This window comes from Pelodiscus sinensis, chromosome 12, assembly GCF_052426305.1.
Source record: "Pelodiscus sinensis isolate ZL-2025 chromosome 12, ASM5242630v1, whole genome shotgun sequence".
Lineage (NCBI taxonomy): Eukaryota > Metazoa > Chordata > Testudines > Trionychidae > Pelodiscus > Pelodiscus sinensis.
In genome coordinates this window covers 24,244,549-24,532,906 of record NC_143063.1, presented here as the reverse complement: position 1 = coordinate 24,532,906, position 288,358 = coordinate 24,244,549, and the positions used below count along the sequence as shown (strand labels likewise).

The following is a 288,358-nucleotide window of genomic DNA, read 5'->3' as shown; positions in this document are numbered from 1 at the left end:
CACAACCCTAGATGCAACAACATCTTCTGTCGACAGAACTCTGTCGACAAAAGGCGTTATGCCTTGTAAAATGAGGTTTACCAGCGTCAGCAAAACTGCTGAGTTCTGTCGACGTTATGTCGACAGAACTCAGCGGTAGTGTAGACGCAGGGATAGTTTTGTCGACAAAAGTCCACTTTTGTCGACAAAATTCTGTAGTCTAGACACACCCTCAGTCTACTTGTAACACTGCTACATTTTTCAGATTTTTTTTAGACCTTTTTAATAGGAGGTGGTAACAACTTACTCAATATACTGATAAGTAGCACATCATCCTTCCAATGAAAGCTAGGAAAAGAATAGCACCAAAACTCCAGAATCAAACTTCTTAGCTGTTTAATGAGAAGAACAAAACTGGTCTGAATTGCTTTTCAATTTTGGCAGAGAAAATCTGAATTTACCCAGAATTTCAGGATATTCAGATTCAGCTGAGTACATTGGTAGGTTGGTCCTGCAAGTATTAATTCAAAGGATAGACCTAGAGTTCTGATCCTAAATGTTGATATGGGCCACTCTCTGTTCTGCACATATATTTAGTGTGCAAGACTCCGAGCAGCTAAATTTTACTAAAATGAGAAATCTAGAATAACATTTTCTTAATATGTTACACACCAAGAAAGTCATTTATGTATGAAAATATATTCAAGTCCTTCAAAGTTTAAAGAAAAGGTTTCAGACATGTAGTTTTTCAAAACTTTATAAGGTAAATACTTACTGAAAAAACTTATTTATGATCTGATAGTTCTTTATTTCAAATCAGAGCTCTTGTTCCCACTGAACTGATATTCTGCAGGCAAATGTGCATTACAAAAATCACACTTTACAAAATAAAGAAATTTTACACCCACATACTACATAAAGTCTGTCTGCCCAGTGTCTAACATTACATTTTATCTTCTAGTTTAAATTTAATAAAGTATTATGGCATGTTTCAACAAAAAAAAATATGGAAAACTTCCCCATCTTTAACTAGCTCACTATCCCACACAGTAAACGTGAAATGCAAATCAGGCATCACATTAATTCAGGGATACATAAAGCTCCTAATAACTAAATCACTAGGAAGAGGCTTCCCTATCTATCCTCATCTAACAGAAAAAGCGTCTTAGAACGCTGTTCAAAAAAGTGCAGCCTCACTTAGGAAAAATAACGGAGATGGGAGGGGAGGAAGTTAAATAAACCAAATACGCTCTGTCTGAATGGATACATAGGTATTTTTCACCACTTTATGGAGAGTGAAAAATCATCCCTTTTAGGCTGCTTATGTTATGTTTTTAGTTCATATGGAGCCAGGGAACATTGCATTGCAGAAACAGTTCTGGTATAAAGCTAGGCCAGACCTTCTGCAAATGTTTCTCCTTTGAATACATTAAGGCCTTAATTTTAATTCTAATTCTTCATACGCCTGATTGCTTAATTTCCACCCCCCTTGCTTTGCCTTCGCATCTGCTTTGACACTTATTTTCTCCACTTACCATCACTTTTCCTAGCCAAGTGGCCCACCTCCTGTTAATGATTTCATCACTCTAATTAATTGCATTTTTAAATTTAGATTACAGCCTAGTTCAAGAAACTTGTCATGCTGTCTTAGTTATCACAGTTGCTTCATAGTCCACTAGTCTACTCTGAAGATGTTCTCCATCTCATTAGCCAAATCATAGCTCACTTGCACTGATAAACAAAAGCAACATGCATCGATTAAATATCTCCTTCTTTAAGGAGACTATGCAGGCTGCTTTTGGCTGATTAAAATGTTTCCCTGCTGTTTGCAGTTCTGGTCTAACTCTTTGGCTTGTCTCTTTAGTGAAGTGATATGCTTCGTTGTAATTAGTTCTCTATTAAAATCTGTTTTTCTGAATGTCAGAAAAGGAATCAGCCATTCTGTTAGCTAATCTAATTCAGTAATAAGCAGAACATTGCCAGAAAATTATGATTTCTGCTAGTTCATATTACATTTGTGCCTCCAAAAATAGTATCATTTCATCTAGATCTGACTTGTGGTATATTTTATCTTCAAGTGTGAAAGTTATTTGACTGATATACCCTCGTTCTTACTAAAGTATTCCCTATGTTTATCTGAATAATAATATATTGACATAAAAGAACAGTCAAAATCTGATCTACCTTCTCCCCCCCTCCCCCCCCCCGCAAAGTTTTATGGGTTTCTTTTCCTAAACAAATGCACCAAATTAATTTTTTTCTCTTAAAGAAAACAGCCTGCACCTTTAAACTCATGAAGCCTTAAAATACAGTAATAAATTACTATGCAAGTGTTAGGCTGGACCAAAAATAAACAGAAGTTAGGAAACATTTCAAATTAATGCATTTCCAATTGATTATTATTTACTAAAGGTGGGTGAAACATGGAAAAAATATTTTGCTATACAAATTTAAACATTTTTAAATGTATGTCCCATAACCTGGTGAAATTGGAACAATTATTACATTCCACACAATAAACGTCCTGTTAATGTTAGGATGATTTAACAGTTTGCAGCAAATTTGAAAACAAGTCAATTTGTAATTGGTGTGCAGTTCAGAGAGTTGTTCTGGTTCCCCGTTGGCTTGGCTTGCGCTTTCAGATATGGTACTGGTTAGCAAAAACCATTTGGACTCACCTTTCTCAGAGACAATGATTGCATTTTGCATGTTCTGTCTGCTGTTGACAACACCGGCAACAAAATCATAGAACAGGAAGGGACCTTGAGAAGTCAAAGTCCAGTCCCCTGCCCTCACGGCAGGACCCAGTACCATCTAGACCATTCCAAATAGATGTCTATATAACCTGCTCTTAACTATCTCCAGCGATGGAGATTCCACAACGTCCCTATGGAAATTAGTCCAGTGTTTAACCTCTCTGACAGTTAGGAAGTTGTTCCTAATGTCCAACCAAATCTCTCTTGCTGCAGTTTAAGCTCATTGAAACTTGTCAAGAGGCCAAGGAGAACAATTTTTCTCCCTCTTCCTTATAACACCCATTTAGATGCCTGAAAACCATCATCACGTTCCCTCTCAGTCTTCTCCTTTCCAAACTAAACAAGCCCAGTTCTTTCAGTCTCGCTCCGTAGGTCATGTTCTCTAGACCTTTAATCATTCTTGTTGCTCTTCTCGGACCTTCTCCAATTTCTCCACATCGTTCTTAAAATGTAGTGCCCAGAACTGGACACAGTACTCCAATTGAGGCCTAATCAGATCAGAGTAGAGCGGAAGAATGACTTATGTCTTGCTCACAGCACTCCTGTTAATGCATCCCAGAAGCATGTTTGCTTTTTTTGCAACAGCGTTCCATTATTGACTCATATTTAGCTTGTGGTCTACTATGACCCCTAGAAGTCCGTTTTGCAGTACTCCTTCCTAGACAGTCACTTCCCATTCTGTATGTGTGAAACTGATTGTTTCTTCCTAAGTGCAGTACTTTGCATTCGTCCTTATTAAACTTCATCCTATTTATCTCAGACCATTTCTCCAGTTTGTCCAGATCATTTTGAATTATGACCCTATCCTCCAAAACAGTTGCAACCCCTCCCAGCTTGATATCATCTGCAAACTTAATAAGTGTATTCTCTATGCCAATATCTAAATTGTTGATGAAAATATTGAACAGAACCAGTCCCAAAACAGACCCCTGCAGAACCCCACTTGTTATGACCTTCCAGCAGGATTGTTAACCGTTAATAACTACTCTCTGAGAATAGTTTTCCAGCCAGTTCTGCACCCACCTTATAGTAGCCCCATCTAAGTTGCATTTGCCTAGTTTATTGATCAGAAGATCATGTGAGACTGTATCAAATGCCTCGCTAAAGTCTAGGTATACCACATCCACTGCTTCTCCTTTATCCACAAGACTTGTTATTCTATCAAAGAAAGCTATCAGATTGGTTTGACATTGTTCTTTACAAATCCATGCTGACTGTTACCTATCACCTTATTATCTTCCAGGTGTTTGCTGATGAATTCCTTAATTACTTGCTCAATTATCTTTCCTGGCACAGAAGTTAAATTGACTGGTCTGTAGTTTCTTGGGTTGTTCTTATTTCCCTTTTTATAGATGGACACTATATTTGCCCTTTTCCAGTCTTCTGGAATCTCTCCTATCTTCCATGATTTTTCAAAGATGATTGCTAAAGGCTCAGATATCATCTATATCAGCTCCTTGAGTATTTTAGCATTCTTGCAGACATCTAACTTCTCTAAGTAATTTTTATTTTATCTTCTAAACCTACCCCATTCCTATTAGTATTCACTATGTTAGACATTCCTTCATCATCAGACTTGTTGGTGAAGACCGAAACAAAAGTCATGGTGGCCTTTATCTTGTGGGCCAGCATGGGACATACACCTCATCACAGGCATCTAAGTCACCTGACCGAAGGAGAGGAGTTTCCAGCTGTGGCTCACAATCAAAGATAGACAACTTTACCAACCCTGGACAGAGGTACCAAGTTCTGAGAGTGGTAGGCTGGAGAAACCCCTCTCCTTGACTAATGTTACTGGCAAGCTTAAGCAGCTCCCTGCCCAGAGTACTGACTTTTATGGACCCTTCTCTCCTACATCCCCAACCCAGGCTTTATGGAGCCCAGTGATTTTGAAGGCATTGAAAAGTCAGGCATTTGACCATGCCCTAGTGTTCTAAGCCCCAGATCCACTAAACTATGGAGAGCCTGTCTGTCAAATGGGGATAATATAATTCCCCTCCTCACTGCAGGGACCTTGTATTTAAGAGCTGGGTAGAGAACAAGACAGACAAGAAAAGAAAGCTAAAGAGATGTTTTGCATGGCACAAGACTGTTCTCTTCCGCCATGCTTCTTTACATGCACACACTTCATATAGCGTTGTGTCCCCTCTTATGGAAGCAATGAAAGGCAGGCGGAGATGGCAGAAGAGGCAAACATTTAGAGTCAGAATCTTCTCCACTCCCACAAGGTCATCTGAAAGTGAAGCGACCCATCGTCATTCCATTCAGTGCAGCAATCTGATTAGTAATTTTAACTGCAAACCCCTGCATATCACATACCCACACTCCTGATAACAGCTGCTTCCACCAGATTTCAATTAAATATCAGTCCCCTTGCAGCCATGACTGTTGAGCAGCTGGCAAGAATTGACAGAACAGAGAAATCCAAAAAAGCTGCACAGAAAGACAGAGTAAAGAGAAGGGAAATGAAAGAACTGGAGAAGAGTGCCGAAAGAAGTGAAAAAAAGAAATAAGAAAAGACAAGGGGGCAGCATAACCTATAGCTAGAGCTGTCTAGTCTCTTTTCAACAAAAAATGCTGTTTCATCAAAGCATTGATGTTTCGCAGACAGGTAATGATTTTGATGATGCTTTTGTCTGAAAGATGTAGATTTAGAGTTTTCTTGGGGGAAGGGTGAGACAGAGAGCGAGAAAGAGAGAACACCTAAATCAGAAACCGGAACTGTTGAATCCTAAAACAGCTGTTTTGAAATAAATTTTTTGGTTTTAAAACCAGGTGGTTTTGCTCAAATAAGGAACAAACAAATTTTGAAGCTTCAAAAGTTGTCATGAAACAAAATTGTCATCCTTTAGACAGCACTACTTAGAACAAGAGATTGGCAGAATTAGCAATAGAATCCAGCTAGTGATTCACCACGTAACCTGGTGACTCGACCTCTCGGTGCTGCTCTATATGAAAACTGAGGTAATAGGTTGTGATGTGGTGGGATTTTTGTCCCCTCTTGTAGCCACCATGTTCGTATTCACCAGTTGCTTTGCTGTGCTGTGTACGATTCCAACTGTCCTGTGCTGCTCTGCAGGGCGTAGGATGGGATCTCTGGGTGAGGACTCCTGAGGAGAAGCATCTAGAGAATGGCCCAGGCCAGCTTGATACCTGAGCTAGGCGAAGGATTCGGTCAGGTGGCACTTTGCCCAGGAAGCTGAACAAAGGAGAAGCCTGGAGGGCTGGGAGTGTGAGTTTTAGTTTTTGGCTGGCTGAGGGAGAAAGGAACCCAGCTGGCCTGGGGGACCAGGGTAGGGGCCTAGAGCTGTGGCTCTGGGCCCCCCTATGCCCAAGTTGGATTGTACTGACTTCTCTGGGTTCCTGTAACAGCAAATCTGGGCTACGCTGTGTCCCTGTGAACCAATAGACCTTCTGTTCTACCTGCTGGCTGAGAGTCACACGCGGCTGCAGGTGGGGGTGCAGGGCCTGGACACTCCCCTACACTCCGAGACCGGTGCACATCTTTGTGAGGTGCTTTGAGATCCATGGATGAACAGGGTGGGGAGTAGATTTTTCCAGCTGGCGAGTGCAGGGGCGGACTGGCCCGGTGGGCTGTGGACAGGCTGGCTGAAGCTCGCACTACGAGCAGCGCGGCCCCATCCGATCCGCAGCCGGCGGAGGAGCACAGTGCCGCTGGGAAGGGAGAAGTGTGGAGATTCTTCCCACCAGGCTGCCTGAGTGCAGTTCCGGCTCAAGGAGGCGGGGTGGGGCGCCAGGACACTGGCGTGACCTGGCCCCGCTGATTTTAAAGGGCTGTGGCAGCTTGGCTCTGGCCGTGTGTCCCTGGGCGCTGGCTGCGGTGCGCAGCACAGCCAGGGCCCGCCGCAGCGGCTCCAGTCCTGCCATGGCCCCAGTCCTCCTTTGTCTCCGCGCTGCCCATTCCCCACGCCTCTCCTGCACCCTGGACGCCCTGCTCTCCCTCTTCCCTGCGACCCTTTGGCTCTGTACTGCCCTTACACCCTGCACCCTGCTCCCCCCGATCTCTGCCCCCGGAGCTCTGTGCTGCCCATTCCTTGCACTGTCCCTAGACCCTGATCACTCTGCCCCGCCCGTTCCCCGCTTCCCATTCCCCGTGCCTCCACCACACCCTGCTACCCCTGATCCCTGCATCCCTCTGGGTCTGTGCCTCCAGTTCCCTGCGCCACCCCCGTATTCCCTCACTGTTCCCTGCACCCCTCCGGCTCTGTGCTGTCCCTGCACCCTGCTCCCCCTGTGGGTCAGGAGTGAAGGGTGCTTGCCCAGAGGGAGGGGCTGGACAGGGCAGGGAAAAGGCTGCTGTGACCCAGCAGCAAGTGAAAGGGGGAAGTTCACTTGAAGCGCCTTTGCCTTTATGGGAAAAAAGTGAAAATGCTATTTGTTATTTATAGGGCTAAAATGCCAGGACAAAAAAGAAAAACAAAAAAAAACATTGCAAAATGCAAACATGTGTAAAAGACAACAACGGGGGGGGGGGGAATGTTTTGCTTGGGGCAGCAAAAAACCTAGAGCTGGCCCCTGGGGAGGGGAAGGGGCTGGGAAAAAATATGGGGAAGGGGCTTGTGCTGAGGGGAGGAGTTCAGGAGAAGAAGAAGAAGAAGAAAGGGGAAGGCACCAAGGGACAGGGGTAAAGGAGAGAAATGCCAGGGGGCCAAGTGCAGACAATGAGGAAAAGGGCAGGAGGGAAGGTGTCAGTGGGAGGGGGGATAGGGTGATGTTGGGAGAGGAGAGGGTAAGGACACTGGGGGCTAGAGGGGGTGGGGAGGTGCTGGGAGAAGGCTTGAAAGAAGGGTTGGGCATGAGGAAGGCGGGAATGGAGCAAGGCATCTGTGAGGGCACAGGGGCATGAGGGTGGTTAGGGGGTGGGTATCAGGGAAAAAGAGAGCAAAGGGGCAGGGGCAGTGAGGGAAGGGGGAGGCACCAGGAGGGTGCAGGTACCAAGGGATTCTGGGGGTGAAGCAGAAGGGCAGCACCTGCAGGGGAGGGACCAGCACCAGAGAAGAGAGGCAGGGCAGGTGTGTAGAGGGAGGTGTTAGGAGTGGGGATGAGGAGGGGCAGCTCACACAATCAGAGTGGGGCTACTGGAGGAGCGGGCACAGGGTGGAGAGAAGGGCTGGCGGAGGGGGGCAGGTCTCAGGAAGGCTGAGGGCAGAAAGAAGGGCAGGAGTCAGGACAGCAGAGGGTGAAGGTTGGGGGGCAGCAGGCATCAGGAGAGCTGATGGAGCAAGGGGAGGAGACATGGCAGCAGAGAAAAAAGGTAGCGGTTTATACCTATGTGATATTTATTAATAACTTATTAGCAATTACTGTTTTTATTCTTATCAGGAATTTATGCCATTAAAAACACTTTGTGGGGGAGGGTGGTAAGTCCCTTTTTTTGTCTCGCGAGTAGGGTTTTCCATAATCTGTCGACCCCTGGTTATATTCATGTAGACAGTTTGTCTCCTCTGACCTTAATGGGACAAACCACTCCCAATAGTATCTGAGGTTTTCAGAACAGTAAGCATCCTCCAGCCTATAAGTATGCCAGGAATTCAGGTGAACCACAAAGATGAATTATGTCTCTTCTATCCCTGTCTACCACAAAATATGCATTGCTGAGTACAAATATAGGAGGGCAAACTAACTAGGGATAGGACCAAATTGAAAGCAGATCTGAGCTCTATTGAATTCAGAGGAAGACCAAATCCAAATGTCATGCGTGGGCTCCTCTCACGTAGGACTGGCTTACTCTGCTGCAATGACACAAAAGCCAGGATAAGGCAGGTAAAGCAGTACAGAGCCAGGAAATCTGTCAGGTATTTGTATTAGAATTCAGTTTTACTTGGAGAGGGGATCCTAGATTGGGGTGGGTAAAAGGGCCTCTGGGGGCCGGATGTGGCCCACCAAGCAGGTTGATCTGGCTCGGAGGCCCTGCTACCTCCTCCCCCCCCCCCCCCCGTCCCCTCCGTCCCCAGGCCAATTAGGGGCTGGAGGTGGCAGGAAGCGCACAAAGTTTCCTCCATCCTGCAAGGAGCGCGCTGTGCTTAGAAGCGCCACATGCTCTTGGCAGGGTGGTAGGAGACTTCGCATGCTCCCCCTCCAGTGCGGCCCGGGACCACTTCAAAAATGTCTGAAGTGGCCCCCGACTAAAAGTTATTGCCCACCTCTATACTAGATCATGCTCTACCATCATATAGTTATTTCATTGAATTATTTACCAGGAAACATACTTCACTGTGAGCATCTCTAATCTGGAAATTCTATAATAATCACATACAGAACCGGCGCTAGGTTTTTTGCCACCCCAAGCAAAACATTTTTTTGCTGCCCCCTCCGCCCTTTTTTTGTTGGCTTTTACACGTTTGTACTTTGCAATGTTTTTTGTTTTGACTGTTTGAAATTTAAAAAAAAATGAAAACAGAAAATTTGTTTTATTTCACTAACTACAATTTCCTATTAGTGTACTCATTTAATTTTAACAAAAAGCACAATTACAAACAATTTGGGTTCAACTATACACTGTAATGAAAAACATTGGTGCGTCCAGTTTCTCATAAATTAAAAGAATTTATATGAACTGAATTTTTCTGGTTTTTATACTTGTATAACCTTTTAATAATTCAGTAAAATCTTGCAACAGTACTTTCAATTGAAATTAATGCGAGTCCTGACAAATGATTTTGAGACATGGTGGACCTCAAATAATTTTTTAGTAATTTTAGTTTTGAGAAACTGTGTTCACCAGAAGCCACTGATACTAGTAATGTTAAAATAACACGTAATGCTATAGCAGTGTTTGAAGTCAAAAAATCATTTCTTGCTATAAATTATAATACTTTTAGAGAAGACGTTTTAGGACTTATTAGCTCAGATAAAGTTATTAATTCATCATAAAAATATAATTTTAATTATTTTTTTTCCGTAAAGGCAAAGGCACTTCTAGTAAACTCTCCTTCCCCTTTCACTCGCTGCTGGGTCACAACAGCCTTTTCCCTGCCCTGTCCAGCCCTTCTCTTTGGACAAGCACCCCTCACTCCAGACCTACAGACAGCCCAGCCCTGCCCTCATCCCAGCGGCCGGTGCCCCTCACTCCCTGACCCACAGCCCTGCCAGTGTCCCTCACTCCCGACCCACATCCCTGGGGGCCAGTACCTGGAGGCCAACCCCTCCTGACAAATTCCCTCTGGGTCTCCCTTGAAGAGCTTGGTGGCCTGCTTGGCCTTGTGCTGGAGGTTGCTGATGCAGACTGGGAAGTAGCCGGCCTCCCAGAGGCGGCTCAGGCTGGGCCCGGGCTGGCCCCGGATCAGCAGCAGGTGCTGGCATGTCTGGGGCAGGAACTGGGGCAAGCAGGGGGCATTATTCCTCAGCCCCAGGCCCGGCTGCTCCACCAGTACCTGCAGTTTCTCCAGTGCCTGCAGGGCCTCGTCCAGCGTGGTCCGCATGGCCGTGCCCAGGGGCCCCGGCGGGTGCCCAGCCCCCTTGCAGCTGCCATGGCCCTGGCTGGAGGGGAGACTGTGCTTCCTGCACTGGGTCCATCCCCCTGCAGGCAGGGCTGACCCAAAGTAGGCAGCGGAGCTGAGCAGCAGCAGGAGGCAGAGGGCAGCCAGCAGTCTCTGGGCACGCATGGTGCCAGCACTGCGCAGCGCATAGTGGCATCTCCCATGGCCTTTTAAAATTAGCGGGGCGGGGCCAGGCATTGCTGGGGGCAGCCGCTTACCTGGAAATGCCACCCCTGGAAATGTGCTACCCCAAGCACGTGCTTGATTTGCTGGTGCCTAGAGCCAGCCCTGATCACATGTGGTTAGTGACATAAATAAGTGGTGTCACTTTTGCACAGAAAGCAGATGAGATAGTCTCTGGATTCTCACAGAAGCATATTAGTATGGGATACAACCACTCCCCTCAGTTCAGAATCAACCTTTACATAAACTGCCTCCAACAAAGAATTTAAGTTTGCCAGATGTGGATATAAAATGCAGAACACTGTAGCCAAATACAGCAGTTCAAACAGTGGAGGATTCTGCCTGAAAGTCTGACTGCAAACTATTCAGACTGACAGTCTTTCCAGTCTCAATACATTTTGGTCCTGTGAAGGAAGATACAGCCAACAGTATAATAAACAGCTCCCTAACATGGAAACATTACCCTTACAGATTAATACCTAAGATAAATGCAAGGGGACTGCTCATATCCAGAAATATTCTGAGGGCATGACAGAGCTTAGGGTACCTCTGAAAGGTTTTCTTTGCAATCATGAGCATTACAGAATTGTGCATTTTGTACAACATGAACTTATTGCAGGGGATGGATATGTTCAAGTGCCCCAGACTACACTGTTGTCTATCCTTTGAAGGCTGAAGTGCAGGGGCAGACTGGCCCAGCGGGATACCGGGAATTTCCCAGTGGGCCATCGTGTTCGCCCACCGTTGCCCCTCACTCTGAGCGGCGCTGTGTAGGCACTATGCGGCGCACAGAGCCCGACCCGCCACCTGCCGGACATGACGCAGGGGGTGGGGTTTGAGGGGCATGCAGGGGTGATGTCATGGGGAGGGCTGTTCTCAATCACTTCCCTCAGTCCTTTATTCTCAAGCTGAGGTGTCTGCTGAGAAAAGCCGCTCCGCGTCTCCCTGGTCTGCTGGGGGGAGGGGGCACTAGCTTCGCGTCTCCCTAGTCTGCTGGGGGGAAGCAGCTAGTGCAGGGCTGCCTCACCCCGTTTATAAGTAGGGATCCGATGCAAGTCGGATCCATGTAACCCGGGGACTGCTTGTATTATATAATGTCTGGAATGTGTATTCTCCCACAGAATTTAGTGGCAGTTATCCTTTGATTTACAATAGAAATAAGCTATCATTTTATAGCATGCAGTAACTACAAAAAAAACCCACAGGCATTTATAGGAAACAGTGGGGCATTTTCCATTCAGTTGTCTTGTTGGAACGGTATGAAGGTGCTTTATTTATGGATTTATGAAATCTACTACTTCAAGACAGACCTAACAAGGAAAACAACAGAACACCACAGGTCATTACCTACAGCCCCAGATTAAATCCCTCTAGCATATCATTGACAATCTACAACCTATACTGGAAAACTACCCCTCATTTTCACAGGCCTTGGGAGATAAGCTAGTACTGGCCTACAGACAACCCCCTAACCTGAATCTAATAACTTTCCAGCAGCCACACACCACACCTCAGACACTCACCCACAAACCTATCCCTGCAACAAACCCCACTGCCAATTCTGTTCATAGCTATACAAGTGACACCATCACAGGACCTAACCACATAAGCCACATCAGGGGCTCATACAACTGCACTTCCTCTAATATGATATATGCCATCAAGTGCCAGTAATGCCCCTATGCCATGTATATTGGCCAAAATGGATCGTCTCTGCAACAAAGGATAAATGAACACAAAACGCACATATACTTGTAGGGGAACATTTGAACCTGCCTTGTCACTCAATCATGTATTTAAAAGTAGCCATTCTTCTACAAAGGAATTTCACCAGCTAACTACAGAGAATTAGTGCAGAATTGGTATTCAGCTACAAATTCGATACTTTTCTCCTGGGGCTTGAACAAAGACATTAACTGGATGTCGCATTATAAATCCATTTCTAACAAATGCATTTTTACATCAAAAGCTAAGAAAGGGTCACTTTCAGCTCACTCATCTAGCCTCATTAGCACCAGCCCTACAATTGACAGGTACCTTTTTTTTTTTTTTCTTCCCTCTGTTAAAAATCTTGTTCTGTCATTTCCACTCCAGCTCTTCATCTGTTGAAGTGCATTTTACCCTCCGAAGCTCACAATACTATACATTTTTGTAAGGTGCTACAGGACTACTTTTTGTTCTCAATTTCAGTAACTTTGAATACAGTAAAAAAAGCTGCTGCTGTCAAAGTCATGAAACACAATGATGCATGAACACAAGTTTGTAAACCAACATAAAAATCATAAAACAGCTTTAAAAAAATAATCAGAAAGATTTATACAGCCACTGCTATGGTCTCTCAGAGATCACAGTCTGCCATGTTTTCATGTTAACATCCTCTGTCCATAAGCATGCCATGAATTCAGGTGAACTGTGAAAATGTATTATGTCCTCTATCTCTGCCGACAGTAGAATATGCACTGCTGAGTAAACACATAGGAGGAAGGATTGACTAGAGATAGACTGAAATTGAAAGAGTAGATCTGAACCCCCTCGAACTCTGAAGAAGATCAAATCAAAATTTCATGCTTGAGGTCATCTCAAGATGGGCCTGGCATAGAACAACCAAGTCTAAATGACGTCTGGCTGATCTTGAATATTAATCACATGCAAAGGAGAACAAACTCCAGCCCTGTGGCCTTCACGCACATCCAGAAACAGTAGAGTAAAACCTTCCTTTTAAAATAGCTTGTTTCATTTTCAAATCTGCATCCTGTAATGAACATGTCCTGCTTCCACTTACCAATGAAAAGAGGTAATTGTTCACAGTTACATAACAGACATCAACTGCAAAGCATCAGCTTTGAAATGACAAGAAAGGTTAAACTATTCAAACTAGGTACAAAGCATCATGGAGCTGTGAAGAGATACATTTCAGTCTGTGGAGAAGAGCCTTAAGTTACCAGATAGTCTGTTTAAATCAATAGACTCTAGAAACAAAGAGTTACAAATACTGTAAATATCCAGTTTTTACAGAGCAACATGGGGTGAGTTTATCATCTTTTGAGACCCTTATTAATCTATTAACATAGTCCACATTGAGGGAGACATGGTCTTTGCACAGCTTTCGTCTCCATTTATTATTTTTTAGGGATGTACGAGTTAGCACAATAACCATTCCTGTGTCCATCTCGAGAATAAGACATCCTGCCAGCCATACATAAGCCTGAAAGCACTAATACCGCTCTCCCAAAAATATGCATGTAACACTGACAGGCGGAACAAAACCCAGGACCTGTACAGCTTAGTGCATGAGCCTCTACCACTTTGGCTAAAAGCCACATGTCTCTCGCCTAAGGCTGTAGAGCAAACTCATTCTCTCTAAGTGGTCTATGTTCCAATTACATGGGACAGTATACTACGCAGAGGTGTGTGGGTTACATGTGCACCCAACATTAGAGAACAGTATTTTTTTAAAAACAGCTGCAGAAGGGTGATTTTTGTCAGGACTAGAGAATGTGCTAGTAATACTTGTGACGAAGATGCCTAATGGTATTTTTCAAGCACAAAAACATGGAGCAATATTTGAATAAAAGGGTATGTGGTAAAATACTCTGTTGAAGGGAAGATCTGAGAAAAACTGAGAACTCTCAAATAATCTGACCTCTCAGGGGTTTTTTTTCATTCCTTTCAACTTTTAATTTTCTGTTGGCAAGTTCAAGCCAGTAACAGCTGCTTAGACTTTCCAGTTGTTCACACAGAATTACATGAAGGTTTCACACTGGCTCACAAACGGAAGTCCCTGGACCATGAAACACAGGGTAGTCGTCTGCAGCAGCCAGGTGGTTATTCACATGCTCCTTAATTTTAGCTGCTAAGAAGCTGAAGACAGAAAACAACATTAACAAAGTGTTTAAGCTGGGTGAGCCATACCGCCGTGTACCATTATGAAGGGGAGGGGAGGATCTGTCTCCTCAAGTGGGAGGGGAAAACCCCTGTGCTAGAGAGCTAATTAGCTTGAATGACCAGACCAAATCACTCAATACATTAAAAAAAAAAATCTAGTTCTTTGTCTGAGCCTAAAGTGAGGAAGGCTGCACTCAGTCGCACAATCTTTCAGAAAGTTAATCCAGCACTGTGCACTGAGATGCCCCACAGGTATCAGCATCACTCATATTCAACCCATCCAGATTCAAAGCAAGACGCAGAGCAACCTCACCTCTCAAATCACCATCTGACAGGCTCAAGCCCTACATATTTCTAATGATGGGTGAGCTCTCTAGCCTAAGTGCCTGTAATATAAAACATGCTGAGATTATGATGTTAGGAGGGGAGCTAAAATGATATATATCAATCTAAAGCCATGTATATTAATTTTAATTACATTTCTTTTCTCCATTCCCCCTAGACTTTGTTCACTCAAGGTTTGGAGCAGTGGTTAATTTATGTCACATATTAGCTCTGACACTTATTAAAAAACCCTAAACCATGAGAATTACAAACTTTCTATAGCTCACTTTTATTTTTAATAAAAAAGTAAAACCTTAAGTCAGTCAGCTAGGTAGCATCAAACATGAAATTGTTCACTCAGTTTAATCTAATTCTTTGTCATGAACCGGGTCAGTACAAACATCTTTAAATCACATTTTATCTTCAGCACCAGCTGAAACTTTAGCCTTTTATTATAACATCAGAAATGGGGAAAACAGTTGCCCTTCCTGGGAAGGTTTTTAATAAAAAGAGAACGCTGAAGTCAGAGGAGCATTGCTTCAAGGGCAACTCCCAGCCACTAACTGTTCTCAAAAGGCACTGGAACAAAATATTTTTGTAGAATTTTCTAGGGCCTAATTTTACTCCCTTTTAAATCAGCAGGGGAGCTTCCAGCAGGCTCATTGCAAAGAGGGACAAACAAACCCACAGTGAGCAACAATGGTCCTTACAGTCATCTTCAGAAGAGACCCAATAAGCTCACCTTAAAAACCACTGCCAGGCATGGCCATGCTCACACTTCCTCCCTGCTTCAGTATGGCTTCCGGGCTGACCCCAGGCTTCAGCCATGCTTATGCTTCAGGGTCAGGGAGACTGGGGCCGTGTGCCACCTGCCCTCCCGCTGCTCCAGGGCAGGGGAGAGGTGGGAGTCACTCTGGAGACCTACCCCTGCAGTGGGGGGTGGCTTGTGGGGACAGCAGAATCTAGAGCACTGCCCCTGAGGATGGGGCTTGGCTCTTGAAGGGGGTGTGGCCTCAGGTGGAAGAGGCAGAAGTGAAGCAAACTGAACGTCAAGAATGTTTTCCTCCCACCTTACATAGAATTTCCATAAGGCAGAGTCCTCTGTCTTATTTCCCCGCTTCTCCATGGAACATTTCAACAGTCCAAGATGCAGGTTACTATCAGGTGTCCAGGTCACGTGACTCTGTAGTATCTCAGCATCCACAAGTCAGATACAGCATGGAGCATCCACAAGAAGGCCAAGCCTTTACTTAATCTACTGTCCTCACTAATGGATTCAGCCCTGTCTGTCTTGCCTATTGTTGTACCTGAAGTGTTAGCAGTGCATAGCCTCCAAGGTACAAACGGGATAATTAATAAATCATAACCTTTCCAATAATATCTTACATGAGCTGTCTTTCATGAAGTATCTCTCAGTTATGTCATGTCCATATCACAAGCTTATTTTCATAAACAATATGGAATATAATGTCACAGAAATGGTTAGGACACTTACAAAGAATACCCAAAAAACCATCATAGGGATGTCAACTTAATTCATATTAAAAACAACATTCATAGACTTTAAGGTCAGAAGGGACCATTATGATCATCTAGTCTGACCCCCTGCACAGTGCAGGCCACAGAATCTCACCCACTCCCTCCTAGAATAATCCTCTCACCTATATCTCAGATATTGAAGCCTTCAAATACTTTGAAGACCCCAAGATACAGAGAATCCTCTAGCTGTGACCTATACCCCGTGCTACAGAGGAAGGCGAAAAACCTCCAGGGCCTCTGCCAATCTACCCTGGAGGAAAATTCCTTCCCAACCCCAAATATGGCGATCAGCTAAACCCTGAGCATGTGGACAAGACTCAGCCAGACACCCAGAAAGTTCTCTATAGTAACTCTTATCATCCCTCCATTGACCTATTTACCTCTGATAATGAATGGTCAATTTGGACTCATTTGAATTTTTTTACATAAAATGTTCACTTATGGGTTACTTTTCAAAGGTGTGAGCACTTCTCTGGGGACTGTTCAACGTACCTGGGGGGAAAAAAATCACATCTCTGTAATCACAGAAAGCTCCCAATAAAACTGGGCACATCTCTGAATAGCACAGAAATGAGTTGAGAAACTCCAAGAAAACAGGGGACTATGGATTTGATTTTAAAAAGTGCAGAACACCTGTAATGTCAACACCTGCAATGCCAAGTCCATGGTGCTCTTTTCTGAAAATGGGTCTTGAGTAAAAAGTTGTTACAAAGTCACGAGGAGACCAGAATCTTCACAAGCAACCACTGAGGTAGGGTCTTCTATAGCTGGGGGGTCTATATTAAATGTCAGAGGGCTGATGTACAACACTTTCTAAATACCAGGACCCTTTTAAAGTATCCTAAGTTAAGCACCCAACATCACTAGTCATTTTTTAAAATCTTGCCCATGCTAATAAAAGAGTACAAATATGTGCTAATCAGGCTCTGATAGAAACCCCACATTAACTATGTACAACAATTTTAACTGCTCATTTCAAGCCAAAGTCATAGGAAGGTACTTTATTCATCAATAAAATCAGGGGGATCAGCCTTAAAACAACAATATTTTGTTTGTCTTAAGTTTAGAAACAGGTTTTATTTGTTTGCCTTCCCTTTCATCTTCTCTGCACTTCCCCACCCTCCTCTACTGACCAGTTCCAAAGACACTGCCATTTAAAATTAACTTAGTTTTAAACTTTTCTCCTAAATGTAACTGGACAACTGCCTGTCTTCAATGTCACAATTTTGATTTATGACTGTGTGAAATTGTGTGTTTGTGATGTTAACACTAGGGGTATGTCTAGACTGCATCCCTCTGTCAGCAGAGGGATGCAGATTAGGCAGGTCAACATTGCAAATGAGGCAGGGATTTAAATATCCTGCGCCTAATTTGCATAAAAATGGCCACCGCGTTTTGCCGACTCAGCAGTTGGTCAGCAAAAACCAGCAGTTTAGAGGGGGATCTGTTGAGAAAGGATTTGTCAAAAAAGGCTTTCTGTCAGGAGGCATAAGAGCGGGCGGGGGTCAGAAGACCTGCAATCGCCACAAAATCTTTGAGGTGATGCCCTTATTCTATTAGTGGCAAATCACTATCTGCAATTTGGGGCCTTGAATGCCATAGCCAATGCAATCTGATGAGATCCAAGGGAGAAAATATTGTCTAGTAATTTAGAGCAGAAGAGAGTCAGCATTCTTTAGTTTTAGCCCAGGCTTCACCATGGGTTTGCTCATTCACCTTGGGCAAGTCATGTAACTGTTCCATGCCCTGATCCCCATTTGTGAAATGGAAATAATATTCACCTACCTCTAAGACATCTATAATTGTACTTTGAGATCTTCAGATGAAAGGCAGTATATGAAAGTGCAAATTAACATCACCGTCTGACACCTGCAGATGAAAGTAGCTATAGGCATGCCGCCGCCGCTGCTGCTAAACAGAAATGAGAGCAACACGTAAGAGAAAAGTTTCCTTACTATGCTGTGGATTTCTTTGCCAAAGCCTCTACTCCTGAATGCCCATACAAATTAATACCACCACCTAGGTCTTATTACTGACACCTCTGAAGTACTGTCCTCAAGGTCACAAAGCAACACCGGGGTAAACCCTGGGCTAGGACAAATAATGCTGCTCTTCTCCTAGACAATATTTTTTTCCCATTTAAGAGACATTTGGGACTTGATCCTCAGATGGTATAAGCTGGCAAAGGTCATGAATCTTGCCCATTTTCTCCTGAAATAGGATTTTTGCTGTTATTTAATACTCATTTCCACACTATCAGCTCTCACTTCGGCCGTCAAGACAGTCCATGAATGTTTTATGAAAAAGGAGGTGGGTGTTCAGCTATAGGGTATAACAAAACCAAGATCAATTTCTCTTTGCCTGCCATCTGTTCTTTGTTATAAGAAAAAGCTAAGTGAATTTTTTTAATTGCCTCAACTGTGAAGTGATATATACCCAGTTATTGATTTCTCTTAACTTACCTTGTTAATCATTTACTGGGTTTTAAAACAGACGCTCCAGCACTATTGATTTGCTCCAAAAAGCTGTTCATAAGCCTTAGGCCCACAGCTAGGGTTGTTCCAGACAGAAGATATTTTACATGTCATTTTTATTGGCCTAGATGAAGACAAGTAAATATCAATGGTTAGTTGTGAGCAGCCGTACTAGCGAGGGATCCTTTGGGAAGAAAGGACTTACAAAACACAAGAATATAGATCCAACTGCTGTCAGGCTAGAGAAATTAATATAATTCATCATGTAATAATGGTTGTGGTTCAGGATGTGTGAGCATGAAGAAAAGGTAGATGTGCTACATTTTTTCAGTGTGACCCTTATACCCTCGTGGAAATCCCAGCATGACTACATTCTCTGTTCAATGAAGAGACACTGTGCATACCAAATAACCACAGCAAAAAATATCCTGAAGCCTTGATTCTACAAGCAGCTTGGTGCCCATCCCTTCACCAAGTATAGAGACCCAGACTTAGTGTATCAAGTCAGTGTAATGGACTTCAGCTGGTGCAGGTTCCACACGAAGTAGCTGACAAGCCTGGTGCCTTATATGACAAGCTCTTTAATCAGGGATGGAGACTACCTCTGCTATCTGGAGTACTTAGCCCGGCAGGGCTCTGACAGATGCTACTGTCATACATTTGGATTCCTGACTGGTTTTGCATACTCACTGAGGTAAGAGTCACATATTTGAAGAGAACACCCAGTAACACTGCTTGACTCCAGTCATTCAAGAGATTTTTTTTGTTATTTATGTAGGAGAAAGAGCCTGAAGCACAGGCCTGATGCTTGAGCCAAAGTAAGGCTATGTCTACACTATGAGTTCTCAGCAAAAACAATGCTAATGAGGAACTCATTTGCATGAGTCAATTTTCTGCCAATCCATTTTTGCACAAAAACAAGTAGTCTAGACGTTTTATTTTTGCACTAAAACTGCTTTTTCGGCAAGATCGGTATACAGATCTTACCAAAGGCACCTCCTTTTTGAGGTATTTGCCCCTTCAGAACACAACTGTGACTGAGTGATAACTTCTAAACTGGGAGGCAGAGGATGAAATTAAAAGTGCTTGTTTCATTTTTCTGGGCAAATGAGGCATCCAGTAATATGTCTTAAACACAGTAAAGATAGCAGTTCTTTCCTTGGTTTAGTGTAAGTCCCTGAACTCTCCCAAATAGCTAAATTCCTTGTAATGGTTAGTTACCTGGCTTGGAAGTTATCACCACATCAATTCATATCAGCTCCCTCTAAGGGGAGCCTTTGAGGAACAGTACTCATTGCAGCAGCATCTTTTCTTTCTTGGCTTCAAGTATGGTGAAGCAGAATCAGCCCCTATCCACTGCAGAAAAGAGACAGTTTTGGATACATACATTATATATCCATTAAAGGCATTATAGCCATCGACCCAATATTATAAATTAGGGAAAACCCTGCGTAATGTGGAATTACAGTGTCTATTTGAAACAAAGCAAGTAATCAAAGAGGGGTGGGAGAGAAACAATTGGATTGAGAACAAACTCTGTTGAAACACACGTTAGCCCGGACACACAAATTGAGGCGGCAATTTTTTATTAGCCCTTCCATACTAATAGGATTTCAAAGGGTAAGGGAATGTATGCTGAACATCTGATACAGAGACCGACGAAAAGCAAAAATGCTCATTTACATTTTGCATCTCAAAATAGGATTTCTTTCACTGACAACTGTATTAGGACACTAGGAGATTTACGCAGTATTGCTTGGATCCTTACCTCAAGCTGTTTCTTCATTTAAATAATTGTTGTAGGGTGGGACTGGGGTTTGAGGGTTCAGTATGCAGGCTGCCCCAGAAAGGAAGGACAACCCCAGCCCCCTCAGTATAGCAGTTTGGGGCAAAGCACCTGTTCATGGCTGCTGCAGCTGGGGGGGGGGGTGTATATCCCCCATCTGATGGGGACAGACAGACACAAAGAGTAACTCTGAAATATTTAGTACGTAGCTGTCCCTTTCTCCACCCCTGCCCCCTGCTGGCCAATGGGGTTCTCTCTCCTCCAGTCCCCATCACTGGCCTCTTGCTGCTTCCCTGTACTCACTCAAGTATAACTGACCCCTGCCAGCTGCCTCCCTTTTCATTTTTGAGAAAATCAAATTCCAGACAGGTCCCATTGTCCTAGAAAAATCAATCAAAATCAAACCCAGACCTTACTTTAAGTTATGATAGAGGAAACTGCAGACCAAGTCTGGTGGGCCTACTGCTTACCCTTTCGGAGGAGTTCTTGAACAAATGGACTAATGCATGGACAGACGATGCCCATTTCTCTTATATAGAGTAAGAAACAAAACCAGTAATCATTGCATTAATTTCAAAGTTACCTATTAAAACCAAATTAAAATTATATTTAGCTGTGTTGACAAAAATAATGAGATTCTTAGTATTGCAAAAATTAAAACCTTATTTCAGAAATAGTTAATGCAACAACTATTTACCAAGCCTGCAATTGACGGAGTAGCCCACAAGGATAGGAGACAAATAGAACCACATATTTATTGAGACACCAAAGTTTACATCTAAGTGAAGCACTACAATAGTCCTGCAGGAAAGTTAAGTAGATTCATGCCAAGAAATTTTGCAGACAAAAAATTGTTGAAAGCCAGTATCACCTACAAAGCTGGCTGTGAACTCAAGGCCAGCTAGCAGTATTTTATTAAGTACACTTGACTTTTAGCAGAATCATTTACTTACACCTGCAGTGTTTTATGGGTACCATAAAAAGTGAGGTAGAATTCCAATTTGCACTGTTATAATTTATTACAGACTCTGATTGGATTAACTTTTTAAAAAATGAGTTCTGAAATTCAGCACATTCTTTATACTCTAATAAAATATTTGAATACTAAGCTGCACAACTAATCGTTTATCAAGGGCTGGGTATACAAAGATTATTCTTAAATGTAAATGAGTTTTGTCTCAACTATGTTGCAGAGGTTTTAAGATCCACCTTGTAGTACTGCAGCTGAGCATGAATTTTTGCAGGTCTTTAAGTTTTACCAATTAGTATTCACTCATTTTCACCTTGAAAAATTGAATCTACTGCACCATTTTCACTTATCTACAATCTACTCACTGAAATGAAATCCAATTTCAGTAGAAGGAAGTGACTTACTGACAGGTCCTCCATGCAGTTTCCTATACAGGAACTGCTTATCCTTTGGATGAGCAGTAGGACACTCTCATATGGCCCCCACTACCATCCTAGTGGAGCCTCATAATCCTTAATGTATTGTCACAACACCCCTACGACATAAGGAAATGCAGGCAGGGAACTGAAGCACAGACTTTCTGGAATAGGAATCAGATCTAAGCTCAATTCCCAACCTGGAACAGAACTCACTTGCAATCTTGGACAGTCACTTCATCTGTCTCTGCCTTGGATTCCCAGCTCTGTAGGATACTTCTGCAAGCTTCCCATAGTCTGTGGGTCTTCAGCATATACTTTCATCAGGTCAGAGATAAGAATGTTAAGGACTAGTCGACTCTCTCCCCACTCCCCTCCCCGCCTTTGCTGCCTCTATCAGATAGTATTTGCACCTGCTCAACCCATTTATATTAGGGAGGGAGGGAAGAAGGGGTACTTCAAAGCAGCAGCACCACAGCTGAGCCAGGGATCAGCTGTGCGGCGCTGCCTTTGAAACCCGAAGGCGACATTTCAAAGGGGCAGCTCCATGGAGCTCGGGGTCAGCTGGGAACTCCCCAGCTGATCCCAAGCTCCGCGCAGCATACAGCGCAGCATGGAGCCAGGGGTCAGTGGAGTGACTCAGTCCCCCACTGACCCCGGGTTCCATGAGAGTGCTGTGGCTTTAAAATGCACAAGAGCCCCCGCTGGGACTTCCTGCTGGCCCTGAACTGCACGGTTTCCACATCCCACTGGGGCTCTTGTACATTTTCAAAGGAGGAATGCAGAAGTGCCTATGGACTAGTCAAGTAGTCGATGGAAATTCCATCGACTACTTGACTAATGAATTAACCGCTATTTAACATCCTTAGTCAGAGACTATCCTATCAAATTTAAGTACTGAATCTTGCCCAAGAGAGGTTTGGGGCTCAAGGTAAGGGATATCTACCCTGGCCAGGTAGAAACTTTACTTGCAGCTCTAGAGAACAGTGATTAAGAGTGCTATTGTGTCTCTAGTTTGCATACATATGGCCTAGCCATGCCCTAATACCTATGTACAAAAACCACACAGACTAGTCAAAGCTTGGCTACTGTTTATTGCACAATCAGTTCCCACCTAGAAAGATCAAGGCTTAACAAGCTTCATGTTTAGGCCACAAAAGCTTGTTGAGGTAGTATTTGCACCTGCTCAACCCATTTATATTATTGCCATGAATAGGGGGCAAATGGCAAAATTACTAGAAGTGATCCTTTAGCCAGGCCGAGGCACACAACTCTGTAGAAGGTAGTATATGAAGGCCTTTGGCCTAGATGCTCCATGTGTAAGAAAATGCAGACTCAAGGAAAGATGAAGGTAAACAACTCTGGGGAGATGGCCAAATCAACGACCATCAAGAAGCTAAAGGCTGAAGGCCAAGGCAGAAGTTCCTAGGCTTACTAACCTCTTGATTAGCAAATAAGCTAGTTTTCGAGGGTGCTGTTTCTTTAATTCAGCCCCATTTGAAATCAATGGGAGTTTGAGTTAAGCCAACATTAACCTTTTCAGAAAATCCCTCCATAAAACCTCTGTGCCAAAATCCAGCAAGAGAGCAGCCCTCTGTACCAATCTTGAAACCAAAGAGCGTCAGCAGCATTCCAGCACGCTAAAGCTCAGAAGCGTAAACAAAGGTACTGTGGAGGCAAGTTCTAAACTGAGGTGCAAAAGATATTCAGAGCTGTATAGGGTTACTTATGTTCTTATACCATGTAACCTCTCACTCTTTTCCCACCTTATAGGGAATTTATACAGACAAATTGAGAAGCCAGTGGCAAATGGCACAGCTTGGTGAGTCAACACATCCACAAGCAATTGTGCTGGCCCTAGTGAAAAGTTCTTACTTCCTTCTGTTCCAGCATACCTCTATCCCCCTCTCAGAAAGCAAGCTGTGAATGGAGGACTACCAAAGGTAAAATGAAGAGTATTTCCCATTCCTTGGGCAAATACATGCATGGACTGATAGGACTGAACTCTGGTGAGCAAACCAAGGTCTATACACCATTAAGCTTGTATCCATGGACTATTTAGTGCTTTGAGGCTTAGAAGCACTACACAGATTCCAAAAGAGCAGCCCACCCTTTACAGGTTTGTTTCTGCAATGGGCAAACATGAGAAAGTTCTTCACACTCAAATGGCAGTACTCTGCTTTCCCATTTGCTCTCACTACACATATGGACCTCCATTGGCATCAAGTCTTGCGTCTGGCATACATACAGCAACTAAATAGTGAAGCAAACATATTAAGAGACTATTGTCTTAGCAGCTTACCTCCATAAATTATCCCATTTACAAAAGTAAAAAGAGGTAAGATGTCAGACATAAGATAGCTTTACAGTGAACAACAGAAGAGAAAAATACCCCCTCTAAGCCAGCAAATTTGAAGAGATGGATGAGGGGAAAAACCACAGAACAAAGGCCTTTTTTTGCACCAGTTCTTTAATTGGGATTACAGATCAGAAAATAAACAACACCATGCCTGCTATATGCTTAAACCTCCATGAAACTAAAATCTTAAAACCTCTTAAAACTAAAATCCTCAAACCAAATATATGGCCATCATATATTGTGTTTGTTGACTAGCAAACTTGTGTTTGTTGACTAGCAGAAATGCAAGGATCTGTGCTTAATGAGTGAAAATGGGATCTGTGTGGCATTCAATTCTCAGTGGTAATCAATGAAAATTAAATATTAATTTGTGTGTCTTAAGTGGAAAAGCATGCAAAAGTTGGGATAGGAAAGCAGGGAACAGCAATAAGTTTTCTACAGTTCTATTGACAGTGCAAATTACAGTAAGCTAAACAATGCTGACCAAAATCTATAAATTTTCCTTTTTCCTCAGCACCAATAACTAATTGCATAAAATAGAGGAAGATATTTAATCACCACTTGATTGAGGTTAGGAAGAAGAGTGTTAAAGACACACCCCTATCAATTTTTAAACAAGCTATGCATTTCACTTCTTGTTTTACATTACCTTAAGCTATCTTCTGAAGTTTTTTCAGTCTAACTTTGCAAGTGCTTGATCATCCCAATATCAGCAAACTGTATTACTTTACATCTTACGTGACTTCCAAGTCCTCACCCTACTTGTTAATATTCTTACATACATTACAAATTACAAAAAAAGCAAATCTGTAAGTCTTAAAGAACAAAAGTTTAAAGAATCTTAAGAAGGCGTTATTACAATTACTCCAGAAAGGTACTACAGCAGTTATTGGACTAAATTCTCACTCAGGAAGTCAATGAAAGTTTTTCTCCAAGTTAGGACCAAGTAGTAATTTGAGAGTGGACCCTCAGTCTTCCATGAACTTTGTGCAGTACAGAGGTGACTGCCTAGCAGGATTAGATCGGATACATTTTGCCTTTGATTTATTGATTAAAATTGCCATGTGCTGGAGGAAAAAATTCCAGAGTATGGCCTGATGCCACAAATAACACTTTTTATTATTTAAAAGGCATTGTGTTACACAGAAAAAATATAACAAATACAGTCACGTTACTTTCATTCCTTTTCATTTAGAAATTGTGGCAATTCAGAACACTACTATGTCTGATGAAAAAGCACCCTGATATTTTTAGCACTATGAAGTGCTAGAGTTGCATATGCATTGATTTGAGCAATACCATCTTTTCAGATGTTCAACAGGTTTCCTAATAAGTCTTATAACTAAGACTAGTAACCCCCAATATCTGAATAAATAAGTGATTAATACCCTAATTAAAAAAAAGCTTTTATTAACAAATGAATGAAGTACCAGGCCACTATTACATGGAAATCAGAACCACTTCGGTCCTGGTTAAGAAACAGCATATAGAAGGTTATATTGTTGCAGCTGTTATCCATAGTCCCCCTCTGGTGCCTAGTTTAAATGTTTTACATTTAGTAGTTAGATAAATACTGTTGTAAAATAAGTACATTGCTAATAAAGAGCTTGCAGATCAGCAATGTCCATACAAGGTTTCCATATTGGAGTTCTGTTTTCCACATCTGCTGCAAGGAAGCAACTTCACACACGCAACATGCACACTGTTAAAAAAATATGCTTGAATGTCATCACATTCTAGCAACATAATGAAAGGCAGATAAGTTAGGCCAAAACTGTGAACACAACAGCTTGTGCAAATCATTTTCTCCAATGGCATTTCAATTCAGGACAGTCAATAGAGGAACGTGCCAAAACTTCCTTTCCCATTTCGTTTGAACTGATTGCCCATGATAGAAACAAATATTTCCTGAGACATTATGTTGTCATCAGCCTGTGTGATTCCCAGTTTACTCAGCCTTTTCTTGTGCATCTGGCTCTTCTTTACAGAGGTAGCAGCAAGTTCATTTGCAATTTCATAATTGCCTTCAGTTTGTTCAAAAATCTCAGCTCTCCCATGGAGCTCCAATTCATCTGTTGCACATTCATGTAGCTCTTCAGGTCCCAAGTCTTCTACATTGTCTGTCTCATCACTTGACTGGATAGTCTGTATATTTCCTAAATCCAAAAACAGTGGTGAGGATATTACAGACTGTGTAGATGTCTGAAGGAGCTTAAGTAGTCAAATGTCAGATATGGAACACGTGAAAATTTAGGGTTTCTTATTTATGTTTCAACTATAACAATTCAAAATACGGATGTAAAAACTGGCAAGAATAGTTAACCAGTTAAATGTTCACCACCAGCTGTGGGCAGCAGGAGCGGCCAAGAGCAAGGAAACCTCCGGTTAATCTGTTAACATTTAACATTCCTAGTTCAAGGACATCAGCTCTTACTAAGAAGAGGTAATTCTTCAATGCAAATGTGATGCTACGCCCCACATATTTAATGGAAATATGTTTTTAAATATGAATACGCGTTATGCAAAAAAGGGCAAGTAATCCTTTATGCAAAACAGGGCCTTGTAGCCTCCTGAATATGTATATTCCATTTCTGTGCTTGTATCTTTCTTGGATGTGAAGTTAGAAATATGAAGTATAAACGTGCTTATTGATCTAGATCTTCTAGTGAAAGCCATTAGTGATGTTTAACACACTAAATGGCCCAGGGGTCAAGATAGTTTTGATTTTCCTGTAAGCACAAACTGTGGCTTAGGGATGTTACGTAGCGATTAATTTGCTAGACAAGTAGTCGAAATTCCATCGACTATTCAGCTAGTTGATAAGCATTTCCACATTCTACCTTTGAAATGTACAAGAACCCCAACAGGGGCTCTTGAGCATTTCAAAGTTGAAACACTGCACGGAGCCCAGGGCCAGCTGGAAGTCCCAGCTGATCCCGGGCTCCACCGGGCATTTCAAAGAGGCAGCACCGCATGGAGCCCAGTGTCAGCAGGGGAGTCCCCAGCTGATCCAGGACTCCACACAGCACTACTTCTTTGAAATGTCCCAAGGAGCCCAGGGTCAGCTGGGGAGTCCCCAGCTGACCCCGGGCTCTGTGCAGTGCTGCCACTTTGAAATACCACAAGGAGTCTGATGCCAGGCTCCCCGTGGCATTCAAAGTGGCAGCACTGCACAGAGCAGCAGACCCTGGGCTCTGTGCGGCGCTGCTGCTTTTAAGTAACCCCCCTCTTTCCCGCCTCTATCTGATAGAGGCAGCGGGGGGGGGGGGGGAAGCGACTAGACTACTATAGTTGACTAGTCCTTTACATCCCTACTGTGGCAATTCCTATAAAGACATGTGACCATGCCCTCTAGTCCTATACAGGCAGTCCCCGAGTTACGCGGATCCGACTTATGTCGGATCCGCAGTTATGAACGGGGCTTTTCTCGCCCCGAAGGACGGGAGTGGCGGGACGCCCAGATGCGCCGCGGTCCGCCGCCCCCATCCTCCGGGGCAAGAAAAGCTGCTCCCCGTCTCCCTGGTCTGCAGGGAGACGGGGAGCAAAGCCTCGGAGCACGCCCGCAGTGGGACAGCCGCGGTGCGCCTGGACTGTCCCGCTGCCCGTGTGCTCTGCGGCTTTGCTCTGCGTCTCCCAGGTCAGCAGACCAGGGAGATGGAGCAAAGCCGTGGAGGACTTGGGCGGTCCCGCCACCTCTGTCTCCCTGGTCTGCTGGGGGGGGGTGCAGCTAGTGCCCCCCCCCCAGCAGACCAGGCTTTTCTTGCCTACCCCTGGGGTAGAGCAGCTGGGGGCTGCCGGGTTGGTTCCGCAGCGCCGCTCCGGACCAACCCGGCAGCACCCCAGCTGCTCTGCCCCAGGCGTCCTGATTCAGACACTGCTGGTCAGTTTCAGCAGCAGCTGAATCAGGATGCCTGGGGCAGAGCAGCTGGGGTGCTGCTGGGTTGCTCCAGTAGCGCCGAGGAGCCGCGCTACTGGAGCAACCCAGCAGCACCCCAGCTGCTCTGCCCCAGGTGTCCCCAAGTCAGCCGCTGCTGAAACTGACCAGCGGCTGACTACAGGAAGCCTGAGGCACAGTTGCTCTGCCCCAGGCTTCCTGGACTCAGCGGCTGATCAGTTTCAGCAACAGCTGACTTGGGGGCGCCTGGGTTTCTTAAGCTGAATCTGTATGTAAGTCAGAACTGGCATCCAGATTCAGCCGCGGTTGAAACTGATCAGTTTCAGCAGCGGCTGACACCAGTTCCGACTTACATACAGATTCAACTTAAGAACAAACCTACAGTCCCTATCTTGTACGTAACCCGGGGACTGCCTGTAATCCATCTTGAATTTTCTGTTTTTCCATTGGGGATTCCAACTCTGCGGAAATTTCATAGGGGGAGCAAACAATTATTGCCTTCAACTGGCATCACAAACTGCACCCTCTGAAGAGAACAAAAAACATGAAGACTACACGCTTCTTTCAAAAGAAGCTTTCTCAAAAGAATCTTTTCAAAAAGCTTCTTTCGAAAGAGATTATCTAGACAGTCACAATTTTAGAAAAAGTGATCCACTTTTTTGAAAGAGAGCACCCAGGTAATATGGATGTTCTCTTTCAAAAAAGTCCTGTTTGCGGTCAAGAACGCCTTTTTTCGCAAGAGCTCTTTCGAAAAAAGGTATTCTTCCTTGTAAAATGAGGTTTACCGCTGTCAAAAAATGCCACATTCTTTCAATTTAATTTCAAAAGGCCACTTTTTTGAAAAACCCTGTAGTCTAGACATAGCCCAACAAAGGGAGAAGCTAGTAGACTGTTAGAGAAAAGATCAGCTCTGGTCTGAAAAATTTTACTTAAAATAAAATATAATTCTGCACCCTAGTCCTTGTTACAATTTCTCTTAGTATGTTTTGTTCATTTTAGCTTAGTATATTACTTTGATCTGCTTGTCCTCAATTGCAGACACTTAAATCCTACTTTCTACCCTTAATAAAAATAACTTTTGCTTATTATCAAACCCAGTATAAATAATTGTTACCTGGAAGCGGGGGAAGGGCAAGTAAGATGGATTTATTGGATGGTTTTGGTGCCTATTTGGGGCTCTAGGATGCTATCAAGTCCTCGTAATTGAGCCCTGACAGAACTGAGCTATTATCAGTGTTTGCATTACTTGGCTGGGGGCTGTTCCTCCAACTCTGTCTTTGCTAGGAGAGACCAAAGCTTCTGGCCCAGCAGTACAGGGTGATGGAGCACCCCAGAGAGCAGGTAAGAAGACTCAGTGGTATAATAGGCCATCAAGTGACAGTCTCCAGGGGATCTTGGTGATCCAACCGGTCCCAGCAAGCACAAAGGTGCAGTCAATATAGCACAAAAAAGAATCAGGTGGCAATTGGGACAATCCAGCATTCCCCAAAAAATTAAAAGCAAGAGTAAGTTTTCAAGGTGATTGCCACGAGAAACGATAAAGTGCAATGAATATTTTATGAAAGTTTCAGAGGAAAAATTCACCAGCTTATCACCCTTTCAGATGGCAGTTTTAATGATAGCCCCCTATATTCCAAGCATACAAGCACAATGCTTAAGAAAGAATCCTGAGACTGTTAAATTACATAGTCAAGTATTTGAGAGAGACACAGCTGAGTGGGGATTAGACATTGCAACTTAGAGCTTAGTATCTGTCTCTGAAGCAAGATATGGAAAGTACAGTTGTCAAGTGATATTTATAGTTGGGAACAACTACACTGGGAGAAATAAGCCAGATCCAGCCAGTCTCATTTCTGCTGCATGGTGGAATAGGAGAGAATAGAATTAATATGGGTAGGAAATGGTTGTGGAAAGAACATGCCCGTTTTCTCCCTGACAACATGCTGCTGTGTATGTGTGTGCAGGCGAGGGAGAGCGAGACCAAGACACCAAGTAGTTAGTTCCAGTCCTGCAGGATCCGCATAGTAGGGCAGATGGGTCAGTAGGCAAGAAACAACTGGAAAGCTCCTTTTCCTCACTGATTAGATACACATCATTTAATATAGACTCAGATACACTGACCAGACACTCATTTAGAGGAAAGACAGATGGGAAAAGCCTCAAGGTCAAATACCATGAAAGAGAGGTGAAACCTCCTGTAACTGCAGCAAATATCATATTTTAAATGGTTAAGTAGTCAGCATCTTCTGAAAGACCATCATAACAGCCACCTGATACTTGCTTCCAGTACCCAGAATAAGTTTCCAGAAATGCTTTGATATCATTCGATAAAAAAGTTAAATTGAAGTGCAGCCTGCACAGTCCTTTTCAGTAGCTGTGATCTGGGAAATTTGATTTGATAATTATAGAGGAGTCCTAACTACACTGACTTTTCTCCTTATTAGGAAGTTTAAGGCTCTTTCTGCCTACTTATATAGTGTGCATTTTCTAAATATTTTACAGAAACAGTAGATTCACCATTATTTTTAGGCTCCTATTAAGACAGAATAAAAAATACCTTCTGAAGTTTTGGCAGCAATGTCCTTTACATCAGAGGAAACTGTAGGCTTAACCAGGACAACTCCATATCCTTCATTATTATGGATCACATTGTTCACCATGGTTATTTTGGCCATGTCATAATGGTCATCTAAGAAATCCTATAGCAGAACACAAACTTCAGAAAAAGTGTATGTAGCAAATTCTCAAAAAGATGATAATTTTCAACTCAGATAAAGTGCCTTCTCTAAAAAAAGATAATATAAAAGAATTAGCTCTATTTGTACATTTAAGGAAACATATTTAAATATAATCACCATCTTCCTCATTGCAGCCATGAAAGAGGAGGAATGTTTTGCTGTAGTAAACAAAAGTTTGTCTTTCAAAGAAGTTAAAATAAAGAAGTAGTGACATTATGAGATAACTAAGTAGGTACTGGAAGTAGGTACTGGAACTAGGTACCAATTATAGCAGATGTGGTCTTGATAACTGATTACAACAATTCCATCTGTGACTCACTTTTATGAGGATTCCCTCCTTGCAGTGGTGTATGCCATTGCCCTGCAGGGTACATGTGCTACCGGGATATATTTCAATACCAGCACCCTGTAAATTAAAGAGACAGGAGACAAATGAGTCAGCAAATTCTCAGCATAATCCATTGCCCAAAGTGGGCCCGTCTCTCCAGATAGCGGCTATAAGATAACAGGCTATTTCCTTGTCAGGGAGCAGGTGCTCACAATTCAGTCCCCAATGGTAATGCTGCTATCATCATACCACAAAAGTTCTGCTGCGATTGCATGACGACATGCACAGAGCTTCTTTAATACACCATATGCAGTCCTGGGGAATCCAGCAGAGGTTTTTGTTTGTTGGTTTTGGGGGTTTTTTTTGGTGATGTAACAGTGTTAAATTTTGATCATCTCCTTGTAAGAATCAATAGGTAACATGTCCAAAAAAGGCAATTCAGCCAGAGAGAATATTAGTTTAACAAGAGACAAATACACTTAAAGGGCACAAGATGGGCTCACTAAGAACAGTCTAATCCCAGGAATCCGCTTCAAACACATGGGGTTATTTCATAAGTTAACTGACTTTGATTTTCCACAGTGTCACATGCAGAACAACATGCAGTGTGTCTTCCCCACTTCCCTGGAGAGAGATACCATATAACAGGTTAAGAGAATACTCTGATTTCTTAAAAACTAATTATATTTAGAATCTAATGGAAAACACAGGTGGTTTTCTAAAGGATCAAGGAAGTCACTGTCTTTCCTGACTATGAATCACTATTCGCCCTCAGAGATCGTCACTTTATTAAAGCTGGTGTTTTGTTTCAAAAAAATATTGAAGTTAGTTCAGACCTTGGCACCATACAGATCAGAGTTCTTCATTAATAGTTCAGCTGATGTTCTCACTGTAACCCCCGTAGTTTCACACTGTAGCACACAGTTCTCCAATGTGGTTTTCCCATGGTGAACACCTGCAAACAAAGACACCCAGTGTCAACATTAGAGATCATGCTGAGACAGGACAATAGATGATCTGTAAGAGGCATTCTCCGTTCATCAGGCCAGACAGATACTATAATGAGGACACAGATTAATATCTGACAGAAAAATGTTTTCTTCCAGATTTCAGCGAAGCCCAAAGTAGGCCTCAGGATTCAGCCTTTTTAACAAGTATGCTCTCAAGTATTTTTCTGGATAACAAGCCAACAGATGTTAAATGGAAACACCTACACATTCAGGGACAAACTTCTGCAGTGTAGCCACTTTGCAGCACATCAGCTGCATAATCAGAGTCCAAAACTAGAGAAAATAAAGTGTGATCCTCCAGTTGCAGATATTCAGTGAAAAGGCGTGTGCATGCTCACACACGCATCCTGCTACTTGTTTCCACTGGGGAAGGATGTACAGCCAAAGCAAGTGGGACACAGCTAGGACAATGCACACTCAGTTGTATTATCAGTAGAGCCCTGCACAGAAAGAAATCTCTAGCCAGGGAGCTGATACCCATGGATAGACATTGTGATCCATAGGGCTCTACTTCCAAGAGCCACTCTGGCCAGCAGAGAGTAGTATTACTCCATCATGTCCAGGAGCCAGTGCGCTATGCTGGCACTGCCCTCCAGCATCTCCTCTCTGAGGTTGTACAGCCCTGCTGGCAGAAGGGTAGGGGACTGTGCAGCCACACTGCTGGGAGGAGCTGCTGGAGTGGGGTACTGGCTCCCAAGAGCGATGGGTTAATGCGCCTCTCTGTCAGCTGCAGTGGCTCTTGGGAGTAGAGCCCTGTGGATCTGCAGATCACAGTGTATCTGCGGACAGACATTTCTATCCTTGGAGGGCTCTAGTTTCCAGCCCCATTCCATGGCCAATGCAGCCCAGATAAGAATCTGAGTAGCCATCAGGCAGCTCAGTCAGGAACCTGGGGACCAGGACCAGCCCCCCCACAGAATTGCAGCAAATTTAGAAATATGGGAAACTGAGCTTTAAAGTTAATGCTGATGACAGCGACAGTTGCCTGGCTCACATATGGCTGTGACTGGAACTACAGTTATGTTTGTTATATCTCTTGCCTGCAAGATCAACTGTTCTCCTTACATCTTCAGAAAGACTGACATAAGAAGTGGCTTAAGTATATGCTAGGGATGGCCAAACCATGACTCATGAGCCACATGTTAGAAGTCCAGCTTATGGAGCACCCCACCCCCTTCTCCACCTACCAGCTCAGTGCCTCTGCCTTGCAGCAGGATGGCGGCGTGGGGGCTTCTGCGCAACAGGGAAGGAGAGGTGTCAGGACTTCAACAGAACAGGGCTGAGATGCAAAGACCCATCAGGTGCCTCCCACAGGACTGAAGCCGTGAGCCCTATCAGGTGTGCCTGGCTTGCACTTCTGAAGACAGTCCTATGCAGCTAAGTGGGTCAGTAGGTTTGGCCACCCCTGGGTTATGTGCACCGCTAGACATGCTACGTGACCAAAATTATCAGACAAGCAACAATGTTTTGCTTTTACAACTTAATGAATAATTTTCAGGTTTCATCTTCCAGAAGATTAAAGCAAATTTGAATAGAATTAGAACCAGCTAACCTAAATTTAAATAAAACAATGCAATGAAGTCACAAATGTTTTGGTCTACAGGGACCTTAGAGACCACGAGTTCACTTTCTGCATAATTGTTGTCAAATAATTCCAAGTATATGTGATGGTCATATTAATACAATTAAGTATTGGCACACTGGTACATTTTTGCATTGTCACTTGGGCACATGCTCAATCTATAGGAGGCCCAATATTACTGCTCGCAGCTAACAGAACTAGACATCTGTTGGGAAAAATGGGGTGAAAACAAAGAACTGATCATTTCTTAAGGGTCCCATTTATACAGATCTGACTAGCTCTATAACAAAAGGAGGATTGGCCTCTCTCGTTTCTTTATGTGTTACTATTTCTTAAAATATTACCAGCTGCCACCTAAGCAGAGCTTTGTCAACTAATATTTTCATTCATTTGCACGGGCACAGGGAGACCTGTGTCAAGTTATATACTGGTTTTTCTCAGCAGCTAACCTGGAAAAGAGGACAACTGTCGAGCTTTATTGGCTTCCTCATTAATTGCATGTTTTTTTCAAGAGAAAACAATTCAGAGTGATGTACTTCACAAAATAGCTAGGGTTGCATGTAACAGCAAAACAAGCTTAATAGAAGCTCTCTTGCAATAAAATAATCACTGTTATAGTATATCCAAAACCAAAGCAATTACACACATGAATATTCTCACAATCTTGTGTATGTGTTGTTACCCTGTGGACGTGATCTGGATTATATGCTTTTTTTTTATTTACTAAATCAATTCAGTTACACTGATGCAAAAACCTAATGTAGACACACTTAAACTAAGGCAAACTGTGCTAAACCCAGTTTCTTAATTTCACTTTTTTCTGAATTAAAACTAAATCACTTTAAATTTACCTACAATAGTGGTTTGCACTGGCATAATTAAAAATAAATAGTTATACCAGTGCAAGTTTTCCATCATAATCCAGGCCCTTTATTACAGAAGAACAATTGAAGGACCATTAGTCTGAGATCTCCTCTTCGAGATGTGTTTGGGGTTTTTTTTTGTTGTTGTTGTTTTTTAAACGAGAGCAGTAATTTCCCCATATCAGCCTTGATTCCCTTTCTTTGTGAAGGGGTTTTACCTAAGTTGACAAAATATGAAATACTTACATGAAGGTGTTAAGCATTTTAAAGTGATATTTATTAATCCACCTCTATTTAATGAAGCGATAATTAGCATCTTCCATAAAGGCAGTAGGGCAGGACCTGGTATGCTTATCCTCAGATGAAACTGGGAGCTAATATTTCCTTAGATGATTAAAATAATTGTCTGGAGCAATACTATATTCCAAGGTGTGATGAAAATAACAGCAGGTAACGTAGCATGGGTTTTGCTTATAAAAATGCAGATTCTCAAAGGATTTACAAGATAAGAAAAATCTTATTACTCTGAGCCCAGAGCAAGCACCAATATTCTCTCAGGTAGCAAAGCGATCAGGTTCTTGATTACCGGACAAGGACAACAGGAGAGGCCAAGTGACATGAGGCACAATAGCACTAAGCTGCCAGTCAGGGTAGGGAACAAAATGAAAAGATAAACTACTTAGAATTAGAGAGCTGAGCTGCCAGCAAATAAGGTGGAGCATGGGCCTTCTTAACAGCCATCTAAATGTTGTTTGAAGGAAAGAGACAAAGTAGTATCCTGCTGAGCATGCTTATGGTGGAGTCGCAGTTTGAATGTGCCAGTGGGTGAGAGGGGGCTTAGTGGTGACTAAGTAGAGGAGAGGTTGGGTCAGGAAGAATCAGGTATTTCCAAAGCAGTTCTCTTTGCCAGTAAGGCAAACAGGTTTCATTCTCCAGCCAAACTCAAGCAGGCTATCTAGCAATTCTTAGAGGCAGGGAGACTTCTTAGCAGATAGGATGAGTTAGATTATTAATTTTTAAGAATAAGAAAAAAGCTTGAAAAACAGAAGGCTGAATTCAGACAGTTCAGAGATGGGAGTTATTCAGTTCCAAATTCATTATAATCTAGGTAAAGAAATCTTGAAGGTATGATGTTTAAATCAATAGAATCCTTTTCCTATGAATTTTTTTCAAGATGGGAAAGTAGTAAAAATTGGATGCAAATTTACCAACTAGCAAAGCTTTAACTCCGCCCATAATTATGATATGAAAGCATAACAATGGACACTTTATTACTTACTTAAGATCCCCTCTACTCCATCATGCTGAACCAGTTTCAAACTAGAGATTCTTATATTTGCCCCTGTACAGTCAACGAAGTTGTCTCCTTTGCCCCTCTTTTCTATCACAATATCGTCTGGTAGACCATATCCTGAAAGGAAAAGAGTTTAAATAAAGAAAAAAAACCTTAGTATCTTAGTATAGTTCATAGGTGGACATATCACAGGATATCAAAATTAGAATTAAAAGACTAACTTGAGTTCTGTCTTGCTAGCGGGTTTAAGTTTTCCACACATCACAAGGAAGGTTAAAATCTCCCAAAATGCTGCTTCACTCAAACCACTACTGCCTCGTTACAAATCTGAGGTGGAAGGCCAAACAAAAACAGCAAAGCTCACCCATTGCAATACTGACTTCTGTATTTAAGTGAAGTCAAAACTTGACTATTGCGATTTCCAGGAGATTTCAAGTAAAACAATAACTTTAAAGCTGATGACAATACTAATTCACGAAACCATGCACTGAAATTTAGCACCAAGTAAAGCCTTTATTACTTGTACTGTGAAAAGAAAGCATATTGAAAAAGTTTGCAGTACATTTTAAAGTCAGATAAGAATTAGCTCAGCATCTCTCAGGTGAGATGAGAAATACAGACTCACTTCCCTCACCACTGACATACAGAAAGACTGAATTGGACTGTGCCAGCTGATTCACAGTGCACAGCAAGAATACACAATTGGGGGCAGGGAATCAATATTCTATCCAGCTGAAACATAACACTACAGAGAACAAAGAATTATTGCCCAAATAAAGATTTCATGATTAAATCGCTAGAAGTAGCCTGGAGATTTCTAATGCCCCTAAAACAGTACAGGTGTACACTATGGGGCAACGTCAACCTCAGGTATGCAACTCCAGCTGAGTAAATAGCACAGAATGAGTCAATGTACATATGGTTGAGTTACTGCAGAGGTCCACAGGAGAAGTCTCCCATTGACTTCTGTTGTGCTTCATTTTGGTGGAGTACAGGGGTTGACAAGAAAGTGATACAGGGTCAATTTAGTATGTTGATCACTCTCTCATTGACTCTTGGGGGATCCATCACCTCAGCACCGACCTCCTGGTAAGTTAAACCTGCCCTAAAAGCAAGAGAAGGTTTGGGGAGAAAATGGGGACATGGGGCCTGAAGAGGGAAAACTCTCTCCATTCCTCCTCCTCCTCCTCCTCCTCCTCCATGACAGCTGTACAAAGGGTCTCAAGAATCTCCTCTCTTCATGGGATTTAGGAGATTTTTATATAATATATTACTACTATAATTCTTTCTAACCTTTTAAAAAAGGGGGAGAAGTTCCCAGACACCTTGTTAAGTTGAAATGGCTCTCTCATTAAGGGTTCTAAGAAATTCAGGGTTCAGCTGTGGACATTTTAAGTGTGGAAAAAACCACTGTATAGATCACTCACTCACCATTAATCACTTTTTCCTCTAGGCATTTAAGATGTCTGCACTGTTTAGAAGCAGAAATATGAACACCTTAGTCTTCGCAATGCCTGTTATTTGCTCTCCTTGCCTTTATCTTCTCTTGTTTCTAATCTAGTTATAGACTCTCTTTCCTTACTAAATTTTATTCCCTTTGCTAGCTGTAGCTCATTTTGTGCCTCAAGCCATCATTCTCATTTTATCCATTCAGGCTTGTTCTATTCTTTTGTACTCCTCCTTGGCAATTGATCCGTATTTCCAGTTTTTGTAAGATTGCTTTTTGATTTGCAAATTATTGAGGAGCTCCTAATGGAGCTAATTGGCTGCTTCCCATTCTACTATTCTGTTGATGGCATTCAGTATGCTGTTTGTCTAATCAGGAATCTGTGAAGTATGTCTGCCTGTGGACTGTGTATGATTGTACAACAGCTGGAGTTTATGCAACCATTGTACAATGACAAATTAAACATTTAATATCTCTGATGGAATGAAGATTATGAAAAGGCAAGTTGTCTGGGTTTGGTTTTTTTCCCCTTGTGACTATCATTGCAGCAAAAGCAAACTTGTCTGGGTGCCGGAACTAGGAATGTTACATTTCGATTAAACAGCTAATTGAGTAATCGATGGAATTTCCATCGACTATTTAATTAGTCGATAAGGAAGGTGCTTACTATCCTGCTGCACCTCTCCCATTGAAATGTACAAGAGCCACCTGCGGCTCTTGTATATTTCAAAGGGAGAGAGGCAGCAGGCTCCCTCTGCCTCTCTCCCTTTGAAATGCACAGGAGCCGCCGAAGCCCTTGAACATTTCAAAGGGAGAGCGCCTCTTGAAATGTACAGGAGTAGAGGGCAGGAGTAGACATTTCCAAGGGAGAGAGGCAGTGGGAACCCGCACCAGCGGGGACCAAAGCAGTCCCCGCTGGCACAGGTTCCCCTTTGTGCCTATTCTTTTGAAATGTACAAGAGCTGCAGGCTGCTCTTCTACATTTCAACAGGAGAGGAGCACCAGTGGGGCTGGTGAGAGTGGGACTGTTTTAATCCCTGCTTGTGCCTTTTCCTCACTGTCCTCTGCCTCCACAGAGATGGGGGGAACCAGCTTTTAAGATAACTCCCCCAGCACTGGCTCATGCTCCCCGCACTTGTTGCCCCTCTGATAGACACTGCAAGATGAGGGGAGTGACTAGTCGAGTTCCTACTCAACTACCTGATAAGCATTTGCTTATCGGATTTGACTAGTCGCTTACATCCCTACTGGAAACTTCATTCCAAGTGCTAGGGTTTCTTCAACACTTAGTCTAAACTCAATTCCCTAGTGCTTACTTTACTGATAAATACGCCTTCTTTAAAAAGTTATTTACCCATTAATTGTTCATCCTCACTCATTTTGTTTTGGAATAAATAAAGGGAAGCACTTATACAACTAAGTGAGGTTATTCCTTTGACAAATTTCCTCATCCCCTCATGCCAAGAAAGCTACCAAAACAACATTAACAAGTCAGATTACAGCCAATGAGATTTTATTTGAGGTTCCTGTTCAGGACATTTTCAGCAGCTCTTACTACTAAACTTTCCCCCAACTTAAGCCCATATACAAAGATTGCACATCCTGACAGTTGCTCATTCAAGGAGTAGTGCCTATTAAAGTGAACGCATAGATATGCTTTGTTTCTTAAAGCAGAATGGCTATTTCTTTCCGTATGACTGCCAAAGGTCTGCTTCTTCACCTCTTGTAATACCATTTTCTCAGACAGGACAATATCTGTCAAACACCATCCACAAGAATTTCAGGCCAATACTATTCTCACTGATAAATAAAGCAATTTATTGAGGCCCTTTATCCTGCAGTTGTATTGCATACGGGCATGTATATCTATATAAATCAAACTTACACAAGAGAAAAAGAAAATTATAGTCATAAAACAAGAAAAGATGCAAGAAAATATAGGGAACAGCAGGAAACTAAATTCTGAGCCTTCTTTCCATTAAGAAGTTTTGACAAGATAAAGATAAAAAATGCAACTTAAGCAGTTTAACAGGCCACAATGATGTATGGGTTATTACAAAAGCTGGATTCCTAACATTGTTTGGTAAACGGTTAACAGGTGTGAATGCCTGTATCTAAGACATTATTGAGAGAAATATAAGGATGCAATGTGTCCTCAACAGGCAGGAGCATTTGATTCTAAAGCCATTCCCACAAAGCACAGAATAATTTGAGAAGATACTATAAACACACAGACAAGCCTGAAAAGGGTAGCAATGTTAGTCTGCAAAAACAAGGAGTCCTGTGGCACCTTAAAGACTAGGGCTATGTCTACACTCAGACTCAGACTTTAAGGTCAGAAAGGACCATTATGAACATCTAGTCTGACCCCCTGCACAATGCAGGCCACAGAATCTCACCCACCCCCTCCTAGAATAATCCTCTCACCTATATCTCAGATATTGAAGCCTTCAAATAGTTTGAAGACCCCAAGATGCAGAGAATCCTCTAGCTGTGATCTGTACCCCATGCTACAGAGGAAGGCGAAAAACCTCCAAGGCCTCTGCCAATCTACCCTGGAAGAAAATTCCTTCCCGACCCCAAATATGGCGATCAGCTAAACCCTAAGCATATGGGCAAGACTCACCAGCCAGACACCCAGAAAGTTCTCTATAGTAACTCCTATCACCCCTCCATTGACCTATTTACCACTGATCATGAATGGTCAATTAGTTACCAAGATCATGTTATCTCATCAAACCATCCCGTTCATAAACCCATCTAGTTTAATCTTGAAGCCAGATAGATCTTTTGCCCCCACTACTTCCCTTGGAAGGCCGTTCCAGAACCTCACTCCTCTAATGGTTAGAAACCTTCGTCTAATCTCAAGTCTAAACTTCCTACTAGCCAGCTTATATCCATTTGTTCTTGTGTCCACACTGGTATTAAGCTTAAATAATTCCTCTCCCTCCCTGGTATTTATCCCTCTAATATATTTAAAGAGTGCAATCATGTCCCCTCTCAGCCTTTTGGTTAAGGTAAACAAGCCAAGCTCCTTGGGTCTCCTTTCATAAGACAGGTTTTCCATTCCTCGGATCATCCTAGTGGCCCTTCTTTGTACCTGTTCCAGTTTACATTCATCCTTCTTAAACATGGGAGACCAGAACTGCACACAGTACAGGCAGTCCCCGGGTTACGTACAAGATAGGGACTGTAGGTTTGTTCTTAAGTTGAATCTGTATGTAAGTCGGAACTGGCGTCCAGATTCAGCCGCTGCTGAAACTGACCGCCAGTTCTGACTTACATACAGAATCAACTTAAGAACCCCAAGCGTCCCCGAGTCAGCTGCTGCTGAAACTGATCAGCAGCTGATTCCAGGAAGCCCGGGGCAGAGCAACTCTGCCTCGGGCTTCCTGTAGTCAGCGCTGGTCAGTTTCAGCAGCGGCTAAATCAGGACGCCTGGGGCAGAGCAGCGGGGGTGCTGCTGGGTTGCTCGAGTAGCGCCGCTCCTTGGCACTACTGGACCAACCCAGCAGCACCCCATCTGCTCTGCCCCAGGCGTCCGGAGAAAAACCTAGTCTGCTGGGGGGGGGGGTACTAGCTGCGTCCCCCCACCCCCCCACCCCAGCAGACCAGGAAGACACGGGCGGCGGACCGAGATGCACCGCAGTCCCGCCGCCTGGGTCCTCTGCGGCTTTGCTCCCAGTCTCCCTGGTCTGCTGGAGACCAGCAGACCAGGGAGACCGGGAGCAAAGCCTCTGAAGACGCCGGCAGCGGGACAGCCGCGGGACATCTGGGCTGTCCCGCTGCCGGCTTCCCCCGCGGCTTTGAAAAGCCTCGGGGAAGCCAGCAGCGGAGCAGTCCAGGCGCGCCTGGGCTGCCTCGCTTCCCAAGCCCCCCTGCGGCTTTGCAAAGCGGCGGGGGGGCTCGGGCAGCGGGGCACCCCAGGCGCGCCTGGGCCGCTCTGCTGCCAGCTTCCCCGCAGCTTTGCAAAGCTGCGGGGGGAGGGGGGCGGAGGGCAGCCCAGGCGCGCCTGGGCTGCCCCGCTGCCCGAGCCCCTCCGCAGCTTTGCTCTGTGTCTTCCTGGTCTGCAGACCAGGGAGACGCAGAGAAAGCCCCAGAGTACACGGGCGGCAGGACCGCGAGGTCCCGCAGTCCGTGTACTCTGGGGCAGCCCCGTTCGTAACTGCGGATCCGACATAAGTCGGATCCGCATAAGTCGGGGACTGCCTGTATTCCAAATGGGGTCTCACCAATGCCTTGTATAATGGCACTAACATCTCCTTATCAGTACTAGAAATACCTCGCCTAATACATCCCAAGACCGTATTAGCCTTTTTCACGGCCATGTCACAATGGCGGCTCAGTCATCCTATAATCAGCCAGGACTCCACGGTCCTTCTCCTCCATTACTGATGTGTCCCCAGCTTATAACTAAAATTCTTGTTGTTAATCTCTAAATGCATAACCTTACACTTCTCACTATTAAATTTCATCCTATTTGCTATCACTCCAATTTACAAGGTCATCCAGATCTTCCTGTATGATATCCTGATCCTTTTCTGAATTGGCAATACCTTCCAACTTTGTGTCATCCGCAAATTTTATCAGGACACTTCCACTTTTGGTGCCAAGGTCAGCGATAAAAAGATTAAATAAAATTGGCCCCAAAACTGATCCCTGAGGAACTCCGCTAGTAACCTTCCTCCAACCTGACAGTTCACCTTTCATTATGACCCGCTGTAGTCTCCCCTTTAATCAGTTGCTTATCCACCTCTCAACTTTCATATTAATCCCTATCTTTTCCAATTTAACCAATAATTCCCCATGTGATACTGTATCAAATACCTTAAGTCAAAGTAGATTAGATCCACTGCATTTCCTTTATCTAAAAAAATCTGTTACTTTCTCAAAAAAGGAGATCAGGTTGGTTTGGCACAATCTACCTTTTGTAAAACCATGTTGTAATTTGTTCCAATTGCCATTAGCCTCAATGTCTAACTACTTTCTCCTTCAAAATTTTTTCCAAGATCTTGCATACTACAGATGTCAAACTAACAGGCCTATAGTTACCCGGGTCACTTTTTTTCCCTTTCTTAAAAATAGGAACTATATTAGCAATTCTTCAGTCAAATGGTACAACCCCTGAGTTTAGAGATTCATTAAAAATTTTTGCTAATGGACTTGCAATTTCATGTGCTAGTTCCTTTAATATTCTTGGATGAAGATTATCTGGGCCCCCGATTTACTCCCATTAAGCTGTTCAAGTTAGGCTTTTACCTCGGATATGGTAATATCTACCTCCATATCCTTAGTCCCATTTGTTAGGTTACCATTATCCCTAAGCTCTTCATTAGCCTCATTAAAGACTGAAGCAAAGTATTTGTTTAGATATTGAGCCATTCCTAGATTATCCTTAACCTCCACTCCATCCTTAGTAATTAGCGGTCCTACTTCTTTTTTTGTTTTTTTCCTATTTATATGGCTATAAAACCTTTTACCGTTGGTTTTAATTCCCTTTGCAAGGTCCAACTCTACCTGACTCTTAGCCTCTCTCACTTTGTCCCTACATGCTCTAACCTCAATGAGGTAGCTTTCTTTGCTGATCCCTCCCATCTTCCACTCCTTATATGCTTTCTGCTTTTTCTTAATCACCTCTCTGAGATGCTTGCTCATCCAGCTTGGTCTAACACACCTGCCTATAATTTTTTTCCCTTTTCTTGGGATACAGGCTTCTGACAGCTTCTGCAACTAACTTAAAATCATCCCAGGCCTCCTCCACCTCAAGATCCATAATTTCTTTAGTCCAATCAACTTCCCTAACTAATTTCCTTAATTTATGAAAGTTAGCCCTTTTGAAATCAAAAACCCTAGTCTCAGATTTATTTTTGTTTATCCTTCCATTTAATTTGAACTGAATTAGCTCATGATCACTCGAGCCAAGGTTGTCCCCTACAACCATTTCATCTATGAGGTCCTTGCTATTCACCAAAACCAAATCTAAAATAGCATCCCCCCTTGTTGGTTCAGCAACTACTTGATGAAGGAATTAGTCTTGCACAAGGAAATGTCCACACTGCCATGTGCGCGCTGTGCTTTTGCGCAAGAGCTCCCATGGCAGTGTGGACGCTCTCTTGCGCAAGAAAGCTCCGACGGCCATTTTAGCCATAGGGCTTTCTTGTGCAAGAAATCCCTGCCAAGCGTCCACACTGCCCTCCTGTGCAAGTGTGCCTGCGCAAGAGGGCTTACACCTGCTAAAAAAAGCATGGCTCTTGCGCAAGAATCCCTCTCTTACCACGCCATACTGTAAATTTCCTTGCGCAAGAGCAGGTGGGCAGTGTAGATGCTCTGCGGATTCTTGCGCCAGAACAGCCATACTTGCACAAGAAGCCGTGAGTGTAGACATAGCCTAACAGATTTATTTCACATGGATAACTTCTGATTTCCATTCCTTACATTTGACAAAGTGGTTTTTACCAATGAAGTCTTATCCCCAAATAAATCTGTTAGTCTTCAAAGTGCCACAGGACTCTGTTGTAGAAACGTATATATGTTGCCTATTTGGTTCTGCAAAATAAACACAAAAATCTGAACCCATAATCAGTGACTTCCCTCTGTTCTCTCTATATGGTATAACATCACCATTCACCCTGCTAATTTGTGCATTACACATTAAGCTTCACGCTTCAACAAAAATATTTGAATACAACATGCTACAAGGCCTTGACTTGTCCCCTAACTTCAATAAAGTTACATACAACCTGTGAGGTATAAGCAGTCTTCAGAACACCCTTCTGAAGTAGATTAATAACTCTCATTTTATAAAAGGGGGAAATGAAGCAGAGTGAAATGGCTTGCCACAAAAGGTCACACAACTGGCAGACAAGGAAAGAATTCAGGTCTTCATAGTCAACAGCCTAATTCACAAGACTAAGATGCCACTTACTTGCAAAAGCTATAAATATAAAGTGCAGAGTATTTACTAGCATATGATCAAGTTAAATCTATGTTAAATCACACAAGACAAGTACATTTTGCAGTGTTTTCTCCTGGCAATAAAGGTAAAACTAGTTTCCTTGATTCACAAAATTCAATTCGTGTGCAGTGAGTCTTCCTGCTCACTGTAATTAAACGAGGTTCTACTGACCAGCTAACAAAGGCATAGGTCTAATATATACTCTAAATTGCAGAGCACAGGCTCTACAATATAAATACAGAAATTACCTTAAGTGATCTTTGTGCTAATTGAAGTCAAGCCTTCTTTATATACTTTGACTGCAGTCTGTGCACTAGCAAAACAAGTGGGCAGTGACTAAATGATTTTATCCAAATAAGTAGCATGAGAACACACTACGTTGAGGATAAATGTATTCTTCTGAAGTTCTCAGACTTACTTCATTGGTAGAAGACATACCTCAAGCACAGGCAGTAAGCACATACTTTGAAACATACTCCATGCACTAAAAACAGAGCCTCTGTAGGAACGGCAAAGCACTTAAAAAAAGTTACTAAACTTGTAGCCAAAAGATACCTTTGCACAATTCAGTTTACTATAAGAAACTAGATTACTGACCAGTAACATTAGTTTTAGGCTCTTCCATACCAAAAAGAATCTCCTACCTTATCTTAAGCAAATTGTACCATAAAATCTGTATGGATAGAAATTCCATGAAGTAGAAATCTTATCAAATGCATGACCAGGATAATAGTTATGACTGTGAAATACTCAAGGAGATTTGAGAGAATACAAAGGCAGAAAACACGATAATGGGGGACATCCACTATCCTCATATTGACCTGAGACATCCAGGAAGGGATGCAAAGATAACATTTCTAGACACCATAAATGTTTCTTGGAGCAGGATGTACTGGTACCCACAAAGGGAGGGACCATTCTTGAGCCAATCCTAAGTGGAATGCAGGATTTGTTCAAAAAGTGAATACAGTGCCAACTGTTCAGCCATAGCAACTATAATAGAATTTAATGTATACATGCTTGTGTGGACAGGGAGTAGGAGTTACCCAAGAAAACCACCACTCTAGTGTTTAACTTTGAAAAGGCAACTACACCTAAAAAAAGGGGAGGAGGCACTAGATAAACAGAAATTAAAAGAAACAATCACAAAGGTGAAACGCATATAAATTGCAAGGAGATTATTGAAAATATATTTTAAATAGAGGCTCAATCTAAATGCATGCCTCAAAAAAAATAAAACACAGAAAGAGGGTGAAAAAATGCCACCATGACTAAACAGCAGAGCAAGAGAAGCAGTTAGAGAGAAAAAAAATCCTTTAAAAATTGGAAGTCAAAGCCTAGACAGGAAAAACGGGGCATGGGGGGAAAGCATAAACTCTGGCAAGTAAAAAATAACTCCTAGAAGTTAGGGCCAAACGACAGGAGATGGCTCATTCTAAACTGTCCTGGTCTGTTCATTCCCTCTGAAGCATCAGAATCCTATCAGAAGTTCGAGTATTGAGCTAGATGGACTATTGGTCTGATCCCCATATGGCAGTTCTTATGTACCTTCTAGTTCAATTGAGTCAGTAATGCAGAACATGCCTTCTATAATATAACGGCCAGGACAGATGATGACAGTATCTCCTTCATAACAGGCATTGACAGCTGTCAGTGGATCACTGTGGAACTGTAAAAGATAAACACTTCATCAGCTTCAGAAAACAAAAGAATAGCCTGAGTTCATGCCAACAGTATTTCCTTGTAATTTGAACATTTTGCTACATCGTCGAAATGCTACTGCCTCGGCTTAAAGGAAACCCATTTTAGTGCACCTCTAGAATACAATGAACACTTTGTACTCATACAGTGCTTACCGTGCAAGGATCTCCATGTACTTTTAGAACAGCAAATTAGCCTCAAAACATCCTTGTGAGAAGCATTGTTCCATAAGCAGATGAAAAACTGAGGCAGGGAAAGATTAAATGCCACATTTTAAGAGCCTAAACGCAAACCTCAATTCTGCCCTGTCCCAGGTGATTTACCCTAGCCCACAAAGGAAACACGAGGCAAAGGCAGAAACAGCAAGAGGTCCTGGATGGGAGCGAGTCTAGATGCTCTGACTCTAGGAGCTGATTCCTCCTAAAAAGCATTCAAGGACATTGCAGTAAAAGAGTGGGATCTGCCTGGCAGACATGTTGTGTTAACTAAATTGTTCAGTCTCAAAGGTGGGCAGGCTGGCACCTATCACAAGCATTACATTGGTATTCTACTCTGAATAGAGACTAAAAATGGTGTCATGAGTTCTTTGTTTATTGCCTCAAACTTCCAGGTTAGGCATGCTCAGTTTACAAGAATTAGGATCCTCCTACAACTGGCTAGCACTGCATGCTCAACCCAGGCTCTGAAAATTAAGCATGAGTGGTTGGTTTTTTCTTCCACAATAGCCTAACTTATCCTTCAGAACAGCTCCTAACAGATATCTGGGCAATTAAATGACAAACACACACAAACTGCTGTAACTAGAATTGAGTAAATAATTCTGTTTATTCTTAAGGAACGGAATGCAGATAACTCCTAATTGGCTAAAAGAAATACTTTAAAAGGACTGCATCCCAGTACACTAAAACTCCAAGTTTCATGTCTTACTCAGAATGTGTCCTTATAAAATTGTTATAGGAGTGCAGAACAGATTCCCCATTTCCCATGCACAGAAAGGAAAGAGCTGGTAAAGTAGTATTTAGCAGATACAAGTTAGATGTTTCTTTCACCCTTATTAATCACTATTTTTATTATACTTGTGGGATTAAGATATCCTCATGGTAGGCTCTGTAAATACAGAATATTGTGGGGGAAAAATTAATCTGTTGGGGAAGATAAAAGAAATGGAGGACAGAGAATGAAGACGACTCCTGATATTTTACCTGTATTTCTAGTTCTTCATCACAGGATTCAGGACAAAGCTTGTCCCTGAGCAGAGACTGCAACAGATTTGCCATTATAGTAGAAGACACAACATGAGTGATCTTTGTTCCCAGTGGACGGGAGCCTTTGGCTTGCAGACCAGTGTGCTTCTGGTAACCAAATACATACCTGAAACAAACCACACACCATCAGTTCAAACCTGATGGAGATCATTTCCTATCTGGTTCCCCTCATCACACACATACACAGTACCTCAAGAGAGGATTCTCAATGAGCTTTAGCTTTTGCTTCAGATGCTCTATCTCATCATACAGCTTTAAGCCTTCCACCATAGAAACATTTTCTGCCTCAGAATCAGAGTCGCTGCTTGATAAGCCATTCCTCACGTTTAAGAACTTCCTGTAGAGCACCTCACACTGAGACAGCAGACTGTGGTAATCAGCAATAAGTCCAGATGGGACACGATCTTCAAGTATATCGTAGTGCCTACAATTCAAAGCATTGGAAAGTTAGTGTTCCTCATTTTCCCAAAGCAGAAAGAATGTAATCTAAAACCCATTTCAATCCATGGACATTTTTCCTCTGACTTAAACAGACTGAGTCACAAGTGCTAAACTCACTGCACTATGACACCGCAATTCAAAGGGGCATAGCTTACAAAAACCACATTGGTTTAAATAGGCTCTCTCCCACTATTAGAATGCACACCCAAGATTATTAGAGTTCAAAGAATACAGACAAAAAGGGGAGATCATTTTTTTTTTTTAATACAAAGATGTACTGTTAAATCAAACGAATGAAAACATCAAAAGCAGCTATATTACCAAGAATTATTTTTAATTCACTTTTTAAATATTGATGGGACTTTTTAAGGCACCAAGAAATTGGTGGCAACAGCAGCAATAATGTAGCAAATGCCAGCTCTGAAATAGCAAAAGGAGAACATTGCCTAGAAGAACATTCCTCTCGGAAAGTGAAAGAGGCAACAATTAGAACTGGATGATAGAAGTGAAAAGGAAGATTTACTACAAGATATAATGTACCATCAAGGAGTCTTGCCGGAGAGATGGAAACACTCCTGCAAAGTTGTCCTGCTTAGTTCAGACAGAGTCACATATCTGCCAGCTAGAAGACAACTTGTTGAAAATTTCAGAGCAGTTGTAACAGTGATCACACCAGAAAGATCAGAAAACAATGAAAAAGATACTGAAAGCAAAGTGAGAAGAATCCTTTGTTTTTGGTATAACTGAAGGATATTTACACACTATATAAATAACTCCATGTCCAGTCGCTGAGGAGTCTTACTGGGAAGAAGAAAACATCCAAGAAAACCAAGGATCAAGGCAATTCCTTAGACCAAGTTTCAATCACTCTGAGGTTCATTAAAGGGCAGCACTCTCAAAAAGTGCCATAAAGAACAAAAAAAATGGAAGCACAATAATAAATATCTACTTGGCTGTAACAACCTCATAGCTAAAACAAGCGTGGTGATAGTGTTGTAAATGCAGCATACGTGGCGATAACCTATGAATACGCTTCAGAGCAGGTAAGGAACTAGTTGATTTCTTAATACAGAGAAGTATAATACTCAAAGAAAATAGATAGCGTGTAACTGAGTAGTTGTGTAACTGCATAAACTGTTACACGACTATTTGATAGTCCCTGGAGGCGGGGCTGGCAGCCAGTGCACTCCGGTCCCGCTCCCAGGGAGACCACAGTTACTCCGCACTGCTGCCTCTCAGACACAGCAGCGTGGGGTGACAGGCAGGAGCTGGTCCGTGAGGGGAGATAATTTAAAAACTGGCTCCCGCCTGCCTCCCTGTGCTGCTGCCTCTGATATAGAGCTCAGACCCCCCACAGACAGGGTCTGTTGCCGGAGAGCAGCCTCTGTCTGCATCAGGCCCAGGCTCACTGCAGACAGAGGCTGCTCCGTAGGATGCGGGTGGCGGGGATTAGAAGGGGTGCAGATCCAGTGCTCCCCAGTCACCGGCTCCCACCTCACTCCCTTTGCTGCCTCTGCCTTTGCTGTATCAAAGGCAGCAAGGGGAGAATGCATGTAGTTGACAGGATTAACCGATAAGCCTAGGCTTATCAGTTAATTGTGTAGTCTACACATTGATATCCCTAGAAGAAAACAATGGAAACTGTATCTAAGTTTGATCCTAGTGTCTATTCTCACTTTTAGAACTGATCACTCTGTAGCTATATACAGAAAAACTTCCAAGTTACGAACACCAAAGTTATAAACTGACCATTCAACCACACACCTCATTTAGAACTGAAATTCAGGCAGCAGAGACCAAAAAGGGGGAAAAAGTAAATCCAGTATAGTGCTACTAAAAAAGGGAACGTTAAAAGAGTTGACAAGTTAAAGAAACAGTTTCTCTACTTGTTTCGTTTAAATTAAATTTTAAATGTTAAAAGCAGCATTTGTCTTCCACACAGCTAGTAAAGTTTCAAAGCTATATTAAGTCAGTGTTCACTTGTAAACTTTTGAAAGGACAAAAGTTCTACTTTTGTTTGGACTTATGAACAATTCAGATTTATGAACAATTCAGATTCACTCCCAAGATATTCATAACTCTGAGGTTCTACTTTAAAACTGAATTATTTTACCAAGCTTCAGTAAAATAATTTACATAGACTTATCAGTTTTACAAGACAAGAACTTTTATTTAAAAAAATTAATGGAATCAGAGATAAAGTTTGCAGTACAAGATTTAATCAAAACTCATGGGAGACTCTCTGAAAAAGAATGAAAACATTGCACATCTACATGAATAAAAGGATGTACATTACTACTAAATAGTCAACACATCACATCAGTGCTCACATCAGAGCAGAAGAGCATATAAACTTCTGCATGGCTTAGAGTACATGTTTTGCTTCAAGTACAGAGTTGGGAATGAGAAAAGAAAATATTTACTCTTCATTGCAATACAAACCTGAAACATTATGGTTCCCATTTGAGTCCTCTCTAAAAATGCTTCTAACTCCCTTTTCAGCCCATTAGCTACTTTAAAAAAGGCTGTTTGCATGTGATTACATTCAAGTTTCATTAGATGCAAAGTATTTTTCCCTCCAAGGAAAAAAGCAACTTCTTCCTTCTGCCTCCCCCATCTGTTTGCAATGTAGATACATAAACACATGAGAATGTTTATTTCCACATGTAATATTTTGAGGCCTCAAAACATATCCTCCCAATTTGTGTGAGCTCTATGTGACCCAAGTAGAACATGGAACCGAACTATCATAATGAATTCCATTTCAAAGAATCTCCACTTCAATCACAGTATCAAAACTGGATTGGCATGCAATGTGCATTCCTGAATTCCTATTCTAAATAAATACAAGGCACAAAAAAGGACTGAGGAAAACAGGCATGAGATTTCATGGACTAATGCCGTGTTTCTCAAACTGAGAGTCCCGACCCCCAGGGGGTTGTGAGCAACTTGGGGGGAAGAGGTACAGAATCACAAAGTTTGAGAACCCCTGGACTAATGTATTGTCAAATGAGGGAAAGTCCTAGCAAACTTGCAAAACCACTTTCTAGTGATTCATTTCAGGTATTTAAAAATACGTTTTTAATATTTCCCAAGTGTGCCCTTGTGCACGAAGTTCCAAATGGCTGGATGGTATTAAAAAGCCACATTCAGAAAAATGTAATACAAAATAACCTCACTGGGGAAAAAATACACATGCCTTCTTCAACATCCATTTTTGGTTTTGGTTTTTCAAGTTTTCTTCTATGTTCTGTTCCATTTGGGTTCTTATTCCACACCCGGAGGTATATGGAGCATCACACATTAGTCTTAATTAGGAACACATTTCACACTTAAAATTAAACTAGTCTTCTTACATTTGACAGAGGCTATATTTGGGTTTGGATCGCCATCTAGTGGAATGAAAAGGGTTATGAAAAAGGGCTAAATAAAAAGTATCTATTACCGCAGGATCTATTTCCAAATACAAGATTTCTAGTGCCTGACAGTAATCTGAAGATGCAACAGCTTTGTTTGCTAATAAAAAGATTTTTGTATGATTTTCATTTCATCCATCACTACTCCCATGCTTCCCCTTCCAGCACTTCTTAACTAAGTGTTTATAAAAAGTCACTTACAGTCTCAGTCGAGGTTCAACACATCTGACAAAATAATCAAAGTCATCCTCATCCTCTTCATCCCAACTCCTCCATATGTGCTGGTAGAAAAATCTTTTGAAATAAAACAGTCACTTTCACAAAAGATAGGACCGAAACTAGAAAAGTAATAAATTGCAGAAGACATCTCAAAATATCACAACTTCTAGTCCCCATCTCACTCTCCTCCAAGCTATTCATATACAGACACTAGCCTCATATTCCTTATCTTCTGTAAAAACTGTGAGTAAAGTGTTCAAAAAGGCCATTGACTTAAACTAAACTTAGGCTAAGCATCTAACTCACTTTTTGAAAATGGGACTTATGTTCCTAAATGACTTTAAGCATTTAAGTTTGTAGCATGTGGCTCCAGTTCAAATCCTTCCACTGGCCTCTTCTCATGACACATTAAGCTTAGCTCACTCACCCATCAAATGCTCCTTCTTCTGGGCTATGACTTATCAGACATCTATAGTCATTACAAAAACAGGATACAGGAGCTAAGTCCAGGGTCTTGGCTTCTCACCAGGACATTGTCCAGGAGAGTGGGGTCCCATATCTTAGTTTAGTCTTCAAGTCCAGACCTTGTGGCTATTACTGATTTTTTTTTTAAAACCTTATGAAGTGTGTGTGTGTATATACTGGAAGAAGAGCGCAAAGTAGTACAAAAGAAAGGAAAAAAGATCTTAAAGGAAGAATTAGAAAATAAATAAAGTATGTAGTAGGGATGTTAGCTATCATATAATTTAATAGTTGTGTAACTGCATAAAGTATTATTGGTTACACAACTATTTGATCATCCCCAGGGGCAGGGCCAGAAGCCAATGCACTCCCAGCCCCACTCCGAAGGGGTCTCCTGCTACCTTGCACTGCTATCTCTCTATTTGAGGCAGCAGTACGGGGTGGCAGGTGGGAGTTGGTCAGCAAGGAGAGCCAGTTTAAAAACTGGCTTCCTGTGCAGACCGGCTGCCTGCTGCCATGCACTGCTGCCTCTGATACAGAGGCATCAGCACAGGGTGGCAGCCGCCCCGTCCATAGTGGGTCTGAGCTCCCCAAGAATAGAGGCTGCTCTGTGGGATGCAGAGCACCCTCTGTCTGTGGGGAGGTCGGACCCCCATGAACAGGAGCTACTGCTGCGAAGCAGCCTGTGCCCATAGCAGACTCAGGCTTGCCACTGACAGAGGGGCTTCATGGCAGCCTCCCCCACCCCCCACTGCTGCCTCTGATAGAGGCAGCAGCATGGGGGAAGGTGGCACTGCAGAGCTAGTGCTGGAGGGAACCGGCGTTTAAGCCAGTTCCCCCCAGCACTAGCTACTGCTTCCCCCCTTGCTGCCTCTGAAACAGAGATATGGGTGGGTGGGGAAGAGAGAAATGTGTAATTGACAAGATTAACCAATAAGCCTTGTGTAGTCGAGAACATGTTGACATCCCTAGTGTGTAGTCTCAAATACACATCAAAGCAACAGCAAATAAGGGAGAGGTAGTGCGCACACAACAGGAAAAGAAAAAATGAATCCAGGAAGAGAAAACTAAAAACAATGCAGGAAAAAGATTCACCACAATGAATAATTGGGGGTTATGGAGGAGAAAGTGTAGCCAAGGGTAGAAGTGAGACAATCCAGTAACAGCAAGGAAGAGAGAGAGTTGCATCTTTTAAGCTTAGTAGCAAATTACTTTATAATGGGCTATAATGAAACCAAGCAGTGTTTTTCTTCTGACCAGTCAACTTTGCTCTTGGGCTAGCTGCCGTCAGGTTTACTTCTAAGGCGCGGTCAATGTAACCATAAGAATGGTCAAGAATTCACAGACAGGAGTCTACCAAAAGCGCTCTGACTGGACACTAACAGTAACTGTAAGAAACACATACACATTATAGCAGTTTTATTGTAGCTCAGATATGACACCTAAACAGACTCTTAAAATTAAAGAAAGAATAGCTCAGGAGACAATTAACTTTTTATGAACATTTTCTTACCTGACATGCTCTACGGCCAGGGCTGTCTGGTCAAACTCTCCTGATTCATCAAACACAACCCACAGCTCCTGCAGTGGTAACTGATGCTCCTTCAGCTCCAAGAGCTCTTGCATACACTCCAAGGTAAAGGTGCTAACATCGGAGTCGCACAGGAAAGGTTCACTGAGCCGAACCACAGCTTTCAGAGCAGAGTACTCCACATCCACAACCTGTATTAACACCATAGCTATTAGGGTGGCTTGAGCGCAATGGGAAAGCCAACACAATGCGCATAACACATTTAGTCTTATTATATAAATCAATCAGAAACTTTGTTAACACTCTGTGTGGCATTTTATACCAGTTGTCTGAGCATGTGCAGACATTATAAACCCCAAAACTAACTCTGCACCCAGAAAATACATAGACTTACATAGAGTGCTTTCCATCCTCACAGCACTGTACAAACACGAAGCCTACTAATTTCCCTGGTAGGACAGGAAATTACTGTCTTCTTACAGAGGCCTGGATTAGAGAGCTGGCAACTCCCTTGAAGCTGAGGGTGCTCTGAAAAACATCAGGATCCATGTGCCTTACAGCAGCATACACTGCAATTCAATGTCACAGCCAGAAACAGCAAGAATTCCTGAGCACTAATCCCATACTTCAGCCTTGTAAGCTGCCATGCCCTTTAGCTGGAAAGCACTTCATCAGAAACCAAATGTGGCATGGGGATTCCTAAAGTATGTCAATTTAGGGAGAGGACAACACTGATCAATGCAAGTCTACATTGATGGGAAACACGAACAACTTCCATTCCTCTGTAAAGAGAAGCCACCCATATGTTTGTATACTTCTACTTATTTTAAGTTTGTACTTTACTTGCAGGTGTTTTAAGCATAGCATGGGGATAGCATTTCCCTTATTTAAAGGAGGGTTAAGTTTAAAATCGGGTTCATACAAAGGCAACATGCTGTCTGTAGAAGGGGACCCTTGCTATGCTGGGCCCCAGATCAGAAGCTCCTCACACACCTTAACTCCTTCCCAGAACCGGCACCCCAACCTGCTGCCCCAGCCCTGAACTCCTTCCTGAATCCAAATTCCCTCCCAAAGCAAACATCCAAGCACTTGCCCCAAATCAGAACCACATCCCAGCCACTTGCCCACACAGAGCCTCCTCCTGCACCCCAAAACCCAAAGTCCAAGCCCCACATCCGACACGGCCCAACCAAAACTCTGACGCCCCTGGGGTACCCCAACCCCCTGCACCCACCCGATGAGTGAATGAGAGTGGGACCTCATCTATGCCCTATATTAGGTTGGGATAGCTATGGAACTTAGGGCTATGAAAAATCTGCAACCTAAAGCACCATAGTTGTCAACCTAAGTTTTAAGCATAGACTAGGTCTTACAACACTCCTAGCACTATACCCCAGAATGCTTTCCATCCTCACAGCACTGTACAAACACTAAGCCTACTAATTTCCCTGGTAGGACAGGAAATTAGGTTGGGATAGCTATGGAACTTTAGGGTGTCTTTTTTGCCACGGCATCTCACTGTTGACCTGTTTAACTTGTGATCTGCTGTAACCCCAACGCTGTACTGCATTACTGCTGCCTAGTTACTTTCCATTTTGTAACTGTTCATTTGATTTTTTCCTTAAGTATAGTACTTTGCAATTGTTTTTAATAAAAATCAACTTGCTTTTCAGACCAGTTCTGCAATGTATCATTCTTCTGAATTTTAGTCCTGTCCTCCAAAGTGCTTGCAACTGTCCCAACATTGTCTTATCTACAAATTTTATATGCATAATGTGTACTCTATCATTCAATTCATGAATGGAAACACTGAATAATACAAAACCCAAGACACACCCCTACAAGTCCTCATAGTTTGACAGCCAGCCATTAATAACTACTCTTTTAGTATGTTTACACAGGAAGTAGACTTCTGTGGCTAACACACGCCAGTCAACTTAGGTTCATGGCACTCCGAGACCTTCCCATCTCTCAGTAAATCCTGTTTAGTTAATTAACAGTTAAATGTTGTGTTTAACCATGAACTAATTAAATGGAGGCAAGTGGGGGTGGGGTCCACTCCAGCCAGCAGCAAGGGACTGGAACACACCCCCATGCCACAGGCAGGTCGGAAGTAGTATCTCCCTCCCATTCCCAAACCCAAACCCGGCTGTCACTTTCAGCCCTCCATAAGCCTGCCAACTCCAAGCCCACGAGCCCATTAAGGGTAATGTTTACCAGTTACCCGTTCACATCTCTAATAGGGATGTAAATGACTAATCGAGTCACCACTCAACTAGTCACTTCTCCCTTGCTTGAAGCAGCAAGAGGGGGGAGAGTTGGAACCGGTGCTGAGGGAAGCCAGCTTAAAAGTCCATTGACTACCAATTAGCTTATTAAACGCAATTTAACATCCTTAATCCCTATCTCACAGTGGAAGTCTACACAGCAATGAAACAGCCCTGTATCCCAAGCCCTGTGAGCACCAATTGGCTAATATGGATGAGCAGCAGGTGTCTAGTTCATGTGAAGAGAGTTTCTCTAACCATTGTGCGGTAATTTTATCTAGACCAAATTTCCCTAGCTTGCCTATGAAATTGCCATGGGGAAATGTGTCAAAAACGTTAATAAAAATCAAGATGTATCATTTCTACTGTTTCTGCCCTATTCAGTGCCACTGTCAAAAAATAGAAATTGGATGGGTTTGGCATGATTTGCTCTTGACAAATCCATATTGGCTATTTCTCATCTTCCAGGTTTGAACAAACTAGTTGTATAATAATTTGTTCTAGTATTTTTCTGGGTATCAAGATTATGTGACTGGTCTCCAATTCCCCAGGTTCTACTTTTTCCTATTTTTGAAGACAAGTACTATTTTGACCTTCCACAGACTCCTGGAATGTCAGCCATTGTCCATGAGTCATCCCTCAGATGTCCCACATCTTCCCTGGAGTAGGTTCCTCCTCTGATCTCAAAAGAACCCTCTTAGACCAAAAACTACAAATGTATGTCACCCCATTGGAGTCCTTTAGTCCCCTGCCACTCTGCACTGGCCCCCTCTTCCATGTAACCCAGATGCTGTTAAATAAATACTGGTGCATTCCAAAAGCAACAGTGACAATTTTTGCCAGTTAAAGGAGGCCTCCAAGTCATCTGGGAAGTCTAGCAGTTGCTTGACCCACCTTGGGGGGAACCCAACTGAGGACCACGTCATTAGGCATCTGATCCTAACATCAGGAAAACCCATTCCTGACAGGAAATGTGACGTGCAACATAAGCAAATCCTGATCCACCCAAACCACAACAAAGCCAGTACACAACACCTTGTGCTCTCAAGCCCTGGTTTACGCACCTCGGCATCCTTTCAACAGTTCAAATGCCTGTGTGCTCACAAACGGACATCCTTGAATGACTGATACGATCACTGAAGCCAATCTAGCTCCTTAAAAAAACTTCAATACCATGCATTTGTTTATAACGAGAGAATACCTTAAAAAAATGATTAACTCAATACCATCCTTACTGGTGTAATATAAAAAGTAACCTTCAGACAGAAGATAAAGCAACTTCTAAGGCCAAGGGAACAAGAGAAGAAAAATTCCAGGCTGACACCATATCTAGTTTTAGAAACTTCAAAACATGCCTAGATTTCACCTCCTATTTAAAATCAGGCTTATAGGTTCATCAGTTTTTTTGTTCAACAGAACAAGGAACAAACCTAACCAATGGAACCAGAGTACAAACTTTTCACAAAGACCCAGCCAGCAGAATAAAAATGATATCCCTACTATCATTCGGTGAGAGCAAGAGAGGCCGTCCTAGGAATAATTATTTACTATTTGTACTACAGCAGCCTAGAAGAGCCAGTCAGGGCACCATCGTGCTAGGTAGTGGACACACAACAAAACAGTTCTGGCCCCAATTTACAGTCTGCACAGAACAAGTTACAGTCATGAGGGCTTAGTTAACTGCACCTCAAGTTGCTACATGTCACAAGTTGTTCTCCTACATTCTCCTGTCCAAGCACTCAAGCCACTGCAAGTGGTTAAACAGCTTCTTGCCTAATGCTCTGTCCTCCACACTGACAATTAGATGTGAAAAATATGCTATTTTCTATCAGCTCATAAACTTTAATTAAAAAGAAGTGATTTGCCTGTTAACAGTGGAGTAAATTGATGTTAATTGGAGACAAATGACTAGCAAGTGAATTACATTTACCTCGACCAGCACCTCAAACACATTAGTGCGCCAGATTGCTTGCCATCCAGATGGTTCAAGGACCTTCTCTAAGTACTCAGCTGTGAATTCTTTTACCTCAGAGGGCTTGCAGTCAGCTAAAATTAAATTAAAATCACAATTTGTATTTATGCAATAAAAGGACAAAGGGAATAAAGTTCACATGAGTAATTCAAGGGAAGCTGAACATGATGGGGTTTTAGTGTTCCTTTATTATGTCAGAAGTGGGCTGCAGCTTTGTTCCACTGTCTTTTCATTTGTATTGTTTTAGTGGCTCAGAGTCCCAGTATACACCAGGACCCAGTTGTACTTGTTGCTGAACAAAGAGCAGACAGCCCCTTGCCCCCAAACAGCTTGGCCCAGAGTCCTGGAGAGCTAACAAGGCTGCTCTCAACCCCCAGAAAGCTTTGAAAAAAGAGCAACTGCCTGCCCGATCCCCATGTGTCTCAAATACGCCTGGGGAGGAGGTAGGGATGTGAATGACTAATCGACTATCGGATAAGCAAATACTGATCAGATAGTCAACTAGTCGCTTCCCCTCCCCATCCTTGCTACCTCTATCAGAAAGAGGCAACAGGAGAGGAGAAGGGGGGGAGAGAAGAGATGGGGCTGCTTCAAAGCAGCAGCACAGCAGGGAGCCCAGGGCCAGACCCAGCTGTCCCAACGTTGCACGTGGCATTTCAAAGCAGCAGCACAAATTGCATTGACTATTTGATTAGCCAATTGATCAAAATTTTACATCCCTAGCAGTAGGGACAAAGTCTTATCAAAAATACCCCTCCTCCCCGCTTTTCAATTGTTCAGACTTCAGTCTCTTGCAATATCAAAATCCCTTTAAGCTCTAGTCCTTCAGCTAAAGGAGTTTCCTATTTCATGTACAAGTAAGAGTTTAAGGCTCTTTAGAATCTCAATTCCATCATTAATTGACCTCTCCTGTACTCCTGCCACTAATCTAGTTCCTCTTTAGTTACCATGCTATGAATGGAAAATGGTGCAATTAAAAATGAAATATATACAGCTTAAAACGGAATCACCAGAGAAGTCAATATTACCGAGATCATGACAACAGGGAATTTTAGGAGCAGAAAGGTAACTCACCCAAGATGTAATCCTGATAGGCTTTAAATCGGTCATAAAACAAAAGGTGATTTGTTTGGAAGCTGTCTGGGAATAGTGCGTTCCTGTCTAGCACGTGCCTTCCTAAAATGGACCCTGATTTGTCATGACTCCCATAATCAGTGCATCTGTCATCATCTTCTTGGAACAATTCTGAAAAGAAAAAAGTCAACCTCAATTCAAGTAGTGTTCACTCATTCTGTCCCAGAAATCTACTGCTAAATGTAAAATCCACGTGTGCCTCTTCTATTGGTCCACAGGCTAATTTACTGTTGGAGTGGCATGTAAATAGCTAACTTAGATTTTCCATTTTTCAGAGGTACATACACTTGACAAACAGCATCTCCCTACCTGTTGGATACGACCAAAACCGAATTTTTCAAACAGATTATGGCTTTTTGTTTCATTTGGGTGTATTATACAGAAGTTCAGACAAGCTTGCGCTAATAGAATAGGTTCTCCCCCGCCCCCCCCCCCACTATTTTTTACATTAGAAATATCAGGACCAGCATGATTGCACTGCCGGATGACCTCCTGAGACAAGGTCTACCTCATCTACAATCCAGATCTTAACTGAGACAGAAATGTTCAATTACATACAAGTGTCCATCAGCCCATCTGTCACCCTTCCACCCACAGGTGTTCATTAAGCATTGAATAAGCCTCAGCAAGTCAAGAAATAATCAAATGCAGCTAAAAATGTCTTCCCTCAATAGTTCAGCCTTTAATCTATAGTGCAGGTCCATTTAATCAGTTCACCTGTCACCTCAGGCATCCTACACTAGGGATCAAAATGGTTTCTAACAACCAATTCAATCACAAATAGTTCAGTGTGTTCATGCTAACAATGCTGACTTCTGAACCAATGCAGTTTTGTGCTAGTTCCTCTGCTCAGCTATTTCAACTGCAATGCCCTCCTCAAAGCTACTGGACACCTGAAAAAACTACCATGCTCTGAGGGTGGTCAAGCTGAACCATGCAACCGTGATCCACACTAGGGATGTTAGATAGCATGTAACTGAATAGTCCTGTAAACGCATGACATTTTTGCAGTTACATGACTATTTGATCATTCCTGGAAGCGGGCCCAGCAGCCAGTGCATTCCTGGATCCACTCCCAAGGAGCCCCCTGCCACCGTGCACTACTGCCTATCAGGAGGTCCACGAGGGGAGCCAGTTTGAAAACCAGCTTCCCACACAGATCGCCTCTCACCTGCCACCCCACACTGCTACCCCCTTTACAGAGGCAGCAGCGCAGGGTGGCAGCAGCCCCGTCCGTGGGGGTCTGAGATCCCCATGGACAGAGGCTACTCCACGGCAGTAGTCCCTGTCCACAGGGAGCTTGGACCCCTCCACAGTCAGGGGTTGAGCAGCAGCACAGAGCAAGGGGAGGGCCAGGCAGCACCACAGAGCTGGGGAAACTGGCTTTTAAGCTGGCTCCCCTCAGCACAAGTCCTTGCCTGTGTCCCCCCAACCCCTCTGTAGGAGGCAGCGGAGGGAGGGAAGCAGGGAGAGGCAAGTCAGCTAAGGCAGATACACGTGGGGAGACAGCTTTCAAGCAAGCTCCCAGAAGTATCAGCTCCCACCTGCTTCTGTCACCCTCCAAGCTGCTGCCCCTCTATCAGAGGCAACTGCATGTGGGTGGGGGTGGGGATAGGCACATCCGGTGCTCATGGGTAGATGGCTTTTAAGCCATCTCCTTATGGGTACTGCCTCCCGCTCCCCACCAACTTGATGCCTCTGATTCAAAGGCAGTGGGGGGGGGGAGGGGGAGAGAACACGAGTACATAAGAACGGCCGTACTGGGTCAGACCAAAGGTCCATTTAGCCCAGTAGCCTGTCTGCCAACAGTGGTCAGCACAAGATGCCCCAGAGGGGGTGAACTGAAGACAATAATCAAGCAATTTGTCTCATGCCTTCCATCTCCAGCCTATGACAAACAGAGGCCAGGGACACCATTTATATCCTTTGGCTAATAGCCCTTTATGGACCTAACCTCCATGAAATTATCTAGCTTCTCTTTAAACTCTGTTGTAGTCCTAAATCTTGTAGTCTTCAAGATTAACAAATAAGCCCAGGCTTATCGGTTAATCATGTGGCTGTGTACACTCTGACATCCCTTATCCATGCAAGCATAAACTAAACATGCTCTCATTCTGCAGCAAGCAATGAGATACAGAAGACCAGGCACAAGACAGAGTCAGGACCCCAGATTCCATCCCCAATTTGGCTGCTGACCTGCTATGTGACCATGGACAATCACTTCATCTCTGTGCCTGTTTCTCCTCCCATTCTCTTTCTACATGGCTTGTTTTGACTGTAAGCTTACAGAGGGCAGGCATTGCAGCTTCCCATGTAAGCAGTACAGTGCCTGGCTTAGTGGGGCACCAACCTATTGGAACTTCTAGATGCTAACACACATAACCTAGCTGGATTACTTGGGTGTGGACGCAAGTCTTTTACATGTGTTTTAAGGGGACCAAACATTCATAGTAAATTCCTTGAGTGTAGACAAGAACTGAACTTCGAATGTAAAAAACAAAAAAGTCTAAGATCTTTCAGGCTCTTATAAATCACAAAGCAGAAAGGGCAAGGCCCTTTCTCCTGCAAACATACCTGTTTAAAAAAACCAAATATGTATTTGGCTAAAGCTAAGACTTTGCCACACGTATTTTTAGTAAAAGTCACCAACAGGTTTTAGTAAAACAGAAAAATTCACAAAAGCCATGAACTGTCCCTAACTTTTACTAAAAATACCCCGGACAAAATGGGGATGTGTGGATCCCAACATTACTACATTTGGGGCATCTGCAAAAACTACGAGCTGCTGGGAGCTGCAGGATACCCATCTCACCAGCAGCTCTGGGCATCACCCAGTGCCCTCAGGGGCATGGAGCTTGATTCCCCCATGGTTGTCTGGGATTCCCAGTTGAGGAGCTGCGAGTTCCCCCACCACCTGCAGGGACTTGAAATTCCAAAGGTTGCCGGAGGTACCGCACAGCTTCCTGCTCTCCTGCAGCACCAGATCTCTACAAGCTGAAGTCAAGGAGTCTGCAGGAAGTCACTGGTCACCCAACAAGCTGTGGGCTCTGGTCCCTGGCTTTGGTCATGCAGCACCAACCAGTAGTGGCAGCAGGGGGCAGAGGGAAATGAGACTAGTTGACTAGATTAACAGATAAACCTCGGCTTATTGCTTAATTGTCTAGTCAACAACTTGCTGACATCCCTACCCAACACTGAGTCTAAGTGATAGCTAATTCAGGAAAAAATGCCAGTATGGCCATTGGTAAGAGTTCATGGTTACACTCAGAGGATACCAAAAATGTGCTGGGAGAACCCCTTTCTGGAGAGTCCTTTCCGCACTGATGGCCTCAAGCCTGTTAACAGTCTTACAGATTGCTATCCCCCCTCAACAATCCCACACACACGCCAATGATGTATTAATGCAAGAGCCATATAAACATTAAAACAATTATTTTTTGAAGTTTAAAAGGACATCCCCAAACGAGGAACGCTAACAATCATGTTTTTTTTGTAAATCTGTAACCACTGAATTTTTCAGCGGTTACATATTTACACATAGTGGGGCAGGCAGCAGCTAGTGCTTGCGCGGAGCCTGTCCCCACCCCTTATGCTGCCTCTGCTACAGAGGCAGCAGCACTTTGGGGTGGCAGCTCTGCAAGAGCTGGCTCCCCGCATGTATCGGCTCCCGCCTGCTGTAAAGTGTGGTGCCTATAGTCCCCCAGGCTTATTGGTTCATCATGTAAACAGCTAAATGCTAACAGCCCCAGTCCAAAATGCACAGCTCTACAGTAGGTCTTTGCTAGCCAGGTGCAGCACAGGCCATGCTGGGCTAAATGATCAGCACATGAGCAACTGGAATTACAGGTGCCATTGACACAGCAGGAGGGAACTTTTCAGACCCCTGGGAAAAGTGGAGAGAGAACCCCCCTGCCAAGTCTCTACCCACTGGGACCAAAACCTCAAAGGTCCACTACCACTCTCTGGGTTTGGAGGGGCACAGCGAATGAATTCAGGGGCTCATGTCCTGGGAAGGTGTCTCCAGCTGATGCTCCCTGACACTGAAGAGCTCGATGCTCCTGGTCTCTCCCAGGCACACAAGCCCGCCCAGTAGAAGACCCTACACCTGACCCGCCTTGTCGCGCTAATCCCCTGGGCTCGCAGGCTACTCGGCACTCACCGCCCCGTCAGCAGCGCCCACAGCAACGGGACTGAAAAGCCGGGAGGGGCATAAAAGAAGGGCCGAGCAGGGCAGCGTGGAGGAGCATGAATTCGGGGGCGCCGCGCTTGGGGGGGGGGGGGGCTAGTGGAAGGCTGTTCCCGCGGGGCCGGAGGCGGCGGGACAGGCTGCAGGGGAGGGGCCGGAGGGGCAGACACTGAGGACGGACTGAAGCGCAGGGGCAGCGCAAGGGGGGGGCGAGCGCGGGGAGCCGGGAAATACCTCGATTGGCGCCCTGCAGCCCGACACCGCCAACCGCCGGGCCCCGCTCCGGCCCGGCCTCCTCCCCAGGCACCGGCTCGGGCCCCCGCTGCGCCATGCGAACGCCGGCTCCGCGCCCCCCAGCCGGCCGCGGCTCAGCCCGCCCCGCCCGCTCTCGGGAATTTCAAACTTTGCGGGCCGCGGAGCCGGCCCCCACGCAAGCACGGCGCAGGGCTCTGATTGGGCGCATGGCGCGGCGGGCGTTGTGGGAGCCAATGGGCTGCGGGCAGATAACGCCCCTGTGGAACGTTGACCTCTGGGAGGTGCCGGCCCGGGGGAGGGGCAGGTGGGCTGGGCTGCAGCGGGGGCAGAGAAGCGGCTAAAGCCAGGCGGAGGCGAGAGCTGCATGATGTTGCAGCCGCGCTGTAAGGGCTGGTAGCGCGAGAAGTGCCCGGCCTTACACCCCCCCCAACAAGTCGTGTGAATCAAACTTTCCAATCCGATTTTTACCGAGGATTCCGATATAAACATGCAGCTGATGGAACAGGTTTATTATTACTACAAAACACCTTCATCGTTAGGGCTCCTCGTGTCATTTTTATCCAGGGAAAACTTATCTAAGTTGTTACAACTTTTTAGCCCATCTCTGACTTCCCTGGGTTTCACCATTCTTTCAAATATTTCAGTGCATAGTCATCTTTTTTCCAGTGTTATTTTGCTTTTGTACCCACCAGCCAAAACCATAATTTGATAAACAAAGGGATTAATGCATTTTGTTTTTTGAATCAGCCTAAAAAGAGGGCTTTAGTGGAATTTAACTTGTGCATAAACTTTGAACTGGCCTCCATGCTCAGAAATGAATTTCACCCTAAACTCAGAAGCTCTGTATGGCCGTACTTGCCATGGACTCCATATGGAACGGAGGGGGGGAGGCACTTCAAGATTTTGTACGTGGTCAAGGGCCACGGTTTTCTATGGAGGAAGTGCAGGATCTGGGACAGAGGGAAGGGGACTGGGATGCAGGAGTGGGTGTGAGATCTACGAGGGTGTTTGGGTAGAGGAGGGGGTTGTGACAAGGAGCAGGGGGTTCAGAGGGTTTGGATGGTGACCTGGGGCTGAGGTGTGGGAGGGCATGGGGTGCTGCAGGCAGGATCTGGCTGGGAGACACATACCTAGGCCACTCCTGGCCAGCAGGACTCTCAGACATGCTCCCAGACGGCTCAAAGCAGCTGGTTGCTCCATGTGACTCTCTAGGGTGGGGGAGATCACTTCTTGTGATGTCCCCACCCCCAGCAAAATCTGTCAGCTCCCGTTGGCTGGATGACTCAAAGCTGAGGATGAGGGGGTTGTCAACACTTTATAGGATACAGCTAAAATTCAGAGAGATCTTGAAAAATTGGAAAAGTGGGTTACAGACAACAAAATTAAATTTATCAAAGACAAATGTAAGGTGCTACACTTACGGAAGAAAAACCAAATGCACAAGTACAAACTGAGAAACTGGCTTGACAGCAGCATTGCTAACAAGGATCTGGAAGTTGTGGTGGATCACACCCTGAGCATGAGTCAGTAATGCAATGCTGTTGCAAAAAAAAGCGAACATGATTTTAGATTGCACTAACAGAGGCATTGCATGCAAGTCACAGGAAGTAACAGTACTGCTATACTAGGCACTGGTTAGCCCTTAGCTGGAGTAACATGTCCAGTTTTGGTCGTCACTGGATAAAAAGGATGGAAGAGATCCAGAGGCAGATGACAAAGATAAACAAATGGATGGAATGCAAGCCATGGGAGAAAAGGCTAAAGGAACTGAGTATGTTTGCCTTGGAAAAAAGGAAGCAGCTGCTGTGCTACACAGAGCAGCAAGGGAGACCAGCTAGTGTGAGAAGAGCTGCCTCCCCCCCCCCTCCCCCGCTAGCTGCCAAATCCTAAATGCCAGGAATAGGGACCAAATAAGCCAGGGAGTAGCTGCAGCAGAAGTACAGATCACCTCTCCGTCCACCTTGGCAGAAGGTGGGGCACTTGACTCAGGATTACACACACACACACACACACCACCACCACCACCATGTGTCACCTCAGTCTAAGTCTCTGGCTATACTTGAAACTGTGCAAGCAGTGCAGTTGCACCACTATAGTGTAGATACCATGTACTCCAAGGAATTCTCCTGTCAACACAGGTAATCCAACTAGGTCAAAGGATGTATTCTTCCATGGACTGAGTGATATCTACACATAGGATTAGGTCTCTATAGCTATGTCTCTCAGGGGCATGGATTTTTCTATACTAATGTAAATTTCTAGTGGAGACCAGCCCTGGATATCTGTATGTTTATTGCTACCATATATGTGTTTTCTCAAATTCATTGTTTAATTGATATCACAAAACCTTTTGCAGGTCTTGATCTTGCAAAAACCTGCACACATGCTTAGCTTTACATGTATACATAGTAATCCGGTTGAGTCCAGTAACTGGTCAAGGCCACAATAAAAAAAAAGACCAAAGCTGCAATGCCTATTTATTGTAAATCTCTACAATAATCCTGTAATAAAATACATATTAAATATAAATATTATGAGAAAAAATATATCAGATTTGGATCCTGCAAAGACAAGTGTGTGAATAATCCCAGTTGTAATGTCAATGGGACTAATCAGATGTGAAAAGTCACTCGTATGGACTTACATTTTTATAGCATTGGGGTCTTAGAAATTTAAAATTGACAAGTTTATCGTTAATAATGCTATTGTAGAATAAAGAGGATACTGGAGTACTTTTTAAAAATTAATAATTCTTTATTCAAATACTTTCCAACATGATATCTTTAACAAGTATAATAACACAATACAAATATCAAAATCTAATCAAAAGCAACTGACCTGTTAAAATGATTTTACAAACTCAAGAGATTTGTTTAGGGAAGGAGAGTTTGCTTTAATTTAAATGGCCATAAGGGGGCAACCAAGTATTTCTATTGTAATTCAAAAATGTATTTAGATACTGGTCTGTTTTTTCACATTCACTTTCTGAATGTCAGTTATTTATGCAACAGCACCATAATCTTGTTAATAATGTACATATTCAGAACAGACTGAGGGCCTGATTCATCACTGCATTACATCACTGTTATGCTAAAGCAGATCCACTGAAATCAAGTGTTGAACCAGTGTAAGACTGGAAGAAAACAGTAATGGTTCAAAATCTGAGTCTTTTCTATGGTATATCACCTTTAACCCCATATAGTACATTCTGTGCTTGTTCACCTTGATTTTAACTGTGACATTTTGCTCTCTCATAATCAACTGGAAAATTAAATTTAACATATTTAAGTCCTCAATAAACATGGAAGCCAGGAGTGAAATTCCTTTGGCTCCAAAGTCAATGATGAAACTACTGTTGACTTCATTTGGATCAGGATTTCACTCCAAATTTCAGACACAGGCTCCATAAGAGGGCAGCCTGCACTTGGATGGTCAAATTGACTGAAAAAGTCTATACAAGATGAAACTCTGTAAACCAGGACTATCTGGTCCAGCAACATCTGTAGTCTGGGCAGGACCACGGTTATTTCTGAACCACAGAGTCCGGAGGAGGGCCAGTGACAAGGAACCCTACAGGGCCAGAAGTCCAGCTGAGCCAGCAGTAGGGCAGCGGGAGTGCTAGCAGGCTCTGGAGGGGCAGTAGTCTGCCCTGGCTCCAGCAGGGCAGCAGTCAGCCATGATGTGACTGGGAGCCCTTGTTGTGAGACCACTGTCAGCTGCGGCAGGGCTGATGGAGCTGGGTGCTCGGCCTTGCAGTGGGCTGCTGGTGAGACAGAGGAGCTGGTGGCAAGTGGGGAATCAAAAGGGAGGCTGGAAGCCAGATCAGATGGAGTTGAGCTGGGGGGCCAGAAATGGCTTCCACTGATCTTGCAAAATCCCTGATTTGGGACCAGTCAGGTCCGGAGGGTGCCAGACCAGGGAGGTCCAAACTGAAGTACTGTTTAACCCATCTGGTAGCAGCAGCTCCCTCTAGAGATTGCTCTTCAAAACAGGCACAAGGCTGCACCAGTCAATTTCAAGTTTATTTATATCAGGACCATCTACGGTTAATGTGCCACAATTAGAACAATCTTCCCTTTTGGTCTCAGAATTAGGAAAGAGATGTTGCAAGGTAATTTAAATCATAGAACCTTTTTGAGAGGACAGTGGGGAAGAATTTGCATTTTAGACAGTTTAGCTATCTGTTCAACAAATGCTCTGTGGAAATGAAGTAATGGCAGATAATTTACATGCAACTTGATAAATACTACAGGAAGGAGTAGGTGTGGCAAAAGAAACACAGGGTAAGCTGGCAACATTCCCCAGTCACTGTTCCCTTTACGCTACTGGGTGGCTGGGAAGCTCCAAGACATGGTTAGCAAAATGTATTTCAAATAGCTGCTTAACACAAAGTATTTAAAATTGTTCAACTGCTTTAGTTCTGTACATCTGAAATTCCACTTGGATTTGTGTTCCTTAGGGCTCCATGTTGGAGTGTTCAGAGGTTGTTAATCCTGCTCCATCTCCAAAAAGCTTCAAGGCACTGTTGTGTGCTTTATGATACAAAAAGAGCCCTCAGCTATGACATGTCATGCTCACAATCAACGAACTGACTACATAGATCCTGCCTTGACTAGACAAAAGCCATTGCAAATAGAAAGTTTGCCTTGACCTTGCAACACACATGCAATGTCTTCTCAATACACACTGCCCATCCCCATTTGCCCACTGCCAGTTTTTTCCCCTCATAACCACACTGGGTGCATCTAGACTGGCAAGATTTTGCGCTAAAACTCGCTTGAATTTGTGCAAGAGCACTGACTTTGTAATGTACAAAATTAGTGCTTCTTGCACAAATACTTTCACGCTCCCGCTCGGGAAAAAGCCCTTTTGCGCAAGAATACTTGCTCAAGCGGGCCAGTGTAGACAGGGAAGAACTGTTTTGTGCAAAAAAGCCCCGAAGGCTAAAATGGCAATCAGGGCTTTCTTGCTCAAAATCACATCTAGACTGGCCACGGATGCTTTTGCGCAAAAGCATCCGTGCCAATCTAGATGCACTTTTGCAGAAATACTTTTAACGGAAAAACTTTTCTGTTAAAAGTATTTCCACAAAATCATGCCAGTCTAGACGCAGCTTTTATGTCCTTGCACTATTTTCCTTGTTTTCTGAAAATGCCTACTGGAGTGGAATTCAAAACATATATAGGGCTAAATTCTGCCCTCAAATACACAGGTGATTTATACTGAAATCAATAGCAGCTGTGTGTGACTCTAAGGGCAAAATTTCACCCTTCTGGCAAATATTTCTTCATAATATCAGCCTTCAAAAGAACTGTATTTGCAAATTATGAGTGTCTGAAATTACAATAAATCTTAATTACTATTTAGGAGCTTGTCCATCCATTTATAACACATCATTTCTGAGCATGATGTGAGCTTGGATACAATATTTCCCTTGTTTAAATAGAAAAGTGACAGTTATTCACATAATCTCTTTACTATAAATCAACTGCATTAAAATGTTGTCAGACATTCTTTTCCCGTTTCACAAATAATAATGGCTCTTGTGGGGAAGGAAGCTTTACTGACTGAATGGGGGTTTTGAACTCAATCTCTACAGTACATACTGAGCAAAATTATATTCATGTAGTACAGTGTTTTTCAACCTTTTTTTTTATAAAGTACCCCTTTTTAAAAAACAAAAACAAATTATAAGTACTCCCAGTACCTACAGTTTTCAGACACACTATTTTTTTTCTACCATTGCAACACATTTGTTTCAACAACTTAATCACGCGGGCGATGAAATTTTGGGGTGTAAAAAGTACAAAAATAATAAAGCTCTGTAAAACTTAAAACAAAAAAAATCAGTTTTCTCCAAATTTCAGTTCTGTTAACGTACCCGCCAGATTTCTCTTGAGTACCCCTAATGGTACTCTACCACTAGTTGAGAAACACTGCTGTACACAGAATGAGAGGGGGAGTGAAGTAAGGTACAGAGAGAAAACAAGAAAAGGGGCTTGGAAAATCAAATGAAGGTAAGAGCAAATACACAAATGGAGGAACAAAGATGGAGAAATTCCTACAAAACAGAGATGTGAAGGAGGAAGTTAAGAGATGAAGAAAGTGGAAGAGGGGAATTCAGCTGAGAAGGGTAAAGTTTAATCACAAGAATGAGAAGAGTTAACCAGCATTAGTCTGAAGAAAGAAAAAGTTTAGAAAGAGGAAAGTATACAAGCTTGATCTAGGGATGTGAACGTATAACTATGTAAACAGTTCACGGTTACACGCAGGCTCCCATCCCGCTCCTGGGAAGCTGGTTGCCACGCCACACTGCTGCTTCTGTATCAGAGACAGCAGTGCAGGGGCAGCAGCTGGCTTGGCTCCCAGGGAGCCGGCTGCAGGTCCATGTAACAATTTTTCAGCAGTTACATATTTACACAATTACCCACATTTTAACATCCCTACCATGGTCTAAGAAAAAATAATTCAGAAAATCCCTTTTTTTAAAGGAAGTATAAATGGGAAAACTAGGCTACAGAAAAACACAGGATCTACAGTAGTGGCTCTACATCTTTTCAGACTACCATACCCCTTTCAGGGGCCTGATTTGTCTTACACATCCCTACATTTCACTGCACTTAAAAACTACTTGCTTACAAAATCAGATGTAAAAATTCAAGTGTCACAGCACAGTATTGCTGAAAAATTGCATATTTTCTCATTATCAAATAATTCTAAATAAATAGGAATATATTGTATTTACATTTCAGTGTATTAGTATCTCAAGCAGTATAAACCAATCCTTATCTGTATGAAATTTTAGTTTGTCCTGACTTTGCGCATGTTTTTATGTATCCTGTTGCAAAATTAGGCAAATATCTAGATTTGATATACTTCTGGACAACCTCTGCCTACCCACAGGGATAAACTTACCCCCTAGTTGGGAACCACTGATCTACACAACTGAAGGAAAAGAGGGACCGTATATAAAAGAAAGGGAAGGAAATTAACAAAACACAAAGTATAGATATTATGATTATATTATTTAAGGGCTGTTTAGCAATTTAAAAAATAATTGAGATTGTGCTATTCAAAATTAATTGTGATTAATCATGCTGTTAAACATTAATAAAATGCCATTTATTTAAATCTTTTGAGATGTTTTGGCATGTTAAATATCTTGCAATGTCAACTACAACAATGCCATGTGAACACCTTTTCTCACTTTTACGTGAAATGGTAAACAAGAAGCGGGCCACATTGTCTCCTGCAAATGTAAACAAACTTGTTTGAGCTATTGGCTGAAAAAGTAGTGTTGAGAGGACTTACAGACTCTAATGTTTCACATTGGGGTTTTTTTTAAGTGCAGTTATGTCATTAAAAAAATCTACATTTGTAAGTTGCAGTTTTACCATAAAGAGATTTCAATACAATGTTAGTATGAGAATTGAAAAATACTTTATTTATTGTGTTTATAGTGCAATATTTTAATCAATATAATATAAAGTGAGTACTGTACAGTTTTCAATCTGTATTGTAATCAAAATTAATATATTAGAAAATGTAGAAAAACATCCACAATATTTAATAAGTTCCAATTGGTATTCTATTGTTCAACAATACAGTTATAACTGCAATTAACTGTGATTAATTTTATATCACAATTAATTTGTCATTATTCACATAAGTTAACTGCAGTTAATTGACAGCCCTAATTATTTTACATATTTGCAGTCCAAAATATCCATTATTCATGAGCTCCAATCCTGTAGACTTATTCATGTGCATAACTTTCTTCACTGTGATGTTAATGGGATTTTGACTCCTAAATTATTAGATACTTTTGAAAATTCTACCCTGTAAATAGTTTCGCTGAAATAAATGGAAACTCATACGGCTCTGAATTCTGCATGGGTATGTCTACACTACCACCCTAGTTCAAACTAGGGTGGTTAATGTAGTCATTCGAAGTTGCAAATGAAGCCCGGGATTTAAATATCCCAGGCTTCATTTGCATCTTGCCGGGCGCCACCATTTTTAAATCCCCGTTAGTGCGGACTCCGTGCCCGTGGCTATACGCGGCACGCAGTAGGTAGTTCGAATTAGGCTTTCGAGGTGGAACGAGGTGTACCAATAGTTCGAATTAGAAAGCCTAATTCGAACTACCTACTCCGTGCCGAATGTAGCCGCGGGCATGGAGTCCGCACTAACGGGGATTTAAAAATGGCGGCACCCGACAAGATGCAAATAAAGCCCGGGATATTTAAATCCTGGGCTTCATTTGCCACTTCGAATGCCTACATTAACCACCCTAGTTCGAACTAGGGTGGTAGTGTAGACATACCCCAACATATTAAAGCCTTTGAAAATGCTAACATGCCCAATGCCAAATTCTTCTCATACATCAAAGGGGTGTTTGATCGTGTGGCACAGAATGATGAGCAGTGTTCAGGGTGTCTTCCTCCTCTATCCCAGATTGATTATGCAACAAGTGTGTGAAACAAGATTTTACGTCTTGAGAAGGAATGACCAGACTCCCAAAGACCAAAAACACGGCCCCAGGAATAGATGGCATTCACTATAACTTCTTGTAAAAATGAATCTCCTGTTGCTTGCTATTAACTGCCATTTTCAACAAATACAAATAATTCTGCTGTACATCCAGCTCCTGGAAGAAGTCATAGAATCATAGAAGACCAGGGCTGGAAGAGACCTCAGGAGGTCATCCAGACCAACCTCCTGCTCAAAGCTAAATCATCCCAGCCAGGGCTACGTCAAGGCTGGCCTAAAAAACTTCTAAGGATGGAGATTCCACCACCTCCCTAGGTAACCCATTGCAGTGCTTTACCGCTCTCCTAGTGAGATCGCTTTTCCTAATATCCAACACTTCCCCTACTGCAACTCCAGTTGTGTGTTGGCCTTCCTGATTACACCTCCCTGAATGCTCGAGCAATACTTTTATACTCCTCCTCCCTAGTCATCTGCCCAAGTTTCTACCTCTTGCCTTTTTGTGTTGAAGCTCATCAAAGATTCCACTGTTAAGCCAAGCTGGTTGTCTGCCATATTTGCTATTCTTTTTGCACATTGGAATAGTTTGTTCCTGTGCCCTCAATAAAGCTTCTTTAAAATACAGCTAGTAGTCCTGGACTCCTTTGCCCCTCATTTTAGCCTCCCCAGGGATCCTGCCCATCAGTTCCCCGAGGGAGTCAAAGTCTGCTTTTCTGAAGTCCAGGGACTATATTCTGTTGCTCTCCTTTCTTCCTTTTATCAGGATCCTGAACTCAACCATTTCATGGTCACTACTGCCCAGGTTATCACCTATTTCTACTTTCCCTACCAGTTCCTTCCTGTTTGTGAGCAGCAGGTCAAGGTGAACATGACCCCTGGTTGGTTCCTCCAACATTTGTCTGTGCACTGCTGCATTCCTTTCCCAGCAGATATCAGGGTGATTGAGTCCCCCATGAGAACCAAGGCTTGTGAGCTGGAAACTTCTATTCGTTGTCTGAAGAAAACCTCATCTACTTCATCCCCACCACAAAAGCACTCTTATTGTTCTCACCTCTAATTTTAACCCAAAGACTTAACAGCCTTTTCTCCAGTCTATGGCAGTGCTCATCTACAAGAAAGTTGAGCGAGACAACCCCAGCAACTCATGGTCTGTCTCTCTCTCCACCATGTACAAGCTGTATGCCAGCTGCCTTGCAGCAAGGATCACAGGCTGGTCAGTGAACGGAGGAGCCTTCAGCTCCATCCAGAAGGGTTTCATGTCATGCACTGGCTGCTATAAACACAATCTTGTCCTTCAGATTGCCATCCAAACAGCCAGGCAAGCATGGAAGCAGTGTGCCATAGCATGGGTCAACCTGGCTAATGTTTTTAGATTGATGCCTCACCTGCACATTTTTGCCATCCTGCAAGGATGTTGTAGATGCCTGAAAACTTTCTCCAACTAGTCCAGGAGCCTTCTGGAAGCTGCACTGCCGCCATCTGCTCCATGGAAGGAGAGAAGCCGGAAATTCCTATCCATAGCAGCATGGAGCAAGGCAGCCCTCTCAGCCCCATTTTTCCTATCTTAGCCATGGAGCCCTCATTCAAGCTTTGACCTGTTCAGCAACAGAGTGAATATCCCAGACTATGCAGAAGATCTGGTCCTGAGTGCAGACAGAGTTTCCAGCAAACGCTCAATGTCACCAGCCAGGCTGCCAATTGGATGGGACTCCATTTCAATGCCGTGCATCCGTGCATATCAGTGATGGCAGGAGAGACTCATTCTAGGTGACACCATTTCAGACCTAGGGTGAACCCATGATCTTCCTTGAAGACGAACAAGCTTACCAACATTTCATCATGCCCTTGGGTTTCTGTGTCCAGCAGTCACCCCACGATACCATCGCGTAGACCCTACAAGATGTGACCAGGATCAGCTCTTCCCTACTGGCAGCATGGCAGAAGATCAACACTTTGAACACCAATCTGATCTCCCAACCCCCTCCATATTGCATTAATTCTGAGGGGATCTGCCATGGCAAAGGTATCTCTAAACAAGGGAGACAACATCATCAGGCAGCTGGTGAAGAAGTGGGGGTATGTCTACACTACCACCCTAGTTCAAAGTAGGGTGGTAATGTAGGCAACCGGAGTTGCAAATGAAGCCCGGGATTTGAATTTCCCGGGCTTCATTTGCATATTGCCGGGTGCTGCCATTTTTAAATGTCAGCTAGTGCGGACTCCGTGCCCCGCGGCTACACGCGGCACGGACTAGGTAGTTCGGATTAGGCTTCCTATTCTGAACTACGAGGAGGAAGCCTAATCCAAACTACCTAGTCCGTGCCACGTGTAGCTGTGGGGCACGGAGTCCGAACTAGCGGACATTTAAAAATGGCGGCGCCCGGCAATATGCAAATGAAGCCTGGGAAATTCAAATCCCGGGCTTCATTTGCAACTCCGGTTGCCTACATTACCACCCTAGTTCAAGCTAGGATGGTAGTGTAGACATACCCTGGGATATTTCTTCCCCAGAAGGCCAGCAAGGAGCAGGTAGAACTGGTGTACATCTCACAGAGGTAGGGCAGCAGCCACATCCCTCGGATGGACAATCTGTGCAACATTGCAGTAATCGCTCATCCCTTCTGACATTCCCGGATGCCAGAGGGAAGAACATTGTGGAGTGTTATTCAGGATGTAATAAGAAAGTGAATCGGCAGGGCCCCCTCCAACAAAGATGTAACCAACTACATGAGTGGCTCACTGGAAGGTGAACTAGGAAGAAAAGGGGGATACTTTGCTTTGCCAGCAATGGCCTGCAATGCTATGTAGCAAATGGAGAAGTGTATTAGCTGCACTGGACATGGCACAAAGAACATCAGGATCTGGGAGTTCTGGTGCTACAGTGAAGAATATGTAGCACATGGATGGAAAAAGTTGGAGGGAACACTGTGACCATGAGAAAGTCATTTAACCTCTTTCTGCCTCACTTTCCCCAGCTCTAAAATGGGGATAATAATACCTACCGCACACGTGTCATTAATTTGTTTGCAAAGCACATTAAGGTTTATGGATGAAAGGCTCCATATAACTTCAGAGTATGGTTAATTAATGTGTTAAAGATAACCAACCGTCTTCATTGCTGGCCTTTCATCTGTCTTTTTGCAGCTGTACAAAACGTAAGTCATCATAAGCCCAAGTAAATTGAATTTGGTGAAGAAACACAATTAAACCCTTGTGAGCTTTTATAATTTCATTCTCTGTAAAGGTCAAAGTCAATTATTTTTAATAAAACGTTTTGGAGAGTCACTTCTGAGACGTCTCTAGATCAGTTTCTCCATACCCAAGTGCGTGCGCACACATATGCGTACACCAACAATGGAATCATACTCATGGAGGCTGAGAGAGGCTAAACCTCCCCAAATGTCATGCTGCCATGAGGTGGGGCCGTGGTGGATTTGGGGCCACTGGAAAAACTCCCCCTCCTGCCATGGCCCTGGGGATGGAGGAGCAGTGGAGACACAGAGATTTTCTACTCACAGGACTGCAATTGGGGAGGGAGGAATAGCGAGTGAGGGAAGGGCCACAGGAACAGTAGTGGAATGGAGAATGGAGGAAGGGCTCTGGGCTTGGAGGTCCAATCAGCATCAAGAGTTCCACCACAGTCACCCCCACCCCAAAGGCCTGGGTCACTCACTCATGCAAAGCATTCTTAAGCCTATGGCTAAGCTCAAATCATACAGGTCTCACTCAACCTGTAGGCCTTGCATTTCAGCGATACTGTACTTACATACCTACAAAACTCATCACTCCAAACTATTTATCAGTCCTATGCTTTCATGATTCTATAACTTAAATCTGTTTAGCATACATTGATTACATACAAAATAGCATATACATTTACATAACATCACATGATACAATGATAAATGGATGAAAACAACATGAAATAATTGGCTACATCTCCCACGTCTATACTACACTCTAAATAGCTTCAACAATTCTTACGCCTTTACTCTCTGGGTGTTTATTTCCCACACATCACACATGGAGCTAGTATTACTAAATCTCTATATTCTCGGAAGTAGAAGTTTCATTTTGCAACCTCTGCAGGTTGTCCCCAAGGTGAATGAGCTTGTTACTAGTTCCTGTCTTTGTGCTCACAAAAGTTAATGTTAAGGGTTCTGTTTCTTGTCACTTGTCCATACGTGTTTTGTATTCCAACCTAATAGGCCCTGACCTTTGTCCAGAGAAGACAGTGTTTGAGTGGAAGCAAAATCAGGCTCAATACATGGATTTTTCATTTAATGATTCAGAATGGCTTGGTTCACAATGATTGAAGACATGATTAGCCCAAATCCTCCTCATAGCCATGTTTTATCTCAGGTTAATGAGAACTCTTTAAATCAAGGGGATACTGAGACTCATTAGTGAGGTACATAACTGCATGAAATTCATTCTTGTGCAGGGGACCTGACTGAGGTTGATGCACTTCATAAGTCTTGTTTAGAAACCTGAAGTGGGACTTATGAAGTTAATAGATTTTGTGCATAAGTGTTCTCAAAATACTATCCGTCCCTATCACTAAGACAGGGTATCACTAAGCCTAGGAAGGATTCTTTGGGAACATTCTCTTCTTTAGATGCTCCAAAATCCTGGCCAGAAATCAAGGGAAGGGGGGAATGCATCCATGACATTTACAAATGACAACCTGATTGTCGTCAATGCTATTGTGATAGTATAAACCAGAGCATAATTTTTGGTCCGTCTGTGTTGAGAAAGGCGGTGTAACAAAATGGCAGGCAGATTTTCAAATAGACATTACAATGTACATAGAATTTACCACACAGACAGATAGGAATAAGTAGCTTTGCACAAGCATGAAAGTTCTAAACAGAGTCCCCAACTTTCTAATTAACACCAAGGCTACGTCTAGACTGGCCACAAATTCCGGAAAAGGGATGCAAATCAGGTAAGTCAGCATAGGGAAATCCGCGGGGGATTTAAACATCCCCCGCGGATTTAAATAAACATGTCCGCCGCTTTTTTTCTGGCATCTATTCAGGTAGGAATAAGAGATCCTCCGGAAAAGGGCTTTATTCCGGAGGATCGTGCCAGTCTAGATGCTTTTTTTCCGGCTTTTCCCCAAGCCGGAAAAAAAGCGGCGGACATGTTTATTTAAATCCGCGGGGGATGTTTAAATCCCCCGCGGATTTCTCTATGCTGACTTACCTGATTTGCATCCCTTTTCTGGAATTTGTGGCCAGTCTAGACGTAGCCCAAGGTTTATTAAACAGAGGCAGAACATCATATTGCGTATTGAGTGCGGCATTATTACATTTTGCCGCTTTCCAAATTTCTACTGACATTGATGGGAGCAGCCATTAGTGCACCTGCTGCCACCCAGTCCCTATGGAGCTGCTGACCATCGCTTCCAAAAAAAACCCAAAATGGCTTGGTTCACAATGATTGAAGACAAGGATGAAGTCATGATTACTGCAGATGCAGAACACAGCAATTCATTAGGCATCATTATGTGAGGAAGAAGGCATGCCTGGAGAGAAAGAAAATTGCTTGCACTGATGATTTTGAATGATAATGGCACCTATTCACACACTGTAAACAAAGCAAAATTAAATTTATTAATGATGCAGAAGAATGCAGCTGTTGATGGTGGGGGTATGTTGCTTTATTTCAGTTACAATTTAGGACATGGTGTTTAAAATTTAACCCTCCTATAATAGTGTGATAGCTCAAGTGCTTTAGGTTTGCTTTAGCTCAAGTGCTTTCAAAACTCAACTCTGTTATCTTGAGGACCAAAATGATGGAAATTGCAATCCTGACTCCTAAAACATAGCTACAAACAGCTGTCAGGAAAGGAGATCAGTTATCATGAAGTGATTTCTCACAAACACTTGTCAAAACAGTGTCTGACAGTATATGACAGATTGTAAATGATGGGATGGGTCTGAAGCATCCAAATCCTGCCTCTTAAATTAATAATGGTGTGTAAGAGGTATAATCAGTTCATTTTGGATATTGTGGGCCAGATGGGAGGTCATGCCAGTTTACATCAGCTAAGGCTCTGCCTCTTGCTGAATGTATAGTTTTATGACACTGCTGTGGATGAATTGATTAACAAAATCTACTACAAATCTTTATTTGCTCTATAATCTGGTGATTAATTTTTGCATAATTAAAAAGATGCTTGAAAACACACATACAAGTCAAACTAGAAATAAGATACACATTTTGAACAGTAAGGGCAATTGACCATTACAGCAAACTACCAAAAGAAATGGTGGATTTTTCATCTCTTCAAGTCTTCACGTGAAGATTAAATTGCTACCCAGAAAATATGGTTTAGTGAAACAATTTATTGGGCTCAATAGAGGAGTAACTGAATTACATTCTGTGGTGGCAATATTCAGGAGGTCAGACTAGATGACCTAGGGTACATCTACGCCAGCTGTGGGCAATAAGTGGACCGTAGATTGGATAAAGTTCACCACGGTTAACCTCTGGTGGGCTGCCAGACGCTTTATTTATCTGTGCTTCTGCAGGTACAGCCTCTCGCACCGCTCCCCACAGCTCTCATTGGCGAGGAATGGCAATCTGCAGCCAATAGGAGCTATGAGCAGCCATACCAGTGGATACACAGGTACATAAAATATCTGGTGGCCTGTCAGGGACTAGCCCTGGCGAATCATATTTGGCCCACAGGATGTTTATTATTCATCCCTAATCTACACTCACACAAACAAAAAAAGCAGCAGTGGGTCTCAGAACCTGGGTCACCTGACAGGCCTATGAGACTCTCACTGTGGAACAAAAAATAGTGGCATAGATTTTTTCCACTAGTACAGATGCCCAGACTCTCAGACCTTCCATGGGTGTAAGAGCCTGGCTTCTATCCTGAACCCAAAATGCCTACAATACTGATTTTACTTCAGCCCACTAGCTGAGGCCCATGAATCTGATTCAGTTGATCTGGGCTCTGAGCCTTGCTGCCACAGGATCTTTTTTTTTTCCTTTGGCTGTCCAGGTGTACTTGAAAAATATATGAATCAATACAAAATTCAGATTAAACTTAATAATCTTCTGCATGCAAAATGGCCAAGTCCATTGCAGCCTTCTTAGTTGGTGAAGGCAAGGGTTTCCAGACCTCCTAAAATGTATAGGCCCAAAGTAACAAATATGCCACAGGTCTGGCTTTTCCAGAAATGGAATCTCAGAGCTGTATAAAATGCCCCACATACCACTATTCAGCCAAAGGCTGCTTGAGCATCAGAGGTGGGAATTCACCACAGCTCCCAGCCCTCGCAGTGAGTTCCCTGTGGCACCTGGCCCCCACTTCCTCCCTCCAGGCTGGAACAAGAGACCTGTGAATACATGGAACCATGAATAGCAAATCCGCAAATCAAAAGGATCTCCTGTATTGAGTAAACAACAGTGTCCAGCCTTCTGTTAAAAAATTGCTTAGATAAGACTTAGCCCTACAAACATTTACCATTGGACATTGGGCCTGATCCAACTCCCACTGAAATTAAGTGGAGACTATTAATTTACTTCAGTGGGAGTTGTACCAGGCTCTTAATACTTCCAAGAATAGTTCTGCTGTCTTCAGTGTAGCAACTCACGACACTAAGCACTATATACAAGTGTCTGTAGAATCCAACTCCAACTATATGAGCTCTATTTAAGTGGCTTCAGTTTATTTAAAAATCAAACTATCAATACATATAAAAAGATTCATTTTTTTCTTCCAATTCACATTTGTCAACATCTGCCATAGTGCTTGCAATTCTCATAGGGATCCCACTATATAAACTGTTATCTTCATTTTCATTGTGTAAATTATATTTTATAAAAGCAATGAGACAGTCTAGTCAGTCACTGGAGTTCTAAGACATTCTTGTACTTCTCAAGTAGTAAAAGTCATTCACGTTTTACTTTTAAAGCTTCCTAAGACAAGCTGCTAATACCCAGCAATGTCTGTCATGGTATGACTACATAACTTTCAAAAATGTATTCTAGGCCCTTTATACAGAAATATAAATGTATTTCAGGCCCTGTAACTGAAAAACTCACCATCCAAAAATATGATTTCAGTAATTTCAAAACCATCTTTAATTCTAAAATGAAGTATCATTGTAACATTTCCTTTTTGTTTTTGCACTATATATTAGTACCTATAAGATGATTTTTTTCATCTTAGACAAATACAATTTTCTCTCTCTCTGGATTTAAAAATGTCTATATTCTTCAGATTGTTTATAAGCTTTTATGTAGCACAGCTCATTATTTTGTAGCAATGCAGAACACTATGTGCCTGCTTAGATATTGTTGCTATTTCTGTACGGTCAGGGAGCAGAAAAGCAGAAGTACACATGAATCTCTTATTTCCAGATCATCAGTATTGGCTTCTTGACAAAATAGCCAAAGATTATCCTTCAAGAAAGATCATTACTAATAAATTGTCTCCGCTTTGCTAACTTTATTTCTAAATGCTAAAAAAAACCCACCCTACATTCATCATACGTATAACAATTATAGTTCATCAAAACAGCCATCAACAAAGCAATCATTGCAGCTAGATGTGTATGAAAAATCTTTCCGGCTGCCAAACCAAGGAAAAAATTGGATGATGTCAAATTTGTTCAAAGTCAAACATCTGGCATGTTTTCCTAAAAGGCTGTGCATTTTTCATTATGCTGAGAGTTTGGCTTTTCACAGCTTACAGTCAACAAGCAAATGCAAATCCCAAGCCCTATCTAAGGTACGTTTGTGGTTTCCATCACTATAGTATCTCAGTGCACTGCTCCCAGACTTTAATGTACAGTAGACTTTCAATAATCCGGAACCTTTAGGATCTAGGTGGTGCCGGATTATCGGATATGCCGGACTATCAGGAGGTACTATAAACTGGTTATATATATACTGTATACATTATATACTGTATATAAAGTGTTTTTAACCCTTTTTATTGTACATACTGTATACAGTATACTGTGATGTTTTCGTTTTTTAACCCTTTTTTACCCTTTTCGATCGGTTCAGCTGCTGCCACTGTTGTCTTGTGACTCGTTTTTTGCCGAAGCTCACTCACTAGGCTCTTGCCATTTTGATGCCGGACTATCAGGAGTGCCGTATAATTGGATGCCGGACTATTGGAGTTTTACTATATTTAGCATCACAACAGCCCTGTGAGGTAGGGAAATGCTGTTATCTCCATTATACAGATGGGGACTGAAGCATAAAGAGGTAAGCGACTTGCCCAAGGTCACAGAGTAAATCCACTGCAGAGCAGAGAATCAAACCTACATCTCCAAGTCCAAACTAGTGACCCAAGCACTGGACCAACCTTCCTCAGCAGAGGGTTGCAATTCCCTAAGTGGGGTCAGAAAAAAACAAATGTTTTAAAGCAAAGAGGATTAAGGCTTTATTCTTCAATGTTGCACCATTTTTGGTCATTTACAACCACAAACAGTGAATGCCTGATCAGAGTCTAGGGCAGTCAGAATCTTGCCATTGAGTTCAATGAACTTTGTATCAGGCATGCACAGCATTGTTGGCACATGTGAGGAGTTGCTGATTTGACTGTTAAATGAACTGTAGCCACTCAGAAAAATGCCCTGAATGGCACTGTGCACAGCTCAAAGGGGATACATGCAAATCATATTAGGTATGTTAGACATGGGATAAAAATACCATCAAACATGTTATTAGGCCATTACACAAACCCATAGGACACTTTCACCAGGAATACTGTGTCTGCGCCTGGTCACTCTTTCAATAAAAGATAAAGCAGAAACAGAAGGGGGTTCGGAGATAGGCAGTGACAATAATCTGAGGTCTGGACAGATTTTGTACCACAGCAAATTAAAAATATTGGAACTGTTTAATTTAGACTCCATCTGCATTGCAGGCTCTGAGGATGCTTCCCCACTCCTGTATGCATACTAATACTAGTGAAATGAGAGTAATGCTAGCATAAATCAGAGTAGATGGGCAAGACAGGCAGTGGCAGAATGGCTTAGCTGTGCTGCGTAAGTGCAAATGGGATTCAGAGGGTTTGCACTCAGTGCTGCTAATCTGTGTCACTACTGGTGCTGCCTGTGCCACTGCTGCTACACTACTAACTACTCTCACACTGCTCTTATCAAGCTACTACAGGTTGAACCTCTCTAATCCAGAAATCTCTCATCCAGAAACATCCGTTTTCCGGCATGGTTTTAGTTAGCTGGATGTCCACTTTTTATGAGTGTGGCAAAGTTTTCCGTGGTCCCATAAAGTTTATTTCTAGCCACCAGCCCTAGCTCTCAGTATTCTGTGCTGTTATTTTGCTCTAATTTGCCCCTAAATGTCCTCTAACAGACCCATAAGCAGTGGAAGGGTAATGCTGCTAGACAATATTGACCTCCTATGGCCCGGAAAATTCTCTTGTTCTGAACCAGTCAGGTCCTGAAGGTTCCAGACGAGAGAGGCTCAACCTGTACATGTACACGAGCTGAGACTCACACCCCAGTTCAGTGTAGACAGTCTTAGAGAAGAGCCTACAAAGAGTATTAATTTTATCAATTTTTTCATGCCACAAGATTCACATTTAAAACTGATAAAAGCAAATACATTTTTACACAGTGAAAAATTAATCTATAATAGTTATTATCACCAGGTATCACGGAGGGCAAGAATTTGGTAGGAGTCAAAAAAAGGATTGGGGAGGATCCTGACCCCAGTGAAGTCAATGGCAAAATTCCCTCTGACTTCAGTGAGGTCAGGTTTTCAACCTAGATTTTTTAGGAGGATAGTGAGATCATACAAGGTTTTATTAGATAATTTTTCATCCTATCAAGAGATATAGACTTTCAAGCTTTACATTATAAATCCCCAACCACTAACTAATATGGATTAGAAAGAAACTTCCGCTATGAACAGCTTGTCATCTTGGGCAGTAGTTCTCAACTAGAGATATGTGTGCCCCTGGGTGTACTCATCTAGGTGCACTCATATGTGCCTAGTTTTACAACAGGCTAAATAAAAAGCACTAGCAAAGCCAGTACACACTAACGTTTCACACAGAGAATGGCTTATGTATACTACCCTATATACTATAATGTACGTACAGGTTGGACCTCCCTGGTCTGGCACCCTTTGAACCTGACTATTCCCTGATGAGGGATTTGTTGGACCAGGAGAGGTCATTTCTTAACCCCATGCTGCTGGCCCTTTGCCTAAGAGTGCCAGCATCATGGGACACCCATGCTACTGGTTGGTGCTGTTGGGACCTAACTGCAATCTGTATAATGCCATTGGGGTGGGAGGAGAGACGTTCCCTTTGTCTCTCCATTCTGGCCATGTGCGCTGTTCCAGGTAGCAGGTGCCAGCAATGATTTTTCCAGCTGGAAGCCAACAAGTAGAAAGACTTTCGCTTTACCCGTACTCCAGAGTGCTCGCTTTTTGGACAGGACACGGGACCAGTGCTGTCCTTGCTGCCCAGCCTGAGTATGTCTAGTGCTTGCTGGGAGGAGCATTCAAGTCTAGGCCATCGGGGGGTTACTGAGCCTCTGCTAGCCCCAGATGTGGGGCACCCTCTGGAATAGGGCAAGGCAGCCAGAGGATTTGCAGAGTGGCAGCTATTGCAGCTGCTCCCTGTTCTCACAAAGCACAATGAGAGCTGGCTCACACACAGCCATCACTGGGCTGCACCGGGAGCCAGAAGATTCTGCTTTCTTCGGGTTGCTGGAATTCTCTGCCCTGCAACCCCACCGGGCTTCCCAGCTCCACCAGGCAGCTCAGCTGAGTTGTGTGCCAGCCTTCCTGGCTCCCCCCATCAGCCCAGAGGAGGTATGCACTGGGCTTCCATCTCCCACCCCATTGCCCTGGGCTCCAACCTCCCCTCCCCGCATCATGTCAGGCTCCCCCCATCGGGCCGGGCTTCCAGTTCCCCACCCGCCTCCTGCATCACTCTGGGCTCCCCACTCTTCATATTGCATCGAGACTCTGATCCTGGAACATCCGTGATCCTGCTGGACCATGGATTTTGCTGGACCAGAGAGTCCCAGTTTATAGAAGTGTAAACTGTACAAAATTTATATTCCAATCTTTTGCCATAACATATATGGTAAAATGAGAAAGTTAGCAAATTTTCAGTAATATTGTGCTGTGCCACTTTTGTGTTATGATGCCTGACTTTATAAGCAAATAGTTTTTATGTGAAGTGAAACATGAGTGTACACAAGACAAATCAGACTCCTGAAAGAGGTACAGTAATTGGGAAAGATTGTGAGCCACTAATCTACAAGTCATATTGCACCTTTCTCTGAAGCATCCAGAAGCTGCTATGCCTGTCACAGACAGTATATTGTATTAGGTGGCACACTGATCTAAGCTTATATGTCAGTTCTTATGTTCCTATATATAAGTAGCCTATTGGGTATATCCAAATGGTTCAGATTCCTTACACAAATTTCACTTTCTTGGTCCATCTTTAGCCTTCATTTGTTGTTCTAAATTATATGAAGTGTGATAGATGTTCAAGTAGGAAATACTGTGCAACCAGAAAGACTGACTCCAAGAAGTAATTTCACAAGTAACAAGAGCACAGCAAAGAGGTTGATTGTATTCATTTGGTTTCCAAGGAAGCGTTTCTTCTTATTCTAGGAGATAAAGTTTCTCAGAAAAATAGAAAGGTGAAATGTGTAGGGCATGTTGTTCCTTTCCCTTTACACTGGTGATGCATTTGTGTAACTCTGTTGATTTCAGGAGAGTTTCCCTTGATTCACACTGATTAAATGGAGATTGGAGCCCATCCTTTCTCGGATGTTTCATGCTGACTTTAAAATTAGGTTTTTTTTAGCTGTAAATTGTTTTTATGGTTGTATTACACCTTTAAGTTAGGCTGTGATTCACCACACCAGGAATTTAAAAGGAAAATATCATTTCTTAACGTTTCAACTCATTCTAGGCTTACATAAACTACTTGCACTTGAGGCCAAATTCAGAGATGATTTATAACTTAGGATCCTCATATATTAATTTAGGTTCCCATATAGCTATTTATACCTGCTTTACCAAAGTCAAAGTTAAAATTATGCCAATTTATAGTCCTTTCACCATCTGCAATGGAGGTATAAGTAGCTCTATGGGTTTAAATGAGTGCAGTGGAAATCCAAGTTGCTCTAAGGGAGTCTTACACATCACTTTTGAATTTACTGCTTTATTTCTTGGCGAGGCAACATTTTTCAGACACAAGTTATTGAGCAGAAGATATTTTTTCAAATAAAAAACTATTGTTTTTAAAGTATCAGAGGGGTAGCTGTATTAGTCTGGATCTGCAAAAGCGACAAGGAGTCCTGTAGCACCTTAGGCTGTGTCTAGACTGCATGCCTCTGTCGGCAGAGGCATGTAGATTAGACACATAGGCAAAGGCAAATGAAGCCGTGATTTAAATGATCGCGACTTCATTTACATTTACATGGCTGCCGGCTGAGCTGACAAACAGCTGATCAGCTGTTTGTCGGCTCGCATGCTAGTCTGGACGCTCCCCCTGTCGACATCAAAGCCCTTTGTCGGCAGCCCCGTTATTCCTCGTGGAATGAGGTTTACCAGGGCTGAGACAAAGGGCTTTGATGTCAACAGGGGGAACGTCCAGACTAGCTCGAGAGCCGACAAACAGCTGATCAGCTGTTTGTCGGCTCAGCGCGGCAGCCATGTAAATGTAAATGAAGCCGCGATCATTTAAATCGCTGCTTCATTTGCCTTTGCTGAACAAACAAATCTACATGGCTCCGTCGACGGAGCCATGTAGTCTAGACGTACCCTTATAGACTAACAGATATATTGAAGCATAAGCTTTTGTGGGCAAAGACCCACTTCATCAGTAGAAGAATGTAGTAGAAATTTGCAGAGGCAGGTATAAATATGCAGGCCAGAATAAGGCTAGAGATAATGAGGTTAATTCAGTCAGGGAGGGTGTGGCGCACTTCTAGCAGCTGATCTGGAGGTGTGAACACCAAGAGAGGAGAAACTGCTTTTGTAGTTGGCTAGCCATCCACAGTCTTTATTTAATCCTAAACTGATCGTGTCAAATTTGCAGATGAACTGTAGCTCAGCAGTTTCTCTTTGAAGTCTGGTCTTGAAGTTTTTTTGCTGCAGGATGGCTACCTTTAGATCTGCTATTGTGTGTCTAAGGAGACTGAAGTGTTCTCCTATAGGTTTTTGTATATTGCCATTCTTAATATCTGATTTGTGTCCATTTATTCTTTTACATAGGGACTGTCCAGTTTGGCCGATGTATATAGCTGAGGAGCATTGCTGGCACATGATGGCATATATTACATTGGTACATGTGCAGGTGAATGAACCAGTGATGGTGTGGCTGATCTGCTTAGGTCCTGTGATGGTGTCGCTGGTGTAGATATGTGGGCAGAGTTGGCACCGAGGTTTGTTGCATGGATTGGTTCCTAAAATATCTTCTGTAATTATGGGGGATACAGCGAGTCTCAAAAATAAGCATTTTCCTGTAATTGTACATGAGCCTACTATGTGACTAGTGTATTATGGTCTGTTTATAATGTAAGATCTTTGGGGCAGGGACCTGGCCTCCTACATACCTACATGTAAGCCACCTAGCAGAATATTGGCATTACATAAACAACATAAATTAATAGAAAATTATTTAAATGGGTGTGCTATAGTGTGGTTTCAAGAATATTATGTACAAATGAGCATTCTTTTAAATTATGTAATAAGGACTTTTTTGTGCATATTAAAGAGGCAATGATTGGATACCTAATTGTTAAGTGCCTGATCCTCTTTTCTTGGAGATTTGCCATTGGCTTTAACAAGAACAATATCAGGCACTTATACTACTTGTGTGATGTGGTCAGAGTAATGACCATGAATGAACTTGATTTATTAATATCCTATTAAAAAAAGAGCTCACATTCCTATGAAATTTATTATTTTAATACTTTTTTTCATTCTGTTTAGTAAGAGAGAAATGCCCGTAACAAGTACTTGCTAACCCATTTATATGCATAAAGATAAAACATCTGCTACCCACAGACAGTTAGCTGCCTTGGCATATTTCTACAAAAAGCATTGCCTTTGGTTTTTTAGCTGGTATAGTGAGCAGTGTAAGTACTAGGTTATTCTGTACTCTAACCTGAAATTGTTGCTGAAAGTTCTCACTATATCCAGCTAGATTATGCCTGCTGTGTTTGCTGGTTGTACATGATATGTCATAGCAGCCCATTAAATTGAAGGGTATGTTAATGAACAATTGCAGCACGAGTTGCGATGGAAGGCTAGCAACAAAATAGTTAATTTGGGTCAAGTCGTATCATACTGTAAGCTAACGTATTGTATCACAACATGAGATGTGCTTTTCATCGATTGTGCAATCGGCATACACAGACAAAACTATGAAGTTGGCTCAAAGGAGAATAGGCTTCTATGTTTCCACTTCTCAGCAGTCCAAATGGACAGCAGTAATATCTTTTTTTATTTACATTAGAAGTACTTTACATTTTCATTTTATCTGTGGTTTTCTTGTCTTATGTATCAATGGCAAAGACACCCTACCATGACAAAATATTAATCAAGATTTGTATTACAGCCACTCAGCCAACTGAAACATGAGACTGAGAGCCCACGGTGGTAGGTGAAGTGCGCACATATATTTTAAAAAATCAGTTCATTGTCTTTTAGCCTGTCAGACAAAGGATGAGAAAGAAAACTGTCACAGAGACGTAAAGGTCACACAGCAGTCCAGTGGCAGAACACAGAATAGCACCTGGCTCTCAAGCCATTGCCTTATTTACTGGACCAGGCAGAAAAAGTAACCAAATGTTCCATGCTTATAGTACTGCAGCCTTGAGTCAAAGCTGATTGGTCCATTTATATCTAGGTGCAGTTTATTGTAAAGGGACTGTTTGCATCCTTCACTCACTCTTCAGAGCAGCTGAGTGTTGTGTCTCCATCCTCTCTCCAATCGTCTGAACCCTATTTGTGGGTTGGACCAATTCCCCTCAACACCACTCCATATCCCCTGGCAGGTTTTCTGCAGATGGGGATCCAGGCCCATTAATTAATTAAGTCTCAAAACTTTCAGAAAAGGCATGTAGATAACTATTGTTATCTCCACTGAGGTGAAGTGACAGAGCTACTAGCCAGGTCGGTGGGAGATCCCAGACTCATCCCTCACCTTAATCTATTTCCGCAGACTTTTAGACTGGCATTCAATGGACATATGCTACCAACTGCCAGATGATTACAGGGCATCCCCGCTATAAGTTGCCCTGGTAATTACCTGTTCTGCACTAAAGTTGATGCGTGTAGAAACTGATGCATTATAAGTCCTCCCATTCCCCACTCTTAAATTGTGCCCCAAAAAAACCCAATTTGCACAAATGGAAGTCAGATGTGGGGAAAAAACCTCCCCACTTTAAGTTGTTTCGCTTTAAGTCTAAGTTTTTTTGAACATATCTTGGAGTTATAGTGTAGGGAATAATTCTGGACACTCTGGATGCAGGTGAAAACAAGTCAGAGGATTTATTACACACTCAGCGCATGTGGAGTGACAACCAGGGATTAACCTGGTGAACACTGGTTAAACAAAACATTACAATAGATTATATAGGCGGCAGACGGATGGAGGAGAAGCAATTTGATAGGTTCTAGCCGCAAGACGAAATGAGCACGTAGGCCAATAACCTATGAAAGATTACATAACATCTCCGCCCATCGCCAATTAAACATCTTATCAATAATACAGGTAGTTATTCCTAACAAGCTAAATAAGCCAACATAAACAAGACAGACATTTCGATGGCAACTTTGTCTATTGAAATTATAATGCATCTACTGTGGGATGATACCGCCTCGCGTTGGCGTAGTCCTTGGGTCCCGGGCCCATTATCTAGAACTAAAGGAAGACAGTGAGAACAACTTTAACAAAGTTTGTTTTGGTACCAGCCAGTGTCTTATCGGAGTGAGGCCCTCTTGGAATGTGGTTGCCAAGGCGCCCAGGGTCATGTTAACAGCCTGTGCTGTGTTCTCCTAGGCCTGTCTCAAATTTAGAATTGAATAGGGGTTCTTATCAAAATACCATGGACTGCCTCAGTTTACCCTATGTATAGTGAGGAAGGCCTGCAATTCATATTAGCTTTAGAACAGTCTGTGGTCTTGGTTCTTTTAAGCAGTTACACAGGGAGGCTGTGTCTACACTGGGCCACTTATTCCGGAAAAGCAGCCGCTTTTCCGGAATAACTTGCCAGCTGTCTACACTGGCCGCTTGCTTTTCCGGAAAAGCAATGACGATCTACTGTAAAATTGTCAGTGTTTTTCCAGAAAAACTATGCTGCTCCCGTTCGGGCAAAAGTCCTTTTCCGGAAAAACTGTTCCGGAAAAGGGCCAGTGTAGACAGCTCAGTAGTCTTTTACACAAAAAAGCCCCGATCACGAAAATGACGATCGGGGCTTTTTCCGGAAAAGCACGTCTACATTGGCCACGGACGCTTTTCTGGAAAAAGTGCTTTTCTGGAAAAGCATCCTACCAATGTAGACGCGCTTTTTCCGGAAATACTTATAACGGAAAACTGTTCCATTTTAAGCATTTCTGGAAAAGGGTGCCAGTGTAGACGTAGCCGGAATGAAGAGAGAGAAATAGATGTGTTTGTGCTAGACCTGGTCTACACTAGGGAGTTATTTCAAAATAATCCCCCTTATTTCAAAATAATAAGTGGAGCATCCGCACTATCAAGGCTGTTATTTCGAAATAACAGACTGGTTACTTCAAAATCTGTCCTCCTGCTTTCCTGGGGGACTAAGCTTATTTTGAAATCATTGTTTCAGGAGTTATTTTGAATTTAGTTATTTTGAAATAATTTCCTAGTGTAGACATACCCTTACAGTGCAGAGTCACTGGTGTTCCCAAACTAGCAATTCTCACAGTGGTGTATTGGCCAAGATTCATGGGCTTTCAGATGTGCCAAGCTAGCAAATAGCCAGCATTAATCTCCGGAGAAAATTTCACACAGTAGGCACCACCAGAGGCCAGAAGAATTGTCTCAGTTGTATGTAATTCTTCAGATGGTAAGGAGTGAATGGAGGCGTTAGTATTTAGCTCGTATCCTCTTTTAGGTCCTTATAGCATTATATCCAATTGAACATTTTCCTCTGTAAAAGTTTAGGGACAGATCCTCAGCTGGTGTAACTTAGTGAAGACCTACTGACTTTAATGGAGCTATGCAGCTTTACAAGTCCCTCTGGGTCTGTCCAGTCTTCTGAGTCTAGGCTGGCATGCACACCCTTGCTGCTGCTGCTTCTGCAGCACAATACTGAATATTCTGCAGCTTTTTTTAACCTTTGATTTATCTGTAACAGCTGTTCTGAATTTGTGTACAGTTTGTTTGGTGATGGAGCAGGAGAAGCAGCTGGGAATCCTTTGCCACTGTTCAGTGCCATGACTGTTTTTCTTGAAATTGAGTGCCAGCCCTGCCATTCTGCTCTTCTTCCAAAAATGTAATTTAAGACAGTAATTCAGAGACACTACATAAAGCACCAATGGAAGCAGGAAAGGTCCATTGTGTTCTTTGGGCTTGATAAATCTTTTCATTGTTAGTTACTGCCAAAGCCTCCAAGGAGCATGTGACAGGGCGGTCCACCTCCACTCTCCCGCGGATGCGGACCCACCCCGCACTGAGCCCGCGGTCGCCCTTACGCTCCTCGGGACGGGGAGTAACGGTAGTTCAGAATAGGAACCTAGTCCGAACTACCTAGTTCGAGCCCCGTGTAGCCGCGCTACACGGGGTTCGAAGCAGCGGGGATTTAAAAATGGCGGCTCCCCGCTTATGCTAATGAAGCCCGGGAAATTCAAATCCCGGGCTTCATTAGCAAGTGCGGTATGCATACATTACCCTCCTAGTTCGAACTAGGAGGGTAGTGTAGACATACCCTTGGAGGAGTGTGGCTAAGGAGTCATACATAGCCAGTCCCCACATCCAGTGGTTTTGCAGCTAGATGCCCTTGAAAATGGTTTAAAAATGTGACATATGTTTGATATAAAATTAATATACATTTTGTGATTTTATTTGGAAATAAATAAATAAAAACCAAAACATTACCAAAATATCCCCCTCCACTTCCCCAGAGCCAGGCACTCCCATATCCTCATTCTAACCCAATTCCCTTCTGCTCCCCCGGAGAATCCCCCTCTAACCCAACACCTCCTCCCTCCCCCAGACCCAGGCACTCCCAGCCCCTCCTCCCCATACCTAATGCCTGGGTCCCAGAGCCAGTGTCGCTGTCACCACACATTTCTTCCTCAGGCGCTGGGGAGGCATGAGCACAGCAGCCACCTGTGAGCAGGCACTTGATGCCTGTGCAGAGCAGCCCAGCCAGCTGTGATCTGCACTTAGCCACGTGCTCCGAACGGGCAGCGAGATGCACGTTATTCTTTTATAAAATGTAGTGGCAGGCCACAAAAAATTTCAATTGGGCCACATGCAGCCCGCCAGAAGCCTGTTTGACATGCCTGATGTAGATGGTATCATGAGTTTTTGTAGGCACAACCCACTTCCACCCATGAAAGCTCATGATACCATCTACATAAAGGGTGGGCAATAAGTTTTGCCCAGGAGCCACTTCAAAAAATTTTGAAGTAGCCCTGGGTCACTACGGAAGGGGCAGGGACTAAACAGGAAGGGGTGGGGCTACCCAGACCATGATTGGTTTAGGGAGGGGGAGCCCCTTTGCCGCCTCCTTCCCACTAGGCACCCATGTCTCTGGTAGGGCAGTAGGAGGCTTCATGCGCTCCCTCACCCCCAGGCCAATCAAGGCTTGAGGGCGGGGGAGCGCGGAAAGCCTCCTCCTGCCATGTGAGGAGTACATGGAAGTGCCGTGTGCTGCTTGCTGGGTGGGGGCAGAGCAAAGAAAGTTTCACATGCTCTCCCGTCCCAAGCCCTAATTGGCCTGGGGGCGGGGGAGCAGCAAGGCCTCCGCAGACAGGATCTGACCCACAGAGGCCCTTTTGCCTCTGCCCACTGCCACCGGCTGGAACTACCTCCTCCCCACCTCTCTGCCCCCAGCCCGACCCTCTCCACCTCTGCCCGAGGGTTAGTGCATGCGGGACCCAGCCCCAAACTGGAGGTGGTTGGGTAAGACATGGTACAAGCTCCCCCTCACTCCTCCCAGGGTCGGGCTCAGCTGTGTACCAGGTTCAGGGCCCCACCATTTGGTGGTGGGGGAGCGCCAATTTTGCCTTCGCCCCCGGGTGCATAACACCCTTGCTACGCCTCTGCCTCCTGCCCTCCGTGTTAGTCCCCCTGCATCCAAACTCCTTCCCAGTGCTCCTCCCATACTTCAAATTCCTTGGCCCAAGACCAGAGCTTGCACCCCAACCCCCTTCCTACCTCATCCTGGTGAAAGTGTATGAGGATGGGGGAGGAAAGGGGATGGAGTGAACAGGGTTAGGCCTTGGAGAAAGGGCAGGGCCTCAGAGAAGGATCAGGAAGGAAGTGGGGCAAGGGTATTTGGGTTCGAGGTAGATCTTACATTGCACGTAGATTGAAAACTTGATCTTGGGGTTAAAAAGGCTGGAAATCACTGTTGTAGATACTATTTTCCAAACCATCTTGTTTGTGTGTCAGACACAGTATGAAAAGGTGTCAGCTGAATGGATTCCTGAGGCCATGTTCTCAATTACAGTGAGGGCTTTTATTAATACCTTGATGACTTGTAACAGTAGCACATAGCCTCTTGACCTTGAGACTTGGTATAATATTTTATAGGAGATTCCAATGGGGCTGTGTCGCTCCTGATATCTTGTGCAGAATGCACAGCATGCCTGATCACTTGTGATCGTTTAACACATACCCTGTCTAATTTATTCATTCTGCTGGGTTTACACTCCTTTAAAAAACCTCATTACATTTGATCCACATGCCCTTGTATGTATCCGCTTTCTGACTACAAACATCTGTCTGCAGTGCCATCACTGCAACATAGGTCATCTGGTGACAGTCATTATTGTGTTAGTCCTAGCCTGGTGATGCAATTTGCCATCCAGCCTCATTTTCAAGATCTGGTTCTACAAATTGCTCTGCAGAGTACCAGGGTTTACCCATATGGTGTAATTTGCAGGACTGGAGCCTTTAAATATTTATTGAAAAAGCACTTCTTTGCCAGGATTCTATGTTGTAAATCATTCTCCATTCCTCTGACAGTCCCTTTGTATCGCTACCAGTTTGCCTTTTATATACTGTATGTGATTTTATAGTATAGGCCAGATTTTGAACACAGTTTTTATAAAAAGTAACCTTGATTGGGAGGATTCTGAATTCACACTGATCAGAATTTGGACTCACATGTTTTCCAGAATTTTATTTGCTAATCTTATTTTCATCCATTTAATTAGAGGCAAAGGTGAAAAGTTTTTGTATCTTTTTAAATGATAATGTCACTGCTGTTATACGTGTAGTATAGCTAAAAAGATACCCGCAGGGAGCACTTCTTACTCTACCTTTAGTTAAGGACAGATTCAGATACTGTTATCCCTGTTGGGTAGCCTCTTACTTCACAATTAGCTCCCTTGACTACAGTAGGTTTATTCATGAAATAAGATGCTGTTGGAATTATTAATGTAAGATGTTAATTTAACCCTGCATTCCTTTTTATACAATTGCCTAAAAATCTAAACAAGCAATTTATTACATCCAAACAATGGCAAAAGATTTATAAGTAAGGCCCTACTTAACCTGCAATATTGCAAAACTAGCAGATTCTGCAATATCAAGCTTCTACTGCCAGGTTGCAATGGGAGCTCTGGCAACCTGTGGCTGAGAGAGAGTAGGCACTTCAAAGGTCAGCTGGAAGCAGCCATTGTCAGCCCTGGGCCCTCCCTCTGAGACCCAGGTGGTCAACAGCAGGATATGGCAAATAAAAAGGTCCATTCTTACTTTTCCTACAGTTTTCCATAGCTTCTGGGCAACTCAGCTACAATTTTTGACAATCATTCCAAAATTCAAGTAAGGCCTTAGTTATAGTGATAGAAATGTAGCCGTGTTAGTCTGCTGTAGCTGAAACAAAATACAGGACTATGTAGCACTTTAAAGACTAACAAGATGGTTTATTAGGTGATGAACTTTTGTGGGCCAGACCCACTTCCTCAGATCAAATAGTGGAAGAAAATTGTCACAACCATATATCCTTTGATATATATGGTTGTGACAATTTGGTATATACCATATATATTTGGTATATATGGTTGTGATATATAAGCATATATCCTTTGGTATATATGGTTGTGACAATTTTCTTCCACTATTTGATCTGAGGAAGTGGGTCTGGCCCACAAAAGCTCATCACCTAATAAACCATCTTCTTAAAGTGCTACATAGTCCTATATTTTGTTTCAGCCTTATTTATAAGCATTGATGAAAATACTCAACTGGACTAAACACAGAGTGGTTACACCTATGTTGGCCAGCTCCAACTTGTTTGGGCAGTTATGCCATGAATTCCTCAACAGTCTATACGTTATGCCAGAGGCGGGGAACCTACGGCCTGTGGATCAGATCTAGCCCTTGGCTTAATTTGACTCTGCCCACAGTAAGTCTTGGCACGATGGGCCGGAACCCCATACCTCAGCTCCTCCCCCACCATGGGACTGGAGCATGAGTGCCCACTTACCCCACTGCTGGGGGGGAAGCCCCGAGATGTGACACCTCTTGGAGCACAAGCACTGGCTCCTCCCACTGTGGAGGGGGCACTCCAAGCTTTGGCACCCCCCTGTGTGGCTGAAACACTAGCGCCAGCTCACCCACTGCTGAGGGAAGCTCTGAGCCTTGGTGTCCCCCACGAGTTAGAGGAGTGGGGTGGGTTGTTGGATTTTTGCTTCCCCCCTTGGGAGGATTGAGAACAAGTGAGTAGTGAGGATGTTGAGGTGGAGTTTTTTGGGGAGGGGGTGAGAGGCTTCTCACCTGCTTTCAAGTGAGTAGTGAGGGTTTCATGTTTGTATGGCCCCAGACTGATTTTTCTGTGGGCCAATGGCCTCTGACCAAAAAACGGGTTTCCCACCCCTGCTTTATATCCTTTAACAAACAAGTGGTGGGTTTTTTTAAGCTAAGTTAGCAACAGACACAGAAATGCAGACTTTCTTATTAACTATCCTGGATATTTGGGGCCTCTTTTCCCTATCCGTTACCTTTCAGATTCATCTTTTCCAGTTCAGCCATATTTAAGATTTTCCTATGACTTCTAGCAAAACCAGCACTTCACACATGAGGTGTACAAAGCATTTGTTTCATTTAACTACGCTAACTGAACCCTTTTCTATCATTTAGGCACAATTCAGAATGAGGAAAGGGATCTGAATCTGGCCCTACATTCCAGCTTAGCAAAAATTATAGGATGAGGTAGTGTTTCTGTACCCAAGAAAAAGCAACCACTGCTAGGACTAATACATTGCTTAGACTTGGGGAATCATTTTCAAATTAATACTGAAAGCAAAGAGCTACAAGCAAGTATATTTAAATATAAACATAATGTAGCCATTGCACTCCAGATCACACAAAGGAGGGAAGAAGTAGGGGGTGGGTGGGAAGAGACACTTACATTATAGTTGGGCTCTTTATTTACAAGATTTAGTCATTGCTTTTCTTCCCCTGTATTTTTTAAGCCCATACACTTTTCCGTTAATGATTAATACAGATCAAGGACACAAGACAACACTTCATATAAAAACCAAAGAGCCTGAGCGTACTCCCATTTAAATCAATAAGAATTGTTTCATTAGTTCATGTGGGGGCAGAAAATTACACTTCAAGTGTTAAATTTTATTAGTGCCAAAACAAAATGTAAAAGGCAGGCTGGTGAGGAGGCAGCCTGAAGCAGCTGGAATATGCAGCCTGTGCCAATAAAACAGACAGCAGTATTGTTTGGTTTTAATGGAGCTTTGTCCATGTAATGAGAGCTGAGGCTGCCAGCATTTTACACAGCATGAGCTACACTCTGTCTGTACGGCTGTGAAGCCTGCTGACCACCCAGGAAAGGTATGCCAACTGAGATGAGCTCAAGAAGCAAAAAACAAATGTTACATTTTGAATGGGATAAATATGAAATGAACTAACAGCCACATATCAAATGAGAGAAAACAAAAGAGTATGAGTCCACAGGGACCCAGAGGCATCTTTATTTCTTATTTTCAAGCTGCCTAGAGATTAAGTGAAAAGAGGCACTCACGCTGGTACTACTGCCATTATCCTGCTGAGCTTAAGTGCCAGACAGGCCAAGCCGTGCCACCACCTGTTTCTCTTTATTATGCAAATAATACATCTGCAGGATCATATTCTATGCAGCTAAATAGGAGAATCCTGAGGAAAAATTGCAAACTGGCAACCTGTACAGCCTAGACTTCCACAAATGCTGATCTACTTCACAGGAATGCTGAGAGCTGTTAAATCATAAGGAACAGATTCTGAACCCTTTATTCCTGTTGGGTAACACTGTACTCCCTGACTAGTCCTAGTAAGAGCAGAGGAACTTCTTAAGGAATTAGGTCATATAAAGTCTTAACAGGTATATCAGATTCTGGGCCTGTCTGTAAAGCACTTTAAGAACAATCTGAGCTGCCACTGAAAGTATAACGTAATAAGATTAATGGTCTCAATCTCTCATCTCATAGAATCCAATGTAGTCTTTAAAGATATCAGTAATCAAGAATCAAAATCTTCAGGGTATAGCAGACTGACTAAAAATGAGATAAAGCAGACAAGGTCACTTGAAATCTGTGAGGGTCCTAAAAGGGGCTTTTAAGGAATGACTGGGGAGAAAGAAGGAGAATTAGAACTGTTTTTAACTGTTTCCTCTCGCAACATGACAGAAAGACATTTAACCTGTGTAATGGTCCTCACTTGAGGGTTGCTCCGGAAGTGTGGCCTAATGGTCAGGAGGATTGTTGGTAGAGGGCCCCATGCTTTCCCATTCCACCAAGCTCTGGCCCAGGGCTCTTTGGGGCTACCAGTTGTCTGGCCTACTGAGGTTGCTTAAGGTTGTCCTCCCTGGACCACTTTCTGTTCCCCTAATCCCACCCCATCCCCATCCCCTGGAACATCTCAGTACAAGGCTCTCTCCGGCTGGGGTAGTCCACGCTAAGAAAATATTGGATTACCAATGTCCAGGGGCCATGCAGGAGAGAAGAGGATCCTTCCCTCTGACACAACTACCCCAATGAGGCCCTCTTTGAGGGAAGAGAGAATCTACCACAGAAACAGATTTCACTCTTCCCTCTTCTCTGTTTTTCTGGAGCTGTGGAGTGTAGGTCTGCCACCAGGTGAGTTATTTCCCTGTCTTAATTCCTCTATCACATTGCACATTTGCTGCACGAGTGAAAGGGCTGGACTGGATGGTCCCATAATAATTATGCCTAGTGTAGGGTTTGTACACCCATCACATGGGCTATGTCTAGACTGCAAGCCTCTTTCGAAAGAGAGCGTCTAGACTGCACGTGGAACTTTCGAAAGAGCAAGCCGCTTTTTCGAAAGAAAGCACCCAGTGAGTCTGGATGCTCTCTTTTGAAGAAGCCCTATTTACATTCAAGAACGCCTTCTTTCGAAAGAAGCACTTTCGAAAGAAGGCGTTCTTCCTCGTGAAATGAGGTTTACCGCCGTCGAAAGAAAAGCCGCGTTCTTTCGATTTAATTTCGAAAGAACGCGGCTGCAGTCTAGACGCAGGTGAAGTTTTTTCGGAAAAAGGCTACTTTTCCCAAAAAAAACCCTGAGTCTGGACACAGCCATGGTGCCATTGAACAACAAGCTGCATTTTTCTGACAGAATGTTTGGTAGGATAAAATCCTTTAACCTTTGTGAGTAATAGGGATTGCACATGCATTGCATGGTCAGATATGCAGCTTCTTTATTCCTGTCTACTCACAAGCATAAGAATCTGAACTTCCTTCTCAGGAAGGAATGGTATTCCCTTGGTCACCATCTTGGGTTTGCTCCATATGAGAAATGAGTTCCTTCACCCTAATTTTAAAAAATTATAAGATCAGAGAAAATTAAGGAGACAAAAGCCTGAATGATTCAGGGATAAATAGTATGAGGGTGATCAGAAAAAAACTGGGCTGTAAGTAAGTACAGGTCAAATCTCGCTAGTCCAGCAACTTCCGTAGTCTGGGATGATTTTAGTTAGCTGGATGTCTACTTTCCATGGGTGTGACCAAGTTTCCTGTGGTCCTATAAAGTTTGTTTACAGCCTCTAGTCCTAGCTCTCAGTGTTCTGTGCTCTTATTTACCTCTAATTTACCCCTATCTTCTGAATTCAATAAGCAGCGGAAGTGTTGGTAATGCTGTTAGACATATGCTCTCACGGTCTGGCAAATTCTCTAGTTTGGCTCCAGCCTAAGTATTGGTTGTAGTATTATTGTATCCATGTTGTCTCTCTAATATGATGGCAACAATGTGGGGGAAGTAATATTTTTTGGACCAACTTCTGTTAGTGAAAGAGATATAGAATTCGTTTAAAAATTAATGGAAGTATCAAGCAGAAGCATGTATTTAAATATTTTTCTGAATCAAATCCTAAAAACACTTTGCTGAAAGTGAATGAAAAAAAATCCAGACAGACTTTTCCCCTCGTCATTTGTAGGCACCTGTCCCATGTAGGTGTTGCAGAGGAAACAAGATATAAAAAATACACTGTTTACAGAAGTGAATAAATCAATGTTAAATATATACTTGCCATACTTTAATGGTCCAGTGGATGAACTTATTTTAATTTCCACTGTTCTATTCTGTGTGACAGCCACACACAGAGAGTCTCCTGCTAAGTCACCAACAACTGAAAAAATAATATTAACTGAAGCCTCCTTTATGCACAGCACTCTTTCCAGTTGGTAGAGCTGCAGGGTGAAAATGATGAGTAGAATATGACATTCAGTGTCAGCTTTCTTTCCAGTCCTGCGGGAAAGAGGCACTGATTTCAGAAGCAAAGCTGTAGCCAATCTCTCTTGTAACCAAGAAAGAGCAAGAAAGGTGAAAAAAAGGAAAGAACAAATAAACACACACATGCTAGGAGAAGAGATGAAGAAAATGCTTGTAAAAAAGGAGGGAAGAACAAATGAAGAATGTATAGAGAGCTGGATAAGGTAGGGAGAAAAAGAGATAAAAGAGAGGGGGAAAGATGGAATGTATAGGGCATCAGGGAAAGAGACATAAAAGTTGTCTGTGACACAAAAGTCCCCAGAGATCAAGACTTCATTATTCTATGCACTGTACATATTATTTTAAAAAATATAGTCCTTGCCTCAGAAGAGCTTGCGATCTGAATTGGCGTGACAGATAGAGGGGACGGGGTATAATATATAAGCAGAATCATTTAGACCACTTGTTCTAAACTAAGAGTACACATATCTGGGGGCACACAGGTGTCTCTGGAGGTACACAGATGTCTCTGGGGGGGATACATCATCTCATTTAAATAGTGCCCAGTTTTACAAGTAACATAAGAAGCACTAGCATAATCAGTACAAATTAAAATTTCATACAATGGCTTGTTTAGACTGCTCGATATACTGAAATGGAAGTACAGTATTTGTATTCCAATTGATTTTATAGTTATATGGTAAAATAAGCAACCAATAATGTGCTTTGGCACTTTTATTTTTATGTCTGATTTCGTAACAAACAGTTTAAGTGAGGTGAAACTCGGGATACACAAGACAAAAATCCCACCCCTGAAAGGGGAACAGTTGTCTGGAAAGATTTAGAGAACCTCTGTCAGCTCTGAGGCAGGGACTGTCATTTACTCGATATTTGCACAGCACCTAGTATAAAGGGGGCTGAGCTGGTGTAGCCAGACAGGAACCCCCCTTGTAACATCCATTTTTGCTTGCCTGGAGCATACAGGGCACACAGAGCAGAAGGCCCAGGCTGTGTGACCGTGAATGGCTGTAAACAGAGATATGCCAATTGCTGACCAAGAGGCTGCCAAGGAGTGCCCTTGACTTAACCCATATTGATACGAACACACAGTCGTCCATGGGGGGAGGAATCTCTCGCCTAGTAAAAAAAATGTCTAGTACTCACAATTTAGTTATCTCTCTTGCAAGTGTAAATTAACTTGAAACTTGCTTGTAAGAACTGGTGCCACAAAACGGACCAGTACAATTTGGCCTCTTAGATAAGAAAGAGGATACGGGCCCCCAAGAGTATAAAGATCGGTCCAGCAGCACATTTACTTTGAGCGTCAATCTACCATCTATCTGCTGGTCGGGTTAGGTGTTTGATCTCCCTAGGTTCCAAGGGGACGCCCACCTCGTATTCGTCTTTCCTAGGAATTGAGAGACCGGCCCTGGCCTGACACGCTGGAGTCGAGAGGCACAGAAGGGGGTAAAAATTGTACCTGGATGTGGTCCTTTGTCTTAGTTGTACACATAGACTTAGAGATCTTTAAAGATTAAGCTGTCACTTGGTACCATTATTTCTATTTTCTATCTTTATTTTCTTTGTAACTATTTTTAAAATCTGTATTTGCTAACAGATAAGAAAGAGAGCAATAGCCATTGTAACCATATGCTTTTATAAGTTTTTTTTAATAAACCTGTAACTGTTTAAGCTTTAACCTAACTCCTTCAGTTGCTGTAACAGAACCAAGAACAATTTAAAAGAACTTCAGCTGGTCATAAGGGACAGGTATAGGAAGAGCTTGGGCGTTTGGATTTGTGTCACTCCCAGGTGACAGGTCCGTTGGGGCACCTCTCAGTCTTTCCCAAGCTGCCCGCTGCGAAGGAATCTTGCATTCTAGCAGCTAAAATCTGAGGTGTAATAAGCTCTTCCTATAAAGGGGCATCTGTTGGCCTGCTGGCTACCCTCTGCGATGGGACCCCGGTCCTAGCTGTAAAGACGTGGACGTTAAACCTTTTCTCGGAAACACACACACACACACACACTGCCCTGACCATCGACTGACAGCTGGTTGGCCCCTAGCTTCCATTGAGATATAAATGTTAACTAATAGGAGCGATGGCAAAGGTCACAGTCTAATTGGAGGAAGGTTACATGTGCTTATTTTATTTTTGATTATGTGTCTATTAGAGGGGGGCAGTGGAGGGAACGAGTTAGGGAGCCTGGGCATATGGAAAGGAAGGAAGGGAAAGGCAATATTGAATGGTAAGGTATATATACAATTTAGTTTAGTCTAAGAAATATTTATATAGATTAATGAGAAAAGCAGGAAGAGAAAGTTAAAATGTTCCATCTCACTTCCATTTCTTTTTATTTATTTTGCCTTAATTGCAAAATGTGGATTTCAGTGAAATTAGAATGATATTCTCCTGAGGTCTTATAACATGAAAAGAAATTATGTTCCTGAGCTAAATGTAGAATGTCATCTGAATGAATGAGATGCCAACAAATTCCATTTTATTTTAATGTAAAACATTTGCCCTGTATTGATATCATATTACACTTCCTACTTCCAGTCATTATCAAGCCTGAAAAAAAAAAAAATCAGCATAGCCTTAGCATCCTTGTAGCTTCGGAGACAAACAAACAAACAAACAACTATCCTGACTAAAATCCTGATCCTACAATTAGATCTTCTTTGAAGTCAAGTTAATAGTTCAAAAAGTTTATAATCTATATCAATGGCTCTCAACCTTTCCAGACTACTAAACTTTCTTGAAAGGGGGACGTCTTGTGTACTCCAAGTTTCACCTCATTTAAACTATTTGCTTACAAATTCTGACAAAAATACAAAGTGTCACAGCTCACGTACTGAAAAAGGCACTTACTTTTTCATTTTTACCACAGGATTATAAAATAAATCAGCTGGAATATAAATATTGTACTTACATTTCAGTTAGAGTGACCAGATGTCCCAATAAAAATCAGGACTGTCCTTATATTTAATTCTTTGTCCCACATTCTGACTGATGTACGATTAGGACACCATTTGTCCCAATCATCAGGTGAAGATGCAAGTGGCAGGGAGTTAGGTGACGAGATGAACAGTGGGGAGGGGTGAGGAGATGAGCAGTGGGTGAGGAGGCAGATGAAACAGCAAGGAGGCAAGTGCTATGGCAGGGAGAAGGGCAAATGACGGGTGAGGAAGTGGTGGGAGTGAGGTCTAGTGGACAGCTGGGGTGGGAGATGCAAAGATGAGAGGAGGTGAGTGGCAGTGGGGGATTGCAGATGGCCTCAACAAGCCAGCAGCATGAGCAGGTGAGGAGAGGTGTGGTTGCAAGAGAAGACAAGCTTAGAGGATTGGGAGCCTAGACATGGCCAACAGTGCCCCAATATTTTACAGTTGCGATCTGGTAGCCCTGATTTCAATGTATAGGATGTGGAGCAGTATAAACAAGTCATTGTGTGACGTTAGTTTGTACTGACTTTGCTAGTGCTTTTTATGTAGCCTGTTGAAAACTAGGCACACATCCAGATGAGTTGATGTACCCACTGGAAGGCCTCTGCATACCCCTAGGGATGTGTGTACTCCTGGTTAAGAATTTCTGGACTAAATAAGATTTTACAAACTCAGGCCTCGATTTTGCAACTGGATATGCCTGGGCAGAAGCTGGCACTTCTGCCAACCCCGCTGGTTTCAGTGGAACACTGCATGGACAGAAGTGTCTGCCTACTCAGAACCAATTGCAGGGTGGAGGCCCTCAAACCCACTCTTACTCTGACTGAAGTCACTGTCATGTTTTTTGGGGGGGGGAAAAGGGGGGAGAATTGCATGTTCTGCAATTTGTATAGGCTATGCATGTCAGAAGTAGATGGAATTCACTTAAAGAAGTCACAAAATATCATTGTCTTCACTTGTTAACAGGGGAGCTAAGAACCTCTGTTGGCCCTTTGGCAAGATGGGGGTGGGTCCACACTCCCAGAAGGGGAGGGGGCAGAAGGGGCAAGAACAGGGCAGCCAGCCCTCAGTGCCTCCCAGAGCAAGCTGCACTCCCTAATCCCCTCTGCCAGCTCTCAGCACTGCACAGATCACCATGCGGTGCTCCAGCAGTTAGTTAAGGGGCCCAGGGCTCTGGCCAACAGTAGTGGCCAGGACTCCTAAGTCCCTTTGAATCAAGCCCTGGGGCAACTGTTCCCTTTCCTAGCCCAGCCCCCTTCTCCCTCCCCCATCAGCAGGACTGTTTGTTAGTCCTTAAAGTCATTAACTTTAGCACTACTATCCCATTTGTGTGTGATTCAACTTAAATTCTTACTGAAGGAGTAAGAAACACATTTCCCCTATTGCCATTCAGTTCATTTCAGCACTGAGATTGTCCAGTTGTGGTCTGTGGACCACCAATCATGTCTGTCTTTGCAGAATGCCGAGTGAAATGGTTTGAGAGCAAAGCCAAGTGTTGGTGAGATGCTCTTCACAGGATCTCTCTCTTAGGAAGTGCTCCACAAAAAGAAAAGTTGAGGAGCCCAGGTCTTAGTACTGAATGCAGTGATCTAACTCGCTAACAGAGCTGGGCAAAAACTATTCTTAATCAGAGTCAGAGTGAAGAAGACAGAACTCAGAGAGGATGCCTGTGACTGGCAGGTATTCAGGCACATCTGAAGAGGTAACGGATTTCCGAGATGACTCAGTCATAGGATTAGAGGTATCAGTGACTGAAGACAATTATTAGCTTACTTAGTCCATCTGTCTGCCATTGCAGGACTATTCCTGGCTGATTCCAGACCAATCCAATTTCAAACATCAAGATTACCCACTCACACTCCCGAGGGAGGTTATTTCATATTGTACAATTTAGGACATTTTCCAGATATTTTGTTTAAATTTTCTTTTGCCTAATTTGATTTAATTGCTCCCAGGATTATATGAAACCAAATGGCCTTGGTGAATGATCTCTGCAGGACTGGTTTTTGCATGATAGAACATTTTCCTGCTGTTGAACTACTAGATGGCAGAGATGATTAGTTACCTAGCACCTCTGAAAATCCTTCTTGTGGATTTGGGGGACAGTGAGCCTCCGTCCTAGATTGGCCGGCATGCATCCCTCATCTGGCCTCTCTCAAATATGCAGGAGGAGACAAGGCTAAAATGTATAGTCCTCTGCATCTTTGAGGACTGCAAAAATGAAGACCTAGATTCAAGACCCACCAGTTTGGCATGGAGTTAGTGTGAAACAGGGCTACGTCTAACCTGCACTGTTTTGTACAAGAAATATGCAAATGAGGCGAAGCATGGAATATTGCAACACCTCATTTGCATAATTAATGAGTGGCCGCTTTTTGCACAAGAGGCTTTTGCACAAAAAGGAGCTGTGTAGACCCCTTCTTGTGTAAGAGCCATTCTTTCTGAAAAAGGAGCTATGTAGAAGGCTCCTTTTTGCGCAAAAGCCTCTTGTGCAAAAAGCGGCCACTCATTAATTATGCAAATGAGGCACGGCAATATTCTATGCTTTGCCTCATTTGCATATTTCTTGTGCAAAACAGCACAGTATAGACTTAGCCAAGTTTAAAGTATTCAGTCCCTGAGGCCCACTGTCTCCTAGCTCATATTTGTCTAAGCCAGGGAAAGCTTAGTTTTGGGGACAATTTCAAGTTTTAGGTGGAGGGTGGGAAGGAAAATTTCACAAACTTTTTTCTTTTTGTGAAATTCAAAATTTCATTGACATTTTTAAAATGTCAACCATCTCTATCCAAAATATTTACATAGTAGTTCTCTCTTTTCTTCCCTGGGCCATCCAAAATATTTCCCTTGCCTCCTTCATGCCTTTCATTTGTTAATGTTTGTGGACTAGTAATAGAGATGTAGCCATGTTAGTCTAATCTAGCTGAAACAAAAAACAGGACTATGTAGCACTTTAAAGACTAACAAGATGGTTTATTAGGCTTTGAGCTTTCGTGGGCCAGACCCACTTCCTCAGATCAAATTGTGAAAGAAAATTGGCATGACCATATGTACCAAAGGGATACAATCAAAAAAAGTGAACACATAAAAAGGACAAATCAAATTTCAGAACAGAGGGAGGATGGGGGGGAGGTTAATGTCTGTGAGCTAATACTATTAGAGGTGATAATTGGGGAAGCTATCTTTGTAACGGGTAAGGTAATTAGCATCTTTGTTGAGACCCAGGCGTAAAGTGTCAGATTTAAGATTGAATGACAGTTCAGAGGTTTCTCTTTCAAGTCTGGTGTTAAAATGTCTTTGAAGCAGGATGCAGGTAATCAAGTTGAGATAATGCCCTTTCTGGTTGAAATGGCAAGAAACTGTTTTTTCTTTGTGATACTGTCTGATATCTATTTGTGTGCATTGATTCTTTGGCGAAGTGTCCGAGACATTTGTCCAATGTACACAGCAGACAGACACTGTCGACACATGATAGCATAAATTATATTTCTGGATGAGCAGGAATATGTGTTCTTGATCTTATAACTGAATTGGTTAGGTCCAATAATGGTGTCAGCAGTAATTATGTGGACAAAGCTGGCAACAAGGTTTGTTGCAAGGGAAAGTTCCAGGATTGGTATTAGTGTGGTATGTCCTGTGGTTGTTGCTAAGAGTCATCTTGAGGTTAGGTGGTTGTCTATAGGAGACTATGGGTCTGTCTCCCAGAGCCTCTCAGAGTGTAGTATCCTAATAAACCATCTTGTTAGTCTTTAAAGTGCTACATAGTCCTGTTTTTTGTTTCAATGTTTGTGGAGAGGTCTTCATGTTTCTCTACTAGTCAAATGTCTTGAAAAATAAGTATCTTATGATGGACCATGCTGATTAATGGGCGTTACAGACCTTCAGTACCTCATGATTTAGTTGAAACTCATAAGAGACAGAAAACTTGTAAAAATCTTCATTTGCATTGAAAAAAAAAACGTCAAGCATGAGAAAATTCTTAAACTGAAACCCATGCACAAGCATCAGCAATTACCTGAGATTGGCTTTTTAGCTAGCTGGCACAGAAGCTGTCTAGAGGGAAAAGATGCAACTGCTTGTTTGGCAGGAATCAAAGTACTGTTGTCAAATCCCATGCTGTAGTACTAGGTCTGACCCATGTACCCCAGTGCCAGCTGATAGAGAGCATGGGGGATACACAGTGTTTTCCAGGGATCTCTTGGGTCAGATCTATCCATAGTAATTTATTAGAAGGTGGCATGCAAGATCTTTACCAAGAGAGTCATCAACTTGTTATCAATCACTGAAAAATGTATGCACAGGTGATGTTTAAGAAGTTGTGTGTCTTTGTTGAAAATTATGTTCTTAAGACAGGTGGCCAGGAGGTGATACTATTCAGCTATATTCCCTTCCAACGGGTGGTACAGACATTTATCTCCTTTGCTGGTGGTTGTGGAGTAGATATTAGCTACCTCACAGTACTGGTCTATTTGTAAGCTAAACCTGAAACTCATCAGAAGATTATGATACCAACAAGAGAGGAAAGATACCGGAACCAGCCTGGGAGCTTCCTGTTAATGAATAAGAACAATGGGTTGTTAATATATCTAGGGTGTCAGACACCTGGTCCTTTCACTGCAAGCTGCCAATGTCTAAAACAGAAGAGCACAGTCAAGCCTGGCTGCATAATGCTGGAAGGACTACGTAAGACCTGAAAGTATCTAGTTAAGTCAGTCTAGATCAGTGTTACTCAAAGTCGTTTGCAGATCCACTCTGAGAAACCTGCTGACTGGCCACTCTGGTTTGTTTATTTACCAGCTCCACGGTCACAGAGCCTCACGGCTCCCATTGGCTCTGGTTCGCTCTTTGGAGCCAAGGGGAGCTGCGGGAAGCAGCAGAACGGTCCACGTCGCTTCCTGTGGCTCCCATTGGCTGCAAACAGCGAACCAGAGCCAATGGAAGTCACAAGGCTCCGTGGCTGTAGAGCTGGTAAATAAACAAACCAGAGTGGCCAATTAGCAGGTTTCTCAGAGTGATATGCAGACCACTTTGAGCAACACTGGTCTAGGTTCTAGAATGTGTCTTGTGATTTTTATTTTATATTTGTTTCCAAGATTTGCGCTTGCAGTCACTTGTATCACCTCCCTACCTTGTTGAATAAATATATTCACTTTTACTTGTTTTCCCTATAAATATGTCTAAGTTGTGTGTGCTAAGCAGAGTGGTGATCTGAGGTGTAACAGGTAAGCTGGAGCACAGTACTTCATCTGGGAACAGCAAATCTGCGTACACTGCAAGTACCAGTGCAACAGGGTCTGGACTCTCCAGGGAGATGCTCACAGGGCTGGAGTGTGCCCTCTGCTAGCTTGTGGAGAGAGACTGCAGAGCCTGCTTCAGTCTAAAAGGAAATACTTGTGTTGTCCATGACCATTGGAGACAGAGCTGACCCGCAACAGGCACAGACAAGAGTTCATCAAGCTAAGGGAAGATGGTGCTTTGCACTCCTGGGTTGCTGTTACCACCGGAAAGTATCACGCAGTGAGGCAACATGGGCAAGCCTTGCATCACCATACTTGTTGTATGAAGGAAAATTCAATGGAGAAAGCAAACCATACACATGTCCTTTAAATATTATGCCTCTCCCTTGGACTTAAGCCCTTCTACATCCCTCCCTTTCAAATTTAAAAAATTATTTCAAACAAAGTGGAGAGCAATGACATGTCAGCCATTTGGTTTTGCCCGAGGATATTAATAGTAAAACAGATAAACAGGACACACAATCCATCATGTAGACATAATTATGTCAATTGTACAGTACCCAGGAAGGAGTCATAGGATCAAATTGCCATGGAGACACAGGAGTATTAAATCTCCATCAATGCTAATGATATTCAAGAGGACAAACTGCTATTGTAGAAGCCACTAAAGCAGTTTTAATGGGCCCAATACATAAATATCCCTCAAAATCATTGTAATTAAAAAAAAACAAAGATAAAGTTCTTAATTATCTCTATGTTTTACTGACAAATTTCAATAGACAAATAGTAAATCTGCTCACTGCAAAAAGTCAACTCTATAGCCCCACCTGCCTTGCATCATTTTTTAGATTGGGAAAATGTTATCCGACTTAGACTAATTATCAGTACAAAAACCTTTAGTCAGTCAAAATGCACAATGCCTAGAGTGACAGAGTATTACACGAAATCCTACTGACGCCATTTGTATCCTGATCTGGGAGATATGATCATTCAAACTTTAGGACAACCACCATTTCACCAATCCCTAAATTAATCTTAGGTACATATAAAAGCTCAATGTGGTGAATAGATACAATGCAGATGGTCATATTAGAAATAAAAGCAAAGGCTTAGAGAAAAATAGAAAAAGGAGTGTAGGAGAGAGGAAAAAAAGTAGGCATGACTAATTTTCCACTGACCTCAAAGTTAGCTCCCCAATGCAGGCTTTGTAGTTTCAGAAGATATCTGACTACATAATTTGTGGACACAAGGAATTTTGTGAACAAAGTAGTAGCGCATTCAACTTGCAGATGTAATTCAGATATCAGATTTTTTTTTAAATGACCCTGGAATTCTACAATGTTGCAAAATATCACCGGCAGTTTATGCCATCTACCAGCTATGCTCAATACTACAAGCAAAACAAGGGTCCTTAGGAAGTTTTCTTCTAGTAACCTTAAAGGTAATTTAAGCAGACAAGTGTTTTTGCAGTATGTCACTTAGGGTATATCTATACTATATGGCTATTTCAGGATACCCGATGAATCCTGAAATAGCTACCCTGCCTCTACACTATCCTGCTTCTACACAAGCCACCCATTATTTTAAAATATTTTTCAAAATAATGGGCGCATGCTATTTTGGCATCCCCGTAACCCTTTTCCATGAGGGTTAAGAGATGTCTCAAAATAGCATGCTATTTTGAAATTTGGTTTGAAATTTGGCTCTATGTAGATGTGCCAAATTTCAAAAGAGAGTTGAAATAAGATACAATTTGCATGACGCAAATTGTGTATACCTTATTTCAAGTTTAGGGTGCTGTGTAAATGCACCCTTGGTGACACAATGACTGGTGAAGACACAACTCTAGAAGATACCTTGATACAAATTAGAGACCCAAGGATCTGCAGTTAGGTAGTAAGGATCCAAAACCCTTTGAAGACAATGGAAAGATTTCCACATACTTCTATGGGGTTTAGAGCAATCTTTTCATCCACCCATCTCCTCACAAATATGCAGCTGCCAACTCTAAGCAAAACTCTGCTCATATCTGGATTGTGACTCCCAGGCTGTGTCTACATTGGCACCCTTTTCCGGAAAAGGGATGCTAATGAGACCAGTCGAAATTGCAAATGCCACGGGGGATTTAAATATCCCCCGTGGCATTTGCATGAACATGGCTGCCGCTTTTTTCCGGCTCGGGGTTTTGCCGGAGAAAAGCGCCAGTCTAGACAGGATCTTTTGGAAAACAAAGCCTTTTCCGGAATATCCCTTATTCCTCTTAAAATCAGGAATAAGGGATCTTCCGGAAAAGGCTTTATTTTCTGAAAGATCCCGTCTAGACTGGCGCTTTTCTCCGGCAAAGCCCCGAGCCAGAAAAAAGCGGCAGCCATGTACATGCAAATGCCACAGGGGATATTTAAATCCCCCGCGGCATTTGCAATTCCGACTGGTCGCATTAGCATCCCTTTTCCGGAAAAGGGTGCCAATGTAGACACAGTCCCACAGATTGTGTCTGTGTTATGAGAATGGTCATTAGAATGCCATAGGTGTAAATAGCAATTGACAAACATATAATGGGGATATGCCACTAATCTGAGTATGTTTTAGTATGAGTCAGATATGTGAAAGTCCAAACAATAAAAGAACAAGCATAAAATTGAACATTTCTTGTCTGGCAGTTGGAAAGTTGTGAGAAAGAGGTGGATAATAAAGGGTGATTTGAATAAATAAGCAGGGAGTGGGGGCATACAGGAAGGGAGTGTTTGTCAAATTGAGGGTAAAGAATAGAAATGAGGTGCAAAGTTAGCTGTAGGAGAAAGAGACAAAGGAATGTGAATTGCAATTCCAGACTGTTCACTAAAACTGGTTTAATTGATGACTGAAGAGTGGATCAAAGAGCATTATTTTTCCTCTTGAGTGTAGTTGGCAGGCCAGGTTAGTAGCAAAATAAATAAATAAATAATTCCCCCCATTATACAGGCACATAGCAGGAATTCTATTACACATTTGTGTCTTCCCTTTCATTCTCCTGTCAACTATTAACTGCTAATGATGTCTTCACCATTTGACAGATCTCTACTCGTTAGCTCCCAGTTCATTTTGTGCTGTGTTATCCCAACTTTCACCTATGATTTAATGACTCTCTAAATGACACTGAACTTCAGAGAGCTTATACTTCTGAGGCTGCTCTGCAGGATGATAAAGAAGTTACACTGAGAAGTTCTGACATTATTTCCTTGTTAAATTTTTTCCTTGTTCACCAGCTTTTAAGAAACATGTTAACCTCACATATTTGGCATTATCCTTTGTCTCACTTAACTTGCAATTCATTTTTGTCTATTTTTTACCTCATCCATTATCAGCTGTTAATGTTCTATAGAGATCAAAGTTGTAGTACAGGCAGTCCCCAGGTTACATACAAGATAGGGACTGTAGGTTTGTTCTTAAGTTGAATCTGTATGTAAGTCGGAACTGGCGTCCAGATTCAGCCGCTGCTGAAACTAACCGCCAGTTCTGACTTACATACAGAATCAACTTAAGAACCCCAGGCGTCCCCAAGTCAGCTGCTGCTGAAACTGATCAGCAGCTGATTCCAGGAAGCCCGGGGCAGATCAACTCTGCCTCGGACTTCCTGTAGTCAGCACTGGTCAGTTTCAGCAGAAGCTGACTTGGGGACGCCTGGGGCAGAGCAGCTGGGGTGCTGCTGGGTTGCGCCGCTCCTGTTTCTGTACTAATTGGGGAGGGGGGAGCGGAGGGACCCTTAACTCCCTAAAGGCCACCTGGGGAGTGAGAGGTTTGGAGCTGGGACAGTCCTGGATTGGAGGGGGTGGGTGCCCTCAGCCAGCTCCTTTCATCTGCCTGATTATTCTCTCTTTTCTATATGGTTTTATGAAAAGCAATCCCATTCTGGGCACATCCTATTTTCCTGGTACAACCAAACGCTTACCTTGTTTTAAGTTATCAGAAGAAGATGTATCTGAATTTGATAGTCCTAGTTCTTACCATTTAGGAGGAGTTCTTGACTAGACCAACTCTCTCAAATATATAGTAGATAACACACAAAGCACAAGTTGGTTTGTCTGAAGATGTCTATTAAACTAGGATTTAGATATACTAAAGGTATACATTCTACTACTACTTCACATTTCAAGTTAAAGTACACCTTTTCACCAGAATATTTGATTAAAGTTGCATTCCTCTTAAACCAGGTTACCACCAAGCATATTCATTCCTTTTTTCATCCATTTGTTTATTTTTCCTGTGCATTTACATGCTCTATGAAGAGTTCATATAGACCGTAAGATAGGGTTGTAAGGGGAATGTCACGAACATGGCTTAAAAACAACTATGTCAGTGACTGAGACATGGGTGTCCAAGCCTAGGGATCAGAGCCAGATGCCAGAGTTAAGGTTTGGAGCTGGAGACATAAGTTGGATCCAAGTATCCAAGCCGAAATCAGAGCTCTGGGACAGGACCAGGTGCAGCAAGGTATGGGTAAAGGCAGGAGCAGGGCTGAAATGCTTAGGTGCTATCACAGACATGGGCAAATGCTCTGAGGAGCCACTGAACTGCTGCTGGTCTTAAAAGGTCATCTGCTGCCTCTTCCAATCAATGAGGCAGCCTACTATAGGCTAGCAGCACTCATATGGTTGACAGGAGACTTGGTCTGCCCATTCCTTACAGTGTCAGTCACTTTCAAAGGCTTTTAACTCTTACATTTTTTTTAACCGTGTAGGATTGCACCTTGAATGCATGCTAATGTATGTATGAGAGCGATGAAAGGATTAAGAAGGTTTATTGTAATCTGTCATACCAGACACAGATTAATTTCAACAGGCATAGTTCTACAAGCCTGAATTCTAAGAATTCCCAGTGAAGTTAGAGGAAATTTTACCAGAATAAAGGACTAAGCATGGACAGCAGGATCCATCCCACCAAAAAGAAAAAAAAAATCAATAAAGTTTTAAAATCTAATTATTTAAGAGTTTCCCCATTTCCCTTTCCAGATTAAAGGGAAAATGTACAGTTATTTGGCACATCAAGTCAAGGTGTATTTTAGTCTTCATAAATGGGATATAACTAAATCTTCCATTAGAACCATATCTGAGCCAAAATTAAAGAATAGAAGTATTGATAGCCAGCACGTCTATACCTCCAGGAGGACAGGAACATCAGCACAGATGTTCCTTGGACTTGGAATAACTGCTTATAGAGATGGACAGGAGAAACCAGGAGCAGTTTGAATTCCTCAGGGTATGGGAAGAATGGGCTCTTCAACAGATGGAAACACTGATGAGATGATTCATGGAGCTGTAGACACTCCTTAGAGAGAATGGGACGTTCCCAAATGGAGAGGTAATGAACTGGTAGCCAAACAAGGCCAGGATCTGACTGCTGCTGAGACCACTGCACCAATATATCAAGAGCAACCACTACATCTTCCTCCCTCTCCTTCTAGTTTCCACCCACAGAAGATCCTGTTCTAAGGATTACCATACCCTGAGTGAGTAGGAGAACATGGATCCTGAAGGACTTTCCAAAGCTCACCCTCCACTGAAACCAAAAACTCTTTACAGAGTGATCCTGCAATGATCAAGAAGGGAACAATAAGCCATCAGGAGTCCCAGAATCCCCATGAAGGGCCCACCCTCCAAAACCCTTACAAGAGACATCCCAGATTTCCCCAAGAGTAATTGCTCTCTGTTGTCCCTGTCTTGCAGGAAGAATGCAATAACATTACAGCAATGTTTCCAGTTATGCTCCCTTAATTTTTTTTTGTTAAAGATTTGTGATTGATCCTTTTTTAACAAAATATTTCAATTGCACAATGCATCTCATGCTTTTTATAAATGTTATACTTCAGTTGTATTGGCCTCTCCAGGATCAGGGAGGTAATCTGAAGTAAAGGTATTTTACAGTTCAAAACTGGGCCTTACAATTCACAACACATGAAATTGAATGGTATGCAATTGTCTAGAGCCCTTTTAATGAAAACATGTTTCTATCGGTCTCCCCCCAAACATACGTTTAGAAATATCTGAAATCCCAAAGATACATGGAAGAACTAGGGAAAGTACAGTTAATTTTGTGTGTGTATAGAAAGCACTGCCAGCTTTCAAGGCAGCAGAAGTCTAAAATACAGAAAACGGGGAGATGAATGTCCTTCTCACTTAGTTCACTTGCAGAAAATCTAAACACAATTCCAGCAACAAAAAGAGGCAATGAGAAGATCTGCCTGCCACTAGCATGTGCATAAGCAGCCCCTCCTTCCACCACTCCTCTCTGCCCCTGAAATCTTAATCACTTTCAACCACAGTAGGGATTAGTGTTCCGTAATAGCTACTAAGTGCATAATAGCTACTAAGCCATACAGATACTCAACAGGCAAAAAATCAAATGAGTGCACACTAACCATCAAGCAAATCTTCATAAGGTCTTTGAGAGAGAGAGAGTTCTCCCAATAACAGCGGTGAGGAGTCCTGTGGCACCTTATAGACTAACTGAAGTGTTGGAGCATAAGCTTTCGGGGGCAAAGACCCACTTCGTCAGATGCATGTAGTGGAAATTTCCAGAGGCAGGTATAAATATGCAGGCCAGAATCAGGCTGGAGATGACAAGGTGGATCCAATCAGGGAGGATGAGACCCACTTCTAGTAGCTAATCTGGAGGTGTGAATTCCATAAGAGGAGAAGCTGCTTTTGTAGTTAGCAAGCCATTCACAGTCTTTGTTTAATCCAGAGTTGATTGTGTCAAACTTGAAGATGAACTGTAGCTCAGCAGTTTCTCTTTGAAGTCTGGTCCTGAAGTTTTTTTGCTCCAGGATAGCTACCTTTAGATCTGCAATTGTGAGTCCAGGGAGATTGAAGTGTTCTCCTACAGGTTTTTGTATGTTGCCATTCTTAATATCTGATTTGTGTCCATTGATTCTTTTACGTAGGGACTGTCCAGTTTGGCCGATGTATATAGCAGTGGGGCATTGTTGGCACATGATGGCATATATTACGTTAGTATCTGTGCAGGAGAATGAATCAGTGACAGTATGGCTTATCTGGTTAGGTCCTGTGATGGTGTTGCTGGTGTATATATGTGGGCAGAGTTGGGACTGAGGTTTGTTGCATGTATTGGTTCCTGAATTAGAGTTATTATGGTGCGGTGTGTAGCTGGTGAGAATATGCTTTGGGTTGGCGGGTTGTCTGTGGGCAAGGACTGACCTGCCTCCCAAGGTCTGTGAAAGCGAGGGATCATTGTCCAGGATGGGTTGTAGATCACTAATGATGAGTTGGAGAGGTTTTAGCTGAGGACTGTAGGTGATGGCCAGTGGTGTTCTGTTGGTTTCTTTCTTGGGCTTGTCCTGTAGCAGGAGGCTTTTGGGTACATGTCTGGCTCTGTCAATCTGTCTCCTCACTTCCTCATGTGGGTATCGTAGTTTACAGAATGCTTGTTGAAGATCTTGTAGGTGTAGGTCTCTGTCTGAGGGGTTGGAGCATATGCGGTTGTACCTCAATAACAGTTTTCTAAACTAAGGTGAATCGTGAAGGCAGAAACTTTGCATAACAACCCTATTACAACTCAGCACCACCCTCCTCCACAGAACAAACCAACCCAAAGATGATAACTCACTGGAGAAGCCCTGTTGTGATTGTCTTTAATGAGTGCAATACCACAGGAATGAACAGCAAATGACCATGAGATACAGGGGACCAAAACTCACACAAAGGTATGGAGCCTCATAAGCACATACTAATGTTCCCTCATGTGCATTTCCAGCAGATGTCATCTTCTGCCTCCCAGCTGCCAACTGTGTGCACATATTGCATCCTTCATTCCCTTACCCATGAGGAACCAACACCAGTGTACACATTGTTGGGATCTGGCTGCCTGACATGGTATGTCCAATAACACAACAGTGGCAGTGTAGACACGGGTATAAGCATGTGCACAGCATTATAACCATGTCCAGCACAGAATATGTACATACCAGAGTGCAAGGAACTAGAAAGAGAGGAATACAGAGATGTATTTGATAGTCACAGTGAAGAATGACACAGAACAAAAGGGTTCAAAGATTCATTAAACCATGAAGGTGGTAGAAGACAGAAAGCAGTGAAAAAAATTTATTCAGCTCCATCTCCCCTGATGAGATGATGGGTGGGAATTAAAGAAGAAAGAAAAGAAAAGTTACTATATAATTTTATTTCTGCAACTTTTTCTGACAGCAGATCAGAGTAAAAAGTTCCAATAGCACAAGGATGACAATGCCAGAGAAAGTTATTTTTTTCTCTGTTAGACCATAATATGTCCCTGTGAGATTTTCTCCATTTCTATTATTTTATTTATGCTAATATTTTCTGTAACAATGTGAGGGCAAGAAAACCAGACAAATTGTCTGCATTTATAAACAATTGTTCATAGAGGGGCCTCATTTTCCAATGTCTTGCACCCTACGTAGTCATCTTTACAAAGTGGGCTCGTCTACACTGGCCCCTTTTCCGGAAGGGGCATGTAAATTTCACCAGTCGTCGTAGGGAAATCCGCGGGGGATTTAAATATCCCCCGCGGCATTTAAATAAAAATGTCCGCCACTTTTTTCCGGCTTTTAAAGTACTTTGAAGTAGGAATAAGACCCTCCGGAAAAGGGCACTTTTTCCGGAGGATCGGGGCCAGTGTAGACGCTCTTTTCCGGCTTTTTTAAAAGCCGGAAAAAAGCGGCGGACATTTTTATTTAAATGCCGCGGGGGATATTTAAATCCCCCGCGGATTTCCCTACTACGATAGGTGAAATTTACATGCCCCTTCCGGAAAAGGGGCCAGTGTAGATGTAGCCAGAGAGTGTAAAAGCTGTTACTCTGATTGGGTAGAGAGTTACAAATGCACACTCACAGAGGATACTTACAGAGGATGCAGTGAAGAATCAGGCTCGGTGGGTTGAGTCATATTGTGTTAAAACTAAAACATTTTTGTCTATTTCCATTTACTAGAAAGAAAACTGTGCTCTGCAGTGTTTTCTATACTGCCCTTCATAGGGTATCTACACTCTGAAACCGAGGCAATTTCTGAATGTACTCAGGCAGAATCCTGTCCCCACTGAAGCTGCCCTGTGCCGTTCTGATTGTACGGAGTCATCATAGGGCCAGCTTGTCCTGGAAATTACCCTGGCATGTCGGAATCCCTAGGCTTTAGTCCTACTTATTTCCTTTGCTGGGGTATGTCCGAGGTATGTCTGGGGAAAGGAGGCATGGCCAGAGAGTTACCTACCTACCCCCATACTGTGCACAGTATGGCACTCCTCAAGATCTAACCTCTCGGTTTAAAAAAAGCCTGCAGATAAACCACTTGATGATTTACAATTGATATTAAAAACAAGTAGTATTATACATTCAAAAGATGATTGACTGGCAACAATGTCGCTGTTTAGCAGAGCCCCCAGAGCTAGGTTTTTTTGTTTCTCTTGGTGGTGCACATTCAAACGTGCCTCAATGCACATAACATTATTCTGCACATAGACGGAAAGAAATCTTCCTATGGATGGAAATGATTAGAGGGAACATTGTCAATACTTTTAATCTTGTTACATTTGAAACTGATTATTTTATACAACTTTGTAAGGCTGCCTCATAGGCAAGCCAGACTGTAACAATAAAATCATATTCCTAGCAAGTGAAGGAAAGCTCTGGACAGTTCTTTTGTTTTCCAAAACAAAACCCTTATATAACTGGAGCCTGTTGTGGAAAGAGCTGTTTTCACTAGCATGAAGGTAGAGAAATGCTGGCTTTTGGCTCTGTATTTCTAACCAGAAGCTGGAAAATATTCTGCTTGATTACTGACAATCTGTGATGGTTCAAAAAAGACACGTATTCTGATCAAATCAGGTTTATCCAAATGGACAGCATTGAGCTACCTCACTATAGAAGCCAGAAAAAACTTCCAAAAGATCTAAAGTTATTAACCTGTTTATGTGACCTGATGCTCTGTGAGACAGGAGATGATTGATCACATACAGCGTGATGAACTGCACGCACTGTCTCATCATTTTACATCAAAGAGAAAGGTATATGAAAAGTTGCTGCAAATTATATTGAGGGGGGTCCGCTGTACATAGCAGCCTCCAGGAGCGCCATCCTCTGTTAATGGTCATGAAATGATTGCGTGCATTAGTAACTCTGGGTGTGAATAACATTCCTTGGAGGGATATAAGATCATGTGCATATTTTAACAAAATAATGCTCCTATTGTAAAAATATTTCAGCACCTTCTCACCAAATGATTGACTTACATCCAAATCATAAGGGGCAGTGATAACTATGGAAATACTCAGCTATGCCATTAGTGCTGAAGTTGCAGTGTGATCACAGCCACTGAGGATGAACAAAAGGTAAATTGTTAAATCCTCTTTTGAAAATTGAAGAGGTTTTGATAGTTTAGATATTGCAGTTCCCACAGACTATAACAGATGCTTTGCATCCCTGATTTTTGAGACATTTCAGAAGCAAAAAAAAAAAGAAGCAAATACCTTATGTTCTAAGTTCATTTGTAATCAAATAGCAAATATTTTACAAGAAACAGTGCTATTTAGTGAATTAAATGCACATTTTCATTACCAATGGCAAGTTGCAAAGCTGAAGGATAGAACCACCTGGCAATATGAGCTGAGCAGCATACTGTTTGCACTTTTTTAGCAAAGATAAAAAAGTGGATGAGAGGTTTTGTATTTCTTTAATTTCATTGTTTGAAAACTCTGTGTGTGTGTGTGTGTGTGTGTATGTACGATAACACAAACACAGTTGGTGAGCTGGCACCACTGCCTATCTTGCTGATCAATATTATCACTGTTCTCTTGTGTTCCTGGTCAGTCCACTCTAATCCATCTGTTGCCTCATTTTATATTTAGATTGTAAGTTCTTTGGTGTAGGAACAATTGTTTGTTCTGTAGTAGTATACTGTCCAGCACAATAGAGTCCTGGACCATGTCTGGGGGTATGTCTACACTGCAGCGCTAATTCGAACTAACTTAGTTCGAATTAGTTAATTCGAACTAAGCTAATTCGAACTAACGCGTCTAGAACTAAAAACTAGTTCGAATTAGCGTTTTGCTAATTCGAACTAGCAAGTCCACATTGAGTGGACCCTGAACAGGGCTTAAGGATGGCCGGAAGCAGTGCCGGCAGGGCATCAGAGGAGGACTTAGAGTGTGGAAATGCTGTCTCAGGCTAGCCGAGGGCTGCGCTTAAAGGGTCCCGACCCCCACCCCGGACAGACAGTTCTAAGGGGTGCCCCGCTTGCAAAGCAGTCCTGGCTTGGATTGCCCGGAGTACCCGCACTGGGCACATCACACCACTCGGCCATCAGCCCGGCTGCACTTGCCGCAGGCTGCGATCTGGGGAGAGGGGGCAATCGGGGGGCTGCAGGAGAGCTTCCACCCCCAGAAGCCTGCAGAGCCAACCCAGTCCTCCCCATCGGGGGCTCGTACCCCATTCCTCCCTCACCTCCTTCCACTTACCCTTCCCTAGCCCCCCTTCTTATTGATGTACAAAATAAAGATAACGTTTCTTCCAACATTGACTCTGTCTTTATTGAACAAAACTGGGGGAGATTGGGAAAAGGAGGTGGAAGAGGGGAAGAGAAAGGCTGGGAGAGGGGAGGGCAACTAACATGATCAGGGGTTGGGAACAGGTCCCAGATGAAGAGAGGCTACAGAGACTGGGACTGTTCAGCTTAGAAAAGAGGAGATGGAGCAGGGACAGGATAGAGGTCTCTAAAAGCAGGGGTTGGGTGGAGAGGGTGCATTCAGAAAAGTTCTTCATGAGTTCCCATAAAGAAGGACTAGAGGACACCAAAGGAAAGGAATGGGTAGCAGGCTTCAAACTAGTAAGAGAAAGTTCCTCTTCACAAAGCAAATAGTTAACCTGTGGAACTCCTTCCTGCAGGAGGCTGTGAAGGCTACAACTAGAACAGAGTTTAAAGGGAAGTGAGATCAAGTCATAGAGGTTGGGTCCATGGAGTAGTCTTAGCCAGGGGGTAGGAGTTGTGTCCCTGCCCAAAGTTTGTGGAAGGCCGGAGAGGGATGGCACGAGACAAATGGCTTGGTCACTGTCTTCGGTCCATCCCCTCCAGGGTCCCTAGGGTTGGCCGCTGTCGGCAGACAGGCTACTGGGCTAGATGGACCTTTGGTCTGACCCAGGACGGCCATTGTAAGCTCAGGGCTCAGGGTCGGGGGTCTCATTGGACCCCCTTGATTTTCATGCACACCTGCTCCTGGGTGGCCAGGCTGGCAGCTCTCCTGCCCTAGACGGCCACTTTCCTGTGCCTAGTGCGGAGATCGTGGACGAGGTCCACGATGTCCGCACTAGCCCAGGAAGGTGCCCGCCTCTTGCAGTCCAGGGCAAGCTCCCGGGAGCCGCCAGCCTGGTCCCGGGAAAAGAGGGAGGGCTGGGGGGCATCAGGTGGGTGGCTCTGTGCCGTGCCAGGTGCAGGGTCTGCTGGCTGGGTGCTGGCAGGCTTGCACCTGGCACGGGCACCGTAGCCAGCCCGTGACCCTTTAAGGGGTCCGGGGCCGGGAGGGGGGCATAGAGTTTCCCTGGTGTTGGCCAGAGTGGCTACCAGGGAAACCTGGGGAGGGCTAGCCTCCCACTAGTTCGAATTAAGGGGCTACACACCCCTTAATTCAAACTAGTAAGTTCGAACTAGGCTTAATCCTCGTAAAATGAGGTTTTCCTAGTTCGAACTAAGCGCTCTGCTAGTTCGATTCAAATTCGAACTAGCGGAGCGCTAGTGTAGCGGCTATGAATGTTAGTTCGAACTAACGTTCGTTAGTTCGAACTAACATTGTAGTGTAGACATACCCAGGGGTTCTACGTACTATCAAAATACAATTAATTAATTAATAAGGCATTTACATACATATTTTTATTTAGATATATACATTCAGGGTCCTGTCCTGCAATGTATTCGGCAATCTCCATCTTACTGAACTGAGTACCACACATGACCAGGCCAAAAACATACACTGGGAAAGTAGTTTACATCTATTCTAGAAATGAAAACATCATGAGTATACATCCTCTGAAGTGACCTCCATGCAGGTATAAGTTGGTAACAACTAGAACTGGCCAAGTATATTAGCTAAATGCAACATTTGACATATTTCCCAGGTATTAGCAGGTTCACTGAATAGTGTTCAACAAACTAGAGAACTGGTCAAATAACAAGAAAAGATTATTCATAAATAAATTATTGACAAAAACAGTGATATCCATTGAACAAGATATTTGCCAAATACTATTCAACCAGTTGCAGAAACAACTTATGGTCTCTGCCTAACATACCTGTACTTGAATTTTGAACTTGTGATTTATTGTGGAGGGCTTTATGTTTCATTAGCCTATGCCTAAGTCATCTAATGCCCCTTTTATTTCCCCATGTAATCTATGTAAGTGAGTCTCTTGAGTCATCTCTCCTACTCCCTCACTAGCTAAGAATCAGTGCAGATACATGAAAGATGAGTGTGTATCACACAGAGGAAAAGCTCATTCAGCAGATATGGCAGATTGCCAATACAGATGCTAGTCATTCGACAATGAAAAAGCCTTGATAGCATTAACCTTGCATGTAAAATCCCATTCAATGGAAACAGAAAGAAATTTTAAAGTAATGAAAATAATATGAAGCATGGGTGGATTGAGATGTTACATGAGAGAAACATGAGTTAATGCAGAATTTGAGAGAACAAATTACAGTGTGGACATACTCCCTTCTTAACATGCTTGTAAGCTTTTCATTGAAGACCAAATAAACCATCAGTGACATATTTCATATACTTCCCAGCTGAGTTACAGTATTAAGCTGTGGTCCTGTAAATTGTTCCTTGCCTACAGGTTCCTGTGCTTAAAAGATGGAGCTTCACTGACATCCATTGCATTTTAGGTAAACATAGGAATCTGAGTTTATGGAACAGATTACAGGACCAGGACATTAATGTGAAATCAAAGTGGTATCACTAATGCAGCATCAAGTTCAAAACCACAAAGGCAATACAGAATCAATAGAGGTGTCTCATACAATGTATGAGCCTTTACAGTTTCTTTGATGTTATACTGGATCCAAGAGAGATGCATATAGTGCATAAGAGATGTTTGTAGACTAACAAGAGGTAGGGACAAGATTATATTATTTGGAATCTGAACTGAGTTTAGGGTCTAGATTCAAGACCAAACGAGGAATAGTATTTACATCTGATTGCATCAAAATCACATGATCTGATCTTGCAAAAATACTAAAGACTATAAAATGAAAGAAATCTCATGATCATGTGAGATTTCAGCTGCTTAGTGTTTTCTATTTATTTATTTATTTCTCTTTATTTTTAAACTAATTATTTTGGTTTCTGTCACCTGTCTAGTTTTTACCCTTTTCACAGATAAATTTTGATTCTGGCCCCCCTGATTGTAGCCTTACATCCATATTGCTTTTGTACTGTCAGTTTCCAGGACATTACAAAATTCCAGCCAGTTTCCTTTAACTAGAGTTACTCATTTCCTGCAGCACCTAGACAAAACTAAACAAAGTTAAGAATGGAATGGCAGTTTTAACTCTGCATTTCCTTACATTTGCCAGCTGAAATTTGGTTTGTGACATATCAATTTAACTAAAATATTTAAGAATGGCAATAATCAATTATTCTTTCTGAATTAGCTAAGATGAATAAACATTGATTGCAGCAGGTGGTTGCTATATAAAGCTAAATCACACAACTCCAGTGGTCACTGTGAAAAACAAGGCTTTTGTTTGTATAGTTGGTACAAATTTAGAAGTTTTATTAAGGACACAAAGAACTTAATATACCCAGATGATTTCATGTTTCTTAATGAGCTTCACACTCTGGCTGTGTCTACACTGGCAGGAATTTCCGGAACTGCTTAAAACGGAATACTATTCCGTTTTCAGTTTTTCCAGAAAAGGAGCATCTACATTGGCAGGCTGCTTTTCCGGAAAAGCTCTTTTTCCGGAAAAGCGTCTGTGGCCAATGTAGACGCGCTTTTCCGGAAAAGAGCCCCGCTCGCCATTTTCGCGATTGGGGCTTTTTTCCGGAAAAGACTACTGGGCTGTCTACACTGGCCCTTTTCCGGAACAGTGTTCTGGAATAAGAACTAATGCCCGAGCGGGAGCAGAATAGTTTTTCCAGAATAGCGGCTGATTTTGTACAGTAGAGCGTCATTGCTTTTCCGGAAATTCAAGGGTCAGTGTAGACAGCTCGCAGCTTATTCCGGGAAAGCGGCTGATTTTCTGGAATAAGTGGCCCAGTCTAGACACAGCCTCTAAGTCTTGTATGTTAGATTTTGTTTTAATAGTTTTTACTAATATTTTTGTCAGTTATAATTATGATGGAGCTTATTCTGACTTCAGCAATTATTATTAGAGCCACACTGCACTAAGCAAGTCAAGTAGGTGATAAGCCTAGAAGTTCATGGATTTACAGACATAGTCTAGCTCTGCTCTCACTGAAGTCAATGATAAAACTTCCATTGACTTTCAATGGGAGCAGAATTATATCAAGGGTCATTTGTAGACCCTATTTAGTAGGGTGAGTGAGTATTACCTGACCAGCATCTGCAGAATTTGGCCCAATGTAGTCAAATATGGGAGAGGATGAGGTAAAATATGGGACAGTCTAGAGTGTATATTTCAGCGTTTAGTCTGGGCACTGTCCCATAAGATGCAAGTGATATATTCTGCACTGTCAGGTAATCTATTCAGTTGGACCTAAATGCTCCCTTCACAGAGGAAGGACAGCTATGCTAATAATGTAGGAATTACACAGGGAGCAAGAGGCAAGAAAAGGAAGGAAGAGAAAGAAGAATATTTTTACTTTCTTTGGATTTAAACAAGATTTTAAAAGTCATTCTGACAATTAATTAATCTTACAATGATACTCTAATGGTTACCCAACCACATTAAAAATACCATATGTTAGTGATTCAAACTCAGTCCAGCAGCAGCACTGAACAATCATAAATGATAATAAATGATCTCATCCAATACATCAAAGGAACAGAAAATCTCCTTTCCATCCCCCATTACCTCTAGTTATAGCTCCTTCAGCATAGACACCGTGATCTCACAATCTTCATGTAACAGAAAAGTCTGTGCTGTAGTCCTTTGTGTTTTTCCATAGAAAACAAAGCAGACCAAACTGAAAATGAAGAACCTTGCTGATTAGCCTAAAGACTTAGAAGCCACCAAATCTTAGGGCATGTCTTCACTACCTGATGGATCGATGGATAGCATAGACACAATAAATTGACCACTGAGTGCTCTCCAGTTGAGTATGGTACACCACCAAAACGAGAAGACTAAGTGGAATAAACGAGGGAGTGCCGGCTGTCAACTTACTGCTGTGAAGATACTGTAATAAACAGACCTACATACATTGATTTCAGCTATATTATTCCCATTGCTGAAGTTGCTTAACTTAAGTCAAGGGCCTGCAGTAGTATAGGCAAGTCTCAGTAGAATTAGGCACATCCATCTCAACTTAAATACCGCATTCCAGAGATCAAGTATGAAATGGCATTCTTGTCCTTCTCTAGCCAAACCCCCTTATGTACTAAAACCATGAGATCCAGTTCCAAAATCTCCAAGGAGTACAAAGCTCACTAAAAAAGAAAAGAAATGTATTGGTCTTGCAATAGGAAAGCACAATAGCCACTCTTGGGAGAGATTAATCTCTGACATACATCCAGACTCCCTTGCTTTCTAAATCATCACATACTGAAACTATATAGATTTGTTGCTGATTTTTTTCATTGGTTCAGGAATATATCAAAAACCACACCTCAGAGGAGCATTAATTGTAATATTCAAATATAGGCAGCCAATGAAGAGCTTCAGTGATGTAAGAGTAAAGTTTCTGTAGTCTACCTGTTTATTTCAGAAGTTGAATTCAATGTTCCTCTTTTCTGAGACTTTCAAAAAGCAAATCTTTACCCGACTGTAGTCAATGGTTATTTTACCACTGACTTCAGTGGAACCAGGATTTTAACAGTAATACAGTGATAAAATGTTTCATCATGCGTGTCTGGAATAAACTGTCATAACCACCTTCCTCAGCCCCACATAATTCTGTTTAAGGTATAATTTAGTCCCGCAAATATTTCAGTGACATTAGCAAGTTGAACAAAAAATTACAGTATGGTCTGAGTTAGCAGTCTGAGTGGAAAACAAGCAATGGGTCATAGTCTAAACTTAGAACATAGGCCATATAGCACATTCTAGTACTGTACTTGAGTAATATCAAAGAAGTCCCTGAGATTTAAATGAGAATAAATTCTCTCTTTCATGGTTAAAAATATATATTAGGTTAAGATGTGTTACATAGGAAAATATAGGATCAAATTAACTGCTTGTAAAAACAAACTAAATTGAGAGAGAGAAGACTTATTCAATACAGATTTTTTAAAATAATAGACTGAAAATCCCCATGAACGCTTATTAAAATGCAAATTGGACACTGCTAAATACCGTTCTGGAGGAACAATAAAACTGTTCAAATTTTTGTGCCGTTTAGATAATTTTTTCTTCTTCTTTTATTTCTGTGGTTGAAACATGTTTGGTCTGATGAACATGATCCTCTTTCCTAAGGAAGATTGTCTGTTCTCTTGTATTACTGGAGTATAACTATGAAAATATGGATTAAGTTTACTCTTCAGAGCTCTGAAAATCAAGCCACTTAGATGCCTACCTTTAAGAAGCAAAGTTTAAAATGTCCTAGAGTTTTATATCTCCTTTCTTTTTCAAAGAGAAATCAGGACACATTTCTAATTATTTTCTTCTGAACAGCTTTCATACCCAGAGACACATTGCCACAAATCACATTGGGCATCATATAGAAAATATTTTTAATTCACTTACATTTTCCTATTTACTTCATGATATCTCACTTTCCATGGATAACTGGTAGAAATGTCTGGTCAACAATTGGCAGTGTTGACAAATCTTACGTCTTTCAGTTAACACAAATTTTAGTACACAAACATTGGTACAAAGTAAAAGCTATTTTGAAATGTAACTGTGTTTATATGTCGTTTCCTCTCTGTCCTTTCAACAGACATGCTGCTGCAAGCACTTTTTCACTGGAGATATCTGTAGGGGAGACTGGCTGGCCCTGCTTTGCCAATAATGTCTGCCTTGACCACAGTGCAGATCTCTAACAAGCAAAACCCAAGCCTGTCTCAAGTCTGGTGCACGTAAGAACATAGGAAAGGCTGGGGAGTTTTGGGAAGCAGGAATGTTTTGCACAACCATGCAGATTAAGCATGGCACAGCGAGACCACATCAAGAACACACAACAAGCAACCTTGTACTGGTACTTCTATTTCTGATAAGCAAAAATACAACATATAGCCATAAAACTTAACCATGCACTCAGCAGGATGTACCCCCAAAATGGGTAAAATAGGTGCCTTACATAATATGTAATCGATTGCTAGATATGATTAGAACAACCAAGTTGAGTATAAATATAGGTGTAGAAAACGTAAGGGGTTGGGTAAGGGGTTGGGTAAGGGGTCCCCACTACCCTACTCACTGCAATTACAAGTTGGTGCCAGTTTCTACAGATACACTATGGACACCTCTGCGAATGGAGAAAGAAAGAGGCCATGACCTTCCGTCCAACAACTTCAAGTTGCTAACAGTGAAACTGTGTGATTTATAGAAATAAGTACATGTATGTTTATATTCTTAAAGTTAAATATCTCGTGTATTGTCCTAGGTGTAGGTTTTATTATATTGCTTGTGCTACCTATCCTATTTATTGGAATGGATTTATGTAACTCTGCATTTCATTCCTTTACTATTCTGTGTATAATAAAGGTAGAGATATCGTTTATCCTTGGTGTTCACTGGCTCCTTTAGTATCTAATATCCCACACCCATGACAATATCAGAGGTGAACTTTGAAACAATAAATAGAACAGATGATTCCAAATACAAAAAAAGGCAGAACAGAAAAATACACTTCGGTGATCTGCATTGTTGTTCCCTTCTCTGGGCATAGAATTTCTTGACAGCTCTTCATTCATTCATACGCATTCATTCCAAGGAACTGTGATCTATCAGAAATTGTGGAATGAAAGCAGGATATCACACAATGATCCTCTGGATGGCTCTGAGAGGTGAATTTTATCTTCATTTTTATAAAGGGCCTTAGATTTTCATCAAGTATTTTCAGGTGCTCTATTCAAATAAATTGTATCAATCACATAGAGATAAAAATGTTTTAAGGATGTTGTGAGAGACTGGGCAGAGCTGGCCAATTTAATGCCATAGGACAGGGAACCATAATCAACAACTACAGGTAATACACTGCAAAAAAAAAAATGCTGGCAGTAAAAGGGCAAGCAGAAAAGGAATGTTCCAACAATTCCAGCTAATCAAAGATATGATTGTTAATTTGGAAATTAAAAGCTACATGAAATCAACTTGCTTCATAAATAATTCCATAGGCAAATTGTACTGACTCACCATGAGATAAGCCTTATTACTGTTTATTTGAATATTTCTCCCTCTACAGCTATTATAGGTCTGGTCCTAAGTTCTGTGAAGACAATAGAAATCTTTCCATTGATCTCAGTGGGATTCAGAGCAGGTCCTAGTTTTAGTTTGTCTGATTATTTAATTTCAAGAGGCGCCCACATGCCATTTAAAGAACAGCTGTGCCTGGGTGCTGTCAGCACTTGATACATCTTGGTGATCTTTCCAGAAATCACTTTCTTATGCTTCCTAGCCAGCACAATCCAGAAGGCTCTTTTCTTCAGTACAACTTTGCTCAATAAAGTCTTGGCTTTCTGCTCACCATTTTTTGTCCATTTTATTCAAATGTAAAATTGATTATATAAGTTATCAGGCAAGCAGTAGATCTGCCTCTATGGGAACTGTTCTTTTTTCTTTGTATGCTTTTGTACCAATAGTCAAGTTATTTGTAAAAGTAAAGGTTAGTTTCACCTGCCTCCTACACACGCGAGTATGGCTTAAGCGCAGTATTAGAAAATGTCAGGAAAGTTTTCAGATTAAAAAGACTAACTGTGAAAGCATAAAGAAAATAAAAAACTCAGAGAAAGACCTTTTCCCTTCACCTTTCCATACAGATGTCTCAAAGCTTTAGCACTGAAAGGGGGAAAAAAACATTTTTTTCTTTTTAAAGCAGGGATTAGCTGTAAAAGTCCTCTGACTACAATATCATAAAATGGAAAAAACACAGTTCACATTTTAAGTGGGAAACCTAAAAAAATCAAATATACTTTTGCAAAGTATAGCAAATTAATTTGCTTCGAATTAAGTCACACTTTCAATGTCATTTTTCATTTGGTAGTCTGTTTCACTTCTTGATTCCTCAGCTCCTGAAAGGGCCTTATACAGCAAACATGTATGCACAGGTGGTCCGATTTACTTTTTTAAGTGGGAAAAAGTTATTAGTGATCTATTTATAAAGTATATATGTTCCCTTATGTATTAATGAGAGGAGACTGTTATAGCTATCTTGGAGTTGTAATGCCTACCTCCCATTGATTTTCCTGGCGACTGGATATCCAATACACCCATACTCACCCATATACAAGATAAAGCAAAGTTGACGGAATGCTCTCTTTTCAAACTGATTAATCTTTAAATTAACAGATCCAAGTAGCCGTATATATCAGAAAAATAGCAGGAGATATTAATTGTACTGTCACTTTCTATGTTCCCACAGAGGATAAATTATGTATTTTCTGTGATAAATAAAATTTGTTTTTCATCATGCATGGACTAAAGTGGAAAATTACTTATTGTAATGAGAGAGCCGTTCCCAGTTGCTATTCAAACCCATTCTGATGGTGTCAAATTTGCATATAAATTCCAGCTATGTAGTTTCACATTGCCTCCTATTTTTTAAATTGCTTTGCTTGAGGATGACAACTTTAAAGTCTGTAACTGTGTACCTAGGGAGAATAAAATGCTCTCTCACTGGTTTTGTATGTTACCGTTCTTGATGCCTGATTTGTGCCCATTTATTCTGTTACATACAGGCTACTTTAGGTATTCTCGCCTTCTTATCCACCCTGATTGAATTAGCTCTAATGCAACACTCCCAACTCTTTGTAGGGCTGAAGAATGAAATCGCCCTTCTAATAAATTATATCTATCAATGTGACATTATGTAACTTCATGTATTGCAGCCCAATTTTTATGAATGGGTTTTGAATTAATTTGTTAATCTGTTAAGAATCACCTTTGGGGGAATCTGTTATTGTAACTTTTTTTGTAACTTTTTTATATATTGTAACTGAAACCCCATTGTAACTAAAATAACTCCATATTGTAATTGAAACTCCATTTCAAACTTTCTGCCATACTGCCTTGTGCCTATGTAAAAGTGTGAATGTGAGTGTGTATGTGTAAAGGAGTCAATCCCCAAAGCCAGTCTGTCTGGACAACCTGCTCTCTCATCAACCTTGATGGTCGAAGAGCAACATGAGGGAGTGCTGCAAAAGGGCACACCCAAGAAAGAAAGGCAAAAGCCCCATGAAAAAAAATCAAAGTACCATCTGCCATTGACTTATGACTCATGTTCATACAGCATCCTGGAGAATGGGACAGGGCAGACTCTATAGTCTAAATTCTAAAACATTTAAAACATATAAAAAGATGGGTGCAAAACTATAGAATTGGGTCTTTCAGGTCTACAATCATCCTCCAAGAGCATTAGCGCACACTGAAATTACCCAGCACTTCTCGGGTCTAGACCACCTGGCCAATGGAATAGCATGGACAACTGAGGATACGTCTACGTTGCATGCCTCCAGTATCCCAAAATATCTACCCCGAGTCTACACAAGCTGCTCAGTATTTTGAAATATTTTTCAAAATAATGGGCACACTATTTTGCCATCCAGGTAAACCTTGTTGCACGAGGGCTAAGGGATAGCTCGAAATAGCACGATATTCAAAAATTTGGTGCTGTGTAGATGTGCCAAATTTCAAAATAAGCTACTTTGAAATAGATTCAAAATAAGGTAGCACAAATTGCATAGCTCAAATTACATATGTTAGTTCAAGTTTAGAGTGCTGTGTAGATACATCCCGAGGCTGGTAATTATATCCCATCTGTAGAACTGTGTGTATGAGTGTGTGTGTATGGTGGATGATTTTAGTAGCTAGGGATAGTAAATGAGTTTTTCCTTCACAGTACATGTGGTATATTGCTTATCCCCCAAATAAGATTCTGCTAGCTGTATTTCTACAAGTCTGACATCTGTATCCCTAATATCTGTTTCTTTTTCTTTCACTTCATGCATCTGATGGAGTGAGTTGCAACTCACAAAAGCTTATACCATAATAAAATAAGGTGTCTTTAAGGTGCCACTGGACTCCTTGTTACAATTATTTGCCTCATTCCCATTGATGCTAATGGAAACTGCATGCTTCAGTCAATTCATGTAAATCTAGAATATCCCAAAATGTGGTGGGTGGAATTTGCTTGGACTTTTGTATTTACTATAAACAGAAAATGGATCTGAACTCTACAATTCTGCTAGCATTAGTTTTATGAACTCTCTAGCACAAATCTATTATAATAACACTTCAGCTTCTATAAAGGCTTTCATCTCCATATGCTCATCAAGTGTAAACATCCTGTCAAATAACTGGAAACAAGTTTAAAGACTGAATGATTGTCCTAGATTCCCTGTCTATGGTAGAGCCAAGAACAGAGCACAGGTCTCACAGTGCCCACTTCTATACTTTAATATTTCCTCTGGAATTAATTAAAACAATGTTTTATGGATTTTGCATACATATTTGAAATTAGGGTCTGATTCAAAATACATTGAAGTCAATGAAAATCTTAAGGTTATAAATAGTTATAAATTGTGGATTTAGATTTATAGCTATGACTGCCGCCTTGTAAATTTCATTACCAGGTATAATTGTGAGCTTACTGCTGATCTTTTGTTTCTGATGCATAATGGACTACTTACATTGTTCTTATATTTTTATCTTTTAATAATTCTGAGTAGGTTTTCTTGTGATATGGTAAGGATCCTAGGTTTATTTTGCTTTGATGAGAGAAAATAAAGAGACATTGAGCTGCAGTATTATTCAATACATGATACAGCTTTTCTTAATTTACCTTAAATATAATATGTTCATCAATTTAGATTGAAAAGTAAACATTTGAGACACATGAGATCAGCTGAATGCAAATATTAACCTAATTAGATGTACTCCGTGATATTATACGTGTTAAAATTTCTTTCCTTATAATCACTGACATTTGGAATAAACAACAGGTGACTTCCTGGGCTTGGTCAGACATATTTGTTTCAACAACAGAGTGTGTCAATATTTATTTGATTCCCATTTACTGTACTTTCAACTGGTAAAATATTAACAACGTAAGGTTTGGGGTTCAACCATCAGTAATTTGGAGCAAAGCTGGAGAGTACCAAACATATCTAAAAACCTTTGTACAGTACATGCACATGCTCAGTAAGCACAAATAATTGCATGCAGACTGAGCATCAACTTCCAGAAAATAAGACCCTTTCACTTAAAGTTTTATGCCAGATCTGAAATAAAAGAAAGTTGGATCTAATGTTTTAAACAGAGGCTGGGAATCACAGCTCTTGGTTTCCATCTCACCATGTAACTGGCTTGCTGCATATCCTATGACAACTTATTTTGCTTCTCTTTGCCTCAATATGTAGGAAATAATGTAATTTTTTTTCACTGAAAAACAACTCACACCGTAAGGAACATTGTGGAAACAGCTTTCATATGAAACAATTCATAACAAAGGTTATACAGACTGGAAGTGAGAGTCAGACCCTCACTTGGTGCAAACTGCACAGCTCCATTAGCTGCCACAGAAACATTAAAGGGGAGTAGAATAACAAAAAAAGAAGAAAGCTGGACCTTTTTATATAATACCTGCCAATAAACCTGGGAAACTGCCCTTTTACATCCTCTATTCTATAAAGCAGGAGTGGGCAATAATTTTTGACTGGAGACGACTCCAAGATTTTGGAAAGTGGTTGAGGGCCACATTCTTTCATGATAATAATGGAGAAGGTGCCACTTTGGGGATGGAGGTTGGGTGCCGAAGAGAGCTTGGGGTAAGGGATTGGGTTCCAAGAGGGAGAATGGAGTCTAGGAGAGAGTTTGGGTGAAGGAGGTAGTTGTGACATAGTGCAAGGATTTGGGATGTGACCTAGGATGAGAGGGGATTGTGATCTGGGGCAAGAGATTGGGGTGCCAGATCTGGGAGGGGGTATGGATGCAAGAGTGAGGCAAAGGGTTTGACTATCTTGAGTGGAGGGGCAGAGGGTTGATGAAGAGATGGGCTGGGGTGCCAGAGTCAGGCTCCAGCCAGGAAACTTACCAGCCAGCAGTCAAACAAGCCTGCCAGCCTGCAGAACTAAGGCTTACAAAGCTTAAAATGTTTCCCAGCCAGCCAACCTGCCTGCCCCGCCATATGTTTGTATGAATAACTGAGCCAAGGAGTGAGGGTGTGGTTCTTCTTGGCTGCCTGTTATTCAGACAGGCTACTCCCATTGGCCAGTTTTCTGGCCAGAAATCAGCCAATGGGATTGTGCTGGGGGCAGGGGCCACTCCTGCAGCTTTCCCCCATTCCGTCCAGTTTTTAAACAGAAATGGGTCTAGCAGCCATGTTTCTGAGAGGTGTGCGGAGCTGTAAGGCAAGCCAGGGAGCCTGTCTGGGGCTCCCTGCTGCCTCTGTGGATCAGATCTGGTGGCTTGGCAGGCCGGATTCAGCCCGCAGGCTGGATTTTGCCCTGGCCTGTTATAAGGCATGATTCATCCTCTCTGCGAGGATAAACAGAGAATTAAAATATTTGTTCCCATATAACACATAGTAGAGATGAATAGATAATGGGGTAAATATTGTCCAACAAAAGCCAGATAAAATATTCATAAGTAATAATTCACCTGGATCTGATGCACAGACATTTCCCCAAGGTTCCACTGTCTGCATGTTCATTTGTCTCTGCCCCCATGAGAACTCTAAACTTCTAATAATTCTTTCTCCCTTTATTTCCTTTTTGTCTTGATATAAAGTTTCCAGATAGATTTCTTCTTGCTGATGATAAATCTGTGTTGAAAACACATCTAACCCACCAGGGAAACAAGGTTGCCTATTTCTTTTGTAGTTTTTGTTGTTTTTCTTTCTCTGTGGTTAGTATGGGAGCTATAAACTAATGAATCATGTCAATGATTTAATCTCCTAAAAGGTGTTGATTTTCCTTGTGGGAAAAAAGCCTTTCTTCATTACACCTTTTCATCTTATTGGTATCTCTGCATGGAAAAAAAACCAAGAGTTAAATTAAATTGGGAGGGATCATTCTAACCTGATTTTGACAGTAACTACAGTCGTAAAGCCTTTTAAGGTTAAAAGTGAATTCATAGACAGACACACAGCAGTTTCATTCTGACAGGATTATAACTACCTTATCATCATGAGACATACTTGGGATTTGGTGTGGGAGGGATTGATGTCAGAGCCTGCACTTGTTTGCATTTGCAGTGGACTGCATCTGCTACATTGAATATATTTATCCCAATTGGCTGTTATGTCCTTTCCCTTGTTGTCTTCTGTGCTTTTTATTTTTAATGTCTCTCTGATGTCTATACTGGAACATGGTGTTTTCCCCTTAGCCAGATCCAGCTTCAGTGTTCATCTCATATTTTGATGCTTGTCAATGTTTCTGCAAAAAAAATCCAGTCAAGCTGTCTTAGCCCTGAAACTTCCTCAAACATAAAACACATCTCTCTAACCAACTTCGTCACTGTCTTTTCTCAGTGTAATTCATTCTGCTTATGTATTACTCCTTGGGTAACACAGTACTGTCTGAATTCAAAGTGTCCTTGTTTTTTTTCAATATTCCCTATCTTTCCCCACGTCAAGTGTGATCAATGCATTTTTGTCAGCTCTATAAGCTTCACACAAAATCTTTACCCTCCTAGCCTGTCACTCACTCTCCTTCCTGTTTCACGTAAAAGAGAAAATGTGAAAGCCCAGACCATAAATTCTTGAGCCTTCCAAGTGCACATAAAAATAATAACACTAAATAGAACTGGCATGCCGTCTCTTAGTACAATGTGGCACAGGGAGATCTGAAGCACTAGATAGAGCTTTTTACATTATGTCAAGTTAAGTTGAGCTGAATTTTATAAAATCATGAAGGTGGATTGAGAAAACAATATATAGGGTAAAAGCATGTATTAATAGTATAATAGTTATGTCTCAGCCTTGCGAGAAAGCATGGATAAAGCTAATTGAACTATTGATTGGAAACAAAAGGATCTTGTTTCAGAATAGGCCAGCATTCCACGAGTCAACTCTCTCTAACTTCTCTAAATCCATCTTGTGTTGCCAATGCACTCATGCTTATCTGAAATTAGCATGCTGCCATTCTAACATACAGACATATGCATTAACAAGCCAAAAAAAAAAAAAGCAAATGTGAGCACAACCTGATCTCACTCAGTACTGCGAACCACAGTTCCGGAAAACAATATCCATGGAATATCCATGGACAGCTTAGGAACATACAAGTCTGAAGGAAAGAACATTTTCCATGCCTGCTTAGAGCTGGAAAGTCTCTGAATTTCAACTCTTGATGCTACAAACAGAGAAGATACATTTTCAGTGAAGCTGGCAGGGGAGAGCATATTAAAATATCTGTTCATGAGCAGTTCTCTGTGGAAAAAGAGCCTGCTAGTTTGGGGAAATAAAAATGTGGAAATCAGAATGAGTTTGTAGCTCATTTCTGGAGAATACCAACTACAGAATGAAAGGACTTGTTTCAGAATTGCACGTGAATGTTGGAATTCCTGGTTTGCTGGTTACACTGTATTGTCAGTTCTGCTTCTTAGAATGCTTAGAATCACAGAATCATAGGATCAGAAGGGACTGCAAGGGTGATCTAGTCTAACCTCCTGCCAAGTTGATGCAGAATTTGTGTCTGAACCATCCAAGACAGATGGCTATCAGTCTCCTTTTGAAAGCCTCCGGTAAAGATGGTTTCACAACTTCTCCGGGCAGTCTGTTCTATTGTCCTACTGTTCCCACAATGAAAGAGCTTTTCCAGATATTTCATCTGAATCTGCTATACTGTAGTTTGAACCCATTGTCTCTTTCCTGCCCTCTGTGGCAAAAAAGAACAACGTTTCTCCATCTTTTTTACAGCAGCCTTTCAAGTATCTGAAGCCCCTATTAGTCTTCTCTTTTCCAAACTCAACATATCCAGTTCCTTCAGCCTTTGCTTATATGGATGGCTTGCATTCCATCCCTTTAATCATCTTTGTTACTTGCCTCTGGATCCTTTCCAGTTTCTCTATATCCAAAGGCAATTGGTCAGGTGGGACCTAGGGGGTCACCAGCCCTGTGACCACCTCTCCTCTAGGGAAGGTCCTGGTCAACCCAGGTCCACCTTAGGCCCCGCCTCACCTTTCCTCTGCTCCACCTCTTCCCCACTCTTTCCTCACCCTCTCTCAGCCTCTTCCCCATCCTTGCTCTACACCCGCCCTGCCTCTTCCACCAGCCTAGGTAGCCCAGGGAACCAGTGGTGCTGGTGATAGCAGCAAGAGTCCTCAGCTCCCCTACACACTCACCAGCAGCAGCAGCGTAAGCTGAGCAAGGCCGCCCCAGATGCTTTGCTCTACTGACCACATTGCTCCGCTTCCTGTCAGGGAGTGTAGGGCAGCTCCCATCACTTCCCCCAGAGCAGCACAGCCGGAACAGCAAAACAGCTGGGGCCGCCTTTCTCCAGTTCCCCTGCCACTGCTGGTAATTACGGGGAGCGGGGCGGGATATAGACAGGCTGACATGAAGGGGGCATGAGAGGTCACATGAATCCAAATGGCAATGGTGGGAGAAGCCAGCCAGCATCTGGCACCCCCCACCACTAGTACCCCTGCCAGATGCTGGCTAGTCCCTCCCGCCCTTGCCATTTGGATGCATGTGACCCTCATGCCCCCTTCATGTCACCCCATCTATATCCTTTCTATAAATTGGTGAACAAAATTGAACACAATATTCCAGCTAAGGCCTAACCAGTCCCAGGTTGTGCAATACTATTATTCCCCCATGACTTGTATACCATGTCTCTGTTAATGCAACCTAAAGTTACATTTGTGGGTTGGAGTAGGGGGTGTTTGGGATGTTTGCTTGTTTTTGTTTGTTTGCTTGCTTGCTTGCTATGGTATCTCATTGCTGGCTCCTATTGTGGTTGTGATCCAACATAACTCCAAGATTCCTCTCAGCAGTGCTGCTGCCACGCCAGTTTCCCCACGTTCTGTATTTGTGCATTTGTTTTTTCTTTTCATAATGAATGTTCTATACCAGGGCTATTCAACATGTGGCCCATTTGTTTGCGGCCCCTGGGTAGGAGCCAAATCAAAAAAGTAGTCAATATAATGGTCTTCTGTTGATATGAGTTTTAGTAGTGAAATTCCTGGACTGTCATTGCTCATTAAAAGTGCTGTCATATGGGTGGAAATTGGGTAAATATTGCATTTTATTAATATCAGCGGAACTGACTTAAATGTGGCCTGTGTGTTGTGTAGTCTTGCCTTCATCTTTGTACTCATGCCCATCAGTGTGAAAGAAGCTATTAGCATATATTTGCATATATATTTGCATGTATATGCAACCACACTTAAGTTGCGGCCCTTGGCATGTGCTGAGAGTATCACTGTGGTCCCTGGGGCTTCCAAAGTTTAGTAGCCCTGCTCTGTAGATTGCTCTGGTAGCTTTGCAGGTATTTCCCAGCTCCTCCTTCCCTCCCCACTTTTTAAAGATGGGCACCATATTAGCCTTTCTCCAGTCTTTTGAACCTCTCCTGCCATGCATGAGTTCACAAATATTGTTGCCAATGACTCTGAGATTTCTTCAGCTAATTCCTTCTATACCCTCAGGTGAATAGTATCCAGTGCCACTGATTTGAATTCATTCAATTGGTCAGACGATTTCTGATGTCTTCTTTACTTATCCCACTCTGCAACCCTTCCCCTTTATTGTCTACTACAATTTCCCTAGTCATCCAATCACATGGGTCTATGATTCATAAGACTAGATCAGTGGTTCTCAACCAGTGGTTCTTATACCCTTGGGCTACGTCTACACTGGCCCCTTTTCCGGAAGGGGCATGTAAATTTCACCAGTCGTCGTAGGGAAATCCGCGGGGGATTTAAATATCCCCCGCGGCATTTAAATAAAAATGTCCGCCGCTTTTTTCCGGCTTTTAAAAAAGCCGGAAAAGAGCGTCTACACTGGCCCCGATCCTCCGGAAAAAGGCACTTTGAAGTAGGAATAAGACCCTCCGGAAAAGGGCACTTTTTCCGGAGGATCGGGGCCAGTGTAGACGCTCTTTTCCGGCTTTTTTAAAAGCCGGAAAAAAGCGGCGGACATTTTTATTTAAATGCCGCGGGGGATATTTAAATCCCCCGCGGATTTCCCTACGACGACTGGTGAAATTTACATGCCCCTTCCGGAAAAGGGGCCAGTGTAGACGAGCCCTTGGAGGCAAGCAGAGGTTTTCCAAGGGCTACATCAACTCATCTAGATATTTGCCCAATTTTTACAAAAGCACTAGGGTTATAAAGTAAAAAGTAAAACTTAAAGTATAAAGTAAAACTTCATATAAACAATCACTTGTTTATTCTGCTCTATATAAAATACACTGAAATCTAAGTACAATATTTATATTCCATTCTAAGTTCTCTCCCGCACAGGAGCTCAGGGGTGTGGCAGGGACAGGCCCCTCATTCCGTCATCCCCAACCCAGGCCTGCTCCATACTTGCCATGGATAGGGGAGAGATGCCCTGCCCTTATATCCATCCCAGCTGTTTCTTGGACCTGCCACAGCCAGGGAGACAGGCACCCCCCCCCCCCCAATACCCATGCAGACTATCCTGGATGTACCACAGCCACGGAATACCATCCGTGGGATATTTAAATCCCGGGCTTCATTTGCAAGTTCGAATGCCTACATTAGCCACTCTAGTTTGAACTAGGGGACTAGTGTAGACATACCCTCAGAGTTAATGTCTGTCATCTCCGACATCTTACCTGAAAGTTGGTTTTCTAAATGTTTTGGTTTAATTTTACTCCTACTCTGAAAAATATTAATCAAAATAGTATTTAAGACAAATCAGAGCTTTCTTGAAGATGGAATTATTGATAGACAGCCATTAAAACAACCAAACAAAACAGAGGGAATCTCATGAGCATGGAATTTGATAGAATTCTCCCCATCTCAGCTTGTAACATAAGAACCCTGTGCCTTTGAATGTGAAGAGCATTATACTCCTGATAGGCTCTTTCCCTTTAACTGAACACAGTTGGACTTCTACTTTGTTATATGCAAAATAGAACCTTGCCAAATCATGAACATGAGAATGGATCTGAGAGCTTGCAGATGCCAAGACCAATGAGATTATGCTGCTGTGGCTATGCCAGAATCTGAACTAGCATGGGTGATTTCATACTCCCAGAAAGTACAGGAGGACATACCATGTCACCTCTTCACCGTACCCTGACTTTATTAACGCATTGTAACAGGACTAGGAGGACACTTGTAAATGGTCAGTGGTGCTCATATTGTTGCCCACTCCCAACTCCCACCAGTCTGCAGATTACTGGGGTTCTACTGTATATTTGTTCAATGCTGAATTTAAAAAAAATTGTGTGCATTTGCATGCTCATTAAACAGTAAGATTCAGTAATCTGTGTTGGGTCCCCTTGCTTGCAGCACAGATCAGAGAGGTTCTACTTCCCTACACATGTGAGAGTGAGAAAAATAATATTTTAAATTAAAAGAAATCATGCTATTTGTCTAGAATGATGGGAAAGCATCAAACAAAAACACCTGAATACATGTGGAAGTGAAACACTGATTTTCCAAAGTGAAAAAAAATATTAGGAAATGAGTATGACAGAATTCAATTTCCCCACACTCATTTAATTAGGACCAGATTTATCTAATAAAAGCTTTCCATTTATTTAGTTGAAAAATCTATGCATACGTTCTTTCAAGCAGCTCAAAAACCTTCTTTGTTTGCCACTGACAAAGAAAATGCTTTCTCCAGTACTGAACTCTTATTATTCTCTGTTGTTAGCATATACAAGAAGAAAGCTGTCACCTGTCTGCACAATCTGAAATGGGGCTATTAACATGCTACAACTGAAAAGTTGCTTTTATATAAGAAAAGACTTTCTGCACTGTCTCTGTATCTGCTGTAAGAAATGTTACAAATAATACCACCAGTTACATTTCAATGCTGTCACCAACAGACGGCATAGTATGGTCCAGACTCTAGTCACATCCAGAGTTTAGAACACCATGTCAGTTAGTTCCAATTAAGATGTTTTGCATTTTCACTGTTTCAGATTCCTGTATTTGGAATCCATTGAATAGACAGAATAGCCAACAGCTGATGCTAAATGAAGAGGTTTATAGAAAGTTTTGCTCCTTGAGATCCTCTATTTCAGAAATAATACGACATCTTGGTCTATTAGAGGTGTGCATAGAATATGTATGAATAATTTGATGTCATCTTTTTCTTTTTGATAATTGCTTTTGAATAGACTGTGAGTGTCAAAAGTACTGGTTATTCAAAATTAGTTACTTAATAATTTCTGCATATTATTCTTGGGTATTGCTCAGTTGCAAAGAGACAGTTGTGGTAACCACTTGAAAATCAAAGTGGCTTGACTGGTTATGTAACTTACATGGTGTGTCTCACTAAACAGTGAACAGATTGAATGTGTTTGTGATTACAAATTCAGAATTCCTGTCCTGTAAATATTCTACAATATTCACATAAAATGTGCTTGTGTCAATAAATGCTCTTACTAGCAAACTCACTAATACATTCACAGTGAACAAAAAAAAGGAACACAAACTGTCAAAATTGATTCATTTAAAAGTTCAAATGATTAATAATGAGATCTTTTGTAGTTTTCTCCCAGCTATAAAAAAAAAACCATAAACTGGCCACAGCTGTAATATAAGTTTCATAAGGTATCGATGCCTTTTAGTGGCAATAATTTAACAAAGAGCATCAAAATGCCCTCATAAAACATTTGTGACAAAGATTAGAAGAACCCACCACTCTGGACTTATTTTCCATTTGATTCTAGAGTGTCTATTTTTTAAACTTGGAACTCTGGAGACTTTTGAAGTAGCCCAAATTTGGCAACTTTCAGAGAATGCTGCAAAAAATATCAGCTTAATAGATTCAGGTTTGGTTTCTTAGATGATGTAATGGCTGGGTGGCTACCTATCAAGTTACGTAAGTGGAACTGGATTAATGTTGTTGAAGTTTAATTCATAGCTGTCTTTCGTATTCATTTGAAAATTAAATAAATAAATTTCAAAGCAAATGGCTAAGTGGCTCTTTTATTGTTTGTTTATCCATTTCCAGTGGTAAACTCTATTTTATATGAGTTTGTTACATTGAGAGAGTCTAGTTTTCAAAAAGAGATCAGCGTCCAAAAGCTCTAACTGGGAACAGTAGGAACAATGGCAGCATCTGGGTCCTGAGCCCTTTTGAAAATCTGGACTTGAGTTTATTGTGAACTGTGAAGTATAGTTGTAAGTTATATTGTTCTGCATTTGTCTGAACCTATATTCGATTGTGTGCTGCCTGAAAGCCTTTCTATCTGAATTTTAACTGTGCTAAAAATATTAACCCTTGAATTTCAATGTTTCATAGTGATGAGGGCTTGAAAGTAGCTATGTTAATAGAAATACACATTACAGACAGCTAATTCTACTATATATTTGAGAGAGTTCGTAAGTCTGTCTGTGTATTTGTTAAAGAAATCTTCCTAAATGTTAAGAGCTAGGACCACCACATTAGGTATACAGCGTCTTTTTATTCTAAATTAAAGCAAGATAAGGGTTTGGTTGTTTCAGGAAAATGGGTTGTGCCTAGAATGGGATTATGTCTCATAAAACCATACAGAAAAGAGGCACAATTACCAGGCAAGTAAAAGGAGCTGGATGGGTGTACACCATTCCCCTCATGGGACTGCTGCAGCCCTCAGTTTCCCAACCCGACACCCTTGAGCAGGGACAGAAGCTCCCTCCCTGTTCATACGGGAACATTGCTTGCTGTTCCCCTTTGTGAGGGAGCAAGGAAAAAGTGCACAAATTTGCTGCATTCCTCACTCTTCCGGTAGCGTAATATTTCAGTAATCACCAGTCCCTAATAATTTGATATACAGAAACAATCACTATAATTTTACAATAAAAATGTCCAATAAAACAACATAACCAGGAAAATGTTACTACAATGTACACATGAAACAATTAAAATACACATTAAGTTTCCAGTTTGTCACAAAAGACCTTAATGTTCTTGTCATTCAGATGCCTGTAAGAATCCATCATATATGTCACTAAAACCTATTTTTATTTCTAAGCTGACAGAAATGTAAGAAGTAAATAAACAGCAAGAAAAGTGAAAAGTAAATTGCATTTTTAAAAAAATTGTTCAGGTTTAACTGGACTTGTGAACAGAGTAATTGATGAGAATAGCTTCGCATGTAGACACTATTACAGAATAAGACACTATCACCAAATAATGAGAATAGCTTCGCAAGTGGAATAATTATTTTTAAATAAAATCATTTTTATTCTAAATATTTTATGCTAATATTTAGATGGGGAGCTATTCTGGTCAATTTCCCCTTAGTGGAAAGCTAGCTAGTAATCCAAGCTATTATTAGTCACATAAGAAAGGAAATGTGCTTAAAATATGTTTTAAATTGCCCATAACTATACTATTAATGCACATCAGTAGAGCCCTGCATAGCTGCTTCAGATCCCTAGATAGTGGAGCTGATACCCGCAAAGGGCTCTCCCCCACCCCAGACAAGGCAGAGGTAGGGGTGCCAGGGCAGGGAAAGAATGCAACAAGCTCTATCCTAAATCTCCCTGCAGGAAGGGCTGAATGCCAGCCCTCCCTGACTCTCCTACCCCCTCCACCTGGTGAGCACTGACCTGCAGAGCCCTAGCCCCCAGTCCCTACTTTCATGCTGCCTGCCTCTTCCCAGAATGACCCTGCCCCCTAATCACTCGTCTGTGCTCCCTCCTCCTCCCCTTCAGATGGTTTGCTGTGTGTATGCAAGAAAAATCCAGATTGTGGGTTGTGGATAGGATGATGAGTGATTTTCAAAAATATCAAAATATTCAAAATTTCAAAAATATTCAATCAAAAAATCATGGAAGTTTTTGAAATATTCAGGACTTGGAGGAATGAAAATGCCTTGAAATTTTTGAATTTTTTAAAATAAATGTTATTTTTCAACCAGATATAATAAACTAGACCTTGAGGGTTTAGAAAGAATTTGTTCCCAAGTCTTAATCTAAGGAATCTACAATTCAGTCCTTTCTCAAACAATTAAGAAAGATTCTGTACTTCCTTTGCCTTTCTCCCCATTTTTGCCATGCTTCTTAACTCATCCTAGAGCGGTGTTTCTCGTCCAGAGGTACGAGTACCCTTAGGGGTTCCCCTTGAGAAGTCCGGGGGATATGTCAACACAACTGAAATTTGGAGAAAACTGAAGTTGGTTTTACATTTACAGTTTTATTATTTGTGTACTTTTTACAGCCAAAAATGTCATTGCTCGCCCAGCTCTGAGTGTGTCTGAAAAATGTAGGTATCGGAGGTACTTTTTTTTTTAAGGGGTACTTTATGAAAAAAAGGTTGAGAAACACTGCTCCAGATGATTGGCAGTATATATTCTAGAATAAAACAAAGTTGTTTTCCCAACAATTGATTGGTATTATTAAAGGAAAAAAAGCAGTGTGTATCGGTAACAGGTAAGGTAATACAGTTTAAAACACACTACACATGGGAGACAACCTTTCCATTTACAGGAAAATGAGAAAGTGTTTGTAATCTTTATTAGCAAAATCTGCCAATCTGAGAATGCTGACCATCTTGCGTGTTTTTGTTCTTACTTCAGGCAACATTATGCTTTAAAAAACCTCTATGCTCAGCAAAAAATGTGAAGTGATACTTCACTTTTCTAGGAAAAATCTTTCATAGCTGTGGCCATTATATCTCTTTAGACTGTTAGTACTAAGAGAGAATCAGGACATAATCAAGATGGGAACCAGTGAGAATCTCAAAAAACTGACTGCAAGTTGCACACTACAGAAACCTCTTGAAATGTGCACTGATCTAGCTGCACAATATGAAAATCAAGGTATGTATGATGAGTTTAAGAATACAAAAAATCCTTCTCTTTTCCTTATAACCAAGAATCTAGTTTTCTCTTCTTCATACCTTTGTGCTGTCTCCCTGTATTTCATGCCAAATGGCATAATCAGCTGAAATTATCAATTGGCTTGATCTCAATGGAAAATTCCCATTGGTGTTAATGAAAATAGGAGCCAAGCAGGCCCATTATCAAGTAATAATCTTGATTAAAACAATTTTATTTATAAATTCATCAAATTTAATTTCAGAGGGGACTATTACATCATCTTGTTTAATCTTATGTATATCACAGGCCATTTTATGTCACCCCATAGCCCCTGTATTGAACTCAACAACTCATATTTAATTAAAATATAAATTGGTGTTTTGCTAAAGCATACCGTCAAGAAAATCATTTCAGTCTTCATTTGAAAATAAAGCAGTGGAGAAACCACCATTGCTTTGGTAGTTTGTTTCACAGTCAGTCATTTTCACCATTAAAAATGTATCCCTTATTTCTAAAGTGTATTTGTCTGTCTTCAGTTTCCAGCCCTTAGTTCTTCTTAGACTTTTCCATTCTAGAGCGTACATCTTTTAAAATAAGCTTTTCCAGAAGATATCTTCCAGAAAAGATTATTTTGAAATAGAGCATCCACACTACAGGGAAGCCTCAAAATTCGTCAGCGGCAGGCTCCCCTAATGTGGGCACGCTATCTCAACTTAGAGCCCCAGGAGGCACTGAGGAGGAAAAACTTTAGAATGGCCCTGGTGAGGACTATTTCAACATAGCAGCAGTGGAGCATCCATACACACCCTCTTCTGAAAAAGCTTTTTTGGAAGAGGCCTTATTCCTCGTGGAATGAAGTTTACCAATGTTGGGAAAAGCTCTCTGTAATTTCAATTTTCTTTTGAAATAACGCATTTGCTAGTATTGTTTTTCCAGAATAATGGCCATTATTCTGGGGAAATGGTACAATGTAGATGCACTATAGATTAAAGATTCCATTGATACCTGACGGGGGAGCCAACAGACTTGCCTGGTTCCAGGACAAGGTGGGAGAGGCTCAACTCCGTACTCCCAGCAGGGGCAGAGCCTTGGGCAGAAGGGTTGGGGCTGGGAGCAGCCAGTCCTCATGCTGCCCAGAGTATACCACACTACAGCCCTCCAATGGAGCCCTGAGAGCCACCCAGAGTGTGCCACACAGTGCTCCTGCAGTGATTTTAAAGGCCCGGAGTTTCAGTTGCCACTGCTGCTACCGTAGCAGTGGCGGCCAGGAGCCCCAGACCTTTTAGAATCATTTCCTCATCTTTCAGCGGGCCTGATACCTGGCTTTTCTCCCTATAAAGATACTCTTACACCATAATCAATCTCTTAGGCTATGTCTACACTACAGAGTTTTTTCGGAAAAACTACTGTTTTTCTGAAAAAACTTCACTTACATCCACACTGCAATCACATTCTTTGGAAAGAAAATCAAAAGAATGGAGGGGGGTTTCCGACATTGGTAAACCTCTTTCTATGAGGAAGATGCCTTTTTCCAAAAGAGTGTGTGTGGACAGGGAAGAGGGTTTTCTTTCAAAAGAGGCCTTCAGGAAAAAGCACAGGTGCCCTGGTGGCCACTCCATCCAAAGTAATCACAACTTTATAGTTCCTGTCTCCTGTCCCCTCTTAAAGCTGCAGGCACCCAGGACAAACCTTGTGGCAGGAAGCCCGCCCTGCGAGCAGCACCTGACTGCGCAGCTTTCCCTGCTACCCAGAAATTCAGCAATGGCCGAGCCACAAGCCCCCCGCAACTCCCCTGGCCTTCACAGGAAGCAGCTCCAGGGCTCCCTGGACCCACCCAGGGGGACCAAGAGGTGGGCACCCTCCTGGTCTAGAGTGGAGATCTTGTCCCCCCTTGAGCTATGGGGCAAGGAAGAGACACTGCAGGATCTCTGCTCCAAGCAGCGTAATACCTACATTTTTGGGTGCATGGTTGGTGGAGCCTTGCTTCCACCCCGGACCTTGCTTCCCCTGATATCTATATGAATAGCTTGCTCTTCAGTGTCAGTGCAATTGCTTTTGAAATGTGTTATTGCAAATTTTATTTTATATTGCATAAATATCTTTTTTATAAAAAAAACTAGAAGATTTACCCAGTGTCGCTCAGGTCCTTAACTCAATTATTTATTTATTTTTGGTGGGGATGGGGTTGGAAAATAAAATGAAAATGTACATGCTTATTTAAATCATTGCTCTGGGGTGGGGATAAGGATGAAGGGTTCAGTATGCAAGCTGACCTGGGGAGAGAGGAGTACCCAGGAGTACTTTAGCAGCTTAGGACCAGGTGCCTCTCCATTGCTGCTGCAGTTCTACTGGGCACAATTACACAAGGGATTCATGCCCTCAGCTGGGGGAAGTCCAGATTCATCTGCCCGCTCTGCTCCCCAGCCAGAGTGAGAAATGCAGCAAACTGTGCACTTTCCCAACGCTCCTTGATGAAGGGGAACAGCCAGCAATGTTCCCATATGAATCGGGAGGAGCATTTGCCCTCTGCCCTTTCTAAAGAGTGCTAGGGAGGGGAGGAGAGGGGAGAGGAGAGGCTGAGGGCTGGGGTAGTCCTGGGAGGGCACTCCCCATCCAGTCCCTCTCGCATGCCAGGTGATTCTGTCTCTTTTCTGTATAGTTTTATGAGAAGCAATTCTATTCCAGTCACATCCTAATTTACTAGCACAACCAAACTCTTAGCTTGCTTTAAGTTATGATGAGGAATCTGTATAGTGAATTTCAAAGGAATTTGGCTGTCCTATCTCTTGTCATTTAGATAAACTCATTCAAATATGTAATAGAAGACAGTTATGTATGCAATGTGCAATCATGGTTGAATTGTAGGAGGAATAAGTGCCTCCAATAATTCTCTTTGGCCATACACTGCTTACTTTAATTACAAAGATTGTCCCACTAAAGTCAAAGGGACAAAAGCTAATCTTTGAAAAGTGTGTAACTCTCACTGACTGAAAGCGAGGTTGTAAGCACGTATCTTAGGGCAGTGGAACAACTCACATGAGTTAGATGAGTAGGATTTCACCCATTGCAAGCACAGATACATTCAATCATAGTTGACTTCAGTAGATGTTGTGGGTTCTCTAAAGCAGTCACATTCATTTCAGTGAGAGCTGGATTGGACACTTAAACAGACAGTGCTGTCTAAAACATTTCCAATTACAATATGTTTTGTAACAAAGTGCAATGTAAAACTAATTGTCAAATAAAAAGTGTTTTGCAAACAATAATTGCTCCTGGTTTCCCGAAGTGTCAGCTCTGGAATTTTTTATTTCCTTTCTTCCTGGTTTATTTTCTCTTTTGTGTACAAATAAATCATTTTTGCACATTTTCCTTTTTCATTGCCAGAGAAATTGGAAGGGCTTTAGCAAGGTATATTGTATGGGGAAATGACCAAAAGTGTTAGTTCAATGTCATATTTCAAACACCTTTTCAGTGGCTACTTAAATCACTAGCCTTGTATAAACAGAGTTGCTGGCAATTCTAAAGCCCTTGAAAAGATTGTTCCATGTTGCTATTTGACAGTATTGAAGAGCAAACAAATTAAGTATTGTGAAAGAGTTAAAACAGGAGAAAAAGTCACATACCCCAGAATTTGACAAGCTTTTTTTCTGGGCACATTAACTATTCTTTGAAGAAATTTGCTTACTGGCTACCTAACTTTTGTGGATAGCTGGATATGTTGCCTGTATAGAATAGAAGGGACTGGGGTTCCAAGATAAAGGCAATGACAGGGTGCATCTACACAGCAGCGCTAGCTCAAACTAAACTATGCAAGTTGAGCTATGCAGATAGCACAGCTTATTTCAAGATAGTCTATTTCGAAATTTGGTGCTGTCTACACAATGCCAAATTTTGAAATAACCAGCTATTCCAAAACATCCCTTACTTCTCCTGGAATGAGTTTTACAAGGAGGTGGGACTAGGGGGCTTGCTGTTAAGATGCAGTATAGCTATTTGGGGGTACCCCGGTATCCTGAAATAGCCTTTCACTGTAGATATAGCTACAGGGGGACCACAGTGTGTCTAATGAAATTCGCTGTCATTCCCCCCACACTAACCAGCACCATGGGATGCTAGTAAGGTCGGGGTCGGCTTTAAAAGTGTGTGAGGCCAGGAATCTGAAGGGAACCTGTCTGGGCAGCGTCTGGCCGGTGCTTTTCTATAGCTCAGGTGGCGGGTGCCCCAAGCAAGACCCATGAAAGGGGTTTGACTTTAGAAAGTCTTGAGCATCTGCCCCCTCTAAAACCATGCGTCAAGTGCCTCAGGCTGGCACCTAACGTCCCTAGCGACTCCCGAAAGCCGGGGCCGGCCCCTGGCTGCACTAGGGCGTGGAAGAGACATAGGAGGGGCTGGCATGTGAGGCGCAGGCAACCCAGCCTCAGGCCCAGCGGCTCGGCTGCTTCCCGCCCCCGCCAGTCCCCGCCTCTCCCCACCCCCTGGCCGGCCGGGGCCCCGCGCCCAGGGGAGGGGCCGGGGGACGCAGCCCGCCCCGGAGTTCCTCCGGAGTGGCTCCGGCTCGGTGCGCAGAGCGCGACTCGCCCTCCAAGCAGACGGCGCCCAGCGAGCGGCTTCCCGCCCGACGGGCAGGGATGGCGCGTCCCTGAGCCCCTTCCGCGCCCTCCGCCCAGCGCAGCAGCCATGCCCGGAGACCTGCCCGGGCTCAACCTCTCCAGCCGCTCGGGCGCGGGGCAGCTGCTTCAGCACCACGGCCAGTTCTCCGCCGGCCTCTCGGCGCTGCTGGCCGCGCTCATGGGGCTGCTGGTGGTGGCCACCGTGCTGGGCAACGCCCTGGTCATCCTGGCCTTCGGGGTGGACCGCAGCCTCCGCACGCAGGGCAACTTCTTCTTCCTCAACCTGGCCCTGGCCGACCTGCTGGTGGGTGAGTTCTGCGGCAGCCGGGCGGGCCGCTGGGGACGGCCAGGGGCATGGCCCGGGCCAGGCTGAGCGCGCGGGCGGCGCCCCCAGGACCGGGCAGCACCGGGCCCAGGTGGGTCTGTCCTCGGGCTGGACCAGGCTAATTCCCCCGCGTTAGCAGCTGCTTCAGCACCACGGCCAGTTCCCCGCTGGGCGCTGCTGGGGGGGAGCAGGGCTAGCGAGGGCCCGAGCCCGCCTTTCCCGAGGTCATAGGGACCCAGGCTGGGTCCCGCACCGCGGGCCTGCCCCGCGTTCATCCCCGCTGAGCTCTCTGTCCGCAGGTGGCTTCTGCATCCCCCTCTACATCCCCTACGTGCTGACGGGCGAGTGGAAGTTCGGGAAGGGCTTGTGCAAGCTGTGGCTGGTGGTGGATTACCTGGTGTGCACCGCCTCCGTCTTCAACATCGTCCTGATCAGCTTCGACAGGTTCATCTCCGTGACCCAGGCGGTAAGGGACAGAGCCTGCTCGCCTCAGACCCGGCCGGGACTGGGGCTCTGCAGCCGCGGCGGTGGGACCCGCTCACACATGCCAGGAGAATGGAGGCGGGGGGTTGAGACTGTGGTGGGTCGGCACGGTCCACAGCCCGGCTGCCTGACAAGTGCGCTCCAGGGGCCGGGCGCGACTCAGCCAAACGAAGCGAGAGGTCGGTAGGGTTGGGGCTCCAGTTTAGCGGGAACTGATCTGTAAGAGGTCGCGGGAGAGTTGCTGCGCGTCCTGGCTAGTCTGACTCGGTACAGAAACTAGAGTTGAGTAGACCACGAGAGGTACAGTCACAGCCACAAAGCAGCAGCAGAATTTGCCCGTGAAAGGCAAACCACAACTGTTAATTAACGGGCACAGCAGGCATGTCTTTCATTTACAGCAAGTCCAGAGCCAGTATAGGATTACAACTCAATCGCTGACCCCCACGTCTTTTAGCAGTTAGGCAGTCAGTGAAACAGCCGTTGTTTCAGAGCAAGCGTTTTGCGGAGACTGCAGCGCACAAAGTGCAAGCTCTGAGTTTGTTCTTTATCTTTCATGTCATTGACTTTGGCTCGCAGTAAGATTTCCTAAAATATTGATTTTAATATTCCCTGTTACTGGTTAGAGACTGCTGCAATAATGCCTGGCGGGAAGACATACAGCATCCACTAATTTTGGTGATCAGAACCTGTCATCCCAAAATTAAACTCTACATACTTTCCAGACAGTTTAGTGTTTATGAAGGTGTTCTACTAACTCAGTTCCTGTTAGAAACGTAATTTACTTAACTAATGCCACAGGATCAAATATAATAATCAAGACATCAACCTATATTCCTACCATATCCCACAAGCAGGCACAATCCCTGGAAGGGAGGACTTGCACTACTAGAACATTCTTTGTGGCTCATTTCCTCCAGAACTCATGTTTTGTGCAATTCACAATAACCTTAAGGAACCACACAAAGTGCAATTTTTTGTCCACTGAACACCCACAAGCAAGCAAGGTGTTGCTTGGGAGGGTGTTTATTTTACTAAATAGTGGGTATTGGAAAGAGTGTGGCAAGGAGGGCTTTTGTTTGTTAGTGTGTGTATAGGAAAAAAGGTTCATTTTCATAAATGTTTCTCCCCCCTTCCCCCCCCCCCCCAAAAAAACCCAATATAAACAAGAAAAGAAAATAAAGGAATCTTTAATACTGTAGCTAATCTACTGAATTGTTCTAGGGAGCATGCATATAATTTGTTACTTTTCTTATTGCTTTAGGTGAACTACAGAGCTCAGAAAGGGATGACTAGAAATGCCATATTGAAGATGATAATTGTATGGATTGCAGCTTTTCTTCTCTATGGCCCAGCCATCATCAGTTGGGAGTATATTGCTCAAAAAAGTATCCTCCCTGAAGGAGAGTGCTATGCTGAATTCTTCTACAATTGGTATTTCCTAATGATTGCTTCTACTGTTGAATTCTTTACACCTTTCATTAGTGTTACATACTTCAACTTAAGTATTTACATCAACATTAGGAAGCGCACTCCCCCAAGAAATGAAATCCTAGCCCCTGGTCAAGAGGACTGTGAAATGAGTTTTCAAGGGAAAAAAAGGGAGCATATATTTTTTGTAAAACCTACTGCTAGACAGAGCGATAAGAAAAAGAGAACAAGTAGCCTTTCACCTTCTCGACCCTGTGGTTCAAGACTAAGCCTACATAAACTTGATAGCCAGTCCTTAGATTTTAATGTTGGTCAAGATTTACCACCCTTACAGGTAGATGTTGAGACTAAACAACTGAGGGGCAGTTTTTACAAAGCTATAGAAAATGTTTGCAACACCACAAGGAGAACAGATATTGCCAGCAGCATGGCAAACAGAGTTAGACTTTCCCGGGACAAACGAGTAGCTAAGTCTTTAGCCATTATTGTCTGTGTGTTTGGTTTGTGTTGGGCTCCTTATACACTTCTGATGATCATTAGAGCAGCTTGTCATGGGCAATGTGTGCATCATTCTCTCTATGAGATTTCATTTTGGCTGCTGTGGCTGAACTCAGCCATTAATCCTGTTTTATACCCACTGTGCCACATGAGTTTTAGAAAAGCTTTTATAAAACTACTGTGTCCTGGTAAAGCTAAAATTCATCCCCATATTTTTATGTAAAAAAAAGCAAGCTTTTTATGAGAGAAACACTACTTCTAAAAGGAACCTACTCATGATGGATTGGTGTAGGACCATGAATTTGGACTACTACTGGTTACTCTTAAGTCAGTGTAAGCTTAAGAGATCAATTAAAATACACAGAGAAAGATACCAATGCTAAAGCACTACAACAAGAAAATAACTAAGTTTTTCTATTCAAAGCAGAATGACATGCAAAAAAGGCAAAGTGGCATTTCTATTAAAAGTGACATAAGAGATCCCAAAGTCTTTCACCTTTAATACTTTCAGGTGTTAATATATTAGGATTTTTATGTAACCTCAGAGTGTAGATGACTTCTGCAGGCCACAAAGTACAAACAATAAATATACTGCAAGAATCAAAGTTAAAATCTAACTTGAAATTGATTCAATTTCCAGTATTTACTGTAAAATCTCAAGTATAATGCACCCCAATGTATGACGACTTTGGAAGCTTAGCATAATGAAAAAATCTGAACTCCTATTTATAATGCGCCCTGGGGTTTGAAGCCATCAAGCTTAGCAGCCCCACAACTTCTGCCAACAGATGGCTGTCCCACAGCCAGGAGCAGATCTGCCAGCACCAAGCCCAGCCTCATCCACTTCCTGGAGACGGCCCCGGGCTGCAGGAGAGTGGGAGGGAGGGACACACTGCTCCCACCTGCAGGCTCACCCTGGAGGTTCTGGCTGCACAGCCTCTTCCTTCCCTAGTGCTCGCTGAGCTTGCGCACGCTGTGGGGACCCGAGTACAGCCTGAAGGAGCACCGGGCAGGCAGCGAACCAGGGCACTGCCGCCTGGCAGTGCCGCCGGCTCCTCACCTTGTCCAGGAGCCTGGTGGGGCAGCAACCCCCGCACCGTGCTGCAGTGGGAAAGTTTCCAGGCACAGCCTAAAGGAGCACTGGGCAGGCAGCGAGCCAGGGCACTACCAAAATAAAGCTTTAAAAAAACCCAACACCTATGTATAATGCGCACCCCGACTGACCCAAGAAAAGTCGGAAAAAAGTGCGCATTATACTCGAGATTTTACAGTATCCATTCAGTGATTCATCCCTCAATTTACAAATTTTATAAAGTTTAACCTAAGTTATACATGCATTTTATCAATGTGTAAGCAATATTATACCGCCAAATTACTAAATATACAATTACACACTAGAGATGATCCAAGTGTCTGTCCCTCAGCTGAACTGAGTTTCATATAGGAGCAGAATATGGTGTTTTATAGAGTATGATACCATACTTTCTTGGTCTTGCTTGTATATAATGCCATAGTTAAAAAAAACAGCAGCCTACCTATTTTATACCTGTGCATGTCTATAAAACAGTTAACTGAATGAATTCACAACAATCACAAATGAATAAAATATATTTGTTAAGTAACTGGAAGGTTTAACAACTATTAACAAGGGAGGGATATATAGAAATGTGTACTGCTCCAAATATGAATGTTGTTAATGTGGGCTTATTACTGTTGAAGGAAGAGATCAGCAGAAGGAAGAAAAATATGAACTAGTAAGGGTCTAAGTTTAATTTTTCATTTGTGACCAGTCTGTTCAGTCAGGCATTTCAACAATGGCTATTAGGATCAAAGTTGCAGAGAAATATAAAGGCATGCTCCAATTATGTGTGGTAGCACAGAAGTATATTTTTCAACTATTAATCCACATGGGCATCTTTTTTAATCCATGAACAGTGCTTACAATCTTATGTTTTTATGCATATCACTATCCACAATCATTGTTTCAACTAAAAATTAGTATTAAATTAAATTGCAAAGTTTTAAGTCTAGCCATGTGTCTACACTAGAAAATTATTTTGAATTTACTACATTCGACTTATGGATTCCCAATTTAACAGTTTCAAACTTGTGTGTCCTGAAACTTATGAAAGGTGCTATTTCTTAACTTCCAGGAGAACATCTCTGCCCCCCCCCCCACACCACACACACACACACAATGATCTTCCTTTGCATTGTTTTGCAACCACTTCCTCATTCAAAGCAGACAAAAATTTAGTTGGTTAATAATTGTATTTGTCCATTACATAGCAGACAATCAGCTGTTATGACCCATCTTGTGTTACATGCAGGCTGTGAACCACTGTTTTGAAATGTTACTTTGTAAAACTTCTATTAAAATAAATTGAAAAGACTTGTGTAAGCATCATAAAATAGATGATTTCCTTAATATTCATAGCAGCATCCTGGCTCCAGCATATATACAAACTTACTATAAAAGATGATTCACTAAACTTTTTAGAGTGGAGACTCGTTAGAGATATGGAGAAGCTAAGTTTATACCTTTCTAGCATAATAGCAATCTGCAGAATAGTTCGTAGAAAGAAAGACCGAAAGATGCCAACAGTAAACTTTTCAGCTGGCATATCTAGCAATTTGCAAACTGTGAATCTATTGCAAATGTTAAAGCATAGTGTACAGCATCTTTTTCAGAGATCCACTATTACTACAATTAATAAAGGCACCATCACCATAACATATAATGTGCTGTATTGAACCAGTTGCTTGGATCATAAGATTTCTAGGTATTATCCACCAGCATTTACATGTCAACACGGACTTCTATAGTCATTGCCCATACGGGTTCCCTTCTATTTGTACGTAACACATACAATAGAGTTTTATTCGTTATTAGTCCTTTAGCGGAGTTAGGACCAGGCAAGACACAGCGTTTAGCCAACTGTTTTCAGTGGTAGAATTCTTCTGCAGAATGAGATCAGCAAGCTCCAATTTTGTGAGACTCCCATCCCTTACTAGATGGAATGTTTTGGCTGAAAGCAATTTCCTTTAGATCCATGGAGAGCTAAGGGGGTTATTATATGACAGATCTCAAAATTTTCGTTACACACACACTGGCCCCAACACCATTCAGCCAGATGCTAGTAAGTGAACATATGAGTATTTGGCTGAATTCTGATGTTAGGTAGCCGTTTTGTAATCCATCTGCATTCACTGGAACACCAAATGTACCCCTCTCCCATTAATCTGAGTTAGATAATTAGATTTTATGACACCACCTATAATTCAAGAAATTTATTTATTGTAAGAAATATTAAATCCAACAAACATTAGACATAAAACCAGAGTTAATAGCAACTTTATTGTTCCGATGGTGCAAAATCAGGATACTGAATAAACTTGTGTAATGCATTTTCCCCTAAATTTACAATAATGGTTATACATATACTCTATAGATCACAATTTCTCTATTTTTTAATACTATTTGGAACAAAATTATCTCGATAAATACGCCCTGTGCACAGTACTGGCCCCTCACTGAATGTCACAGAGCCCTAATATGCAAAATATAACTTTTGTTTCTGAGCATGGTGTTTTAAAACTCTCCAAACATGCATTAATATATTCTAGTTTTTAGGGAAAATATTACACTTAGACTTAACTTGCACTAAAAGAAAAGCTCAAGCAGAATCCAACCAACAATAGCCCCCAAAATCATATGTTCTATTAAAGAAAAAAACAGAAATCAGATTACTTTGAGATGGATAGCTACTGCCAGATTAAAGTTCCATAGTGCTACAGAAGCGACAATGAACATGGACTGAAAAAGATAGGCTAGCACTTGGAATAAAAGAGCCCTAACATGTCACAATTTTAAACAAACAAGTCCAGTCATGCTAATTCATGATCCAATCAATAGCTGCTGGTCCAATCTGAACACCTTTTAAATTTGCTAACATATTAAATGTAAGTGTTTGGAAGTGCTGAACTGAACACATCACATTTAAATGTATTGTAACTTAACTTGGCATTTCTGAAAGGCACAGTCTATTAAATCTATCGTAATAAAAAGACAGTGTGTAAATGGAAGGACAGAAATAAGTACAGTGTGTGCATGTCTGTGCAAGTTTATCTTCTTTAAAGAACAAGACCTTCGTAAATTGGCCCTTCAGATTCTGGTGATTCCCTCCTCAAACGCAGGTGCTCCAGTGTGTTATGAAAATGTTTGTTAATTTGTTCTGTTTCTTCAGTAGATTCAAGGTTTGGAAGGTCTTCTCGTATCTTTTGTATGAGCTGATTCAAAACCTGAATTGTCACCTATAATAAATATATATATACAGCTATTTGTAAATGACAACTCTGCACATTTAAACAAATCTTAGTTCTTTTCACCCACAGACTTGCCTCCAAGCGAAATTAGAGCACAAGAGTCGTAGTCTCGCAGCTCTACCACAAATTTGTGTGACAACATCCTTATTGCCTCCATTTACCCATCTTTAATATAGGTACAATACTTCTTACCTCATGTGAGTCTGCAAAGACTAATTCATCAATGTTAAAATACTTCAAAATCCTTTGTAAAAAAATCATAGAAATGAATAAACTTGGCACTATTAACCTTAGAATTAGAACAGCTTCCATTATAAATACATGCTTCAGGGACTGCTTTATCTCTATATTACAATTATTTAGCATATAGTTATAGGTAAATGTGAAAATTTATTTTCTCAACAAGATTTACTGTGAGCATCAATGCAGGTTTGGCAAGGCAGAGGAAAGCACTTCAAATATATCACGCAGAAAAAAAAATAGGACCTCGGAAACTGAGTTTTGAAGTTGTGCATCTTGGAAGGGCATGTTAAATACAAAGCAGCCTCTGAAGTATGTTAACCACTGAAACCTAATTAGGCAATAAACCCCTGCAATCTTATTTCACAGTAGCATTATCAGGAAACATACAAGTGCTGAAGTTACCCCAGACTCTTTACCCAAATCACATACCTTATTGCATCTGAAATCCATTTTCATTAAGTACAATGACATGTTCCCTCTAACATTTTCTGTCCTTGGACAGGTTGAAATTTCTTATGTGCACCACCAATATTAAGGTAGTATGTGTGTGGATTAGGGATGTAAGCAACTAATCGACTATCCAATAAGCAAACACTTATCCACTAGCTGACAATAGTCGACTACTAGTTGTAGATGTAGTTAGGTCAACCTACTCTTCACTATGAAAAATAATAGAGAGGTAGCCATGTTAGTCTGATCTTAGTAAAACAAAAGGAAAAAAATAGAATAGAGTTCTATAGAATTCTTTCAGTGATCTAGCTACTCTCTCTCTCAGGGAAATCAACTACCTACATCAACCAAGAATCCCCTTCTGTCAGTATAGGAAAGTCTACACCATAGCAGCACAGCTCTTCCCCCACAACCCACACCAAGCAGCTAGGAGACAAATGGCAACTGTATTAATTTAGAAAAGGGGGGGATATCTTTCACATACACAAAACTGATTCACTACTTCGTCAAAAGGACCAAGAAAAGGCAATATCAAATAAGTAGTGTTGTGGGATGCAATCAACTCATGTCACTAGGACAGCTGAGCATAAAGTCTAATGTAAGGAACAAACTTCAAAATAGGACTATTTTCAAGACAATCCTATGGTTCTATAAGAGATCTTCACTTACCGCATCATTTTCCTTTTCATAAAAATAGATATATCTGTTCAGAATTTCTATAAAAAGCTGAACTTGGAGTGAAGGATCCATGCACTGATTTGCTATCTTTAAAGCTTTTTTCAAGCATTCCATCACTCTCTTTCCTCCATGAAGCTAGAGAAAATAAAGTGTTATATGTAAGCCTCTAACATTCCAACCAATACCTGAGCAGCAAACAGTCAAACACACCTGTGTATCAAGAATCTTGCTCACTTGGAGCACAGGGACATGCAAAAACTTACCTAAATTCACTATCCTAGTAAGAGCATTCAAGCACTCCTTGAAATTTAACCATGAACGCACCCAATACTTATTTCATGTGGCAAAAGTTTTCATTGTTAAATCTATTTTGAGTTTTTACTATACTAAACTTTCTGAAAGATTCACTATTTTGGCAGAAGTTTGTTGTGTGATCTTTGCAGAAAGGAGCCTTTAAAATTTAATTTGAGAAAAATCCCTTCAGCAACAGATTAAAAAGGTTCAATTTTTCCCTTTTAAAAATCTGATTACAATGTTTCTACCTATGACACAGGACTGCTTTGAGTTTGAAAAAAATTAGTTTGGAATCCACTTGGTCATTTTGAAAGTTACCTGCATAATAACTTCAGTAAACCTATAAACAAGACATTTCAATATGTGGCTAATTTATTATTCATTTCAACTTGCATTCAATAGTTTTTTTCCTATTCAAATTAGTCAACACTGGGTCTGTCCTTAAATGCATGCTTTTCAAAAACTGCACTATTCAGCTGTTTATAGTTAGAGCTTATTTTATTTACTTTGTCGTTCTCATCAAGCCAAGTTTTAGGAAAGTCAAATTTAGTTGTTTTGTAATAGATGCTTTTTTTTTGTTAACTGATGATCCTGTCATCCTCTGTCTGAGACAGGAGAAAAAAAAATATGATCACATCAAGACTTCCTTAAAGCACATGTGTACGGAAAAAGCAGCACACATTTTAAACATTGACTTAAGCATTTCTTAATAGTGCAAACTTAGTATTGCATCAGTTGCTTGTGTACTATTTTACACACGGTCTTCTAGCATCATGCACTCAGTATAGATATAGTCAAATCTAAGTATTTCAGTTGCTGTGATTTTGAACCTATATGAACCTTATGAAGCTGTTTTACATTTACTTCTATCTTTCTGTAGTGTTTTCTCTACTGCATTTTAAAAGTTTAATATGTAAATGACAACCTTCAATTAAACCTACAGCACATGTATGAAACCAAAAACACTCCTAAAAAAGGAGTCAGACATCCAAACTGTGGAAAGATACATCACATTTTTTGTGAATATGCCCCCCGTACCTCCTCTCCATTTTTGTCAGTGTTTCGGCCAGACCAAAACAGATGGGCACAAGTGCTTACAGCCCGGCACTGGTCTGGCTTCTTAAGCAGCTTTGAAGCTGCCAGTGCACATTGAGTCCTCAAAGGCTCATGGTTCTCCTCACTGAAGCATTTCATCCTTTCAAACGTTCCAATTATCAAGGTGATTGCAGCCAGCTGTGCTTTTGAATCACTGATTTCATCTTCATACAGAGAGAATGCCTAATGCAACAAAAGAGATTAAACAAAATTACAATTATTGTTCTTTATACCAATATTAGCAAAGGCAATGTAAGTGTATTCTAAAGGCTCTGGAATTCTGCACAGTTTTAGGCTGAATACTTAGTAAACAGGATAGATGAATTCTTGTGTTGTTAGAAGCAAGTCAGAAACAGGAAAAAGCCTGTACACAAAAAAAGCGCAAACCTGTTTTAAGAAGCCACCTACCAAAACAAAAAAATCCAGTAGCCTACTATAAAAATCTTTAAAATCCTCTCAGAAGCTTTAGTAAAGCTTTGTTTAGCCTTCAATTGAAATGGCTGCTTTAAGACAAGGCACTTCCTATTAGAGATGGCCCTTGGTGTAGATTCCACACTATAACCAGAATGTGAAATGATTCAGGGGTAGATAAAGCCAATGAAGGATAAGTTAGTGATCCAAGGTAATAAAGCCCACTAGTATGTATGTCCAGCATAAACATATTTGTAAAGTACCAATGCAAGTGTCTCATAAGGCATGAAGAAAATGCCCTCTTTAAAAAAACCTGCTCACATACACGCCCACACACACCTGACTATGGTCTCAATTTCATGGAACAAGAATCTATAAGTGACTTTTTAAAAATCCTACACCACCCACAACTAGAAAGTTAAACATAGCACATGTTCCATGTCTCAACTGTCCAGACTTGGCTTTGGAGACACAAGGCAATGTGGGGGAGGGCACATCTTTCAAAAGGTTATCAGCTAGGGAGACAGAGGTGTTAAGTAGAAGGAACAGGTTGACCTTTACACTGTTTTCCAGTAATCTGGTCAAATGTGAAGTAAGCTTAACCCAAGGAGTTACTTAACACAGATCTATTAAATAAATGAGGTTGACTTTCAGATAAAAGAATTGTTTAATGTAAGTTTTGAGAATTTTAGCAAGACCCAGCATTGCAACTTCTGAAGCTTACTGTAAACATCTTGAGGTTACATGAGACAGGCAGCTGGAGCTTTGAACTAAGCCTAGAAATTCTGCTGAAGTAACATTTAAGATCAGAAGAAGCCACATTCTCCAATGAAAGGAATGGTGATACAGCAAGTGGCATTGCTGTGCTCCAGAAGTTGTGACACTGAAGCACTTGTTCAGGCAGGGAGAAGCTAGACTTAATATGTGTCTTAAAAACAAGAATCACACCTTCAGTGATTTTGCAGTTAAATATCAGATTTAATTTCATAACCAAACTAGCTAAATCAAGTTTTTAAAGCAATGCAGGTGAAGAAAAATATTCTGAAACGTTACCTGGGACATAAATTCATAGGCCACTGTTTCATGGTTTTCAAAACCAATTTCTCCAGCAGCCAGTGCTCCTTGGAGAAAGAGCCGCAGAGGCAGCTCTGCTAATTCTGCCTTGATCAAAGCACTGATGGTCTGATGTGCAAACGAGAAGATCTTCTGGCATTTCTTTTCCCATTTGTCATCCTAACAGAAAGAAGGTTAAGTCAAAGCTTGGACTAAACCATTGCAACAGCAAGAAGGGTAAGAGTCAGGAGAACAAAATAATCAAAACATGCTTATTCTCTTCCTCTCTCAACTGATCTCAGAAAGCAGAATGATTGATCACATTAGAGTAGGTTGCCACATAAAATTTGACTGCACTACTGTGAAAGACCATTAAGAATTCTAGACCAGGACATAGACAACCTTCAAGTTCAAAAGTAGCACAAAATATCACCTTCCCCATTCTGGAGCTTCACTTTCAGAAATATACACCCAATTTTAGCACGCAGTTACCATGATTATACTTAAGCAAGCCAGCCCAACCACGCAAAGGGGCATTTGCACATGATCTTGTAAACAGGGGTCACTATAAAATACAATCTTTAGTACATAAGAGATTTTGATGCTCACCCGGAAAACATTTTGATGAGGAATGTATTAACATCTCTAATACCAATTAGCATACAAAGTGTAGAACAAACATTTTTGCTAGTTTTCAAGGGGCCAGATTGGAGTGAACTCTACAGAATTCTGAGAGTAACTACCATAATCTGAGAAAAATTATTTGCCTTCAAAAGGCCTAACATTTTTAAAGATAGCTTATTTTAATTTTATGCACTTTTAGAGCTACAGATATCTAGCTTGATTTTCAGTAGCAATTTCACTTAAGTCACCTGAAGTATGCTCCCTTAATAATTAGCTGCATGATATAGCATTGAAGTCAGCCACCTTTATTCTCAGAACATAATCTAGAACTATCCAAGCTTCTATCCAATTTTTGTTTCATAAAATGTTGGGCAAACAGTATTAGATGGGAACCTGAATGGTGGAGGCGGGGGGGGGGGGGGGGGGAGACAAAAAAAAACCTTCTCTTGATTGCATGAGAAATTGATTTGCTACATATAAATCTATCCAGACAGAGAGTTTGTGTCTGCTCATTCAAGAATTCCTCCTAAATGGTAAGAGCCAGGACTACAAAATTTACTATACAGCTTCCTCTTAACTTTAAGGAAGACAAGGGTTTGGTTGTGCCAGGGCTGTGATTGTTTCTCATAAAAAGGAAAAAGGAGGGGTTTACTAGTAGGGATAGAGTTATAGTGTATAATGATCACAGAGAGGCAGCAGTGGCCAGATACGGGGATTGGGACAGCCTTTGGGGCAGTAGGCGGCAAGAACGGAGAAAGGGACAGCTTCCTACTATATATTTCAGCAAGTTGGTCTGTCTGTCCACCCCCAGCCAGGAAATATGCACCCCACCTCTAGCTGTGCCTGCTGCAGCAGCAGCAATGGAAAGGTGCTTCTCACCTGGCTACAAGTTGCTCTTATGACAAGAGAGCTGGGGTTGTCCTCTCTCAGTGGAGAAGCCTGTATACTAAACCTCTGATCCCCAGCCCACCCCAAAGCAATGGATTTAAATGAGGAAAAACGAATTATTTCAGTCAAGGACCTGAGCAATGCCAGGTAAATCCTCTAGTATTTAATATCTGCTTTAAAAAGATGAAGAATTCAGATTTTTAATTCCCGGTATGAAATTTTTAACTACACAAACTTTAGCCAAGCAGAAGGCATTTTTTAGAGGGCAGGACTAGCATCAAGTTCACAAAATGTCCATAACTCACCACTTTGGAATTCTCCTTATAGCGAAAGGCAAGCTGATACGCAGCAAAAACCAAGGGAGCAAGTGTGAAACGAATACGTTGGTTCCCTCCAGCGCCAAAGTGTTTCCTGGCAGTGTTTAAAATCTAAAATGAAAGCACTCAAATTATTTTCATAAATCTAAAGATATTTCCATGTTTGCCTTTTGGACCATGTAATATCTTGTGCTTTTAAGGATTAGGGAACTCTTTTCAAGGAATCAATACAAACTGGCTTTAGATTTCTCAGATCAAATCACTAATAAATACCCTCAAAAGGTACACCTGAAGAGATTCCAGAGAGCAATTTAAAATGTTAATTAAAAAACGTGAACATACTTGCACAGCTGTACTGAATGTGCAGTCCCTTCTGACAAGACTGCTGATTCGAATGAGTATTAAGAGTTGAGAATCCAAGGTTGTGAGCATGTTTTAAGTACAACACATACATAAGCTTAAAGAGTGGGATCAGAAAACAGCTTGCATATTCATACAGAAAGCAGTTTTGACTGCATATTGAGAATTACTTTCAGGTTACTTTTCTTGTATGTAGTTTTTGTATAGAACTCCAATCCTAAACATTTGTAGATTACTTTCCATTTCTTGAAGTGCTGATAATTGCTTAAGGTGTCAATATTTTCACAGCCAGATCACTCAATACTAAGGATACGTCTACACAGAAGCGTTTTTTCCAGAATAACTGACGTTATTCTGTAGTAACATAGTATAAGCATCTATACTACACGCCTTATTTCAAAATAATGTCGCGCTAGAGGACTTCTTACTCTGACTCACTGTAACCCTCATTTCACAAGGAGTAAGGGAAATTGAAGGAAGAATGTTCTTCCCTCAACTTCCTGCTGTATAATCAGCGTCAAAAGCCGAATTAAGCTATTTTGACATAAGTTATGCAATTAATGTCACAAAAGCTGCGTATCTAAATTCAACTTTAGCTCTGCTGTGTAGACATATGCTAGGTGTCATTGTCAGTCTCAGAAGTTGACCCAGAAGTTGACCCTGGAATTGTGCAGGATCATTTTGTGGCCTCATCTTCTTTGCAAGAATTGTTTGATTTGAGGTTAGTAACTCAAGATAGAGAGCCCAAGTTGCAAACTCTCAGCATACAGAACTATCGGATAAGCAGCTGCTGAAATTCTAATGAATTGTGTCCTGTAGTTGCATCCCTGCTGCATTATATACTTCAAGCATCAGGAGCAACTGAACTTCAATCCACACACAAACTGACCAGCTACAGTAAAACTCCATTGGTCCGGCATCTGACGGTCCGGCACTCCTGATGGTCCGGCACCATAAGGAACCCAGAAGTGCTCTGCAGCCGGACCATTGGAGCTGCTCTGCCCCCGGCTTCCCCTATTCAGCAGCTGCTAAAACTGACCAGCAGCTGAATCGGGGAAGCCGGAGGCAGAGCAGCTGGGGCGCTGCCGGGTAGGTCCCCTAGTGCTGCCCCTGGGGACTGCAGGACCAACCCAGCAGCACCCTAGGCGTCCTGATTCAGCCGCTGCTGAAATTGACCAGCAGCTGATTCCAGGAAGCCCGAGGCAGAGCTGCTCTGCCTCAGGCTTCCTGGAGTCAGCTCTTGGTCAATTTCAGCAGCGGCTGACTTGGGGACACCTGAGGCAGAGCAGCTGGGGTGCTGCTGGGTTGGTCCCGCATGGCCGCTCCTCAGCGCTACTGGATCAACCCGACAGCACCCCAGCTGCTCTGCCCCAGGCATCCCCAAGTCAGCCGCTGCTGAAATTGACCAAGAGCTGACTCCAGGAAGCCTGAGGCAGAGCTGCTCTGCCCCGGGCTTCCCTGCCTCAGGCGTCCCCAAGTCAGACATTGCTGATACTGATCAGCAGCTGACTCCAGGAAGCCCGAAGCAGAGTTGCTCTGCCCCGGGCTTCCTGGAGTCAGCTCTTGGTCAATTTCAGTAGCTGCTGACTTGGGGACGCCTGAGGCAGAGCAGCTAGGGTGCTGCCGGGTTGATCCAGTAGCGCCAAGGAGCGGCGCTGCGGGACCAACCCAGCAGCACCCCAGCTGCTCTGCCCCAGGCGTCCCCAAGAGCAGCTAGGGTGCTGCCTGGTTGGTCTCGCCACGCCAAGGGTCGGCATTACCCCGACCAACCTGGCAGCACTCCAGCTGCTCTGCCCCAGGCATCTCCGATTCAGCTGCTGCTGGTCAGTTTCAGCAGCGGCTGAATCAGGGACGCCGGGGGCAGAGCCGGACTATCGGAAGGGGAGGGCTATGAGGGGTCTGGGGTGGCACCCCCCCACCCCAGACCCCTCATAGCCCCTCCTTCTGATAGTCCGGCATATCTGATAATCCGGCACCCCCTGGGTCCCAAAGGTGCCGGATTATCGGAAGTTTACTATAGTTAAGGTTAAAGCACCACTACACTCTGAAATGGTGTGTGTACAAGAGTAAGAACAACATTTGATCTATACCTTGAGTTAACACTGTAGTGAAGACAAACATCAACCTGGCATTACAACAGAAAGACAAGATACTATTCAAGAATGGTTATTTCCTTTTAACAACTACAAAAGCTTTTTCATTTTGCTCTTAGCCTGAGTCCAAGTCCGCTGGTCTGGGTTAACTGTGGTAGACATATCTTTCATCTTTTCATGACCATCCTCATACTGTGACCAGCAGAAAAACTAAAAAATAAACCGTCATAAGAAAAAAAATTGTTCTAGTTAAAGATGATCATTTGTCAACTCAATATGTTTCAATGTACCTAATGAAGGAGAATACTGAAAGTATAAAGCAAGGTTAGCTATCAGAAAGACGACAAATAAAACCTGACTGGTTAATATCCTCAAGGGGAAGAGCTTATACTGTTGAAGCTTTCTAGAACTTTTGAAGAAAGAAACTCAGGATCTCTTTTTATTTTAAAATAAACTTGTAGCGCCACATCTACTCTCTGTATCTGTGTCATGGTAATTACCATAACTGTAATTAACTAATCAACTAGTCAACAGATTTTCCATTGATAAAATGGGATAAGCAGGGGAGCCGCAGCATGGTTAGCGTCCAGCCCCACTGAAATGCAGCACGGAACTTGGGATCAACTGGGGAGTCCCCAGCTGATCCCAGGTTCCACGGAAATGCTGGATGGAGCCCAGAATCAGCTGGGGAGGCCCCACGCAGCATTTCAAAGTGGCAGTGCAGCACAGAGCCTGGGGACAGTGGGGGACTCTGTGTCCCCCGCTGACCCCAGGCTCCATGCTGCACTGAAATGCACAAGAGTCCCTGTTGGGGACTCTTGTACATTTCAAAGCTGGCACACTGCATGCAATCCGAAGTTAGCAGGACTTCCCGCTTGCCCCGGCTGCACGTGGAATTCCACATTCCTCCACATTTCTTCCCACTGGGGCTCTTGTACATTTCAAAGGAGGAATGCAGAAGTGCGTATCGACTAGTCAATGGAAATTCCATCGACTACTCAACTAGTAAAATAACCGATAGTTAACATCCCTATTTGAAAAGCATAGTCACAGTGTCTGGGAATAGGCACGAGTTGGCCATCAGCTGATTCCTGGCTCACACCTGTTCCCCGCTACTCTTCTGTCCCATGCAGAGACAGTGCTGGGGAGAACCAGCTTTTAAGTTCTTTAACAGATCCTATTGTAACTGGAAACTGAAGTGATATTTTAAAATCACAATGCATTTTTAAAAAAAATATTAAAAATTGTTGCTAAGCCCCATTGAGGGCTTAGAACTAACGTGTCAAAGTTACTCTAGCCACTGAGCTCTCAGTATGCCATAACCCTAATATGATTTTGCAGAATTTGACATAAGCTGTTTTCAGTACAAGAGATGAATTCATATATTACATGCAACAAATTATCAGCATCCCTGACTATCTCATGAGGCACTGAGTAGTTCTTCCCTACAATTCAAGGAAATGCTGATTATGTAAGTTTCCTTGATGTTCATCAATAAGTCATTAACCTCTCTGGCCCTTAATTCTCTGTATTCTTTCTAACAGCTTTGGAAAAAAGCAATTTACAGATCAAAAAAAAAGAAGCTATTTTAAAGAAGTGCTTCAAGGACTACTTTATTGGTCAGTGTGATCGAGGACAAATTTTTAGAGGAGGAAGAAAGGATTACCTATATTTAAGATTTCAGCTTCAGTTAAAGTGGACTGAAAAGTGTTTAGTGCAAATCATTCAATTAATGAAAAGTTTAGTGAAATCAATCCAATTGTATCCTAAAAACATTTATATTGATATATGAATTATATTGTTTTCTGTTATCAAGTCTTATCTGGCGGCTTCTTAAAAGCATAAAAAATTACCTTTAAAGGCTCAAAGCCAAGGTCACTTGAAACCTATCAGAGATAAGATCTAGCAACATCTAGAAACCAGCATTTTTACCTCAGCCTCCTGAAGACTTTTCCTGGTTATTCCCCATGCTTCTGCTTCCTACAGTTTATCTTTTTCCAGCTCCTCTAATTACAGCAGAGGGTACACTGGTAAAAGTGGGTTAGTGCCATTGTTTAACATGTATATTTGACACTCATCCCTGCCCAACTAACATTAAGACAGTGAATTAGTGAAGAGAAAGATACAGTTAAAACACTATTTCCTATACTAGAGGAGAATTCTTCCCTCCTGGAAATTAAAAAAAAAAAAGCCTCAAGCTTTAGCAGCTATAGAGGCTTGACACTATAATAGTGGCGGCCTTCTGTAAAAAGTTTTTAGGTGTACAAGTTAACACCACACAGGGTCAATTAATATAGGTTGCAATACCTCCCTCCAGGCATATAAGTTTGTCAGTCCTATATACAGGCATTGCTAACATGTGTTTTTAAAGTCTCTCACTAGAAAGAGTAGGTGCGAAAACAGAAAAGATAAATGAGAACCACACCACAATGTCCCAAAATAAGACCAAGCCATCATCTAAGGCAGTGTTTCTCACAGTAGTCCACAAAACCACTTTGAGAAACCTGCCAACTGGCCACACCATGTGTTCACTTACTGGTGCAGCAGTCACAGGTGCCAATGGGAGCCATAAGGCTCTGTGGCTGCAGTGTCACTGATCTAAGGATATGTTCTGCTTCTCTCCTGGAGCATGACTATTCAAGGTAAAGGTAGAGTCCTCCCAGTTGACTATACAGCCAATCAATATTAAATATACTGTTATTCAGAGAAAGTAGCCAATTCACAAGAAAGCTCTATTCCTTGACTGGATCAGCTTCTGCCACTGACACTTAAAAATGGAATCCTTTTCTCCAAAAGTGTTATGGGAAGTTCAGTTCAAGACTTCATGTGCTGGACATGATCGTTACTTTTCTATACTATCCTGGTCCATCTATAGGGATGTAAGCCACTGGTAGGCTTGTGAGTGAAGGAGCTGTGCATTGTCTAGCTACAGCCACAAGCTACTTACCAGATCAAGATCACAGCCAGAGTATTGATAGTCTTTTTTAAAAACCCATGACTTTATGTAGTATTTTTCAGCCACATATTTAAAAGCATTTCAGGAAAAGCAGGTTAAGTACCATTAGCTCCATTTTACTAACAAGGAAACTGAGGCACATATTGCAACACTTTAATGAAATAGCAAAAGAAAAAGCAGCATGTAATTTTTTTTCCCCCAAACACACTTACTCTTAAAACCTCAGACAAAATCCTAAAGTACCCTTTTAGTATAATCCAGCATTCTACCTTCGGCCTAAAGCTCAGAATGAAAACTAAAGCTGATCATAGAATAGAAGAATTGAAAGGAACCCCAAGAGGTCATCAAGTTCAGTCCCCTGCACTCATGGGCAGGACCAAGCACCATCTAGACCATCCCTGACAGGTGTTTGTCTAACCTACTGTTAAAAACCTCCAATTATGGAGATTCCACAATCTCCCTAGGCAATTTATTACAGCTTTTAATGTACTCCAGATTCAGTTTACTGCTTACTAGCTACATGGCTTTATTAAATAAAACTGCTGAGTAGAAACACCACACCACTTGAATCATCTGTACCAATTCACATGCCACTGTACAAGCAAAAATAAATCAAGAGATTATTACCTTTTTGCCTATCTCTTATATTAATGGTATTTCATACACACAAAGGTAAAGAGCATTATTGTTGCAAGTTGGAGCATTCATAAGTTTCCTGGGCAGTTTTATTGACAACCACATGGCTCATCAGTAGATTTATATGGCTTTATATGGCTAGCACAGTGTTTTTTAAACTGTGTACTGTGGCAGACTGTTGTGCAGCGAGGCAGTCGGAGGTGTGCCAACAGAACAACAGAGTTCAAAATGGCCACCCTTAAAGGGGCAAGAGACCTTCCCCCCTCCCCCAGTAACTCCTCTCCCCCCAATCTTTTTTTTTTTGGGGGGGGGGGGGGGCTCAACAAAAAATCCTTGGTGTTCCTCATTTAAAAAAATTGTTTGGTTTTCCTAGGTTTTAAATATTTTAAGAAACACTGGGCTAGCAGATACCACTACCACTTGAACTAGTTGAGAAAACTGGCCAAGAAGGCCAATCTACTACACGTAAGCAAGCTAACAGAGGGAGAGAAGATGCACATTTTGTTAGTGGGTTTTACAAATACTGATCGCAGAAGATTGAGGAAACTCAGGAAATCAGGGCTCCAGACCAATTTCTGGGAGCATGCACTAGTCAACTACTTTGTTTCCTGTTTTAAAATTTAAGAACACTGCTTATGTCTATATTTATAGTAAATGTCTAACCCATACAGATTTGGCAATATTGCAGGTTGCCTATGACTAGGATGGCTCAAGGAAATATATTCTCCAATTGCCTCTACGTGAACGTATACCCAGCATACACTTGCACATGCAAGATGGTGCACAACGTATCTTCAATTTCAAAAACAACACTGAAGGCCACTTCAGACGAGCTGGACTATATGATAGAAATATTAACAGTTGTAAATCACTCTTGGACTTGCACAGCACCACGTTTCACACAAGTCAATTTGCATATGGGGAAATGTAAGTGCTCTGCACTCTAATCCGTTTTAACACACACTAAGAACAAAAAATTAGTACCCTTGCTTCTAGCTGCATTAAAATGCACCTTATGAACAAGTGATATTCTAATCACAGGTGGCATTCTGAAGAGCATGTGACAGTATTAAAAGCATACCAGATACTGTTGATCGGGGTCATCGGAACGTAGAAGATGAATAAATCTTCCCACAAGGCTCTGCTCATCAGCAAAGTCTTCAGGGTCAGGGTCTTCAGCAGGCTGATCTGGTTGGTCCTGGATCAGTGTTGATACCAGATTCATAATTGCATCAACCTGTAAGGAAGGCAAAACAAAACACATCCAGCCACCTTAGGCTCTTAATTACTCTTTAAAATAGTACTATAATCAGCATCCAAAGCACACTGGGAAAAGAGAGACCATTATTGTTTTAAAATTCCTTTGTTTATTTAGTTTAGCCTGCTCTGAAGCATGCCCCTCATAATACAATATCATTCCCTGTGCATGAATAGCTCTCATCTCTTCAAATGTGTAAGGCACGGCAAAAAAACTTGTTTAAACACCTTTGATTAAAACCAACAAAATCAGTGACAGCTAGAGAAACTATGTAATCACCCCCCTTCCTCAACTCCCACTCAGTAATTAGGAGATTTCCTCTGATCACATCTTGGAGGCCAAGATGCAATGCACCAGGGAGATGCATGAAGCTGAACTAGATCATTTTGGAGGGGAGCATAATTTGGTCAAGAAAATCATGTGCTAATTAAATTGTTAGACTGCAGTTTTGAAAAACACACATATACCCCCAAACCCAACAGGTCAATTAGTGTTAGTTTCCAAGGCATCACATACACACAGAAAAATCATTAGAAATACTGAAAGTTGTGGTGGTTAATATTTAGCTGTATTCTTTCATACCTGTTCTTGGGAGACAATTTCTGTGTTATAATCCAGTACATTGCTAAGCACGTAGCAACTCATGCTTTTTCTGGACTCATAATCAAAGTACTCGAAGAGCGGATGGAAGTGCTTTAGTTTCAGAACGGTCAAAATATTGTTGTAGGTATCAACTGGGATCTTTAAAAGTCTAGTTAGCTCTTTTGAAACAGCACTACTTGTTGCTATACTAGAATATAAACATTAAAAACAAAGTTAAATTCAGTCCACATATAAAAAGGAATCAATTCCACCGTACCTAAGCATGGGGAGCAAGGTTTCTCCATAGATTGCCTATTTACCAGCGAGGAAGAGAACTTCAGAAGCAGTATTTGATACCCCAACACTATGACCTGAGCTAACAAAGCAGAAGCATCTGGTTCAATTTAGTATGCCTCAGATAATAGGAACACAAGAATGCAAATACATGTAATTTTTAGAAATTAAGATCTGTTGACTTTAATACTGTATAGTATGAAGTGTTTCTTCAACTCTAGGAAGAGCTGCACTGGTTTATGTTCTTCAGAAACCAAAAGACAACCTTGAAGATCATATCACAGATCTTTCGGGAATAAGCCAGCATTCCTACAATGCAACTTGAATGCTGTTCACCAGGGATGTCTTACGAAAGAACTGAATTGTGTATCCAAGATAAAGGTCAGCACCAATTAACAACCTAATTTATTCAGGGTCTCTTTGCTACTTGGTCTTCATCAGTAATTTCAGAAGGTCTAGACTGCATTTAGACACCCATAGTCGACCCTTACCAACTGACTTGGGCCAAGGGGCTGCTAAATTGCAGAACCCCTTTAGGCTCTGAGATCCCAACTTATTAGGAGGACCCCAGAGCCCAGGCTCCAGCCCAAGTTCAAATGTCTACACTGCAAATGAACAGTCCACTTAGCCTGAGCCCCATAAGCTGGGTGTCTAACTGCACTGTAGACAAACCCTTAAAGGACAATAATTACCTTTAAAGAGTGAGGTCTTCATTGACCCTTAGAATACTATCTTACAATCTAGCAAATAAACAAATACTTAAGGTAACATCAAATTCCTTTTTCGGTAGGGGGCTGGATAATGTGGTTTTAAAAAGCTAAATACGGTTGCTTCCAGGAAAAATACCATGCATCATAAGAAAATTAGTGTTCACTTACTGCTCCAGATTAAGTTTATTAAAGATTTCCACAGTTGTCTCCAACACTTTATCAACATAGTCAACACGATCTGGATAGCATTTCATAGCTAGGTTAATGAGCGATACTTGCAATGACACCACATCCTCAGAAGGCATATCTTGTCTAGACTGAAATTTGAGACCGCACAAGTTAGAGTTGAGAGAAACTACTAATTCTTTATAAAGACCAACTTTGTATCTTATATTCAGAACACACCTGTATAACAGTGGCCACCTGCTGTGAAAAGATGTCAAAAAGCTTAATATCTGCTGGGATCCCTGGTCCATCTTCACGGTGAGCAAACAGAGCTAACCTGTGAACAGGGAAAGAAGCTCATTTACATTAGATTCTCTATTTTAGGGAGACAAAGCATTAAATGAACAGAGAGATGAAGTCATGTACTTAGACCCGGTGTATTAATACCTACCCGATATGAGTTGGAAGTTGTGACAGAAGTCAGAAAGCACAGCTGACTGCATAGTAAACTAGCCCCAAGAGAAAAAATAAACTGAAGGAAAGGAATGAGAAGCCTCAGTATGTTTCTGAATTCATGTTCCTAAACACAGAGCATATATCTTCACCTCTGCAAAGGACAGTTGCAGTGGTCATATCTGATGTAGCCACAATTATTTCATGTTATTTTCTGAGTAAACATTTACTACATCTCTGTACTGGTCTCAAGAAAAAGGTGAATTGAAGATAAAGAAATATTGACAGTTAGCTGTATGCTCATGAAAAAAAAATTGTATCAGCAAGTCCAGGACCTCCACTGCTTACACATGGCAAAATTATGGAGAAAAGACTATGGTTGGAAGCAGTGATCAATTTCTTTCAGTGTTATGGAGAGAATGCACAGCTGCTGAGAATGCAAGCAAGACTGGAGGGGATGTTCATCTGTTTTGTGTGTCTCAATCAGCTAGAACTATGCACAGCAGTTACAATTATAGGAAACCATTCATGCTCACGGCACTGTTTCAATATCTAAAAAGTTACAAGGGAGAACAGGATGTGTTAGAGGGGGAAAAATACATTTTGAAAGAACAGGAAGCCAATAACATTTGCTTGGATGTTCCATAATACAGACTGCCAAGCTCCAAGCAATGGCATTTAATTCCTTTCTAACCACAGTGCCTTAAGTGTTCTTCCCCTGCCTCAACAGAAGCCTTCATAAAAAAACAAACCCACGACCACACAACACATCCTCACTGAGTGGAACCAGCTTTAAACAAGTTACTCATCTGCAGTACTTGTAATGTCTGGAACAGGATTTCTAAGTTTGCTGAGATAATAGAATGGGCAGATGAGAAAGAGAATGGCAAACTCGCCTGTTTCCCAATCTGGGGAAGGGAGAACGGCCCCAATGATTTAGTGTAGAGTTTCTAAGTCTATATGAGCCAGGATCAACCCATCCTCACACTTCACAGAGGTAAGCCAAAACATCTTCCCTTCCTGTTCATGCACTGGCCACAAGGTAGCTGGCAATAACTGTAGAATATATTATGACAGGGGTGGCCAACCTATTCTGGGAAAAGAGCCAAGATACCAGTGGATCCAGCACAAAGAGCTGGGGCAAAGTGTTATGGGTTTTTTTTTTGTTGGTTGGGTTTTTTTGGCTCAACAAGACTGTCCCTTTAAAAGGAGCCCCCAGTCGCGTATGGCCACATCAGGCTCCCGCCAGCTGACGCCATCTTTAGTTCTACATCTTTAATGGCCACGCCAGATGACTCCCTTGCCCAGGTCAGCACAGGAGGAGGGGAGCGTTTTTGGGGGGCACACGGGAGGCTTAAGAGCCACTGGGGGGGGGGGGGGACGTGCCTCATGAGCCACACCCTGGGGGAGGGGGAAGAGCCACATGCGGCTCACAAGCCTCGGGGTGGCCACAGCTGTATTATGCACAGTCAAGAATCAGAGCAAAGAAACAGTCTGACTGCACAGGACACAATATCCTGGCCAGGACCAAAACAGAAGGCAGCATTTTTCTGTACACTGTGGACAGAGACAATGATAAGTCAAGAACCACCCCAAAACTACAAACCAACTTGACCATTCATGGGAAAAAACCCCAGAGGGTTCTTTAAGTACAGTGGTAAGATTTTTTAAAAATAGATAACTAAAGTGTTGGGGTTTTTTTTGGGGGGGGGAGGAGGTGTTGTTTTGTTTTTTTAAAACAAGGCAGCTCTTCTAAAAACAGAAGTAAAGCTTTGCTGGTAAACCATGAAGTTAAGAACAAGAGATACTTGTACCTCAATGTTATGAAGAGAAGAAGGAATTAGTTTTTGCATATTTTGTAGGTCATCATTTTGCACATAAAAACAAAGTATTAGATTTTACAAAGGCTCCAAACAAGAGACTGCACAGATAGTTTCTGACATGCAGCCACTCTGAAGTAGCTGCTACTATGTTTCATGACTTCACATAATCACAATAATTAAGAGCTCTTAAGTTCATTAATTTGTTTCCGCAGAGACAGACCAAAAAAAAAAATCCCTCAATTAGATTCACAAGTCACCAATTCTCCAGGATGGAAATTGCAAAATTAAAAAAAGAGCAGGCACAGTTAGTTCTTTAAATAATTTATCTATGATGAAAGAAATTAATATAGGCAACATGAGGCTAGCACATGCTTATCTAGTAACATGAACTCATTAAAGACCAATTATTCATGAATTATAATTGAAACTAAAATGTGGAAGATACAAAAATAATGAATTAAATCAAACTGCAGGAGAAATCAAAGAAACAAAAAACTACCACACCCTCCGCTGCTTGTGTTTCAGATACTTAGTAATGTAAATTATATTTAGTTGATATTTATTCCAAGTAAATCCTTCCTCATACTCACCTGTCAATTAAAGCAATGATAATGTTTTTCACATTGACATTTTGGTGTAATTCTGCACAGGCTCGAAGAAAAGGGTTCAGGGTCTGGAGATGAAATTCATCTGGGAAAACCTAAAACCCACATCAAGAATGATCAAGATTCACAGCAGGATACAATGTTACTCACTCATCTCTCTGGATAAAACTGCTAATAGTTTAAAGACTATAGCTGCATGATAACTGCACTTTACGCTATGCAAGAGAAGTGTTGATGTCACTTCATGGCAACAGACAAAAAGCAAAGAAGTGGACTGGCCATGAAATGTAGATGAGAACTGCACAGCTCACAAGCAAAACTGTTATCCCTCGTTTTTACTGCAGACATGCCCGCCCTGAATAAATTACAAAACTTCATAACAGAAACTGAAGAGGAGAGAGGAGGAAATGGGATACACCAGCTGCATCTTTAAGAATCATACACAGCTTTCCTCACAAGCTGCAGACTCAGCAATCAAAACCTGCTGCTAGTAACAGAAGATTAAGAGGGCAGCATATGGGAAAAAGGTCAAGCCAGTACACGATCCTCCCAAAACTACGAAACAAGAACTGTTAAATTGCCTATGAGAAAGGAGTGACAGAAGCTATGGCTCTATTAAAAGAATGAAATCTGGAAAATTAAGTGGCCTAATGCTCAAGAAGCAGCATGCAGATTTATCCAGTTGACCAAGATGCACATTTTGACTAAGGATGTTAAGAGGCAGGTAAATGGCTAATTGTGTAGTTGATACAATTTGTATCGACTACACGATCAGATGATAAGGGAAGGTGCTCAGACCCAGCTCATGCTAGGTCCAGGAGTTACCCTGCTGCAGTTTAAATGTAGTAGGAGTCAGGTGGCTCTTACTACATTTAAAATGCAAAGCTGCAGCAGGGGTAGGTCCTGGACCTGGGGCTAGGAACCCCCGCAAACACAGGCTGCTCCAGCAGCAATCCCTGGCCACAGGATGTAGAGCAATCTCTCCACCCCCACACCTGTACTGCTGCCTCTGACAGAGTGGAGGGCAGGTAGCACCTAGGAGACTGTGCTGGGGGGAACTGGCTTTTAAGCCAGCCTTCCCTAGCACCAATGCCCCTCCCCCAGCTGCCTCTGATGCATTCCCCCTTTGCTGCCTCTGTAAGTAGTCAACTGTACTACCTGATAACTACTCAACTACTTGCTTACACCCTTAGTTTTGACAGCTATTATACTTTCTGTTGAAGTACTACTGCAGGGGTGGGGATCCTGAGGCCCAGGAGGGGGTGGCCCCAGGCTTGTCTGGATCCAGCCCCTGGGGCTCCCCCCAGCATTGGAGAGCCCACAATGGCACTCCGCTCCCCTGCAATCTCCCCACAGGGCTGGAGCACACAATCTACTAACCAGGGCACCCCCCCAGCTCTGGTGTGCAAGGGGAATGTCTCTCACCTTGTCAATCAGTGAGGGCTTTGTTTGGTTTTCTTTTTTCCTTTGCTTCTCACTTGTATGGCCCCCCAACTGATTTTTCTATGGGCCGGTGGTCCCCGATCCAAAAAAAAAAAAAAAAAAAAAAAAAAAAAAGGTTCCCTACCCCTGTACTACAGTATTTAAAAACTTCTTCCCAGTGTCAATGATATGAACTAAAACAGAAACCCAGGGAAATTTAGTTAAGCAATTGACTTTTTTTTTTTTTTTAAATATTAATGCCCTACCCCCTTCACTTGCCACCAAACCAACCAAACAAAAACAAAAAAATCAGGCCAACCATAGCACACATTTTACAAGCTATTTTTATTTTTAAAAAATATTGTCACCCAACAACTGTCAAATGAAGCTACTTTTGTGCCTTTCTGCAGCTTACCTGAATAATACATTCCATGAGATACTCCTGTGCTAGAGCATCTCTGCAGTTTACTACTTGCTCCAATATTCCAGGCAAAACAATCTGTAAAGAAAGAAGTTGCAATATTTTCCCTGTTAACTCTCGAGTTCCACAAATCTTGAATGCAATTTTTAAAGTGTTAGAAAGTTTGTCTTCCTATGCATGTACAAAATTTAGAATTTAAGAGCAACTGTCAGATCCACTATCACTAGTCAAATATTGATCTCAATCACAACTATATACAGACACTAAAATAATAATGAATGAAATTAGCGAATTCCATTCTTAGTGAAAACACACAATGACATTTTTTAAAAACAGGTTCATGCACGTGCTCACTTGCCATCTCTCACTCACCCCCTTCACTCAGCAGATTACAAATGGGTATTTCCATTTTAAATAAATAACTGTCCTCAGTGGCATTTGCCATGGTTGATACTAAGCATGTCTCTTACTTTAGACCAATAGTTCTTAAACTTTTGTATTGGTGACCCCTTTCACACAGCAAGACTCTGAATGCAACTCCCCTTATAAGCTTTCAAAAAGAACACACACAAATACATTTAACGCTATTAGAAATACTGGGGTTAAAGTGGAATTTGAGGATGGAAGCTGACTGCTTGTAACTTTTTGCAAACCTCTCAAAAGGTTATAGCACCCATTTTGAGAACCCCTGGTTTAAACTATCCAGATAAAAGAAGGGACATTTCAAATTTTTAAATCGTTTGGTTTCACTGGTTTCTTGAATGCTTTGAAAGGCATCATTTCATTGATCTTTTTGACTCCTTTCCTTGCATACGTGCATTGCATGTATACATATAAAGGGAACAAGTACTAACTAGCACACAGATTAGGGGACTGAGAGACAGAACTTCAAAGCTGAATGGTCAGTTCTGCCACCAACTGTGTGATTCTGTGCATATTGCTCTGTGTTGTTGCAACTCTTAATTAAATAAATCCACTTATAGGTAGATTACCTAATGGAACATTATGAGGTTTTATTAGTGTGTTGAGAACTTCAACTAAATAGCTACAGAGCCACCAAACATTGATTTTTATGAAGCTATAACAACTTTCAGAGACAATGGAACTCTTGATTTATGTTTCATTCATCTGGTAAATATGGACACAGTTCAGTGTTAGATGAAAAATCTCACCTGTTTATATCTCTCCACATTAACACCTTCCAGCTGACTAAGGCGAACCAAGTTTGTTCCCACTAGGATTCTCAGTTCCTGCCTTTCCCGCTCCCTCTTTTCTCGATCTCGACTGTGTCCTTGGTGCTGCATTCGCACCCAGAGTTTGTTCATCTCAGCAAAGTTCAGAAGCACAAAGTCCATGGAATCACTGATGTCGCCAGTGGTTTCTTCACTGAAATTAGGTCAGTGGTTAAAAATAAGGAAGTTTTGGCATTAATCATAGAAGGGTTTTTTTTGGGGGGGGGGGGGGAGGGACAGAGTTTCAAAACTAGGATACATGTTACAACCTCCCTTTGAAAAGGGAAAAGACATTTTCACCATGAATTTTAAAGTGAGATTAGTTTTAGGAGAATGTGGTTGTATTCTCTTACATCAACCACCCAAATAAAATAGAGATTCAATCTACACTGGCATTTGAAAAATGTCAGAAAAAACTGGGATGGGCAAGTCAGTAGCAGACTACTATAGATGTTTTGTTTACTTTATCCCCATCCACAGTGATCAGAAAGCATGTTGTATATCAGAGATATATTTACAAACAAAGTATTCTCTACTCTATAAAGTTCATAGTCTACACGTTCAAAATGAGAGCCCATTTTATCCTCAATTCCTCTTTTAAGAGTAAAAAACATAAAAAGCTTACATTCCAATCTTAAAAGCAATAAATTGGCTGTTATTGACCAAGTTCTACAAGTATCTTTGGAAAGCCTGAAAGAGGTGGTTATGTTAATTTTAGTGAAAAATGAAGTTATGTTGGTTGTAACCAATGAGATCATTTTCAATCTTTATTTATGTTGATAAATTGGGGGGGGGGGGGCGGGGAGAGATTGACCATGCATACACAGCATCTCTTAAGATCACATTCCAGGAATTAATCCATCAGATCTTCACGAGAGAGGACTTGCATAGTCTGCCCCCAAAAAATAAAAACATAAAAAATAAAAATCTGTTCAACATATGCACCTATTTCAAGCCTTACAAGACAATAGAGAATAAACATTCAGGTATTCCTTCGCTGCACTTGCATCACATTTCTCTTACTCTGTCTGTTCGCCTTCATCTGGTAAGATATTCCTGGTACACTGAAGAAGGTAGTTTCGAAGAAACAAGCCTCTTAGAGGATGCTGGACACCACGGCACATTTCTACCAGATCTTTCAAGATATCTTTCCTGGACTGAGGAAAGGACTTTACATAGACAACACCTACTGTTATCAGCAGATAGCTAAGTTAACAAAAACAAAAAACAAAGAAATTTTGATTAAAATGATACATTAAGTATTAAATTAGAAAAAAGATGTATTGATATATGAATACATTATGGTAGCCTGTTCACAAGTAGGTCTATCCCTCATCTCATAAGATACTTGTAAAGAATGAGAAGGAATTCAATGATTTATAGTGGGTATGGAAAGAAAATCTTTCATCTAAATTTGGGCAGTAACAAACGCTATTATACATGTTGCACCTCTGAAAACTGGTATTCCCTAGTGTCGGACCACTGATGCTCCTGGACCAGAGAGCCCGGGAGCCTGATGGCAGGCAGGCCAGCAGCCCTGCTGGGACCGGGGACAGTGCAGTGGGAGGAGCTCCACAGGAGTACTGGGGCAGGGGACCAGAGGATCCTGGTAGGCCACAGCAGTACTGAGGCCAGGGAACCTCAAGTTCCCACGGCAGAGCGGGATCGGGATCCGGAGAAGTCTGAATGCCCATGGCAGTACAGGGTTGGGGAAATTAACTACACGCAGCAGCACTGGCCAGGGCTGGAGAACCCCAGCTACCTATGGCAGCCAGGGAGAGGTTAGAGAAAGCCAGAAACAGGGGCCCAGCTGGCTCAGCCGATGGCAGGGAACACCTCTGGCAAATTTTATCATTCGGGACCAGTGAGATCCCGACAGTGCCAGACCAGGGAGGTCCAACTTGTAATACTTTATAAATTAAAAAAATATTGTACAAACATTAATTAGTGCTCATAATGTACATCCCTGCTTGACTGGTGGGTAAGAATTACCTCCCATTTACAATAGTGAAACTAAGAAAAGTGATGTGCCTTGCTCAAGGCCATAGAATAGTCTAGTTGCAAATTAGGAATGAAATTCAGGTCCTTTTAACTCCCCAGCCCTGTACTCACTTGAAGCATTACTGTCCTTCTATGTTCTATTTAACACCAACAAGGAGACGTGAGGATTTACTACCATAAAACATTAACACAACTATGGGACCACTGTTTATGATTTTCAAGCACCCACAATTCCCATTGTCTTGGAAGGGAACTTCAAATACAGAAGACTCTGCATGAGCACAGGGCTCCACCCACAAAGAGTTGCTAGCAGGATCAGAAACTAAATTAACAAGAGATTAAGGAATGCTATATATTTAGGGCAATTAATGAAGCTAAAACTTAAAGTCTCAAGTGTACTGCATCTGATTTCAGTTACTGAATCACTGTATACATTGACCGCCTAACCTTCTTACCTGTCTCTTAAGAGAAGTACAGGTCTAAAAATCAGAAATTTACTTCTAACTATTCAAGAAAGGGAAGTGGAATTCTTAAACTCAAGTTCTTCTAGCCCCGTGTGATATTTGCTTTTTAATATTAGTTTTTCGATACTGAGTTTGTTGTGAATTGATTTAAGAGCTTTTAATAAGAAGATACTATTAAAAAGGAATTATACAGAGAGATTCCACAGTTCTCTCTCAAAAAGAATGTAAAATATATTCTATTGTCCCCTAACTTTTAAAGTGCTTTTTTATTCCTTGGACCAATAACTGAACATAAGCAGCTGAGAAATGAAATGATTAATTTATGGGGCATATATGGCCAGATCCTCAGCTGTGTGCAATTGATACCAGCTAAGATTTGGCACTTAGCATGTCAATTATGACTACTAAGATTAGTGAGAGATATCTGGAAGAAGAGCTAAATAAAAAACAGATTTATATTAGAGTAAGCAAAACTTTTTTTTTTTTGCACTATTTCACTAAGTTGTTTATAAAAATCAAGTACTTGAGTGGAAGAATCCAATTACTAGTTTCAGAAGCTGCACTTGTAGCCTTGAAAAAACCACCAGTAATTGGGAGCTCCTGCATTACTAGATACAGAGATTTTCTTTAGGGTACTATGAATTCCTGCTCTAAAGCAGGAGACAAGAACACAAAATCCAAGACAAGACTTGCCCCCAAGCCAGAAGTTTTAGAAAACATCATTTATTAGTAAATAAAGTTAAAGCACTCATTTACTTACAGTCTTGGGATAATATTTCCAGCATACTGTACTAGTTCATAAAGATCCGCCACTTTCCTTCCCTTGGCAAATTCATCTGTTAGATATACCTCTAAGTAATGTAACTCATCAGAAATAGCCATATCTTTTCCCTTATGGTTAAGGATTAAACATTATTACCACCGCCACAAGTATGCCTGGCTATTTACTGAACAGTACCAAAGAGCTTACAATCAAAAGCAGACAGAAGCAGTAAGAGTCAAACACAGAGAATTAAGTATATTTCTCAGAGCATTTCTCAGAGCATTTACAAGCTGAAATATTTTGAGGAGAAAGATGTTCAAATCTGCGTGGAGAGAAGAGTGAATACTGGGGGCCAAAGCAGTGCAGTAGGTGGTAGATGCAAAGACACAAAGGGGAAAATAAAGAGTGACAGGGAAGAGCAAAGGTCATGGCTTTCACAGAGAGGTCTTGCCAACCTAAGCAGTAGAGAAAGTAGGGATATTAGATGCTGTGTAACTGAATAGTTGTGTAACTGCGTGTAATCACTAAGATTTCATGCGGTTACACAACTATTCAATTGTCCCCGGGGCAGGGCTGGCAGCCAGTGCACTCCCAGCCCCACTGCCTGCTGCCATTCTTCTTGACCTCCCTCCCCCCATGGCAGGAGATGCTGACACTTGGCACCTCTGCCTCTGTATCAGAAGCAGAAGCGCAGGGTGGCAAGTGGAGCTGATCCACGAGGGGAGCCAGTTGAAAACTAGCTCCCGTCGTGGACCAGATGCCTGTTGCCCTGTGCTGCTACCTCTGATACAGGGGCAGCAGCACCAAGTGGCAGCAACCCCTGCCCATGGTGGACCGAGCTCCCCATAGACAGGGGCTGCTCTGTGGGATGCTCTTCACAGCAGCCTCCCCTGCCCCCCCAAACTCCCTGAGTTGCTGCCTCTATTAGAGGCAGCAGTGTGGAAGGGGGAGGGGAGGAAAGGAGGCAGCACTGTGGAGCTACGGAGCTAGTACGGGGGTGGGGGGGAGGGGGCGGGACAGATTTTAAGCTGACTCCCCCAGCACAGGTTCCTGCCCGCTCCCCCATCCCCCACTGCCTATGTAGGAGGCAGCAAGGGAGACCAGGAGAGGCAAGTTCACAGAGCCAGTATACAAGGGGAGCCTGCCTGAAAGATGGCTCCCCACACATCGGCTCCAGTTTGCCCCCCTCACCTTCCACACTGCTGCTTCTCTCAGAAGCAGCGGAAGGGTGGGTGCCAGCTTTTAAGCTAGCTCATCACAGACACCAGCTCCCACCCCTTGCTGCTTCTGACAGATAGCAAGAGCAGGGAAGGGGAAGAAATGCAAGAGCAAGAGGAGGATAAATGTGTGTAGTTGACAAGATTAACTGATAAACCCAGGCTTATTGGTTAATCGTGTTGTCATCTACATAATGACATCCCTAATGGAGAGGGAAAGCTTCTGCATGTCAACAGCATGCCCACTGCGGCTGTGTCTACACCGGCGCGATCTTGCACCAAAGCCGCCACTCTTGCGCAAAAACTTGCTGCCTGTCTACACTGGCCGTGTGTTCTTGAGCAAGTAAACTGACATTCTACTGTATAAAATCAGGGCTTCTTGCGCAAGAACTCTGATGCTCCCACTCAGGAATAAGCCCTCTTGTGCAACCGTTCTTGCACAAGAGGCCACTGTAGACAGGCAACATGAATTTCTTGCGCAAGAAAGCCCAATAGTTAAAATGGCCATCAGAGCATCTACACTTGCATGGATGCTCTTCCGCAAAAGCACATGCCAGTGTAAACGCTCTCTTCTGGAAGAGTTTTTGCACAAGAAGCTGCCAGTGTAGATGAAGCCTGCATGAAAAGTTATTAGATGTTCCCTCAATTGATATAATCACATCAAAGGAAAGTAATGCTCTAGCCTCTCAGCTTTTAGAAACAAGAAGCTGAAGCACACAGGAGCCAAAAAAGACAGCTAATGTCTTCAGTATGTTCTTGTGGAGTAGACATGATTTATGTACTGATCTTAAAAGAGACTCCCTAGCTATCTGGACAAAACTAGGAACTCCATAGTTCTATCTCCCAGCCCCACTGGCATTAATAAAAACTACAATAGTGTCATACAGGAGCTTTAAGGGATAGATCTATGGAGTCCTGAAGTGATAATGGATTACTTAATATTATACATCAAGAATTAATGATCTCTTACAGTGAATCAGAGTGTTTCCTTCTTCAGAATATCTGAATAGAGAGCAGTTCTAGCAGAAATAAAGAAAACTAATAAAACACTTAGGAGGAAGAGGCCAAAGGGATAACATGTTACTATTAGGCACACAACTACACAGATTCCAGTACACAATACTGGAATATTTTCCCCTCAACCATTCAAAAGATACAGAGTTCATAATAGCTCTTGGGAGATAGCATAGACGTCCGCAGCTCACCAAGCATGTTGGAGGCATGTTTCAGAGCATCCATGAGCTTGTTTTTGTCCTAGACAGTGAGTAAGAACAAACATAAGCAGTGATCACTTGTAATTCCCCAGCCTACATAAGTGCAGTTTGATTTCTGAAGCAAGTTAATTTTCTATAATACATTAAAAACAATGTAGAGAAAACTCAAGTGGGGTAAATTAATTATTTTTTTTTACCTCAAATCCAATTTTAAGTAACCTGTTTACCACCTACACAGAGAAGTACTAAATGCTTAACAAGATAATGACGGTAAGTTTTGTTCTGAGTCTCTTTCTATGGCAATGTAGTATACCTGGGCTAATACATGAAATACTGACGAAACAGAGAAACAGCTTTTTATTTACATTAGTGTGGAAATCCTTCCCTCCCCACTTCTCCAAACACACATGATCCCACACTGGAGATCAAAGCAAGACAACTTTACAACTTTTTAAAATTCTATAAATCCACCTCTGCTTTCCAGCTAGTGACAAAGCCTAGATAAAAATATCAGGCAACTCACATTATTAGTGGAAAACTGAAAGAATTTGGATAAGATTCTCCAGTCCCCCCTCATGACAAAAATAAAAATACAGCATTTTATGGAAAGTCACATTTTATTAGTTTGTCAAGAACAAGGGGCATATTTAGAGAATTCCAAATAATTATCTAGATGATGAACCTAAACACTTTTTGTACAAATCCCTATAAAAACAGGACATGGTGGGTAGGTATAAAGTCTTATGTCCACAGAGTTTATGTGCATAGGATTTCAAAATGTTTTAATAGAGAGCCAAGTTCTACTTTAAGCAATAATGATTAAGTCTAGTTTGACGTCTCTGTGGGCTGTTCTTGGAGATGTCCAACACATCAAGATATAAACAGAGAAAATTCATAATTTTGCTAGTGCTACTGTCCATCCTTTTTGGCTGCAAGCACATAATAGTTGTCTGAGAACTACTATGAAGTTTCATAGACTCAAAGCATTTCACACTCATTTTAAATTCAGCTTTAAGTTTTATTCATTCTTTTGGAGATAAAGCTGAATTCCTCCCATATGCTAGGTTTAGTGCTGTTGATGTTCATCTTCCCTCCAACTATATCTTCAAGTTTCATCCAGCAGAGGTAGCGATGAAGGGAGATCTCTGTGCAATACCATCCATTACTGCTTTGTACAGTAAACTTCCGATAATCTGGCACCTTTAGGACCCAGGGGGTGCCAGATTATCAGATATGCCGGACTATCAGAAGGGAGGGCTATGAGGGGTCTGGAGTGGGGTGGGAGGAGATGCCACTCCAGACCCCTCATAGCCCCCCCTTACGATAGTCCGGCTCTGCCCCAGGCATCCCTGATTCAGCCGCTGCTGGTCAGTTTCAGCAGCAGCTGAATCGGGGATGCCTGCAATAGAGCAGCTGGGGTGCTGCCGGGTTGGTCCCGCAGCACAGAGGGGTGGCGCTACCGGACCAACCCCGCAGCACCCCATCTGCTCTGCCCCAGGCGTCCGGATTCAGCCTGCTGCTGAAACTGACCAGCAGCGTCAGTTTCAGCAGTGGCTGAATCCCAACGCCTGGGGCAAAGCAGCTGGGGTGCTGCCGGGTTGGTCCTGTAGCGCCGCCCCTCGGCGCTGCGGGACCAACCCAGCAGCACTCTAGCTGCTCTGCCCCAGGGGTCCCCAAGAGCAGCTGGGGTGCTGCCGGGTTGGTCCCACAGCCCCGAGGGGCAGCGCTACGAGACCAACCTGGCAGCACCCCAGCTGCTCTGCTCCCGGCTTCCCGATTCAGCTGCTGGTCAGTTTCAGCAGCAGCTGAATGGGGGAAGCCTGTCCGGCTGCCCCAGAACTTCCGGGTTCCTGATGGTGCCGGACCATCAGGAGTCCCGGAGCATTGGATGCTGGACTAATGGAGTTTTACTGTATTCATAGCACTATCCACCCTCCACCCCGTGGCATGCCATCTCTGAGGATGTGGCCTTGGAGATTAATGGGTAGGGCCTGGTGTGGCAGTGGTTGGGCCCCCTCACACTGCCTGTGGCTCCCTTGAAGGCTGTAGTTGTAATGATGTTACATCACGGGTCTCAAACTCACGGCCTGCGGACCAGCCCTGGCCGGAGAAGTTGCACAATGTGGCCCAAGAGGCCCCACCCTGAGCACAATCCCACTGGATGATTTCTGGCCAGAAACCAGAAAATGGGAGCTGCTTGCTGGAATAACAGGCAGCCAAGAAGAACCACACCCCCTCTCCTCGGCTCGTTTATTCAATGAAGCACATGGCCAGGCAAGCAGGCAGGCTGGCAGGGAAACGTTTTAAGCTCTGCAAGCATTAGCTCTGCAGGTAGGCAGGCACGTTTGGCAGCTGGCAGGGAAATCTCTTGGCCACAGCATGTTTCTGGCACCTCAGCCCTTTCTTGCCCCAACTCTCTGCCCCCCCCCCCCCACTCAACATACCCAAACCCTCTGTCCCCCTCTTGCACCTACACCCCCTTCCAGATCTGGCATCCCAATCTCCTGCCCCAGATCACAATCCCCTCCAACCCTAGGTCACATCCCAAAACCCTGTACTCCAGTACCCTGTCCTAGGTCACAACCACCTCCTTCTGCCAAACTCCCTTCCAAACTCCAGTCTCTCCTGCACCCCAATTCCTTACCCCAAGCTCCCTTCTGCACTCAACCTACATCTCAGACCCCGCATTGCCTCCATTAATATAACAGAAGAGCACGGCTCTCAACCACTTTCCAAAATCTGGGAGTGGCCACCCATCAAAAAATATGTCCACCCTCTAGCATAACAGCACACAGAGGACTGCCATGCTGAGAATACAGTCAGCAAAATTTCACTGGAAGGAAGAGATGTGAAAGCACTGTGGAAAAACACTCAACATACTGAAAGCAAGTGAAACACATGAGGTGTTCTTCCCATGTCATGGTCTACTTAGTTTCACAAAGAAGGAAAAAGCTGCATTACAAACCTTTGTGAAGGTTTAATATAAAAAAAGAGTTGCCAGGTTGTAGGCACTTGCAGATTTCCACATAAGAATATCATCTATTCCCTCATTAGTTGCATGGAACAGCAGGTACGCTGACACGGTTACATTTTGCTGAGGAAAACCAAGCCAGTAAAACTTCTGGCCTAAGAAATTGGAAAAATATTCCTTCCGTTGATTTCAGCAAGCAGTAGCATTAAAAAGTGATGCAGTTTCAGCTTTTGCTAGAAGTGTCATTTCTATTGGATATGAGGTGTTTGCCAGCAACCTTCATAGCATGCTCATTTTTTCGACAAGAGAGTCAGTCAAAACTGGTGTACTCAAAGCAGATTATGCTTCTGAGTGAATCCAGTCAACTTTACAATGAATCACACTGCAGCTCATGAGGGGGGAAAGAAAATTTCATCCAGCTTTAAGAAATTCCATTCCACTATCTAAAAAAAACAAACAAAAAACCCCACACAACTTACCAAGCATCTCTTCATCTGGAAAGACTGGACCTTTACAGCCTGAATAGCTTCATCCAGGAGCTTCTCCTGCTCATCTTGAGGAGACTGCTGTGTTGTTGGCTAAGGGAAGAAAGAAAAGGGAAAAAAATGCCAAGTGTAACTATTTATGGTTCTTGTCAAAACTGGATTCTTATTTTGACCATGAATGTCCTCTGGGCTTCTACAAACAGAAAAATATTTCTGAATTGGGATTTATCACAGTCCTTCACTTAGGGATTGTCTGCAATTCTGAGACTATGCTGGCACAGATATGCTGGTATAGGCCAGTGAACCAAACTGAAACAGGTGCAGAAAGGCTAACTAAGATAACCAGAAAAATGGAAAAATCTACCTTATGAGTAGGCATTATCAAATTCACAGACATGAAAAATGTGTCATTAATCCAAAATCTATTCTGTGTGTGTTTTCACCATTATTATTATACAGGATTCACAGAGAAGACAATGTTTCCTAAATTGTAGGTCCTGACACCAAAGTGAGTTGCAAAGGGGTCACATGATTACTGTAGGGGGGGTCACATTGCCACCCTTACTTCTGCATTGCATCCAGAACTGGGCAGCAGGAAAGGAACAGCTGTCGGTGAGTCACTCAGCTCTGAAGGCAGCACCCAGCCAGCAGCAATGCGAAAGTAAGGGTGGCAACACCAGACCATGCCACTCTTTTGCAGAACCGCCTTCAGGGCTGGGCAGCCAGGGAGTGGCAGATGCTGACTAAGGGCTCATCTCTACAGGCAGCAGTACAAAAGTAAAGGTGGCTATCCCATGCCATGCTTACTTCTACGCTGCTGCTGGCAATGGCTCGGTCTTCAGAGCTGGGCTCCTGACCAACAGCTGCCACTCTCCAGCTGCCCAGCTCTGAAGGCAAGGCTGCCATCAGCAGCAGTGCAGAAAGGTAGCAATCCTAAGATCTCCCCATACACACCCAACTCCTTTCTGGGTCAGGATGGCTACAATTACAACACTGTTCAATTGCAGATTTAAAAAGTTCACAGCATGAAATGTACTATTTTGTTTTAAAAAACCTATGACTATGAAACTGACCAAAATGGACCATGAATATGGTAGAGCTCTATTCATGAGAGGAGACCCAAAGACCTTGGGTTGTTCAACCTAAGCTAAAAAGTCTGAGAGGAGACAGGATTGTTCTCTATAAACAGATAAGAGAAATAAATCCTCTCCCTCCCTGGTATTTATTTAAGTTTATATCCAACTGTTCTTGTGTCCACACTGGTACTAAACTGTCCATCAACAAATTTAGGCTTGAAATTAGACAAAAGGTTTCTTATCAAAGGAATATAGCTCTTGAGCAACCTTCCAAAGGGAGTAGGTGGGGTAAAAAAATGGCTTCAAGACGGAGTGTGATACGTTTATGAAGGGGATGTGTAAGACTGTCTACGATGGCATACAAGGCAATCTGCAACTGCTAGCAGATATTTACAATGGCTGATGATCGGACACCAGATGGGAATGGCACTGAGTTATTACAGAGAACTCAATCCAATAGCCAGACCCTTGGGAAACTGTTCACAAGCTCAAGATCTAACAATGACATATTTGGGACAGGAAGGAATTTTCAGCTGGTCGGACTGGCAAACACCTCAAGGGGTTTTGCCTTCTTTTCTGATGTATGAAGCATGGTTGACTTGTAGGTTTAAAATAGTGTAAATCAGGGGTGGCCAACTTGCAGCTCTTTGATTACAAAAATGCAGCTCCTGCAAGTACCGCTCAGCCCAGCCACTCTGCGCAAGGTGCACCAGCACCTAGTTATGGCTGGGCTGCTCTGAGCCACATTCCAGCACAAGCTCACGGCCAGGCCGCTCTGCGCACACGCCCCAGCCAGCACATGCACAGCCCCCGCCAGCCCCGGAGCATCTTGTGTTGCTTCCCCCGACAACTCCCACTGCCCCAGCACCTACTTATGGCCAGGCTGCTCTGTGCTGCATTCGCACCCCAGCCAGCACATGCTCAAGGCCAGATGCTCAGCACATGCGCCCAGGGCCTGGAGGGAGACACGCATGGCGGTAGCAGCGGCTCTGGGACTCAGGCATAAGGTTGGGGGGGGGGGGGGGGGAGAGGAGTGTTCCTGGCTCTGGGGGAAGGGAGTAGGAATCCCACGACTGCATGCCCACTCAAACTTCAGGAAGCATGCAGCTGTCATGGGGAGCAGAGTAAGAGCATACACTTTCTGAGAAGTTGAAGCAGACATTCTCTCCCAGGAGACAGACAGACAGACACACTCACTATGCAGGCAGGGGGAAAGAAGTCCCCAGCTGAGCGACTGACCCAGCATTTCAGGAAGTGTGCCAGCTGTTTAGAGAGGCGGGGAAGAGCAGCCTGTGCACTTCCTGAGATCTGGGATTCCCATGTACCGGCCAAGCTGTCCCGGTCTCCTCCCCATTGCCAGACCTGCCTTCCCCCCCCCCCCCGAGCACCCTGCCACCTGCCCCAGCAGCACCCATCAGCAGAGTTGGGGCTTGCGGGCCGGGGGGGGGGGGGGGGGGAATTGAGGGGTTGGTTTTTTGCATCTCACTTGTGGCCCCAATTAACTTTTCTGTTGGTCAGTGATCCTTGACTCAAAACAGGTTCCCTGCCCCTCTCATAAAGGCAGACAATGCTGAAACATGTTGTGTTTAACATGTAAAAAGGAAGCCTGGACAACAAGCCCCCAACTGGGGCCAAGCCCCCCATCTGGCTGCAGCATCATAACACTCTTCCACCCCATCCCGGACCCCAAACCTGAGCCTATCATACACTGGAATACCGTCCTGAAAACTCTCATTCCAAAAACTCTTGCACTCCCACATCCACAAGCCTGCGTCTTGCTCAGCACCCCAACCCTCCATCTGACCCCATTATTCTCCATCCTGGAGCCCCCTCCCCAAACCAGCATCCCCCTTATCTACTTTCTCTTGCACCCAAATCCCCTCTCAGAGCTTGCACCTCTTACCCCTTGACACACCCAAATCCTTCATTCCCAACCCAGAGCCTGCACCTCCTGTTTCAACCCAGTGAGAGTGTCTCTTGTCCAAAATGTCCTGTAGTGTTATTTTTATCACTATATTTTGTGTAATACACACACACACACACACACACACAGTGCTTTCTTTGTGATGGTACGCCCCGGACCAGCATCCTGGCACCTATTTCCCTTGCATAACTTTAATGAATTGCATTCCCTTCGGGAGTACCAGTTGGGGAAATGCAGGTATTAATGCGTGCCCCCAGTGCGGCACTTTTTGGGGGGAGGGAGGCAGGGGCTCAACCACTCCCCTCCTCCCCCCCACCCACCCATGGCTCTTCTCACTTTATCCACTGCTATTTTGTCTCTTTGTCTCTACCAGATTGGCCACCCCGGATGTAAATGGTGGAGAGACTGCAATTTGAAGTCTTTAAATCTTTTCAGTAACTAAGCCAGAGATTAGGGGTCCATGATGGGGGGGGGGGGGGGGGAGGGGAGGGAAGAACAGCAGAAGGTAAGGTTCTGTGGCCCACAATGTGAAGGATAACAGATTAAGTGATCATGATAGTGCCTTTTAACTTTGAAGTCTATAAATCTGTGAGCACAAATAGCAGCCTACACCAACATAAGGAGATTTTTGTTTTATGCAGGAACTAGGGATGTTAAATTTAGTTTAATCAACTAATAACTAGTTGATGGATTTTCTATTGACTCATCGATAAGTAGGGGAGCCGCAGCAGGGTTAGCTCCTGGGCCGGATACTAACTCTGCTGAGGCTCTGCCTTTTAAAATGTATTAAGAGTCTACTGGCTCTTCATACATTTAAAAGGCTAAAGAGCAGCAGGGGGGACCCAGCATGAGCCAGGAATCAGCTGTCACAGCTTGCACCAGGTCCCGCCCCGCTGCACTTCTGATTTTTAAACGTATTAACAGTCGGCAAGAATCAGCTGATTCCTGGTTCACACCCAGTTCCCGCTATAACCCCTGCCACTCCTGCGCCCTGCAGAGACGGTGCTGGGAGGAGCCAGCTTTTAAGCCATCTCCCCCCAGCACCGGCTCCTGCTCCCCACATTGCAGCAAGGTGGGTAGGGGAAGCAAGTAGTCAAGGGACTAGTCGATTATCCAATAAGATTTTGCTTATTAGATAATTGACTAGTCACTTCCCTCCCACATAGGAACACTACTTCCCTGAGCAAAGCTGGCTATATTGATGGAAGCTCTACTGTTTGGTGGGTTCTCTCACAGATGTAACTGTGTAATATAGTGCAACTTTTCAGTGTAGAACAGACCTTAGAATAAGCCCGTGGAAGTTTTACCTTCTTCACATGCCCACATCTGAGAGGTAGTCATTACACTGAGGAGGTAGTAAAACAGAGCTCTGGTTGAGTAACACCACCAAATCACCTGCCAAAAGGAACATGTGGTTTTGCCTGCTTTGTTAGGCCTCCCCTTATGCATTGTGATGTCCATTTTTTTCCAGCCATAGGCTTTTTTAAAGGTAACAACAGGCCAGTGATCTACTGTTGTGAGATGGGAAACAGCCTTACATGAGTTGGCTGCTTTTAAAAGAAAAGTAGACTGATCAAGTGCTAAAAAAGATTTTTACTTTTGCCGCACCAGAAGACTCTTTAGGGTTCTACTATTACATGTAATACACAAATGAATAGCACTTTTCCTTGTCAAATTTAAGTTCCACTCAGAGATGTGATTTTCTCCATGGCACAATATTGTCTATGCAACTTGGAACTAGGGATGTTAAAAAGCAGTTAATCAGGTAACCGCATAATCACTGAAAATAACTATAAAATTGCTGAAAATTTCAGTACCCATACGCTCTGAAGTATAAGCTTTGAATGGCAGTGTCCACAGCACAGTCGGTGCGGATTCAGAGGCAGCAGAACAGGGCAGCAGCCAGCTCCTGGTGCATTAATGGCTCCCAGCAAAATACAACGTTTCAAAAACACATTACGGTACAATCTGCCTAGTGAACAACCTCCATCTCTCCTCCCTCAACTGCAGGACAAGGATTTTGCCTCAAGAATGATCAGTGGAGTAGAAGTGTCCATTGACTAAGAGCTTCCTTCAGAAGTGAAGCCACCTGTAGTTGGTGCAGCAACACCCACTCTCACAAACCTGATCCGTGTACAAGTTAGGAGTGCTTCTAAACAGGGAAGAAAAACACAAAAAGTATGTTGCTACATTAATATTAGCATTCGCCATAATCTTACAGCTATAGCCACATATAACCTTCTTCACCTTGTAAAAGTGAGTCCAGCTCAGAACAGAGGAAGAGTTTTGGGTTATGTAGGGCCATTTTTGGAGGTACTGCCAGCACAATGGAAGAACATCCACCCACTTTACTTCTCCACAGCAAAGCCATTGGATACAATGGAAACAAGCCTAATGCTCACCTAAGACAAGCAGGTGCTGGGCGCTTTGTGAAACAAACATTTGGCCAGAATAAAGCATGGCAAGGCTATTGGCTGCACCCCTACTGCCATCCACGACACATTCAGAGGTAGCGTATGGCTGCTCCCCTCTCCAGAGCATTAAGATCAAAGACGCACTCAAAATCACAGCATTTGTCTCTGTGCAGAATTACAAGCTGTTACTAAGGATGTGACAATCCCATTTTAATAGGTAAGCAGTTAAAGTTTAAGTGGTTAACCTATTAAATGGGACCTGCGGGACTGGAGCAGCTCCTACCTGTTAAGAGTAACAGGCAAGCCTCACCATAAAGGATGAGGTTACAGGTGTCATTAGAATGTTCAGCTCCTTCAGTAAGTGACCCCAAAATATGTTTCTCCTGTGTTCTATTACTTCTGTTCTCCTGCTTTATAGCTCTTAGCCCTGATGAATCCAGTACGCTTCAGCTTTTAAACTAATTTAGGTCCTTCTCATGGATTTAGATGCCAGACAGCCTTCAGAAACTGTTCACAGTCTAAGCAGAGACCAAACAATCTTTTCACTGACACCAACATTAATAGGATTGTGCCATATCCATGGAGACACAGAAATTCACTGTATCAGTAATGTGCAGTCAAGATGACACACTTAAATTACAGTATCACAAGCACATCCACCGCAAGGAAACAGATACAAGTACGTACTCCATAACTCTACCTCAAATAAAGTCTTTTTCTTTGCCCACACACTAAGCAGGGGACTGGAGACAACACTCCAGCCACAAGGAAGCTGTAAGGCTAGGAGACTTGCAACAAAGCTAAAGTGCCAGCACACCCCTAGTTCCACAGGCCAGCAGGAGGAAGCAGCTCAGCAAGGCAGCACAGAGAAGTTCCATCCCTGTGCTCGCTTACAGAGGTCAACCCTGTCACTCCAATTGTCCACTATTCCTAGCCAATGGAAGTGGTGGCAAGGATGGTACCTGCAAGTGCAGGGTGATGTGGAGCCATCTGTGATCCCCAGAAGCTGTGCCAAGTAGGTGCCCTACTCCCAATGCCTCCCACCTAGACTCTCACCCCTATTCCCCCAGCCCATTCCCTGGCAGCCTGCTCCAGCACACTGAATAACTCATTTTTGGGCCCCACCTCTGAGCTTCAAGGGGGCCTCACAATCTACTAGCCCCAGTTCCTCAGAAAAGTTAATCCAGCTCTAAGCCTGATGCACTCCAGCACATGAAGGAAGGGAGAGTGGGGGTGGTGAGTAAGGGGAGTGAGGTGAGTGTCTTTTTTCTACATCTCAATTGGGGACCTCATCTGTTAGGGGCTTCTCTCTCTCTCACTTAGGGTCAGGTCAGTGAGGGGTAGGGAGAGTTGTGCATGATTCTCACTTGTGTGGCCCCAACTCATTTTTCTGTGGTATGGTGGACCTGACCAAGAAGATTCCCCATCCCTGTTTTAGGATAAAGCCTCATTTCATTCACATACGAGTAAGCCTTAGTTTTGATTATGTAAGATTTTTACCCAAATTCTGTGCCTATAGACAGTTTTAAACAAGGCATTGCCATCTCTAAGCACAGAATGCATGCTGGTGTAACATCTATCCATAGCTTGGTCCTGGCCCAGGTCCTTGAACAAAGCAGCATGACACAAACTACAAAACACAAACAATCGAATTTGTTTAAGGAACAAGACATACGTAATTGCAAGAACTCCTATTTTCCTCCCTCACTCAAGTGTTTGGGTATAAAAACCACATAATTATCTTCACTCCTTTCAGCTGAAAAAGGAAAAAACAAATTATGTACTAGTTACAAAAATGTAGTGCTTAAGTGTATAGTGCTAAAACAACAGCTGCAGAGGGATATGGCTGGGCTGCCTATACAAAAGAAAGCACATGAAAAACTACATTCAAATAATCACATTCAAAAGTATATATTTGATGCCATCACAATTTCTTGCTAACATTATAGTTCTATTGTTTTCTTATACTAACACATGAGTTATTTTATTTTAAAAGACAGACCATGGTGAAAATCACTTCCCAGCACAGTCAAGTTACTACTACTATTCAACTTATAATGTCATCAAAATTAATTTACAGTCAGAGATTCACATCACATTTTATGCCCATTCCCAAACTGAAGAACAAAGATTACTCCCCAGGGTATAGTGCAGTCTCCAGTACTAAAGAAAGATGATGATGTAGTACTAGCAAGTGCACTAAAGAAAGGCACTTCTTTAGTGTGATTAACACCTAGGTCCTGTTCATGCTGAAAGGAAAACCTATACTAGCGATCACTATGTTTAAATATGGGATGTTGCAGTGGTATAGCGAGGTAGGAGGATGGTAAGTGACTCAGGTGCGCAGAACAGAGGAGGGAGGAGACAACAGAGCAGGTCAGATTTCCCTTGAAGAGACAAAGCGTGGTTCCTCTCAAACTTACCCAGGCGCAGCCAGTACACTCACTCTGTGTCAGTCATACACTCCCAGTCTGTGCCACACTATCTCTGTGCCCCACACAGTCACATACACACTGCCACACACACTTAATCTTTGTTACAAAGTCTGTTTCACGCACAAAGCAACTCTTTCATACTCACACACACTCAGCCTCTCTCTGTAGCCCCCACCCATTCTGGGGGGCCAAGAGCTGGCTCACAATCACAACCAAGATCAAGGTTTGGTTATACCAGAAAAACCAGAAGTGCTGGGAATAGGACTGTTTTCCGTAACATGGAAAGGGAAGAGCTGTTTGGAGGGACACTCTAATCACAGTGGCCACTGGGAACAGTGAGGCCCCAGGGGAAAAGCTGTAATGCAGAATGACCACTGAGAGCTGCCCTACCACCAACGGAGTGGGCAGTAGGGCTGGGGCTTCGCCATCATGCCGGTCATGAGACTGAGTAAGTGGGAAACCCCTGCCCAGGAGAAAGGGGCAGCGAAGAGGAAGACAGCCCCCACGGGCACTCAGGGACAAACTGGTGGATGGGGTGTAAAACCCTTGCTGCCCTGGTCTGCCCCCAAGGAGAAGCCAGACGCCACCTGTCGCATGCCCTGACCCTCCCCCTTCTCCCAAACTCCTGCCCTGACTCCTGCACTCCCATTCCCATCCTGAGCCCCTGCTCACCACCCAACCCTCATTCTTGCACCCCCACCTCACATTTCCAAGTCCTTGCCCTGACTCCTGCACCCCCTACATTGCCAGCCCCCTGCTCTGAAGGATCTGGGCAACATCAGGTAAGTCTTCTAGTGAAAAGTTCCAGAGAGAGTTGGTTGTGGAAAGCAAATGAGTGGAGACTGTCCTTCAGAGATTGCAAATTTAGGGCAGGTTGTTCATAAGAAAATACAGCCAATCAGGAAAGTATTGAGTTATTTTCTCAGCCAAGCTCATCCCTCTTTGTATTGCCCATGTCCAGTGATGCCTTCCAGATAGATGTCCCTTGATCATCTGATGGCATCAAACATGTACTGCTGCATCAGCTGACATAGCATTGACCAATTCCACATTTGCTCAACCCTCACTTGTTTTGGTTCCCAAATACCTAGCACTCCAACGATCAGTGCATGAGCATGGTAGACCCTGGCTTTCAAGATACTGTACACAAGGATGTATTTCTCTAGTTTTTGAGATCAGGCACCACGGAATGACTGGGTCCTGTTCTCAAAGGGCACTGCTGTGACATCCTCCATGATGATATCCTTCCCAGCCTCACTGGTGACGACTATGCCCGGTTGCAGTTGGCTGTGCATTGTGGAAATGCTGGAGTTCATAATCTTCCCCAGAGGTAGTAGGATGGCTCTGACAAGTTGATCTGGATGGCACCGTATCACAGCAGCCAGGCTCTGGAGCGGGGCTTTCAGCTACACAAGATATGGCATCACATCTCATTGGCATCACCACGTTTCTTGCATCACTTGTCCCAATTCCCATTGCAGATGGCTCTGGATGCAGTTGAGCCAGGCCTGTTAAACAAACCTTCAGTTGGCAAGTCAGGTGAAGCTGCCCCGGGGAGCAAGTAGTTGCCAGTGTTTCACTTGCATGTCATCACAAACCCTTTTGTCCTGGTCCAGCTTCTGTTTCAGGTTTTCTATGTACTGGCACTGGATGGCATCTTCCACGGTTCTCTCTTGCTTGGTTCTGATTCTCAAAGTAATGAATGTGCACTCTGTGTGCGTCACCTATGGTACTAGGACTCCCAGCTCCTAGCATTCCTAGCACTATGTCCAGCAGCAGCTGATAAGCTTCTCCAATCATGTAAAATTGCTAGCACTAGACCAGAGTGACGCAAAGTCTCCCTCCCTCTTCCGATTCATCTTCCAGATCAACTCCCTCTGTTATTGTAGTGTCTGTTCTACAGCAGCATAGCTGCAGCACCCGTGGAGAACATGTCCTAAATACACATTTTGAACTAGTCTCCAAATGATCATATACTGTTTCTCAAGTTCCATACATACTTTTCCACTGCCTGACTAGGTAGCATTTTTTTTGTCCTTGCATGTTCATGATTGTCATAATGGTCACTATCTAGTATATATTTGACTGATAGTGTCAGTCTGTCCATTAAGAACTCCGCAACGGTAAGAGCTAGAACCACCAAATTCTGTAGGCAGCTTCCTCTTATCAAAACAAAGCAAGGTCAGGTTCTGGTTGTCAGGAAACTGATGCCTGGAATGGGTTTGCTTTGCATAAAACTATACAGAATGACAAGACAGGTGAAAGGGGCTGGTGGGTGGCATCCCTGCCCTCCCTCCCCCCAGGCACCCTTCAGGGAGGGCTGAAGCTCCCTCTTCCCTCCCAATTCATCTGGAAACATTGCTGGCTGTTCACCCACGGGGAAGTGCACAGTTTGCTAGATTCCCTCACTCTAGCTGTGGAGGTGGGGGGGAGAGTAGAGAAAGAGAAAAAGAGAGACAGACAGACGAACCTGCACCTGCCCCACTCAGGTGGCATGCACACCTCCCCTGGCTGTCACCAACGTAGTTGTCATGGAGAGACATTTCTCCCCCCGCCCCAAGCTGCTGTGGTAAGGACTACCCCAACCCTCTCTTTCCCCAGGGAAGCCTGCATACTGAACCCCTTCCTCCTAGCTCCACCAATTATTTAAAGGAAGGAAAACAAATTAAGTTAAGAATCAGAGCAATTCCAGCTAAATCTACTAGTGAATTTATAAAAGAAAGTTATGAGCATTCTCTCCTTTCTAAATTACTGGTGTGTATTTTGTTAGTTTTGTCACTGAGGGCGTACAATACAATCACCTTTTCAACCTGCATCTACTACAGGTAGCATTCAGGGAGTCAAACGAATTAGAGAGTCATCCTGAATAGGAAGGATATAAATGATTACACAAACACACTACAGATGAATCTAAGGACAACTTACTGTGTACTTGATTTTTAGCAGACTGTTTGGCATAAGCAGATTAGTGGAAAGCGTGATGAGCTACTGAATGATCCAGAAAAGGTAGGTCAGGAACATCAGCTCTCTCTCTCCCATATAACACAAGAGTAACAGAATATTCAGTGGGGAATTTTAAGTGTAGCATTCACTGCCACAAGAAGCCACTAATGTCAATAAGCTAACAAGATTCAAAACATGATTGGCTATTTATTTGGCTATTAAGAATATCTATAGTTAACACAATTTTACCGAAGTGATAGTAAACCATTTGATTTAAGGCTTAAACCAATCTCCAAATATTAGGGATCGTAAAGGGGAGCAGATTATCCCATATCTTCCTACTGCAGAATTCTTACACTTTCTCTGAACCCTATTAAAATAGTATACTCAACTAGATGAAAATCAGATCTGATCTAGCATGGCACTTCTAGCAGGGATGTGAATGTGTACCCATGGTACACCATTAATCAATGAGCCTGGGCATTACCCAATGAGCTCATGGTTACATGAAGCTCCACCTGCCTCATTCCATGCTGCTGCATCTTTATCCCATAAGGCAGGGGAGGGGGGGAGGAGAAAGAGGGGGAAGAGACAAGCGGAGCACTGGATCCCACAGAGTTGCCTGCCTCATATGCTGCTGCCTCTGATAAATGCATTTTAACATCCCTACTTCCTAGGTGCTAAAAATATAAGAAAGGTTGTAAGAAGTTGCAACTATTCAGTTAACAACTACCACAATGCATTTTTAGAAGGATAGAGATAAGATTAAACATTGAACTTCATGTTGTCATCGCCTTACTTGACTATTTAGCCACACAATGCCAAATCCTGTTTTTTCCCCTCTTTTGCAAAGTTTCAGAGCTAAACAGCTTTTACTTTACAAGATGTGTGGTAAGTAAGAGAAGATATTTGCCTCATTCACTGCATGCCATCACTAGTTTTTTCCATATCTCCTTGTCAAATTTCAGGTTTGGCTCCCTAGTTGTTCCAACAGTAAGACTGTCTGAAAACTAGGGCTGTAAGTGACTAGTCAGCTACCCGATAAGCTTAGGCTTATCAGGTAGTCAAGTTACTATTCAACTACAGGCAGTCCCCGGGTTACATGGATCCGACTTACATCAGATCCCTACTTACAAACGGGGTGAGGCAACTCCGCACTAGCTGCTTTTCCCCCTAGCAGACCAGGGAGACGCGAAGCTAGCGCCCCACCCAGCAGACCAGGGAGACGCGGAGCGGCTTTTCTCAGCAGACACCTCAGCTTGAGAATAAAGGACTGAGGGAAGTGAGGTGTGGGAGAATAAAACTGAGCTCTGGAGAAATGTTTGGCTAGAGTTTCCCCTACAATATGTACCAGTTCCGACTTACATACAAATTCAACTTAAGAACAAACCTACAGTCCCTATCTTGTACGTAACCCAGGGACTGCTTGTAGTTGCTTCCCCCCATCCCTTGCGCATTGGGGAACCCAGGGGCACAGGGCAGGGAGAGCCAGCTTAAAAGCCAGCTCCCCCCTGCATTCTCTCTGCAGGGATGGCAGAGGTGCAGCCAAGAATATGGGGTGAGCGGAGACTGCGCTGGGTCACAACTGCTGCACCGCCATCCTGAGGCACAGCAGTCAGGATCTGGGGCTAGAAGGTACTGCTTGAGTCCCCCCTTGCTCCGGGTTCTCCACTGCACCTCTTCCTTTTAAATGCTGTAAAAACCCTGCAGGCAGCTCTTACTACATTTAAAAGGCAGAGGCACAGCAGGGATAGCGAGTGCCCCGCCCCACCCCACCACCCCTTATCCACTACTCATTACTTGATTAATCAAAATTTAACATCCCTACTGAAAACAAGACTAAACTTAACAATGCTTTTAGTATCCGTGTCCTTCAAATGCTGAACTGTTTTTGATCAAACTATCCCAAAGAAAATTCAGTTTTAGTTAGAGACCTAGACTGCAAGTGATCAGCCTAAACAAATAATTGAGTGATTGTAGAGAGCACATTGGAATGAGAACAGTAGTGCCATCCTAATCATACCTTAAGTATTACTAATACTTTTACTGTGCCACTCCTGCTACTAGCAAGCAGCACTTAAAACTTCAACCACGAAAGCATTATTAGGGAACCACAATGATAAAATACATACATCCAAAGTACATTCAAATATTTTGTTGTCAAATTCAACAGTACCTAGATAATTATTAGTGGATTAGTGGTTATAATGTGCACTGACAATTTACATGTTAGTCAAGAAACTCAGAAAGATTTATGAACATGCATTAACCCCAAGGAGGACAGCAAACATTCTTCTGCCCATTTCACAGATAGGCAAAGAAATAATGGGCCACATTTTCTCCTTAAACATCTTTGCATCAAAGTTAGCCACTGTAGTTTCAGGAGATTCCCTACATTTCCACAGCAACCTAGCTAAGGACTGAACTGGACCAGACCCAGTAACATCAAGATAAAGGAACGTCAGCCTTAACCAAAACCACCACCACCACACACACACACCCACCCACACACACCCCACCACGCTTAGAGATTACTGCGCCTCATCCAAAGCATAAACAAGGTCTCAGCCTCCACACAAGCGAGCTCAGCGCCTCCAGCTACAGGCTGAGCAGAGCACGGTGAAGGGAACGAGCTGCCTAATGCAACAGTGACATTGCCGCAGGAGAGGGGCAGTTACACGCTAGCCCTTGCCGTGGTTTGCCCAGCAGCGGTGCCTGAGCACGGATAACGTTTTACGGCACTTGCCCGTGCCCAGGGCACGCGGACACCGACCGCCCCTGCACAGGAATCGCCCTACCCCCCACTCCCGCGGCGCAGACCCCTCCCGGACCATCCTACCCCGCAGAGAGGGGGCCTGTGGGCGAGACCGCCCCTCCCACCTGGGAGCCCGGGCCTGAACGATAAGGCGCCTGCCCCTCACCCCAGCGCAGCAAGGCCAACCGCCTCCCCCGGGCCGGGCCCGGCCGCACGCAGCGCTGCAGCCCCCGCCTGCAGCCCGCCTGAGCCTCGAGCCGCCACCTCCCAGCCCAGCTCCTGGCTCGCAGCCCAGCCCCGCTCACCATGATCGCCTGCAAGCCGCGGCCAGCACCAGCCCTAGCCCAGCCAGCGTCCCTCAGTCATGTGACTCCGCAGCCCCCTCTGCAAGCCCCGCCTCGCCACCACAGCGGTCCCTCGTCATTGGCCGCCTCCGAGGAAGTCAAAGGATCAAGGCTGATTGGTTCTCAGTGAACCACGATTGACGCGCGGGGCAGCCAATCCGCTTCAGGAACGCTCCCCGCCAAGGCGGGGGCTCACCCCCCGCGCTGGGCGCGCACGTCGCGCTTTCCAGACACGAGCGGAAAGGGCGGGGCCAGCTGTGGCGGGCGGCGCGCGGGCATGCAGCCCATGGAGCCCGGCGTGATCCAGCGGCTGGCCCCCAAGCTAGGCATCGCTGAGCCTGGAGTCCTCAGGTAGCGGGCGCTGGGCACGTGACCCCAGTGCCCGGCGCGGCCCCAGTGCCCGGCGCGGCCCCAGCGCCTCGTGCGCCCGCGCGCCCCCTGAGTGTCCTGGGCTGGAATGGGAGCCCGGGGCTGTAGCCCGTTCCCGTCGTCCCCAGCGAGGGGGCGGGTTAGCGCTGCGTCCGGGAGGTGGCGGGGTTGTGGGGAGGGGGGACAGGTCCCTGTGTGAGGGGAAGTCCCTTGGGAGCGACGGGAGCCAGCCTGTTAAATAGTACCGGGGATGTTAGCCTGGCGCGTTTACACTGTAATTACACTAATTCGGAGCGGCGCGATTCGATTGGTCTTTATCACGTCAGCAGGCCTGGGTTTGTTTTTAAATAAAAACGCTTAGACTGTGACAGTGGCACAAAATTATGCGTTTTAAGCTTGGTTTAGATTAAGTTTTCACAGTTGCAAGAAATTATGCTGGGATCACCTGGGTCAGACAGTCACTTAATGACAGGAGGAGTTGATTCAAAAAATGAAAGCTTCTGTAACCATTGGAAAACATTGGCAGCATCACATATCACAATAAATATCCAAAGTAAATCAAATGGAAGTTATCAAGCAGCATTTTTCATACAGCCATCTGGAAATGTTGATTGTTGGTGGAAATGTGTTCAGTCAATTTGCATGTGTACAAAAACCAAAACCTGTTTTCACTTGTTTTAAACTTTTTTAAAAAATCACTACAAAACTTTCTTTTAAAATTGATCTTTATTCATCGTAAGTGAAATCAATGTTTACCAATAAAATGCAGTCCTTCCCAAGCCCAGTTTTAAAACTTAACTTCATGGTCTACATCATGACAGCTCTTCCATTAATGCAAGGGACTGGACTTGATGACCTCTTGAGGTCCCTTCGAGTCCTATGATTCTATGATTAGTAGATCTAAATATGCTTTATAAAGGTTCAATACTTTCCCATCTGTAAAATGGAGATAAGACAGAGTAATGTCTGACTGAGTCTGTAGAGAGCCTGGTATTTATATCTCTGATGTGTCAAATGCCCTATTTATTTCAGTGAATGATAACTTAAAGATGACTAATAGCAGGGGTGGGGAAATACCCGCTCATAGGCCAATCCAGTCTCCAGGGTTAGCCCATAGCAAGCCCCCACAGTACATATTTACCTGCCGCAGCTTCCATTGGCCACAGATCTCTGCTTCCAGACAATGAAAGCTGTGATTGCCTGTACCCAAGGAGGCTCTGGTCAATATAGCAGCAGCAGCCCACCAGGGGATAACCCTGGTGAACCGCTGCTGTTTTATTGCCCACCCCTGAATAACAGTGTTGAAATTTAAAATATCTGACTGGTCAGAACATTTAAGAATGAGGAAGAAGTATGCTGCTATGACAATAAACATGTTGGCTACGTCTACACTGCAGGCTTTTTGTGCAAGAACAGCCATTCTTACGCAAGAACTTGCAGAGAATCTACACTGCACGCGTGTTCTTGCGCAAGTAAATTTATAGTAAAGCATCAGAAGAGAGGGCTTCTTGCGCTAGAGTTATTCCTCTCCCAGAGAGCTCTTGTGCAAAAAGGCAGTGTGGACAGGCAATAGGGGTTTCTTGCACAAAAAAACCCTATGGCTAAAATGGCCATCAGAGCTTTCTTGTTTAAGAGAGCGTCCACACTGCCATGGATGCTCTGGCACAAGCACATCTCTTGTGCAAAAGTACATGACAGTGTGGACGTGCTCTTGCGCAAGACCTTTTACACAAGAACTCTTGCACAAAATAGTTCTTGTGCAAGAAGCCTCCAGTGTAGACGTAGCCATTATGTCTAAACAGACCACAAAACCTCACTAACCCACTCATAGACCCCAACCTCTGGCTAAGTTACTGAAGTCCTCAAATCATGGCTTAAAGACTTCAAGTTACAAAGAGTCAACCATTTGCACTAGTTTAAACCTTCAAGTGACCAGTGTCCCATGCTGCAGAGAGAGCCTCCTCCCCTCCCCCAGAAAAAGAAAAAAGCAGGGTCTACCAATCTGACCTAGTAGAGAATTCCTTCCTGACCAATGTTCCCTTGGTTTTTTTTTCATCCATGTGCAAAATCATTTGATGTGCACCACGGCATATGTGAATGTGCACCACCAGTAGAAACAAAACCTATTTGTGGAGTTCTCCTAATCAGCTAGACAGTATTTTAATCTCTCCTGAGCAGCTGCACGATCACACAGCCTGGAGGAACACCGTTCCTGACCCCCAGAATATGATGATAAGTTAGACCTTGAGCATGTGGGTAAGACCCACCAGCTAGATACCTGGGAAAGAATGTTTGTTGCCAAGTTTTAAAGAAAGTCATACTGCTGAACTGATGGAAGTCATTGGCTAAGCACATGGAATCAGAATTTGTTGAAGTGCTAAATCAGCTTTTCACAGCTGTAATTTCTGTTTTCTTCATTTCCGTTTATTGAACTAGTTTAATTCAATAATGAGTGCATTTTAAAGCTAAGACACCAGTTGGGAATTAAGCAGGAAAGCTTTTTTGCTCTTCCAATCTCTGAATGAAAATGAACTGAGAACATCAGGTCTTGTAATTCTAAAGTCTTGAAGGACATAGTGACCAGCAATGTCAGTTAAAGTAACTATGGATAATTCTTCCTTTATTTACCGTAATAAGTTTTCAATGCAAAACAGTTTTGATAAAAGTTCTGGACACACAAATTTGTTAGTTTTACTTAATAAAAACATTGAAAATGCTGGTTTTGTGCAACTTTAGCTGTTCTGAATTTCTGTTCAAATATAATTTGACCCAATCACAAGTAAAAATGTATCACAATTTAATTTGAAATGAGACAGTTCATGCATAGAGTGGCCCTGAAATAACGAGGGGCATGAATTATAACAGATTTAGTTACTTCAGTTCCAGTTTGTGAGTAGACTAGTCTGTCTAGTCTGTTCATATCCCCCTCTCCTCCCTCAAAATAAAAGGTTCTTTAGATTATAGCCAGCTGGCAGAGTTAGAATAAAGATGAATTGTTGCTCTAACTTAATTATGAAGTGGCTCAAAGTTCTGCATGTGTGTAATGGTTATTATTGTTAAATCAAAGTGTGTGTGTGTGTGTGTGTTTTCCCCTGTTACATTTGATTATCATAAGATCTATGTTTAAACCCAGTCTCTTGACATTCCTCCATTGCATAATCCAGGTGAAGGGGTATATTTTGAACGCTACTCAAAATTACTTTTAATTTGTTTTAACTAATGTTTACCGTTATCCATAGGCTACAGGATGCTACAGCACATACAATTATGCAAACCAAGCTGCTAGTGCTTCCAGACACATGTCACTGACATCCCATTTATCTCAATCTTGATTTAAAGCAGACAGTCCTGGATGTGCGTGTTTTAATTCTTGCAGATGTAAATGCCACAAATCTGTAACCTCGGTGGTATTAACAAATGGTATTTTGTGTGTGCTCATGTGGGGATGTTTTACAGAAAAGCAGAAGAATATATGCGACTGTCGCAGGTGAAGTGTACAGGATTATTGGCTCAGATGACAGCAACAAGCAATGCGGTGATGTGCCTGGAACTAGCAGCTGGCTATATGCAACATCCAGTGGACAAAGTAGGATACGATACATGACACAGTTCTTTGTTTGTTCTTCCTAACCCTTGCTAATGCCAATAAAACTCCCATAGTGTTCGGTGTATATCAGTGGTTCCCAACCTGTGGTCCGGGTCCATGGAAAGTTTAAAACAGAAATTAAAATAAATGTACAGAGCTTTTCATAGCTAGCACATCCTTCAACTCACATTGCTTCCTACAGCTCGGGAAGCAGCGTTGGCTGAGGGACATAATAGCTGCCAGCAAGGAGCCTCTCAGCTCCCAGCCATGGGAGCACAGCTTAGAGGTTCCATCCCAGCACCTAGCAAGTCCCTCAGCCCGAGCTGCTTCCTAAGTGGGCTGAGGGACATGGCTCGAGAAGCATTGCGGGCTGAGGGACGTGGCTCGAGAAGCAGTGCAGACTGGGGACGTGCAGGTTGCAGGCACAGCTATATTGTTTGGGGGGGGGTCCATGCAATTTTAATAGATTGAAAAGGAGTCCTTATGCTCATAAAGGTTGGGAGCCACTGGTGTATATGATGAGGCAGCAAGGAAAGACTACTAAATTCCTGTTTTTCACCATATGGACCAGTCTACAATACAGATGCAACAGTATAGTCAATTAACCAATAAGCCAAAGTTTATCAGTTAATACTATAGACTACACGCATCCTCCTGCCAGTACATTTTTTAGTAGGCTGGCCAGCAGCCTGGTTCAGTCTGGGACCTACCCCTGCTGCGGGTCTGCATTTAAATTGTATTTGGACCCAGGCGGGCAGGCAGCTGGCTCAGTTCTGGCTTGCACTGTGTCCGGGAGCTCAGAACCTCTCCCCACCCCCAGACAGGGGCTGCTGCTACCCGGCACTGCTGCTTCTGTATCAGAGGCAGCAACACAGGGCAACAAATAGCTGGTCCATGAGGGGAGCTGGGTTTTAAACTGGCTCCACTCGCAAACCAGCTCCCGCCTGGCACCTAGAGTGGCAGGGGGCTTCTCGGGAGTGGGGCTGGAGTACACTGGCTGGTTGCCCCACTCCCATGGACTATAGAATAGTCGAGTAACTGATAAGAATTCACGAGGTTAATGGACTATTCGATTAACCGATATTTAACATGCCTAGTCTGCAACTGGGTCCTTCCAACAATCCAGTGTTGTTCCATTTTTCATCAGAGATTAACAATGGAAAATTAGACTAGAGTCTCCCTTACATTCTGGTGTGAATTGACTTCTGCTACCCCTGACTGAGGGTTCTATAAGGGTGGCAAACCATAAGTCTGTATGCTCATTTATTGTGCAAAGTGATGCAAGGAGGCTCTTAAAGCTACCAGAAGGGAGCGATGATTTTACATATATCCGTCTGCCTCCTGGAAGCCTGTGGAATGTCAAGCAAGACATTGTTCCCACCATCCCCAAAAACCAAAAGGACAGAAGATATAGCTGATTTTTCATATAATCTTTAGTAGATTCCTCCTCCGTACATGAGGGAAGTTTCCATTGCTAGATTCTGATGAGTAGTACTGACTTTTCATACAAATGCTCACTGATCCTGGTATCTTAGCTCTCTAAAAGGCAGTTAAAAGGGCCAAGTCATTTTCCAAACAGCCTCACCATTGTAACTTCTAAAGGTACCTCTCTGTTGAAATGTGGAGTTCCTTTGCCAATGTGTATTTTTTCCTTTTAGGCTCAAATTTGTAACAGATGTAACCAAAGAGCAAACAATAACAAAACTATTTAAAACAAAATAGAAGATGGCTTAACTAACCTATTCTACTTAGATAAAATACCAGAAGAGAAATTCTGCTTACACGTGTGGTTTTGTTTTGTTTTGTTTTGTTTTGTTTTGTTTTGGCAAAGAACTACTTAGTTAAACTCTCCGGTTTAAACAAGAGGACTTACCAGAGCTGTATGAAGTCTTTTGAATGTTTGCTAGGTTTGAACTCCAATCTGGGAATCCGAGATCTTGCGGTACAGTTCTGCTGTATGGAGGCAGTGAATACCGCTTCAACAATACTGCAAAGGTATGGCATGTAACCTTTTATTGACATCAATTCTATTAAGGGGGAAATGCATTCTTTGTGTTTACATAAGACGGCTCTTTAAGTGTTAAAAGCCTGATTTTCAGAGTTACTGAGCTCCCATTGATTCAGTGAGTGTTGAGTGGTAAACACTTCTGAAAATTAGACCATTTATTTAGAAACCTATGTGTGAAAAATTTAAACTACAGGCAGTCCCTGGGTTACGTACAAGATAGGGACTGTAGGTTTGTTCTTAAGTTGAATTTGTATGTAAGTCGGAACTGGTACATATTGTAGGGGAAACTCTAGCCAAACATTTCTCCAGAGCTCAGTTTTATTCTCCCACACCTCACTTCCCTCAGTGCTTTATTCTCAAGCTGAGGTGTCTGCTGAGAAAAGCCGCTCCACGTCTCCCTGGTCTGCTGGAGGGGGGGCGCTAGCTTCGCGTCTCCCTGGTCTGCTGGGGGGAAGCAGCTAGTGCGGGGTTGCCTCACCCCGTTTGTAAGTAGGGATCTGATGTAAGTCGGATCCATGTAACCCGGGGACTGCCTGTATCTGGGAACGAACTACAGGATTCCTGACTCCGACTTAAGTTTCCTACCCATGCTGACTCTTATTTGATCCTGTCTGTAGCCCTTCTTCAGTCAACTCTGCAATTCCATGAGATACATACTGTGCAAAAGAAATTACATGTCTAGAGAAATGTAACTATTCAAAAGTTATTGCTTTTTTTTTTTTTTTTTTTTTTTTTTTTTGAAGCTGTTGAGTAAAAAACTTTACAAGAGTCCTTTCACATAAAACCCTTTTCCCTGTGTAATATCCACATAAGCAATTATGGAGAAAAGGGGAGAATAATGGAGAAAAGGGGAAGCCAACACTAATGGATATCTATCAGAAAATAGAAATAGAAAATTGATCAAGGGACACAAGGAGAAATCTATTGCCAGCCGAATTAAGGAGGTTTTTTTTTAAATATATTAGGAACAAAAGGAATCCTAACTATGAGTTTGGTCCATTGGAAAATGGTAAAATCATCAACAATAATGCAGCAAAGGCAGAAGTGTTCAATAAATATTTGTTCTGTATTTGGGAAGTGGGAACAGATTATGTAGTCATACCTTCTACTTAGCATATGTGCTACATGCCAGTGTTTAACTTCTTGCTGAGCTACTAGTGGAATAAAAAGCTATATCATATATAGGGCCCTACCAAATTCACAGTTCATTTTCATAGGATTATAAAAATGGTACATTTTGCCTATTTAAATCCGAAATGTCATGGTGTTGTAATTGTAGGGGACCTGGCACAAAAAGGAGTCATATGAGGGTTGCATGTTTATTGTGGGGTGGGGGGGGGGAGGAAGAGTTGTGGTATTGCTATCCTTATGTCTGTGCAGCTGGCAGCAGCAGCATTGCCTTTAGAACTGGGAAGCTGGAGAGTGGCAGCTGCTGGTCAGGAATTGAGCTCTGAAGGTAGGGCCTTCGCCAGCAGCAGCACAGAAATAAGGATGGTAGGTCATAGAATGGTGTTACTACCTTTACCTCTATGCTACAGAGCTGGCCCTCAGTCAGCAGCAGCTGCCATTCTCTGGCCACCCAGCTCTGAAAGCAGCAGTACAGAAGTAAAGGTGACACGGGTATGCTGTTCCCACCTCAACTTCTGTGCTGATTCTAGCAGGGCGCTGTCTTCAGAGCTGGGCACCCTGCCAAAATTACAGCCACTGCTCTCTGAAGGCAGCGCACAAGTACAGGTAGCAATACCGTGACTCTCCTAAAATAACCTTCTGATCCCCATGTAAATCCCTTTTGGATCAGAATCTCCTGTGGGAGAAACACTGGTCTCCCCCATGAAATCTGTATAGTATAGGGTAAAAGCACGTAGAAGGCCAGATTTCACAGGAGAACACCAGATTCACGGTCTGTGACACATTTTGCATGGCTGTGAATTTGGTAGGGATTCATATGACATGACAAAAGCAGCATGGATCAGGTTTCATATTGCACTCCCCCATCAGAACCCGGCCTGAGCTAGAAAAATTATTGATCCAACCAGCATACCAAATGTGTGGCCACCAAAGGTAGCATATAACAAGAATTCAGCACCAAATTTGATCCCCTGACTGGACCATGTACCATTTTGTTTAAAAAATGTAGAATTAACATGTTACACTTCAAATGGATTAACAGCTAGCTAACTGATAGGTTTCAAAATGTAATTGTAAACAGGAAAACATTATCAAGTAGGTGGGTTTTCAGTAGGTCCCACAGGGATCTGTTTTTCACCTTTGCTTTATAACTTTTTTATTAATGGCCTGGAAGAAAACAAAATCATCCATGATAAAGTATGCGGATGACACCGATAAAAGGAATGTTAAATAAGGAAGCGAACAAGTCAGTAACACAGAGCAATCTGGATCACTTGGTAAACTGGGTGCAAGCACACGCATTTTAATAAGGCTAAATGTAAATGCAGAAGTCTAGGAATAAAGTAGGCAAGACTTACATGATGGGAACTGTGTCCTGGGAAGCGTGATGCTGAAAAAGATATAGGGGTCATGGTGGCTAGTCAGCTGAGTTCCCAGCATTACACTGTGGCCAAAAGGACTAATACAATCTTTGGATGCTTAAAGGAATAGAGAGAAAATTTTACTTCTTTATTTGGCACTGGTATAGCTGCTGCTGGAACACTGTGCCCAGTGTTCAGTGTGGTGCCCACAATTCAAAAAGGATGATCAAAACTTGGTGCTCAAAGAAGAGCCATGAGAATGATTAAAGGACTAGGAAGCCTGCCTTCTAGTGGCAGGCACATGGAGCTCAATCTATTTACGTTAACAAAAGAAGGTTAAAGGGTATCTTGACTAGGGATGTTAGCATATAATTGAACAGTCGTGTAATCGCATAAAATATTATCAGTTAGACTATTATCAGAAGACTATTCGTTAATCCTCTGGAGCAGAGGCAGCAGTGCAGAGTGGCAGGTGGAAGCTTGTCCACAAGGGGAGTCAGTTTAAAAACCAGCTCTCCTCGTGGACAGGTTGCATGCCGCCCTGTACTGCTGCCTCTAATACAGAGGCAGCCATCCCTGTCCGTGGGGTGTCCGAGCTCCCCGCGGACACAGGTTGCTTCACGACAGTATCCCCAACCCTCCCACCGGCCCTGCGTTGCTGCCTCTGATAGAGCAGTGGGGGAGGGCAAGTGGCATGGTGGAGCTGTTGCTGTAGGGAACCAGCTTTTAAGCCAGCTCCCCCCAGCACTGGCTTCTGCCTGCCTACCCCTTTCCCCCGCTGCTGCCTTTCTATGAGGCAGCGGGGGGGGGGGGGGAGGGCAGGCAGGCAGATACACAGGAGTTGATATGCACGGGGAGCTGGCTTGAAAGCCTGTTCCCCACGCATATTTGCATCTGCCTGCCCCCCTCACCCTCTCCATCATAGGCGGGGGCAGGGAGCAGGTGAATCCGGTGCTCATGGGGAGCCTGCTTGAAGCCAGCTCTTCAAGGGCACCGGCTCTCCTCCCCACCCCCATCCCCCATGCTACTTCTGACACAGTGCCTGTAGTCAATAGATTAACCAGTAAGCCTAGGTCTGGATGGTGGTTGGGTGCAGAAGAGAATTTGAGGTAAGAGACTGGGGTAAGATATGCATGAAAGGGGCTGGGGTCTGAGAGGAAGCTTGGGTGAAGGAGGGGGTTGTGACCTGAGACAGGGACTTGGGGTGCAGGGTCCAGGAGGGGGTATGGGTGCAGGAGAGGAGTCTGACCTGGAGGAGGAGTGTAGGAGGAGGTGCAAGGTCTGGGAGAAAGTTGAGGTGTGGAAGGGGTTGAGGTGCCTGAGGCAGGCTCTGGCTGGGAGGTGCTTACTTAAGCAGCTCCCAGTCAGCAGCCCAGTGAGTTCCTTAGGCAGGTTTCACTCAAAGTAGCTGGCTGTTCCATGTGGCTCTCTGCTCGGGGTGGGGGGGAGGGCGGGCAGGGAATAGTCCTTACCCCCAGCACAACCTTTTAGCTCCTGTTGGCTGGAACAGAGAGATTGTGCTGTTCCATGAAGCTTTGCCCCCTCCCACGCACGGTGAGCCACAGAGAGGAGTCAGCCACTTTGAATGGTGCGGAGCTGCTAAGTGAGTCAGGCTGGATTAAAAGGCTTTTCAGGACAGATCTTGCCCATCCTTGGACTAAATAATCATAGTGATCCCATCAGGCCTTGGAATCTATGAATCCTGGGCTACATAGAACAGTCTTCACTTTGTCGCTGGCATTTTTCATGGCTGCATCATATTTAAAGATTAAGGCTATTGAAACTTATCTATAGATATTTCCTTGTATAAACAATACACCTTTCTTTCTGACAACTATAGATTTAAAATAAATGATCTGTTAGGCTGTTTCAGTAATCAAGTTCGCAGACTTTGTTTTGAAGCAAACTAGCTGTGACACTGCTGCTTTCTTTTAGGTATGAATCCAGTCTCTCAGAAGTGCAACAGATGGATCTTGATTTATCAAAACCCTTGTTCACAACAGCTGCATTGTTCGCAGCCTGCAGGTATGCTCTTCATGCGGTTACATGCTGGGTGACATTATATGCTTGGATTTCCCCCCACTCAGGCTTGCTAGAGATGTTAAAGAAAGTTTTCACAAGTGTGAAATTGCTGTTACAATATAAACAGCTGCTCCATTCTCCAGTATTCTTTAATATCCCAAAGCACCTCTAGGTGGTCAAATGTATCTTGTAGCAGTACTCTCAAAACCCCAGAAAATCTTGACAGCCTGCTGAGGAAGCTAATGTCTTCCTTGTAATGAAGTATTGAACTTAGATTGTGTTTTTCCTTGGAGAAAGAAAATGTTAAACACCTAAACTGGTAGCCCAAGGACATATCACAGCACCCTACCTCCCATCTAGACCCCCACCATCACCCTTCCTGCACCTCCATCCATATCCCTCTCCCTGGCATCCCCATCCTGCACACAGAACCTCTTATGTTTGGCCTCACCGCAGAGCCTGGGGTGAGGGGCGGGGCTAAAAAAATCTAACCCCAGAACCCCAAAAGAGTTAATCTGCATGTGGGAAGCCCTGAACCTTGGTCCTCCCTAAACCCTATTCCACCCCTACCTCTTCCTTTGGGGCTGGAGTACAAGGGGAGTGATGTGTCTCAGCAGGGGGTCACATCAGTGAGGGCTGGGGCTTTTGTTTTTTTGGGGGTGGTTGCTTCTCACATTTGTGTCCCCCCCTTCCCCCAACTGATTTTTCCTGAATAAGTGGCCCCCGACCAAAAAAAGGTTCCCCACTCCTGCCATAAATAAAGACAATGTTGAAACCTTTTGTTTTGGACATAAATTAGTATTTTACTTTATCATTTTAGTTTAACAAATTTCATTTTACATATAGTTAAAGCATTTAATCTGTTTAATTATTTTGATTTTTTTATTAATATTTACTTTCTTAACGATTATATATGCCCCTTATGCTATAGCTTCAGTAGCCTAATATGAACAATTAGTATTTAAGGTACCGGTATTTAGAAATAAGTGAAGGCATTTTGTCATTATGGGTGATTGGCTGATGGTCCACGTAAAGATTTGCATTGAGCAGGGTAAGCAATTGGCTAAAAAGCTTGAGAGCCACTGCTGCACATGAATCTTCTTCCAATCTGTGTGTTGTACAATTTAGAAATCTTATGAACCAGTGTGGGGTTGGGGGGTAATGTGCAATTTGTCAGATGAGCTTTCAAAATGAGCATCTGTCTGTGGAATGAGTCACATTTGGCTTATTGCAGGAGTAGGATTGTTTATCCAGTGTCCTGGGCAAATTACAACTTTCATCCCATTTAAATTTCCCCTCGTAATTTCAGGAGCGTGTGACATTTTTCACTTTTTGTTTCAAATTGTTAAATACATTTAAGATTAATTGATCATCACGGCTTCTCTGTAAGGCAGATGGGCATGGCTTATTTCAGGGGAAACTGAGGCAGGGAGGAAGTATCTTGAGCAAGATTACACTGTCGCCGAGTTGTTCTATAATTCTGGAATTCCAGGCTCCTGCTTTCTGCTTATTCCCCCCAAGCAGCGCTACATATAAATGTGTTGATCAACCAGCATTCTGTATGTTTGAATGTTCCTTCCTTCAGAAAATAAACTAACCTCCTGTTTTAGGTGCTTGAAACTAAAAGTGGATAAGAAGAAAATGGTGGATACCTCTGGAGTGAAGAAGGCAATATTCGATCGGCTCTGTGGCCAGCTGGAGGTGATTGGCCAGCAGATCAGCAGTAAGTGTTCAGCATGTGCTCTGGAAGGCAGGTGAAATAGCCACATTGTTGGGTCTCATTGGGCAACATCCTTCTCTCTTTGCTCCCTTTCTGACAGTGGTCTCCTCTGCTCATTTAATTTCAGCTATTCTCTTTGTGCTGGCTGCTCTGCCCACTCTTGTCTTCTTCAGTCCAGTCCTCAGGGATGTCATGTCAGTCTGACATCTTTTTTTCCCTGACACAAGAGCCATCGCTGACTCCTCCCTTGTGCTTGCCCCACACATGGGAGCAATCCAAACTAATGGCTCTTCCTCTGTAATGTCTCAAGCACTGGCCTTTTCTTTACTGCCTCACAGCTAAACCCTCTTCTCCTGCCTTGAATAGTGCAGCTGCTACCTCTGACTCACTTCCATTCAATTTTATGCAGTATGCAACCGCCAAGGTCACCTTTCTTGTGTGTCACAGAGCCCTTGTTAGAAGCCCTCTGTCTCATCCTTCTCCAGTCATCAAGGTGGTGTCCTCACCTTTCTTGCATAATGCTGCCCCATCCCAGCTTGTGCGCTTTTTCCTCATACTCCACCATTGACGCCTTCAAAGCCCACACTCTGCCATTGCGTCTCCTACCATAGTGCTCATCATGCAGAGAATGCCCAACCTGAACACATCCATAAAGCCTCTGCCCTCTCCTCCTTGAAACCCCTTCAAACCACATCTGTTGCTGCTTCTACAAGAAATTAGCCCAGTGCTGAAACAGCTAGGAACGGCTCAGATTATTCTTTTAAAGCCGCCCTCTGTTGCTGCCTTCAGCTGGGAAGCTTGCCAGGGAAGATATTGTTCTTGTTTGTGTGGCTTGCACCCAGCCCATTGCAGATGCTGCTGTAATACAAATACTTTGATTGAAGTGATGGAGAAATGGGAAACAAGGGAGAGTCCTGCCAGAGTTATCAGTAAGGGTAGAGGGAAGTGGAGGTGGAGACGACATAAAGGTATTCATGTCACCTATCAGGTGCTCTACTACCCCAACATCCATCCAAAATTAAATACATAAAGCAGCTTTCTCTTCTTTAAAAGGAGACTGTGCTTCATTGGCTCCTCAGCCAGCCCAAAGTCAGACGACCTTGTTGGGGTACATGCAAAAGGAAGAAGGTAAGTTGTATCTTAACTATGAAATTAAGTTGTTTTCTTCTGCAGTTGCCTAATAACGGTTTAGCTAGATAACTTTGTTATATATAGTCCAGTATGGCTTGAGGCTCTTTTCTCAATAACCCACTCCTTCCACATATGGCCAGATGTTGGAAATTCTAAGAGGGCCTATTGCAGTGGTCCCCAAATTGTGGCATGAAGGAATATTAAGTATGGCATGTGTTTGTGCCCAGGCCAGCCCTCTAGGATGGGGCGCGGGGAAGGAGGGCCACCCAGTCCACTCTACCCAATCCAGCCACAGCCCCATTTTGCCCACTTCTCTGACCCTGGCCACAACTCTACTCCACCCTGTCCCCAGGCCAGCTCCACCCCTGCCGCAGCTCCATTCCATCTCCTGCCCCACTCCCAGACCAGCTCTGCTCCAGCCTGCCCCTCCCTCTGCTCTGCCCTCCACTCCATATACAGCTCCACTCTGCCCTGTGCTCTGCCCCGCAGCCTAACTCTGCCCCCCTTCCCTCTCTGCCCCAAGCCAAGCACTGCCTCTGTCCCACATTTCTTCCCCATCTCCAGCTCTGCCGTAAGCCCAAGCTTCTCTGCTTAGGAAGTTTTAACTGTGCAGCAATGGAGGTGTGGGCATGGATGGAGAAATTCTGTTTCTGGTAAGGAAGGGGGCATGACTGGAGAAGCTTTGGGCATCACTGCCCTTTTGGAAGCACCAGTGCAGTTTTGTGGAGCAAGTCTATTGGAACTAGGGTGGCCTTTGCCACTCAAACAAGGATAAATAAATACAGGTAGGTGTTAAACAAAACTATAGCTTGATTTTAAAAAAATTGATAGCCTGTGCATGAAATACACTCGCATGTGTACATTCCAGGGGTCTGAGACTTGACATTAGATGGTCTCCTTAAGCAAAATACTGAACATGAGGGAGTGTGTCCTGAAAGCTTTTTTTTCCTGCCCCTATAGACCATGAACATGAAATTGCAACCCCTTGCAAGCGAAAGAAAAGTGAAACTGAAGCAAAACAAGATTATGAAGAATGGAAAAAGAGAATCCTGGAAAATGCTGCTAACGCAAAAGTGGCTAGTGTCTGACTTCAGTCCCTGGAGTGCCACCGAGCAATGTCCGTGCCTCTAGTTGGTAATGTTAAATTCTTCTTCACACTGGTTCAACTCAGCATGAGAATTGATGGATGGTAACCAGCACTCTTCTTTGACTGGCAAGGATTTAAGTTGTTAAGCCTGTCATTTTACTATGAGGGACCTGCATTATGGTGACACACTTGAAGAACATAGTTGGCTGAAGTTTAAAAGTTGGTCCTGTGATACCTTCCTCTCGACCAGTGCAGACCTCAACTCTAAAACATGGAGTAGATGCGCTACTTTTAAGCAACAAACAGGCCAAGTAATGGTGCAGTATTAAATGATCTCTGAGAAGGCTGCACAGCCTTGAATTCTGAACTGAAGCTTAAGTCATGGTTACTAAAGTCTAGGGGCTGGGTCTACCCAGGAGGAAACAACTTGTCATCGGCAAAACAAAACTGAGAAAGTCAGACTGTTAAACTTTTTTATAGCCGTATATCTGATTAAATAAAGTTTTTACTGTTATATGGAACATAAATTTTTTTTAACAAACAAAGATTCTTTTTCTACATCTTGATCTTTGGTTTAAGAATTTTTACATGGTTCTAGGATTGCTTCTTTGACCTGATTATCACTTTCATTGTATAAATACCACCAGAATCAAAATCAGAATAGGTTTAAAGAAACTTCCTGTACTTAGTTGAAAAATTTCCTTTCATCAAGTAATAAGGTCTACAGATCATGACAAGAGATACTTCAGTCTGCTTGCAGCTTGGGAACAGACTCAACAGCAGAAGAATGCCTGGTCTCCTGACGCTGTCTCCATTGGAGACCACTTCCACAGCCAGCATATTTCATTTTTTTTCCTCCTACAATAGATTATGCTTTGATGAGAGAGCACAAGTTTATCCTCTGGCAAAGCATGGGGTTCACTTCTAACAGAATAAACCTAAATCTTTAGTACCTTAGAGACTAGCAAAAATATATGTATAGTATGAGCTTTCATGGGCAAAACCCACTTCTTCAGATGAGATGATCTTGAGTGGAGAAAAAAAAATTCCCTCAGAATAAGAAGGGAGAGAGGAAAAAAATTACGTGTCAATTGTAGACCTGATGCTAATGAGGCTAATTGAGTGGGCTTGAAGTGTCCCATTCTTAGCTTTTGATGTCAATAGGGTGTTGAATATATATATATTAACCAATTCAAGTCTTTGTTCAAACCAAATAAGACAGTGTCAATTTTGCAGAGGTCAATACTGTCCAGTTTGGCCAATATATATGGTGAGCATTGATGGCATATAGCACATTAGAGGATGTGCAGTTGTATGAGCCCCTAATGTGGTGGCTTATGTGATTAGGTCCTGTGATGGTGTCACTAGTGTGGACAGTTGGCCCACAAGGCAAGCCCAACAAGGAAAATAAAAGAACACCACGGATCATCACCTACAGCTCCCACCTCAAACCCCTTCAGCCTATCCTGGAAAATGATCCCTCACTCTCACAGGCCTTGGGAGACAAATGCCAGAACAGGACATACACTGAGCGGTCTCAACTCCTTAAGAATTGCATTAAAATGAGATTCCAGAACTTTTCTAAATCAGATTTCATAATATGGAAGGAGAGTTCAAATTCTGGTGTAAAGGGCTCACCAATGCTGCCTTATATATTAGACCAATTACTGTATTTCAGACTCGAGAGGCTAATTACATACATTTGAGCTTTATTAATATTAATTTCATAACTGCATACTAACAAAGTAATTATTTACCATGCAATGTCACTGGGGAGAGAACATGTGAACAAATATAGGCCTTCATAGAAGGTGAATCTATTGTCAGGATTCTTTCATGTAACTTTTGTTGCACTCTGACATAATGCCAAAAGTGCTGCACAAGTCCAGTCTATCTGGAAAAGAAGGGAGAAGTTCTAGAACTCTAAAGCTAGACAAACTTAATATTAAGATCTTTGGAGGCTGGTAGCATCAACCCTGTTAGGCAATTTTTAAGCTAAGACTAAATGGGAATATAATTGTGATTTGATTAGGCTCTTACTGTGTGGGTTTAAGCAGCTACAGTTAGTGATAAATTATTTTAATAAGCTCACAGAGTGGTACGGCCTCTAGGTTAACAAAGGAAACCATGCCAGCCTCCTCTACAAAAGTGCCTGATAAACACTAAGAAAACACGATTGGTACTGAGCCTGAATTATACAAAGTGAATGTAACTTTAGAAGAATTGGGGGGGAGGGGAAATCTTTGGTTCTCAAACATTAACCTTTTTTTCCACAATACTTATTTTTGTTTTTAAACAATCAGAAAAGGGGTAACAGCTCCCATGTGAACAAAACAAAGTCAAAGGCTGGCAATTCACTGATCCTCCCCTCGCAGCAGCCGAGTAGAAAAAGAAAAACAGTTCATCAGTTGCAAAGCAGTAGCTTTTCTGATACACTTCATGACATTTGGAAAAAGTGTTGAACTAAATTACCAGCTTAAAAACTAAGTGTTCATGTCCCAGCTACAGAGAAGGCTTGATGTGTTTAAAATGAACACCCTGATGCTCACACCCAGGAGGAGCAAATAAAATAATTTTGGTTCCTGAGGAGGAGGGGACAACCAGCTCTACAGTTTTGCATCCCCCTGACAGTCATCGCAATTGTTTCTCATTTGTGGCAGTTGAACCTAGATTCATACCTATGTAAAGAGCTATTTAATCATATTTGACCTCTTATAATGATATAGCAATAGGGAACAATCTGCACCAGGTTATATATACTTCCAAAAGCAGTAGGTTTTGTTTTATTGAATAAGGTGGAAGACACTTTGTCTTTCTACTCTACTTGCCATGCATTACTGTGAAGCTTTTGTGCAAAAAAAAAAAAAAAAAGTGGATGAAGGGGGAGGCAGAAAAATTGAACTCTTTTAGAAGAAATGTATAAAAACTTCTACCTCAGTTTTGTCCTTGGGTATTTTTCTTTGAGGAACAATTATCGCCAGGGGAAATGGAGCACTATTACCCTCCAAATCTATCATCACTGTGGTAATGCCCTGATAGTACAGCACTTCATTAACACAGAAATTCTTCAGGTATCCCACTAAGTAGTTGCTGCTATAATCCATGCTTTGGATTCATATGAATAATCAGATGTCAAAAAGAAATGGGCCCACTCACAGAACTTAGCTGCTATTTATGAGCATATTGAAAGTATAAATGGAGTTCTATCAGAATAGAACTATGGAAAACTCTGTTTTATAAAGATTAATAAAATTCATTCTATGTTGTTGTGCTCTGAGGCAGTTCTGATACCTAAACACACTCATGATACATAACATGAGGATGACAGTAGTGGCAGAAGAAGAGAGAAAAACATCCAGTTCTTTTCTCTCTGCTTCATCTCTAGCTCTAAGGCCTATAGGTCTTCTGCAACAGCTTATGCAAGGTTGACAGACATGCTCGGAAACCTCCTCAGCCGATTGGCAGCAGCTACCACGTAGAAATGTTTCTGTGAACCAAACAGAAAAACTTAAAAGTGAGTATAATTGAGCACAAGCATACTTTGTGATTAATAAGGTACTCTGAACAGTAAATGCTGATTTTTTTTCTAGCTCCCAGACCTCTGCACTGAATATTATACAACACAGCCTTGTGTTTTGTCACTCCAGTACTTTCCACAAAATAAAGACAGGCTAATACAACTATGCCAACTGAAAACTAGTGGAGTTGAAAGTTCATGACGTTTTGGGGATACATTTGTAGCCGTAGTGAAATTGGGGAACTAATCAGCACCGGTTCTCACAATTTCTGTCACACCTGTCAGCCTTGGGGAAACCAGTTAGGTCTAAGTATACCTCCATTCTTCTGCAGCTCCTAATTAAGTCAAGGTTGTATTTATAATAACATAGTCCCCTTCCTCACAGGGGTGTCCTGTAAATAAACACTCATAGGAACAGCCATAATGAATCAAATAAGTTAATCTCTTGGGATATGTCTATACTAGCTCGTTAATTCGAGCTAGGTAGGTAAATCAGGCAATCGGAGTTGCAAATGAAGCCCAGGATTTAAATATCCCGGGCTTTATTTGCATGTTCCCGTTCGGCATTTTTAAATCCCCCTTAGTTTGAACAAACTGCCCGCGGCTACACGCAGCAGTTTAAAGTTAATCTGAACTAAGTCCTTAATTCAGATTAACTGTTACACCTCATTCCTTAACGAGCTAGTGTAGACATACCCTTGTTTCTGGATAATAGCTCATTTATTACCAGCTCACATGCAACAGACATTAATTACAGAACTTTAGGACCCCAAAGTGTCCACATGGTCAAAGGAAAAGCAGCTATCTATGATTAGTGTCGTGTTAACAATGCTGGAGGAGTGCTATTTCAATCTTCTCCATAGAGAATACTCTGTAGCTGTAAAACCGTGTTTATATAATGAATAAAAGGCTGTGTAGCTCTCTTAGCAAATGTATAATAGACTAGCTTGAGATAAAGACATTTTTTAAATGCAACAAATACCAGTAATTGTGGAGCCTGGCCAAATAAAGGGTCTAACTCATTAGCAAATTTTTGTTACTCTCAGGTGTGTCTAGGCCTGACAGGGTTTTGTCAACAAAAGTTGCCATTTGTCGACAAAACTATACCTGCGTCTACACTACCACTGCATTCTGTCGACAGTAAGTCGACAGAACGCGGCAGTTTTGTTGACTGCGGTAAACCTCGTTTTACAAGGAATAACGCCTTTTTTTGAAAGTACTCTTTCGAAAAAAGGCGCTATTGCATGCAAACTGCCTTTTCCACAGAACTAGTTGTAGTCTAGATGCTCTTTTTCAACAGAAGCTTTATCAACAGTATGTGTTGACAATGCCTCTGTCGAAAAAGGCGTGAAGTCTAGACATAGCCTCACTTGTGAGTAAAAACTGGCTTGGATTTCATCTTCTTCCTATAGATTAAATGTTCTGGAGTTGTGTCCCTCCTTTGCAGAATATGATTATTGATCACCTTTTATAGAAATTCCTCCATATTTACTAAAAATGGTTCCAGAATTAGCATGAGCTTAATTGTGGTCCTGAAAGTATGTCATTTTCCATCTGGCTGGATGGTGATACAAGAAGGTCAAGTAACTTCCCCCAAGGTTGTACAGTGGAAGAGCGACCCAAAATGAATTTGAACCTAGATTTTTCTTAGTCCTAGACTTTTGTATTGAATACTACACTAAATAGCCTTCTGTTATGTCATTCTAATACTTCATATACATTGAAGGCAGGCTAATGCAACTATGTCAATTGAAAAGTAATTGCTTTTGCTTAAAAGGTTACATGTTTAATATCAAATAGTGTCTGAAGTTTCTAAATCTCTGAAATTTTACGTGTTCTTTTTTTGAAAGAACAATCGGAAATGAGAATAAAAATTTAGGATCCCAGTACGTAAACTCAGAGATGCCATGACTTAAAAGGGGAAGTGAACACTCAAATCTATAACTGCCAAAATAATTCCCACTTTCAAATTGAAGGAAAGATCTCCACATTTAGAAGAGGCCATGACAAAGAAGGATTAAGGGCTCTGCCTCATTAAATTCAGGGGTGGGCAAGAGAGCTTCTATGGGCCGAATCTGGCCCGCAAAATGGGTTGATCTGCCTCACTGCCACTCCCCCACCCCCAGGCCAATCAAGACCTGGGAATAAGGGAGTACAGCTGGTGGTTCACTCTAGGTGCTGCACATCCCTTACAGAGTGGAGGCAAGGGGCAAGAGACTTCGCACACTCTCCCACTCCCAGGCCTGATTGGCCTGGGGGTAGGAGGGGAGCACACAAAATCTCCCCCTGCCCTTCAAGGGGCACACGACATTTAGAGTGAATCTCCAGCTGTTCAGAACAGCTGGCGGTTATCTCTAGGCTCTGGGGGGTGGGGAACAAAGACTTTACGTGCTCCCTCTGTCTCCAGGCCAATTGGTCTGTGGGCAGGGGAACACGGAAGTATCCTGGCCCTGCTCCTTCTGCCTGAGATCCTAAACTTTCTGCTGTGGCCTGGGGCCACTTCAAAAATCTGTGAAGTGGCTCCCCTTCTAAAATTATTGCACACCCCGATAGACTAGTACAATCACTCTTCTTTGGAAATAAAGGTGACAGACTTTGTATATTTACCTTCCATTTTCTATGAGCCACGTAATGCTGTAGCAGCAACTGTGACTTCAGTCGAAGCTTGGATTTCTTGGCTTTGCCTGGTAGATCATTTAACCACTCGTGTTTCAGACACTGGGCTGCGCTCATCCTGCAACTGGAAAATAAAATTTGTAAAGTGCTATGATGTAACTGTTGCTGCCGATATTATGATTTACACGGAATCCCCTGGTCTGCTTGCAATGGAACACTTTGGCTGCTCTTCATTCATATCACAAGTGAAAGGCTGTTTTTTCTAAATGAAAATAAAAAATAAACATACAAAAAAGATGGAGGAAGGCCCTTTAAAGCTGCCAATAAGCTCAGTGCAGAGAAGCTGTATGAAAAGCAATTCTCACTTCTTCTCTCCAGAAGGGACTAAATGGTGCTTGAGAGGAGTGTCAGGTTCTTCTGTGTTTGGGTTTATACCTGAGTATTGGGTAGCCTTGTTGCTCTATTATTTGGAAGTCATTTTGGAATGTGAACGGTAGAATACAAGACATTTTTGTAGGTCTGTGCCAACATCATCAAAGAACACAGATACTAACTTGTGGTGTTTTTAGTCCATCTCCCCTGACAATGCAAGAACCTTCCTTACTGTTTATTTAAGGAGTCACACCAATGCCTACAGAAATCAATTAACACTAATGAGAACATCTAAGCATGAACAAAAGGTATGGCTTTCAAGTCATCCTCCTTGAAACTGACTGGAAATGTATAGGTTCTGTTTCAGATTCAATTAGCTGCACATAGCTTGCCTTTGGGATCAGTACTTTGGAGATGTGACAACCAAAAGGCTGATTTTTAACTGAAACATAATTTAATTGCAATATAATAGCTACAGTATGTAGACAATCAATAAGAGGCTCAATAGATCACTTCCACGGGCCTCTGAAAACACATAGAGTGCAAGAAAATCCTGGGTTTTGTCTTTTTGTGGGTCATTTGTGCTTTTTTTTCTCCCCCAAAATTTGGACTTGCATGTGAATAAACAGAGCTAAGTCCTGCCTTTGGCTCAGTTGCCACTCAAGGAAAAAGATGTTAACAAAACTGATGGGGTGCGTCTAGACTGGCAAGATTTTGCGCAAAAGCAATTGCTTTTGTGCAAAAACTTGCCAGCTGTCTACACTGGCCGCTTGAATTTGCGCAAGAGCACCGACTTTGTAATGTACAAAATCAGTGCTTCTTGCGCAAATACTTTCACGCTCCCGCTCGGGAAAAAGCCCTCTTGCGCAAGAATACTTGAGCAAGAGGGCCAGTGTAGACAGAGAAGAACTGTTTTGCGCAAAAAAGCCCCGATGGCTAAAATGGCGATCGGGGCTTTCTTGCACAAAATCACGTCTAGACTGGCCATGGATGATTTTGCGCAAAAGCACTTTTTGCACAAAAGCATCCGTGTCAATCTAGACACGCTTTTGTGGAAATAATTTTAACGGAAAAACTTTTCCGTTAAAAGTATTTCCGCAAAATCACGCCAGTCTAGACGCAGCCATGTTTAGCAGCCTTGCACAAAATGAGAGCAGCCAGCCAGAAACCCTCCTAGTGAACAAAAATGTGTTAAGAGTTAGGACAAGCCGTTGCACCAGGACATCCCCAGCTGTCTCTAGAGGGCAGGGTTTGCTGTAGATAGACTATGTCTCCTCTTTCTTCAAGAAAGTGAGAGACTTACAGCCTGCCACTGTGGCTAGTGAGCAGCTGGCAGATCCAACAAGTATCTGATTCCCTCTGCTCTCTGACTCCCACCTCCCTTCCTTTTCCTTCCCTCCCCTTCCCCTCTCTTATTTATTTTGGGCATGCACATCCTAAACTCATAACTCCGGTCATCTGAAGAAGCGGGCTGTGCCCACTAAAGCTCATGATACCATCTACATGTTTTGTTAGTCTATAAAGTGCTACCAGACCATTTATTGTTTTTTTTTCTGTAACAGACTAATTCGGCTACCCCCTGAAGTCTGGAAAAAGTTAGTGTTCTAAGGGCTCCTGTCAGCAATTTTCCCCTAGAACAGTATGAAACATTCCCATTACTGGTAGGAGATGTCACTGAACACATGTTCATCAAGGGAAGACTAAGCCCCTGTGTCTTTATTTGGCATCAGTATTTGACAAGCTGGGCCACATTCTGTCCTGCAAAACAATGGGTACAGCTCCCTTTGACTTCAATGAGAGCTGAGCATATGGCTACAAGAGTAGAATTAAGCGTCAAGTGATTATTTGTACCTGTCTAATATGTCTAATATACAGATGGGCTGTGTCTACATTGGCACGATCTTGCGCCAAAGCGGCCACTTTTGCGCAAAAACATGCTGCCTGTCTACACTGGCAGGGAGTTCTTGCGCAAGAACACTGATGTTCTAATGTGTGAAATCAGTGCTTCTTGCGCAAGAACTATGATGCTCCAGCTCAGAAATAAGCCCTCTTGCGCAACTGTTCTTGCGCAAGAGGCCAGTGTAGACAGGCAACATGAATTTCTTGCACAAGAAAGCCCGATGACTAAAATGGCCATGGGAGCTTTCTTGCGCAGGAGAGCATCTACACTGGCACAGATGCTCTTGCGCAAAAGCACATCTCTTGTGCAAAGGCACATGCCAGTGTAGATGCTCTCTTACGCAAATACTTAACGCAAGAACTCTTGCGTTAAAGAATATTTGCGCAAGATCATGCCAATGTAGACGTAGCCATGGCATTTGGATTGGGAATTATGTAGCATTCTAAACTGCAACTGCTACTTATCACTCTTTGTATTTTCAGAGATACGTTTGCAGTTTGCATTAATGCTTATAAAAAAGCCAAAGTGAAGACAGAACTAGCTCCTGGACATATGTGAAAGGTTCTTCTTAAAATAATATAAATGATTCCACATTTCCTGCACTTCACTTTCCCTGCAACAGACCCAGTCACTTGGAGATATTTTATCGTGTTTAAAATACACTGACATTTTTATTTTTAAAATGAGGTTTGTGTCACTGCTGAACTGCCTGGTACACACAACATGGCAGAAGAAAAGTCATAGTACTAACTTCCGTCATGGGCTACCATACATACATTTAGCCAGGAAGGATTTATTCTAAGTGGTAGGACTGCAGTGGCAAACATGAAAAAAATACCTCTTCTCCTTCACAAGCAGTTTGGAAATGAAGTCTTTTGCCTCTTCTGAGAGTTGTTCAAATGCTTCTGCATCAAAATCCCAGCTGCAGTTCACTATGTAATTCATTGTCTCTGCATCTGTTTCTCCTAGGAATGGCGATAAGCCACTGAGCCTTTAAGAGAGAGAGAAAGAGAGAGGTGGGCAGCTAATAATAGGAAATGTATTTTTCCTATGTATCCTCACTGTGCTCCCCACTGCTTCAGAATTAGGGTTACCAGATTGTTTCAAAAAAATACCAGACACACTTGATCTCAGATCGGGGGGGAGGGGGAGGAAAAACCGGTCAGGAGGGGAGCGGGGCTGGCTGGGGGAGATCGGGGGAAGTGGGGGAGAACCAGCCGGCGGGAAGCAGGGCTGGTCGGGAGGAACCGGCCGAAGGGAATGGGGCTGGCCGGGGGGGGGGGGGGGGGGGGGAGGTGGTCAGGGGGAATGGGGCTGACTGGGAGGGGAGCGGGGGGGGGAACTGTCCTGTCCTGCATGTGGTCCCGGCAGGGTGCATGGGCGAGTCTGGCCCTGGGGATTCCATCCCACCCCAGCCCCGCCCCTCTCCTCTCTACTGTGTAGTTGCATACTGCCTAGCTGTTAGACACACTCATGCAGTGTGAGCGTGTCTACCAGCCACGTAGTATGCAATTACTTACTGATACTCATGATAATAATAAAAATTACTTAATTAGAAAATACCGGACATTTACATGTCTGGTATTTTCTCAATCTGTTTCAGAAAGCTCAAATACCGGACTGTCCGGTTCAAAACTGGACACCTGGCAACCCTATATAGAATCACAGCAGTCACACAGAAAAGTGGATTCCAGCTAGATACTGTCTCAAAGGCCCATGCCATTCTTAGGATTTTGAGGGCCCTGAACAATACTATTATACTGGTTTCCCAAGGCCCAATGAAAGCTGGGGGGAGGGACAGTTTTTTAGAGCTGCAATTTTATAATCTTCAGCACACACTAATGAAATATTTTTAAAGCATGTTTTAAACAAAGGTCCTATTGACAAACAGTAAATTCAGAAACTGACAGTATATACCTGGGGTTGGCAAATGCCTGTTACATGGCTTCATTGCCACTTGAACAGCTCTTTCATGGGTTCATTGTTGAGCTAATAGGTCCGGCAACCTTTTTCACTTTTAAGTCAACTAGATCCTTTCCCAAGGAAGCAGAGCCACAGTACAGGGATAGGAAGAGGCAGATAGGTGGTCATTAAGACCTAGTGGTACCCCATATTTTCAGGTGCCCAACACAACTGCATATTCTGTGTATGGGTAAGGGCAGCACTGCAAAAGCCAGTGCAACATCTGCTGTGGTAGGGCTTGGGTACCTGGCTTATTCCGTAACTACTTGGGCCAGTAGGGTTGGGAGCATGGAAGAGCAATAAAACTCAGCAATGGGGAAGGAATGCTTCACATCACCCACTTGCAACTCACTCAGCTAAGACTAGGGTCAGAGTTAATGGATGCCCAAGGAATTGAATTCAGTAGGATGCTCAACTGCTTCATGCTCAACTGTTTTATCAGACAGGAACAGAACTGCGTGCTTACCTGCCTAAAGCTAAGCATGCACACAAGGGCTTTGCTGAATTGAGGCCTAAATCCAGATTTATTCAGGATTAAAATACTATTTGAACAATACAATATTTTCTTCAATTAGTCTCTAAGCCCAGATCTGTTTCTTCTATAATTTATGACTGGATTCACGTACAATTTTTTTCTGGCTTCTACGTAAACTTAAATACAAAATGACCTAGATCATGGAAGACAACTACAAAAAATGTTGTGATGTTGTGCAGGTGGACAGCTTGTAAAGATGAGCCATCCGTGGCCCACTACCTAAATTCCAGGTAAGAAATTTTCATACCGGATATGGCTGTGAAGTGAATTTTTCAGGCCCAAAGAGTAAGTCTACACAAAGCAGGAATAACTCCCCTGCTTTGAGGGCAACAGTCCTGGTCAATCAGGTTCCCAAGAGCCTGATTTCAATACAAATCAGGGATCTCAATAACTCACTGAGAGCAGAAGTTCTGTTAAGTTTCAGGTCATTACACCATGTCTGAGTAAATGTAATTTTATTTGTTTTGTTTTTATTAACTAACTGGACAGCGAGAAGGTAAAAGAAAACAGGAGGTTAAGTATTTAGATGAAAAGATTCATTGTTTTGGGGGTATTTAAAGTTGTGTGGCAGTAATATCTCCTTTCATTGGCTCTCTCTTTTGGGAAATGAAGTGAGTGCAATAAGGAAGACACACTCCCTAGATGGAAATCTCTGAGTCGGCTGCATTCCAGCTCTGCAAATACCTTCCACTGGCCTTTCTTACAGAGCCATGACCCACACAGAGGCTTACTCACAGCATGTACGTGATGACGCCTACACTCCACATGTCAGTTGGGAACGAAACAAAGTCATAGTTCACCACTTCGGGAGCCAAGAATTCAGGAGTGCCAAAATTAACTTTCAGCTTCTCACGAGGTTTGTACCTTCATCAGAAACAAGAAGGGGCATCAGCACTGCAGCGACTAAGAACATGCACTGCACACCAGCAAAAAGAACAGTCACATTGTCCATACTACAGCAAAACTGGACAGGTACATTCTATAGCTAAAACTTTAAAGATGCAGAATGTCAGCCCTTGCATCCCCACAGAGAGATTTATACATATATATGTGTATCATTCACAGCACTTCCATTCAGTTTGACCAAATGCTTAAATGAAGCAACCATTTAAATCTGAACAGAATCAAAGAAACTAAATTATTTGTTTTGACTTTTTGAATTTAGTGAATCACGCTTATGATGCATATTCTAACTTAGGCATTCTGCTTCAAATCAGAAAGCCACAGTTAAAAACTGCTCATTATCCATCATTTAATTTTACTAAATTAGGTAAGTGCCTAGAAAAAGCCTGTGAAAGACTCATGATAATAAAAATAAAAATGAAATAAATAAAAATAAAAATAGGTGCCACTAACAGTTGCATGATTACATATTAGACATCAAGAACGCTAACAGAAAAAACAGTAGGAGAGCAGTTTACCTTCTTGGATACACAGTTATAGATACACTAGCACATAAAGAAGTATATATATAATACTTTTCCTGCAGAACAACAGAGTGACATCATCACGTCACTCTGTATGCCGCCTGCCTCCCCTCTCTCTTCCCCCTCCCCTTTCCTCAGTGCGCAGCTGCCGCATGGAGTCTGCAAGGCCTCAAAGTGGCTCTCTGCTCACCCAGCGGGCAGCGGGACAGCAGGGGGCTTGCGAGGCCTCAGGACACTCCTCCCGGAAGCCGGGGCAGAGCCAGGCCTGACATGCCACAGCTGGGAGAGGGGGGAGATTAGGGTTAGGTCACAGCTGGGCGGGGAGGAGGGGGAAGAGGGGAAGGAAAAAGGGCCCAAGCTGGTGGGGCCAGAGAGGAGAGGAGAAGGGGCCTAGGCTGGGGTGGCCAGGGGAGGGAGAAGGGGCCTGGGCTAGCAGGAGGGGAAGAGAGAAGGGGCCCAGAGTGGCACAGCCACAGCCTGGCCCTCCTCAGTGACTGGGGGGAGAGGGGTTGTCCAGTGTAGCAAGCAGAGGGAGCAGCCCCCTAGTGTGTGTGTGGATAGAGGTAGATCTATCCCTACCAGTGTTCCCTCTAAGCTGTGTGGCAGCACAGCTTCACAGGTGATTAATCAGCCCCAGTCAGTCAGCTCCATGAACAGAGCCCTGAGCCTCTGACTGGGTGGGGCTGATTAATCACCTGTGAACAGAGGTGGATATAGGGCAGGGCGAGTGGGGTGGCCACCCCAGGCCCAGTGCATGCACCGTGTCAAAGAGGGGGCCCCACGAAATTGTGCTGCCCTTGGCCCCGCAAAATCGTCATCTGCCCCTGCCTGTGAATCTGTGCTGTCCAGCGGCGTAGAGGGAACACTGATCCCTACGGGTATGTCTACACTACCCCCCTAGTTCGAACTAGCGGGGTAATGTAGGCATACCGCACTTGCAAATGAAGCCCGGGATTTGAATTTCCCGGGCTTCATTTGCATAAGCGGGGAGCCGCCATTTTTAAAACCCCGCTGGTTCGAACCCCGTGCAGCGCGGCTACACGGGGCTCGAACTAGGTAGTTCGGACTAGGATTCCTATTCCGAACTACCGGTACACCTCATTCCACCTATTCCGAACTACCGGTACACCTCATTTCACGAGGAGTAACGGTAGTTCGAACTAGGAAGCCTAGTTCGAACTACCTAGTTCGTGCCCCACGTAGCCGCGCTGCACGGGGTTTGAACGAGCGGGGTTTTAAAAATGGCGCCGCCCCGCTTATGCAAATGAAGCCCGGGAAATTCAAATCCCGGGCTTCATTTGCAAGTGCGTTATGCCTACATTACCCCGCTAGTTCGAACTAGCGGGGTAGTGTAGACATACCCTATGTCTTTAAAGTGCCACAGGATTCCTCCTTGTTTTCACAGATACAGACTAACATGTCTACCCCTCTGAGATAGGATCACCTGCCATTTTTTTCTGCAAGCTGCTGTATGCCCCTTTTTGGTGATTTAGCTCATAAAATCAATCCAACTCACAGGAATAGGGGTGGATGAAACAACAGGCTGGGGGCCTGCATTATAGTACAATTTCTTTTTTGGTTTTCTGCATTATAGTAGAAAAAAATCCAATTGGAATAGCTAACATTCAGGGCACATCTAACCAATTTCCATCACTTTTCTCACTCAAATGTCTGGCACAAGTTCTAAACAAATCATCAAACTAGAGAGACAAGGTGAGTGGGGTATTATCTTGCACATGACCAATTTCTGTTGGTGAGAGAAAGAAATTCCAACCCCAATCCCAAATTGGCATATACACAGCTTAATACATGTTTCAAGTACATGGGAGTGTAACCTACATGCCCCCCTGTGGCAACAAGCTTTCCACAAAGAGAGGGCAGCTTTAAACTCTTGTTGGGCTCCAGAGGAGACTCCCGAGTAGATGTTGTCCAACAGATGCACTGAATCAACTTCAATTTTAAAGCAAGTTTGTAGATAATTTGCTCAGCAGGATCCCAAACCATAATTCATTGTGTAAAAATGTTCGGGTCACAGAGTTAAGAGCACAGTATAAATACCTAGATGTAATCCTGAGAATGGATCATTATTTGATTTTAGTAACCAGCAGGATGGTTTTACTGTAACTGAAAGATGTTAATAATGTGCTATTTAATATAAGGAAGGGCACAATCTTGCAGGCATCTCTCAGGAATAACTCCAATTAAAATTAATGGGAATTTTGTCAATGTAATGAGTAAGATCAGGCTATAAATAGTGGTTGTTTTTAAAACACTATTTCTTGCAGGGCTACTACCTTTAATAAAACTTTTCTATTAGGAACCTCTTTCCCTAAAGCTCTAGTTTTATCTGTGTATATTTATTATTATTTTTATAGAGTCCTTTAAATAAAAAGCTCCATGAGCTGAAATACATTAGTTTGTATGAGGACCCAACAATGCTTAGAAAATAAATTTTGGCTAAATATTATTATTATACTACCATAAGATGTTGCTTTTCTTCTCTGGAGGGACTAACTCATCATGCTCACACCTCAGTACCTCCTGTTTTCACTCAAATATCCTTTTCACCTTTTCCATGAGCTCAGAGGATCAGACTTGATAGTTGCTTATGCTTCCCCCACCATATTCTTATTTTTTCTGCATATACAACTCAGTATCCTTGTTTCTGGTCATTGCAAATATGTAACAATAGTTATAATGAAGTTATAATGAAGAGGAAAAAGATGAATTCTTGACATAATCCACTAGGATGAAAACATTGTTTATATCACTAAATCAGTTACAGAAAACTCTGTAGGGGTCTGAAAAGAAATCAAAATCCTTGAAAAATGAAAGAATAGCACATGGATTGAGATGTAATTTTTCATAAAATTTCCATTGGCACCACAGCTACATGTCCTCTGATCAAAGCAAGGCTAATGCTGATAATATTTCATAAGGTGAAACGTAAAAGGTCAAAAATTTATTTCATAACTGTTCAGTGAAATCCTGGTTCCACTGAAGTTGATGGAAATTTTGCCATTAATTGCAATGGAGCCAAGATTTTTCCTACTGGCTTTCCTCCAATTTAGTGCAAGTAAGGGCAAAATATAGCTACAATGTTAACAACAAGGTCTGTCAAGCCCCTGAGGACCTTCAAAGAAAGATGGGTCTGAGTTTTCATTTAAGTTGGAGTAGTCAGAATATAAGCAGTTCTGCAAGAGAACTGGGTCAGCACAGAATTGATGTAAGCCATGACCTGTTTTTACCTAATCAAATCACCACTCTCTATAGGAACAAGTTAATATTTCCTTAGGATTCAACTATTATTCTGTTATTACAAACTTGTGGTCACTTTACATTGTAATGCCAGAATCTCAAAAGGGCTCTGCTCCTTTTAGATGTTGTTTCATATTAACTGGATAGAAAGACTTTTTCCCAGATTACATGGCTATTTTGCAGAGACCTTCGCTATGGTATGGGACCCATACTCATACCCAGGATATCACTGGCCCTTTACAAATTATAAGTAACAGCTCTGCTGTCCCCTCCTAGTCCTGGGGAAAGTATGTGACATGACAATCAGAATACTTCCCCCACATGCCTAGTGTTAAGTAAAACACCTGTGCACACATGGGAACAACGAGGACTCCCTCTGTTCACGTCCACATGAGAGTTGCTAGATCCCATACTATCTGGCCGATGTAAATGGCCAATGTAAAAACTGGACCCCGGCTCACATATGATGCTGTCTATATGTTGCACAGCCTTTAAATACTGAACCATGTTAAACCAGAGCAATAGAATGTGAGCATTGGTGCATCTCTTGCTCGACTCACATTCATGGGAGTTCGACAAAGAAAACATTAGTCAATTCTCCTGTTGGTTCCTCTCCCTGTTCTTGCAGGAGTGTTCTAAAGCATTTGCTAGTAATCTGTGGCCTTCCTACAACTCAGTATTCCTTACTGTTTGGGTCAGGCTGAACATGCCTTCTCCTCCCATTAATTGCATTCCATTACTCCAGATTCCATTGCTGTTTCCTAGACCAGCTAATTCCTTCCTTGCTGTTTACACTCTAAATATGCATAAGTGGTTGTGGATCACCTTAGCTATCCTTTAGCCAAGTTGTCCATATTAATCTTTTTCACCTTTCTTCTTAAGTTTAGTTCCCTGATCCTTTTTATTGCTCCGCTCTCAGTTTCCACCAATTAAACAACATCTTTCCGGAAATATGAATACAATATTCCAGGTGCAATTGTAAGCACCACCAAGGTGGATTTGAATCTGGGATCTGGGGAGCTGACTCTAGGAGCCTCTACCCTCTGAGCTAAAAGCCAGCTCTCTTCTAGCCCATGCTGTAGAGGTCTCTTGATCTTAACTGTTGCTGTGGTCTAAGGTGCCACTTGCAGTACTCAATAACCACACTAGGTGTATGTGGGTTACACAATCACACAATAATTACTGCCCTGCTTTGTGATATCTTGGTAAAGGTGCTGGAACTGAGGCTGTGTGTGTGGGGTGGGTGTGGGGTGGGTGGGGGAGAGGTTGCCATCACATATAGGATTTATAGTTTGATCCCATGTTTCACAGCACCTCCACAATAAACATTGTTTCAGCATCCCTGTACCTTGGTAAATAAAGGCCAAAACGGCATTCTCCATATTGTGTCCATTTCAGATTGTAAACTCACGGCTCATTTCCTAAACACACACACCCTTACCCCCATCCGTGAGAAGCAGATACTATGTCAGATGAGGCTATGGGGAGAGAGCTGATCCATTGTATTCCTCTTCCAAATGGGATAGTTTTGTCAGGCATTTTATTTTGCGGACAACCATCTGTCTCAGGGGTTTTACACTGAGGCCCATCTCTGTAGAATCTGAGTACTTTCAATATAAAATCAATAGCAAAGGTGATGTCTCCCTAATGGACTTCATAGAGTCGCTAGAGTAAAACCTCTATTTGAGGTATTACTGTGAGTAAATTAGAAAACTAGTACAACATTAGCTGGCAAAATATCTTCAGAAAAGACAACATGACTGTTAGCATGCTAAGATGCAAATTCATGCCTGAAGGAGTGTATTTGCTTTGCTCATTCATATTTCAAAATCACTTTAGAGTCACTGAAATGTGTGAACAAATATATCACAAGAATGAAAGAAAAATAGTCAATGTATTCTGAGTGGCTCATAACTGAACCGTCTTACCTCCTCGCTAAACCAAAGTCAATAATTTTAATCTGGTTTCCAGTGTGATTTATACATAATATGTTTTCAGGCTAGAAAAAGAAAAGAGTATATTTTTAGTTAAATAAATGACAGTAAAATTGCACATGAAACACACTAAGAAAATTAGCCAAAAGTATTACCTGAAGTGCAAAGATATAAACAGTTTTAGGGAAAGATTTTTAAAACAATGCTAGATTACATCTTTGATGGTTCACAGCAGTGGACGTATCAATCACATACAGTACATCAATCTCACCTTCATGTGATTAACTACAATGGTGGCTATACTTTTCCCATTCATTTCCTAACATTCTGTTCTATCCTAGTACCATGTGCAGAATTCCATTATAGGGTTGCAAATATATATTTGAGACCAATTGTTGTGAAGGTCAGCATAGTCCATGGTCTGGCTATGCTAACTGGGGACAAAAGGGTGTTTGGAGCACTTGTGTTGGAAAAACAATTCTACAAATCTAGTTGGGAATGCTACACATAGATCACTTGTTGAAATAGTCCTTTTATTTTCACCCATTTTAAGAGGAGAAAATCAATGATGTGGCAAAAGAAGCAGGGGAAAATATTCAGAGGTCTATTGAGATCATTTTTCCCCTCAGTTTGTTATTACTATGTAAGGGTGATTTGGGAGACCCTATTATTCTCCTAACTGACTCAGTAAAATGTGTGGGCTTGGCTCTCTCCTGCAGGGATTTCATTCCTTACTGCTGCCATGGGAAGTAACTATTCTTCCCACATTTAGCCGTAGCAGAGGTATCACATAACATAATTTAAAGGGGTCCTTTTTAAGGGAGGAATGAATGGACATCTTTGCATGGAATGGTTTAGCAAGCCAAGTGGCAGACACTTGTAATACTAGGTTTATCCAAGAAGTGCAGTATTTGAGAGACCAGAATGCAAACAAGGAATGAGCCTATTACAGCTAAATTGCTTTTCCATCAAAATTAACTTTTTATGTTCTTTTTTGAGACATTTCAGTTTCATTTTTCAAAGCATTAAGGAAGAGTTTCTGAGAAATCACCTAGCTATGTATGACTGAGTACCTCACAAGACCAGGTTCTCAATCTAATTATTATAATTATTATAAATATTACAGTTATTTAACATGTGGTTGAGGCATTTGGCAAATTTTCTACTGAAGCAGTTTTTGTAAAGAAAATTGGATTTTCAATTAAACAAAATTGTCAATGGAAGTGGCTCCTTTTTGCAAAAAAAAAAAAAAATCAGCTTTTCACTGAAATATCAAAAACGATGTAAAAGATTTTCAAGTTTGGGGTTTTTCAACAACAAAACACATATTTTTCTACAAACCAAAACACCCACAATACTTTCCAACCAGCTACAAGTACAGTAACAACTGTGCACCAACCACATATGGCTACCATTGTGCTCGACACTTTATAAACATGTAGAGAATGACAGTCCCTATGCACAAAGAAATAGTGGAGAATTGACCCCAATGCATGTTATTTTACAATGGCTCAGCTCCAGGAAGTCAGCAGGAGACATAGATAAGGATGAACATGAGAAGAAGCAAAAGTAATACAGTAATACAAATGTAGAGGGACAGAGAAAAGATTAAACTTTAAAGAAAGATCTGTAATTACTTACCTTCAGATCTAAATGGAGAATATACTGCTGATGTATGTAGTGGACTCCTTCACATATTTGTTTGGTGAAAAGGATTGCATCCATCTCAGTTAGATGGTAATTTTCATCTGTGATTCGGTCAAATAATTCACCACCATCAACACTAACATATTGACAAAAAAATGTGAATAAAATACACATATTCCTCATTAGATTGGGCATTAGATATCAAGGCACACTGGAAAATCCCTCTAGGTCCCTATCTGCATCTTTAGAAATATAGCCCTTTACTTCTGTTCTGACCCCATGAGGTTCCCGGGGCCCTATGGGGAAGTAAGAATAGGACCTCTGTACCCTTCCAAGCATGTTGTAAGAGATGACTAAAGAGGGTTGGGCATGGGGCTAGCAACCCCATCCTGTAAGAACAAACATATTCTACAAAAACATCAACAATTTCAATGAATAGCAAGCCAGCCTTCCTTGACTAAAAAAAGGCCCTTGAAGAGGGATTACGATGCAGGGCAGCCAAACCCAAAAGGAAGAACAGTTGGAGAAGAGACCTGGATGTGAATGTGCGGAAAACGGGCAAAAGCTGGAGAGAATTAGAAAAGGTGGCTCAAGACAGAGAGACTTGGAAAGAAATTATTGATGGCCTATGCTCCTATAGGAGCTAAGGGCAAAGAAGAAGAAGATCTCTGTCCTGCTACTGTTTTCCACACTACCTCTTGTTCATTCAGCCTGTGGTGTCTCCAAATTACTAGTGGTGCTCACTGCTAGTGGTGCAGAGGCAGCTCCTGACTTTTGGAGCAGCATTAATGAACCTTTCTGTCAAAATTAGTCCTTTTCATTTCTAACTTCTCCAAAACCCACACAGTTTTCTCTCTTTTGCTTCTCTCGGGTTCCTTCTCTCTCAGCTATTTTCTGTTTAACTCTTGTATCTTTGTATAATGTGCTAGATACATTTCATACAGAAAATGCAGCTGTGTTGTATGTATGGGCCAGACCTCCACTAACGAAAAGTAAAACATACTGACACTTTTCTCTTAAAAACAGACCAGTATGAAATCCTTGTGCTCTCTGGGATACAGCTAGTAATCTTACCACTGGTTTAATATTGGCAACTATTTCATTAACTCTTAAAGAGAGTTTGTTTCTAAATGCACATTTTTTTCTTTAGAAAATGAAAGAATCTTTCATTCAAGTTACAAAACACTCAGGCTACGTCTACACTGGCACCCTTTTCCAGAAATGCTTAAAACGGAACAGTTTTTCCGTTATAAGTATTTCCGGAAAAGCGCGTCTACATTGGCAGGATGCTTTTCCGGAAAAGCACTTTTTCCGGAAAAGCGTCCATACCAATGTAGACGCGCTTTTCCGCAAAAAGGCCCCGATCGTCATTTTCGCGATCGGTGCTTTTTTGTGGAAAAGACTACTGTGCTGTCTACACTGGTCCTTTTCTGGAACAGTTTTCCTGGAAAAGGACTTTTGCCCGAACGGGAGCAGCATAGTTTTTCCGGAAAAACAATGACGATTTTACATTAGATCATCATTGCTTTTCCGTAAAAGCAAGCGGCCAGTGTAGACAGCTCGCAGCTTATTCCAGAAATGCGGCTGCTTTTCCAGAATAAGTGGCCCAGTGTAGACACAGCCTCATAGTATCCCCCTCCCCCCCCCATCCCATTTCTACTACTGGCTTGAGCAACCACTGAGTTCAAAAGAACTGACAATTCCCCATATCATTGTAACTTACTATTCCATGATCAAGGTGAGGTTGTTCTTGCATTCAAAAGCATCATAAAGCTGGATCAGATTCACATGGTTTAACTGATTCATTATGTTTATTTCATTTTTCACTTCCTCCTGAAACATCACAAACAGGAAGATAAAGCTGTAAATAGCAAAAAGCAAATGCTCCTATTGGAGCATGATCATGAACACTTTTGATTTTGTTATATTTGATACAATGTTCAATGGGAAAATACTTTACCAAGGAAAGGGAAATGTGGGTGTTTGTAATTAGCCAGATTTACAGTGTCTACCCATAGAGATTCATAAAATGATAGTTACCCTTTCCTTTGCTCCTTTCGCTTTTATTATTTTGGCTGCCAGATTAAGACCCGTTGACAACTCTGTGCACTTGTGAACTTGACCAAAGCGCCCCCTGTTGGTACAGAGAAATACATGGTAAAATGGGTTAGAGTAACTTGTTGTAGAAGACTTTCAAGCAACTATTCTTATCATTGATTAAAAATAGCCTGGTACAAAGTGAACAGAATCAGATGATCAGTAGCATGAATCTCCTCTTGCTCCCAGCTTATAAAGGATTAGTTTAATCTTTCCAGCCAGTTGTTCAATTCTTACATTAAAATATTATGCCCCATTTGTATTACTACATTACACAATGACGTGGTAACTTGCTGATATTCTTTGTCGGTTCTGTAACTGTACACTGCTAGTGTCCTTCAGTGATACATTAGTGGAGAATATTAACAAAGATATTTCTGGTCTGATCTCATAACTTTTTAAATAACGTTAAAGCCAATAAGTACAGGGCATGATGTAAATTGTCTCCTGCCTCACCCATACATGCTGAGATCTCTAGAAATGATTTTTAAGAACCATCTCTTCTGCAATTGCATCACCATCAGGCCTAAGCCTATTAGGCCATATTTGTACTTAACTCCATTTGGAAATCATAGTCTCCCAAATAACCAATAAGGGAAGAAAAGTTTAAAGACTGAAGAGAAAAACAATTCTAGAAACAACATAAAGGTGTTCTGCATTCAGCAACTCTATGTCAAATCTAATCATTGTACCAATAATGGCCTCGTCTTTTGAAAAAAAAAAACACCCTCTTCCCCACCCACACATTCCTTTTTCCAAAAGAGCTCTTTCGAAAAAAGGCTTCTTCCTCGTAGAAACTGGTTTACCACTTTTGGAAAAACCCCTGCATTCTTTCAACTTTCTGTCAAAAGAATGCAATTGCAGTGTGGACGTAAGTGTAGTTTTTCCAGAAAAACTTTGCAGTGTAGACATACCCTCAGTGTTCTGTACTGTTATTTAGCTCTAATTTAGCCCTAGATGTCTGCTAAGAGCCCAGTAAGCAGTGGAAGTGTTAGTAATGCTGCTAGACAATATTGACCTCTCATGGTTCAGCAAAATCTCTGGTTCAGCACCCATCAGGTCCTGAGGCTGCCAGACGAGAGAGGTTCAACCTGTATTTTGAAGTCAGCGATTCTCACACATCCCTGGGAAGTTTTCTCCATTGGTCAAACTGCAAGACTGGACAGGATTATGAAGTTATCTGCCAAGTCTGAAATGGTGACTATACAGAGTAGGTAGAACAACACAAATTATAGAAAACTTCAGCGAGCATGAAAGAGAGCTGAAAAAGAGAGAAGAGACCAAGAGATTTTCTTTGAAAATCTGGTCCCACAAGCAAGAGAAGCCAAAAAGGAGGTAAACTGTTATTTGCAAGCCTGATGGGACATTGACAGTTTTGTTTTTATTAAACATTGGGCCACTTTCCAGAGGGAAAGAAGGGCTCTATGAATGGCATGTCCTGCATTTCTCAGAGAGAAGGCATTATAGTCCTCATGGACGGAAACCAGCTGGAGCAGCAAGAAAGATGTTAAAAACCACAATAGAGGTGCTATGGCAGCAAATACATTACAAATTTAAACTCAGTGAGTTGTGAACAATTGAACTACTGGCACAAAGAACGTGAAGAGAAGAACATTTTCAGATGCTTAGATACCACTGCTGGAGACTCGATTACAAGCAAGAGCAATGGGAAATTCTCAGTGATGTGAAGAAATGTCATATAACTGCCATTACTGATTCTCAGGGAGACAAGGGTAAAAATCACAGGTTATAACCAATATTCACTTTAAACTTTTCCATCCATGTGTGGAACACATTTTTTATGTGTAGTGAGGCATGTGCAAATGTGCATCACCAGTAGAAAAAAAACTAGCTGTGGGCACTCTGCTAATCAGCTAGGCAGCATTTGAATCTCTCCTGAATAGCCATTCAAGGGCACAGCTTACAAGGAACACTGGTAATAACAGAGGTTCCCAACTGGCGGGTCACAGACTGGTGCTGGGCCATGAAACTCTGGCATGCTGCCTAGCCACACCCATGCCTTCATGATTGGCTCAGCAGGACTCTAGAACAAGGCTCAGCCTGCTCAGAAAACCCCCTTCTCCTCTCCCCAGGGAGATTGTCTCTTCTGCCTGCGCCCAGCTCTGCGTTGGCTTCTCTGCATGACACTGCCTTGATGCAGGGGATGCTGCCCAAACCCAGGGGCAAGAGGGCCCCCCCAAGGGCAGGCCTGCAGCATAGTGGGTTGCTTGCTAGGACCCAGCAGCAGCAACAGGCAGGAGTTCTGGGATCCAGTGCTGGGCTCGACCCCTCAGCAGGAAGCCACCTGTTCGTGGTGATGCTAGGGCCAGGCTCTGGGCCAGAACCCCGAGTCCCGGTTGGGGCTGCTGCTGGGCTCCCAGAACCCAGGCTGCAGCCAGGAGAGGGAATCTCCAGCAGGGCCAGTCTCACTGCTCGCTAGGAGCCTCTCCAAGGGCAGCAAGCCCCTGTTTGGCCCAGCGCCTACCCCAGTGTGGGCAGCACTTGGGGAGAAGGTAAGAGAGACCCCTTGCACCTCCGGGGGAGGGTTTGGACCCAGGCTGCTCCCAGTGGAAGTGGCTGTGATCTCTGCCAGGGACCCAGGGAAGCTGCTGCCAACTCCCAGCATGTGGGGGGCAAGGGGAGCCAGCCTTGGAGGGGGATCAGCAGGGGGATGAAGAGGGGCAGGGGCAGATAAGGGGGGTGAGGAGGAACAGGGATGTTTAAGGGGGACAGGAGGGGGATGCAGGAGGCACTGATGGGAGGTTGGGGGGATTTAGGGGAGACTTATGAGGCAGATGGGAGTAAGGGTGCAATGGAGGGAAACTCTGAGAGGGGTTACAGGGAAGGAAAGGGGGGATTATAGGGAGGTGCTGTGGGAGCAAGAGCATACTGTCTGGGGAACGGAGAGACACAGGGCAGGAGTTGTACAGAAGGGAAGGGGGAGATACAATGGCAGCTGCCCCACAGCATGTGGCAGGAGGCGGAGAGGGCAGAAGTGACTGGTTGTAGCACTTGGGGGCACCAGCTCCCATGCCTTGGACAAAATTTCAGTTGCTAAATAGGGTGCCTCACATACCTCCTGCCCCTGTGGGTCATCCTGCCCCCCTCTCCCCATCTGTGCAGGCACCAGTCGCCCCTGGGAGAAGGGCTGCCCTACGCAGCAGCCAGAGGGGAATTCTTTCTGTGAATTTTTTTTTAGTGTTGTAGATATCTGAAAACTCTGATCTATTACGACATGTATTGTGTGTGTACAGATGCAATGTAAAATAACACACGACCTCTTAAAATTAATTAACATAATGATATGCAGATATGCAAATAAAATTTTATCGGTCCACCAAAAGTTTGTGAATGGGTTTGCCAGTCCGCAGTATGAAAAAGGGTGGGAACCACTGCTCTATAGGAAGGACAGAGTGGGCAAAAGAGGGCAGGCGGCTGGCTCTCTAGACTGAAGACACCATTATCAAAGTTATTGATAAAGCAGAAACACGGGATCTTGAATGCATATGGATCAATATGCTAATTAACAAAACCCAGGAAGAGTTACTGGTGGAGGTCTGTTATAAACCACCAAGCCAAACCAGAGAACAGGATAAGCACCAAGGCTGAAAGCCACTGTGGGCCTTAGGGCAAGGTGGGGTAGGGAACACCACACCCCCTGGAGAGACAGGGCCTTGTGTGGATGGGGCAGAGCTGGGGGAGGCAGCATTCAGCACCACCCAGACCATGGCGCATCCTCCTTCCCAGCCGTCAGAACTATGTGGAGCAGCGCTATGGTGCTCCAGCGGCAATTCAAAGGGGCCCAGGTTCTGGCTGCTGCCACAGCAGCTGGGAACCCCAGGCCCCTTTGAATCACCAGGCCCTGGAGCAACTGCCTCTTTCTCCCCCTCCCCACCCGTCAGCAGGCCTGAGGATAAGTTACTGCTTAAGTACTTGTCCATAATGTGTAGAAAGAAACATCATGTTGTTATGGGGAACATCAATTTGGCAGAATATTCTGGAACAATTTTTATAGTGAGGGTGCTGACAACCACTGACCCAAACTGTAAACCCTGTATATAATGGAAACCACTTCAAGCCAGGGGTTTCTGTAACACCCCCTTCCCTGCACTCCTACTTCTTGCACCTATGCCTAGAAGTAAAAAGTCATCATTAGAATTTCCAAAATTAATAGATGATTATTTTCTGACATAACAGATATTGCACCCTCCACGAGGTAATTCTAAGTTGGATGTCATTATGCGGGATAAAGATGAATCAATCACTGCATTTGAAGCTGATGGCAGACTAGGGACTAGTGATCACGACCTGATTATATTCATTAAGGGAAGACAAAGAATAGTCTGGTGCTTCAAAAGAGAAGTTTTCCCAAATTTGAGAAAAAGATTAATGAAACTGATCAGGAGGAAAAGTTTAGACACACAAATGGGAATGAAAACTGGAAGTTCTTTAGGAAGAGTTTATTTTACTGGATGGCCAAAAATCCATGATTCCACAATCAAGTAAGGGGAGAACTTTGGCTAGAAGCTCGTCCAGGTTCCATGGTGAAGTAAGGGCCACAGTTATAAATAAAAAAGCAATGTAAAACAAGTGTAAAAGAGGAGAAACAGATAGCTCTAAATATAAATGATACGTTATGAAATATAGAAAATTAATAAGGAAGCCACAAATGCCAGAATCAATGGGTGGCAGGAGTAAGGACCAGCTGAAGGAGTTTTTTATTAACACAAAAAATCCTAGCAATAATATAGACCCAATACTAGATGCAGAGGGTAAAATTCTTAATAATGATGCAGAAAAGATAGAAGTATTTGATAAATATTTCTGTTGTATTTAGAAAGAAGCAAGATGATGTTCTCTTTTACATAATGATCATAAAGTATCTTTCAGTCCATCAGTAACTAAGGAGGATGTTGGACAACAGCAATTAAAATAGACATTTTTAAATCAGCAGATCTGGATAATTTGCACAGAAGTCCTAAAATAGTTGACACAAGAGATCTCCAGCCCATGCCATTAATGTTTAATAAATCTTGGAATAGTGGGAAATTCCTGAAGGCTGGAAAGGTGATAATAGCTGTGCCATTATCCAAGAAAAAGCAAGCAGGATGACTCAGGTAATTACATGCAAATTAACCTGATATCAGTCCTTGGTAAAACAATAAAAAGATGGTACATGATTCAAGTAATAAAAATTAATGGACAAAAAATGTAATTAATGCCAGTCAACATGGTTTTATGAAAACAGGCTTTATCAAACAAAGCTTATTTCATTCTTTGAGATTCTAAATTTGGTGGATAAAAGTAACTGTTTAGATGTAATACAGTTAGACTTTTATAAGGCAAATGACTTAGCACTGCATGACATGCTGATTAAAAAATTAGTTCCTTGCAATACTAATAGTTCACACTTTCAATGGAGTGAGACCTAGCTAGCTCCCAAGCATTTCTAGAGGAATTCAGTAGTAGGCCAAGACTATTCAATATTTTCATCAATAATCTTGAAGCAAATAGAAAAATCACTGCTCATAAAATGTTTGGATGGCAAAGATTGGTGGGGTGGTACATAACAACGAGAGCACAGCACTCACACAGACACACTGTCTGGATCACTGGTGTCCAGTCACGCAAATGCATTTTGATACATCCAAATGCAAAGTTACACATACAGGAACAAGAAAGGCAGGCCATACACACTGAATAGGGGACTGTGTACTGGAAAGGAGTGATTGAAAAGGAGTTAGGGGTTCTAGTGAACAAGCAACTCGATTTGAGTGCCCAATGTGATTCAATGTCAAAAAGAGCTAATGTGATCCTTTGATGTATAAACATGGGAGTTGTGAGGAAGGAGGTGATTTCACTACTGTCTATAGCACTGGTGAGACCAATACTGAAATACTGCATGCAGTTCTGGTGTCCATGTTTTTTAAAAAACGTGAAAAAAATTGGAGAATAAAGGCTTAGGAGTTTGATCTGTTGAAGCTTAGCAAACAGAAGATTGAGGGGTAATTTGATTACAGTACATAGCTACCTTCGCAAGAAGAAGACATCGGGCATTAAAGGGCAGGTTGGGCTAGCAGAAAATGGAATAACAAATTGCAGTGTCTGGAAGCTAAAACTGGACATTCCAATTAGAAAAAAGGCACACCATTTGAACTATGAGGGTGATTAATCATTGAAACAAACTACCAAGGGAAGTAGCGGCTTCTCCATCTCTTGATAGCTTTAGATCAAGACTGGATGTCTCTCTGGAAGATATGCTTTAGTCAAACAACAGTTACTGCACTCCATATGGGTGAAATGTAAAGGCCTGTGGTATACAGATTGGAGTTGATGATCTCATAATCTGTTCTGGCCTTAAACTTTATGAATATATGTGTTTATCTGGTCACCTATGACCTGCATACTACAGATGTTGCCAAGAGCATCCAATGACAACTATGTATTTGTAGATATTCTGTGGGCAATTGATAACTATAAACATCAATCTCTCTTTTTCTGTGTATTTCAGCTCCTGCAGAGTTGTTGCTAATTGCACCATTCACAGCACAGCATTAAAGAGTGACAGGCTTACCCTCCTAACACTTCATGCCGACACACCGAGTAGCACGTGGTCACATCTGTTTGTTTGATGCTCACTATGCGATGTTCGAAAGGAGCAGGAGGGGGAGGGCTGTCATCTATACAGGAGACAGTTCATTCATTGATTTGGTTTTCCACAAATCACTGCACATTTCTTTCAGCATCCCCACCCCCATTTTTTTCACTCCCTAGGATACAGCTGTATCAAGATGTCAGCCAAGGGCAATCTAATAGGATAGCTAACTATAAACAGACTAGTAGCACCTTGGAAGTGGGAGTATGTCTTTTGACACCTCATTCATTCTACATCTCAACAAAAGTAACGTTCATCATGAACCCACCACCTCAGATATCACTGTCGCTCAGAGAGTCCCCCAAAACCAATCTGACCACTGAGAATGGCACAACCATCGCAGTAACAAACTGCTTTCTGGAGCAGATGCAAACACAAATGTGATTCTCCTCCGTAATAGAGTTGTTCAGCACAGCTATGGGGAAGCAGCGTGGATGGGGAAGTATTAGAGGGCAGCCCAAGCACTCAGGATAACTTAGGTCCAGCCAGGCAATTGTTAACAATTTGCTTTTACCAACATTCACAGCAGAATTTAATAAGGCTTCCGTCTTTCACCTCTCCTCTTTATTAGATCCCCCATCCAGAAAAGCACTTGAGCGTATGAATAGCCTCATTGTCTCCAGAGTAGTAGGAGTGAGGCACCTATCAACTCACAACCAGTACTCATTTAGTATCAGGCGAATGCCTCTCTGAGTAGCCACAATTACTGCCATTATCATTGGTTGTAATCAGTTCCAGGGGAGCTGTCCCAATAAAGTTGCTCCTCCAATTTTGCCTGACCCAAATAAAGGCCAAATCCTGAATTCAATTCATGTGTAGAACACCCTTTGACATCACTGGGCGTTCTTTGTGCAAATCTAGGGAGAGTCTGGGCCATAGGTAGCACTGATTAATTGAATACATGCTCATGGTAAAACAGCTGCACAGTGCATATTACATCTTCAATTCCATTTGTGCATATTTGTGCAGATTTGCATATTTGTCCATTTGTGCATCTTTGCACCCATCAGCCACTACAGTAGAACCCAAATCTTGATCAGCATGTCTGTGGGGGCATGCGCCATCCATTGAAGGCAAAGACTACTCCTGTTCTTGCAGCAACTGGAGATGTGCTGCCCAGAAAGAGGCTTATGGCCAGTGGGTATAGTGAGGGCCAAGATGAGACCTTTGCTGCAATATTTTACACTCTCTTTGCCTGCTATTATTATTGTCTGGTTTGCACACCCCTTATCTAATGTTCTAATAAAAACTTTTATTCAAAGAAACAAGCTTTAAAAGTATCTCTCCTTTCTCAAATACATACATTTAATCTCATTTTATTTTAAACAGATTATTATTCCCAGACTGCCTTTAAGTAGAATCCAAAAGAACATTTATTCTGAGACTGCCACTGAACAGGAACATTAGAATAAAAAGTCCCATGAATTTGAATACAATTGTTATCTGATGTAGTCAAGTGTATGGTTGGTTCCTGAATAAAAGCTCTCAAACTATGAAGATAGCACTAATGAGCATTATTTTATCTATTATAGCGCATTATATATAGAGGTAGACTAGAATTCTTGGTGTAAAAGTCTTCAGGTATAATTGTGAGCTACTTACCAATAATTACTTCATCCTGCTTGACAAATGCTTTGCTGGCTTCTACTGATGTACTGTTTTCTGGAGTCTTTCCCATACATTGATTTGCATGGTTTCCTTTTTGTCCTGCATATGCGCTTTCTAATTTCGCACATTCTAATTCAGATCTATCATCCTTTGTAGATTCTTTCATTGCCCTTGCTGTTTCTTCCTGGCTTTTCACTGTGGTTCCAACATCTTTTTTGGTATCCTTTTCAGTTGTACTTTGAGAGGACATAGACTTGCAATTTAGCTCTGATCTCTCAAGGGACTTTTTATCAGTCGAGACTTTATTCAACAGCATCTGTGGCTTCCCTAGTTTGGGTGCCTGTTCGTTTTGTTTATTAACAAGCTTTACCCCTTTTACTTCTGGAATAGGGTCAGTTCTGGCATTTGGGTGGCATGGGTTATGTTTAAATTTGTCAGTCAGATGTTTAACTCTTTCAGCTTCTAATGGTGACGAGAAAGCAGATTTTACTTTGGAACTTGTACCTCCATGATCACGTAGGCTTCCTTCGTTGGCCACTTCAATCTTTTGTTGGGTGTCAGTCATCTGCACATTGATGGAAATCCTGCAGAGCAAACATTTCCCTTTTATGCAGATCAATAGCCTTGCTAGATTAGCAGAAAATGTTTGTACACTTTGTTTAAATTCCAGTTCTGTAATAATTTCCCTACTACAAATGTCAGATACTGGCATTGCTATGAATAAAAAGCAAATGCAATACTTCAGCAATACTTATATTGAACATATACAACTACAACATATTGAAGAGCCTCCATTCCCAGAAAAATCTTATTTGAATAGTTATTTTAACATGCTAGATTGTACAGATGTCTGCCCTCTGCTGGACACAAATATTTCATACCCAAGGCTCAAATTTTGTCATGGATATTTAAAAAAAAAATCACAGACAGATCTTGGGCAATAAACAAAAATTCACAGAAGCCTGTGACCTGTCCATGTCTATTACTAAAAATATCTGACAAACGGGAGGGAGGAGAGTCCAGCAGCCACAGCTGCTGGAGGCTCTGGAGTCCCCTTGCCACCTGCCACGGCTGGGCAGTTGTGCAAAGCGGGGCTGGGAAGCTATGGGATCCCCTTGAGGTCCACCATGGCTGGGAGGTTGAGGTCCCCTTGCCATCTGTGGGGGCTGAGAACTCCAGGGTCCCCCTGCTGTAGTCAGGATCTGGGAGCTGCTGGGGGCCTGCCACCAACTGCAGCTGAGAGCTGCAGGCTGCATGCTGACAGTTCCAGCCCTGGGGCACAAAAAGCCCCAGCAGTCTCTGTAATCTCCCTGACATAATCTTAGCCTTAATCATACCTACTCCAGCATTAACCAGAGTCACTGGGTGGGAAGCCTTTGTATTTAGTATTAAACATTGTGGCTGGATTTTTAGAATTATGCGCTAGTTCTTAAAAACCGGGGAGGGTATGTTCTTGGCCCTCTGCCATTAGCTGAGAGCTGAAGTATGAGAATCTGCTTTAGGAATGTAATAAGTGTAGCCAGTTAAACGATTAACCGATAAATAAATGATTAGCAAACCTCCTATGCCCTCCCAGCTCTGCCAGTAAATTTTTTAGTGGGCTGGCTGGCAGCCTTGCTCAGTCCCAGCTCATGCTGAGTCCCTCAAGGCACCCCCTCTGTGGATCAGGACTTAGTCAGGCTGCCAGCCCACAGGCTCTTAAATGACTTTGCGTGCAGAGCCACAGCAGGGTTAGCTCCCGGACCTGGCACAAGCCGGGACTGAGTGCTTGCAGTGCTAACCCTTATCGATTAATCGTGTAGTCAACAAAAATTTTGTCGATTACATGATTAATGAATTACACGCTTCATTACAGATTAGCATCCCTAATCTGCCTTCCTCGGGCATGATAGAATATTACTCTTCTAACAGTCTGCTATTGAAAATGTTATGTTTTAAACCTAGGGTTCTTTTCACTCCTCTGTTTTGTTAATATTATTTCCTTTAACATTCCTGCCACTGGGAACTTTTAAACATTGTCATTAAGTTTATGTTGTCTGGAGATAATTGAATTATAAAGAACCTGCTATATTCTGAAGTTCTGGCAGAGATATTCATATAAATAATAAACTTAGTAACAACAGTAATAGATCAGGCTCTTCAAGGGAAATTTTGGAATCCCTGTAATTGGGTTTTTTTAAGAATACCTTGGACAAATACCTGTCAGAAATGGGTTAGGTATACTTAATCCTTCCTCACCACTGGGGTGCGGTTTAGATGCCCTCTGATGGTCTCTTCCTGCCATACATTTCTATGTGTACTGCTATTGACTTTAATGGGGCTTCTGGACATCAGTAAGAGCTATGAAGTTGGGCCCTAAGGACTATAAAATTATAAGCAGAGAATGTCTCTGGTATTTAGAAAAGGAAACACCTATCTAGTGTCCTCAAATGTGTTGTACCTTCTGTAACAAAAATGTTGGAGAAAAAAAAACTTTTTCTACCTTTTGCCTAACTAGTCTGTAATTCTGTTCTCACTTTTAGCATCTCACTGTCATTAGAAGCATGATCCCTTTATAATGTATTGAGAATCTGTAGTTCAGTGGTATTGAGCTAAGTAGTCGGCAGATGCCAGCTTAGACCAAACACAGCTATGACTATCTAGAGAAGTCTAAACTTGGCAGGGAATTCTGGGCATTTCTCTAACAATTCCAGGCATTGGAACTCTTGTCTTTTTTATGTCTCTGTACAGACCTATTGACGTCGGTGAGAGCTGCACTCGTGTAACTGAACATAGAATCTGGCCCACTTATTCAGACTTCACATATAAAAAATATCTATATAGGCACTCTGACCAAACAACTCCATGAACAAAGTGTAGGAAGAGTCATGTTCTTTTCACATTGTTATTTATGAATAAAAATGCAGAATAAGTTTTAAAACTGATTTTAAATTAAATTTTGTGTGACATTTTTATATCAAACCAATACAGTTCCTATGTACTTTAGACAGTTCTTGTGTTCAAGGGAGAGGTGGGTCTGCTTTGGAATTGTGCTGGAATAATGTCTCTGCAATATTCTTTTACTTAGCCACACAACTGGTTATGACAATGCAAGCTCCCCCTATTCTTCCCTGCTATATCCTTACTCTGGACCACAGCTCAACGTTTATTCTAAGGGTGGCAATTACTGCCATTTGCAGTGGTGGTTTTTCACATGTGGAGCTGTATGTCGTGATAAATAGACCAAGACCACTTCCATTCAGTTTGTTAATGTGGTTCTTCAGTCCCCATATGCTTGTATTACATTCATTTGGGAATACTCCAGTACCTCAAAATACCTGTAAATTGCATAAATAACTAAAGACTACCTAGAGAATAAAGTGCCTGTCTTTTATTTAAGGCACCAGAATGCATTCAAATCCTTTATGTTAAAAGGAACATATTCAAATGCACGCATACAAAAAAGCAGGCATTTTTTTGTCTGTGTTCAAATGCTGATTTGTGCACCTGCACATTGGAATAACTGTGTATTCACAAAAATACATAGGAGCCTACACTGAACATGTACGAAACTTTCAGAGGGATAGCCGAGTTAGTCTGTAACTGGAAAAACTTAAAAAACAACAAATAGTCTTGTAGCACTTTAGAGACTAACAAAAATGTAGATGGCATCATGAGCTTTTGTGAGCATAACCCACTTCTTCAGATGAATGGTCATGCATGGACATGTTTTAATAATTGGACCTCCATTTTCATTATTTTCCACAATATAATTGCAGGTTAAATCACAGAACTTTTCTAAAGTCCTAACTTAATAAAAAGCACAAAAAAGTTGTCAGATACTAAATATATCATATGTTAAAAAGATAAAAAGCTACATTAGAAAGATAAATGTCTGCTTACATCTTTGGATGGCCAATATTTAAAATTGGTTGGGTCATGTGCTTGCAGACCTAACCAAAAATATTGATTTGTTCTGAGGTGGGCAACGGACTATTACACATTGGATTGAACAAGCTGCCTGAGCCCTGAAATTTTTATCAATTCTATCCTCAGTCAATTGCAGACTTTTCTTGCAGATCTATTAAGCCTCGTATATGATATTTATAGAAATATCCATTTATAAAGAAGTCAGCCATTTACAAGGTTCAATGAAATGAGACACAATTAGAGCAAACCCATTTCAAATCTTCTTGACTCGGAACAGATATGTAAGATTAATGATTAGCACTTACCTAGCACTTTCTATCTACAAACATTATCTTTGCATACATTTATAAGCCACAAAGCAGGCTCCAATTCTTCCTCAGATTGGCAGTTTACGTAGTTCCCTATGCTCCTTTTCTAACATGGCTTTTTTTCTACTGTATCACATAAGAGCAAGACTGAATAGCCCTGTTAATAATTTGCCTGTTTTTAACACATGAAATGTTTCAGATCACATAGCCAATTACTAACTAGATCATTACCTTGTGCATATTGCTTCATGCTCTGTTCTGGATACAGACTTTGACATTGATGGCACAGCTTCCGTGGGTATAGCGGTGAGTGCAGCGGGTTTGTTTTCACTGTCTTTTGATTTCTGATTAACAGATTTTCTGTGATGTTCATCCAGTCCTGATGCTCTGTCCATATCAGTTGCTTCAGCAGTAACATTCTTGTTCCCCCTAGAGCCATGATTTATGAAGGGAAGACTGCTGTTTGGAATCAAAGCTTTCATTCCAGTGTCTTTTTGTGGTTGGTGATTCTTAGCACTATTTGTTTTGCCAGAACCTGCCATTGTTTGCGGCTGCATTGTCCTTTCTTTAACTTGCAGACTGGAGTCAACTTTGGAGACTACAGCATCGAAAGAGTTTACAGTTTCACCTGCTCCATTTTTTTCATCCAACTTTCCTTCTGTTTTGGGCTCTAAATAAGAAATAGTATTATTCATAATGTCACAGCCTTTCTTTGATACAAAAAAAATATTGCATAGTGGTATAGGTTGCAAAAAATAGGGAAGTTGCTGGGAATATTGGGTATCAAAACCTACCATCATAGTAAAACTAGGAAATGATGCGCATGTGAAAGGGCTAAAAGTCGCACAAAAAATATTTAAGCTTATTAGAAACATATTTGACATTTCTGACACCAGCACATGCAGGTTAATACATTACGTACTTGCATTGCTAGCTTTTCAGCAACAGTAAAAACAGAAGCTGGATTTTTGAATAACTAAAAAAACAAGTCGATTAAAGAGAGACAAAATGGGTGAGGTGATTAATATATTTTATTGGCCCAACTTCAGTTGGTGGAAGGGATGAGCTTTTGAACTCCGCAAAGCCCTTTCTCAGCTCTGGGGAAGGTAACCAGTGTCCAGGCTAAACACAAGGTAGGACAGGTTGTTAAGCATACACATGTTGTGGGGGATGACTTAAAATGACATAGGTAATTACCACTTCTGCAGCCCTAGGGCCACCTGACTGACCTGAGGAAGAGCTCTGCAAAGATCAAAAGGTCCCCCTTCTACCAACAGGAGTCGATGCAAAAAAAGACATTATTTCACCTGCCCTGTCTCTCTCAGACCATGGTACCAAGAGAATCACAACAACACTACAAACAGAACATTGTAAGAGTCAATTGAAGGGCATTCAAGACTGACATGTGGGTCAACATGACACGTGGTTCAGACTCTGAAATCCCAATAGGCTCACCCATCCCAGTATCCATACTCTAGGGAGAAACACTGACGTTGCAAAGTGGGACGCAGAGCTCTGGGAGACACTGACTCTGAGCCCTCCATCTCTTCCTGGAGTTTCTTGACCCCATTGGAGCTATTCCAATAATAGCAACTGTTTTTAATTATTAATGACAGTGCATATAAAGTAAAGGCAGTGTAGAAAAAAAATTACTTCCATTTCCTCCAAGTTTTACTTGTGCAGGCCCTGGAAATCAATGTGATTTTTGTTCAATTTTCAGTCTGTTTAACACTCAGCCCAAGCCCACTGTTGGTGCTTTTGAGTGAGAATTCTGAACAGCACATTCTTTAGTATTTGTTAATTTTTAAGTCAAGAAACCAAGGCAATTTTTGGTCTTGCTCGAAAGGAGTCTCTGGTGACAGATGTGGAGAAGACTCTACCTGACTACTGTTCCCAGTCACATTCACCACCCGTGAACTCCATTGATGGCAACGGATACAATGGATGACAGAAAGGTATGAGGTCTGAATCTGTTTTCTAACCCCACCCCCTCTGACTTGTTGATATCTTCACTGGTCACATGAGAAATTCCCAGTTCAAAACCAAATCTGTATTTCTGCTTCTTCATATGCCTTTTTCCTCTATGATTCTACAAATTTTTCATGTGTTCTTGCAATTGTATCCTTAGTATTTTCCAAACATACATTGCTCTTTTAATTAAACTAAATACAACTGCAAAAGCAACGAAATACAGCATTACCAAACAAAAGTAATGGTTGCTATTCATTTTAATAAAGTACTACTGTTGGATTTGGTTTGGGGGTAGGGTGTAGTTTGTTGGGTTTTTTGTGCTGGTATTAAACATCCAACAAACATTTTTCTGAGTACTTGATAGATCCTGGTACTTAGTCACAACTGGCTAATTCAAAAGAACCTACACATATAGGAAAATATTTGATCTTTTCTTTCTAAGCTATTTCAGATCCCCAGCAGATATGTTTATCATACATACAGGCTTACATATACCTTCCAAAGACTTCTTGCTTTCAGCCTGGGCTCCTCTGTTGCTAGGAACATGCTTTGGTTTTGCACCCTTCTCTTCAGGCTTATCTTTCGTCTAAAAATACATTGAATGCACAATTAATTGTCAAGATTAAATATGTCCATTTCTCATTGGGTCTGTCTAATTCTTTGCCAGTGGAGGCAGTTACATGCTATGAATCTGGCAGTAACAACTCAGCTTCATTGCATTCTCAGTGTGTTACTGCTTCTCTATTTCCCCCACTGCGAGGCTTCCTGGGGGTTCCAGGATTATGAGGCATTTCTCTACAATCTGCCCTTTGCATGAGGAAGTCTTGCTTGGGTCAACTTTCCAACTCTGCTAGCAATCCCCGCTAGTTTTCGCAGGCCCTACTGTCAGGCTACAAGTTAGCAATTGCTACACTCCAACCCTAATGCTCTCTGAATGTCTCCCTTGAGTATCCAGCCCCAGTCCACTGGACATTCACAGAATTTAGATTTAGTGCCTCAAAAGAAACACCACACTTTATTGCCACATCGTCTCTTTGTGACAAACAACCTTTCTTTTGGGAAACCAACATGCTGTGAGCTTGCCTTCTAAGCGAAGGATTCAGTGTGAACAATCCTTTTTCTTTTTTCATAAACAGCACACTCTCCTGCTGTTGGGTTTCATCTTGCAGTTTTTAGTCTCTCATTTCCCCTGTGGCTCAGAATACAAATAGGTATACATTGTGATGCATTCAGTATACGCTACACAAACAACCAGATAGGGAAACAGGTGTCCATTACTTCTTGCCTGAAAGGAACAGTTCCAAAATATGTCACCTCCTGAAGACCTGCCTAAATTCCAAGACCTACAGACAGCATGTTTTAGAGTGGACACATAATTTCTCAATATTATCCATGCATACATTACCAATGATTGCTTTCAGTAGCCACCACATATGCCACCATCCTGTAAAGTATTATGAATATATCTGACTCTATTATATTCCCCGTGTCCTAAGCTAGTTGACATCAAGGGCTCCCTGAGTCACAGCCACAAATTTTAAAAATCTTTTTTCTAAAGCAAAATCTTGTAGAATAACAAATTAACTCATAGGTCTCAAAACATGTTACTTCCCAAGACTATGTCCAGGGTGATTTTTTTTCTTCAATACACAGTTCTACCACATATTTTTAAATATAAGACAGGGGAGGCACAAGATGAAGGAAATATTCATCTCTCCTGGCTACTTGTGGAGAGACAACAGCACAGCTTTACATATTTCATGTTGTTTTACCCAGTAACATCTAAAAGCATCCTCCATTCATTGAGCCACAGTGAATTCACATAGACAGGTGGCTATCCTATTGGGTGCCAGTCTTGCCAAACATTCTCCCATGTGCTCCATCCCATTGATCTGAATCCTGGGTACTAACAAATCTGGATCCAAATCTTTTTTGGCTTGGGTTCATCTCTTTCTCTGGTTGAGGAGAGATCAATCTCAAGTGGGGAATGTGTGTTAAATGCTTTCTGGGTGATACACAATCCTTTCTGTAACAAATGACTCATTGGAACTACGTCCACATCCATGTTCATCCTATCTGTAATATTTAGACAATGATTATGCAGAACACAGGAAAACCACAAAAAGTAGTGAAAAGATATGTATTGGTGGGGAAGATACTAATATTTGAGTCAGAGAAAAGTTAATTTAGAGCAGAGAATTGGTCTCTACTCCTACCCTACTCAACTACTGAATGTGGCAACAAGCAAGGGTTTCTGAACCACCTTAATATTCATATATCCTAGTACATGCCTTTTGAAAATTAGATCTCATTAATATTAGTGTAAGGGGTTATGGTGCTATGAGTGTTGACCTTGTATGCTCCAATGTTGCCTTATAGTATAATAAGCATTATTTTCCTCCCCCTTTCCCTCCCCCCGCTCCACACTAAAAAAGTGTTTAAATGTCATTGTCACTTTTAATTAAAATGCTCAGTATGACTGTGACAACGGTGACATTGTGGAGATTTTTATTCTTGTTGAATCCCCATCCGCAAGAGTCTGGAGTGAACCACACACTCCAGCACTGCTTTGTAAGTTAAAAGTCAGATGTTTGAGACTGAAGCTTTCAATTCAGATATAAAATTCAATTTTATGAATTTGAGGCCAACCCTGCAAAGTCTCACACACAAACTGTCCTGCAGAAGTCACTGCATCCTATTTTTGTTTCAATAAGCAGCTGCTTACAAAAATAAAAATGTAAGACATTCCCCCTTCATTGAGTCATAAATTCTATGTCCAGAAAGGACCATTGTGATCTTCTAGTTTGATCATCTACACAACAGAGACCAAAACAACTTCCCCAAAATAATTCCATCTTTTAGAAAAACATCCAATCTTGATTTTTAAAAGTTTCAGTTGATAGAGAGTCTAATGGTTAATTGGTTCCAACAGTTAATTACCCTCACCAGTAAAATAAAATGTATACCTTACTTTCAGTACCTTTCTCTACTAAATTGCAGAGCCAGTTATCAAATATTTGTTCCACATGTAAGTACTAATACATTGTAATCAGGTTACTCCTAAACCTTCTCTTAGTTCTGCTAATTAGGTTGAGCTCATTGAATTCATCATTAGAAGGCAAGTTTTCTAATCCTTTAATCATTCTTCTGGCTCTTCTCTGAACCCCCTCCAATTTTTCAACATCAGTCCTGAACACGTACCACACTGGCTAGATTTCTAGAACCACTGCTCTAGTATAAGAGCACTATTATAACAAGATGGGCAGGAAACAGAAACAAGCAAGTAATTGGTTCTTTTTATTTGCAACTATAATGTAATAAAGCCTTCTGGAACCCTTTAGATTTTAAATTAAATTTGTTATATGCCAGTTTTATAAAGTTTACAGCAACAAATAAATGAATGGGTGTTGTTGGTTAATTGTTAGTCATTAAGCTACCCACCTGGCCAACATGTATTTGCTTTCGTATAGTCCACTATAACCACATATGAGCTGTCTCTTGTGCATCACACATCTTTACTGCCTTTTTACAAATCCCTCCTAAAATATCTCTTTCAGAGAATCTAGCAAATAAAGAAATTTTAAAACTAGTTTACTATTCTGAAGTTGTTCTTTACCTGGTTATCTAGTGTACTATGTACCGGTTTGTCCAATTTGTAGAATAAGGCCTATGAGGCAGGATCCTATCTGTCTCCAGGTATCACATAGTATTGCAGGTGATGGTAATAATCATATCTTTAAAAGCGGCGAGGAGTCCTGTGGCATGCATCTGACAAAGTGGGTCTTTGCCCACAAAAGCTTATGCTCCTACACTTCAGTTAGTCTATAAGGTGCCACAGGACTCCTCACCGCTTTTGCAGATTCAGACTAACACGGCTACCCCTCTGATACTTTACATATCTTTAAAGCACATCAATATTTAGAAAGCTTTTTTCATGTCTGCTATTATTGTAACACATTTAAGATGGAACAGATTGCAAGTCCAGTACCATATTAATATCTGACAGGAATTTTCAGTGATCTCAACCCAGTTCCCACTAGAAATTTAATAGACACACACAGATCTCAAAATCTGGTTCAAATGTCAGTCTCCAAAAGAACAGTGGTTCTGCATATCTGTACAGAGATGGACTGTTACAGTTGTATCTGAAAATCTGCACAACAGCCTCCTGATCTATGCTGAGATGTATTACAGTCTTGTTTTTGGAAGAAGTCAAATGCACATTCCACCCATATATTTTACTTATTGTTTTTTTCAAGTTATTTTGATTTGTTTGCCAATATATCATTCAAAGAGTACTCAAATAAGTCCTTTGCAAGAAAAGTAATTCCTAATGAAATAATGTTTTACATCCCTCTTTTTTCCCCTCCCTTGATATGAGACAATGTCTCACATATGCCTCATTGTGTAACTTATTCTTTGTTTCCCTGGAATGGACACAAACAGTAATGAATGATGGCAAACAAGACTCAACATTACAACAGCAGATAAGTCATTATAGGTGCCAGCTCATCTTAAAAAAAGGCCAATGGCTTTAAAAATAACCTGCTGACACTAGAAACTATTTCCCACACATTATCCTTCATAATTAACAAATGGTTATGAGTTCATGTCCTGCACTCACAGCCCTATTGCTCTGATGGCTGGATGAAATCAATAAAGCTGCAGAGATGTAATTGGGCCCTTGTTCCATTGAAGTCATTGAAACTGTCTGAACATAAATGAGGGAAGATTTTGGCCCTCAATGCCTAAATTGTCTTGGTCCACCATAAAACAGAATCCCAGTAACTTCTAGGGTTTCCAGATAGTTTCACAAAAAATACCGAACATGGGGGAGGGGAGGGGAGGAAAATTGGCTGAGCAGAAAAAAAAAGGCACACACAAAAAAAAGAGTCACAGCGCCTTTAAATCTCCACGCTCCTCCTGCCCCCACCAGATGCGGCATGGGAAGAATGTCCCTAGTGGCCTTCCATCTGAGAAAAACAGAAAATACCAGACATTTTACATGTCTGGTATTTTCTGGGGAGTTTTACCGGACAGAAGCTGCAAATACCATACTGTCCGGGCCAATACCAGACACCTGGCAACCCTAGTCACTTCACGGTACGTTAATTATTTTTTATTCTCATTCTAGAGCTGGATTCCAAAAGCATCTTGAATGTCATTGACATGAGCGTAACAGACAGCAAATTTTGGCCCTTAAATTGTCAACGTCTCAGTACAGAGATCTAGTCTTTACACCTGTTTGAAATCATCCTAGCATGTTTTCTACACTATACCATTCATTCTTATGCCTAATGCTGAGAGAAGAAAGTCTGAATACACACATTCATTATGTAAGAAATTAATGGGAAAGCATAGAGCCTTTCTCCTTAACAAGACAAGGATCATGAACAATAAAATAAAACCAACCTCCACTAGGATTTCAACCAGACTCCCTTTCTTCCAAGGTACAATGCCTCTCAGAATGAAATCCACTACTTGAGAATTTTTGAATGTCTCTCCCACAAATGCAATGACTTTATCCACAGTATCAAACATTTTTTCTATCTCTTCCAGCCTCTCCCTATGTTTTAAAGCATCTTGTTGTGCAGCTCTCATCAGCTTCAACATTTCTGAGCACACACTTTGGGTCTCAGATGGGTGAATATTGTCCCCAGGTTTTAGGCCTCTTTTTGTTGTCTCAGTCTGAGCAGCAGTTGCTTGGGATGCTGTTAGCTTGTCAATGTTCTTTCCAATGTCATCAATGCCTCGGTTCACTTTTTGTAGTGTGCCATTCAGGCCTTCTTGGAAACTCAACAATTTATCTACCTTTTCATTCAAAAGATTCAATTTTTTGTCCAACGTGCTTAAGTTGTTCCGTCTTGCAGGGTGCAACCTAGCCACTGCATTTCCAGCCCCCTCTGCATATTCCATGTTATCCTCAGACATTCTGCCCAGACAACAAGTCAATGGCAGCACAAATTTGATTGGCTCCTCATTAAAGGTGTAAATTAGAGGATGATTCTCTGAAAGCTCCTCTTCCTTAGTCACTTCCTTACCCTACAACCAAGGATGAATTCTTTGGCTTATTAGAGATGAGAGGAGCGCGTCATTGGTCAGCCATTGTGTGAAAAGGTTTCATTTTTGTGTTATCTGTTCCTTACTATGTGCTTTCAAAGAGGGAGTTAATTTGGCAAGGGACTGTTTTTTCTTGGGCCCCCTTGACGTCACAAAACCATTTAAAATTCTTTCTTGAGAGGCTGTTGATAAGCAAGCTTCTTAACAATTGACGATGCCCACAGCAGACCTCTTTGGGGAGGGTGGGGGAGCAGGGAGAATTTTATGCCAAACTTTGTTTTATGCTGTTGAAAAATACCCTTTAAAATATTTCTCTTTTGCTGCAGCAGAGAAGTATAAAAGTGAATTTAGCTGTATTGTGCTAAGGTTGGGGAGATTTTAGCTGGGTAGTGCTTGTGCATAACACCCTGCACAGACGTAAGTTGTGCTCTTTAGGTTGGCTGGCACTTGGACTTAAAAATAGAGCACAATGACAATGATCTGAAATACGTATCTGGCACCAGCACGTCTCTGTCAACTGAAACATCTAAAATTAAATTCTTTCTACAGTGCCATGAAAGTGCACAGTATAAAAAAAACCTACAGTGAGGCATGTCACAATTGCTTTCATAATTGGCAGCAACATAATTAGTCAGGAGTGCTTTATAAAGTGTTTGCTATTGATGCTTTTTTTTTTCTGTGTTGACATCGCAAAACCAGCAATTAGAAGAGAAACATCTGCTTAGGTTCATGGATAGCACCCCCACTCCACCACAGCAGTGCTGAGCTCCTCACAAATAACGAGTTTAACCTCACAGCAGCCCTGTGAGAAATGGAACTACAATTATTCCAGAGTCACAGATGAGGAACTGAGGCACCAACAGCTTAAGCAACAGAGGAAGTGCAAGGAAAAAAGCATTAACCAAACCCAGATCTCCTCAATCTCAGTTTTGTGTGTCAGAGTAACCTTTTCTCTTTTGATACACGAGTTCTGGTCTTTCACACCAACCAATGCTCTATTATCCTTGGGCCTGACCCCAAGGATAAGAGAGCAACATAATTCCATTAAAATCATTGAGGCTGGAAGTGCTTAAAACCATTTCAGATATGACTTGGGGAAGAGGGGACAAGGGATAATCTTTTAGGTGAATTAATTTTTTCATGAGAGGTCTTTTTGGAAAGTAAACTCTTCTATTTATCTACAGGAAAGATAAACCAGGAGCAATAACAATAGATGCATCCCCAACTATCTTAACAACATGACACAACCTGTGTTATGGAGGGACCCCCTGTTCAAGTAAGAAAGTAAGTCCATGTGATATGGTGTGTTTGTGATGTCCACTAGGACCTGTAGATACCACAGAAGGATTTTCTGCCAGATAGCCTGGGCTGGATTGAACACCAAGGCTATGTCTAGACTACATGGCTCCTTTCGACAGAGCCATGTAAAATAGTTTATTCGGCATAGTCAAAGAAGTGGGGATTTAAATAATCCCCACTTCATTAAAATAAAAATAGCCGCCGTGCTGTGATGACAATCAGCTGATCCAGTCTAGACACAGCGCGGTCGACAAAGGAAGTCTTTGTTGACCGCTCCGGTATGCCTCCTTTGTCGACCGCACTGCATCTAGACTGCCGCACTGTACCGGATCAGCTGATCGTCGGCACAGTGCGGCGGCCATTTTTATTTTAATGAAGCGGGGATTATTTACATCCCCACTTCTTTGACTATGCCGAATAAACTATTTTACATGGTTCCGTCGACGGAGCCATGTAGTCTAGACATAGCCCAGAATAAGACATTGTGTGAACGTGCTCCTTTGAAAGTCTATGGGAGTTTTACTATTGATTTCAGCAGTCAGGATTTTACTGTTTCCAGTCCTGATCAAGCTGCTCCCACCCCACACACATTATTTTTTCACTGTAGTCTGCAATGATATGGAATAAGGCAACAATTTAGTATGTAATGGAGTTTTCCCCTGAATCGCATGAGCGCCTCACTGTTTGACAAAGGTCTCAGTCTCTGACATCATGAGGCACGGCAAATCAGAAAAGCAATAAAGTCTAGCTTAGCGGCACAAAGAAATTTGCACAGCACAGTGCATTCCTATAGTATGTTTGACTTCAGTTAGTGATGTCAACATCGCACTTGCAAGAGGACACCTAGGCTACGTCTACACTGCGGCACTATTTTGGGATACTGGAGGTATCCTGAAATAACTATCCCACGTCTTAACAGTGCACCCATTATTTCAAAATATAATGGGCTTGCTATTCTGACATCCCTATAAACTTCATTCCATGAGGATTAAGGGATATTTCAGAATAGTAGGTTATTTTGAAATTTGGTGCTGTGTAGACAGCGCCAAATTAGAAATAAACTATTTCAAAATTGACTTGACATAAGCTACACAATTTGCATAGCTCAAATTGCATAGTTTATTTCGAGTTACGGGCACAGTGTAGATGCACCCTTACAATTTAAAATGAGGGTAATAATTAGAGTGAAATAACTGCAGAGGAAGTTGGAATTTTACTGACTATGGTATATTTTTCTATGACTAATCAGTCAGATTCCAGAATCACCTACTTTCCAATCAAACCCACCTTTTGAATTCACTTTAAATATTTATGATGTGAAAATTTCATCTCCCAATATGAGTCAAGTCAGTTTCCAAGAGCAATTAAAATGGATGTTTAAAATGATACACTATAAAGTACCTACAAATCTAATTATGAGATTGTTTTAATTTAGTGATAGTGCAAGAAAAATTTATTCTATGGTGAAAAAAACAAAAATAGGACTTACAGGTATACACACCATCAACTCCCAATGCCATTAACTGAAGTTACATAACAAAAGAGTTTGCAATTCTATTTGTTAATGTAATCATGCTGTTCAAGCAACAGAGCCTCAGAAAATCAAAGCCCAAACCGTAACTTAATCATCACATTTAAATGTTGTCATATTGATTTTCGTGTCTTTATTATTTTTTTTTTAAATAACCAAAAGACTGGAAAGAGAACATAATGATTAATGAACAAAGTTGTTTTGTTCACGGGTCAAAGAAAAAAGCAATTAAGTTCAATACCATACTCCCAGCAGACATTTTTACTGTTACTAGATAAAAACACACAGAAGTAAGAAAAGCTTCTTCTTTTGTTCAAATAAGGGGTTGCTATAGTTCCCTTAACTGAGGTGACATTAAAGTTACCAATGGAAGTATGATTTAGCTCCAATCTAAAGTAAATACTGTGACAGAGCTCCTTAGCCACGATGGTGGGTCCCACGCTTTTGGGTAGATTGGTCATCTCAGAGGCTCACAGCAGCTCTTGGTTTAGACTCTTTCCTTAGGGTGCAAACGGTACACTTATTTAGCTACTTTCACCATTGGCTATCACAGCACAGGGGAGAGAGAAGAGAACAAACTCCATAATCTCTGCTGCCCCTCACTGTGGTTTAGGGACAGAACAGACCCTTTTCCAAATTGGTCTTTCTCCAATGGTGCATCCCACTATCCAGATCAACTCTCCCATGGTGAATAGGGAGTTGGAGATGGAGGAAACCCCGTCCTGTCCTCTACTCTGGATTCCAGCCTATGGACCCTGTGATAGCAGCTATCTATAATGTCACCAGTATTAGCTGCATGACAGCTACAATTCCCTGTGCCATTTTCCCAGCCATTGGCCCTTCTTCCTGGTATCTAAGGGTATGTCTACACTACCACCCTAGTTCGAACTAGGGTGGTAATGTAGGCAACCGGAGTTGCAAATGAAGCCCGGGATTTGAATTTCCCGGGCTTCATTTGCATATTGCCGGGCGCCACCATATTGCATAGGCTTCCTATTCCGAACTACCGTTACTCCTTGTTCCACGGCACGAGGAGTAACGGTAGTTCGGAATAGGAAGCCTAGTCCGAACTACCTAGTCCGTGCCGCGTGTAGCCGCGCGGCACGGAGTCCGCACTAGCGGACATTTAAAAATGGCGGTGCCCGGCAATATGCAAATGAAGCCCAGGAAATTCAAATCCTGGGCTTCATTTGCAACTCCGGTTGCCTACATTACCACCTTAGTTCGAACTAGGGTGGTAGTGTAGACATACCCTAACAGTGATTGTTCCTCCAAGACTTTCCATGGCATCTTCTCATCACCATCTCCAGCCCCTAAGCACACAGTGAACTAATGTAACACCAACAGGCAGAACCAAACTAGGGACCTCGAGCTTAGCACATGAGCCTCTGCCAGTGCAGCCATAAAGCCAGCCAGCTAAGGCTATTGGACATACTCATTCTTTCTCTCTTCCTGAAGAACGGCTCTTGCACAAGAGGTGGTTTTTGAGCATAAAGGAGCTGTCTACACACCTCCTTTTTGTGCAAAAGCCTCTTGTGCAAAAGCAGCTGCTAATTACTTATCAAATGAAGCGTGGCGAAATTCCACACTGCACTTCATTTGTATAAGCTTTTCTGGAAGAAGACTACAGTGTAGACGTAGCCTGTAAGTGATCTCAATGCAACCACATGAGACAGTGAAGCACACCCAATAGGTGTGTGGATTGTACTAGCAGAAGGGAAACATTTTTAACCAATACCAGCTGGTTCTTAATTGGCTCCACGTGCCCTGATCAGCCTATCTGAAGTGGTTCTAGAAAGTTCCTGATTCACTTCAGGTGTCTTAATTGGCCTGTCTGCCTTAATTGATTCTGGCAAATTCCTGCTGGATTAGCCCTTTTTATTTTACCCAAGAAAAGGAAACTCATTTAATCTGGAGCTAATATCTTTCCCCCCACTTCTCTCCTATGTCCCTCAATGCCTTCCCTAGTGGGCACTGTCCAGGACTCTCTGCTCAGTGTCCCCTTCCGGTTCCTTTGTTTTGGCACTTGACCTTCACACCTAGCCCTGTTTTTCTTTCTGTTTGTCTCTGGTAATCAATTGGATTCCATGGTTCAGTGGATCCTCTCCGTAGGCTGGGGGAGAGTCCTTCAGATGTGGGTGGGTGCTTCCTGGTGTCCAATAGGTCTACTTTCCTGTATCCCTCAATGCCTTCAAGGAGCAGTAGGTGCTGCCCAGGGCTCTCTTCCTGGTATCCACTTCTAGTTCCCTTGTTTTGACCCTTTGACTGTCACACTTGCCCCTGTTTTTCTTTTATTTTGTCCCAAGTAGTCATGTGAATTCCTGGGCTCAGTTTATCCTCCCCATAGGCTGGGGAGGATCCTTTACTGTGGGAGGGCTTATGCCCACCCACTTCCCAGAGCCTAAAAAGATTACTTTCCTATAGCCATCTGGCCTGACCCTATCACAACACATACTGTATCTCAGAAAATTATGGAGGTTCCCAAACAGTGAGGGCACGTCTACACAGCAGCATTATTTCAAAATAATTTTGAAATAACAGGCATCTTATTTCGAATTCTGTAACCCTGCTTTTACGAGACATAATGCCTATTTTGAAATAATTATTTCAAAATTGGGTGTGTGTAGACAGGGAAGCTGTGGTTATTTTGGAATAAGTGGCCTCCAGGGATTCCCACAGGTGCCCATATGCATCAGAACTCATTCCCCTTCCCCTGCAGCTCTTAAAGCCGCAGCCACAGGGGAAGAGTCTTGTGGCACAAAACAGGTCCTGCTAACCCTGTGCCACACTGCTGCGCCCAGATCTGCTTTCCCTTCTGCCAAGGCAGACCCCAGCACACCTCCTGAGTCCTCCACAGCCGCTAGCACTGCTGCAGGAAGCTCCCAAGCCCCTGCCCAGGGGCAAAGGAGGCAGGTCCCATCCTAGACCGGTGCAGAGATTCTGGATCTCATTGAGACATGAGGAGATGAGGTCAACCTCCATGATCTCCATACCAGGTGCAGGAACACCAAGATCTATGGCCAGATGGCCAAAGGCCTGGGCCAAAGGGGCCACATTCACACTCAGGAGCAGGTGTGCATGAAAGTCAAGTTGCTCAGGCAGGCTTATACTAAGGCCAGGGAGCGCAGCACTAGCTCAGGGTTAGCACCCCAGACTTGCCCCTACTTTGACCAGCTCCAATGCTGGGAGGGGTGTCAGTCCCTCCCCTCCCTTGTTGCAGACTCTGGGCTGGAGATACCCAGTGTCACCCTCCCGGAGGGCAGGCCTGTGGCCGAGGAGGAGGAGAACAAGGAAGATCAGGCCAGTGAAGCCACAATGCCCACCAGCCAGAAAGCTCAGCCAGTCCCTGGAGCCAGTACCACCCTCCTAGGATGTTGCCCATGGATCGGACGAAGCCAGAGAAGGCCCATCAGGTGAGCTCCATTTCTTTCTCTAGACATACACGAGGGGAGGTGGCAGGCAGTGAGGGCTGCATGCTCCTTGCTCCGCCTTCCCATTGCACAGCAGCCTGTACACATGGATGCACGTGGAGTGCCAGTCCAGAGCTTGAGGACCCTGGTGCTCCTGCTCACAGGGTTTCTGGAGAGGCCTGCTTTACTCTCAACTCCCTGGTGGGACACCTTCCCACCACAAGGCACCACACTAAGGAGGATGGGGTCAGCGACACACACACACACGCAGCAGTGCTGCACACAGCACACAGGCATGCCTACTTCTTTGGGGCAGCATGTGCTCCGGGCTGTGCTGTATGAGCAGCATGTGAAGAGAGGAGAGGTTGTGTCCCACAGGGAGCTGAGAGTCCAGATTCTACAGTGCCACAAGGGCAGCCTGAAAAAAGTGCACCAGTAGGTGCATCATGAGGTTCAGGAGCTGGAGACTGGTTGGAGGCAGGTCTGGTTCCATGGCAGAAGTGTTGTGATATCCACAAGGGCAACCAGAACAGGCAGTGAAAAGGCTTTGCTGTCCCGCAAAGAAGTAAGTAAAGGAGAGGCGCCTGAGTCAGAACTGTACAGGGCCTTTAAGCACAAGCCTCAGGGCCTTTAATCACAGCTACGGGAAATGTGTGCTGATTTGATGACCTGCTCAAAGTGCTTCGAGGGGGCTTTAAATGCGATTGAGGCGCCAATCAGTGTAGATGATCTATTTCAAAATGGGTCAGCGCTATTTTGATGGGCATTTTGAAATAAGCTATTTCGAAATAAGCTATTCAAAATAAGCTATTTCAGAGTTTTTATTCCAAAACAATGCTGCTGTGTAGACATACTCTGACTGAATAATTAAAATGACTGAGATCTAATATAAAATGCTATTTCTGTAACCCAATCATTTATTTATTCGGTAAAGCAGTCCCAACTTCATTTAAACATATATGAGATTTTGAACATAAAAATTCTATCCAGCCTAGTAACTCTGCCCATGTGTTAAATATTTTAGACGCTATGAATTAAACACATTTATGCAGCAGACTTCCAGCAAAACACATTTCCAGATTATATTCTATCCAGCGTACAGTTTTGATTAGAAATTTCCTTACAGATAACACTTAACACTGTACTATTACGTAAGAAAGCACTAAAGCTTTCAGCATGCCATTGTTTTAATATATTTAACTCAGACAATAATACTTGTGTTGTGAGGGATTTTTGTAAGAATTGTAGTTATGTATTGTTATTTGGAAGTGAATGGATTTTAAATCATAAGACTCCATTTTGAGAGAACAGACTCCATTTTGAAAGGTGCCTGATAGGTTAGGCAGAGCTAGGTCAATCTGGCTGTAACTGGATTTTGCCACCACAAGCTCCTCAAACATTCTTTTACCTCAGGAATTGTGTGCCACAGGGCTGTCAGTCATGGGAACTTTCACGCCACTGAGTTAATAAAAGCCCTGCACCTGTCAGTCAAACTCAGTGTCTCTGCCCCTCAACCCATCTGACTCCTCAGGCAGCCCAGGCCTCTAGCACTGAGGAATTCCATCAGTGCTATAGTGAAGGAACAAGACAGAACTATGTAGCACTTTAAAGACTAACAAGATGATTTATTAGGTGATGAGATTACTAGGAATGGTCAGTCTGGCTGAAATGGCAAGACAAGATCAAGCACACGTATTCCTGTTCATCCAGAAATATAATTTATGCCATCATGTGCCTAAAGCGTCCATCTGCTATGTACATTGGACAAACTTCTCAGACAAAGAATCAATGCACACAAAACAGACATAAGACTCTCTCAGGGTATGTCTACACTACAAAGTTAGTTCGAACTAATGGACGTTAGTTTGAACTAACTTTAATAGGCGCTACACTAGTGCTCCGCTAGTTCGAATTTAATTCGAACTAGCGGAGCGCTTAGTTCGAACTAGGAAAACCTCATTTTACGAGGATTAAGCCTAGTTCGAACTAGCTAGTTAGAATTAAGGGGTGTGTAGCCCCTTAATTCGAACTAGTGGGAGGCTAGCCCTCCCCAGGTTTCCCTGGTGGCCACTCTGGCCAACACCAGGGAAACTCGTCTGCCCCCCTCCCGGCCCCGGACCCCTTAAAGGGGCACGGGCTGGCTACAGTGCCCGTGCCAGGTGCAAGCCTGCCAGCACCCAGCCAGCAGACCCTGCACCTGGCACGGATCGAGTCACCCACCTGATGCCCTCCAGCCCTCCCCCTCTTCCCGGGACCAGGCTGGCGGCTCCTGGGAGCTTGCCCGGGACCGCAAGAGGTGGGCACCCGCCTGGGCTAGTGCGGACATTGTGGACCTCGTCCACGACCTCCGCACTAGGCACAGGAAAGTGGCTGGCTAGGGTAGGAGAGCTGCCAGCCTGGCCACCCAGGAGCAGGTGTGCATGAAAATCAAGGTGGTCCACTGAGACCCCCGACCCTGAGCCCTGAGCTTACAATGGCTGTCCTGGGTCAGACCAAAGGTCCATCTAGCCCAGTAGCCTGTCTGCCGACAGCGGCCAACCCTAGGGACCCTGGAGGGGATGAACCGAAGACAGTGACCAAGCCATTTGTCTCGTGCCATCCCTCTCCAGCCTTCCACAAACCTTGGGCAGGGACACCACTCCTAGCCCCTAGCTAATACCACTCCATGGACCCAACCTCCATGACTTGATCTCACTTCCAGTTCTAGCCTTCACAGCCTCCTGCAGCAAGGAGTTCCACCCGTTGACTCTTCGCTTTGTGAAGAACAACTTTCTGTTACTAGTTTGAAGCCTGCTACCCATTCCTTTCCTTTGGTGTCCTCTAGTCCTTCTTTATGGGAACTAATGAAGAACTTTTCTGTATGCACCCTCTCCACCCAACTCCTGCTTTTAGAGACCTCTATCCTGTCCCCCCTCCGTCTCCTCTTTTCTAAGCTGAAAAGTCCCAGTCTCTTTAGCCTCTCTTCATATGGGACCTGTTCCCAACCCCTGATCATTTTAGTTGCCCTTCCCTCTCCCAGCCTCTCTCTTCCCCTCTCCCACCTCCTTTTCCCAGTCTCCCCCAGTTTTGTTCAATAAAGACAGATTCCATTTTTGAACACAATTGTCCTTTATTTTGTACATCAAGAAGAGGGGCTAGGGAAGGGTAAGTGGAAGGAGGTGAGGGAGGAATGGGGTATGCGCCCCCGATGGGGAGGACTGGGCTGGCTCTGCGGGCTTCTGGGGGTGGAAGCTCTCCTGCAGCCCCCTGATTGCCCCCTCTCCCCAGATGGCAGCCTGCGGCAAGTGCAGCCGGGCTGATGGCTGAGTGCTGTGATGTGCCCAGTGTGGGTACTCCGGGCAATCCAAGCCAGGACTGCTTTGCAAGCGGGACACCCCTGAGAACTGTCTGTCTGGGGTGGGGGTCGGGACCCTTTAAGCACAGCCCTCGGCTAGCCTGAGACAGCATCTCCACGCTCTAAGTCCTCCTCTGATGCTCTGCCGGCACTGCTTCCGGCCATCCTTAAGCCTGGTTCAGGGTCCACTTAATGTGGACATGCTAGTTCGAATTAGCAAAATGCTAATTCGAACTAGTTTTTTAGTCTGTATCCGTTAGTTCAAATTAGCTTAGTTCGAATTAACTAATTCAAACTAAGTTAGTTCGAATTAACGTTGTAGTGTAGACGTACCCTCACAGAGAGAAACCTGTTGCTTGCCATTTCAGCCAGACTGACCATTCCCTCAATGACCTTAAAACATGCATATTACTTCAAAGAGATTTTAACACCAGACTTCAAAGAGAAGCTTCAGAATTGTCATTCATGCTTAAATTTGACACTTTATGTATGGGTCTCAACAAAGATTCTAATTATCTCACCCATTACGAAGATAGCTTCCCCAATTATCACCCCTAATGTCATTACCTCACAGACACTAACCTTTCCGTCACCCCCACTCTGTTCTAAAATTTGATTTGTCAATTTCATATGTGTTCATTTTTTGATTGTATCACTTTGGTATATATGGTTGTGCCAATTTTCTTCCACAAATTGATCTGAGGAAGTGGGACTGGCCCATGAAAGCTCATCATCTAATAAACCATCTTGTTAGTCTTTAAAGTGCTAGATAGTCCTGTATTTTGTTTCAGCTAGACCAGACTAACATGGCTGCATCTCTATCACTATAGTGAAGGAAGGTGCGTATACTTACCGTCACAGGATCCAGTTCTCACCTATCTCTCTGCTGGGATCTCCCTGGTGTTCCTCCTAACGAGCTTTCAAATAGCTCAGCCTTTGAGGTCCCAGGCTTCACATTGTACTTCACTTCCATTGACACCATAATATAAACTTCCTCATTGTCCGGGGTTTGTACTATCATTCTTTTCTTCCTTTTACCACCTGGGATATTGTGGGTTCTAGGCTTCATGCCTGACTAATAGTTCCTGTACTATGGTTTAAGGTGTTATACTTTATGGATGTTGGCTGTTTATTATTGATTGTTTAATCATTTTCCCCATTTTCCCTAATTATTGTTAATTATCCCTCAATACATGTGTTAACTTATTTTAGTGTCTGTTTTTAATTTACACTAATTGGGTAAAAGCCTTGCCTGTGATTGATATGGTATTTGCCAGGAGGCTTGAACTTCTGAGACAGGGATAACCCAGACTCAGGGTTTGCTTCATTTTTATAGTTGCCTTTGTCCCTGAGTAACACTCAAAAATGGAGGTCTAGGGGGATCCAGACACGTGCCATTACATACCTGCCTTTTTGCATAAGTACACATAATTGCATACACATAAGTGCACAAAAACTTATACTTGCATTATCACAGACTCCTGATAGGGGAGGAGGTTGGAGAACATGGGGCAAAAGCAGAATTTGTTGGATAACTTCAGAGTGAAAGCAGAATTTCTACCGTACAGTGAGAAATTTAAAATGTCTGTCATGTCAGAGCTATTGAATTCAGCTCAGTCGATCAATGTAAGAGCATCATACATGCAGTAGATTCAGTAGGTAACAGCACATCCAGGTCTGAAATTATTTTTCAAAAAACTATATGCACAAATTGAATTAAAAATTTATGAAAAAAGAAAATGAATTGAACCAATGGATTTGACTGACTATTTTTGTCTTTGGAAGGACAACATGTTCAGGCACTGGTAGGACTCCTTCATTCTTTCAATCAGAATGACAATATTTTTTATTCAGAAATTTGGTTCAGTGCTGATTTTTGCATGTGGCTTCAGTTCAGCTAGGAAGCACTCACTTCCACTAAGGCCATGTGTACAGTACACTTTTGTCAGAATACCTCTTGTTGCTCAGGAGTATGAAAATACAGAGCCATGAGCAATGCAAGTTACACAGACAGAAGTGCCAGTGTGGACCGTGCTAGGTCAATAGACAAGCTTCTCTTACCAACACAGCTACTGCCACTTGTAGTCGTGGTTTTATGTCAGTGGGAGAGCTCTCTCCCACTAGCATAGAGCAGCTACACAAGCAATCTCACAGAGGCACAGCTGTGTCATTTGTCAACTCACTAGTGCAGACATTAAAAAAAAACTTCAACACATTTTTTAAAGATAAAATTAAATCACTGTACTTCATATTGTAAAGCATTACATGACCATTTTTTGGAAAGTGCAGGTACTATCAAAGGCTGAGTTATAGTTAATTAAAAACTCACTTTGCCATTGGCAGGGTCCACTGCTAAATAGAAATAATATTTTTCTTTAAAAAATTGCCATTATATGATGACAACCCTCCCCCAAAGTGACTCATCTTAAAGTGACATACTAATGATTAACAATGATGAAGAGTCCAGTACTTGTGTATTGTAGTTCCCTGCTTACCTGCAAGTCAAGTATATGACCAGCAGTGAACCAAACTGCTTCACCAGTGTGCTGTACCTTAACCCAGAAGAACTATTTAACTTCCTGCTCGTACCTGCCATCCTGATCAGCCTCTAATGACATTTGTCCTGAAAGGCAACAAGTGAGCACCATGATTTTGCAGAGTAGCCTCTGACCTCCTTCCATTAAAAGCTGAACTAAAAAGACCTTTACGGTACTTTCTAAAGATTTCCATGTCAAAACCACTTTCTTGGAAGTGGCAGTCAGGTAGAACAACTGAATGGGAAGAAACCATGGAGCCTGAGGATACCAAAGATATTCCTGTTCTCTAGGGGGTATCAGAACCTATGCCATTTTGGTTTTGGCCATACACTAAACTAAGCCTTCCAATAAGGAATGAACAGGGTCATATGTAGACAGAGCAAAAATTCAGCCCCAACAGAGACCAATGAGCAGCCATCAGATTATTTTAACTTTAATTCATTATTGACAGGGGCTGACTAATTAATTAATTTAGTTCAATAATTATTAGGAACTGTGGACACTTTTGGGAGAGGGGGAGCCTATACAGGAAGGATGGGCTCACCTAAACCAGGGTGGAACCAGACTGCTGGCACTAAACATTAAAAAGGCCATAGAGCAGTTTTTAAACTAAAAGATGGGGGAAAGCCGATTGGTGCGGAGATGCACATAAATCGGAGGGAGACTTCTCTTAGAGGAGAATCCATTGATAGAGATTCTCTAAGCTGTAGTCAGAAAGAGAGGAGGGGAGAGGACAAACCATGGGCCAGAGCAGACAAACATATAAAGGAATCCAATGCATCAGGGAAGGGCAGACAAATAAGCAATGGCAAATTTTTAAAGTGCTTCTACACAAATGCTAGGAGTCTGATTAATAAGATAGGTGAACTAGAGTACCTCGTATTAAAGGAGGAGATTGACATAATAGGCATCACTGAAACCTGGTGGAATGAGGAAAATCTGTGGGACACAAGGTTACCGGGATATAAAATATATCAGAAGGATAGATCAGGCCGGGTGGGTGGCGGAGTGGCACTGTATGTGAAGGATAATGTAGAATCAAATGAAATAAAAATATTAAATGAATCAACATGTTCAATAGAATCGCTATGGATAGTAATTCCATGCTCCAATAATAAGAAATTAGCAGTAGGGATATATTACTGACCACCTGACCAGGACAGCGACACTGACATTGAAATGCTGAGGGAGATTAGAGAGGCTACCAAAATAAAGAACTCTATAATAATGGGGGATTTTAATTATCCCCATATTGACTGGGTACATGTCACCTCAGGAAGAGAAGCAGAGATAAAATTTCTCAATGGCTTAAATGACTGCTTCTTGGAGCAGCTGATACAGGAACCCACAAGGGGAGAAGCAATTCTCTATTTAGTCCTGAGTGGAGCACAGGATCAGGTCCCGGAGATAACCGTTACAGGACCGCTTGGGAATAGTGACCATAATATAATAACATTTAACATTGCTGTGGTGGGAAAAACACCTCAGCAGTCCGGCACCCTGGCATTTAATTTAAAAAATGGGAATTACACAAAAATGAGGAGGTTAGTTAAACGGAAATTAAAAGGCACAATGACTAGAGCCAAATCCCTGCAAGCTGCATGGAAAAGTTTTAAAGACATCATAATAGAGGCCCAACTTAAATGTATACCCCAAATTAAAAAACATAGCAAGAGACCTAAAAAAGAGTCACCCACCGTAGCTTAACTACCATGTAAAACAAGCAGTGAGGGACAAAAAAGCATCTTTAAGAAGTGGAAGTCCAATCCTAGTGAGATAAATAGAAAGGAACATAAACACTGTCAAATCAAGTGTAAAAATGTAATAAGAAAGGCAAAAAAAGATTTTGAGGAACAGCTAGCAAAAAACTCAAAAAGAAATAACAAACTGTTTTTTAAGTACATTAAAAGCAGGAAGCCTGCTAAAAAACCTGTGGGTCCCCTAGACGATTGAGATATAAAAGGAGCAATCAAGGACAATAAAACCATTGCGGATAAACTAAATGATTTCTTTGCTTCAGTCTTCACGGCTGAGGACATTAGGGAGATTCCCAAATCTGCACTGTCCTTTCTGGGTGATGAATCTGAGGAACTGTCCTGGATTGAAGTGTCATTAGAGGAGGTTTTGGAACAAATAGAAAAACTTAATGTTAACAAATCTCCAGGACCGGATGACATTCATCCAAGGGTTCTAAAAGAACTCAAATGGGAAACTGCTGAACTATTATTAGTGGTTTGTAACCTTTCCTTTAAATGGGCTTCCGTACCTAATGACCGGAAGGTAGCCAACGTGACACCAATATTTAAAAAGGGCTCTTGAGGCGATCCTGGCAATTACAGACCAGTAAGTCTAACTTCAGTACCGGGCAAATTAGTCGAAACAATAGTAAAGAATAAAATTGTGAGGCAAGTAGAAGAACATAATTTGTTGAACAAAAGTCAACATGGTTTCTGTAAAGGGAAATCCTGTCTTACTAATCTATTAGAGTTCTTTGAAGGGGTTAATAAACATGCAGGCAAGGGGGATCCTGTAGATATAGTATACTTAGATTTTCAGAAAGCCTTTGACAAGGTCCCTCACCAAAGGCTCTTGTGTAAATTACATGGCCATGGGATAAGAGGGAAGGTCCTTTCTTGGATTGAGAACTGGTTAAAAGACAGGAAACAAAGAGTAGGAATAAATGGTACATTTTCAGAATGGAGAGGGGTAACTAGTGGTGTCCCCCAAAAGTCAGTCCTGGGACCAATCCTTTTCAACTTATTCATAAATGATCTGGAGAAAGGGGTAAGCAGTGAGGTGATAAAGTTTGCAGATGATACCAAACTGTTTAGGATAAGTCAAGACAGAAGCAGACTGTGAGGGACTCCAAAAAGATCTCACTAAATTGAGTGTTTAGGCAACAAAATGGCAAATGAAATTTAACGTGGATAAGTGTAAAGTAATGCACATTGGGAAAAATAACCCCAACTATACATACAGCATGATGGGGGCTAATTTGGCTACGACAAATCAGGAAAGAAATCTTGGAGTTATCGTGGGTAGTTCTCTGAAAACATCCACGCAGTGTGCAGCGGCGGTCAAAAAGGCAAATAGGATGCTAGGAATTATTAAGAAAGGGATAGAAAATAAGACACAGAATATCTTACTGCCCCTGTATAAAACTATGGTATGCCCACATCTTGAATACTGTGTATAGATGTGGTCTCCTCACCTCAAAAAAAGATATTTTGGTCTTGGAAAAGATTCAGAAAAGGGCAACTAAAATGATTAGGGGTTTGGAATGGGTCCCATATGGAGAGAGGTTAAAGCGACTGGGACTTTTCAGTTTAGAAAAGAGGAGGCTGAGGGGGGATATGATAAAATCATGAGTGGTATGGAGAGGGCGGATAAAGAATGAAATTAATAGGTAGCAGGTTTAAAACTAATAAAAGAAAGTTCTTCTTCACACAGCGCATAGTCAACCTGTGGAACTCCTTGCCGGAGGAGGCTGTGAAGGCTAGGACTTTAAAGTTTAGAGTTTAAAGAGAAGCTAAATAATTTCATGGAGGTTAGGTCCATAAAAGGCTATTAGCCAGGGGATAGAAATGGTGTCCCTGGCCTCTGTTTGTCAGAGGCTAGAGACGGATGGCAGGAGACAAATCGCTTGATCATTGTCTTCGGTCTACCTTCTCTGGGGCACCTGGTGCTGGCCACTGTCAGCAGACAGGCTACTGGGCTAGATGGACCTTTGGTCAGACTCAGTATGGCCATTCTTATGTTCTTATGATTTAAACCAACAGTCTAACAATAAAAGGATTTTTATGACATTACCAATCATCAGAGCAGTAGTGGACAACCTGCAGCCCATCGAGGTTCTATATGCATCCCACACAATCCTCCTTTGTTCCCTCCCCTCGCACTTCTTGTACACTGAGGGCCCTGCACTTACCTACTCCTCACCCTCCCTCCCAGAATTTCCAGGGTTCTGTGAATCTTCTGATTCCCAGAACTCCAGAAATGCTGGGTAGGCAGGGAGGAAAAGGGACGGGGCATGGTTGGGGAAGGAGACAGGGAAAAGTCCAGGTGGGGGTTTGAGGGACGGGGGGGAGTGGGCCCTGTAGTTCAGAGGAGAGTCAAGGAGCCTTTGACAAATAAAGCAAGGGTACATGTGAGGTGCGTGCTAATTGCACACAACATTGTGAAAGCCATGGGCTCTCTCTGATTATTTATGTTACTTTTGCCAGCAATTTAAATTTGCCCCCAATAATGGCTAACTTTGTGTGGAAAAGGCATGATAAAGAAGGAAAATCAAGTGCAATGTATTTAATCTTGTTCTTGTGGTCATGGTTAGTGCATGTGCCCAATTTCAATCTTGCAGCCCACCAAGATGAAGGAGGACCACTTATGCGGCCCACTCACTAGCCTTTGTTTCCAACTGCTGCATCAGAGCCATCCTGGTATGATACACTCTAAGTATTTTGTAATGCACTCATGCATAAGGTGAAGTCTGACTTTCTCTAGTTATGTCTCTTTAATCTATGTGGAACACAAGGCTTTCACTGCTGGCTCGCATCTTTGAAGTCTTAGCTTCTACCTATGTCATTTTAATAGCTTTCAGTTCTGTTTCTGTTAGCTGTGGCCATTGCTATGCCTTTCCAAACAAATGAACCTTAAGTGTAATGATACTAGGTGCTGGCCCATCTAGGTACATATATTATCTCAGAATCATTAACAATATTTTAAAATAAATGCGTTATTTGGAAGCTCCTGAAAATTAAGATTATCTTAACAGTTGATTTATGATGTCTTGACTACACGTAAATCTACAGGAGGTGATTAGATATTTCTAAATAACACTGTTTAGCATTTTTCACACATGACTGAAAAATATATTCTAATGCTTTCCTCTAGGTTATTTTGCTCTCAGAATATGACCCGCCTGTTCCTGGGTCATATTCACTGACTTTGCTCTAGAGGTTATTCTCACACAGGAGTCCAATATCAACAGCAAGCTGGAGGAGTAATGTATCTTTCATTTTCAGCTTTTTCATTTTTTTCCAGACAGCTGCACTAATATTCACTGAAAAAATTCAAGACAGCATGTAATGTTCTTTTTCAGTTGGATACATTTATATTCTCCTGCATTTTCACATTTCAGTTACATTGTCATTCAAGTGAATCTCGTCTGAAACAGGAATGTAAAAATGACACTGTTGGGTTCCAGCATTTATTATTTTCCAGTGACTCCATATCAGATGTGGTCAGTTTACAGTTTATATCAAAAAAATACCTAATCAAACTGGCAGCCATGCAAATTCAATCTGGGAATTATAAGGTGATCTGGGTTCTTTTCTAGCTCATAACTAATAAGAATTCTGCCAGCTACATTAAGGCCTCTGTCACCTCTATGACAACCTGTTGTGCCTTTGTGGGTTTGCAAAGGTGTAACTAATTGGAAGCCATTAAACACTGCTACTGGTCATGCACAAGAAGAAATATGATACTTCTCAATCCAGTCACTCTGCAGAAAGGCCAACAGAAGTAAAAGCAATGAAAGCTTATGCTGGTCACTGAAGGCCTTGTATGCACACAGAGAGCATGTCTGTTGAGTAAGAAGGTTAGTTATATTTAGATGGTTACTTTTCAGAATAAAATAAACACTTAAATATCTAAGGATACGTCTAGACTACAGGCTTCTTTCGAAAGAAGCTTTTTCGGAAGAGATCTTCTGAAAAACTTCTTCCAAAAGAGAGCATCCACACTTAAAAAGCGCATCGAAAAAGCAATCTGCTTTTTCAAAAGAGAGCGTCCACACTGATTGGACACTCTCTTGCATGTAAGCTGTAATTACTATGGGCAGAATGGCCACTAGGGTACTTGTGCTTTTTCCTGGAGTCCTCTTCTTTCAAAAAAACTCCCTCTTCTGCGTCCACACACACCGTTTTCTGAAAGAGCTATTTTGTTGAGTGATTAGGCAAAAAAATGTCAAATGAAGTTTAATACGGATGCACATTGGAAAAAATAACCCCAACTATACATATAATATGATGGGGGCTAATTTGGCTACGACAAGTCAGGAAAGAGATCTTGGAGTTATCGTGGATAGTTCTCTGAAAACGTCCACGCAATGTGCTGCGGCGGTCAAAACGGCATATAGAATGTTAGGAATTATTTAGGAAGGGATAGAAAATAAGACACAAAATATCTTACTGCCCCTGTATAAAACTATGGTATGCCCACATCTTGAGTACTGTGTACAGATGTGGTCTCCTCACCTCAAAAAAGATATTTTGGCCTTGGAAAAGATTCAGAAAAGGGCAACTAAAAGGATCAGGGGCTTGAAACAGGTCCCACATGAGGAGTGGCTAAAGTGACTGGGACTTTTCAGTTTGGAAAAGAGGAGGCTGAGGGGGGATATGATAGAGATATATAAAATCATGAGTGGTGTGGAGAGGGTGAATAAAGAAAAGTTATTCATTAGTTCCCATAATATAAGGACTAGAGGACATCAAGTGAAATTAATAGGTAGCAGGTTTAAAACTAATAAAAGAAAGTTCTTCTTCACACAGCGCATAGTCAACCTGTGGAACTCCTTGCCGGAGGAGGCTGTGAAGGCTAGAACTATAACAGAGTTTAAAGAGAAGCTAGATAAATTAATGGAGGTTAGGTCCATAAAAGGCTATTAGCAAGGGGGTAGGAATGGTGTCCCTGGCCTCTGTTTGTCAGAGGCTGGAGACAGATGGCACGAGACAAATCACTTGATCATTGTCTTTGGTCCACTCCCTCTGGGGCACCTGGCATTGGCCACTGTCAGCAGACAGGCTACTGGGCTAGATGGACCTTTGGTCTGACCCAGTACGGCCATTCTTATGTTCTTATGAAAAGGCATTCTTCCTCGTAGAATAAGATTTACCAATGTCGGAAAAACCATGCTGTTTTTTCAATTTTCTTTAGAAAGAACGCAATTGCAATGTGGACATAGTTGACGTTTTTTTGGAAAAATGGCCATTTTTCTAAAAAAACTTCTGTAGTCTAGATGCACCCTTTGTGTTGCTCCAAGCCCATGGAAGTTAATGCAAAAACTTTCACAGACTTAAACGAGCTTTGGATCAGATCACTGAGAAAGGTCTCCAAATTGCCAACAACATATTAATCACTAAAATGGCTAGAAACAACCAGATTTGCATTGCATTTGGTATTATGACATTTTTACCTTCTTATCTGGAGAAAACAACTAGGTACAGTAGACTTCCGATAATCCGGAATCTATGGGACCTAGGTGGTGCCGGATTATCAAATATGCCGGACTATCAGGAGGTACTATAAACTGGTTATATATATATATATATACTGTATGTATTATATACTCTATATAAAGTGTTCTTAACCCTTTTTATTGTACATACTGTATACAGTATACTGTGATATTTTAGTTTTTTTAAGCCTTTTTTATCCTTTTAGCTCAGTTCAGCTGCTGCCGCTGTTACCTTGTGACTCATTTTTTGTCGAAGCTCACTCACTAGGCTCTTGCCATTTATGATGCCGGACTATCAGGAGTGCCAGACTATTGGATGCCGGACTATTGGAGTTTTACTGTATCTGCATTTCATCTTATATGCACATTTAAATTCAGAAAGTTTAAAATCAAGCTCATTAGTGTTTGAATTTAATACTGCTCTATGCAATTTTTCTAGAAAGTGACATGGATCGTCCTATGTGACATCTCCATTACAGGATGTATGCAACCACAATCTTCTGTCAATCTGTTTGTGGCAATGTTTCCAATATTTAGCAAACTCTACACTACAGGCAGGTTTTATCGGTTCCAAGACAGCTGTTGACACATTACTATGTGAATACACTATCTGAATCATGATTCTTTCTTATCCATTTGGGGTTTTTCTAGTAAAGGTAGAAGGTAGAAGGAATTGCTACAGCATCACCAGATCCTCTTCCAACTATAGTTCCTGAGAAATCTCTGTAACCACTTCGATACACAATTTGATGTAAGTTTAAATTTCTGAAGTGTACATGCGTTCTGGGTACTTAATCTGAGACATTCAGGGCCTGATTTTCAGAAATAATGACCAACACTGACCACTTCTACTGACCTCCAAATCAGGTTCATTATGGCTGTGTCCAGACTCCATGCCTCCGTCGACGGAGGCATGTAGATTAGCCAGATCGGAAGAGGGAAATGAAGCCGCGATTAAAATAATCGCGGCTTCATTTAAATTTAAATGGCTGCCCCGATCTGCCGATCAGCTGTTTGTCGGCAGATCGGGAGAGTCTGGACGCGATGCCCCGACAAAGAAGCCTTTCTTCATCGACACAGGTAAGCCTGGTTTCACGAGGCTTACCTGTGTCGATGAAGAAAGGCTTCTTTGTCGGGGCATCGCGTCCAGACTCTCCCGATCTGCCGACAAACAGCTGATCGGCAGATCGGGGCAGCCATTTAAATTTAAATGAAGCCGCGATTATTTTAATCGCGGCTTCATTTCCCTCTTCCGATCTGGCTAATCTACATGCCTCCGTCGACGGAGGCATGGAGTCTGGACACAGCCTATGTGTCTCAAGTTGAGCACTAAAAATGGAAGCTCCCAAAGTTAGTGCCCAATTTTGAAAACTTGAAAATGTTATACTTCAATTCATGGTGCAAACTCTAATATCAGACCACTCTAATGCCAGACTCTACATCCTATTAGGTTAATAATGTGCTCAATATCACCCATAAAATGGTGGGCGTATTCAAATGGTTACTTCTCATAATTGGACTATACTTGGGAGTGCTAGTACATGGTTCTGGAAAAGCTTCCCAATAGACTCATTTTAATATGGAGGTTAATTCCAAGCTGCACCATAACTTGAGCAATCTTGTATCAGATTGCCTCTTCTTCAATTTCCATCCAGCACATAGAAGTGCCATTTGGCATTACTACTGTAGCTTTTTTTATTTTAACTTGAGTCTTTGATACAGAAATGCATGAATTTTACTCTTCTCCCCAATAACCAGAGTATCTATATACTACTGAAACCACAGAGGAAGTGTCTCAAACTTGTCATCTCTTCTATAATGATTTTTTTTTATTCTGTGGCATGTTCATATTCTGGCTTAGAGCTTCATGGCAATTTGATCAGACATCATTCACAAGTACAGGAATAGTTGATCAATTGGGGCTTAGTCTCAATAGTGCATGAGTAACAAACTGTAAAGAGGGTTGGGAGTAAGAGGCTTAACACGGGTGGATTTTGCAAGCTTCTCCCTAGCACAGAGAAAAAACCCTTGAGCCACTGACTATCACCATCAGTGAAGGTTAAAAAGTCTGGTATTGTATCTGCTTTGAAATACAAAATGCTGTATCTATTCCTGAGGACCGGGAAATGTTCTGGCGTTAATTTCACAATCATTTTGAGCAAGTAAAAACAAAAAGAATAAAGTCATAGAAAATATAACAATGGTATCTTTAGAAAAAAACAAACACATCCACCAGTCTCCTACCTTTACCATACCAACAGCAGGGAAGGCAGTGCCTAGGATGTTGCTCAGATGCTCTAAAAACCTTTGGCCATGACATGGGCTTTGAATTAGAGCTCCAGTGATATGTGTCGGAGCATCACAATTCTTTTATTCATTCCCATTTGACGTTATTATCTGACTGAAGTTGAACAACAAATACTATCAGTTAAAACAGAAACCCCTATTAAAGACGAGTCATTGTGGGACATATTATCACAGTTTACAGGAGAGAGTATTGAAACACACAGCTCTAACCCTACAGAAATGTCTCTAAATAGGAAGGGCAGCTGAACTGTCTACAGAATGGATCAAAACAAGAATGGCAACTTGTGCAACCAAGAACACAGGGTCAAGTTCAAGGAACCAGGAAGTAGGACAGAAACAGAGTGACTGAGAGTGCAGGTATGATAGTCTAGTGCATATGCAACATGAAAGACATAAAGAAATATTCCAGCAGTGGTATGAGGAGTGGGGGAAACGGAACCATTTTGAAGTATTGCAGCTCTCCCAGAGGCTATGTGTACACTACAGGGTTTTTGCGCAAAAACAGCTGTTTTTGCACAAGAAAATGTACAGTAAAGCGGCAGAACAGAGAGCTTTTGCAGTGTAGGTATACCTCTTTCTACAAGGAATAACTTCTTTTTGCGCATGAGTTCTTGAGCAAAAAGGTGTATGTGGACGCTAAACAGGGGTTTCTTGAGCAAAAAGAGCCTATCAGAAAAAGCACAGGTGCACTGATGGCTATTCTGTGAATGACAATCAGAACTTTCTTGCACAAGAGTGTCCATGCAGTGTGGATGCTCTCTTGCTCAAAAGCACATCGCTTTTGCGATGCGCTTTTGAGGTGTGGACATGCTTTTGTGCAAGATCTCTTCCGCAGAAAGCTTCTTGAGCAAAAACCCTGCAGTGTAGACAAAGCCAGAAAGGAAAAAACAGCAGTACATCCAGTGATGAAGGATACAGGAGGAGGAGCAGGAGGAGAGCACCAATCCATGGCTGCTCCAGGGCTGGAGCAGAGAAGTGGTCAAGCACTCCACATCTAGAGGGGAAGTCGGTGCCTAAGGGCAGGGCCTCAGAGAAGGGGCAGGGCAGGGGCAGAGACTTGGGGAAAAGGCAAGGAAGCCCAAGCCCAACTATTCTTTATAAAGAATAGTTCAGTGTTTGGAACCTGGAGTTCTCATGTTATTACCTTGCTGGCAGTACATACAAACATTTTTCACTGCACATCTATGTGCAGTAGCAAGAATTTGCAGGTGCTTTGTAAACACACTCTGGTGCTGTAAATCCTATCATAACACATTGGTCACAACAATCCTCTGAGCTGTCCACTTATTTGAGCTGCAGTTAGGCAAACTACAACACACTAAGTTAGAAAGAGACAGTCTTTTGACAGTTAGACACCAACAGTAAGCTTGATCCTGTAACCACTGAAGTCAATTGCAAAACCCGCACTGGCTTCAACATGTGTCAGAGCAGACCCAAAAGTTACAAGCTACTGTGTATTGTATTGGCTGAGATCCGGTTAGCATTAATATCAATCTATGGGTCAAATCCTACCTTCAGATCAGTTCTCATTCACTGTAATAAAACCTGTGTGCATAAATCCAAGGGCAGAGGCTGGCACTGTGTTTCCCACGTAGGTTTGTTGTGTGGGGGAATGGAGTCTATTAACCTTTCCCCATATGCAGAAATACCTTATAGCATCTCATGAATTCAAGTGTGAAAGTCCTTAAATCAATGACTGTAGGGGAGTATGACTTTAGATTACCAGTGGTCCTGAGTGATGTAGTCAAGTCTTCTACAGACAAAAAAATCAATTTACTTTGATTCTTGGTTCAGTTTAGGATGCATGAAAGGCATGATAACAATACCTAGCAGTGGTATAGTTCTTCCATCTGCAGCATTCAATTAATTTTAAAACAGAAGTAAGTATTATTATCCCAGTTCTAGGGACGCGGAAACTAAAGCACAAAAGTGGTGAAGATCACCCAGCAGTCCAGTGCCACAACTGGGGATAGAATGCAGGTATCCTGAATCCAAGCCTGTGATTTGTCCACTATACCACCCTGCCTATAAGCAACAAAAATCCAAACAACAAAAAAATCTCAGGAAAGCATATCACTGCATCTCCAGAATTTAACTTTTACTCAGCACAAACCTATGTGCAATTTCCTTCGATAAATAAAAACCTAGATTATACCGGCCTCCACTAACATATTTCACATTACATATTAACTTCAGAAACATACAACTTAATTCCTCCAAAATCTAGCTTAATTTAATTGCATTTCTTTTTGATGAAGTAATTTTTAAAACACATGGGCTGCGTCTAGATTGGCATGATTTTCTGGAAATGCTTTTAACTGAAAAGTTTTCCATTAAAAGCATTTTTGGAAAAAAGCGTCTAGATTGGCACAGATGCTTTTCTGCAAAAGCACTTTTTGCAGAAAAGCGTTCGTGCCAATCTAGATGCGCTTTTCTGCAAAAAAGCCCCGATCGCGAAAATGGCGATCGGGGCTTTTTTGCGGAAAACAAATCTGAGCTGTCTACACTTTTGCCTGAACAGGAGCAGAATAGTATTTCCGCAAGAAGCACTGATTTCTTACAGTAGGAAGTCAGTGCTTTTGCAGAAATTCAAGCGGCCAGTGTAGACAGCTGGCAAGTTTTTCCGGAAAAGCAGCTGATTTTCCAGAAAAACTGACCAGTCTAGACACAGCCTGCATCTTTAATGTAGTGTCATTGTTCAACATGTATTTTACTGAAAGAGAAATCAAAACAAGACTATTAACAGAAAATTATCTCAAATATTACCATGGACAAGTTAAAGATAGTCATTCCTCATGAAAAAACAATTAGGTAGTTTATGCCATTAAAATAAAGGGCAAATTCCACTTTCAGTTACTTGGGGTAATTCTTCTAGCTCTTTAGCAATTAAGAACACCAAATCCTCTTTGTCATTCTTTGATTATTAAGTGACTCAATGACAAAAACATTTCACAATAACTCTGGCTACATTAAAATCATTATTCATTATACACAGTCAGTGGATTCCCTTAAGATCTTCATGGAAAATCTTGATTCCCTTACAGTCAATGGAAGTTTTGCCATTGACTTAAATAGGGTCGTAATTTGTCCTCCAGTATTAAACATATATATGCTATTTGTAATATTTACTTTATTTAGGTTAGGGTATTCTCTCAAATGTCATGTCACCTGCTGAAACAGTTAACTGAGATACATGAAATATTTTAAAAAATGTTTTCTGAAGGAAATTATTTGGGCAAAATAAATGAATTACTTCTTCCAAATAGTCTGAAGAAATGTCCAAAATGATTCTAGATTCTGTTAGATTTCCATATAAACAGTAACCCCTGCAATGTTTTAGAGAGTTTCTTAAATATATATATATATATAATCTGTACATTCTATTTCCATTCTGAGGACGATAGGGATATTTTCAGTGAAAGAGACACTGACTGACTATGCATGGAGATAGCACTATCAATATAATCATTTTTACTATAAAATGTTTCAAGTATAAAAACCCATGCAAACTAAAATACTATTTTCCCATTCACTTCCTTCTATTATAATAATCTAAGTGTTACATGTAACTGTAGAGCTAGTATTGAGAGGCAGCATAGTCCAATGGAGAGGTTATTGGACTGGGAGTCAGGTACGTTTGTTCCACTTCCAGCTCTACCATCAACCTCCTGTGTGACCTTGGCAAGTCATTTCAACACACTGTGCCCACTCCTCTCACCTTTGGTCTGACCTGCCTATTTAGATGGCAAGCTATTTGGGGCAGGAACTGCTTCTTCCTACAGTGTTCGTACAGTACCTAATACAGTGAGGCCCTGATCTCAGTTAAGAGGTACACATTTTGCAGACATTCAATATGTGACATTCAAGTTAACCATTCCCTTTTAACAGCATGACAAATAAGCAGACACAATTTGGCTGCTTATAAAATTGCCCCAGTAAGAGCCTGATTGTGCTCTTATTTAATTCCAAGGTAAAACCATTCTTTGATTTCAGCTGAAATAAGGGGCCAGGTCCACTCACTGTTACTGACAAGCTTGCCTCAATTTATGAGTATTTAGCTAATACTAAGGGGGGAAAACCCTCAATCATGATGCCTACCAAGTCTGTGATTAGTTTATCTTTTCCCTCACGCAATTATGTCAGGCTCTTGTAACTTTTTGCAAATGTGTTTAGGTTTTATGAGAAACTTCTTTACTCTAAAATCTCAGACATTTCTGACATCCATTCTAAAACAAATCACACCCACATAATTTCATGGCTTCTCAGCATATGCTTGTTACTTAGATCTTTGCAACATATACAGTATCTCAGAGCTATTCCCATGGACTTCAGTGAGAGTCATTCCTATAAAACGATTGCAGTGTTTGGAAGATAGTGTCAGACTTACACACGACTTAAGAAAATGACCATCCCGGTGGTGACTAATGTTACTTCAAAACTAAATTTAAAAAATTTAAAAGTCCCTTACCGTAAATCTTTTTATGTAATCAGAGACACAAAATCCTCCCATGCTCAAACGAAGGGATCTGTGCAGTGAAGATTCCTGATACAAAGTTCCCATTTTTTTCTCCTGTATGGCAGCAACCCAGGTAGCCTAAAGCCTTTTACTGAATTTAGCAAAGCCTTCTTGGATCTTGCTAGAATTCTGTGTGTGTGATAAACTAAGCAGTTCATCTTATCTAACACTACACCAGGCATTTCAATCATTTCACTTCCTTATCTGTAGTACTAGGTTCTATCTGTATCCTTACAGCTCATTTCCTGAATCACCGACAAGAGCGGAAACAAACTCAGCAGAAGACAATGGCCAAAATCACTTGAAGTCAGTCAAGAGTCTTCTCTAGACTTTTCTGTCAGTGTTATTTGTCTCCCTTATTTATGTCCAATTTAATTTTTTGTTCATATATTTAAGAAATGCAATTTTGGTTCCAACTGTCATTCACTGGCTTTGTTCCCACATTCAGTGAAGGCCACTAATGCAGCATTCACATCAATGTGATTATATCAGTATATGTGAACATTTTGCTCTCAGATTTTAGAAGGCAACAAATGTGATAGTACTTGAGGAAAGAAGGGTAAATGGTCAACCTCTATTACTCACAGAATTCCTCACACAGGTAGATGCACCTGTATACCTGGTTTCCATAATTTAACACCTGTGCTCAAACAAGTATAAATTTGCACCTGCAAAATCCCTCTTGATCAATGGGTTTTACAGGTATACATTAACATGGAATTGCACACAGGTGATGAACAATTTAAAGCGCATTGAACCCATAAAGCATGATCCTCTATGCATCACGCAATTTTGTGCACACATAGCTGGTGCCCCATAAAGGCTCATTTAAACATTTTCCCCAAAACTGAAGTGACAAGTCCATTTAAACTAATACACACAGGCTGAACCCCCAGTATTAGGCCCCAGTAAATGACTGCACCTATATTTTGTCTTAGTAAGAATTTAATAAAATTTTAGATGGCAAGTTTTTTGGAGAAAGGACTGGTCTTTTTCATGTTTTTGAACAGTGCTCACACAATGATCCTGATGGGTCCTATGAATATTACTGTTTCATAAATGTTAAAATGCCTCTCCTGCCACATTTTCATATAAAGAAAAAAAGGCATTAGAAGACCTGAAAAGAGAAGTAAGTTCTGCAGAAGTAATGACTGAATTCTACATCCCGTTCTCTTCTGTGCTGTGGCTTCCTTTCCCCCCATTAATGCAATAAATGATAGTAACTTTATTAGCTCTTTGATAATAAGATAGTCACTTATTAAAGTTTTAGCTCTTTGTAAACAGTTAACTCCAGTTGGATGAGTGTGTTGTAAGAAACGACTTGCCTTAGATTATGCCAGGAAAGAGTAAAGTAGGATCCTGATAAACAAAGTGACAGTCTTTCACTTAGGGCTAGTGACTCCAGTGGAGATGCATGAGTGTCACTGAATGCAGCTTTTGGAATTAGCACAAGCTATGACTTCACTGACAAAAAAAGACGTGTTTTACTGTGGATAATTGATGCGTGTTAGCTATCCCACTGTAAAAACATAGCGTAGAAAAGGCACTGTACTTTTATCATGAGGACAACCATAGGTGGTGGAAATCATCTAACTAGCTTGTGGTAAAATTTAGAATTTTCCAGTGTGGTAACTATTGTGCATTACAGGCAGTCCCCGAGTTACGCGGATCCGACTTATGTCGGATCCGCAGTTACGAACGGAGCTTTTCTCGCCCCGGAGGACGGGAGCGGCGGGACACCCAGATGCGCCGCGGTCTGCCGCCCCCATCCTCCGGGGCGAGAAAAGCTGCTCCCAGTCTCCCTGGTCTGCAGGGAGACAGGGAGCGAAGCCTTGGAGCACGCCCGCAGTGGGACAACCTGGGCGCGCTTGAGCTATCCCCCTGCGGGCGTGCTCCAAGGCTTTGCTCCCCGTCTCCCGACCAGCAGACCAGGGAGATGGGGAGCAAAGCCTCGGAACACGCCTGCAGTGGGACAGCCGCGGCGCGCCTGGGCTGTCCCGCTGGGGGCGTGCTCCAAGGCTTTGCTCCCTGTCTCCCTGAAGACCAGGGAGACGGGGAGCAAAGCCGCGGAGCACGCCCACAGGGGGACAGCCCAAGCGTGCCTGGGCTGTCCCGCTGCGGGCGTGCTCCAAGGCTTTGCTCCCCGTCTCCCTGGTCTGACCAGCAGACCAGGGAGATGGGGAGCAAAGCCTCGGAGCACGCCAGCAGTGGGACAGCCCCGGCGCGCCTGGACTGTCCCACTGCCCGCATGCTCTGCGGCTTTACTCCGTGTCTCCCAGGTCAGCAAACCAGGGAGATGGAGCAAAGCCATGGAGGACCTGGCCGGTCCCGCCACCCCCGTCTCCCTGGTCTGCTGGGGGGGTGCAGCTAGTGCCCCTCTTCCCCAGCAGAGCAGGCTTTTCTTGCCTACCCGTGGGGTAGAGCAGCTGGGGGCTGCCAGGTTGGTCCCGCAGCGCTGCTCCGGACCAACCCGGCAGCACCCCAGCTGCTCTGCCCCAGGCGTCCTGATTCAGCCGCTGCTGGTCAGTTTCAGCAGCAGCTGAATCAGGACGCCTGGGGCAGAGCAGCTGAGGTGCTGCTGGGTTGCTCCAGTAGCGCCGAGGAGCTGCGCTACTGGAGCAACCCAGCAGCACCCCAGCTGCTCTGCTCCAGGTGTCCCCAAGTCAGCCGCCGCGGAAACTGACCAGCGGCTGACTACAGGAAGCCCGAGGCAGAGTTGCTCTGCCCCAGGCTTCCTGGAATCAGCCACTGATCAGTTTCAGCAGCAGATGACTTGGGGACGCCTGGGTTTCTTAAGTTGAATCTGTATGTAAGTCAGAACTGGCATCCAGATTCAGCCGTGGTTGAAACTGATCAGTTTCAGCAGCGGCTGACGCCAGTTCCGACTTACATACAGATTCAACTTAAGAACAAACCTACAGTCCCTATCTTGTACGAAACCCAGGGACTGCCTGTAGTTATCTCACTGTATTAAAAATCACCTTAGCATCAGGGCAGTGAACAGGTGAAGGAATGATAATTGTGTGTTTAAAACCAAGGGATGAACTGGTCCAGATTGCTCGATATGCTCAAAGAACCACTGCATGCCTTGAAATGGTCTATATTTTGACCTTGCTAGGTATGTTTTTCAATTGGGCTCAGCTATGTCAGAATACAGACCTTTTTTAAAAATTCAGGCGAAGGGGACAGAGGAGACTGCAACTGGAGAAATCTTCTTAGGGCTTCAGATGGTGTAATATAAGCTCATTTACAATACTGCATCTTGACTTGTGATCCAGGCAGCTTACTCCTGATTTAATCACGCACCCTAAGAGTTAGGAAATACTGGCTTTGTCTTTGGATCTTTCATAGACTGTGTGACTTTGTACTTTATCTCTGTGCCTCGTTTTTCTCATTTGTAAATCTGGGTTATTAATACCTTCCTATCTCACAGGAATGTTTACAAAGCTTCTGGAAATCCCGGGATTTAGTATCTATTAGTATTATACATTATTCTTATTACTATGATTACAGATAGCACTAGGCTAAAAACTCAGAACTGAAACACCACCAAATTTCAGGAGCTTCAAAATCCAAACCAGAACCCAAGTACATATTTTGCAATTTGGGAAAAATCCAGCTCTTAGTCCTCTGCTCTATGGACCCTAGGATAGCACACTCAGCAACATTACTTATATTTGCTCAAATAAGCCTCAAAGTATGCTGACCCACCTCCAGTGTCTGTTGCCAGACACCACTAGGCACTCAGGAGCCAAGGAGTTCAATACAGCCCTTTTCTAGATCTTAGGAAAGTGACAGATCACAACTTTCATAACTTACAGGTATCTAGTGCAGGTTCTCATTTGATAGGGGGCCCAGCTCCCTGATATATCAGGGCTAGGAGTGGATTTAGGAGAAGGCATGACATTAAAAAGTTGGGGGGATAGGATTGAGGCTCCTAATGTCTGGTTCAGTGATGAAACACCCCCTTTTCTTGCCCTACTAGCCCTCATATTAAGAGAGGGCAGTTGGATCCCAGAAATGGGCTAGCAACAGCTGTAGGGAGGTAGGGGACAGTGACTGATGGCATACCCCTACCTAGTAGAATTGACTATGGAAGGAATGATAACATGCACGTATGAGTTGTGTAGGATAGTTCCCAGAGGAGTTAAGTTAATAAATCTGCATCCTAGTTAAGCTACATCCCTTGAATCTTGTGTTTCTTCACATATGTCCAGGACAAATGCATGATGCTTTGTTCCTGATTGGGTCCACTGAGAAAAGGTTCCCTGCATCTACACAGGAGAGGACAAGGTTTTCTTCATACAAGGCAAGTTGTGTTCTATAGCATCACAAACGATACACAAGGAAAATTAAAACACAAGTAATTTTGAGAGGGTACAAACAATTGCATTGTTACTCTGTATTTTACAAAGAGATTATATTACTTAATGTGGCACCAAAAGCATGTGGAGCATGTAAGCATCAAGCCAACTGGGCAAGCTTGCACAACAAAGAGAATCCGTTAGGAAATTTGGCAGAGAGACTGGAACAAGCAGTGTTCAGCCTGCAACCTTCCATTAGCAGATCTAAATACGGACGGGTAGCGTAAAATGACACCTTACTGCGGTATTTTTATTAATAATTAAGAATATAATTATGACGGTCAGATCCACCAGATTTCCACTCTCTCCTTTTTAACATTTGTAAAGATGGAACATGAACCTTACTTTTCACCTTCTATTTGGCTCCTGAGATTCAGACTGTTGAATACTTTATACAAGGATGCTAAAAGCAATTAACAAAGGAAGAGATATAACAAAAGAAAATCAAATGAACCAGTTTTGTCAGACAAACATTTCCTTTTAACATGTTGTTTGAGATCAGCTAACGGGATAACAGACACTGGACCACATTTCTCTCTCAGTTACACCTATATAAATCCACAGTAACTTGTCTTGACTTACACCAGTATAAATGAGAACAGAAGCAGCAATCAAAGGTAGCTATTCTAAGAGTTTAATTGCAAAAAGCCACTATTTTAAATGAATTGTTCAGCGTGCAGCTAGACAGTATGTCTAGAATAAATGCAAAGTTATTATAAAAATAATGACAGTGGACTAAAACCTTGATGTGTTGCATACAAGTTCCTACTACTATGTGAAATATGAAAACAAAAGTGACAAAGAAAAATCTAGTTATTACTCTAAAAATATGCGGCCTTCAGCTTTCCAAGATGCAAATAGACTCTGCTATTCTTAAATTCTGCAACTTATTTATTTCATACAAGATATCAGATATTTTCTTCTGTTGTTGAAATATGCGGACATTGGTTATCTGAATTAGGACATGCAGACCGAAAATTAAAACAGGACAAAAAAATAGATTAGGAGGGTTTTTTATTTTTAAGAGCCAGATGCTCTGGGGTGCTTAGTAAGCAAATCCCACTGAAGACCATGAGAAATGAAAGAGAATTCCACATATGTTGACAATGTGCTCAGTGCTCCATGGAGTGATCAGAAGCTATGGTCCCTGTCTCAAAGAATTTATAATCTATTATCATTCTTTATCTACAGCAAGTTTTAATTAATTGTAATTCAGAGAGCATATAACTTACTTTCTTGGAAAGAAATATACAAGAACAAGTTTCCATTCTTTTGCCCATATTCTGTCTCACAATTCAAGGTACGGACCATGGGCAGGTGAGCTTTCCCCCCAGCCCAAAAACTCAAGCAGTGATAAATTCTCTGAAGCGCATATCAAATTCAGCTTCCAAATCCTAACGCCACTTACCCTTTCATTCTGCTTACATCCATGCAGACTAGAATTGGATACCAACATATAGCAGCGTTACCAGGACAGACCCAAGGAAACTCAAACTGGTGCAACAAATGAAGAACTGTGCAGCAAAAAAACTTTAAAAAAAAAAAAAAAGAGGGAAGGAGAGAGAGAGGGTACCAGTATCTGGTCAGAGCAACGACTCAGGAGGTTGTGAAAAGTTTTTGCAGATGACACAAGCTCTAAGACCAAATGATTCCTGGATGTCAGAGTCTCACTATGAGCATATTTCTATAGCTACTTCACTCAGAATGGATTAATGTTAAAGGTCAGGTCTGAAAGCGTCCCCAACTAATTAATATTTATTTTACACCGCGGATCCCCTTACATAAGGAACTCTTCCCTCAGGGCAGAAGACTCACATTTTATTCCATTTTTAAACCTGCAGTACCCTGCTGTATTTGCTAAACAAAGAAAACACATTAAATAGTGACAGCTTCAGTGGAGCTGCTTCTATTTAAGTAGCTGATACTTATGCAGATTTCTCCTGGTGTAACTATTAGCTCATGCAACTTTACACCAGAGGTGAATTTGTCTTGTAGCCTACTAATAGTTGCTGGCAGTTCTCATTCTTGAATTACTTTGCCAGTGCTCTGGATGCCAAAATGGGTGGGCATTATGTCTGCAGCTAAGTAAATTAGGGAAAGCCCCTCAAGTTAAAAAAATTAACTCCAAGCATGCAAGCCATAAAAGCAGATCAAAAGCATCATAAAGGCCATATTTTCACACCTACTTTGCTCTAATTAAACATGTGCAGCGACTTATACATGTTGCAAAGCAGACTTTACAAAGCATTTCCTGCCCATATGGCCACGGAGAGACTTCTGGAAGCAGAACCAGTGCAATTTCACTGAGCAAGGATGGAGGGCAGAATTTAGGAAACCATGGCTCAGTTCTGTGTCGCCAAATGGCACACAGCCCTACTCTGTAGGAGTAGTCCTCACAGCAGCAGGTAGAGGACTAAAGGCAAATGAGATCAGGGCAGGCTAGGGAAACAGAAATGACTTGAGAGGGGTAAGGCCAAATATTATGCCACTGCAATTCTCTCATCCTCCACTCTATAGCAGAAATACAGATGCTATCAGCTCAGGTTTTTTAGGTGGTGGACGGGTGATGTTGGTTTGTTTTTTAAATCAGTCCATTATTAGAGACTGCTGAAGAAAAAATTATTTAAAAAAATAAAAGGTTTTCCCCCTTTCTACGAGTGCTGTTCAAGTGTAAACTTGGAATAGTGCTATGTATTATGTGTCTCATTGAATGTAATGCAATTTGTTGGACCAGGTACATTCTGGGAACTGTATGTTATTAGATGACCTGCTGCTTGTATTCTGAGGTTAAGTCACAGCATTTACAGTATGTGTTCTGGTCCTGCTACCCCAGGTGAAATCAGGGAGGATAGTATACTCTGACCACACATTGATCAGGACCCAGGTATGATAGGCAGGCCAAGCAGCTGCTTTCAGCTGTCACCTGTGTGGAGCTGTAAAAAGTGACACCAAAAGCTGTTCCGATGTGTTCAGTACAGCATATGAAAAAAGGGGCAAGGACCTTTATAGATTGGGTAAGGTTTACTGAAAAAGATTCAGTGCATTGTGGGCCTGGGGGTGGAGGACTATTGAAACTTTATTCCCATCCACACTGCAAATTGGCATGGGGATAGGGCTGTGCCACAATCTAATCTAAGGCATATACTTACCCACAGCCCTCAGGCATGCGAGTTTACTTACCTTCAGACATATGCTTATGAGGTATAAGTCTGGATAATAGTGTGGTACTGTGCAATTACATGCTTGGACATTCAAAGTCATCAGTGTAGATGTGGCAAAGTATGTTATTTCTAGGGTTATCAATTAATCACAATTAACTCAAAAATTAATCAGATTTAAAAAATTAATTGTGATTAATTGCTGTTTGAATTGCACTTTTAAACAATAATCATAGCACGCTAGAACTGGAAGGAAACTCGAGAGGTCATCAAGTCCAGTCTCCTGCCCTCATGTCAGGAGTAAGCACCATCTAGATCAGGGTTACTCAACTTTGGAAGCCCGAGGGCCACAATGATACTCTCAGCACACGCCGAGGGCCGCAACTTAAATGTGGTTACATATACATGCAAATATATATATGCAAATAGCTTCTTTCACACAATGCCCTGGCGCTCCGGGCACCTCCTCCATGGAGGCTAGAAACGCTGACACCCTGTACAGGCAGTCCCCGGGTTACATACAAGATAGGGACTGTAGGTTTGTTCTTAAGTTGAATCTGTATGTAAGTCGGAACTGGCGTCAGCCGCTTCTGAAACTGATCAGTTTCAACCACGGCTGAATCTGGACGCCAGTTCTGACTTACATACAGATTCAGCTTAAGAAACCCAGGCGTCCTCAAGTCATCTGCTGCTGAAACTGATCAGCGGCTGATTCCAGGAAGCCTGGGGCAGAGCAACTCTGCCTCGGGCTTCCTGTAGTCAGCCGCTGGTCAGTTTCCGCAGCGGCT

The 288,358-nt window shown here is 42.5% G+C and overlaps 5 protein-coding genes across 7 annotated transcripts; 2 read left to right on the top strand and 3 right to left on the bottom strand.

The window, feature by feature from the left end:
- Nucleotides 1-25,558: 25,558 nt before the first annotated feature.
- Nucleotides 25,559-63,268, bottom strand: SHCBP1 (SHC binding and spindle associated 1). The gene is made up of 13 exons (XM_075940189.2): nt 63,111-63,268; nt 58,631-58,801; nt 57,515-57,630; nt 53,300-53,508; nt 51,307-51,399; nt 47,439-47,672; nt 47,186-47,354; nt 45,831-45,951; nt 35,866-35,997; nt 31,968-32,086; nt 31,123-31,209; nt 30,623-30,764; nt 25,559-26,326 (listed from the first exon to the last, which is right to left on the bottom strand). The coding sequence occupies exons 1-13, from the start codon at nt 63,205-63,207 to the stop codon at nt 26,004-26,006; spliced, it is 2,013 nt and encodes a 670-aa protein (XP_075796304.2). The 5' UTR covers nt 63,208-63,268; the 3' UTR covers nt 25,559-26,003.
- Nucleotides 63,269-146,615: 83,347 nt separating this feature from the next.
- Nucleotides 146,616-150,008, top strand: LOC102449592 (histamine H3 receptor-like). The gene is made up of 3 exons (XM_075940191.2): nt 146,616-146,871; nt 147,188-147,354; nt 148,633-150,008. The coding sequence occupies exons 1-3, from the start codon at nt 146,631-146,633 to the stop codon at nt 149,518-149,520; spliced, it is 1,296 nt and encodes a 431-aa protein (XP_075796306.1). The 5' UTR covers nt 146,616-146,630; the 3' UTR covers nt 149,521-150,008.
- Nucleotides 150,009-152,636: 2,628 nt separating this feature from the next.
- Nucleotides 152,637-197,809, bottom strand: VPS35 (VPS35 retromer complex component). 2 transcript variants are annotated; one of them, XM_006121196.5, is made up of 17 exons: nt 197,654-197,809; nt 183,796-183,894; nt 180,289-180,385; nt 177,912-178,035; nt 175,710-175,892; nt 174,627-174,840; nt 173,449-173,532; nt 171,597-171,706; nt 168,971-169,067; nt 168,734-168,882; nt 167,562-167,769; nt 166,803-166,958; nt 159,665-159,787; nt 157,848-158,027; nt 156,327-156,566; nt 154,986-155,129; nt 152,637-153,611 (listed from the first exon to the last, which is right to left on the bottom strand). In XM_006121196.5, the coding sequence occupies exons 1-17, from the start codon at nt 197,654-197,656 to the stop codon at nt 153,432-153,434; spliced, it is 2,391 nt and encodes a 796-aa protein (XP_006121258.1). In that variant the 5' UTR covers nt 197,657-197,809; the 3' UTR covers nt 152,637-153,431. The 2 variants fall into 2 exon arrangements, with proteins under 2 accessions (XP_006121258.1, XP_006121259.1); XM_006121197.5 differs by having other exon boundaries at nt 177,912-177,987.
- Nucleotides 197,810-197,909: 100 nt separating this feature from the next.
- On the top strand, nt 197,910-212,618 carry ORC6 (origin recognition complex subunit 6). Its single transcript, XM_006121195.5, has 7 exons — nt 197,910-198,043; nt 201,518-201,647; nt 203,479-203,642; nt 208,080-208,169; nt 209,777-209,889; nt 210,940-211,014; nt 211,978-212,618. The coding sequence occupies exons 1-7, from the start codon at nt 197,970-197,972 to the stop codon at nt 212,103-212,105; spliced, it is 774 nt and encodes a 257-aa protein (XP_006121257.2). The 5' UTR covers nt 197,910-197,969; the 3' UTR covers nt 212,106-212,618.
- Nucleotides 212,619-212,760: 142 nt separating this feature from the next.
- Nucleotides 212,761-286,176, bottom strand: MYLK3 (myosin light chain kinase 3). 2 transcript variants are annotated; one of them, XM_006121194.5, is made up of 13 exons: nt 285,821-286,176; nt 248,316-248,406; nt 246,081-246,519; nt 241,627-242,216; nt 239,944-240,049; nt 233,313-233,406; nt 232,996-233,105; nt 231,267-231,408; nt 229,620-229,690; nt 223,742-223,870; nt 221,348-221,500; nt 218,229-218,361; nt 212,761-215,591 (listed from the first exon to the last, which is right to left on the bottom strand). In XM_006121194.5, exons 1-13 carry the CDS (start codon nt 285,866-285,868, stop codon nt 215,520-215,522), a joined length of 2,178 nt encoding a protein of 725 aa, XP_006121256.2. In that variant the 5' UTR covers nt 285,869-286,176; the 3' UTR covers nt 212,761-215,519. The 2 variants fall into 2 exon arrangements, with proteins under 2 accessions (XP_006121256.2, XP_006121254.2); XM_006121192.5 differs by lacking the exon at nt 285,821-286,176 and adding an exon at nt 253,233-254,679.
- Nucleotides 286,177-288,358: the final 2,182 nt, after the last annotated feature.

Excerpts from the sequence above, each read along its gene's own strand:
- ORC6 (XM_006121195.5), top strand. The coding sequence starts at position 197,970 with ATGCAGCCCATGGAGCCCGGCGTGATCCAGCGGCTGGCCCCCAAGCTA. Across the intron at positions 201,648-203,478 it reads TGCAACATCCAGTGGACAAA|AACTACTTAGTTAAACTCTC; the intron begins GTAGGATACGAT and ends GTTTTGGCAAAG. Across the intron at positions 209,890-210,939 it reads GATTGGCCAGCAGATCAGCA|GAGACTGTGCTTCATTGGCT; the intron begins GTAAGTGTTCAG and ends CTTCTTTAAAAG.
- MYLK3 (XM_006121192.5), bottom strand. The coding sequence starts at position 253,751 with ATGTCTGAGGATAACATGGAATATGCAGAGGGGGCTGGAAATGCAGTG. Across the intron at positions 248,407-253,232 it reads TGGTTGAAATCCTAGTGGAG|ACGAAAGATAAGCCTGAAGA; the intron begins GTTGGTTTTATT and ends ATGTATTTTTAG. Across the intron at positions 229,691-231,266 it reads TTCTCCATTTAGATCTGAAG|CCTGAAAACATATTATGTAT; the intron begins GTAAGTAATTAC and ends TTCTTTTTCTAG.
- LOC102449592 (XM_075940191.2), top strand. The coding sequence starts at position 146,631 with ATGCCCGGAGACCTGCCCGGGCTCAACCTCTCCAGCCGCTCGGGCGCG. Across the intron at positions 146,872-147,187 it reads CCTGGCCGACCTGCTGGTGG|GTGGCTTCTGCATCCCCCTC; the intron begins GTGAGTTCTGCG and ends CTCTGTCCGCAG. Across the intron at positions 147,355-148,632 it reads TCATCTCCGTGACCCAGGCG|GTGAACTACAGAGCTCAGAA; the intron begins GTAAGGGACAGA and ends TTATTGCTTTAG.
- SHCBP1 (XM_075940189.2), bottom strand. The coding sequence starts at position 63,207 with ATGGCGCAGCGGGGGCCCGAGCCGGTGCCTGGGGAGGAGGCCGGGCCG. Across the intron at positions 51,400-53,299 it reads CTGGCCGTAGAGCATGTCAG|ATTTTTCTACCAGCACATAT; the intron begins GTAAGAAAATGT and ends TTATTTCAAAAG. Across the intron at positions 31,210-31,967 it reads CTGATCTGTATGGTGCCAAG|GGTGCTGGTATTGAAATATA; the intron begins GTCTGAACTAAC and ends TTTAATTTACAG.
- VPS35 (XM_006121196.5), bottom strand. Across the intron at positions 174,841-175,709 it reads GATGAAGGCGAACAGACAGA|TGAAGAAACCACTGGCGACA; the intron begins GTAAGAGAAATG and ends ACCTAATTTCAG. Across the intron at positions 171,707-173,448 it reads TCATGGAATGTATTATTCAG|GTTTTCCCAGATGAATTTCA; the intron begins GTAAGCTGCAGA and ends TGTGGGTTTTAG.